Source organism: Mustela nivalis (genome assembly GCF_964662115.1).
Source record: "Mustela nivalis genome assembly, chromosome: 1".
In the NCBI taxonomy this organism is placed as follows: domain Eukaryota; kingdom Metazoa; phylum Chordata; class Mammalia; order Carnivora; family Mustelidae; genus Mustela; species Mustela nivalis.
In genome coordinates this window covers 174199056-174463501 of record NC_139020.1, presented here as the reverse complement: position 1 = coordinate 174463501, position 264446 = coordinate 174199056, and the positions used below count along the sequence as shown (strand labels likewise).

The 264446-nt window shown below is 38.0% G+C and overlaps 1 protein-coding gene, 1 long non-coding RNA gene and 1 pseudogene across 23 annotated transcripts; 2 read left to right on the top strand and 1 right to left on the bottom strand.

Moving 5' to 3' along the window:
• The first annotated feature begins 25032 nt into the window (after positions 1–25032).
• Positions 25033–245018, top strand: CHL1 (cell adhesion molecule L1 like). 21 transcript variants are annotated; one of them, XM_082739891.1, is made up of 29 exons: positions 25033–25268; positions 83692–83788; positions 95076–95113; positions 152560–152740; positions 158424–158529; positions 162436–162623; positions 175528–175650; positions 176708–176878; positions 177827–177874; positions 179617–179737; positions 191015–191199; positions 197923–198054; positions 203590–203730; positions 204286–204397; positions 206358–206524; positions 208993–209158; positions 212065–212189; positions 217500–217601; positions 217821–218018; positions 219516–219586; positions 222369–222591; positions 223810–223925; positions 224054–224258; positions 224461–224583; positions 228176–228355; positions 231590–231751; positions 232503–232634; positions 235379–235451; positions 241321–245018. In XM_082739891.1, the coding sequence occupies exons 4-29, from the start codon at positions 152650–152652 to the stop codon at positions 241535–241537; spliced, it is 3678 nt and encodes a 1225-aa protein (XP_082596017.1). In that variant the 5' UTR covers positions 25033–25268; positions 83692–83788; positions 95076–95113; positions 152560–152649; the 3' UTR covers positions 241538–245018. The 21 variants fall into 21 exon arrangements, with proteins under 21 accessions (XP_082596017.1, XP_082596003.1, XP_082596020.1 ...); XM_082739889.1 differs by lacking the exon at positions 25033–25268 and adding an exon at positions 25570–25646; XM_082739895.1 differs by lacking the exons at positions 25033–25268; positions 83692–83788 and adding exons at positions 25580–25646; positions 73123–73203.
• Positions 211081–253792, bottom strand: LOC309869274. The gene is made up of 6 exons (XR_014314088.1): positions 253737–253792; positions 252946–252962; positions 251657–251725; positions 250362–250579; positions 245076–245102; positions 211081–211136 (listed from the first exon to the last, which is right to left on the bottom strand). It is a non-coding gene; the product is annotated as an uncharacterized lncRNA (long non-coding RNA).
• On the top strand, positions 238478–239952 carry LOC309862434 (26S proteasome regulatory subunit 7 pseudogene; annotated as a pseudogene). Its single transcript has one exon. The product of its transcript is annotated as a 26S proteasome regulatory subunit 7 pseudogene (transcript).
• Positions 253793–264446: the final 10654 nt, after the last annotated feature.

Sequence of the window (264446 nt, the reverse complement as noted above, 5' to 3'; positions counted from 1 at the left end):
TGTGAATGAGAGTTGGCATGTCAAATGTGTCCTCTAGAAAAATAATTAGTGTAATAATCTTAAGATTTGTTTTCTAAAGTTGATACTGTGGGATTTTTTTTGTGAAAAGCCCGATGTTTGGGACCCTTCTTTTTCAAAATAAAGAAGTCCTTATTAAACCAGGAATTTGGGGGAAAAAAACAAACTTGGTTTTTAAAAAAATGCCTAAATCTAAAAAGTAAAACAATAAAATAAAATATTGTTAATATTAAAGTCATAATTGGGGTGCCTGGGTAGCCCAGTTGGTTAAGCGTCTGATTCTTGATCTCCGTTCGGGTCTCGATCTCAGGGTCATGAGTTCAAGCTCCACGTTGGGTTCCACACTGGGCATGAAGCCTACTTAAAAAAAATTTTTTTAAATGAGAATAAATAATAAAAAAATAGTTACTATTGACTTCTTCCTATGCAAAGACAGAGATAGTTTCACCTCACCTGAAAACAAAATTTAAAGGTATGATTTGTTAAACTTATAAAATCCTCATGTGTTATAAAGTATACTCTAGGATAGTGTGCTAACATAGCAGACCATTCAGTGTTAGAATTTGGACTGAAGTTCACTGCATGCGGTGCTCTGTTACCAAGTTCTTACTTGCCAAGTGACTTGACCTTGAGTTGTTCCCAGCTCCAACCTCACAAAGAAAAAGGACTAACTGATACCAAAAGAACTCTGCGGTGAAAAACTATAAGATGGTTTTTTTGAAAATTCAAAGGATGGTTTTTAACATTTTATCTGACACTGGAAGAAGTGTACCACAATGTAAAAGTAGACCTTTTGGTCCTTAAACTTTGAAATAATATAAATATTTGAAATGATATAAATGTATCATTCCTACCAACTTAGCAAAATGTATTTTTATTTTGATATATAATGGTACTTTCTGGGATTGTATTTCACAGTGGACTGCAGCAATATGACCAGGATTTCATTATGTGTTCATTAATTTTATTTATAATTAATGCTTTTCTGGGCTTATTTTCAATGTAAGGTAGAATATGTTTCTACATTTTCTGAATTGGAATTACAAATTACAAATTTCCAGGATAATATTAAAGAATTATTTAAATATGTAAGATATAAAACATTTTGGTAGTTCAAGGTGTATTATTTTCCCTGAAATAAATTAGGGAAATTCTATCCATGTCCTATGTTATTCAGGAATTAGAGCCCTCAGTGAGAGAACATCATAGAGTCTGATGTCCTGGATTGAAACCAGGCTCAATAATTTTGTAGCTATGTTACTTTATGGGAGTTACATATTTTAACTCAACCTCAGTTACATCTTCTGGATAATATATGAAATATAAGTATCTGCCAGGTTGGTTAATTGTGTGCTGCACTTAATAGGTTCTCAATAAAATTGGCTACTGTAATTGTTTTATTTCGATTTTTTTTTCTATTGCATGCAATCTCAACCTTGTTACTCTTCATTTGCCCTTTGTTTCTACTCATTTTCTTATAGTTCTGCATTTTTTACTTATTGCTTCTCCTCTTTAACTTCTTAAATCTAGAATACAAATTACATTCCTAATTTTTTTCTGCCTTCCTTGCAATGTCTTAGTTATGACAGTCAATGATTTGTTGAATTCAAGTTTAGCCATTGAAATTTGGATGTGGATCATGATGCATTTCAGTTGTTAACCTGTAAAAGATTGGTAGTTTTAGCACATTATCCTCTTTCAAGAGTATTGCACATTTTCCCTGGTCACAAGGGTAGAATTTAAACTGGGCTGGACCTGCTATATGAAATCTGCCTTAGGTATAAATTTGTGTCAGGAACTTAGGAAATCCAGGTCGAAAGGAGATTTCCCAAATTTTCTAATAGACTTAGCAAAAATTAGTTTTTCTTCCCTCATCTGTAAAATATGAAAAATAATACACCTCTTCATAAAATTCTTTGAATAGGAATGGATGTTAAATGACTTAAAAATGTCTTGGCATAAAGTTAATTTTCAGTAAATATAGTTGAATACCAGCTATTATTACTGTTACTACCATTGGTATCACCTTTATCCAGGATTGCAAAGATGGTAGGTTATGCATATGTAGCTTCAGAGACCATCTTGCTCATCACATAAGGAATGTCTGAACAAAAAAGGAAAGCCAAGGAAAATAAATTCTTATGGATGAAGAAAGAGATAGTGGCCAAAGCTTACTGCCTGAGTCCATAGATCCAACCATGCCTGAATGCCAGGATATTCTATTGGAATTCTGAAATAAAAGAGCCAATACATTTCCTTTGAAAAAATAATGTGAGCTTTGTGTTTTCTCATTGTCACCAAAAGAGTATAAATGATCTTTCCACTAAACCACATAGCCATCAAATGAGCAACTTTCTGGCATATTTGATTAATTTGAAAGACAAACTTGATATTCAAGACTGGATCTCTCTCTCTCTCTCTCACACACACACACATACACACACACACAAGCACATATGCAAGATATCTTCTACCTACATTATCCAGATAATCTCTTCAGTTAAATATTTGACTCTATCTGCATAGCCATAGTGAATTAAGAATGGAAATGATGCTGAAACAGATGAAAATTTAGGATCATTACCATTGTTCCATGTAATTAGGAGACCCAGAATGACCAATGAAGATCTGCACTTAACTATCATCGTGACTTGATATTCTGGTTGTTCTCATTCAGTGTAAACAAAGAAAACAAGCTCCTTTAAAAAAACAAAACATATGGGGCTTATAAAGAATTACAAATCTTGGGGTCCCTGACTGGTTCAGTCTGTAGAGCATATGACTTGATCTCAGGGTCATGGACTTGTGAGTTCAAGACCCACAGTGGGCATGGAGTATACTTTTAAAAAAAAAATTACAAGTTTTAATATCCCTACTCCTAGTCTAAGCCTGAGGAAGTAAGTGGTCTGGGGCATAAAATGGTGATTTGTGTCTTGTGCATATCGTATAACTTGGGTCATTAAACAACTAAAAATAAACCGTCATTTTTCCATTTGTTACTTGGAAATCTCTTAGTAAATCTCAGGTAAGCTATGTTCAGAAGTTTCCTAAATCAGTAATTTTCTTAATAACTTCTACAGGAATGCTGCTATATTTTAATTTGCATTTATTTGGACTTATGGCCACTCAAAGTAAAAATAGATTATTTACCATTAGGTGATTTCCACTGTTAACAATGCCCATATTTTTGATTAGCGTTCATATACCTTACAGATCTTTAATTCAAAGTTAATTTTACCAGATAAAGATCTTTAAATAGGAATATTTCTATTCTGTACCTTTACTCAATAAAATTTTATTCATACATATTCATGTAATGCCAAAAATTTCTTTGCCAGACATTTCTCTATATAACACTTGGACATTGTCTGTAATCTGCTACAATAATAATCTGCTACATTATAATCTGTAATAGCCAATACTGTAAAAAAGCTAATATTTCTCAGAACATATCAGCTAGTTTTTCCCCCAAATTACAAACGATTTAAAAATTAGTATTATAGGGATGCCTGGGTGGCTCAGTCAGTTAAGCATTTGCCTTTGGCTCAGGTCACGATCCCAGGGTCCTGGGATCAAGTCCCACACCTGGCTCCTGCTAAGCAAGGAGCCTGCCTTTTCCTCTGCCTGCCACTCTCCCTGCTTGTGCACTCACTCTCTCTCTCTCTCTGATAAATAAATAAAATCTTTTTTAAAAGGTTAGTATTATAAATTGACATAAGAGGTAAATAAAGAGCTACTTTTTGCTAGTGAGTCTTATTTTACATGTATATGTGTTTGTGTGTGTGTGTGTGTGTGTGCGTGTGTGCATGTGACTAGAATCAGTTGAGAGGTGGTTTGAAATATCACCTTGAATTAGTTCTTTCACATATTCACAAATCAGCATGAAAGATGTTTCCAATTATTTATGAAAAACTAGTCTGCATTTAGCTTGTGGATGCCAGGCTAGCATATTTCCCAAAACATGCAGGAGCTTTTGTTTTTCATTGCTTTCTTCCACGGATTCCCCTCTGTCTCCTTTTAATGCTGTTCTTACTCATTTCTACTTATTACCTTGGGTTGGTTCTCTTTCTTTTTCTCTCGCACTATATCATTTTCTCTTAGGACAGTTGGTGGCATTTGAAGACAGGATTTAACTATTAGCACAATCTTGCCTTTGCGTGGCCACCTTTCCCCCAAGGAATTGGCTTTCCTTTGAAATTGGCTTTAGATCTGACAAGGCTTCTGCAGTTTCACATTACTGCGAGCCCAATAGAGAAAATGAAGCCAAGAAATTTGATCAGGTTATCCTAGGGCAAAAGAAAAGGTTGGTTTGGAAAAATGCTTAATTTCCATGATCCAGCAGGGATTTTTAAACTGATTCTCCTGAGGAAATCAAAATCTGGTTTTCCATTTATCCATACAGCTTTTCCGAATTACCAGCTCTAGGTGGTTTTAAAGATAAGGAATTGGAATGGATTCTGAATGTCGAATTCAGTTCCTGATATGAGGTTATCTTAAAACATGGGTCAGAGCAGCAAGCCCCCTCACCTCACTTCCCCCCACCACCACCTCAACTACCACCACCACACATTCTGTATCTTTCTGAGGTTTTTAATAGATTTCCCCTAGAAAAATCTTGGAAGTAACTTAAACCCTTCAGAGTAAGAGACAATGTTAACCAAAGGTCAAAAAGGAGATACTAGGTTAATTGAGAAAGGATTTGCAAAGTGTTATTTTTTTTTCTATCTTGTATCTTTTATTGTTTTTCTTGTTTCATAAGGGGAGTGTTGAACAACAGGCTGTTTCTTTAAGCAATAAGGAGAAAATAAATCTGCACCTTTCCTTACATCATTAAGTGTAAGATGAGCTAATATGCATAGACTCTTGGGGCCTGTTACTGCCTTTGAAAATGATCAACATTCCACACCATGATTTTTCTGCTCTGTGTTTCTTAATGTTATATTTCTGATGAGTAATAGATTCAAGAGTAAATAATTTAATTTTGTAAAGGAATTAGATGTGTTATGTTGTGTCCATTGCCTAGCATTCTTATAACCTTTTAATACAAATTTGAGTTACATGTGGAAAATTGGAAGCAACATCTCTTTCTTCATTTGCACAGAACCAATTTAAATTTGTCATTCTAGTGTCCTCAGTGCAGGAGCTTGCAAAAAGGAGCTTGCCTTTTGCATTACTCAGACTATAAAGGCAAATGTGGGGGTGTCACGCCAAATGCAGGTGAAGAGGAGGATGCTAATTAAGAACCATCATTCAATGTCATTTCTACATTAGATTAAGAAAAATCCATTAGAACACCCTATCTTATTTTTCTGGAGAGGTCATGATCCAGGCTACTAACCTCATCAAAACAAACAGCCATAATCACTCTTTATCCACTTCACCACCATTCAAGCTACATTTAGGTCTCATTGGCCTCTCACCAACATGTTTTCTAAATGCATTGTAAGCATTTCTTCATTTTGAAGAACTTACCACAACAGCATCATACATCTTTGCCCACATGAATTTTTGTCAAACTGAGACAGTTCATTGGAAATGTAAGGAAGAATTTTCTCTTTGGGCGCAGAGACTAATTTTCCTTCTATAGACTGCCCAGAATACACCCAAGGAGGAGAAGTTTTATGGATGGAGTCTTTAGCTCTTGTTAACTTGCTAAGATCTCCATGGGAAAGAGTAAGATTCAACTGTATTTATGCAGATCTAATTTTGTTACTTAAACCAAACCAATTTGGATGACCATTTGGATTTTTTTGTTACCGCATTGATCATAAAATTAGTCTTTCAACAGGGCCAACCCCTTAAGCACATGGTCACCACCTCACTGTTTAATTTTCTACTGAACTCAGAAAATAAATTACTAATTAATGATCCAGACTTAATAGTAATATTGATTTAGAAATAATGCTATTTCTACACAAGTAAAGTGAAGTTCAGAGTACAATTAACAGGATCATTTAGAAAGGAAAACTGTTTGAATTTGGTGTGTTAAAATTTGGTATGAATTACTTAGGTGACTACCTCTGTTATTTACTTGGTATAGATACAGTTTAAATCATGGCATTAAAATGAATGGCCAGGATTTTTTTTTTTAATGAGTAAAGAAATGTAATGTTTCAGATACTTAGTTTAGATAACTTCAAATTCCTAATTTTATGTCTATAGATAGTTTCTAATGTTATATATATGCAGTTATATGTGTGTACATATATATGTGTATATATGTATATACTATATATATGTACATACATAGTCAAACAAACATGAATAGGCAATTTGTATAATTGGCGACTATACTTTATATAATTTGTTTACTCTGTAAAAAAGAAGCAAAGCATATTTTGATAGTCATATATGTCTGACATCCTATGCAAGAGGAGAAAAAATTATTGAGAGTGAAATATGTATATATATATACATATATATATATAGTGAAAATAGAACACAAACTTTAATTTTGGATAATTTTTCCTTTCTTTTCTCAGTAAATGACTATTCATCTTAATATGTGAGCATGAGGGGCGCCTGGGTGGCTCAGTGGTTAAAGCCTCTGCCTTCGGCTTGGGTCATGGTCCCAGGGTCCTGGGATCAAACCCCACATCGGGCTCTTTTGCTCAGCAGGGAGTCTGCTTCCCCCCCGCCCCCCTCTGCCTACTGGTGATCTCTCTCTCTCTCTCAAATAAATAAACAAAATCGCTAAAAAAAAATTTAAAAATATATGAGCATGATAGTCTTCTTAGATAAAGTTGATAATAATCACCATTTCTCCATTTGATTTGTGCATCATTTTGTGTAGTATGCACATGTGCACCACACACTAGGTAGTCGACACTATGTGTTTTAAAGAAGGAACTGACACATGATTCTGTCATCAATTGAAGGTGAGTGGAACCCTGGCAACACACAGAGACGAAGGTGAAACTGCCTCACATGCATCTGCTGGGAGCCGGCCGAACTAATGTGCTTCTGTTCTGTGCAATGGCTTTGACTATACCATGAAGTCTATAAGTGAGATGTTCATGGAGAGACAAATTTCCATGCAAGTATGCAGAGGTTATGTACTGTATGTATAAAATCTCTAGAATCAGCAGACAGACTCAGATTCCTGTGTGCTTTCCACTTTTTAGTTGTTGACTTTGAGGAAGATATGCAACTCTAAGTTTCTGTGTGTTTTTCTTTTTCTTTTGTTTTGTTTTGTTTTGTTTTGTTTTGCTTCTGTAAAATGAGGTAAGTACTTGTAGGTATTAAGGATGAATTTGAAGAATAAATGAGGTAACATATGTCACGCATTTAGCACAGTACCTAACATAATAATTATTATGGTCATGACAATACAAAACAGAATACAACTAGTATAAATGAAACCCAAATTGCTGTGGAAGTTCAGAGGGGAGTTTCTGTGGAACACCTTGGGCGATCAAAAGCATTCTAGTGGAGAGTTAAAAGGTACACTGACTGAAGATTAATCAATGTGACAGCACAGGTGTTCCAGAAGCAGTGAGTGGAGAAATCAAATGCTGAGTGAGTGTTAGGGAAACCAGATGTGATTTAGGGGACTAAACGTGGTTAAATTTGAATGAAAGCAAGTATTAGGACAGAAGACCAGAAACATGAGTTTAAAACACAATCTTGTAGGCTTTTGAATGACAGGTATAAAGGTATGATCTTTATTTTATAGGACAGTTGAAAGACTGTTGATATTCAAAACGTTGGTGGGATGGATTAGACATGAAGAGAAGTAGATATAGGAGGACAATTTAGAAGACATTTACTAAAGTCTACCCTCCAAGAACCGGGTCACAGACTAGATGGCGGTAGAAGTGGGGATGGTGGACAGAAATGAAAGATAATTCTGGAATAAAGATAATCAGACTTGGTAAATATGGGAGGCAATACAAAGGAAGGTAGCAAAGGTTAAAGACTGGGTGGTTCCTGGTGCCGGTTGTGGCTGGATTTATATTTTGAAGCTTTACCCCCAATACCACAGAATGTGACTGTATCTGGAGGTAGGGCCTTTAAAGAGATCATTAGGTTAAAATGAGGCCACTATAGTCAGCCCCCATCTAGTATGACTAGTGTCCCTAAAAGAAAAGGAAATTTGGCCACATAGAGATACCAGGAATGCACACACACAAAAGAAAGATCATATATGAATCCAGCAGGAAGGTGGCTGTCTGCAAGCCAAGAAGAGAGGCCACAGAAGAAACCAAGCTCTCAACACATTGATGTAGGCCTTCCAGCCTCCAGTACAGTGAGCCAACAAACTTCTGTTGTTTAAGTCACCCAGTCTGTAGTGTTTTGATACAGCAGCCTTAGCAAAGTCATACAATGTCACTCACAGAAATAGAGAAAATAGATGGAGTGTATATTCAGATAGATGTAGATAAATACTGTAAGCAGAGGCATCTCAACATGACTCATGCTTTACATGTTAAGATATTGAATGACTATCTTCTTATAATCTTATGGTTATATTATAAAGGTTAAAAATATAATGCTGTCATTTTATTTTGGGAAGAATGCTTTTCTTATAGGCAGAATTAGAGTAATTATGCTAACTAATATAACAAAACTTTCTTCTCCCAATAGCTTCACAGAATAAAAAATCTATTCCTTGTTTACATAAAATCACTATAAATGTTCCAGGTTGGATTTCTTTTCTCTAAGGGTAAACCCAGAGATTGTAGCCCCTTCCTTCTTATAAGACTGTTTTCTTCTTTCCTTCCAGTAATCTGTCTTATGGCCTACCAAACTTTTAGTTTGCAGAGTTATGTATAATGGGGAGAAGGAAAGAGTAGCTAATTTCTTTTTAAAAGATTTTATTTATTTGTGAGAGAGAGAGAGAGAGCGCACAGGCAGACAGAGTGGCAGAGGGAGAAGCAGGCTCCCTGCGGAGCAAGGAGCCCAATGTGGGACTCGATCCCAGGACGCTGGGATCATGACCTGAGCTGAAGGCAGCTGCTTAACCAACTGAGCCACCCAGGCGTCCCAAGAGTAGCTAATTTGATATAGGATACATTTCTGTCAGAGTAATTCAGAAAGCCATCTGGACTTGGGGTTTACTCTTAACAATATAAATATTTGCTAGCAAACTCAAAACTCCAGGGCAGGAGTAAAGATACTTTTTTCCATATGAAGTCAGATAGCAAATATGTCAGGCCCTGAGTACCATATAATTTCTGTTGAAACTACTCAAATCTGCCACTGCAGCATTAAACCAGGCATAGAAAACATGTAAATGAATGTACATGACTCTGTTCCAAAAAAACTTTATTTATAAAATAAGTAACAGATCAGATTTGGCCCGTGGGCCATTGTTTGTGAACTCCTTATAGAGCAGATTAGGTCATCTGTCATTTGCACAAATTTCAGTCTTATACTCAGCTAATGGTATATACGCAGTGAGTCTACCTGACTGCCCAACAGTAGCATCAAACTGGGTTTTGCTGTGCTTTAATTTACCTGGGCAAAGCTCATGGAGTATGACCTGTACAGTAATAAGAACAAAGATACTGTTTGAAAAGTGGCCTCCATAGAAAAGATAACGACTTGAATTGGTTATGAAATTGAATTGGTTATGAAAGTAAAGAGAAGGTGACAGGCCCAAGGCAGGATGGAATATAGCTAGAAGATGCTATATTTGATTTCTGTTTCTTTGGTGTGCCTTAGAGGAAGGCTATTTATTTTTTATTTTTATTTTTTAGATTATGTTTATTTATTTGTCAGAGAGGGAGAAGGTGAGCAAGCACATAAGCAGGGGTGGGCAGCAGACAGGGGGAGAAGCAGGACCCTGGAATCATGATCTGAGCTGAAGGCATACGCTTAACTGACTGAGGCACCCGGGCATCCCAGGGCTATTCTTTTTTGATTTCGCTATTTCTTCAATCTCAAAGACTCTCATATTCACCCTTGTTTTCAGCTATCATCTCCAGTTTGTCTGCCTCTATTGGCCTATCTCCTTCATACTGCAAATGCCATCTGGGGGTATTGCTGTTTCTTCCAGTACATTTTTCAGATCTGCCAGATCGTATACTGAAGCGTGTGTGAATCAGATGCAGGTTCCAGTCCCTAATCTTTCACTCTCTAGCCATATGCCTCAGCATTTCACATTGCCTCCTAGAGGCCTGGCTTTTTCATTCTTAAATTGCGAATAATCACATATCTAACACAGGGTTTTCGTTTTTGTTTTGTTTTCTGCGTAGATTCAATGATTTAAACTATATAGACTACTGAATTCACTGTTTGGTACCTGGTATGAGCTTAAAAATTGTTGAATAACATTTTAATCTCCATCAATAACTCCATCCATAATGCAATATGATTTCTAAAACCATAGTTCTCCCAAAATTTCACCAAAGTCAATAATTACCTTTTTTTGGAGGGGGTGATCCTAAAGCCTTTTATTTATTTGATATTGTTAAACATCATTTTCCTCATACTTTTCTGCTGTAAAGTTCATGACTTGTACTTTTTTGTTTATCTCTTACTTTTTGATACTTTACTCTTCATATCATTTGATAGTTTTCCTCCTCTGACTCCTAAAATGTGATGGTAGATGTCTCTTATTCCTGTCCCTTGTTTCCCGACATTCATAACCTTAAGGATCCTTTCATAGCAGCAACTCTCCATAACCCCCAGAACAATCTAAAATAAAATCCTTCATTTCAGTATTTTAAAATCCCACATTTGCAACTTTTTGAATATCTGATATTTTCATGAGCATATCTCAGCCGTATCACAGCATGTCCAAACCCATGACATGGTCTAGAACTTGACTCGTGATTTCACTTGTCGTCATTGCTTCACATTTTAAGTCATTTTCTACTCTCTTGCTTCTTCTCTCATATTTACTCAGTTCTCAAATCCTGCCCTTCTTTCAAAGTATGCTCTCTTCCCTGTCTCCTTTAGAAAAATCTCAGCTCTTATCCCTGTATTCATTTGTGCCCTCAGTGTCTCTCCATTTCTTCTTCCATCTGTCTGTCCATGCATTTATTCAACAATCATGGAGGCCCTACTATGGCACCAAGTAGTTTTTGGTCTTTGCTCTGAGGCATACACAAAATGCCAGTCCCCTTCCCAGCTTTTTAGAATGTATGCTTTCTTGGGGGAAACTAGGACAATAATCATGTGTATATACAATGGAATCAAACTGTCTTATGCTAAAATCTTGAATCCATCACTTCCTGTAACTTTAGACAATTTACTCAATCTATGACTCTTTTTCTCATGTGTAAAATGTGAATAATACTAGTACCTACCTGATAGATGCTTTGTGAGTATAAATAAAGTAGTGGTACATGCAAGCCTTAAAATTGTGCAAAACATATAATAAACCTTTAATAAATGTTAGCTTTTATTATTGTCACTATTGTTATTAACAAAAACTGAAAGGAAAATTGCTGCAACAAGGCTTCACATGTTTCGAGCCAAGATGAGTCATCGAGGGTTATAGTGATTCAGGGAAATTGGACTGAGTCATCTAGAGTTAGAATGATTCAGGGAAACTGGGCTTTTCCAGAGCCAGGCTATTGAATACCCCAATGCAAACAAAACTTCATGTTTTTGAGTGTTGCTGGTAAGACTGAATATGGTAGGTAATGACCTCTAATAATAAGCTAAAACATGTGCAGTTCCTCCTGTTCACAATGTGGAGACTTTTTAGCTTTCGGGGGGGGGGGGCAGGGAAGTAATATGAAGTACTTAGTGTTCTACTTATTTTTTTTAAAGATTTTATGTATTTACTTGACAGACAGAGATCACAGGTGGGCAGAGAGAGAGGAGGAAGCAGGCCCCCTGCTAAACAGAGAGCGGGGCTCGATCCCAGGACCCTGGGATCATGACCGAGCTGAAGGCAGAGGCTTTAACCACTGAGCCACCCAGGCGCCCCTCAGTGTTTTATTTTATTTATTTTTTTGAATCAGTGTTTTAAAACAACTTGAAGTATTATAATGATATTCTTATTTTATTCCTGTATCCATGTCTAACCTGACCTCTATGAAGGCCAATTATATAATTTTTCCCATTTATATATTGCATTGTCTCAAGTGGAGTAAGAATGAACTATGTCTTATTTCAGGGTTCTTATTTTTGATATATAATAAGTATTCAGCAAATAGTTGATCATTTCATTGAAATACAACTTTCCTGATCAAAGCAAATAATTTAGAAATTTCTAGATCATTTTATGAAGATATATTCATGTTGTCACTGTATTCTACAGAAAACATTCTGTACCATTAAATCAAGGCTAATTTAAAATGCATGTGCTGTTTTGTCACAAGACAACAAGACAATAGATATCAGCCAAGTAATCTCTACTACTGTAAAATTAAAGTACAAAATCAACTGATTAAGATTCTGAGATACGGTCTTCGTGATGATTAAGACGTTGATTATTCTCCTGAATTCTGCTTATATATGAATATCACAACTCTGCTTTCCATTGTGAGAATAAATCATTTAATTTAAATGAAAATATCTTATTTGGCTCTACTCGGGTGGTTTTGCTGTTTTGATCAAATATGTTTATAAAGGCCATGGAGGTATTTAAAATTGTTTACCTCTCAGAATAAATATTTGTTTCACAACTTGGCTAGCTACTAAGCCAAGTCCACGTTTGCACTAGCCCTTAATGAAATGGCTATTTGCAAGAATTGGACTATAACTGCCTTGATGCCTGAGAAACAACAAATCAGCCTTGGGGGTTGCATTTTACCGGTATGAGTTGTATGTGCCAGTAATAGGAAAGATCCCTTTGTCTTTGAAAGCTTGGCATTGGCCGGGCAGAGTGGTGAGGATCCCGCCTGTGCTTTCCTCAGAGCAGGACATTGCACTTTCATTTTCTGAGTATCCTGCAAGCAGTACTGTTATCAGAACTACACTTGAGATGGAAGCGATCCCTATTATGGCCCATACTGAAAATCTCCTCTGGATTCCACTCAGGTAAAATTAGGCTGTTATGAAGGCATTGAATCATTCCAACTTAAGCTATAGAAAGGAAGTTTTGGGGGCACGTGAGTGGCTCAATGGGTTAAAGCCTCTGCTTTTGGCTCGGGTCGTGATCCCAGAGTCCTGGGATCGAGCCCCGCATCTGGTTCTCTGCTTAGCGGGGAGCCTGCTTCCCCCTCTCTCTGCCTGCCTCTTTGCCTACTTGTGATCTCTCTGTCAAATAAATAAATAAAATCTTAAAAAAAAAAAAAGGGAGTTTTGCTTCCTTATGGTATTCAAGTATTCAACCTTACTGCTTTCATCACTGAGGACATTTTAAAGCACACTAAAGTTCCATTTATTCCAAATAGTGGAAAATTAATTATACTGGTTCTAGGAGAGGTGCCATGTTTCATGTTTATCACATGCAGATTCTGTATGTATATACATATATATGTGTGTGTGGAATGATGATTCACATGGCATTACAGGCTAGCCCTTTCTCCTAAGGTAATTTATGTGAACAGTGATAACAGTAATGCAGTTTCATCTAATTCTTCACTTGCAGGGCCCAGGAAATGCTTGTAAACTCTGAGGTTCACAAAAGTCATCTGGTTGTCAATTGCATGTGTGTGTATATTTTCCAGTTCCCTTTCAAACTCTGAATGATCTTTTTCAGTTTACCACTTTGACCCCAGAATACCACAGATTTTTATTGACAGGGCTATTTATTTCTCAGGGAATAAGAAATAAAGGTATAAAAATTTGTTTTCTGGATGAAGCCTTCTTTAGTATGCATTATGCATTTTTTTTCCTTTTCTCTCTCTCTACATTACATCTATATATTTGGGGAAGCAATGCTAGCTCATGTTTTCGTCTTGTTATTTTTCTGACCTTATCATGCATTTTTCTTACTTTAGTATGCACCATAGTTTAACAACACTTTCTGTATCCTTTTATTGAAGTTCAGTCTCTTGGGAATCAAGAGGAAAAACAAAGTCATCCATCTTCAACAAATACACAAGATTACACCTACCAACAGTAGTAAGTACAAAATTGGTGATGCTCTCCACGAGTAGAATTCCATTTAACTACCAATTCCCAAGGAAGCCAATGGTATGAACAAAACCACAGTCACTATTTCAGAGAACATATTGCTTTTTCCTTCTTTGAGATAATTCTAACAAAAGACTGTTTCACCTTACATCTTAGATCACATGATGGTGAGAAAACTCTATAACTTAAAGGATAGGAGTTTATTACGGTAAGTATAAAATAGAACAAACAGTTGGGCTTCTACAGCCTTTTACAGGAAAACCTCTTCTGACCCTTCTATAAACAATCTCTTTGGTAAAGTCCCCATTTTATGTTGGTTTGCTCTGTCATCTGTGTAGAGTTATAGCTTGAATAAATTCTTCTTGAGGGTTTGAAGGTTGGCATGGGAATGCCTTTCTTTTCTAGATCTTATAATGGATGTGTGCAATTCGTCAAGTGTGGAACATATGCCTTGCTTTATTCACAAACTTTTAGAGAAGTTAATTGCCAGCTATCACCTTCAAAAGCTGGCACCAGATTCTGATATTTAAATCAGTTGAGGAAAAATTAGTCAGGAAGCCTTTGAATTTTATTCCTAGCAAATACATTAATTTATTATCAAAATGAAATTTATTTAAAGAGCATTTAAAATTTTTCACTGCTTATTATTTTGCTTCATTAAATATCTTGGTGAAGCTTTAGACTTTCACTGTGTCTAAATTTTGGAGTGGGTGTGTGAATTAAAGACCAAACAAGGCTGCCAGATAATAGCAGTTTATAAAAACTTTAATTGCATTTTATTTGTGTAATATTTAATGGAAAATTGTTTTTTGTATGTACATTAAATTTGTGGTATTTTTGCGTATGTTGAAAAGCATACCATCTTTCAAATCAAATGTTTACTTCATAAAGAAAAAAGTTTAGGACTACAAAACAAACTCACTTTTATTTATTCGGTCTTATTCTCTCTTTTAACTGTACTGTTGACACTTGTCAACACCTTGAAAACTCACTAAAATGCATTGTGCGTTCTGTTTTTGCAATTTCTGGTTATTAGATGGTTATGAAAAATTAAAAATATCATCTTTTTCCTGTTCATGATGTTCAGCTGCTGCGTAAAAGAACAGATATGATATTGGATGAAATACTATAAGAAAAACCATTTCTTGCTTCATAGTAATTGTTTCTGGGGCTCATGTAATCATTAGTCTCATTTTGAGAATCAAAAATGAGCTGTCCTCAAATGTATTTTTCATTGAATAAAGCAAAGAAAAACATGTTTGATGTACGAGAGTTATTGTTAATTACCTTGTATGTGAGATATTTATCAGTTAATCAGTCCTAGCTGTTTTCACCAAAAACACTTTTCCTCTGGGCGTGCATAATAGAAAAACCATATTACGTTGGGCAGAGAGTTGTTTTGTACTTCCTCTTAAGCAATTCATTCAAATTTAGATAAATTTTAAATTCTTTTATTATTAAGTGGACTAGCTATATTTATTCCACTTTGTTTTCAGATGCAAATGGTTAACTATTCTGTATTCTAATCAGTAAAGAGCCCGGTGACTAAATCATAATTTAATGATCTCTTCCTAGAGAGATAATGATGCAAAATTTAGATCTGAAAAGAGGATTCTCATTTTTATCTAATTGGGCTGATCCTTTTGCAAAATCTCTGCAGGCTTCTGTAGTCGTGCTAATAATAAAACACTGGATGAAACTGACATAATGAAAGATGCTATATTTTATTCAGGAAATATAGATTATTAAAGCATATCTTCATATGTGAGATGACATTTTTTGTGCATGTGGTAATGTTCATTTTCTATTGAATTAGGGGAATTGTCAGTTTTACTGGATGCAAGTGCTAGGCCTTTTGGGTTTAAACAGTCTTACATACTCCGAGTAAATGGAAAGAAAAAATAATTTTTTATATTTACCCACTTATTTCCCATTTCTAGTGCTCTTTATTTCTTTCTAAAGATCTGAGTTTCATCTGGTATCATTTCTTGTAGTGCAGCTCTGACAGCAATAACCCTCTTTAGTTTCTTTCATCTGGAATTATGCTTATTTTGCCTTCGTACTTGAGGAGTATTTTCACTGTACCCGGAATTCTAGGTTGATTTCTTTTCTTCTTGCAGCACTTTAAACGTGCTATTCGCCTGTATGTAATGTGCTGCTTTTATGTGCCCTCTGTCTTCTTTTCAGGTTTTCCTTTTATCTTTGACTTTTTAACAGCTTGGCTGTTGTTCACCTGGGTGGGGCTCACTTTATATTTATCCCGCTGAATGTTTGCTGAGATCCTCAAATCTGTAAGTTTCTGGCTTTCCCCACATTTGGTAAATTTTCTGGCACTATGTCTTCAAATACATATTTTTATGTCTCATCTTTCTCTTCTACTGAGACACCAATTACACAGATATTAAATATTTTGAGTCTGTTTTCATTTTTCTGCCTCTCTTTCTCTCATGCTAAAAACTGTATATTGATCTAGCTTCAAATCCACTGACTCTTCTCTGCCATCTCTAAACTGCTATTATTAAGCAAATTGAAATTAAAAAAAAATTTTTGATTTTGTATTTTTTTAAAATCTAGAATTTCTATTTGGTTCTTTTTTTTTTTTTCAGAGATTCTATTTCTCTGCTTTGGTTTCCTAATTTTGTATTCATCATGATAATATTTTATTTCCATGAGCATAATTATAATTGTACTTTAAATTCCTTATCTATTATGTCCAATGCATGGGTCACCTCGGATCACATATATTTTATCATATGTTGAGCCATCTCAGATTGTTTTCTTGGTATTGTAGAGATTCTGGATTCTGTTATGTTCTCCAAATAATATCAATTTTTATTTTTCTTAGCAGGCAGTAAATGTAGCTAAGGTCAAACTATAGTCTCCTTTGTAGTGGAAGGTTGTCATCTCAATTCAGTTCTTTCGGAACCTCAGCATCGTTGTTTGGAAACTGTCCTATTAATACATATTTCAGAGGATAGCTGAAGATTGAGCATCATTAAAACAGAGACTGAGGGGCTCCCTCTCCCTGGCTCTCTCCTCCATGGGATTCCCCCTCTTATTTTTCAGTTGGTCTGGTTGTACAAAATCTGTTCTCTGTTTCTTCAAGACTGTTAAGTCTGCAACTTTTCTTTCCCTGTTTTACCCACTTAGCATGGATAGACTGGGTTCTGTCCTTCAACTTCAAGTTGTAAATCAGGAAATTCATCCAGTGTTGTTTCCTCTTTAAGTATCTACCCTCTCCAGTATCTGCCTGTTTGGGGTCACTGCACAGTGCTTTCAGGTATTATATTTTATATTTTGTCTATACTTTATAGTTTTGACCTGCAGGAGGGTTAATTCTGAATGTAACCATTACTAGAAGTCTATAACTTTACACTGGAAAGAATTACAAATCCTTATGCTTGTTAACTTCTCTCTATTTTTAAACATTTTTAAAATTTTTTTATTAACATATAATGTATTATTAGCCCCAGGGGTGCAGGTCTGTGACTTGCCAGGGTTATACACTTCATAGCACTCACGATAGCACTTATTAACTTCTTTATGTCTTCTTTAGATAACTGTTTCAGAATATTTTAGGGACCCTGGAATATTTCAGATTTTCATCATTAAATTCCCTCTTTTAATCATATTTGAGACATTAAAATCTGCTTAATTTTAAGAAACTTTTAAGATGGCTTCTATGTGCAACATAAGAAATGTTGCAAATGTGTTTCGTATTTATATTTGCGTGGATGTACTGAGCTATAGGAAACAGAAGATGAGCTGATAAATTTGGCCTGCCTAAAGGAAACTATATATGGGCATGAAAGTGTTATGTAAAACTCGTGCCTGGTGACATCCCTTAAATGTTTTATTATGAGCTGCCAAAAAAACTATTTGAGTGAGATCCAGGTTGAAAAAGGCGGCGGCAGCTGGGTCCTGGGTTTCTGGGCTACTGGGTCCATCTGGGACACAGCTGGGGCGCCCCGCGTCAAGTGGCCTCCACGCAAGGGGTGCTCCCTTGGCACGTGGAAGGCCCTCACCTACTTCCTAGTGCTACCTGGTGCGGGAGTGAATATGTTGAACATCTTGAAGTCACACTACAGAGAGTAAGAGAAACCCAAGTTCATTGCCTACCCCATCTCTGCATCAGGTTCAAGCCCTTTCCCTGGGGAGATGGTAATCATACTCTCTTCTGTAACTCTCAATGTGAATCCACTTCCACTGGCTATGAAGATGAAGAAAAAGAACCTGGACCTAACTCCCCAGTGGGGACCACAGCAGGAGTTTGGACCGTGATGCTGCACACAGACCAGAAAAGTACGTGGCACCTTAAGCTCTCCTCCCTTACTTAAATCAAATGATGACCAGTATACTGATCTTCTATTCCTTTGGTATGGCAGGAGATGGCTTAAATAAATTAGATTGGTCCATGGGAAATAATAAACAAAACAAACCAAAAACACCAAATAACTACCTGATTGAGGAACTGGCAGAAGATAGAGGAACTAATGCCTATAAGATATGGCAAATAGTTCTTGTCAATACAAACAGGAGGTTCAGATGCCTTGCTATGGGTTTATTATACTGTGGTATGGAGTTTAAATGTCTGATTAGATTTGTCGTGTTTATCATATTCTGAATGACAACATAAAAAATGATTGTAAAAAGTACTAATAATAAAAAAATAGATTGGTAAGTCTCATTTAACCCTTGAAAGACAATAAATTCAATGCAATGCCTGTAAACAATTGATTTTGCGAAAGAGGGTTTTATCTCCATGTTGACCTTAGTCTACTTTCTAACAGATTAAGTTCTTTGCAGCTAATCTTTTAAACTCAGGCAAAGGGCCTGGTGGGGAAAGTATCCCATGATGGGAACCAAAACCACCCCTCAAGCACCCCTCAAGTTCTGCCTTGAGCAAGACCCCACATGATTGACCCTGAGACGACGATTGACCTGACCTTTACTGCTCACGTGCAAGTACCCACTGATCTTCGTCCTATAGTTTGCTTATAGAAACCTAGAAGTATTTTCAGCACTTTGGAGGCAGTCTTGGGGACATTGCTCCACTGTCTTCCTGGTGTTGGCCTTGCTAAAATAATCCCTTTCTTGTTTCACCACCACTCATTTCTCTGCCTTTGGATTTTGTCAGTGGTGAGTGTACGAACCTGGTTTGGGATGCCCAGAACCAGGTGCTCTTGCCCCCTTGGGCCCCAGTTACATCTGGGTTTGATGTTAATATAGCATATCACATATTAGTGATTTGTGATTTAAATGCATGTCTGCTGATTAATTTATTTTATAGGGAAATGTCAACTGAAAGCATGAATTATGACCCCTAAGCATTGCGTGGAAAGGAAAAATTGTTCCATGGCTCTTTTTAAAACTGCTAAAAATATGTCCCCAAAGAATGCACCATCATATTGTAATTAAAAAAAAAAAAAAAAGTCCCTATGCAAGAACCTAAGAACCTAGAACCTAAGTCTAGACTTATACCGCACTTTAAGAACGCAAGGATGGCAAATATCCAGCATGTGAGGATCATTTCTTGTGTAATATCACTGAGAGACATCATTAATAATCACTTTGTCTTTTCCAGCTGAACTCAGATAAAGGGTTGGAATCCTTTGGACATAGTATTTCAAAGAGTCACTACCAATCAGATGGGTTATCTCATGAAAGAAAGACATTTTGTCATGCACATCTCTTTTACTAAGGAGCCTATCCAAAGGGAATAATCTTACCTAGGAATCTATTGTGAATAGAGATGATATTGGGGGCACCTCACTGACTCATTCAGCTAAGCTGTCAACTCTTGATTTCGGCTCAGGTCATGTTCTTAGGGTCCCAGGATTGAGCCTGGGGTTGGGCTCTGTGCACAGTGAGGAGTCTGTTTCAGTATTCTCACTCTCCCTCTGTCCTTCCCCTGACTTATAAGCTTGCTCTCTCTCTCTCTCTCTCTCTCTGAAATAAATAAATCTTTAAAAATTATTTTGATGTCAGAAAACATGAAACTAACTTAAACTATTTTGCTTTAATATTTTTTCACTCACCTAGCCACATGGTCAAGATGTATTTCAGTTTCAGCTTTTAATAAACAAGAAGCTTTCATCTATTTGGAGACCTAAGTCTTCAAGTAAATGTCAAGTATCTGTCTTTTCTTTTCCCTGCGGTGGTTTTATTCTCAGGCATGCTTTGTCTGAGTGGGGATAAGCAGCCACATTCCCCTACCTTACATCATGCCTCCCGAGCAATCCTATATTTTTTCCCTCATAGTTCAAGCATACATCCCACGTAGGTCTTCCATGAGCTCCTTTTTAGTCTGTTGCTTTTCATTGTTCTAATAGATAGAGGGATGGGAAATATGGATTCTATACCTGTGTCACATTTCCAGACCAGTGGTAGATCGGAAGTATTGGCATCAGCCTCAACTCAGGCACATCAACCCAGGAGATGTCATTTTCTAGGACTGGTTACTGGCAAGCAAAAAACAATGGATACCTACTGTACCATCCATTCTTATTTTTCTTGACTATTCTGAAATGACAGAGGTTATAACTGTATTAATTAGGGGAAAGGCTAAATAGTTACAATAAAGAGACCTCAAAAGACACTATCTCAAAGAATAGGCAAGTTCAGTTTTTCATGGTAGTATGTGGGCTCTAATTCCTAGAGTCATGCAGGACTCAGGATAATGGGGGTTCTTTTGTCATCCTCCTATGAATATTTCACTGTTGTAGGCTAGCTAGAAGGAAAAAGAAGAGTGAATCTATATTACCTTTAAGAAGATGAGCTGGTAGTTGCCAATAGTGTTTCTTCTTGTGTCCTTTTGGCAAGAACCTAGCCATGGGGAAAAACTTTGTCATAAGGGTGTGTGTGAAATGTATCCTTTAGGTAGGCAGCTATGTGGCCAGGAAGGAGGAAAAAAAGAAAGATTGTGAGGCGAGGGGTCAGCTCAGGGAGAGAAGCAACCAGCAGCCTGCCGCAGGGACCTACTGGGTCTCTTCCTGTTCTGTAACAAGTTTCCTTTATTCTGAGAATGGGAAAACCAATTTCCAAAATCAACTGGACAAAATAGACAGAAGAAAATATCAACTGAGACCTTTATTTTGACTATTTGTTTCTGTAAAGATCAGCCCTTTTTCTCCTGGTATCATTCACCATTTCACTATTCAGCATTTATCTTGTTTGCTGTAGCAAAACTGGAATACATAGAATTATCTTTCAAGATGACAGTAGCCTTTCATATTCTAAAATCATACAAGAATAATTATTGACGGGGCGCCTGGGTGGCTCAGTGGGTTAAAGCCTCTGCCTTCGGCTCAGGTCATGATCCGGGGGTCCTGGGATCGAGCCCCGTGTCGGGCTGTCTGCTCCCCGGAGAGCCTGCTTCCTCCTCTCTCTCTCTCTCTGCCTGCCTCTCTGCCTACTTGTGATCTCTGTCAAATAAATAAATAAAATATTAAAAAAAAAAGAATAATTATTGACAAGATTAAGAATATATTTAGAATTCAGAATATATGTATATTTAGAATTTAGAATATGTGTGTGTGTGTATAATTCTAGACCACTAACTTGTACAATCTTGAGAAAATTTCTGAACCTTGCCCTCAAGTATAAAAGGAAGCTATAGGAGAATATGTAAGAGGTAAATTCCAGATTGAAAAGATTTTGTATTATGTTGGAGAGATTTAAATGAAATTTCCATCTTCCAAAACTATGAAGACTTTTCCCAATAAATGAATTTGTACTATAAACCTCAGGCATTTGAGATAAGACTTCACCGCAGAAGACTTTGGAGCATACTGACCAGTAGGAGAGAAAGGTAGTTATAACGGGCATTTGAGCATTTCTGATTGGAGGACAAGAAATCTTTCTGACTTTTACAAGTAATCAACAAATGCCTTAAAGCTTGAGATTAGATAACACTTAGCACGATTATAGCTACTTAAGTATAATGTTTTTAATGGCCGTAAAATTACCTAGCCCTTAAAAATCCAGTGAAAATTTCTGGTTCCATGACCTCCTAAGGCTGAATCATTTGTATTAAAGATTCATGACATAAAGTACAAGATGTTACCTTTTTATTTTCTCCAGAATGATTGCCCTTTGATTTTTCATACATGGCCTTTTGTTCTTGTGTTAAAGGAGTATCAATACTGTCAGTTTAACTCTGCAGAATTAATATGATCTTTAGCTTTCTTAATAGCTAAGCTGAACATAGCTGCTTTGTACTTCCAAGGTTGCCTTTGAGGACCTACTCTTCAGTGGAACATCCTGCCTTCCTTTAGGACAGTAGTTGGCCAGGAAATCCCTGTGGATCTGTGACTATTCAGAACTGCTAGACTGAAATGCCATTTTGAAAACTACAGCTCTTCTGCTAAACAGTTTTTCTAGGAACATTGCCATATCACTAGCTACTCGGCTTTGCCAAAAGTCAATACTCCTCCAATGGTCCTGGCTCTGGGGATGATACCAAATGATGGTTCAAGCTGGGGATAGGCAGTAAATCAGCAGTAAAAGCCGAAAAATACCCCGGCTCTTAATACCTTTTCTCTTTTTTTCCAGATGACTGGCCTATCTCTCTCACCTTCTGCTTTATTCATGAAAGACCTCCTTTCTCCCCTTGATAGTCGTATTTTTATTTTTGCATGGCCTTTCTCAATGGTGAGACATAAATTCACACCTTTCAAAGCTAATGCAACCAAATTTCCATGTGACTTGAAAGAAATGTAGTCTTTCTTTAGCACTCACGTGCAATTGTGTGATGCCTGATAGATTAGGATTGTTTGTTGAACAAAGTGTCAGACAGGAGGATGGGAGCCAAGAGAGGGTTTCAAAGCAGCAGCAGAAGGTAGCTTCACCGAATTTCCACTCACTCCGGTTGAAGGCTGCCTTCCTTTCTGGAATCTGAAGCAGTGAGCTGTTTTAAATTCTTTGGGTCAGGAAAGCCTACATTTGTGGCCTGTCTTTGGAAACGTATTAAAACAAAAACAAAAACCTATCCCTGGAGATAACATCTAGGAGGTATTTTTTGGATGTGGAAATTTAAGTATTCTGCTTCTATTTTGCATTTCTTTAAAAAGACTTATTTAGCTGGCTAACAGTCTTTCTTTCAAATACTTTTTTTCTTTCTTGATGAATCATTTGTCTTCCCTCTTCCCTTTCTCTTTCCTTTCTTCTTTTTTTTCCTTATGCGCTTTTCCCTTTCTCCCTCATTTCAAATTTATTTGCCTGGGGTAGAGCATATTGTATATATACAAACTTAATGGCTGCCCCTCGTTAGCTCTGGGCTTACTATTGGGCTGTGAGTTCCTCATTTATATTCAGTGTCAGAGATGCAGAAGTTATTTCCCTTTCAAGAAAACTCATATTTAAGAACTGACCCTCATCTCTTTGTTTCAGCTATTATGCCTTGGTATTCTTTAGTATGTTTTTGGATATTTGACTTAAGAAAGAAGCAGCTAGCCTTGTCTATTGTGCTTTCCACTGTACCCTAGTATCTTGAACAATGACTGATAAATATTAGGATCTCTCTCCCTCTCTCTTTCTATATATCTTTTCATAATGATCCTAATGTCAAATAAACAAATCATAGAGAAAAGAAGAGCTGTATATTGAAGAGTATTCTGTTGGTCTGGCCAGGACTGAGGTTTGACTCTTTTGGTCAGAGAATGTTTATCCAGAAATGTGGTCAACTTCTGAGTTCAACTCAGCTTTGTGTCTCCTTGACCATGGAAATGTTTTCTTGTATTTTTCCTGTTGGAATTTCATTCAATATTCTATCCTTGTTTCTACTTTAGAAAATATGCCATGTGAATAATGATGCCTCGGGCAAAGAAATTACTCTAGTAGTACAATTTAAACTCAGGGCAAATCCTGCCCTCACTTGCATTTGCAATTTGCAATGCAGTCAGTAAGAATCGGGCCCACACATGAACTGACAGAATCGGGACTCCAAGGTTAGCAATTATTAAAGTTTAAAAGTCCATTAATTCATTTTCAAAATATTTTATTTAGTTGTTTCTGAGGGAGAATTCTGAACTGCCTTCCCTCTAGTTGCTACTGTAGTAGTCTCCAACTCTGAGGGGAGCTCATAGCTCTAAATGTCCTCATTGTTCAATGTACAAGATGAGAACAAAACCAGACTGTAAAGTCAATCTTACTGCCTTAGTGGAGTAAAAATTAGAAGTCAATGATTCTCTTACCATCAAAGAGAACTTAAATTCAACAGAATTTTTTAAGTGGTATTGTGTGAAAAATTTGGAAAATGTGATCATTAAGTGAAAAAAAAAATGAGCGGGGTATATAAATAACTTATTCTGCAAAAGCCTGTAACTTTCCCATATTATTTTGGAATCCTAAAATGAAATTTACATGTTTTGGTGGAATTGACAAGGTATCAGAAATGGCCTTTTGCAGCGGAAATAAGCACACAGGGCTTTCTTCTATCTTATAATAGTGAATTAATGTAGAATAATTGAGAAAAACTTCACGGAACAATGTGGTAAAATTAGACTGTAAGTATTAAGACAAAAAATTTAAAAATGGCTAACAGCGAAAGGTGTCCATATTTATTATGTATGTAATCATTTGTTAGCTTATTGTAGTAGCATCTTTTGTAAATTAAATAACAAGCCTCATCACACCCATAAATAAGGAAGGAAAGCAAAGAGAATATTTTTAATAGGTACATGGCACCACACCCTTCTAACGTGCAGCAATGAAGGAAAACCAGACCGGCGACCCGTGTGTGGAATATGTACTGAGTGTAATCATCGGGAGGAGGAGGGTTTTGGGTTTTTGTTTGTTTGTTTGTTTTTGTTTGTTTGTTTCTGCAGCTGAAAGGGACAGCGATCCTACCTCTTTTGACCATAGATGTTGAATATGATGAGGGAAGTTTTGGCTTCGTCCTTTCCTTTCTCCATGAGATAAGAGTCTTAAAAGCCTGTAGCTCTCCCGGTCCTAAAGGAGTGTGCAAAGGGAGGGAAAATAAGCGGCGTGGGTGAGGGGTGGCGGAGCAGAACCCAGCACGAGCGGGGAGGCGCTAGCCAGCCTCTGCCCGGAGGGCGTGGATCCCCGCGCAAGCCAGAACAGGTCGGGCGTTCTCGCGGCCACCGCCAGCGGCGGGAGGGGCCGGGCGGGATCTCAGCCGGCAGATCCGCGTGTGGATCAGCTGCAAGCGGCCGGCAGTAAACTCCCTTGGTTCCGCCCGGAGCTTCTGGACATCGCACGTCCCTCTCCCGCAGCAAGTCAGCTAGAGGGAGAAGTTTCCCTGGAGGAAGGTACGGAACAGATCCAAAGCCAAAGACGGCTCAGGTGTGTCTGGGTGGGGGTTAATTCGCATCTGTTTTGCTAGCCCTACGGCTTCCCCCAGTTCTAGGGGTAGCCAACTCTTTGGGCGTGATGGACGAGCGGATTAAGGGTTTGCTGCTGGGAGGGGTCAGCTCACTGTGGATAGGAAATGGTGCGCATTCAGGGCTCCATCCTTGCCTAAAGTGGGGTGGTCCCGGGTCCCTCAGCCCTAACCGGGGAAGAGACGCCCCCTTTCCCAGCCCCGCCCCCTGGTGGCTGAGTCTGGATTCAAGCAGCTCCGTTTCGGCGGGGTAGGCTGAACCCGCTACACGAATCCTCCAGCTCCCACTTTCTCCGCGTGGTTACGGGTAGGTTAACCTATGTCTTTTCTCCAGCAACCACCCCCCGGCTCCGCGCCCCTGACCCTCTGGCGAGCATTCCAAACCCTCCTGAAGATGGCAGCCCTCTCTCCAGTAGGGGGTCTGAGGTCTACCTGGGTTTGGGGTCAGTCCTGGTGGCTCTCTTCCCTGCCCCTGCCCATCTTTTGGGTCGTAGGGCTATATTCTTTCCCGCACCCCACCCCGCCCCTATCTTGCTCCCATTCTCAGGGGAGGATTCCAGGTACTGGTTGGGGTTCGGTATACGCTGCCGCCTTGAAAATGGAAATCTGTAGACAGCAGGTTGTGGGGGGCGGGGGGACGGCAAGAAAACGGGGAGATTTAGGAGTTGCACCGTGGGGGCTAGAGGCCAGGCCGGGGGCGTGGTTGCCATGGCTCCTTGGTAGCTGAGCTGGGGGAGCTAGAGATGCCAGTCACGGATGGTCCCTTCTTTGTGCCTCTCTCTCCTTTTTTTTTTTTTTTTTTTGAGTGAGAGTGTGCGTGGGGAGGGAGAAAGTGATTAATTTGGAGAGCAGGGATTGGAGCCTGGAGGCTGGGAGGCTGGGGAACGCCGGCCCCTTGATTCCCACTCCTCTTGCACGCCGGGTGAGCAGCACTTTCTCAGTCAGGGCAGGGCTGAGGAATTCCTGCGAAAACCGAAGGGCCGAAGAAGCCGCTGTCGCGCGGGCCCAGGTACCCACGCCTGGAACCGCGCCTTGGGGCGAGCGCGGGGTGGGTGGTCCGTCTGTCAGCTAGGAAGGCGGGCAGGGGAGGGGGTGGACGGCGAGCGGCGGAGGGCAGGTGTCTAGTGGCACAGCAGGGCGGCGCGACGGGGAGGGAGCCCCGCGGCTCAGCCCTATGCTAGGGGTGCTGGGGTTCGGCCCCGCCCTTGCAAGCCTCCGAGGAGCCCCCGGACCCGGCAAGTGGCCCCCTGGGCACGCGCGTGCGCGACGGCGCGCTCTCTGGAACGCCGGTGGTGGCTGTGGGGGGCATGTGCGCGTGCGCGCGGGAGGTGGGCTACTGGTGAGCCACCTGGGCTCGCTCGAGGCAGAGTCTCTGGAGGCTCCCAGGTGGGTTTCATTTGCAGCTCCGGCGTCTCCGTGATGTGTGATTTTGGGCAGGCCGTTTAACTACTCCGTGCCTCGGTTTCCCCTTTTTAATAATAGCGGTAATATCATACCTTGCTTATTAGGTTTTTTTCGGGACTGGAATGAGATAATCCAAGAAGGCAGTTTAGTTTCGTGTTTATGCTGAATAAACACCCTAATTTACTTATGGTTGCTGATGGCGTTACTGCTATTATTAACTAATCCTCAATTTAATTAGATACGGTGCATTCTCATTTCTTCGCATCTTTATATAAGGCAAAATACTATGTTTTCGAATTTTGAAGAATATCAGTGGATATTAAATATTACTGCCCCGTACAACTCCTACATAGCATTGGATTGCAGCAGATTGGAAGATATAAACTGACCAACTGCTGGTCATGTTGGCTTGTCAGTACATGGATGGAGAGAGAAGCTTAGAAAGCTATTTGGGAAAACTTAGTGATAAGGTGGGGAAAAAAAGAGTTTATTCTGCAGCTTTGTGCGTGAGACTCTATTTCCTCTTTGACAGGCTGATATTCCAGTTAGGTTTGTTTTAATTTCAGTCTCTTGTGAGGAACCACCCTATGGCTTTCATAATTGAACTTGGTTGTAGAATCTAGTGTATAACCCAGGTTTCCATTTTATGGCCTTAAGTGCTGTGGTGTATTTACCTCTAGTGAAGGCAGAGGATAGTGTATCATCATTCCTCCTGAGCTCCTGAATATTGTGAGGGAATAAATGGAGACAAATAGTTATTTCTTGGCAGGTGTGAGTACTGGCTATGGCAGTTCATTAAACATCTCTTTCTGGGCATGTTTTTACCCACATCACTGCAGAAGAGTAGGACTGTGATAATTAATACATGTTTTTTATATTGTTCTCTTATATTGCATCTATGCTTATGGGTCCTTTAGAGAAAAGACTGCAGGTGTTTATTGCTACCTCATGGTTTTATTATGTGCTCCAGCTTACCTGGTGATGAGCAAAACATCCATGGACCTAATTGTAATAATGACAGGATTTGATATTGCCCATAATGTATTTATTACCTTTAAATAATCCCATTTGCTGGATTGGTTTTAAGTACAGTTTAAAAATATCATTTGCTTATTAAAATGTAGTCGTGTCTTGGTGGATCTGAAGCAAGTAAAACTGGACATATGTTCCCATCACAAAGTTCCTTAAGACTTTCACAAAATAGACCTGACTTCAGAAAATATTTGCTGGATAAGATATAGCTTACTTTTGAAAATTTTGAAGATAGGTTGTTTGACCCAAAATTGCTTTGTTGAAATAATTCGTGTGGTTCATTTTTTAAATGGAGAATTAAATAAGAGTAATGATCAAGACTGATTTATGATTCTGCTAGGTTTTGTTGTTGCTGTTTTTAATTTTATAAAGGAAAATTAAGTAATAGAGGGGGCTGGATGGCTTCAGATTTGAAGGAATGAATATCAATTCAGATAGTAGAGTATTGCTTTAAGTTTGACTTTTGCATGACAACACACCCTTCTTCACAGTGAGTATGTCATCTTTAAAAGGTACCTTGAGGAATTAGTGTGACAGCTTGCCTGAAATTCATGTGATCATTTACATATTGTTTCCCAGGAGCATTGGCATTAAATGTTTCATTTGTTGGAAATTATTTTGCCCTTTGATTTATCACAGCCAACAGTGCCATGGAGTCTAACACATTTTAGAAACAAAAATTTAGCTTTTCACTCTTTTGTATTTTCCCCGGAAAATCTAAGCAGGAAAGCACATGGAAAGCTTCAGTTAGGCCAAAGACAAAGGGTGACATAGAAAACTGTGACAGATCTGGAGGAACTGCCTCCTGAATTTGGGGAGTTAATTGACATGCAAAGGTATAAGCTAGAGGAGGAAGTTGTCTCTATACTAAGGCTGTTTTCAGTGATGTGCTGTATTATCTGATTCAATCAGTGTTGCTTGTTATTTTTTCAAACCGAGACCGAGAATACTATATTTTCAATTATGAACATTTTGATTACAGCTTCATTGTAACTAACTAATTCAGTCTGAAGAGAATGCAATTATTATGGTGATTTACATACAATATGCTAAGTTAACACAGCTAATGAGTGAAAGCATAATATTCTTTCTATTCATTCCTGGAAAAATATTGTGCTAAGCATTCTTTCAAAGAAAAGATTACATTATTCACCAGCATTTTATGTCTACCTACAAGTAGAATTGGCATTGAGCCATTTTCTCTGCTACTGAAGTGAAATCTCACATTTTGGCGACCATGCCTCTCCCTCTCTTGGGGTGCGAAGGAGAATGGAAACAGTTCCCAATTTAATTAGATATGGTGCTTTCTCCTTTCTCTACATCTTTATTGGAGGAAAGATTCTGTATTTTCTAATGTTGGAGGCTGGTTAACACCTTAAACATTACTAATTACTGCAGTTTATTGTATGTGTGTCGCAATAGTGTAGTTAGTTAATTATAGCTTTCTCATTAGCACCATGTAGAGAATAATGAATTAACACATTGCTTTGATCGAAAGAACATCTAAGTTTATCTTCTGAGAATAAAAGTGTTATTGTGTTACCGAAAGTCACTATAATTTTCCCAAGAAACAAATTGGTTGGAATTCTCTAGCACTAGGATAGGAAGCTTGATGAATGAGTTGGATTGATCACAAACAAGAGGGAGTAGAGCTGTGGTTGCCTGGCAACCTAACATTATTCTGCAATTTCTTCTGGTATATTTATCCAGTAAACTAGAAAATTCTGTTTTGTTAACGAATGTTTTTAGTCAGTGCACAAATAGACCATAACTAATTGAGATTTTATGTATTGTGGATAAAAAACGATCCTACTTACCTTCCTATTGTGTTTAGATTATAAAAACACAAAGAGAATGCATATTCTGTTTTCAGTTTTTGAAATTTTCTGTGAAAAAATGTTCTTTTCATTTTTATATTAGCTTGTACCTACCAACAGATTACAACTTGTTTATCTCTTTGGAAATCAAATTATTAGGAATATGTTTGTGTTTATGTGCATATTTATATATAATTTTTCATTTATACAAAATTTATATGTATCTTTATACATAATTTTTCTATAAGAATCAGAGAGTTTGAACTGAGATGAATTCTTCAGAAATTGTGGTTTGCTGGTTGAACTGACAATGTAGGTAAATTTTTAAAAAGGTGTAGATTATCCAATCCAGATGATGCTGGCAGATGATGGTAATAATAAATGTATTGAATAGGGCAACTATATAAATGTACTCTCTTTAAGCAGGGTTTCTTTTCCTGGTGTTCTTAATAATTCTCCTTTCTGATGTTTAGGTGCATCTTGTTTTCCCCATAGTTGCAAAGTAGGAGCTAAGCAAAACCATCAGCTGCCCATCTTCTAATCCAACTCTTCCTAACTCCAGGGACTATAGTGTACCACTTTCCCATCTAACCTGGAATTTTAGTGTGCATGAAAATTCCCTGCTCATATATTAACATTCTTGAGGGCACACATTCTATTTTATGCATCTCATAAACCTTATATTGTCTGGCACAGTGGGAAGCAAACTGGTATACTGGCTATAGTAATCAGGCTGCCTGGGTACCACATCAGAGTCTGCTAACTCCTTGGTGTATGAGCTGGACTACGTCATTTTAATTGAACACTGATTTCTTCTATGGAGTGGAGGTTAATATCCATTCCCAGCTTGTGTGCATTATTGTGAATGCTATATGGGGCAAGTTTTATAGACAGCTTAGTAGAACTTACTAAGCACTCAAAAAATTCTGGCTTTTGGGTGCCTGGGTGGCTCAGTGGGTTGGGCCTCTGCCTTTGGCTCGGGTCAGGATCCTGGGGTCCTGGGATCGAGCCCCACATCAGGCTCTCTGCTCCTCGGGGAGCCTGCTTCCTCCTCTCTCTCTCTGCCTGCCTCTCTGCCAACTTGTGATCTCTGTCAAATAAATAGATAAAACCTTTAAAAAGAATTCTGGCTTTTAATTATAATAATTATCCATCTATTCCATATTCAATGTATGAATGGATAAAGATAGGGGTGTGTGTGTGTGTGTGTGTGTGTGTGTATCCCTATGCATGTGAATAAGTGTGTACCATCATCATGGCATAGTCAAATGGAAAATTCTTGATACCTATGTCAGTCATGCACACATATAGTAGTAGTGATTGTCCCATGTATTTGAAAGATCCCAAGAGTACTTACTGGTTCTCAGGTTGCACAGAAAGGAGAATCACCTGTAGATCCTTTTAAAACTACCAACCCAGGGGTACCTGGGTGGCTCAGTGGGTTAAAGCCTCTGCCTTCGGCTCAGGTCCTGGGATGGAGCCCTAAATCACCCTCTCTGCTTAGCAGGGGGCCTGCTTCTCCCTCTCCCTCCCTGCCTGCCTCTCTGCCTACTTGTGTTTTCTATCTATCAAATAAATAATTAAAATCTTAAAAAAACAAACAAACAAACTACCAACCCAAATGAATTCCACCAGAATCCCTGGGGATCGTGACTAAGACTTGTGGAATTTTTGAAAGCTTCTGGTGAGAGTAATGTACCGGGGGAGGTGAGGACCACCAACTTAGATTGGGGTAGATGCTCTTGAAGATCATGTTGGCCTTGACTTGGAGTTACCTTGGTGTCATGAAACATGGTTGGAAAAGATAAAAAAAAGAAAGCTTTGGCAAACCTCTGAGGTTTTTCTTACTAATCCCTTTGGTTTAAACACCATTTTATTCTCTGAAGAGCTCAAATGCACTTTTCATTTACTGTGTATTATTTCATTTCTCAGCCAAATGTCTCTGTGAAGATGGTAGGAAAGAAGTCATTATCCTGATTTTGCAGATGAATGCAGTGAGCCATATTGAAATTAAATGATTTGATTAGATTCATACATTTAGAACAGACCCAGACGCCAAGATTCCTGTGACTTTCGAGTCTGAGTGTTTCTCGCTTTTGCCTTGAGATTTCAAGGGAGATAGAGAATTATTTTTTTTAGGACTAAGTAGTTGTGTAAGAAAAAAGTTGTATAGATGTGAATTTCCACCTTTCTTATAATTATGCATTGCAACAAAAAGCCTAACTCCCCCCCGCCCCAAAGAAGAGGAACCATAGTCTATTTAGGATCCAAACTAATGTCCTTTGGACTGAACCTAGCCTCCGTGTGTGTTTTATTTGGCCCAAGGGGTGTTTAAGAAGTATTTCAGCCATTATTTAAAACCCAAGGCTTTCACATAAAAATCCATACTCCTGCCTTATCTTTCAAAACTTGATGTTCTCACAGTATTGAACCAGAGTGTCCGGAGAGAACCATTGGCTGGAATTGGGTAGTGTGTACCCTTGACTGTTTTAAAGGACTTAGAGCTCTGTGTCTTCTCTGGTAAGAGTTGGTCTCCTCTTGCTTTCACTTTTGTTTTTTTTCCTATGTATAAGCATACTCAAAGAGGCAATTGAAGGGAGTTTCAAGAAGGAACCACATCTTTTTGGACAGGCCTGAGGGAAACTGACAAGGGCTGCTGAAGAGCCGTTATTGCCCGTCATCCAAGACGGACAAGAGTAGTTGCTAAGGAGGTGAGAGCAGTAGCCCTGGGAGAGGCTGCCAGCCAGGACCTGTAGAGAAACAGCCACAGCTAAGTGGCAGATGCAGATCTTCTCTTCCTTCCTTGGAGTGGCTGAACTGACCAGGAGTCTGATGGCAGGGGAGCCTGGGAGAGGTGGTCTGTGGAGAGGGTTCCTTCTGCACAGAGTGGGATGGAAGAGGGTGGAGAATGGATTGGAATCTGGCAGGTTAATGAAGACTATCCAGCACACACCTTGAGCCATAAAATTTACGGAACGCAGGTAATGGGGAAGGAGAAAGTCTGAATTGCCAAAAGTAGGGCAATACGGAAAATCATTAAATTTGTGTTCTGAACCATCTTCTACTTACCTTTATCATTCTCTGTCCTTTCATTGCCCTAGCTGGGCATGCTCCCATTCAGAGGTGGATTTCAGCGGCAGTCTCCAAACTTTAAACAGTTCTATCCATTCTCCTGTATAATCTCTTTCCAAGAAGAGAGCTGAGACAGCAGAGAGACTGGTGCAAAAGGCATATTATAGCTTCTGTGGTAACAGGTTTGCATTTTTAGCAGAGATTCTTCCCTAACTAAAGCTTTTGCTGTAAGTGGTAAATCTGATGCTAAAGATTGCAGATGTTAATGCCTGTGAAGTGGAGATACCTTCAAATAACAGTCTGACAGCTTAAAGTCACTGAGACCTGGACGTTGGAATCTCCGGAGGGATATCCCTCTCCTTTGGCATAGTGGTATCAGGGTGGAGAGGATAAGGCAATAATCAGGCATGCATTGGTAGCACACTGATAATGAGGCGTTCGTGTTCCCTGGGGCTAAGGGATGTAATTCACAGTGTAATGGAAGGCAAGTGGGTAAGAAAAATGTAGTGATTTTTGATCATTTGATACAGTTAGAGTTGATTGTGAATTCAGTTCGTTGTTGCATTGAAGACCTTTGCTAAAGAATGTAAAGTGACAGAATATCAGCTTAATATGGGATGTTTTGTGTACTGATTTGTTCAAAGGAAACAACACATCTCATTCAAAATTTCAAAGGGAAGACCTTTTCTGATGACATTCTGTCCATTCAAAAGGTTATTTTTGCAGACTTCTTTTAAAAAACTGTTATGTCTTGCAATATTTGGATGTTTTCAGCATTTTAGAGATTTTTTTTTTTTTTCCATATCATCTTGCTTGGCTTTTACAGTGACAAGATGGACAAAGAGGAACAAGTTGTTAGCCCATTTCATAGATGAAATGACAAGCAGGGTCTAAGAGCTGGGTAGGCATGGGTGAAACCAGAATTAAGACTCAGATACCCTGATTTGCAATCCAGCTCTTAGCCCACACTACTGCTTTTAGATTTTTGTATTTACCGACTTACTTTTTTGAGATTTACTTATTTATTTGAGAGAGAGAGAGTGGATGGGAGAAGGGTAGAGAGAGAGGGAGAGAGAGTCCCAAGCTGACTCCGTGCTGAGCACAGAGCCCAGAGTGGGGTCGACTCATGACCTGAGCCAAAACCAAGAGTCAGTCACCTAACCGACTGCACTACCAGGCATCCCTAGATTTTCTTATATGAAACAAACAAAAAATAATAATAATTAAAAATTTTTTAAAAATCAGAGTTAATGTATAAACTGAAGGATGTAATGAATCTAGGGGAAATACTGAAAACATTACCAGTTATATTTCCAAGGCTGAATGCAGCCCTGCCCAAAGATAAGGAACTCTGATTTTCCATAACTTATTTAATTCTATGATACATTGATTGACTGATTGATTAATTGATTGATTGAAGATCCTATGAGATATGGACTAGACACTAGAGACAGGATACTAGAGACAGGACTAAGGCTGTACCAGGCTGATGCTTAAGTAGCTACCACTTACTGAATGTTTATGATATATTTTGCATTCTCTGCATCAGTGAATTGTGTGAAATACAATTCTTATAATCTTTTAGGCTGGATGACATAGATGTAGAGGGCTTTCTTTTTGTCCAGGGTCTCTATGGCTTAGAAGTGTCAGAGCCAGGACTCACCTGTATTCAAACTCAAAGCATTTGAGTCCCACCCCAAGCCCCTAACTGCTACCCTGTGCTCCCTTTGAGTCTCTCATGCACCTTCTGCACCCTGTGTCAGGTCAGGGTGCTGTAACAAAGTACCACAGCAGAGTGGCTTATCAACAAGAAATTTATTTCCTGTGGTTCTGGAGCCTGATAATCTGAGATCAAGGGGCCAGCATAGTTTTCTTGTGAGGGCCTTCTTCTGGGCTGACTTCTTTTTGTATCTTCCCAACAAGAATGGCAGAAGGAGGGGCGCCTGAGTGGCTCAGTGGGTTAAAGCCTCTGCCTTTAGCTCAGATCATGATCCCAGCCAGGGTCCTGGGATGGAGCCTGCCATCGGGCTCTCTGCTCAGCAGGAAGCCTGCTTCCTCCTCTCTCTCTGCCTGCCTCTCTGCCTACTTGCGATCTCTGTCCAATAAATAAATAAAATCTTTAAAAAAAAAAAAAGAATGGCAGAAGGAGCACAAGAAAGCTCTCTGGGGTCTCCTTTATCAGGGAACTAATCCCCCTCATGAGAGCTTCACCTCATGAACTAATGACCTACCAGAGGTCGTAGCTCCAAATATCATCACATTGGGATTTGGGTCTCAATGTATGAATTTTGGGGGAGACTCAAACATTTAGTCCTTTGCATGTCCTTTCTCTTTTCTCTTGGACTCCATTTTCCAGGTGTGCAGCATCCATCAGTGCCCCCTCGATGAGCAGGAATCTCTCGTATAGTCCTCATCAGAGCTAGCACCTGTCTCTGTGGTTTACCCAGATTTACCTGTTCTGTGTCTCACTCTCAGTCAGATATGTGGTAAAAGAGAAACGAAGGATTCTTCTTAAGGTATCAGATGAAGATGCATACTTACCTCAGGAATGGCAGCATTTAAAAAGACTACTTAAAAGCTTTAATATGAAAGATTAATTGTGAGGGACTTCATGTGGGAGATACAGTGGGAGAGGAGGACGTTTGTGTTTACTCCAAAATCTTGTCATGAAAACATTTGGTGCCTGATTCTTCCTAAAGTTGTCCCTGGGCACCGGTATATGTAAAATTCAACTTTTACCCTCCCCAAAGCTTTTGCTTGCCCTCATTACCATTTCTTATTTCTTGGCAGAAATGTTTCCGATGCTCTGTCATATCAATATGCATGGATTTCCCTCACGTCTGGGTGTTATATATAACCAATTGCATTACACGGTTGGCATTTCCACAAAGGTGCGAGTATCTGCCACTCCAGATTAAGACAGAAATAGTTAGCAATGGCAGATGTCATATACCAGCCTGACTGTTCTTGAAAATGACACCTCTCATCATGATGGCACTATCTTTATTAACAGCTGTCAATTATGATACGGCTTTGAAGGAAAAAAAAAATCAATGCTGTTCTAGGCAAGGTCAATATATTTGGGATTTTGAGAGGTATTTGATGTTTTGGTTTGGGGTATTTAGAAGTAAATGCTATTATTATCTTTTAGTGTGCAAAATATAAGTGGCATTTTCAGACGCTGAGCAATTCCAGCTCTTTTTTCTATAAAGACAAAAATGTTTGCTTTCTGCTTTGGGTAGACAGCCAGTCTCGTTTCCTTGGACTTGATGGACTGGATTTGCTACAGGACTTTTGTCTGACCCATGTCTGCTTCTCTAGAGTGCAGTACTTTGCTTCTCAAGAAATATGTTTGTTTTTGTGTTATAAATCCAGAGACTTTCTAAACTTGTTCTGTAAACTGCATCTGGTGACATAGTGGAGAATTCATTTATTAGATTAAAATATTTAAGACATTGTACAATGGCAAGAAATTGAAAACATTGCCCACAGTAGTAAGCAAACAAACAAAAATAATAACAATTTTAACATCTTTCAAGTACAACAGAATGAATGGTAGACTCTTTGGATTATTTATTATTGTTCACTAATCTGAGATATATACTATTTTCCATACAGGAGATCTGTCTGAGTGAATGAATAAAAATAGAAAGCCCAAATAAAGATGTTTAAGTTTGACCTTGATTCCATTTTGCTTTGTAACTTCTAGCAATTAATTCTCAGTGGGACTACATTTCAAAGGGTCTCAACAGACCACTTTTTCCATGCATAGAAGCTTCTGCATGTAATTGATTTGGCTGAATTTTTTTAACACAGTTGACTTGCTTGAAATAATACTAAAGGACCACCATTGAGCAATTTGGATACAACTCATGTGTGCTTTTGTGAATCAGGTTCAGATAAACTGGATTTGACCTTAACCACTAATCCTTCAAAACGGGGCTGGCAGTCTTCACAGTGAATGCAATCCAATTATGTATAAAAATTGATAAAAAAAAAATTGTCCTCTCTGTGGAGATAACAGCCATACCCTACCCGGCATCATGGCCACCCTCAGACTTCTGGTGAAGCCCAAGATCATTAAAAAAGGACCAAAAGGGGCACCTGGGTGGCCCAGGTCATGATCTCTGGGTTCTGGGATTGAGCCCCAAGTAGGGCTCCCTGCTCAGCAGGGAGTCTGCTTTTCTTTTTCTCTCCCTCTACCCCACCTCTGCTTGTTCTCTCTCTCTCTTTTTCTCTCTCTCTCTCAATTAAATACATAAAATCTTAAAAAAATAAAGAAAAAAGGCCCAAGAAATTCATCCAGCATCCATCAGACCTATATGCCAAAATTAGGGTCGCCTGGGTGGCTCTGTCATTAAGCATCTGTCTTTGGCTCTGGTCATGATCCCAGAGTCCTGGGATCGAGCCCCACATAGGGCTCCCTGCTCAGTGGGAAGCCTGCTTCTCCCTCTCCCATTCCCCCTGATTGTTTTCCCTCTCTTGCTGTCTCTCTGTCAAAAAAATAAAAATCTAAAAACAAAACAAAACAAAATAACCTCAACTGGCAGAAGCCCAAAGGCATTGACAGTAGGGTGCACAGAGGATTCAAGGGCCAGATCTTGATGCCCAGCATTGGTTACAGAAGCAACAAGAAAATAAAGCACATGCTGCCCAGTGGTTTCCAGAAGTTCCTTGTCCACAAGGCCAAGGAGCTTGAAGGACCACTGGTGTGCAACAGTTCTGACCGAGCAGAGATGACTCACAATGTCTCTTCCAAGAACCACAGAGCCATTGTGGAACGAGCACCCAGCTGGCCATTGGAGTCACCAATCCCAATGCCAGGTTGTGCAGCAAAGAAAATGAATAGATGGATAGTTTATGTGCAGATTTTGGTTGTGTTAATAAAATAAACTACAAAAAAAAATTATATGAGTTGTTTGAATTGGAAATTGACCTCTATACCTGAAACTGCTTTTGGAAAACTTGGTTACTACCTCTATTTTCCTGTTTTCCCAGCTGTAAACCGAGGGAAGAAACATTTACCACTGCCTCCCAGTGGCAGTTGGAGGATTAATGAGCTAATATTTGTAAAGTGCTTTGAAGATAAAAGTGCCAGCTATTATTATTACTAATAAACCATTTTTCTCCAGTGTAATTTTGGACAGCAGCCATTAAAAACTCATTACTGTATTTAACAGTAAAACAATCTGCTACAGCCTTGTATTTACTGCCTCAATTAAGCATGCATTCCACTTCCTTTGCCCCTCGAAATTCAGAGCTGATGAGGAGGGATAGAAAGGTGTGTGTCATCATTTCCCAAGTTCATTTAAATAATGGGTGTAACAGACTGGATGCTTGTAGTGGAGGTAGTTTGTTTCTGCTGAAAACTAGACTGGTGTCCTTAAGGGGAGGCTAATTTGGGCTACATTTGCTTCCGTGCTCTCTGAAGGAACTGGAATGCCCAGTTCTAGATTTTTATTCAATTGGATTTACTTCACATTTACTGCCTTTGAAGATTGTATTCCAGTGTCTTGAGGGTTCAGACTGATTCAAAGAATGATACAAGTTTTTGTGGGTGCTTGTGTGGTGTATGTGGGTGCATGGTGAGCAGGGGGCAGATGTGCACTGTTTAGAACTCATGCTAAACATGAAGTGGAAAACTGAAGTGATTATTTCAGCTGCTTCTAGTCCACAAATATTAAAAAAAATTAAAGTGGAGGTCTTGAATTATGCAGAATAGTTTATTAGTCTGTAATTGATGTGCTGTATTAAATCCCTTCGGTACTAATTTATTTTGATCTGTGTCCATGTTCTTAAATACTGCATGATACAGGTAGTGTATTTCTCACCTATTGCCAAAACAATGCTTATTTTTCCCTATGCTGTTTTACTGCTGCAAATAAGAATAAAAGATATAAAATAAATCAATGACCATAACCACATTTCATATTTCACCATAATCACTATTCACTACTACCTCCAGTTTCTAAGTCCCAAACCAATATCTAAAGGTTGAACAAAAGAGGCCTCATAGCAATGTAAATTCACTGAATTCACTGCAAGCTTTTTGGTGTGGAAAGACCTTCCTCACTCAGTTACTACTCACTCTTTTTTTTTTTTTTAAGAATTTATTTATTTATTTGACAGAGAGAGACACAGAAGGAGGAAATAGAAGCAGGGGGAGGGGCAGAGGGAGAAGTAGGCTTCCTGCTGAGCAGGGAGCCCCATGTGGGTCTCAATCCCAGGACCCTGAGACCATGACCTGAGCTGAAGGCAGAGGCTTAATGACTGAACCACCCAGGCACCCAGTGACTACTCACTCTTAATTTAGAACCTTTCTAATAAGCATAACTCTGTTTTATTTTGGTGGATGACAGAGTATAAACTGCAAGTTAGAACAGATGATGGAAATTTTGCAGTTTCGTTCACAGACAAAAGAAATTACAGCTCACATCTCTTTAGCAAGGGAGGAGAATGGAAAGGCTAGAAAGAGGCGACTCGGAAATCATGATGGCTGGGTGCCTGGGTGGCTCAGTGGGTTAAAGCCTCTGCCTTCAGCTCAGGTCATGATCCCAGGGTCCTGGGATCGAGCCCCGCATCGGGCTCTCTGCTCCTCGGGGAGCCTGCTTCCTCCTCTCTCTGCCTGCCTCTCTGCTTACTTGTGATCTCTCTGTCTGTCAAATAAATAAATAAAATCTTAAAAAAAAAAAAAGAAATCATGATGGCCTTATGGGTGGCCCTGAGTTATTAAGAAATTATGAATTAGATTAAACTAAAATAGATTTTGGTATATTACCTAGTATAGATCATTAATCTGAAAATCAAGTGAAATCATCTTTCCTAGTGATCTACCTGTCTAAGAATGTTAGATGCAAATACAAAACAGTAATATTAAAATTCCCCAAACCTTTTACAAGATGTCCTTCTAATAGCAACACACTAATAATTATCCAAGGTACTATTGTTTGCAGATGAGATTTTGCACTGCAAGTGTATCCCAGTGTATTTTTTTTTTTTTTTATTACCAGCACTTAGGGAGGCCATGCTTTGTAAATACTATCACCATTCCATTGACTTTTGAAATTGAACTCATGCTATTTTCATCATTTATTCTGTTGAATCGTGCATGGGGAATTCACCATATGGCTTTAAACTGTTTAAGACCTCAGTAGAAATGTGCTTTGCATATCAGATTCTTGGGGGAAATGCACAAGTTGCTTATCACTTGGAAGAAAAGTACCTGGAGACTTCTGTGTAACTAAGAGGGGAAATGATGAAAAATGAGTTTGAATTGTGATTATGTAGCAATTTATGTAAAATGTGAAGGGGCACTGTTGGGTTACCTATTGCCACATTACTAACCCATAACTGAAGCAACAGCCATTTTATGAAATCTCATGCTTTTGTGTATCAGGAACTCGGGCAGGACTAAAATGGGTGATTTCTTCAGCCTCACCTGGTCGCAACCGGGGTGACATAGTAGGTTCAGATGGTGGCCGGGCTGGGCTAGTGGCCTCCGGGTAGCCTCACTTGCATGTCTTGTGCTGTGCATGTACAAGGAGGGCTGAACTCAGCTGGCCTAGTCACTCAAGTAGGTCATTGGACTTATTAGATGATGGCTCAGGGGTCCAGGAGTCCAGTTAGAAGATGGTCAGTTCTTGCAAAGACTGGTCCTGGAGCAGGTTCAGCATCCCAGACCATAACACACCAGTCCAGATATAAAGCGAGCACTCCTCCGGCTACCCTGCTGTGCTAGAGGATTCAACTAGACAGGGTAGGAAGAACTTGAAAGACATGCTCATAAAGAGGATTGTTATGCCCGCCGTGACACTGTGTCCTCACCACGTGACTGATTACCAAGAGGGAGAAAACCTGGAACAAGTAGAATGCTGTGCTCCAAAGGGACACTTCTTTACCTTCTTCCTTCCTAGATTTCTTATGCCCAGGAGCACATATGACTTAGAGAAGCGAGTGTGACAGGAGAGTGAACTTTGGAAAGCTGGCGGCACCCGTGTCTGGAGAGGGAGGCTAGAAGTGAGAGGATGGGCAGCTGAGGACACCTCAAGCCGAGATGCCTTAGCAGAATGGGCTTTGCTGATGCTCTGCAAATCCGTTTGCATTTATCCTTACTCTTCTATTTAACGTGGAAGGGGCTTGGCCTTAGGAGAACTAGGCCTTATGGCAGAGTCCGAAGGATGCTTGGTGAAACTCAAATGCCTGGAAACCGGGAGGTGACTACTCAGATCCCACAGGCACCGGGCTTGAGGAGGGACAGAAAAGAGCCTCTCCTGTGCCCTTTATATTTCTGTTACAACCACAAATGAAAAAGGAAGCAGACTTCTTGCACCGAAATAATAATTGTGCATTTGGCTTCCATCTTTCTTTACTGTAACGTTCAGAAGCAGGCTTGGAATGCGAAGCGGACTCCTGGGTGGCTAGTACCAACATCATTCTTGAATCTTCCTGCAGCACTGTGCGAGCGCAGAGCAAGAAGCAGGTCAAGAATATACAGCAAGGCAGCTGTCTTGGGCTATTTCTTTTCTCTTCAGGTGCTCCCTGATCATGGATGAAGAACAACCACTGCCATGTATGCTGTGGGTTCCGTTCGTGCTCTCACCGCCTCTACTTCCTCACGCCTTCGCGTGTTCTTCCTTCTGTGGCATGCCATCTTTCTCTTGGCGCCTGGGATCCCCACGCACCATCATTCTCGTACCTCTGTTACATGATCCCATCCTTCTGATAAACACAGATGTTTTTCTCCTGCAGTCTTGCCAAAAGCATGTACAGAGTATTGCACTACATTTTTCATATCTCAGAAACTAATTCAGCAGGTAAAATGCAATATATGTAACCCTAACATACTCTGCTCTGGTGAATTCTATAATGGTAATACTGAAAATTGCTTTTGAGAGACATACACACATATATCATTTACTGTGATGTTTATAAAAACTAGGTGTTAAATAAATAAATACATAAATAAAAATAAAGACTAGGTGTTTAAGTAAGGTAGGTATTAATTCTATTCAGAGAGGTTGAGGCTCCATTGCTGTAGAGTGGAACTGGAAATCCGGTTGTCTGATTTTATCATAAGTCATTTTCATGACAAACCATTTAGCTGTTGATAAAATATTCCCTTGTTAAGTCTTACATTTTCTGGACAGTTTTCATTTTTAGATGATACAACCTCTAAAGCTGTATTAAGAACTGTTGGGACTGTTGAAACGGAAGCAATCCTTGGATTTTTTCCTGTGGTTTCTTTTGTTGTAACAAAATCCATCTTTACTAGAGCAGAGAGCTCCTTCTGGCCACTGTTGCTTTAGCAGTTGTCCATCTTCTGTCCTCTGCATCCTTTCTTTATTTTTAAATGGTCACAAATCCTGCTTCAACTTTCTCTTGGACACATTGAGATTTATTTCTCATGAGCCATTATGGATAATTCCTCGTTTAGTCTTTTAATCAGTAGACCGCTGCAACCTTCCTCTCATTGGATTTCTGCTTTTTGTCACTGCACTTCTCCATGAAGGTCTAAATGTCCCTGTTAAAATCCCCTTTCTCGCTTGTCACTGTGACCATGATGGCACTTACTTCCCGAAAATTTCCCCTGGCTCCCCACTGCTTTGCAGGCCAAGTAACTGTCACACTTGGTTTCCACATTCAGCCGGACTCAGCCTTCATTATTCCTTTCTACTTTCCTGTATCCTTAGAGACCCTCTCCTTTTACCCAACAGCTTGCTGTTCCAGCCTTCTTAAAGCTCCTGTCTTCTCAGGCGCACGTCCTGCTGTTCTTTCTTCTGGTCACTCCATCATATCCTACTCTCTAAGACCCCCCCCAAATACACCTTCTTCATTATTTCTGTCAGCATGTACTTAACATTTTTAATAGCAAATTAAAAGAAAAAAAGTTTGCCTTAAAACGGGGATTTTATTTCATTACTGTAAGTGAAAGACCAGTGTCAGTGTGAAACAATGAAAGGTAATTAAAAATGTTAATACAATGAAAACAGTCCATGGTCATTAAAGCTAACTGGATACAAATTACCCACCTATCTGCCAAAGGCTTTGGTTTGAAGTCCTGTAACCTCTTTCCTGTTATAAAATAGCAAGATTAGTAAACTTAAAGTGTTGTTAGTGATGCTTTAGGACCTACCTGAGACTTGTACTTTTTTTTTTTTTTTTTTTTTACATTCAGAAGGATCGTAAGACAATTCAAAGAGGATGTTCGCTTATTGCTCTAGAATATGCAGCCCACCTCAGGGGTGAAGACATCCCTTAGAGAAATTCATCACATTTCTCTGCCTTTACCCTACTATATTCCTGCATTTAATCATTAAGTGAAAATTTGTGAAGTTTTTGCTGTGTGAAAATCACTATGCTGGGTAGATAAACAGCAAGATGAATTAGACACAGTAGCTGGCCTGAAGATGCTTATAGTTACCACCGAATATATGCTTACAAAATAGTATCAGTATAAACATATATGTGTTTTGGGGGTCTGGCACTCCTGAAATGTTGTAAACCTCCAGTCTAATTAAGGACATGTACTCAAATAAGAATACTAAAATAGAGGACCAAAAATGCCACAGGAATGTATGGATAATATATGCTCAGAATAGGAAAGATTATTTCCAGTTTGTGCACTATTAAAAGTGTCGGGGGTACCTGGATCGCTCAGTTAGTTAAGCATCTGCCTGCCCTGGGCTCCCTGCTCAATGGGGAATCTGCTTCTCCCTCTCCCTCTTCCCCTCCCCACTGCTGTGTGTGCTCTCGCTCTCAAATAAATAATGTCTTAAAAATATACGGTGAAAGGGTCAGGAAAGACATAGAATTTAAAAGGCAAAGAAGAAATTCCTTTGCAATTACCATTTCTCTGAAGCAAAATAAATGTGCAAGCCCTACTAAATGAGTAATTAATTTTTAGCAGCCTTTATCACACCAGAGTCTAGTGCCATTGGAGAAAAACTTTTTGTGATAAAATGTGATTTGATTACATGTCTGAATTTCCAAAAGGCTTTTCCATGTATTATATAGAACTGGAGTCCTCTGCAATTTGGGATAGGCTTAGAGAAAGCCAAACCTAGGTAGAACCAACCTAATGCCTACTTGACTGAGAAGTCAGGGTGTGTGGACATCTGGAGCCATCGTAGGATGTTTGAGTTCTATGACCTTGGAAGGTGCTTTCCAATTCTGAAATGACCAGGAAATCAGATGTTCCCAGCAGAAAAACACAGTGCCTTCCATGTTTTTCAGGAGGTTTTTTTTTTTCTCCTGTATGTCTCAGAATACTGCTGACTCTATGTTCTGTAGTCCTTTCTAGGACCTGGTTCTCAGTCCTAGAAGCTCAGATAATGCAGATCAGGCTATTGTATATTTAGTTCTCTATATTTAATAGGCTCCTGAAATGAGAAGAGGAAAAAAAAAAAAAAAAAAGGAAAGTAATGATAAGGTCATCAAATACTAAGAGCCGACTGTGAAATACCAGGATTTTCTTAATTCTTGTTTATATTTGTATAATATTCATATATTTTTCAAGTGAAAATGCTTTGTGCTTTTTTTCCCTTAGAGACATTGAGATCACGTGCTATGTTATCAATGTCACTTCTTTTTAATTTTATCTTTTTTATTTATTTAAAAAATTAAAGTTTTATTTATTTAGATAATCTCTACACCTAACCTGGGCTTGAACTCCTACCCCAAGATCAGGAGTCATATGCTCTTCCAACTGAGCCATCTAGGCATCCCCTCCCCTTTAAAAAAAATTTTTTTTAAATATCACTTTCTTATTGGCCATACTAAAGCTTACATAATTGACTTACTGAATCTTCTGTAAGTTGCATTTTAATTATATCAGTAGTTTCACTTTTTTTCTTTTTTTAAAAAAAGATTTTATTTATTTATTGGAGAGAGGGGGAGAGCGTAAGCAGGCGGAGCAGCAGGTAGAGGGAGAAGCAGACTCCCTGCTAAGCAGGGAGCCTGACATGGGACTCAATCCCAGAACCCTGAGATCATAACGTGAGCCGAAGGCAGACACTTAACTGGCTGAGCCACCCAGACATCTCCAGTAATTTCACTTAAAAAAAAATTTTTAAAAAGTAGGTAAATAAATATCCACAGTATTGCTTAGTGATGGATATTCTTGCTTTTGATAGCACCTTGAATAATTCATCCCTCCTTTTGATTGCTGTGGCAATTTCATTAATACCTAGAAATACAGAAAATATAACTTTCTGAAGTTCAAAAAGAAGAAACATTTGTGCGTTAGTAGAGTTGATAAAGCGATAGTTGCAGTGATGTGAAATATTCTAGCTTTATTTTCTGAAGTTACTCTTTGCAAATATGAATCACGTGCACCTAATAAGTAACAGTGACGAGGCATGATTTAGAGACTATAAAATGGAGCATTTGAACACATAACATGAACGGGCATACACATATACATAACTGCTCTTTGGTTAATCTACATAACCTCACTTCTGCTGAATTCACTCTCAGGACCTGCTTTCTCATCAAGCATTTATCAGCACAATGAAAACCTCTTAGAATTGTCACGGATTTGCCTGTACTACCATATGTGAAGTGCAAAAAGTAGCATTATTTCTCGGCCTCATACTAGGTGACTATAAAACTGTTCTGCACATTGGAGTACATCTCTCAAAAGCTTTACAGTTTGACTTTTGCCAAAGCTGCCATTGCCATCTATTGAAGGATGCAGTAGTGAAATTTACTTGAGGTGACCATTCTGTGAATTCAGAATTTTTTTTTTACTTTCAGCATTTCTACTCATTTTTTATTTATTGGTTCAGTTTCATCAAATTTGTCAACTGCCAGCCTAAAGCTTTGGAAATTGGTATGATGAAAGTTCTAAGTGGTAATAAATGTCTTTAGAGGTATTTTAAACCCAAGATTGTGGGACGGATCTGAGACCTACCTGCCCAGATATGGCAGAAAATATAAACAAAAAAATGATGTTTAAAAAAATACTGCCATATCAGTGGAGCGTGTGAATTTTGATCTTGGGGTTGTGAGTTCGAGACCCATGTTTGGTGTAGAGATAAAAAATAAAAACCTTTAAAATAAATAAAAACTCATGACTGGTGGTACAATTTTGCATTGAGGTATTATGGGGAAAATATCATTACTTGAGTTTGAAGTTTTCGCTTTTTGAGGGTGTTTGGCGGAATAATTTTAAATGCTACAGTTGTTTGTTTTTCTTTTTGATTTCCTGTGAATCCAGAGCTGACTCTCCTCTATGACAGTTGAAAAGAATCTTCTTACTTTTTGTGTATTCTTTTTAATGTGGCCAGAAGAAAAATTAAAGTGAATACTCCCTTTCATAAAGCAATTGGGAGTTGATTCTGAATATACCAGACCCTGTTTTTAGAGTGAAAGAATAGCCTCGGAGCCCTCAGATAGTCAACATATACCAGACCTGTCTATAAAAATGATATAAAATAGTTTGTGCTTATAGATGCCTTGTGTAAGATGCGGATTTACCAGAAGCATTTGAATTTCCTATTTCCCTATGACTGCTAACTGACCATTGGTGTTGGTAATATATTTAGGAAGTTTATTTCCTCCTCAAGCGTAGGATGCCATTGGATACTCAAAGAGTATTGCTGGGGGTGACTTTGCAACTGACAAAGTGGAACATACATTTGGGAAAGGGCAGCTAAATATGACCATTCGTATCCAAAGACCTAGCATTTTCACATTTGCTAGCCATTTCCTAATTTAATCCAGTGGTTCCTGGATACCATACCCAGACCTTCTTTCTTTAGCAGTGTGTTGATTTATGGAAATGTTTTGATAGAGGCTCAAAAGCTAACACCAGATTCAGCAGTGCAGAAAGACTCCAAATCATATTCTCCTTTTTGTCAATATTTTCACTAGGGCAATGTAAGATTAAATCACCTGGAATTAGTTATGTGCCACTTCAGCAACCTTTTGTGCTCCGTCTGCTACAAGCTGTTTGTGCTGATTAGCAGTTTAAAAGTCTGCAGAGGAAGGAAAATTTTAGTAGCTTGCCTTCTTTCTTTCTTTCTTTCATTCTTTCTTTCTTTCTTCTTCATCTTTTTTTTCCCCTCTTTAGTTCTGTGTGCACTGGGGTAGGAATTACCCTCTTTGCAACTCCTGAATGACTTGGTTGAACAGATGCATGGTGGAAAGGAACGGTATCTGTAGCTATGCTCCCAGCAACAAAAGATGAGAACAAGTGATTCCAAGTAAAGTGTGTGTATGTGTGTGTGTGTATGTGTATGTACGCGTATAGCTCTGATTCCAAGGAGTCCTTCCTTCCTTCATCAAATATTTATTGAGCTGTTGATAAATCCCAGGCACTGTGCTAAGATTAAGATGACAAATTCCCTGCCTTCCGGAGTTTACCATTACTGAGAATGTCAGCCGATAAATAAGTAAACAAATAAAATCATTACAGGAAAGAAACAAAGGGAGACCGTAGAGAAGGATGAAAGGAGGAACTTACTTTTAGAGAGGGTTTTCTGAGAAGGTGACTTTCAAGCCAAGCCAGAAAGGAAGGAAGGCTCACAGGAAAAGAGCCAGAAGAGCAGGGTTCCAGGCAGAGGGGCAGCAAGCGGAAAGCACTGTGGAAGACAGGAATTTGGCACGGTCTTGAGCTGACAGAAGGCCAGAACCTGGAGCGTAGAGAGCTGGGACGTGATTGGCACAGGAAAGGTTAGGGCAGATCTTGTGAGGCCTCCCAGGTTATGGATAAAGAGAAAAATGAGTTTCAAGCACAGTGTAGAACTTCAAAGGAATCCAAGCAGTTAAAGCAAGTGGATCTGATTTATGTTTGTAAAAAAAATCGCTTTAGCTGTTGCATGGAGAGGGAATTGCAACAGGGATCAGGATCTGTTGGAATTCCACATGGGGAGTGAGAACAACTTGGACTTGAACTGGGGTGCGATAAAGGGGATTTGTGAGACTGTTTATTGTACTTTTAATAAGATGATATGGGTGGTTTGGGGATTGTTCTGAGAAATAGCACACAGCCCCTGCAGGCAGAAACCTACAAGAGAAACAACCACAGAATATGGAGTTGTGAGACAAGGAGGTTTAAGATATGTGTTGCCATGCTGCCTCGCAGCAGAGGGATTTGGATGAGCCCCAGGAGGGCTCAGGACTGGGGTGAGTGACATTTAGTGAGCTTCCAGTATGAAAGAGGGCATGCACTGCTGAAAGAAGGCACTGCAGTGCACTGGGGGAACCTGCTCATTAATTCTTACAGCACTTTTGTGTTGGCTGTAGAAGATGAAAGACATTTTCCATTCAATTATTGATCATAAGCATGATATGTGTTGATTAAAATGGCAAGATAATTTATATCAAATAGAATTTGGTTATCTTTTTTTCCTTGGCTATATTTCAATAAATCATATTTAAGTTTCCCCAAGTGAGTAGAGAACACAGTACCTGCCTCCCCCTTTCTAAGGAAAGAACTATTGTTAAAAGGGTTACTGAATAGCAAGTAAATTATGTTGGTTTTAAACCAAATGCCCACCCTAGCTTGGGGCATATACCTTATTAGTAATGTGAAATGCTTCTCAATGTGTTCTAGGAAGATTAAAGTTTAGGCTTTGGAAGTTTATTTTCATATTTATATGAAAAAGATACAATTTATTTGTTACATAGATAATGACAAGGAACAAAGAGTACGTTTTAAATTTTAAGAAAAAAAGGCAACAAACACAATGGGAAAACGGACAAAGCGAAAAAACACATTTTAGAGAAAAACTCAGTCGGCTAAAAATACATGTAAAAATACTCAACCTCACAATAATCAGGGCAGTGCAATTAAAATATCCTTGAAAACAAACTAGTTCCTTCATACTATGGAATACTACTCAGCAATCACAAAGAGTGGACCGAATGCAATGACATGAACAACTCTCAAAAGCCTTATGCTGAGTGAAAGAAGCCAGACACAAGAGGGTAAATACTGTGTGTTTCCATTTGTAGGATAGTCTAGAAAAGGTAAAACTGGAGGGCTAGAAATAAAATCAGTGATTTCAGGGACTGGTGGGTGGGGTTGGGAGTTGAAGTGATCTAAAACTTGTTTATTTTACTATAGATAAATTATACCTTAGTAAAGTTGATGAAAAAAAAAAGCAGCGAGGATCTGTGTAACATTTATTGGGCTGTAAGAGTGAGAATATCTAAAACTGAATGTTGTGAAGATATCAGGAAATGGAAGCATTCATGCTCTGCTGGTGTGAGTGAAAAGTGACAAAAGAACCCCCTTTGGGAGGAGGAATTCACAATAGCTAGGGAGGTTGAAAATATTTATGCCCTGGGATGCCCCAGCCATTCTGCAGCTGCAGAAGTCTCGCACATGGGCTCCGGGGGACTATGCAGTCAGGGTGGAAGAATATCCTCTGCCATTCAAGGTTCTCCTAGTTGGACTAAGAATCAAATTGTCATGAGAGAGAATAATGGGAGAAAATCAAATTTAATTTCATACACACGAGAAATCCACCCAAACATGGAAATTCCAAAGATAGGCAAAGTGAGGTATATAAATCCTTCTGACCAAGGAGAAGGGGGTAGGGGTATACGACTTCAAAGGGAATGAATGCAGTCCACAGGAAGATGGAAAGATTAAATGCTTGATAAAGAGATGCTTCTGGGCCCCTCAGAAACAAATGATGTAGAGGACTTTGATCAAACAGACCTAGCTAGGTTTCCCCTTATCTACTGTAGTAATTCATATCATAATGTAGTTGTCCATGGTGTGGCTCTCTTCTTGGAACAGGTCCTCTATCTGAATTATTATTAGGTAGTTGAGGAGGGAAGTAAAGAACTTTTCTTGAATGTGCTGGGTTTTGATTGCTTTTAACTCAAAATAATCTTTATATTAAAGTGGCCCATCTTGGGACAGCCTGCCTTTATCCCCTACAATACAAATAAGTTCTGTGCAACCATTTGTTCTGTTTTTTTTTTTTTTTTTTTTTTTTGTTTGGTTTTATTTTTTTAGTAGGCTCTACACCCAGCATGGGGCTTGAACTCATGACTCCACAATCAAGAGTTGCATACTCTCCTCACTGAGCCAGCCAGGTGCCCCTTCAGATGCCCCTTACCTTTTGTAAGAGTAAAAAATGGAAACAACCTACATGTCCATCAAAAGGGGTTAAATAGGGGTGCCTGGGTGGCTAGGTAGTTAAGCATCTGCCTTCAGCTCAGGCCATGGTCCCAGGGTCCTGGAATCGAGCCCCACATTGGGCTTCCTGCGCTGCAGGAAGCCTGCTTCTCCCTCTCCCACTCCCCCTGTGTGTGCTCCTTCTCTGTGTGCCTCTCTCTGTCGAATAAATAAATAAAATCTTGAAAAAAGGGGGGGTTAAATAGCTTGAAATATTTAAATATACATGTTGACTTTATAGAACAGTTCAAATGAGTGAACTAAATATAAATGTAGATTTTTAAAACAATGTATGTGGAAAAAAGAAAGTGTCAGAATGACGCCTTGTGTATGATATTGTTAAAAAAATAAAACTCAACTGGGTAAATTTTTTAAATCTGTGGGCAGATTTAAAGTATCCCATCTAGCAGATAGAAAAGAGCTCTCAGAAGCTGTACAAAAATCAAAGACTACTAGGAGCAGAAGGCAGCACATACAAGGATTAGTAGCAAAAAAGTGAATTGTTTCAGACAAGGTCACTTTCCTTTAGAAGACTGTAGGGGGTCCATTGGGTAGATTAGCTCCCTAGTGCTGATCAGATGATTCTTGATTGACTGGTTAAGATTCAATTTCCAGGACAGGCTGTAACTGTAACCAAGTTAAGTCTTGGTTTGGTTAAGCTCAGCGAAAGCAACTCCATTTGGGGCTTCTTATCTCATTGTTAACAATTCCAATTATGTGAATTAAAAATACTAGTGCAACATTATATTCTCTTTATAGAATAGTATAAAAGATGTTTTGCTTACACATTAAATTAAATATGTTGGTTCTTCCTAGGAGTAAAGGGAGGTGGAATTTCAAAGAGAAATTTGAACGACTTTCAACTTAATTTCTTGTATTTATTTATTTAAACAGTGATTGTTGGGGGTGCCTGGTTGGCTCAGTTGGAAAAGCCTGTGACTCTTAGTCTCTGTGTTGGGAGTTTGAGCCCCATGTTGGGTTTGGAGCCTACTTAAAAAAATAAATAAAAATAAAAAGGGAGTTCTGAGGCAAATATGACAAAATGTTAATATTTAAAAATTCTAGATGGCAATTACATAGGAATTTTTAAATTATATATTCTATATCTAAATTTCTTCATAAAATAAAAACACCTAAGCTACATTGCAAAATTGCCAATGTGGAATTTGTGATTTTTGATCAAGTGAAAACGTTATCACCAAAGACTGATAAATAACTTTGTTTCAGCTCTTTATTGCAATGTAGGTCTATCAGAGTGTTTGGAGATAACGGACCCTAAACTTTCTCAGAGATTAACTTGTTTAGATCTAAGAGAAATCTCATGCCATTCCACTTTTAACTTCATGGTAGTTGTCACAGACTAGACAAAAAGTCAACTCAGTCTCCTCTTCACAAGATCCATACAAGACTTATTTATACATGAGTAGTACTTAGGTAAACTTCCTGATGTTTATGTTTGTTCTGTAAGTGTTCTTGCTGTTGGAATATAGATGAGCACCCATTGAAGAGGAGGGTTTAAATTATCTGTTTAATATTAAGTTAATTAGACTGTAGATACTATACTTATACAAGATATTACTCTATTGTACCTTAATATTTATTGACTTAATTTATGAAAATATATTACATGCTCAAAAATGATATGACTACATATGTGTCAAATCTTATTTAAAAATTTAGGTTCATGGGGCGCCTGGGTGGCTCAGTGGGTTAAGCCGCTGCCTTCGGCTCAGGTCATGATCTCAGGGTCCTGGGATCGAGTCCCGCGTCGGGCTCTCTGCTCAGCAGGGAGCCTGCTTCCTCCTCTCTCTCTGCCTGCCTCTCTGTCTACTTGTGATCTCTCTGTCAAATAAATAAATAAAATCTTTAAAAAAAAAGATTTTAAAAATTTAGGTTCATTTTAACTTAGGCTTACAGTACTATTTCATTTCCTTGCAAAATAATTAGAAAACTGCGTATATTTTATATCAATCTAAAGAAGTACCAAAAATTGGCCCCTGAAATGAAAATCAAGGTTCTTATTCACACATACCTGTATTACTTGACCTATATTCAATTCTTCTTGTTGCTATAAATGATTACCACCAAATTAGTGGCTTAAAAGAACATAGATTTGTTCTCTTGAAGTTCTGGAGGTTAGGAGCCCAAAACAAAGTGTCAGTAGAACTACTTCCCTTTAGACCCTCTAGAGAAGAATCTGTTTCTCTGCTTTCTTTTAGCTTCTAGAATCCACCTGCTTTCCTTGGCTTATGGCCCCATCCTTCATCTTCAAAGCCAACAGTGTAGCATTTTCCAGTTTGTCTTTCTCTTTTCTGCCTTTACATCATCTGTTCTAACTCTCACCCTCTGCCTTCTTCCTATAAGGAACCTGTGATTATATTAGACTCATTCACGTAATCTAGGATAATCTCTCTATCTTGAGATCCTTAATATAATAACATCGGCTAAGTCCCATTTATCATGTAAGGCAACACTCTCATAGGTTCCAGGGATTAGGATGCAGGTTAGGATCTTGTGATGTCTTTATTCCAACAACCACACCAAACTTCACACTATTTTCTGCTTGACATAACAATGAAATTAAGTGAACTTTTGATGAAAACATTTTGGTCCATCACTATCACTATATGATATAAAATAGTGATCCTTAAGTGAAGTGTTATGGGAACACAAATCTGCATTGCAAAGTTAATATTAGAAAGTAAAGGTTCTCTAAGTTTGACGCATAGAGTTAAAATAACTTGTGTGTGGGCAGTATACCATCTTTTGTTTTTAAAGGTGTAATCTGTTCAGAATGTGGTATTTTTGTACTGTAACTACATTGTATCATGGATAAAGAATAGGACATATCTCAGAGTATTGTTACAATTACTAAGTGAGTTATTTTTTTTTATTTTTATTTTTTTAAAGATTCTATTTATTTATTTGACAGACAGAGAACACAAGTAGACAGAGGCAGGCAGATAGAGAGGAAGGGAAGCAGGCCCCCTGCTGAGCAGAGAGCTCGATGTGGGACTCGATCCCAGGACCCTGAGATCATGACCTAAGCCGAAGGCAGCGGCTTAACCCACTGAGCCACCCAGGCGCCCACTAGGTGAGTTATTTTTAAAACTGTTACAACAGTGACTGGTGTGTAGCTTTTGCTAAATACATCTTTGTTGCAGTTTTTAATACTACTAGATTCACTGAACTATCAAAGGCGATATTGGCAACATTAAGTAACAGAATTTAGTGGGAGAGAAAAGTGCAAAAATTGATCAAAATAACTCAAAAGGAAAAAAATATTCTTTTAAGGAAAAAAAATAACTCAAAAGGACTGGTGTAAAAAATTGATTAAAATAACTGAAAAGTAAAAAATTTTAAGGAAGAAAGTAAAATAACTCAAAAGGACTGTGTCAGGTACTGATTGACTAGAGGGTTAAGTTCTTAAATTCTTTATTCATTCAATAAGCAGTTGTGAGCACTTAGGATACCAAGTTGTCTATTAAGTTCAGAAATAATGGTGAGCAACTGGAGTGCTATCTACCCTTACAGAGCCTCCAGTCTAACTCAGGAAGTCTGTTAATAGAGGAACAATAAGCATTGGGATGGAAATTGTACAGGGTATCAGATTGTATTTTATCTGATCCTTAGGGTTAAGCCAAATTTAACATCGTTGAAGTCAGAAAATGAATTAGAGATTCATCCAGTAGAATGGAGTCTAAATCAATTCTTAAATATATGTATATATTCCCCCCCTTTATAAGACAGCTTATAAAGCCAAAGTGAAAGCTGGGTCAAGCATGAAACAATTCAGTTTCTTATTCATGTGCACACGCTGATAATCCCATACTCACCACCACCATTGTCTAGGAACTCCACAGTGATTGTGCTTCTCTGGATATGTAAAATCAAGAGAGTGATTGTGAAATACGTAATGATGGGATAATTAGTACTTTTCTGTCTTTTCTTAAAGATTTTATTTATTTGTCAGAGAGAGTGAGGGTATGAGCAGAAGCAGGGAGAATAGCAGGCAGAGGGAGAGGCAAGCTCCCTGCTGGGCAAGGAGCCTGATGTGGAACTTGACTCCAGGACCCCAGGATCAGGACCTGAGTGAAATGCAGATGCTTAACCAACTGAGCTACCCAGGCGTCCCTTTTCTTAAAGTGAAAATATTTCCATGACTTATTAGAGAAAAAGAAAATTGCCTTATCGTGCTTATAGTTTTTATCTTTCCCCTCATTTTCCAAAATGCTTCCTCCTCTCCCCAGTGTTTAGTACACAATCAACTCTAAGTAGATCCTTTCTGATAGACTGCACATAGGAGAGTTTTGAAAACATAACAAGAAGGGTGTCTTAGTCCTTGTCAAAATATTTTCTTGTTGAAAACAGAAAATTTTTGGTGAAAGCTGAAATGCATGTCAGTTTAATTCATGCCTATTATTTCAGGTAAATAATTTCACCAGGAGTTCTTCATTGGTAAAATCAGTGTTTATGTCATGTAAGAGAGTAGCAGGTGTAGCTACCAGGGTTGAAAATGTGTAAATGTTTTCTACCTCCTCCCACTCATGTCCATCTTACTTTTACTTTTTTTTTTTTCAAAGATTTTATTTGTTTATTTGACAAGAGATCACAAGTAGGCAGAGAGGCAGGCAGAGAGAGAGGAGGAAGCAGGCTCCCCGCCGAGCAGAGAGCCCGATGCGGGACTTGATCCCAGGACCCTGAAATCATGACCTGAGCCCAAGGCAGACGCTCAAACCACTGAGCCACCCAGGCGCCCCCCCCCTTTCTTACTTTTACTTTAATAACCACCACCTATGAATTCCTGTCTGCTAAAACTAAGCAGGGGGCACCTGGGTGGCTCAGTCATTGGGTGTCTGCCCTCAGCTCAGGTCATGATCCCATAGACCTGGGATGGAGCCCTGCACAGGGTTCCCTCCTCATCTCTCCCTGCCTCTCCCTCTCCCCTGTTTGTGTTTCATCTCTCGCTGTCTCTCTCTCTGTCTAATAAAAAATAATTTTTTTTAATGTTAAAAAAAAATAAAAAACTAAGCAAGAAGCAGACATCTATGGCCATACCACCCTGAATGTTCCAATCTAAAAGTAAGCAGGAAATTGTCTTGTAAATCATTAAAAAAAAAAAAATTCCTGCCTCACTTTTTATGGAAAAGTAACATAAGAAGAAACATGGGAAGACAGGAAATGATCTATTAATCCCACAAAGGTAGACCTGAATTTGGGGCCCAGAATAGCACTGCGTATGTGTGCAACAGTAAGTGATGCTCCTTAGGACCAATTGGGAGAGTATTATGCTTCTGAAGTATTCAAGAGGGCACGAATTGCATGGAGCACTGGGTGTTGCACGTAAACAATGAATCTTGGAACACCGCATCAAAAACTAATGATGTATTTTATCATGATTAAGATAACACAATTAAAAAAATAAAATGATAAAAAAAAGAAAGAAAAAACAAACCCTGTCTTTTCTCTAGCATTCTTAATTACTTTATATGGAAATAAGGGCAAAAAGGTTCATAACACTTTGAAATACAGTTTGTGACATATGTTTGGAGAGAGGAAACAAAAGGCATGGAATAGCAATCAAAAGCTTTCAGAATTAGGGTGAATTCTGGAAACAATAGCATGTGTGGGCCCCAACAGTAGCTTTAGTGTGGATGAGTCACAGCAGAAGTGTTGGCTTTTTTTAGTGTGTAGGGGCTTTCCAGTCTTTTAGACAAATTACTCTCCTTTGTGCATCTACGGATGTTTTCTCCTCTGGGATTTTCTTTTTTGTCTCCCTTCTCTTTTTACTCGCTGTCCATTCCTGGAGATACCTGCCCTCATTACTCTGGGTCTCCTGTTAGTGATTTTGTTACAGTATCTGCATTCTGCTATGTTTGCTTCCAGCTGTGAGCCAAAGGAAAGGAAAGCCGCCAGTGCTCATCGGGCGAGGTTATGGACTCATGCTGGGTTCCTTCAGCGATTGACACAGGCTCAAGGAAGATGATTGGCAGGACTTCCCATTTTCTCTCTTATATTTATCGCAGCTAACGTCCTGCTGTATCTGTCCGTGGGTAGATCCAGTGGATAGATCGATCCATCCATGCATCTGTTTATTTTGGCATGCGTCTTTGCAGTCGAAACAAACGATACCTGAATGGATTTGATCTGTCACAAGACTGCTGTTGAGATTAACGAATCAGGATTTAGGAGAAGTTGAGACCAAGTTTAACGATGTTTTTGGCAGGTGTAGTTTTAATCATAATATATTTTCTTCAGTGGAATTTCAATTCAGTTAAATATGTAATGAAAACACAGGGGAGTATTTGAAGAATCATTTAGTCTCTGTCCAGGTGGCATGCTTCTGGATGGAATTATATACAATCTAAGAATGGGGGGGGGTGTCCCTTAAAGGATTACCCCAATCATTAAATAAATAAATAAATGAATATTATTTTTGAGAGAAAGAGAGTTTGTATGTGAGCTGGGCAGGGAAGGTGCAGAGAAAGAGGGGGAGAGAATCCTAAATAGGTTCCACATTCAGCGCTGAGCCCATCACGGGCTTAATCTCATGACCCTGAGATCATGACCTGAGCTGAAGTCAAGAATCAGGTGCTTGACTAACTGAGCCATGCAGGAACCCCACCAAACTGCTTAAACTGTGCAAAAATGTGTATTTAGATGTTAAATATTCAGTGAGATACCTACACATCATAAGAGATCTTTTACATAAACTCGGTTGTGTAAATATACATACATGTGTAACAGGGACAGTATTTTTATTTTTATTTATTTGTTTAAAGATTTTATTTATTTATCTGACAGAGATCTCAAGCAGGCTGAGAGAGACAGAGCGGGAAGCAGACTCCCCACCGAACAGAGAGCCCGACATGGGACTGGATCCCAGAACCCCGAGATCACAACCCGAGCTGAAGGCAGAGGCCCAACCCTTCGAGCCACCCGGGCACCCAGGGACAGTATTTTTAAAAAGTGATCATATCTAAATAGTTACTTTATTTCTATTTCTTTTTTTTTTAATTTTTAAAAGATTTTATTTATTTATTTGACAAAGAGAGAGAGATCATACGTAGGCAGAGAGACAGACAGAGAGAGGAGAGGAATCAGGATCCGCGCTGAGCGGTGACCCCAATGTGAGGGCTCCATCCCAGGACCCTGAGATCATGACCTGAGCGGAAAGCAGAGGCTCAACCCACTGAGCCACCCAGGCGCCCTCTATTTCTTTTTGTAGTGGAATTAAGCAGATTATAATTTACATAAACTGGTAGCATGTGGGGACTCCATATCTTCCCATAGTGTGTTGTATGATAATACAATTTTAGAATGGGTCGTTAGCCCTTGTGAGGTCCAGGGACATAGGATAGCAATAGATTGCTATCAAAGCCAAGAAGAAGATAAGGTGGCATCTTTTTCCTGTAGAGCCCTCAATCCTCTGTTACTTTGAAATCACCTCAGTGGCGTATTTTAAACTCAAGATAGGCTGTCTTTCTGCTTCCTGATGATTGTTTTAGTGGTGGATTTGACCATATGTGTATCAAATATGGAAAGTAATGTCCATTAAATGGAGCAAAAATGTTCTTTTAGAGGGAAAGAAAGTGATTTAAATTTTTAGATCCTCCTGGGATCTCATTAAAGTTCTCTTTCTTTAATAGATTGTGCAGCCTAATAGTTATCAGGAATCCTGCAGTGCACATGGCTGATAGGTTAGTTTACACAGGATTAATTGTGTAATTTTGTAGGCAACCAGCACAGTGAACATTGATTTTTGCATTAGTCCTGTGTGTTGTTTGTAAGAGAGATTCTGCTATTTTAAGGTGGTGTAACATTTCACTTTTTATTAATTATAATTTCTACCAACATGTTTTATGCCTGATACAATTTATTATAAAAGTTTTTCCTAATTTTTTTTTCTAATTGCTATGTCCTTCAGAAACTTCATTAATTTTGAGCAGTGATGTGTAAAAAAGTGACAGGAGAAAATGCCTTTCACAGAACATTCTCTGACTGGCTAGTTTCCCCATGCCTTTGTCGATAAGTTGCCCAAACCTTTTCTTAGAATACAGAGGTAATTCAGTTGCATCTATTCCAGCTATACTGTGAATAATTAATGCGAGAAATAACCTGACAATATTACATTTCTCAAACCCCAAAATGTGAATGTCCAAAGGAGAGCAGGCTATTCAGAACAGAATCTAGTTTCTAGAATATGTAGATCTCTAGAGTCTCATATTTCCTGAAATATTTGTCCATATGGAAGGAATACAGAAAAGGGTTTTTTGCTTGAATTTTCCAGGTAATTAGGTCAGCTCTCAACTACAGTGTGTCCACTCTCTGTGGGTATAAAATGCCTATTGGGATTTCAGTGGGATCATTATAAGTGGGTTTAGAATATACTTTGTTATATTCTGTGCGCTTTTGAGAAAACAGAAAATGATGTTGATTAGGCCTTAATTTTTACACTTTTCTTGTCTCAAACTAGCAAATCAATTACTTGCCCGTGTCCCTCTTACTACACCCCCACATTTGAGAATAAATTAGATAAAATTTTCCTCCCTTCATATCATTGTGGTTCCTCCAGTAAAAGGAGCTGAACACCTCTTAGCTTTTGCTACTTTTGTTTTGTTTTGTTTTGCTTTGCTTTGGGCGGATCCTCCCCCTGCTGCCTTCTCCCCCACCGTGAGTGTCTCAGCGTTATGAAGAGCCAACGGGAGCTATACAAAGTGAGTGCTTGAAATGTGTGCTGAGTGACCAACTGGCCCCTCCTGGAAGAACTCTGTTAAACACTTCCTTACCACAGCTTCAAAGAGGGGCTTGCTTCTGAAGGATCAAAGGATCTCTTGTATAATAAATTTGGAGCATTCACGATAAAATGAAGAGAATAACATGTCTTTTAAGCTCCTGTATGACTCCCGGATTATGTGGAGGGACTAAAGAAGTGGTGGTTCTCTCAGGCTTTTGTGTCACGTTAAGCAGAAATAGATGAAAGCAAAGCTTAAAACTGACAAAATCCCAAGTAGGGAAGCTCTGGTCCACAGCTCATTCACTGGGTCATAACAAACTATCGGCTGAGGATTTGAAAAAAATAAATAAGTAAATAAATTTAAAAAAAAAAAAAGGGAAGAAAAAAGAAAAGCAAGCAAGAAAGAAAAGATTTCCTTTCCTAGTGAAGGACTGAGTTTGCTTTGTGTCATTTTACACTGCGTGCCTTCTCAGAGTATGTACACCACTTGTTTTTCTGACATGGGCATTAGGTCATGACGTTTCTGGGAAAGGACTGGAATTGGAATCACAAATACGGGTTCTACACTTAACCTTTGTCACTTGCTACGTGTGACGTTAAAGAAGTAACTTAACCTTCCTCATTTTTAAGTAAATCTAGCAAATTAACACAAACTTGTTTCAAGGAGTAAATGAAAAAAAAAATCTTTGTGAGAGTGTTATAAAATGTAAAGTCTCCTATTGTTTTAATATAGGTAGTTTGCAATAAAATTCGATTAAACAATTACAACAGATTTTAGCTCTCTGTTTTGAGGCCGAATAGTCACTTTTTACATTGAACTTTGTCTTGAGTAGTTTGAATAATGTTTGAAAACGTTGAAATTGTGTTCAATGTAGTGGATACATGAAGATGCGTGTGTGCTTCTGGAGAGGGTCCTAAGCTTTCTCCAGATTTTCAAATGCATCGGTGAGCCTCATGGGGTTAAGAACCCCTTAACTAGACAAATCATCACCAATTTCATTTCACATTAATTGGTAGTACTGGTACTATAGTTCTGGGTACCTGAAGAATGAGTTTAATGTATTGGTTTATATTTAATAAGAGTTTTTATCTACTGGAAATTCTGCTGAGGGAGAAAAATCAATGCAGATTGGAGATCTAAATTAACTTTCCCCAGTATTTCTTTAAAAATTGTTTTTGTTATTTCCCATAATTAAGACAGATTCTTTTTTCTTTCTTTCCTCACCACCACAGTCACTACCACCATCTATTCCTCTTTTGCTTGAAATATGTAGAAAACTGCAGATGCACAATTTTATGGAAAACTGAAACAGATCTAGTCCACAGGTCAACTTTTACATCTTGTAAAGTAGGACTGCTTTAAATATGGTATTTTTCTAAATGTTGACTTTTAATATCTAAATCTTTTAATATCTAGAGAACGTTTATGTTAGTTGCAATTTTCAACTGTCAGTGTATCTTTAGACTTTATTTATTTTTTTTTTAAGATTTTATTTGTTTATTTGACAAGAGAGAGATCACAAATAGGCAGAGGCAGGCAAAGAGAGAGGGGGAAGCAGGCTCCCTTCTGAGCAGAGAGCCCCATGTGGGGCTCGATCCCAGGACCCTGAGATCATGTCCTGAGCCGAAAGGAGAGGCTTAACCTACTGAACCACCCAGGTGCCCCAATATCTTTAGCTTTTTTTCTTGTTCTCTATCACCCCAAATGTATCTCACTGTAAATGTGTTGGTGTAATCCTTAACTATACTTTCAACTTATCTAGCCCAATACAAATTTTGTTGTAATAAATATCAAAATATCGCAATTGATATTCTACCCTTAACATCATCGAAAATGTTTGGATCACCTTATATTTATGATTGATTTGCTGATCACTTTTTGACTGGAGTAAAAAAAAAACATGGTAACCCCTACTGGTTGTCATTAAGTTATGCTTAGAATTCACATATTCCTCTCTTTACTGAGAGTAGTTTGGCATCTACCACCTACTGCACTCATTGTGGAGGCACTGGGGAGTGATGGTCTTGGCTCATATACTGGCAGGTTGTTTCAAATTATTAATTTGGTCTTATGAATAACACTATTATGTTTGTATATGATTCCTCCTGCACACAGTTTCCTGGAGATCTTCCTACAGAGTCATTTTGATTTGATCCACATTAAAGATACTTTTAGAGTTGTCACTGAATTTGCATATTCTGTTCTGTATTACAATTAATAGGATTATTGTATTATGATAAAAGCTAAATAGTCTATTTAGACTATTTAGATTATTAGCCTCTAAATGTCTAAATGTCCTTCAGTTTTTAGATGTCCTATGACATCTCTTTATAGCAGTTTTCAACTTTTTAAAAGTGTATTTATATTTTAGTCATCTTTACACCCATCACGGGACTCAAACTCACAACACTAAGATGAAGAATTGCATATACTTCCAGCTGAGGCAGCCAGGTGCATTTAGATTTTCTTTTAGTTACTGAGTAACTTATTCATGCTCTGCTGATTAGCTATATATTTTCACAGTTTTACAAGTTAGATTTTGCACTTAGATTATTTTTTACCCAACAAACTTTCCATTTGCTAGTGAGTGTATGTAAAACAATAATTATGTTAGACACTGCCTATTTTTAAAAATTTTTTATTTATTTATTTGACACAGAGAGAGAGAGAGAGAGAGCACCAGTAGGCAGAGAGGCAAGCAGAGAGAGAGGGGGAAGCAGGCTCCCTTCTGAGCAGAGAGCCCGATGCGGGGCTCGATCCCAGGACCCTGAGATCTTGACCTGAGCCAAAGGCAGAGCCTTAACCCACTGAGCCACCCAGGCGCCCAACATTACCTATTTTTAATTGAAAAATTGTTGTTGTTGGTTTTTTTTTTTTTTTTTTTAGCTTTACTGAGGTATAACTGACACATAAAAATTGTGTATATTTAAAGCGTGCAACATGATTCTGTATACATATACAGAGCCAAATGATTACCGTAGTCAAGCTAATTGACATATCCACAACTCACATAGTTACTGTGTATGAGGGTCAGTGGGGAAGGATCTACTCTCTTAGCAAATTTCAAGTATACAATAAAGTATTATTAACTGCAGTCCCCCTGCGGTATATTTAGCTCCCCAGAACTTAATCATTTTGTAACTGAACATTTGTACCCTTTGACCAACATCTCTGTAAGTGCCACCACCCAAGTCCCTGGCAGCCAGCACTCTACTCTGTACTTCTCTAAGTTTGACTTTTTCAGATGACACAAGTCTAAATGAGATCATACAGCATTTTTCCCTTAGTGTCTGACTTATTTCCATAGCATAGCGTCCTCTGTGTTCATCCATGTTGTTGCAAATGGCAATAATTCCTTCTTTTTTATGGCTGAATCATATTTCTGTGTGTGTGTGTGTGTGTGTGTGTGAGACTGTTTCTTTATCCCTTCATCCAACAACAGATACCTAGGTTGTTTATAGCTTGGTTATTGTGAATAATGCCTCAATTAACATAGGAATGCACATATTGCTTTGGCATACTGATTTCATTGACATTATCTCTGTTACGTGATTTACCATTTATAAAATCTTATTGCCACACTGTGCGGGTGGTGAGGCAGAGTTTTGGTAGCTCCAGTTTAAAAAAGGAAGATGCAGAAGTTCGTGGTGGCTGTGACCTACTTAAGGGTACATCTAGTGAGTACCAGAGTGGGTGTCTGTGTTCCCCGTCATAGAACTTTATAACATGTCTAGAATTTTCTAAGCTGCTTTGCTCCCTTCTCTGCACAAAGACCTTCTCTGAAAAGAACCAAGGAGCACTTAAAATTCTTCCTCTAAGGTAAGGGCTGAACTTGACATCTTAGACAAAATCAATTCTGTTGCTTCTTTTCTCCCCTTTTTCTTTGCTTCCTAATGAATAAGACATCTTGTATCATTGCAACCTTGAGTTTATCGAAAATACAAACATATGAACCGGAGTTATCATCCTGATGCATAATTTGAACTTGTCATTTCTTTAGAAAAAGCCACAATGGTCTTCTGTTCCAAGATGTAGTTCTCTAAGCAAGACATCCAGAGTTCTTCACACCTTTATCACAATCCAACCTTTTAGCCTCGAAGTCTCTTTTATCTTCTCTTTGCCCTCATCTTCAGCCTCTCATACTTCATGGGTCTTGTTGACTATGCCCTGATTTCCTAGGCTTCTTAGTTTCCTCTCTGGTTAAACTACAGCAAGCACCGCCCCCACCTGAATTCCATTCTTTTGTTTATAGCTTTATAAGCTGAGCCATTTACTTACCTAGCTCAAATAACTGTGCAGGTTTGGAGGGAAAAAATAAGGATTTTGATATCCTCTCTTGCTTATTTTGGTTAAAAAAAATTCATGATCATTAAAAATTATTAAATTAGATCATCTTCAATCTCTCCTTGTCTCTTCCAGTGTTATTTCCCATGAAGCTATAGAATCATACGTTTTTTTTTAATTGGCAAAATTGAGCTCATACTTCTTATAAAATTTTGTAGTACTTTATTTCATCTAATTTTATAACATAAATTTCGGCTTTCAATATTCTTTGCAAACACAAGTTTTTAAAACTACAAAGTTGTCTAATAAGTCTTTTCTAGGTACTTATTATTTCTCTATTACTGAGCATTTAGGTTGTTACCAGATTTTATTGTTATAAATTACAGTGACTAAACATGATTTTACATTAATGTTTGAGCATATATCAATGTGTTTAAACTCAGGCTAGTTTTCTACTTGTGTGAAGATTGGCTTAAGCAGAACATAAAATGGTGTGTTAGGTTATTCAATCAGGTACATGTTTGTAATCTTATGTAGAGATATATAGTGTATGACTTTTCATATTTGTATGTATATAAATGTGTGTGTGTGTATAGCACTAGTCGAATATTGATAAATTAACTGGGGAAGGAATTTCACTTAGTAGTTTTTACCTTTAACAGATGATTTTTGTTATATATATGCATATGCGTATGTATCTATATATACATTGTCTTTGTAGTTTACCAGATCTCTATAGTTGGGCCTTTTTTTTTTTTTTTTAAGATTTTTATTTCTTTATTTGACAGAGTGAGAGAGATCACAAGTAGGCAGAGAGGCAGGCAGAGAGAGAGGGGCAAGCAGACTCCCACTGAGCAGAGAGCCCAATGTGGGGCTCAATCCCAGGACCTTGGATCATGACCTGAGCTGAAGGCAAAGGCTTTAACCCTCTGAGCCACCCAGGCACCCCCAGATGGGTCTTTTTTACTCATAGTAAAGCCCCCCTAAAAAAGAAAAAAATGCTAAAAACCTAACCCACAAGTTATCCACCTTAACCAATTGCCATCTCCTTCAAAGCCTTTCTCATATGACATTGTAGGTAAAAAAATGAGTTTCTTATGGGTGGAATAGTAAAACCACTTGAAAATCGTTTGTCTCCTAAGGTTCCCTGTGGTGTGAGACCACTGCAGTATTGTTACTGTAGCTGTCGATACTAAAATACAGACAGTACTGAAAAATATTAGGACTGTATACGAAGTACAGAAACTTAGCCTTCTTTTGAGGAAGAGTTAGAGAGCATAGCCCTACGTGTGCTTTGGGGAAGATGAGAGGAAAGTGGGGATTCTAAGGTCCACGGGACAATGTGGCCACAACCGTGGAGGCCGGTCCAGGGTTGAAAGCTGTTTGAGCAAATACTCTGACCAAGGCAGCAGGTGGAATGGCTCAAGTGGGAAACTGGGAATAATATCATGGAATAGGATTTGTTTGGACCAAAGTTCTTATTTCAGGGACACAAGGCTCCATTCATGGGCGGGCCTTGACCACAGTGCCGGACACAAAGTAGTCAAGTAATAAATACTTGAATGAATGAACAAAGATGCCCTTATACGATGCTTTCAGATAGAAAATCCTAATAATAGCGATATTAATTTGTTTTCATACCTAAATGTGCCTCAAAGAGTTTCAGGCAGTTTTCATATGTACTTTAGTATGAATTTTAATGGCTGGGAATTCCATTGTTTAATCATGATTGAAAATATGGAAATAGGGACGCCTGGGTGGCTCAGCGGGTTAAAGTCTCTGCCTTCGGCTCAGGTCATGATCTCAGGGTCCTGGGATCAAGCCCCGCATCGGGCTCTCTGATAGGCAGGGAGCCTGCTTCCTCCTCTCTCTCTGCCTGCCTCTCTGCTTACTTGTGATCTCTGTCTGTCCAAAAAATGAATAAAATCTTAAAAAAAAAAAGAAAATATGAAAATATGTGTGGTCACTAAATTGCAGCCCTAAAGAGCAAGAACTGGTTTAAAAATGTTCTGATGCTGTGACAATACCTTTGGCAGTATTTAAGACTTATCACAATTATAAAGCTATATCCTGGAGAAATGGTTTTGTAATCGTAGGCAATCTGTAAATTCATTGTGCCTCATTGTCTTCTTATCTTTAACATGAGGAACTTAAAACCAAAAAGTGTCTACCTCATAGTGCTGTAAGAATAAACCGAATTCATACAATATAAAACAGAGCAGTGCCTGGCATACAGCAAGCCCCACATAAATGTAACCTATTATCATTACTAAATGAGCCTGACCTTGGTATTAGCTTGTCCGCTACCACCTGGTTTGATCAGGCTTTAGTCAAAAGGAGAGCTTTGGGGCACCTGGGTGGCTCAGTGGGTTAAGCCGCTGCCTTCGGCTCGGGTCATGATCTCAGGGTCCTGGGATCGAGTCCCGCATGGGGCTCTCTGCTCAGCGGGGAGCCTGCTTCCTCCTCTCTCTCTGCCTGCCTCTCTGCCTACTTGGGATCGCTCTCTGTCAAATAAATAAATAAAATCTTAAAAAAAAAAAGGAGAGCTTTGCTTTTCTGATCTGTTAGATTATCATCCGATACGTTTTGGATCATATACAAAAGCAAGGTGGTCCTCAGTCAGTCGTGTTGAGAATTGCAGATTTGTTATGGACATTTGTACTTCCTGGGGAGACAGTCTACAGTTACATTAGGAAGTAATATAAAATCAGAGCTAGATCCTGTTTGAGATCTAAAAGATTATCTATTTAATTTATTCTTAACATAAAACATTGACCTTTTTGCTTACTACTTTCAAAACCATTTCAAACACAATTTCATTTGATGTAGCACAGTTGACAGAATAGAGAAAATGGAGAATATTCCTCCCTATCACACAGCAAGGTGATAAACAGGGGAGGAGCAGGTGCATAAGAGGGGCTCTGGCCTCTGGTAGGTGGGGCTTTTAAGTTGTACGATTTGGAAAAACAACAGCTTCTCTCTTGGTGTCATGGGGGTCTAGTCCAAGCTTTGTAGTTAGACTAGGTTATGTGGTAGAATCTTGCCTCTCCAGGGTTGGAAGGGTACTCATGTTTGGAAGACTAGAGATGGTACCATGAGGAGCCAGTGCCTTTTAGATGTGGCCTCTGGCCTCAGGACCTGCTCTACCACTGGTATTTTGCTATAACAAACTGCCATAAACTCCTATGAGAAATCTTCCTCTCTGAGAAGGATTCCTGTAGGGGATCCTGTAGGGGATTAGTCACGTTGATCCTCACCTCTTGGAATAAATCCTCCCACAGTTGATTGCAGAGAAAATGAGGAGTTGCATAATTTTCCCAAGGTGACACAGCTAGGAAGTGGCTGAGCTCATTCATTCAAAAAAGTATTTATTGATCACGGCTGTGTGCTGCACACTGGGACTGGCTCAAAACTCCAAAGTTCTGGCGTGTCATTGATAGCATTGGTCAGATTCAGGTCCTTCTAAGAGGTCAGCCATCCATAGAGAAGGGAAGGGTTCTTGAGAGGTATATTGGTTCTCCATGATGTTCTCAAATGGCAGAGTCTCAAATACTCTTAAAGTAGGGTCTAAACCCTGCTCTCTGTTTTTTTTTTAAGATTTTATTTATTTATTTGACAGGGATCACAAGTAGGCAGAGAGGCAGGCAGAGAGAGAAAGAAGGGGAAGCATTCTCCCTGCTAAGCGGAGAGCCCGATGTAAGGCTCGATCCCAGGACCCTGAGATCATGACCTGAGCTGAAGGCAGAGGCTTACTCCACTGAGCCACCCAGGTGCCCCAACCCTGCTCTCTATTAATAAACTCTGAGTTCACTTGCCAAAAATAGGTCTCAACCTTTCTGGAAGCTAGGTATTTCTTTGACATTTATGACCTGTCATGGTAATAGAATTCTATTGTATATGATTTACTCTCCATTTATTTCTGAGGGAATCTCTCCTCCTTTAAGTTATGAAAGTCCAAGGTCATAGAAAACTTAGTCATATTCACCTCATCTGTATCTTTCAAGATTTTATTCATTTTGATCTATCTGTTTTGTGTATTCATCTTTCCACCATTTGGATTTCTAATCATTTAGTCTTCTCTTGTATAAACATTGATGACCCCACCTTCTCTAATATATTATTTGCCCTACTCTTTCAGCTCCATTTTCAGAGCGATTTTTTCCTGTAATTGCAAGCTCTCTCTTTTTTTTTTTAAAGATTTATTTATTTATTTGAGAAAGAGAGAGCTCAAGCACACATGAGCAGGAGAGGGGCAGAGAGAGAATCTCAAGCAGACTCCCCGCTGAGCATAGAGCCCAACACAGGGCCCCATCCCAGGACCCTGCGATCACCACCTGAACCAAAATCAAGAGTTGGCTGCTTAACCGACTGAGTCACCCAGGCACTCCTTCACTGCAGTCATAAACTTTTAAGGCAAAAAGAAACTGTAAAAAATAATTGTCAGCATTCTCATGTTGTAAATGAGGCTACTGAGACCTAAATTGGTTAAGAAACTTGCTATTAATAAGCAGTGTTAATGATAGAGCTAGCAATAAAATTCACATGGTCTTCTGACTTGCCCTGGAATATACTTTGCAAATTTCTCTACATGATGCTTTAGCCTCCTTATGATAGATAAATGTATGACTTCAAAAAGTATATATTTTTTATTTATTTAAAAACACACAAAAAATAACTACCATGTAGTCCTTTCCTCAAACTCAAGGTATATTACATGAATGGTGGAATAAGGAAGTCAGGCTAGTGTAGATAAAGCCATGAGCTTCCAGTTACATGGACAGCTTCCCATCATGACTGTGACACTGCTCCTATCATGACCTTGTACAGGCTCCCTAATCTATTTGAATTCAGTGCATCTTTTATAAAATTAGAGTCAGTTGTACCTAACTTCGAGGGCACTTGTGAATAACAGATAAATTATTTAGTACAACATGCAACACAAAGTATGTTTTCAATTAGTGATAGAAGAAAAATCATATTTAACCCTTAGCAGGGGATCAGTATTGTTTTGAGTAAACACATGCTGAAATAGTGATCAGAACTATCAGGGTCTATTTTCTTTCAGAGTATTTCTTCAAATATATTCATAGGAACAAACTCAATATTTTTTCTCCAAGTTTTTATTTAAATTCTAGTTAGTTAATATATAGCACAAAATTTAGCATTTTCATATTGCTTGTATAAGGATTTGCTTATAAATCATTGTCCAAAACAACTTTTGCTGTTGATTTAGTTTTTATTTTATTGTGCATCATTTTATGTTAAGCATATTAAAGAATTTCTGTTGTCTGCTCATTTTTACTGTACTCTCAGCTTATATTCTAAGGAATATTATAGGCATCGTATGTCATTTTCTTTCTAAAAGATACTATATTCATTCAAAAGAATCAGATTGAGCATCTTGGTACACATTTTGAGCATATGGACTTCAACTATTTGAATCAAGAGCTCATTCCTGCCAGGTACATGCTTGTTGTTGAGAGAATGAGAGGTGTGTTCAATCCCTATTTTTTAAGAATATTGACCCAAATATTGACTGAAAGCTGAGGTGCTCTCAGTCTGTTTAAAATCCCTAAATCATCTCCAGTGTTTTGAAGATTAGTTGAGATTAGGTATATTTTTAAAATAAAGTAAAATGAAAACAGAAAAAAATAGCCACTCTTGATTCCAAATACATACATACACTGTACACATGCACACACACACCACAAACATACAGAATAGGTATTTTCATTCAGTGTACATTTATTAAGCAATCGATATTTGACACTATGACAGCCACTGTGCTTGAGTACTAGGGAGGCAAAAATTAAAGAGTCCCCCCCACCCCCAACCGGGCTTAAAGAACTCACAAGCTTGAAAAACATTGTTGAAGAAATCCTTTTCTGTCTTACGAGAATAAGACCTGTAATTGCTCACACATGTGGCTTATAGAGCATTTACCAAGGCTCCTGGGTCACCATTTGGGGCAGTGTGGTTTCCTCCCATTGACTGAGTTTCGGTGATGTCTGATCAAGTGATTCTCCCAGCCTCCTTGACTGCCTCTGGGTGGTTACAGGGATCTGTGCTGCCTCTCTGGTTACTGCCCTTCGAGATCCCTGCCCTGAACTAAGCCTTTTTCTACAAGCTAGTCCTTATCTTTCAAACCTGTCCTGCAAGATAGATACTATTATCCCTTATTTACTTATAAGACCATTGACATTCCAAGAGGTTATGTCATTAGCCTGAAGTCACACAGGGAGTAAGGACAGGCTCACTTTATTTTCAGCTTCTCTGTCTCTTTTTTCTGTATTTTACAGTGTCCCTTTTGAAAGGCACAGTGGCAGTAGGGTGGTGACCCCTCCCCTAATGGTGTTGTGACAGTCATATATCCGTGACTGTCAGATTGAGTGAGTTAGTGCTATTTTTTTTTTTTTTGGTATGTGTAGCTTTCATACATTCAATCATTAATTCACCCAAAATGTATTTATTAAGCTTCATTATGGGGCCAGGCAGTGACCCTGGGGTTAAGTAATAGTACAAATGTGCTTTCATTGAACTCAAGATTTATTGTGTAAAATACAGAGTGAAAACTAGCAAGAATATTATGACAACCGTTTGGTCCTTAGTTAATTTTGTCTAGAATGCCTTTGCAATTTACATATAATATGTTATAAATTCAGTAAGTAAAGAGAATTCACCTTAAAAATATGCTAGCAAGGTGCCATGTAGAAAAGTGATATATTATCTCCAAATAATTCTTATGTAGCCAACTTTTCCTCCAGGATTGGAAGAGATCACCACTTCTTTCACTAAGCCCCTGATGAAGTCATTGCTTGGCTTCCAGGGGCCACATTGTGTGGAAAACACTATTTTCAAATACTAAATAACCCCAGCAGTAAGATGTCCGTATTAGGAAGGCTTGAGGACCTGAGTTTACCTGATTCAGAGCTGTTACCACAAGTGTGCTATTCACTGAGTAGACCAACCTCATCCACTTTCCCACTTTTTTTTTTTTTAATTTTTTAAAAAAGATTTTATTCATTTACTTGAGAGAGAGAGAAAGTGAGAGAGAGGCGCAGGAAGGGTCAGAGGGAGAAGAAGACCACCACTGAGTGGGGAGCCCGGTGTGGGCCTTGATCCTGGGACTCCAGGATCATGACCTGAGCCGAAGGCAGTTGCTTAACCAACTGAGCCACCCAGGTGCCCCCACCTTCCCACCTTGAATGCCTTTTGCTGTTGAGGAAGTTCCATTTCTCTCTCTAGTGTGCTTTTTCTTTCTTTCCGAGTTTTGTTTCCTTAAGTGAGTGCAGTTTAATTTGATATACCTGCACTGTGTATTTATGTATATTTTTCATTTATGCTTTTTTCTTCCCTCAGTAAAAAAGCAACCAACCAACAAGGGCCTAAAGACCTATTTTGCTTTAATATACTTCAAAATTCTTTAGATTTTTCCCATCAGTTTTTCTATTTTTTCTCCCCTTTGCATTTGGTAGGTATATTTATTCAAATCTCTTGAGTAGAGGAAACTTAGGGACTTTGGAAAAAGAAACAAACAACTATTTGCTAAGAATAGAAAATAAGATATTGCTATCTATCAATGATGGTGGGAGAAAGGAAGAAGTCTTGTAGATTAAATAAATTCAAAGAATTATATATCCTGATAAATACCATAAAAGTAAAATGAGAAAGACTTTTTCTTAGACTACTGTATGGTTGTGTGTGTGTACATACTCTTATCACTTAAACTGGTTGAGCCTATACCTCCAATATATGCATATCCCAACTGTCCAGACACAGAGTATGCTAAATATTACTACAAGAAAACAGAAAAGGAAACAAGAATTAGAAGTGAGATAAAATGATTTTAAAATAGCATGTACACTCATAGATGTATATATAATTATTTTAATGTCAACATAAAGGTTTTAATATATGTTATAATTTAAAATATATATATATGTGTATACACACACACACACACATATAAAAGTGTTGCATTCTAAAGGATTGTCTGTGTACCCCATTTTAGAGATCATATACCTGTAACATAAAATTATGCAAGACCTAATAATAAGAGATAATCCTTCATATTCACCAATGCCGCACTCGTGCACGCGTGCGTGCCCCCCCCCCCACACACATACACACACAAACGGTGACGGGATTAGTTACAAAGAACTTATATCCATGATTAATGGGAATGCTTTCTCAACCCAAGTCGAATGAAGCAGATGAGAGCTCAGCAGGCATATGCTGTTGCTGTGAGCATACAAATAAGTCTGATCAGCAGCTACAGTCTTCATGCCTAATGCCAAACAACAGTCTTGAAAATGCTCAGTGAGAGGATGGCTAATTCAGCACGGGCACTGATCCCTGTTGTCATGGGTGTCCCTGAGAGTGTTAAGAAGGTGGGAGCCATTGGGAAAAGCCCCCCTGCAGTGGCTGTATGACATGGATGGGTTTTGGAGAGAACGTCTCAGAGAGATTTAATATTGGACCTATAAACATGGCCCCCTGGCTATACAAATACCCACGTGTGACTTACCTTATCCCTGGGATAGATAGAGGACGTTCTACATCACATCATTTAAGTTCAGCCTCATTTAGTGAGGCAGGATGTCAGCAGATCCCATTTGTAATCAACATGGGTAAATACTTCGTTTCTTCCTTTCTCTTTTGAGTGATGGCTGTAACACATAGAAGATGCTGGGCACAACAAAATGATGGTGATTTTCTGTGCTCCTCTAGTAAGGTCAAACTCTTCTGTTAGCCTGTAGAACTCAATAAACTCAGTAATACTCTATCAATGTGTGCCATGGACCCACTGACTAGGAGCCATAGTAAATGTTGTTTTATGCATTGTTAGTCTTCTGTAAACAAATCTCTGTATTACAATAATGCAAATAATAATGGTGTCAAAAGTAGGCCTAAAGGCTTTGCAATGAGGTCACTAAACCAAGTAGACAGGGCACAGTCTGTGCAGTGTGTCACTTGGTCAGTTGGACAGCATTCGGGACTATTCTTACACTTGCCAGGGTAGAATTTGTTTTTCAGTGTATTGGTGTGAAGTTCTCTGTGAAGGATTATAATCTGTTTATAACTTTTTGGCAACAGCTTTTGGATTAAGGCCAAAGATACTGTCAAATAATGCAAAGAAAGGGAATTGAGTTGCTTGGATATTTTAACCATTCTTCTCTTTTGTAGAGCCAAAAATATTGTAGTTTTATAATTATCTTTAATTAGTAATTTCTACCAGAATGAGTTAGAATTACTGGATAGAATTTAGCTCTTCTGAATGATGCTCGTTAAGTTATGACAACTGGTATGCAAAACCAGTTCTTTGACTTTTTTGACTGTCCTTATGCTCAACAGAACGGCATCTGAAAAAAGGCTTATAAGCAATCTTTTAGGGATTGAGAGCCAATCCTCAAATCATCCAGGAATTAACAGTAAACGGACTGTGTGTATTGGTTGAAACACTTCTCTTATTCCTTATGTCGATTTTTTAAAGAGATGGGGGCCTTGGAATTAGCACACCTGGGTAAGAGCTGGTCTCTTGAATTGAAGGCTTATGTTAACTGTGTGATTCATTGAGTTCTGGTCTTGGAGAGAGCTTCCTGAGAGAGCACTCTTCGTTTTAGGCTGTACTGTTCTATGTTGACACATTGGTTACAGCCTCAGACAAAAGCAAGTGGCTATTATGAAGAACAGGTCATGGAGGAGTGCCAAGTAGAAATTCCTGTATACTGTGGCCTGTTGCAAAATACTTGAATTTGTGAGAGAAGACATGTCAATAACTTTTTCAATGAGAAGTGTAATTATGTGGCTGTTTTCTGCATCTCTGTCCTCTCTGCTTCATTCATTCATAGATAAGAATCTGTAGGATGTCTTTTTATAGCACCAGAACGGTGTTATTGTTCAGGCATTTGGGAATTTTTGGGGGGGGGGGTGGAGAGAACGAAAAATTAAACCAATATTTTTTTAACTGAGAAAAAAATAAACATGAATTTAAAAGTGTTTTTAAAAATTTTTTTGAAGGAATTTATTTATTTTGGAAAGAAACAGAGCGTGGGTGTGTGCAAGTGGTGGGGGGTGCAGGGAGGAGAGGGAGAGAGAGAATCCGCAAGCGGAATCCTAGCTGAGCGTGGACCCCTATACAGGGCTCCATCCCAGGACCCTGAGATCATGACCTGAGTCAAAATCACGAGTCAGCCACTTAACTGACTGAGCTACCCAGGAGCCCCTAAAAGTGGTCTTTTTTTTTTTTTTTTTTTTGGTGGAAATTATCTCCATAATTACAACTTTCAAATCTATCTCTAGGTGTTCTAAAACTGCAAACAATGACCCTGTCTTAATACTGCAGACATACCCTAGTGCAACTAAGGGGAACTTAACTTACCGGTAAGGATGTTTTTCTTAATTATTTGCTTTATGCATTTTTGAATGCATTTAAGTATTGCAAAGCATGATAGAAGAGTGTAGCCAGAGGGAGGGACAGAGGGTATGGACAGGTATACAACATGTGAGGATGGTGGTGGTTGTTGTTAAGGTTCATTAAAATGCTGGCTTATTTTTGAAAGGGCAAAATCCTTAACTAAAAGTTATTTTTCGGTGAGCTGACCTCTTGGCATATTTGAAGGTTAAATCCTGGTATTTACCTAAATATCATTTTTTATAGAAAATGAATTTCAGGGGCGCCTGGGTGGCTCAGTGGGTTAAAGCCTCTGCTTTCAGCTCAGGTCATGATCTCAGGGTCCTGGGATCGAGCCCCTCATCAGGCTCTCTGCTTAGCAGGGAGCCTGCTTCCTCCTCTCTCTCTGCCTGCCTCTCTGCCTACTTGTGATCTCTGTCAAATAAATAAATAAAATCTTTAAAAAAAAAAAAAGAAAGAAAATGAATTTCACCATTGGGATCTGAGAAGGTCGGCTTCTTAGGAGGCTTGAAGTTTTAGTTAGAAAACCTATATTTTCATTGGTCAAACAGAGCTCACCCCTTCATGGTCCAAAGGGCTTTCGGCTTTAGTATCTGTCCCTTGGATTTGGATCAATGTGAAATCTGACCTGAATCCTCCTTTGGAGTTTTTTTGTTTTTTGTTTTTCCCAAATTCTTTGTGCAGTACCAGGCTGAATTGTAACTAATTTCAAAGAGTTTGGAAGAGTGAGAAGAATCCACTTTCCAAGGCCAGACAAACAATGATGTGGTTATAGGGAAGCTATTTCAGCCCTTTTAAACCTCCATTTCTAGTTCATAAAACTGAAATAATAATAATTATAATTGCCTACAGATACAGGTTAAGTTGGATTATTTTGGTAACACTTAGTAGCAGTGTGGTTAGTCCATAATATTGTTTGGTAAATGTCAATAATTTAGTATCATTACGAGTTTTTAAAGACAAAGTGATTAAAGAAAAAAAAGGTAATTTTTTTCCCAAATGACATGAATGAAAGAATAATATTCTTATTTTCTTGAGAATGCACATCATTACTGATAGACTGCATACTCCTGAAGAATTAAGATATTATCTGGTGTATGCAGAATCTTTTTATATGCTGGTTGTAAACTAGGATCTTAGTAACTATGAAGTAATGAAGAAACAGATGAAAATAATGTGGAAACAGATGAAAACACCTTGACTCTGAGTCCGTGTTAGCATACTTATTGCCTGGTAACCAGGAGGAGCTTTCCAAATGAATGGAGGGCTACTCCAAGAATAAGTCTATGAGGGAACTCTCTGTGTGTGTGCTTTGAATAAATATGGTCTCTTTGTCTCATGCACTGGAGTGGTTTTGTCCTTCCACTATATTTAGATCCTTCCTTTGGGTCTGGCTCCAAGAGGGCTACCCTGCACGGGGTTTCCAATTCTGTTTGATCTGCAGGTCTACTAGATGATTAAAAAGCATTTCCAATATACACTCATATTCTTGGAGAAAACCTTTCTTGAAATCTGATTAATCAGATCTTTTTTTTTTTTTTTTAAAGATTTTATTTATTTATTTGACAGAGAGAAATCACAAGTAGGCAGAGAGGCAGGCAGAGAGAGAGAGGAGGAAGCAGGCTCCCTGCTGAGCAGAGAGCCCGATGCGGGACTCGATCCCAGGACACTGAGATCATGACCTGAGCCGAAGGCAGTGGCTCAACCACTGAGCCACCCAGGCGCCCCTAATCAGATCTTTTGATGATGATTGGTAATGAGGGGTACATTGTTGTGTTAAAAACAATATATGATCTCGGGACGCCTGGGTGGCTCAGTTGGTTAAGCAGCTGCCTTCAGCTCAGGTCATGATCCCAGCGTCCTGGGATCGAGTCCCACATCGGGCTCCTTGCTCAGCAGGGAGCCTGCTTCTCCCTCTGCCTCTGCCTGCCATTCTGTCTGCCTGTGCTCGCTCTCTCCCCCTCTCTCTCTCTGATAAATAAATTTAAAAAAAATCTTTAAAAAAAAAAAAAACAAAAAACAATATATGATCTCATCCTAAATAAATTTCTAATTCATAAGAAACCTACATAAGTCTTTTCAGAAATTAAAGGATGAAATATAATGTCTAGGGCATAAATTTTTTTAAAAAGTTGTTATACTACTATGAGAAATCTTAATTGTGGTTGTGTCATGATGTATTAATAATTGCGTCTTTTGACATCATGAAAATGGATGGCAACCTGCAAAACATCTGTTTACTCTTAACAGCTCACTCCTTATTTTATTGAAATACATTCGTTTTCCTGTGTTTTTCTTGATGACTGGTCAGATTATTACTTAGTTCTACAAAATCAGTTCTCTTGCCATCAGTTTTCTTTGGGATGTTTGAGAAATTCAGCTTTTGTATTTTCTAGGAAATGTTTATGGAGTCGTAGTCCTTGGACATCTCCTCTCCCCTTCCACACACATTCAAGCATCAATTTTCTTCTGAAACTTTTTCATTTGGAGTTTTCTCCTCCCTTCAAAAGAGCCTCTCAAAAAAAAAAAAAAAAAAAAAGTGAAATGATTTCCAGGGCTCTTATTAGACTGTGATATATGAATATGAATTTTGTCCTTTTTGTTGTTTTTCAACACCCAGATTTATTTGAATTTGTTCACAGCACAATCTACAATTTAAGTGTTAGAAATTTTATGAGTTTGAATTTGTGCATAGCAGATTAAGTTCACCTATGCATTTCAGTTGTATCTATATATAATTTATCCAAAGATAATATTATCCATACATCTTAACAGAAGGCTTAAGCAGTTGAATGACAGAGACTGTATTTTTGTAGCAGAAGGTCACACAAAAAATATGGGCTTTGTTAAATATGGTGTGTCACCTTAGGTCACCTGCTGAGACTGGTTGATGGTGCTTATCTCTACATACTGCTCCTCCCACTGATTTATGGGCTCCGGTGGGTTCTATTATATCAGAGACTAGGCTGCATGCCCTAGGAGGTAAGAGAGAGAGAGTAGTGTTTTAATTTGTCTTAGCAAAGTGCTATTATGTGAGAGAAGATTATAGCTGCCTCCCCTTGCTGGCCTGTGAAATTTTCATAAAGGTGTTGATTATTTTCCAGTGGCATCCAGATCCACTGTCAGAGACCACTCACATGTTTAGTTATGTCAGGGCTTGGCTCCTACACTCTGGAGAGGACAAGATATAACAACCTTTCATTTTTGAAATGTTCTCAGTGCAGTGTGCTGTAGACACTGCATATGGTGGTGAATTATCTGTCGGCTTGACGGGGGCTAAGGGATTCCCAGACGGCTGGTACAACATTATTTTTGGGTGTGTCTGTGAGTCGGTTTCCACAGGACATTAGCCTTTTGAATTGGTAGGCTGAATAAAGATCTCCCTCACCAATTTGAGTGGTCACCATCCAATTCATTGAGGACCTGAGTAGAACAAAAAGGCGGAAGAAGCGTGAATTTGTTCTCTGAGCCGGGTTGCCCCTCTTCTGCCCTGTCTTGGTTCTTGAGCCTTTGGAATCATATTGAAATGCACCACTGGCTTTGCTGGTTTGCTAGCTTGTAGACAACAGATCATGAGATTTCTCAGCTTCCATAATATCATGTGAGCCAATTCCTTTATATAATAAATTTCTTTGTATCTATCTATCTGTATGTCCTGTTTGTCCTGTTTCTCTGGAGAACCCTATTATCCTGCACAAATGCAACTCAATTGGCTGATCCTACCTCTGTCTTGTTTTAATTGTGTTTATATGCCCTCAGCTCAGTTGCAATTAACTGTTTACATATTTGTCTTATGAATATGTTTTTGAGGGCAGTGTCCAGTTCAAATACATATTTGCATTGTTAACCCTGAACATTGAACCCAGCATATACTAGATGCTTTATAAAGATGGGGGCAGAAAGAAAGGAGAGGAAGAATGAAGGGAGGGTAACATTATCCTGATGGATTGGTCCTGGGACATCTTTTTTTTTTTTAATTGCTTTAAAAAATTTTTTGTTTACATTTTATTTTATTTACATTCAATTAATTAACATATATGTATTAGTTTCAGAGATAGGGTTCAGTGATTCATTAGTTGTATATGATACCCTGTGCCCATTACATCACATGCCCTACTTAATGCCCACAACCCAGTTGCCCAATTCCCCCATCCTTCTCCCCTCCAGGAACACTCAGTTTGTTTCCTGTGTTTGGGTCTCTTTTGGTTTGTCTCCCTCTTTGATTTCATCTTGTTTTATTTTTCCCTCTCTTCCTCTATGATCCTCTGTTTTGTTTCTTAAATTCTTCATAATGTAATTGTCTTTCTCTGACTGACTTATTTCAATTAGCATAATACCCTCTAGTTCCATCCACATCATTGCAAATGGTTTGCAAATGGTAAGATTTCATTTTTTTAAAGGCTGAGTAATGTTCCTGTGTGTGTGTTTGTGTGTGCTTATACATACTTATACATACCACTGCTTTACCCATTCATCTGTGGGTGGACATCTGGGCTTTTTCTGTAGTTGGACTATTGTGGACATTGCTGCTATAAACATTGGGGGGTGGTGCTCTTTTGGATCATTACATTTGTATCTTTTGGGTAAATACCCAGTAGTGCAATTGCTGGATCATAAGGTAGCTCTATTTTTAACTTTATGAGGAACCTCTATGCTATTTTCCAGAGCGGTTATACCAGCTTGCATTCCTGTCAGCAGTGTAGGAAGGGTTCCCCTTTCTCCACATCCTCACCAACATTCATAGTCTCCTATCTTGTTACTTTTAGTTACTTTGACCCATGTGAGGTGGTATCTCATTGCGATTTTGATTGATTTGTAGTTCCTTGATGCTGATTGATGTTGAACAGTTTTTCATGTGTCTGTTGTCCATTTGTATGTCTTCTTTGGAGAAATGTCTGTTCATGTCTTCTGCCCATTTCTTGACTGGATTATTTGGTTTTGAGTGTTGAGTTTGGTAAGTTCTTTATAGATTTTTGATACTAACCCTTTATTTGATAACACATTACAAATTATCTTCTTCCATTCTGTCAGTTTTATTTTTATTGACTGTTTACTCACTGTGCAAATGCTTTTTATCTAGATGAAGTCCCAGGAGCTCATTTTTGCTTTTGTTTCCATTGCCTTCGGAGATGTGTCTAGCCAGAAGTTGCTGTGGCTGAGGTCAAAGAGGTTGCTGCTTGTGTTCTCTTCTAGGATTTTGATGAATTCCTGTCTCACATTTAGGTCTTTTCATCCGTTTTGAATTTATTTTTGTGTATGGTGTAAGGAAATGGTCCAGTTATAATCTTCTTTTTCTTCTTCTTTTTTAGGATTTTATTTATTTATTTGACAGACAGAGATCACAAGTAGGCAGAGAGGCAGACAGAGAGATGGGGGGGAAGCAGGCTCCCTGCTGATCAGAGAGCCTGAAGCGGGGCTCAATCCCAGGACCCTGGGATCATGACCTGAGCCACCCAGGCACCCCCAGTTTTATTCTTCTGCATCTGGCTGCCTTGGGCACCTTCTATGCTAAATTCCAGGCTTGCTTTTCTAGGTTCTATAATGTAGACAATCTTCTTAGGAGTTTCTAGTCTCAGACTTGGTTTCTGATAAATTTTAATGTTCCCTTAAGTCTCCTCTCTCTGATTTCCTTACCTGGCTAAGTGGGACCTGGTCTTATCATTGGCATATGGCTAATTCAACTTTAGGACCACTAGGAAGTAGAAGCATGAGGTTTTATGGAAAGAGTATTCTGCAAAATGGAAATCTCTCTCAAGAGAGTCTAAGTGGTAAGGCACTTAGTCGGTTAAGTGTCTGACCCTTGATTTCAGCATAGGTCATGATCTCAGGGTCATGAGATCAAGCCCCAATTCAGAAGTCCAAGTATGATTGAGATCCTCTGGCCCTCTCCTCCTCCCCTTGCTCACACTCTTTTTAATTAATTAATTAATTATATCTTAAAAAAAAAAAAAAGAAAGCCTAAGTGGAAGATAAGTAAAATTAACTTCTTAAGAAAAATGTTCTTTTCTTTGGCATAATTACGTGTTAGTTTCTCAGCATCTTTTGAAATGGGATGTTCAAAAGTGATAAGATCCCATTAGATGCTAGAATATTTTGCATAAATAATGTTTCATGTTTCAAAATGATACTAAACATATCCTCTTTCTTTTCTTTTGTCCCCCCCTTTCTTTACAATGATATAATCAGAACTAACTCTGTGCCCTTGTCCAGAATTAATCATCCCTAGCCATATTTGATGTTTACACCTTTTAAATATTTATGAGCTGTTATGTTCCTTTTTTGTTGTTTACCCACTCTGGGACATTTAGAAGCCTTACATTTCTTCCTTAGCCAAGCACTCCATTCCCTTCATCATTCTCTTGGCTGTTCTTTGGACCATCTCCAATATGCATACATAATTTCAGTATTGAGGTGCCAAAAATACGTTTGTTTCAACTGGAGTCTTATTGGATTTGCTTTCACTCAATTCATGTACACAAATAAATGTGATCTCCAAGGGAGGAAAACTCGGTGAGGGCTCCAAAGGGAAGCTAGGATATATAGATAAGCTGTTAAAATGCTTTAGGACGATTTTAAATCACTAGGGAAATGGCATCTGAAAATCAAATGATCCCAGAATGAACAGTGTGTGGAAAATTCTGTTTGTAAGCCCAGGTTTGTGATCCTTTTGCAGTTTTTTGTTGTAACTGTGAGCCTGTTGGTTTTTAAGATTTTGATGGGGTTGGATTCAGTCTTACAACCATTTCTTAATTTTTAAATTTACTGTTTCTCTCTCGGTAATTTCAGAAGGCGGAGTCCTTTATCAGTAGAAAAACAGTCACGATTTCATTGCAGAGGGAAGACTGAAGTAAAATGACCATTCTCATATTCAAGACAAAGAGACACTGAAACCCAGGACAACTTGCATAGTCTTTTTTAATAAATGGACACTTTGGATCTTATATTGTTATTTAAAAGGATTCAAGTAGTAACATGACACACTGCACAAATAAGATATCCATGAAATTATGTAGTGCAACCAAACAAATGACTTACAGTGAAATCCATTGAGGAGAGAAAATTGTGTTTTCTCAACAAAATGCCATTTTTGCCCTAAGGCAATTCATGTTGGGGGAAAATACCATGTTTAACATTGACACAAATCATAGGCATCTCCCCCTAAACAGCATTTTTTTATTGAACTGCACATGTGTGCAAATATTTGAGGCCTCAGAGAAGAAACAAACCAATGACATCCATCACTGCGATCACCAGCCGAACTGGGGAGGGCAGCGAGAGCAGACACATTTCAGAGCCCAGTGATGAAGCTGAGAATCCAGAAGTAAATCAGAGGTTCTGATCAAAGGCTAATTTAGCCTATCATAAATGATCCTACAGTGGAAGGAAGCCTCATGCAAAACAGATCAAAGATTAGTGCCTCTGTATACACCACAACACTCACTGCAAAGAGGCAAGAGAAAGCAGGAGAAGGAAGGGGAAGGAAGAAATACATCAAAACATCTTAAGCATCCTGGGCAATACAGTCTCCCTTTCTTAGTACAGCATACGTTGCTGCTCTAAACATGGGGGCCAGGTGCCCCTTCAGATCGATCACTCCATTCGTATCTTCAGGGGAAAATACCCAGTAGTGCAATTGCTGGTTCATAGGGTAGAGCTCTGTTTTCAAGTTCTTGAGGAACCTCCACCCTGTTTTCCAGAATGGCTGCACCAGCTTGCATTCCCCCCAACAGTCTGAGAGGGTTCCCCTTTTTCTGCATCCTCACCAACATCTGTTGTTTCCTGACTTGTTAATTTTAGCCATTTTGACTGGTATGAGGTGGTATCTCATTGTGGTTTTAATTTGTACTGGGGAAGTGGGCTTGGAAGAGTAACGCAGTTCCACTTTTTAGCAACTTGACTTACATTTCTTTAATCCACATTTTAGAAGTTTCTATTATCTTAGATTAAATATTATAGCACACATTTCTTCTGCTAAAAGGCCTTTAAAGTGTTTCGGTGGGACATTTAATTTCCCATTATGGCTGGTTTCTCAAATCATTCCCTTTGTAATTGTCACAGTTTTACAGTCCTATTTAAAATGAATTTAGTTTTCCAACTAAAAATATCAAGCTGAGTTAGGAATTGAAATCTAAGGACTGTAAAATAAAATGATAAAAAATGAGGTTTCAAGCCAAAGTTTTCAACCATTACATCTAGAAAGACCACTAAAATTGTTTTCTACTTCCCTTATTAAATACATAAGAATTCTTCTAAAGTTATTTTGGTCAAAATAAAATTTTATAAAATTTCTAAATCCAGAAAGAGGAAAATGATTTATTTTATACCTTGTTAGTTATTTACATATGTAAATACTTGTTTTGATTGGGACATCTTTACACTTCACTTAAATTACAGTCATTTCAGCTTTGCAAAGTTAACTATTGACCATATTTTGTTAAATGTTTAATCTTTTTTGTAGTGTCACAGATGAAGAAAAAATACAGATATGTATTTTTTCTGTTTGGTATTTTAAAACCTCACTGCTTTGTTTTGCTTGATTAACAGTCTAAGAGCTTTCGTGTTTATCTGTATCTTTACCCTTAAGGGATACGTATTAAATGAATTAACTAGGTAGCCTAAGTGCTCCTGTCACCACACTACAGGTTAGAAAATGGAGATGTGGACCCACTCAAGGTCAATTGCTTATTTACTGAATTGGAATTTCATTTTCTTCCCCCCAACTTTTGGACTAGTACACCCTTCACAGTGCCTCACAGGTTTTCAAATGTACTCTAGACCCCACTCAACTGAAAGGAAGCTTGCAAACCCCGACATGAATTAGGTCTGGTTAAATTGGTTAAACATTATCTGATTGGTTTGAAAGATTGTAGCATTAAATAGTATTTCACGTTGATTTCCCTTGCTATTTTTTCTTACAATATTTCCCACTTAGTCAGCCTCTGTATGGATATGCTTTTCATTTGTGAGTGCCCAATTAATCATGCCTTCATGTTGGATGGAAGACCGATTAGCATGGATTAATTAAGGTAATGAAATAATTATAGTTATTATGATATAACTATATAGTAACCACCCTTAGTATGGCATAATTATCTAGTGGTTATGAGTGTGTGGTTGGATCTGATTTAAGTGGGCTTGAATTTGACCTTCAGTGTATATACTATTAATGGGTGCTCTTGCAAGTTAATCTCCTCAAGCCTTAGTTTTTTCATCAGTAAAGACGAGATGATAATACTTAGAATTTGTTTTTTAGTAGATAAATTATTTAACTGTATTAAATTTTATACATGGTAAAAGCTCCATAGTTATTACTAACATTACTGTTACAGCCCTGGTCATAAGGGGGTATATATATCAAATTATGAGGCAGGCATGTTCCCATAGCCCTATAGTTCCCATAGCTCTAGAGGTGGGACAGGTAATGCAGATTTGGTCACTATGGACTCTGAGAAACAATCTGAAGGGTTTGAAGTGGCAGGGGGGTGGGAGGTTGGGGTACCAGGTGGTGGGTATTAGAGAGGGCATGGATTACATGGAGCACTGGGTGTGGTGAAAAAATAATGAATACTGTTATGCTGAAAATAAATAAATTAATAAAAAAATTTGATCATGAGGAGTTTTCCCTGGAGATTTAGTAAACTCAAGCTGGAGTAACAGCTGGTCACAGCAAATGATGCCGCATATAAGCAAGACAGAAACAACAGTAAAGCAAGATAGCTTTGATGGTGTTTGGGTTCCTGAATCCAGAGGTCCATGGGTCTATTTCTCCCTCTGCTTTAACTCTAGGTTTTGTTTGTAGGCCAATGAATCCTGCTTAATGAAGTTGGTTTGTTTTGGATTTTTGTGACCCACCAATGGAATCCAATAATACAGTATCTTAAGAAACACATTTCTTCATCCTTCAGTTAACATTTAATACTCCCAACAGTCTAATTACTTTTTTATTTACATGCTTATTTTCTCTCTTTCCCTTACTAAAATGTAAGCTCGATTTGGACAAAAACTTGTAACATTTTTCTTCAGGTTTTAGAAAATCCCTACCACCTCGTAGGCGCTCCGTAATTATCAGGTGAGTGAATGGATGAAGGGAGAAAGGAAGGAATAGTCTTGAAAAAAAAAAACTGCTCTCTGATCAAAATTGTATCCATATCCTTTCCTGAATAGATTAAGTATCGATGCAATTTTAACATTTTTTAGAACTTTACATGATATTGTATGCATTTTAAGGTTGTTAGTATCATCCCCATTTTACAGAGGAGAAAACGGAGGGACCATGAGTTAAAGTCACAGTGGTAGACTCTGTAATGTCCTGTCCCGATCAGTCTATGAGAACCAGTTGCTCCCCATCCTGCTTGGAACGCTGCCAGCAGCCATTCCTCACAAGTCACCTCCCAACCCATCAGGTTGCCTCCACTGAAGAGTGTGCTCCCTTGCTCAAGGTCATGTCTCCTTTCCAGGGCAGCCCACATCTAAGGCCTGGTGTGGAGGGATAGAATCCCCAACTCAGGACGGCTGTAAGGATCATGCCCACCCCAGAACTCCCCTCCCTATAAGGTAGGCTGAGACCTCTCTCGACTCTGTATTACAGCTGTACTTCTCCCTTTTGTCCAGTTCACTTTCCTTCCTATCCGTTCCCCGTCTTTGATCTCCAATCCCTCATTAACAGACCAGGGTCTGCTTCTCAGGGAAACCAGCCTGCTGTGGTGACTTGTGACCATCCCTGCCCCAGCTCGCGAGGAGGCCAGTCTCTGAGGACATAAAGTAGGGTGAGACCTGTCAGAGCTGGGAGAAGTTGAGCTCTGCAGTCTGAGTGGAGAAAGGACTAGGCCTTCTCTAGGGTCTTGAGGATGACAACTATAGCTGGAACACAGGAAGCTGGAAGGAAAGAGGCCTGAGCAGGTGGTGGGCACCACACCATGCAGGGCTGTATAGAACATGCAAAGAAGTTAGACTTGTATTTTTAATTGTTTCCGCTCTTCTTTCTGCTCATGCACCAACATCTGCCTTCTGTCTCTAGCTACAATGGGTCTGCCCTCTGGGGCCCATTTCTGCCCTCTGAAATTTTACCAGAATTTTTTTTTTTTCCTTTCAGAATGCTATTCATAGGCCCTTTCATTCTTAACCTTCTCACCGGCTTCCTACTATAATTACGGTCTCAAAAAGCAGTTGTTTTCTGGGGAAAAGGATGTTTTGAACTACTTGTTGTGACTTAGTTAATTGTGTATAGTTTAAAAAATTCTTTCTTTATCTACTGAAAAGACTATAGTTCCGGTTGTTATGATTCAAAGGCAGCAGGGAAGATTTCCTAGAGTTTCATATGGTTGTGAAAACATTTTCAGACATTTTCAGTGATCATGGTTTATACCACATTGATTTACAATGTGGGGGTCATTCAAGTGGCCCTTGAAATTCAGTAACTTCTAGGTCATAGAGGAGCACAGATGAGTACCATACCATCTTTGTGTTTGGTAACTGGTGGGATGTGTATGTATGTGTATGTGTGTGTGTGTGTGTGTGTGTGTGTATACACACTATCTTAGTATCCTGTCTGGAAGAAGTCTAAAGGCTAAGGGTTTTCATTTATTTGGGCAAGTGTCAAAGTGTGGTGGAAGCAACATGGTATCTGCTGTCTGGAAGATGCAGAGATAAGGGGCCATACATGTGCTGCAAACCTTTTCTTTCTTTCTTTCTTTCTTTTTTTTTTTTTTAAGATTTTATATATGTATTTGGCTCAAAGAGAGACACAGAGAGAGGGCACAGGCTGGGGGATTGGCAGGCAGAGAGAGAAGCAGGCTCCCCGCTGAGCTGGGGAGGCCAACATAGGGCTCGATCCCAGGACCCCAGGATTATGACCTGAGCCAAAAGCAGACACTTAAATGACTGAGCCCCCCAGGTAACCCCCAGGCCATATTTTCTTGCATGATTTTTCCACAGTGTTTCTCGACAACTTAGAACAGTAGTTCTCAGCTTTGACTGCCTGTAATAATTACCTGTGGCACTTTTCAGATTTAAGGTTCTCTGGGACAATCTTACAAAACTGTAGCTGGAGCCCAGATAGCTATTTTGTGGTGGCGGTGGTGGTGGTGGTGGTGGTTGCTCTTTTCAACATACACCTGTGATTCTTTTAGACTGTGAGGGTTGAGAAGCATGAGTCTATTCAAATGTCTAAAAACAGGTGTCTGTGGGGGCACCTGGGTGGCTCAGAGGGTTAAAGCCTCTGCCTTTAGCTCAGGTCATGATCCCGGCGTCCTGGGATCGAGCCCCGCATTGGGCTCTCTGCTCAGTAGGGAGCCTGCTTCCTCCTCTCTCTCTCTGCCTGCCTCTCTGCCTACTTGTGATTTCTCGCTGTCAAATACATAAATAAAATCTTAAAAAAAAAAAAAGGTGTCTGTGGATCAAGGAGATTTCTTCCTTTGTCTACTGACATACTTACAACTTTAAAAATTCCAGAGATTCATGTTCTCATTTCCAAAAGAACGGTGAATTATCTAGAATGACACAGCAACCGTTCATCAATAATGCTTTTGCCTCTTTGCTTTCTTTGGGCTGCTGCTTAGAAGTAAAGACATGTTAAACAAAGGAACAGGGTTCCAGACCTCTGTGTGTGTCTCTGTGTGCATGATGGAGAGAAGAACCCACAAAGGAGAAGCAGTATTCATGAATGCAATTAAAAATTCAGTGGAACTTTGATCAGTATTTTCTACCCTCGTTTTTTGTTCAACGTCCACATCAACATGTCTCCCACTGGAGCATGTAATTCCAGCAATAGCACAGCAAAGCAGAGCTGCTCCTTCTGACAGATGTATGGTTGTTTCACGACTCTGAGGGATAACTTCACGTGGAATTACAGTGAGTGGTTCTCCCTCGAACTGCACAGTACAGCACTCTGGCTTTGGATGTAGGGAAGAAGGCCTCAGAGCAGTGGTTTTCAACCAAGGGTGATTTTGTCTGTGAGGGGACGTTTAGTAGTATCTAGAGAACATTTTTGGTTGTCACAACTGGGGTGGGGAATGGGACTGTTGCTACTGATATCTAGTGATTAGAGTCCTGTTTTCTGTGCACAGGACAGACTCCTACAAACAAAGGAATGATCCTTCCCAAAACGTCCATCATGCTGAGGTTGAGAAACCCTGGCTTATGTGTACTAGCTATCTTGCCCCCATGACCCAATGTAATTATGGAGGTCAGGACAGGAACATTGTCTGTTTTTTTGGTTTTGTGTTTCCAGTATCTAGAACAGCACATGGTACACAGTCATTGCTGAGTATATTTTTTGGATGACTGAATGAGCGAATTGTTTGAGCTGGACAACGTTGTATCACTGCCCTGGAATCTAGGTGAATGGGAACTGCATTAGGAGCCAGAATTGAGTCTTGCCTATCTCTGTGGTTGTCCCTACATGGAAATTCTATTTCAAGGGGGTCCTAGGATATAGGTGATTAAAGATGTCTCTGTGGATTTTCCATGGTGCCTGCCATTCTCTAGTTTATTTTTCCTTGAAGTTTTCCCTACTGGGTAGCTTCAGTATCTTGAGGCTTTGTGTCCCTCTTAACATGGGGACAGTATCTTTAATCAGTTCAGTATATCCTAAATTATGGGATAGATACCACTGATGAGATATAAGGTGATCAGAGTTATTCTATGATTGAATATCATTAAATAATAGACCTAGTGTAAAGCAAACATTTATTTCATTTATATTATTTTTTCTGGTACTTCAGGGTATGTCAAAGGCTAGTTTTGTGCTCGCATTTTTTAACACTTTGCTGTGTCTTTTCATGAAAAGAGTCCAGACCTCAAAATCTGGGAGTCCTCTGGTCACAATGTCTTTTTAAAACTTAATTGGCTAGGGTGCCTGGGTGGCTCAGGGGGTTAAAGCCTCTGCCTTCAGCTCAGGTCATGATCCCAGGGTCCCGGGATGGAGCCCCGAATCGGGTTCTCTGCTCAGCAGGGAGCCTGCTTCCCTCTCTCTCTCTGCCTGCCTCTCTGCCTGCTTGTGATCTCTGTCTGTCAAATAAATAAATTTAAAAAAAAACGTAATTGGCTGTGTTTCATTATATTTATTTTCATGTAAAATGGTGAGGATTTCCCTTTTATAGTTGTGAGAGAACATACTATCTTAAGATATTTTTATTTAAGTAGGAAAGTCAGCTAAAAATCCATACAGGTAATGCATGTTTATGGAACACATCATGAGCATATCATTCGAAGGGACTGAGAAACATTGAAGTTGTTTCATTTCATTTCATTTTCTCATCTTGAAAAGATAGTTTTGGGGAACACCAAGAGCCTCGGAGAGAAGCAGCTTGTTCTAAGGGTGGGTGGACAGATCGGATCGGTGGAGGCCTCTTGGGAGATGACTAGGAATGCTAGAAAGGGGCAGCCCCCCAGGAGGGATCAAGCGCAGAAAGAACATGTAGGGCCCTTTGAAAGGCCACCTGCTGCTGACTTCTTCCCACGCGGCTGACTGTCGAGGCAGCACCGACGTCACTTCTGGTTCCAGAGGCCTGGGAGAGTGAGAGGGAGTATTGTTTCATAGGGGCAGTCAGTCTTTCTATTATGAATCATGGAACATGAATCGTGCGTCACAGGTTCTCATAGCAGGCCTCCGCGGCCCTTCAGTGCCACCGTGCTCTTGGGTCTTGAAGACCTTCGCACTGCCACCCAGTGTGTGGTCACCAACCTCTACTTCCTCTTCTCGAATAGGGGAGGCGTCTTTCTCCTGAGGCTTTTGAGTTTACGTTTCTATAATTGCAAACCTGGGGTTAGGAATTTGCATCTCTTTCTCTCCCTTTTGCCTTGTGGGACCACAGACAACAAAATCTCATCCTTTTCCTATGACCTTCAGATGTTTGAAGAGAGGTTTTATGTCTTACTTGCTTCATCTGTTTGCAGGAAATCAGAAACATCCCTAGCTCTTTCAACTTTTCTCCCCGTGATTTAGTGCTAGTCCCTCCTCCCATCTTGAGAGCTTGCCTCTGAATAAGCTCACTTGGTCTGAATCAGTTTTAAATCCAAGCACTTAGACCTGGATACAACTTAGGAGAGGTTTCCTGAGCGGAATGAAATAAAGTGTAACTATCACATCCTGGATTCTAGGTACCATACTTCTTTTACCTAGGCTCACCGAATTTTTGGCAATTTCATCACATTGTTGGTTAACAAACTCTTTTTTTTTTCATACTACAGTTATGCCAAGACCTTCTTTATTTTAAACTTTTGGCAACAGCTTTCTAATAATGTGTGATTATGTGTGTTATGGAGGGGGGCAGGGGAGGGGGCGAGGATAGGAGTTCCAGGGACGTGGGAGAGAACTGCTAAGTACCAAGAGAAGTAGGAAATTTGAAAATATGAAATATTTGACACCAAGTTCAAGCTTGGCACAGATTGTATTTTTCCTGTGTAAAGGGAGTGTTTCTCGAGGTTTCGTCTCTGAGTCACTTAATATCAGCAGCATCTTATCTGAGAGGCTCTGTCTGAGTACCACCCCCACCATGTTCTCTTATTCACCTTTGCTTGCCGTTGCTCTACTAGAATAGATTTCTGTTCCTAGTTCTTATCACTATCTACATTTGATATATTTTTATTTATGGATTAAAACAGTTTATAAAAGCAGGGACTTTTTTTCACCACTCTATTTGTAAGACTTAACACACAGCATAATATTTGTCACAATGAGTTTACTAAATGAATAACTGAGTAAGTAAAAGAATGATTTGGGTGTTAATTACATATGCAGATTCCTGGACCCCTCCACTGTACCTCTTGAATTAGAATTTCTGACAGTGGGGTCCAGCACTCCAGGGATTCATCTGTATGCTAAAATTTTAGCATGGCTGTTTTTGCATAAGTTCACACAACATTCAGTACACCAGACCCAAAAACAAAGTATAAAGAGCACGTTTTTGAAATCTTGAAAAATGGCCATCTACCTTTATATTCTTTTTTTTTAAGATTTCATTTATTTATTTATTTGACAGACAGAGATCACAAGTAGGCAGAGAGACAGGCAGAGAGGGGTAGGGGAAGCAGGCTCCTTGCTAGGAGAAAGCCAGATGTGGGGCTCAATCCTAGGACCCTGAGATCATCACCTAAGCTGAAGGTGCCCCACTGAGCCATCCAGGTGCTCCCTACCTTTACACTCTTAAAAGAAGAGTGCCTCTATCAAGGCATTAGTATATGACCATTTAGATCTTAAACTTTAAGGCATTTGCATGTTACTGAGCACTTGAGGATCACTACCTCCCAAACCATAACATTTGCTATAATGCAGGTTTGTTATTTAAGGAGATGGAAGGAACTTAGTAAAATCTTGGTTTGACTCCAAAGCCACCGTACCTTGATCGTTCATGCTAACTTCTTAAATCCCATTCCATTGCCAGTATGACATCAGAGCTCTGTACATACGTGGATACTGCAGACTACTGTAGCTTACGGAACAAGTCCCAGGTAGATCATTTAAAAACATCACCCCATAGACACAGCTGGGTTCTCGTTTATGAAACTCGTTCTAAATGCTTATCTCAGAAATCTAATGCATAGTGGGAAGGAAAAAATCTGCTTCAAGCCTTTTCATGGAAGGAGAAATTCTTATTTTCCTATAAACTTCATTACTAATAAAATAAGGGAGAAGAGCAATAAGAAACAAATAAGATTAAGAAAGCCAAAATGGTTTTTAAATTAAGTTATTCTTCTCAGACTTTTCTATGAGACAGCAGCAGCTCTGCAACTACCAGTTTATTGGAATCAGCCTGGGTTTTTTTGAGTTTGAGACAGTTTGAGAAGCCTTTATGTCTGCCCCACTTTTAACTTATTAAATTAATTATAGTTAATTTGTTTTTCAGAAGTAAATGAGAATCATATGAATGACGAGCTAAGCTGTTAAATCCCACAATGGTTTGGTCACTTAGTTATGCCTCCCAGATAGCTGGACAAAGGCACATTCTATGTTTTTACCTTTGATCATTGTACAAAAAGAAAGTCCAATATTGCATAATATAAGCATAATGAAGAGAAAATTGTCTACACCATTACTCAGTGCAGCTGTCCACTGAAACACTGTCTGTTGAGCATGATGTTTACATAATTTTTACCTTCAGGTGAACTCTTGGGTCTTAGTGAAGTAAGGAGGAAGAGAAGCAGAGAAAAAGAGGAAGGAGAGGAAAGTACTTAGGGAGGGAATAAGAAAAAGAGAGAAGGAGGGAAAAAGAAAGAGGAGGAAGAATACAATATTCAGAAAATGGGGGGTGCCTGGGTGGCTCAGTGGGTTAAGCCGCTGCCTTCGGCTCAGGTCATGATCTCAGGGTCCTGGGATCGAGTCCCACATCGGGCTTTCTGCTCAGCAGGGAGCCTGCTTCCTCCTCTCTCTCTCTCTCTCTCTCTCTGCCTGCCTCTCTGCCTACTTGTAATCTCCATCTGTCAAATAAAATAAATAAAATCTTTAAAAAAAAAAAAAAAGAAAATGGTATTATTTTTCCTTCATGATGCATCCTGTGATAGGAAAAGCCAGTTACTACTAAAATTAAGCATTGAACTGAGGATAAAAAATCATATTCCATCCTTGGATTTCATATTCAGTAGGTGTGTGCCTTCAAAAGATCACAAATTTATTGATTTCTTACTTGTAAAATATATGATTTGGAGCTAAATGATACTGAAGAAACATTCCATCCTTAAAACTCTGTGGCCCTTTGATTTTTAATATATCTGTCAAATTTGAAACACAATCAATAAAACATTTAAAATGTAAGTCACAAAGTTAAGGGTTGGCTGTAAAGGAGCTAAATCAGTATTTATAAGAAGAAATAATTGTGAATAAAATGATAATAATTGTGAAGAACAATTATTGTTGTACTATAATTCAATCTTTAGTATTCTTTTTTACATCTGTCTTTTTTTTTTTTTAAGTTTTTATTTATTTATTTGACAGAGATCACAAGTAGCCAGAGAGGCAGGCAGAGGGAGGGGGGAAGCAGGCTCCCTGCTGAGCAGAGAGTCTGATATGGGGCTCAACCCCAGGACTCTGGGACCATGACCTGAGCTGAAGGCAGAGGCTTTAACCCACTGAGCCACCCAGGAGCCCCTAATCTTTAGTATTTTAATAAGACATTAAGCAATATATGTTATAAATAAATTCTTTAAGTCAGTAATTTAGTTTGAGAGTTTTAACAGCTTGAGTATATTCACAGCCAAGATCTATGGTAGATATGGGGCTGGTATCATGCATTTACTTATTTTTGTTTTATTTTATAATTTTATTTTATTTATGTTATGTTATTTATTTATTTATTTATTATGTACCCCAATGTTCATAGCAGTAACATCCACAATAGCTAAACTGTGGATGGTATCACACATTCACATGCAAAGGAGTGAGGCATCAGGAGAGATACAAGACAATAGGGAGAGGAGGAGACTGGAGTTCTGGCGAAAACAGCCTCTTCCAAAACTGGAATGTTCTGCTCAGCTCTGGAAGATTGGTGCCATGTGTCAAAGCAGGACTTGTCTTGTCAAACTTTCTACGTTTTTAATAATACAAAGGACAGAAATTTGAATTTTATTGTCCATGCTCCTAGTGTTTAAGAAATGGACGCTGGGGAGCCCGGGAGGCTTGGCTGGTTAGGCGTCTGCCTCTTGATTCCAGCTCAGGTCATGATCTCTGGGTTGTGGGATTGAGCCTCCAAGTTGGGCTCTGCACTGTTGCTCTCTGTCTCTGTCTTTCTCTCTCTCTCTTAAAAAAAAAAAAAAAAAAAAAAAAAGGAGGAAGGAAGGAAAAGGCAGATAGAAAGGAAGTTAGGAAAGGAAAGGAAGGAAGGAAGGAAGGAAGAAAGGAAGAAGAAGGGAGAGCGAGGAGGAGGAGGAGGAGGAAGAGGACGAGGCTAGAGCACCACTAGTTCCCCTGAAAGGAAGAAGAAGGAAGGGAAGGAAAGAAGGAAAAGAAGAAAAGAAAGAAAAGGAGGGAAGTAGGAAGGAAAGAAAGTAAGAAACGGAAGCTAATGGGATGCTTGGCTGGCTCAGTCGGAAGAGCTTGTGACTCAGTCTCACCGTCATGAGTTCAAGTCCCACGTTGGGTGTATAGATTTCTTAAACAAACAAACAAACTTAAAAAATGGAAAGAAAGAAAAGGAGAGGAGAGGAAGACGAAGGGAAAGGGAAAGGAAAGGAGAGGAAACGAATTTAAGGCTCCATAAAACCCAGTGTGCAAGCTGAACAAAAGGCACCGATGTGCAGTTTGTTGCCTTTGGTTCTAGGGTCTGTGGAGGTGCCTTCTACTCATTCAGCTACCAGGTGAACTACTGTCAGCTGTCACCCTTAATGACAGCTTTGTAATGATCTCAGTTAGATATTTAAAGATTGGCCGTCCCTGTGGACTTGAGAATGACCGAGACGTGAAGATAGTATACATGCCATGCAAAGTGAAGGAAGTTTGGAGACTAGATTTTTTTGCAGATTTCTCTGCTAAAGGAGTTTCTCCCAAGCATAATCCAGAAGCTCTGGGACCTACGCTCCTTAGAACAGAAATGAGCTGCTCCATTAACCTGCTTCTGTCCACTCTAGTGCTCGGAGACTAATAGTGATTCATCACATGAACTTCTAGCCATCTGAAAGAGCTAATTCAGACTCATCCCCAGGGTGGTATTGATGCATTAACAGGTTATGGCTCTTGGAGTAGTTAATAAAGGGGGGGGGGAAGCTAATAGACTTGCTGAACAGTTAACTGAAAATTTCTCATTTATACCATGATGGTTCTGAATTTTGCCAGCTACTTCTGTGTACCACTGTGTCATCTTTCTTGTTTATTATTTTGTTTCTCTTAAGGAAGAATAATGTTAGAGGAAGGAAACGTTCATTTGTTATTATTGGAAACCTCCAATAATAAGATGTGCTACACAGAACAATCATGAGAGGTCCCTGGTTTCCAGCTTGGATTTGTCACTGCTCCAGATCACTCACACATCTATATATTTGTTTTTCTGTCTAGCTAAGATTTACTCACATAATTGGTTTTATTGAGTCCATTTTCTCAAAGATGAGAATTATATGACATTTTTGATTTATGCATGTATTTGCTTTTCTGCATCTTTTGAATTTTTGCAGTTCTTGGAACATAGAGAATGTGCACCGTATTTGTGTTGGCTTAGTGGATGGCGAAAGAGTGATTTTAATGATGCCACATATTTTTTACTTTGTTCGTAGCTAAACATAGTTGTGTAAGGCACACCGTTTGAATGGGTCCATGTGCAGTGCCAGATAGGGGTAGCACAAAGTGCTAATATTGATTTGGAAAATGTGAGCTTTTCTTATGTGTTCCTTTCCAGCAATCGTCTTACCTAAGATAGATAGTATCAGTAAGCTGCACTATCACTGTGTAGGACAGAGTTGCAAAAATGCCCCACAGTTTTTTATTTTAGTTTTTTCCCCTTGGGTGCTTTGCTCTAGCTCTGCCATTCAGACCTTAATATAAGGATAACCAATTAGTAGTTAAATGAGTTGAGTGAGTCTTTTTATGTACTGTATTCAAATGGCACTAAATTCATTGCCACATGAATAGGACGTGTGAATTATTTCTTTATGCACTTTTAAAACAAGCCCACACAGTTAATGATACCGTTCATAACCCCTGCCTTTATTGCTCTTTACTATACCTTGGGAATCATTCTGAAAATGGACTTGTAGAGCTCCTATTTATATTACAGGAGAAAAAAGAACTCAGAAGTAATAAAATGTGTAGTTTTTCAAATAAATAGAAAGGGAGAAGTAGTTTTGAACATAATACTCGAATGGAACAACAATGAGAACACTTGCTGGCAATTTACATCTTTGATAATGCATGACTATTAAACTAACAAAATGTGCCTGTCCTATATCATTTCTGCATCGTATAGATGTAAGTTGTAGACCTACTATGTGCCATACATTAAGATTGCCAAGGTAAACTCTCACTTCCTGTCTTTGAGATTTAGACTTGGGAGCTTTTTGGGAGATGCAAAGTCAATGTTCATTATTTGACTCTCAGAATGAATGATCCTTGGTCTTTTAACAGAGGACATTCTAATTAATAATATAGTCTTGGGGTTGTAGGAAAAATGTGTCATTCTGGAAAACAAAGACCCTCTGTCTCTTTTCATACAGGGCCATTTGCATAAAAGAGCAGACCACGCTATGTGAATTACACTTCTACATCTCCATGTAAACATTCCTTTCCAGTTATTGCTTCCTGGTCAGCAATCCTGAGCACTTTGAAGACTCTTGAGTTTGGGTTTTGGGAAAGAACTACAGGGAAATACACCTTCTGTAGTTGAATATTTGCCACTTAATGATGTTATTATTTAGTAGTTGTTATTTAGTAAATTTGCCACTTAATGGTGTTTAATGGAAGCATCATGCCTAATGTTGACTGTGACTACTCTGACTGCTGCTTCTAAGACAGCCATTTCCTCGGTTCATGTATCTTGTGCCAGGAACTGTGTTGATCTCTTATTTGCATGACACACCATTATTTAATTGACCAGTGGTTTGGCAAACTAGCTAATAGAGTAGCCTGCTGAATTCTATGTTCTGGCTCCCATACTTGCTAGTTGTGTGGACTTGACCAAATCGTTTAACATTTCTGTGTCTCACTAACCTCATCTGTAACTGAGACAGTGGTGATATTTCCCCAATAGTTTTTTATGAGATTAAATCAGATAATACCCATTAATGCAACACACTGTAAGCATTCAATAAAAGTTTGCTATAACATTTATGTAATATCACTCGATTAATATTTGCTATGATATTTTTACATCATTTACTGGTCACCAAAGAAGTATCCTTTTTTTTTATTGTTTTCTTTTTCTAGATAAGAAAGTGGGCTTCACCTAACTTCTTTAATCAAAAGTACTGTATTTCTGAGTTTAAATGCAAATCTGACTGATCTGATGCAAGCACAGAAGAATGATGATATGTGGTGGGAAGAGCATGGGCCTGTGCCTGGATGTTTCTAGAATTCCGTACAATAATATATTATACTCAGAGTCATTCAACACCTGTGGGGGGAGGCATGGGAAATATAATGCCAGAATCTTGTAAGTATTCACAGTGAAGCAGAAGGTTTAATGAAGTGGGATTGTAAGGTTTTAAAAACTTGATGGTTGCTATAAGATAGGAGTGGAACCAAGTGAGAGGTGGTAAGTTTGGATCAGCATTCTAGAAGTCTTCTAGAATGGAAGAGATTTCTCTTCAGGATTCGTGGTCCTTGAAATCTCTTGAAACTTGATAAAAATAATATGGCTTCTAAGAAAAACAAACAACTTCATGCGGAGAAACAGAAATGAAACCGGTGGGTATTTGAAGTGGGGGTAGTGGTTCTGGGTCTGTGCAGCTTGTCTTCTAGGAGCAGATCATATTCTTAAGGGCAGTTGTGAAAAGGTCTATAAAATCTGCTAAGTTCAGTAACCATGGCCAACTGTGATGTACAGTACCCCTGGTCAAATATAAATGCTTAGGGAAAGATCCTTCTTTCTTACAGCTGGAAGAATTATGTAGCTGAATCAGGACTTGGTACCAAGAGCTGTGTCAGCGATAGGAAAGTAGGCTCTGCTTAAGCGTTTGCCCCGTTGGACCTATAGGTGGCGCTGATGGGCACCTTTAACAATGACACCAGCGAAGGACAAATGGAGCTCTGTCTTTACCAGGGGCAGCTTTGGAATTTCTACTTGGGGGAGGTTCAGTGTCAGCAATCTAATGAGGAAGGGTAGGGGCTGACCTTGAAGCTTTATCTGCCTAGCAGGCATGCTATTTTCACTTAGGTTGTAAATTTCTTTGGGATGCCCAGTGGTTGATGGTGATTGTGAAACGAATCCCTTTCTTCAGGGTACAGGTTGGCATCGCAGCTGTTTTTTCTTTATTTATAAAAACATTAAGCTCTGGCTTTGGTACCAGTAACCTCAGGATGGAAGCTTGCTTTGTGGTGTAGGAGCTGAAAGCTTTTCCTTTCTTTTCTTCTAGGTTCTTTTGCTGGTCTAATAATTAACTTGAGCTAAGATAGAAAAACAAATTTAACTTCATACATATGGGAGCCCCATAGACAAATATGAGACTCACAGCAGTCAGACAATTGAGGCTTGTATACCGTCCTGAGTTGAGAGGGGGTCGGGTTCTGGGCTTCAAAGGGGAGGAAGACAATTCACGGGAAAATGAGAAGAGCACATGTTTGGTAAATAGATGTTTGCCCTGTCATGCATGTTAGTCTTTCTGATATTGAAAGTTTCTCTGACAATAACTCTCTCTTTCTGGTACAAACCCTCTGTCTAAATTCTTTGAGGCATGGGGTGCCTGGGTGGCTCAGTGGATTAAGCCTCTGCCTTCGGCTTAGGTCATGATCTCAGGGTGCTGGAATTGAGCCCTGCTTCTCCCTCTTCTTCTATCCTACCCCCGCCCCCTTGTGCTCACTCTCTCTTCTTCTTTCTCAAATGAATAAATACAATCTACAATCTTAAAAAAAAAAAAAATTCTCTTAGGCAGTTAAGGGAGAGGCAAAACAGAAACAAAAACAAAAACTCTTCCTGAGGCTGCTGGGTCTTCATGGTTTTTAGCTCAGATTATTCCACATGCCAACATGGTACATTTTGGGGTGGTATGTGCTACTGGCCCTCAGTGGCAACCTATCTGATAGATACCTTGTGGTTTTGCGGCATTAGGGGCTTAGGATGGGATCAAGTTTTATTTTCATTTAGAACAATAGGTAAGAGCAAATGGGATAGTCTTCGAACACATGTGAGCTCGTTGTGGATTCTTTAACCTATCAGAGGTGGGCATGGATGTGTTCTAAATCTGCAAGGCAACACCTCCAGAGTTTACTCATATCATAACACACAGTTACTTATTCCCATTATAACAACAATAGGTATTGAAACAATAGTTACTAATCAGAGTTGTTCCCTGATTATCTTAGGATCCAGTGATGTAGAATGATTATTTGAGCACCACCCCCGCAAACTCCTATGTTGATAGTATTTGGAGGTGGGCACTTTGGGAAGTGGTTCATTCCTAAGTGGCGAGCCCCCATGAATGAGGTGAGCTCCTTATAAGAAAGACATCCGAGAGCTCGCTCGCCCCTTCTGCTGTGGGCGGACCCAGCAAAAAGGCAGCTGTGAACGAGGAAGCCGGTTCCCATCAGGCACTTCAATCTGCTCCTGCCTTGATCTCAGGCTGCCCAGCCTCTGGAACTGTGAGAAGTACATTTCTATTGCTTATAAGCCACCCACTCTGTGATACTCTGTTGTAGCAGCCTGAAGGGACTGAGATATCCAGGAGAGGATCTCAGCCTTCCCCTACTTGCAATGGTAGGAAGTGAGTCTGCTGGGAGCTGGCTGATCGCAGAGCCCGTGCAAGCATCCCTGTAGCAGTTACCGGCATAATTTGTCCTCATTCCTTTTCATATTGGCACGTCTAGATCCTTGCATTCATTCATCTGTTGCTTCTAATTTATAGTAAGGACTCTGCTCTATTTGTTTTCTGCTCCTTCGATGTATACAGCAGGATGTAAAGAAGTGCCTATTGACGAACTGAACAGCTAAGTGATACCATTTTGGTTAAGGCAATTTTTACTTGGCAGCAAGATCTCTTTTTGAAATTATGCTGAGAAGGACTGTCTTGCCATTATTTCCCTGGTGATCTCTGGGCATCGAATATAATGAGAATTTCTTTCCTTGCCCTGGTAGCAACTTCCTTTGCATAAGATCTATAAATTAACCACTGGGAGCCTTAGGGCGGATTGGGATTATTCATTTTCCTCTATTTTGTGTTCATATTTTAATTCCTGTTTACTTCTCCTTAATGTTGGATGCCTTCCTTAATAAATTTTTGGTACTGAGATGTTTCTAGTGGCTGATATTACCTTAAAATTATGAGAATTTTTTGTTATTATTTTGTGAAAAGAAAATTAAAACTCAAAGCATGATCTGTAAAATCTCTTCTCTTTACATGATATGTAAAATCCTATAAAAGGATGTTGAGTGGGAATTCATATTTTTGTTGTTGTGGATCCCAAGTTGGTAATTAGAGTTCACAGCTCAAAACATAGAGACCAGCTAATCTTTAGTAAGAGAGGAACAAAATCTTAGTAAAGAGAGAAATAAAACCTTAGAGCCAGAATCTTCCTCAGAAGCTTCCTAAGAACCCAAAGAGGTCAGAGTTCCTCAGCATTACCAGCTGCCCTGCTTGTGTCCACAAAAATTTGGAGGCAGGAAGATGAGAGTAGCTCTCTGAAATTGTGCAAATTATGCATTGTTTGTGGTAAGAGGCCCCCCCTCTGTAGCACCTTTCCTTATGCGAAGTCAGGTGAAGGGGTCTGACTTGATTCTTTGAACAGGTTGATGTGCCTGAGAGATGGGACCCTGGTAATGTGTTCCCTGAATCACTGGTGGACTTCCTGGCCTGTGGCTGTGTGGCTGTGGGCAGGGCAGGAGAGATCTGGGGAGTGGTCATAGGATGGGCCAGTGGAGCAGCTCCTACTTTTACCTTTGGATCCAGCAGGGGTGCACGCAGGTCTGTAGATCAACTAGACCCCCGGAATAAGTGGCTGGTTGTGAGCTCTTCTTGTGGGTGCCTCACCTAAGGGGGTTGCTAAGAGTGCTGTGACACTCTGGGACGCTTCGAGATCCTTCCGGGATCAGGAGTGAGGGGCAGACATGGGGTGGGAGCGGATGGAGGGGAAAGTGCCTGGGGCTGGTGCAGGGGCCCACCCAACGGGCAATCAGGCTGGAAGTGACAGTTGGAATTCCAAGATGCTACAGAAAGAGGAAGAATAAAACAGGAGACGGCATTCTTCTCCTCATTTAATAAATTCCATCCAGCCTTAATTCTGGACAGAAATGAGGAAGGAGAGAGCATTTTGAGTCAGCCTAAATTTTAGTGATAAAAAGTGACATGAGGCTTATGGAACAACAAGATATCCCAGAAGGATGGGAAAGGTGAATTTGGCAAAAGAGTGTTGAAAGCCACGTTTGACGAAAAAAGGGAAATCATTTCAGGCTAATGCTCTACCTGAGGCGAGGATCCTTGATCAACCAATTTCAGCGGGATTGGAGAACTCCACGAGGCCTCCTATTTTATTTTCCCTGAATGTCGACCCTTGTGCCCACTGATTATTTCTAGCCGGTCCTAGGCAGAGAGGTTGTCAGGGAGATTGCAGAAACCTGCTTGATACATTTACCACATGGGAAATTCTCATGAGATGAAATGAAGGGAATTTGTGAGGGTAGAGAAAAACTGTCAAGATTTTTAATTTTGAATGGACATCGGCATCCATTGAAGCCAGGCATGCAGAGCTGCAAAAGCTGATATATTCATGCTAAGCTGTGGAAATCAGGAAACATGCGATACGGTTATCTGACAAATAGATTCAGAGGAGCAGTGGAGAGAGGAAAGGGAAATCAAAGTGAACATTGATGAATGTGGGGAGGAGTATTGGGCATCGAGCACGCATCCTGCTTCTTCCTTTTAATATGCGTGCTGTGTTTGAAGCCCTCTTATGAAAAGTCATCTTTCATGTTAAGTGGAGATCATGTTTTTGTGACAATTCTATTTGGTAGTCATATCTCTAGCTATTAAAAATAGCATTGTGATAAAACCCTGTTTTGATATCTGCTGACTGAAGTCATATGGTAGATGTTTTCTGCACTGTAGCACGATTTCAACAGAATTGGGGAAATGAAATTTTTATACTCCTAAATAGTGTGCATGTAAATAGTTTTATCAATTGATATAAATACAGGGGATTCTTATTTCTACTATTTACTTTATTAATGGATTAATGAAAATTAATTTTCATTGTTTTTATGCTTTACCATAATATTGCTACTGTTATTTAAAACATGTTTTCATTATACAAGCACATGTATGCAATGTAAAAAAATATTGCAAGAATTACTTATGCTTTTGAAAGTCTCAGAGTGTGTCTACATTTCTGTTATTGTTGTTGCTGTAATTCTCTTATTACGTCGCTCTTTGCAGAATTTGCACAGACTCTTCTGTACTCTTCAAGTCTTAGGAGTACTGACAGACATATTTCCAATTCATAATTTTGTTTGCTTTTCTTCTTATCCACACACAGTTCTTTGTCATTTCTAAATGGACTTTATGATCTTCTTCCACGTCCTAGGTTTAGTAATGTGTGCATTTCTAGTTCATAAATTTTAAGCCTTCTTCCATTATCCTTTTCCTCTTTCCTCTCAGAAACATTTCAAGAGCACAGACTTCTTTTGTTACAAGGCACTATTTTTTTTGGTTCTGTGGAAATACAGAAGATGAATTGGACGTAGATTCTTCCCTCATGTAGCTTATGTAGTAAGTTAGTGCATGAACCATGGCACTTTCAATGTCCAGTAGCCCCAAGCAAAAGAGAATTTTAGGTCTCATAACTAGAAAGACTACAGAGTTGTTTACATTGTGGAAACAAATTACAAGATCAGGTAAGAGTTTCTATTGAAATAGTTCAAAAGCAATAGTCAACACATTTTGTGGCATAAGTTCCAAAGATGAACTGACTGCTGGGCTTCTACTCCCAAGCTGATCTGTCCTATCATTCATTCAGTCATTCTTACACCTATTACTTTCTGAACTCTAAGACTTGCCAGACATTGGTGCTGGGGATATAGAGGTAAGTAAGACAAATTTCTGTCTTTAGAGGAGTTCTAGTCTAATATCGGAAGGTAACAAACAGCCCAGCCAATAAAGAGGTAATAAAGTGTCAGATGGTGATAACTTCCTATTAAAAGTGAGGACATGGGCCATTGTTAGACAGGCTAGCCAAGGAAAGCCTCGTGAAAGTGGTGACCTTGGATCAGAGATTTGAATGACGGGCAGCTCTGTGAAGATCTGGAAAGGAGCCATTGAAGTGAAGGGAGCCGCAGCTGCAAAGCCTGTAGGAAAGCAGGAATTTAGCAAATATTCTAGCGACAGTGAGGAGTTCATTGTTTGTTTTCTGTTAGTTTTTGTTTTTGACTGGGTATAAAATAGCTAGAATTTGCTCAGTGGATTTTCCATGGCCAAAAAAAAAAAAAAAGAGTTTGCCCCTCCTTTGAGCATATTACTGCACCCTCTGAAAGTGGTTACTTTGCACCACCCTGGCCAACAGAGAATTTCTTGTCTAGGAACCTGAATCAATGTGTTTTTAGTTTAGTTGTCTCCTACACAGGTATTTAAGCTCTTTAATTCCCTAGACGAAATTACCATTCCCGAACTTAATTACTTTGCCTCTGTTACCTCCTTTAAAAAAAAAAAAAAAAAAAGTATTTACTTATTGGAGAGAGGGTAGAGAGAGGAAGAGGGAAAGAATCCCAAGCAGACTCTGTGCTGAGCAGGGAGCCACAGAGCTCCATCTCACAACCCTGAGATCACGACCAGACCGGAAACCAAGAGTCAGACACTTAACGGACTGAGTCCCCCAGGCAACCCTATTATCTCCTTTAATGTTATTCAGGAGCTGGGTTCTTTTTTTTTTTTTTTTTTTAAAGATTTTATTTATTTGTCAAAGAGAGAGCAAGCGAGAGCGAGCACAGGCAGACAGTGTGGAAGGCAGAGTCAGAGGGAGAAGCAGGCTCCCTGCAGAGCAAGGAGCCCCATGCGGGACTCGATCCCAGGACGCTGGGATCATGACCTGAGCAGAAGGCAGCTGCTTAACCAACTGAGCCACCCAGGCATCCCAGGAGCTGGGTTCTTTAGACCTTTATTGTTTTACCATAAAAGTGTGATCAATATTGGCTTGGCGCTAAATTCAGCATATTCACATTGTTCCCTGTCTGTTCCTTCTCCTATTGCTTCTGTGGATAGAAAAAAAAAAAAAATCACATATGTTATGAAATTATCATGCCCACAAGTTTGAGGTCAAGTTTGTATTCTATCATAATAACTCCTTTAAAAATTTAGCCATGTTAATATGGATGCTTTTTGTTGTTAAATTATAATCTTCCTGTCTGTTTTTAAACTAGAGGTGGCAGGTGGAGAGATGGTAACATGCATGGATGTGTCTCCTAACTACTCCTTACTACTCTTGCCCATATTGTAGTTCTCCAGACTGTACCCAGAGAGTCTTTCTGAAACACAAATCTGACCACACCACCTTTCTGATTAAAATTGCTTTCTATTTCTTTTTGGGTAAAGACAAGCTCTTTACATGGTTTACAAGGTGTCAATAATACGGACCAGGATCAACTTTGACTAAATTCACCCTCTCTTTACTAGTTCCTATACACTGACCTTTTCTCCCTCACACTCTCCAGGCCCTCCCAACCACAGAGCCTTTGCACATGATCATCTGTCTGTTCTCTACACTTTCTTCCCTCTTTGCTGAACCAGCTCCTGCACATCCTATATCTCATGTCAATGGTAACTTCACTAGAGTCATCTTTTCTAGGTGGATCAGTCTTCTCCCTCTAAAATTATACCGCTTGCCTCTCCTTCTTAGCATTTATCATATTTTCAGCTTTAACTTATTTGCGTGAACATTTAGTTAGTGTCTATTTATCCCATGTGAATGTAAGTTTCATGGCAATTGGAACAATATCTATATTTGGTTATCATTTTATCCCATGGTTTAGCCCAGGGCTTGGCACATGGTAGGTCCTTAATAAATGTTTGTGGTATAAAGAAACAAAGATAAATGAGTAAAAATAAATGTAAAAATGAATGAATGTCTATACCAGATCTACTCCATAAAACTTCATTCAATGATGGAAATGTTCTATATCTGTATTGTCCATTATGTTCATCTCTGGCCCCATGTGGCTGTTGAGTACTTTCCATGTGATTACTGTGACTGAAAAAATAAGTTTTAAATTATCTTTCATTTTAACTAATTTAAATTTAAATAACTATATGTGGCTAGTATACATATATACCATATACATATATACTAGTATGCATATATACCATAGTATTCATATTTAGTATATGTATACATATATAGAATGTATATCTAGCAGAGTAGCTAGTATACATATATACCATATCATAAAGTGCAAATCTAGAAAGAGTATGATATCACATGCAATTTCTAATCCCTGTAAAACATTGTACATTCACACACACACACACACACACACGTTAATATTCAAACATATTACTATTTCAATATAAATATGTTTGCTTAAGATAAACCATCCTCAAATTAGAACATTCAAAACTATTAAGCCAACTAAGGCTGTCTTTAAACAGAACAGATATGCCCACTATTCAGACAAGTTAAATGAGAAAAGATGTGATTTTCAAGTTAATCTACTTACAATCCTCTAAACCCAGATGCTGCACTGGAATTTCCTGCTATATTGTTAGTTGCAATTTTTTCACTCTAGTGTGTGTTTTGTTGACATTTACATCACCAAATAATTCCCTTCTTATAAGCAGCACATTGTTTGGTTTCTCCTAACATGATTTTGAAAATTTAAATAGAATAATTTTGACCATTTTCAGGAACATTTAAGACATCTGCAGTTGGAAAATTGCTTCCAGTTTGTGAAGTACAAGGTATATTCTGCCTTAATCAATGCACAATTTTTTCTTGTTTCTTTTATTTGTATGAGGATTTACCCAATTCGATAATATGCAAGAAATATTATTAATGCTATATTGACTTCTTACACTTTCCATATATAAACCACTGTGATCTTCGCAGTGTCTTCATTTTTCATTCTGGTGGACCATGCATATTGCTTATCCTCAGCATTTTTATGAAATAAGAAACAGTATCTTCCATTTCTAAGTAAGCAATGTAGACAGTGAGTTCTGTTAGCATGGACTCTGGTCTTGTTCACCACTGTATCTTCAGTGCCTCCTGGCGCTAGGCTTATAGTAGGCATTTAATTCTTAAACAACTTGTGGCTTGTAATTATTCTGTCCACTTACTAATGATGAAACTGCCCCTTAGATTGGAGAGAGTGTGGGAATCAATGACTGCCCAAGTTTACATAGCCATTGAGTGGTAGGGCTGGGCCCAACTCTTAATCATTGTGTGACTTATCATCTAGTATAATACTAACATTTTATGGATTTATTTTTCTATATCAAAATGATTTGTTATTTAAACTTTATATTCATTGGTCAGATATCCGTTGTCAGCTTGAAAAAATAAATCCATAGTGTATAGGACAGAAGCAGATATCCTTCTTATTTCCAGTTATATTATAGGTGCTTTTAACATATGTATTATTTCTTTTGCTGTGTATTGATGACAACAGTGGTTTATGAAAAAAATTTTATCTCTGTGAAAAAAAAGTCTTATAAATTATTTTAGTTGCTATGTAGAATGACAAAATTTTGCCCATCATAGTGAAATACTTAGTACTTTGCTGCAGAGTGAGCTAGCAGATGGATGTCATGACAGGGAACAGTGGATACTTAGGGACCACTTGTTTGCCTTTTTCCAGTAGTGTAATTTTTTAATGTATTAGTAGTCTAATAGTTTTTATGTATTCATAAAAATATTGAATGGAAATTTGAACCTTTACTTGTTGTAATTGAAAAAAAGGCCATTACTGTTATTCAAAAGGATAGTTCTTAGTCTGAAAAGAACACTAGTTTAAAGATAAAGTTATGTAAAAGGAAGGGTGTGTAAAATATAAACACTGTGAGCAATTATAATGATACTATTAGTTGAGTGTATAAATTGTATGCCAGGCAATTTTCTAAGTATTTTGATTGTTAACTCTTTTAATCCTTAAAAAACTATTATTCTGGGACACCTGGGTGGCTCGGTGGGTTAAAGCCTCTGCCTTCGGCTCAGGTCCTGATCCCAGGGTCCTGGGATTGAGCCCCTACATCAGGTTCTCTGCTCAGCAGGGGGCCTGCTTCCTCTTCTCTCTCTGCCTCTCTGCCTACATGTGATCTCTGTCTGTCAAATAAATAAATGAAAATCTTAAAAAAACAACAACAACACTATTATTTCTTTCTAGTAGATTTTTTTTAATGAGAATTCAAAAGTTTATGAGGGTAATTCATGTTCTGAAAACTACTAATAAGAGGAGTTGGGGCTGAAGACTTACTAGTCTCCAAATCTAAATCACTGATTTATACCATTCTTTTAAAAATTACTTAAAATAAATAATCACATATTCATTGACATGTTTATTTTTATAATATATTTTCCCTACCAATCTAAAGTGTTGTGAAGGTAAAGATTATGTATGTTTAATTCACCATTCTTTTTAACATACATATATATGATGTGTATACTTCATAGATACTCAAGAAAATATGTTGAATGAAACATCTTGAGTTCTGAAGGCTGACATCATCAAAACATTAACATTGTTACAGCCTTTCTTTAGAGACTTTCTGGGAGGTTGGGGATGGAGAAGGGCAGAATTTAGCTTGCTTAGAAGACAGTTGGGTTTTATAAAGTTGGTGGTGTAGTACAACTAAAGGAATCCAGTGACTCCATTTTCTTTGACCATGAGGTTTAAATTAGAGGCAATAGCAAAAAGAATGGGAGTCCCAAGGGAAACCTCATGCTTGGAAAGTCTGTAGTACAATGATGTGGGAAGGTCTTCCATAGCATCATGGAGGTTAAAGATGATGGACTCTGGTCCAATTCCAGAGTATGTCACTTACCGGCTGTAGACTTGTTAAAATGACCCATCTTATCCACATTATCTCATTTGAAAGTTGGAGATATTAATAGTACCTATCTTATAGGATTGCTATTATTAAGGTTAAATAAAGTACTTGTAAAGTTCCTAGAGCAGTGCTTGGCACATAGTATTTGTTATATAGTATTTGTTACATGTATTATCATTTTAGGAAATTGGTTTCTATATATGCTAAGTGCTTACTGATCTTAAAGAATGTATTGAAGATCTGCTTGAAATTGAAGGGTATTATTTGGTAATTAAGGTATTCACAGTCCTACAATTAAATGTTAATGTCCACATGCTAGAATATAAAGGAATTCTGGAGAAAATTTATGTTGAAAAAAAGCAAAATAAAGAACCAGGAGTTAGCTTCTAGTGCCCAGATTGTGAAACCAGAGTTAATGGTCTTTATCTGTATACACACATAACATTAATACACTTAATTTGTCTGTTGGCAGAAGAACATAGCACTGAATCCTGTGTAATTTCTGATTCTCTACCACATTTATAGTCACATGTTCCTTTTATCCTTTTCAGGACTAACAATTGCTTGCTTTTCAAGCTGTAATCATTATACTTGTGATTTCTCTTACCTTATACTATGAAAATTATGCAAAAAAGTTGCAGTCATAACTTGCATTTTGTTTTTATATTAGGAATTCAAAGAAAATAAATACCTTTGTTTATGTGACTTTATTTCTCAATGTGAACTTTGCCTATTTTTCCTCATTTCCTCCTATTATCTTTGGCATGGCATTTGGAATTGATATAGAAAAGGCAATTAACTCAGAAGTCAGTAAAGTAAGCTTGTGACACATTTATTTAGTATATGATGCCAATGTTTTGCTTTGCTTTTTTAGCATCTATCTTTTCTCTAACAAAGAGTTTTACAGTTACTATTTCCAGAATTTACGTTTTTCCATGTAACGTAATTATGAGATTTAGTTGCAGTGTTGGCATTAGTGTTTTATTTTGCATGGTACAGCCATTGCGTGTGTGTGTGTGTGTGTGTGCACACGCCTGCGCACTCGTGTGCTGTGAAAAAGCATGTTTGCTCCAGTACTTCCTCAGCTCATGACTGAAACCCTTGTTTTGATTCAAGGAAGAAATAAAGAGCTCTTCAAAATTATAATAATGGATACTTTATTCATCTTCACTGTGGAAATTAGTCCAGGAAGCAAATTAAAGTTATGAGTATCCAAAGAAGTATTTATTTAGCAGTAAGTATTTTTGCTTAGCTGCTACATATTTGAGCCCCACCTTCTATAATTTTAACTTTCTCCACATTTTCTTGCGGGGGAGGATGGTTTTTCTTATGGCCCTTAGGAGATCCCACTGAAATCATTTACTAGTTCTTGCAGTTCGTCCCACAATTCCCACTGTGCTAAGTGGCAACTATTCTGGAAGCTGTCATGTTTGGAAAATACCATGATACCACAAGTTAATTTCATACCTGTCATGAGATCTTTGCATGAGATCCCAGGGGGCCTTTCAGTGTGTCACAGTACTGCAAGCCATTCGTTAGTTCCTTTCAAAGCAATGACCCATGGCCAAGAGATCTTGTCGCAACACATGGCGACACCTGTCACTGGGTTTTGTGATTGGCATAAAATTAACCTGTTTTCCTCTCTGATTTGCTGCTTTTTTATAAGGCCCATAAAAGGGATGAGACGAAATTGTATTTGGAACCAATTTATTGTAGCTTTAAGAAACACAATGGTAGATTTGGGATATTGGAGCTAATGAGTAGATAGACCATTCCTTGCAGAGGTACACACACAGTTTTTCAGTCAAGGTAATAGTCTGTGAAGTTCTGAATGGCAGTCTGCAAATTTCAGACAGGAAAACGCTTCAGTATTTGAACTTCATCAAGGATTGGAACAAAGCAAGGAATTATGTTGTTTCAAATCTTGTTGTGGAAGAACAAGATTGTTGTTGAGGCTTGGGTTTCAGATATGGGTTTGTCCTTGGTTTTCCATGGTTTCAAGCCATGAGATTCCTCTGATTTATCACTATATATCTCATGCTCAGACCTTACTATTATTATAGAGGCATGCATAAGATGGACCTATAGAATAACAACCTTTTTTAAAAATTTTATTTATTTATTTGATAGAGATCACAAGTAGGCAGTGAGGCAGGCAGTGAGAGGAAGGGAAGCAGGCTCCCTGCTGAGCAGAGAGCTCCATGCAGGGCTTGATCCCAGGACCCTGAGATCACTCCCTGAGCCAAAGGCAGAGATTTTAATCCACTGAGTCACCCAGGTACCCCAGAATAATAACATTTAGAATTATGACAGATACCTGAGAAAAATAGATCCTTAGCAATTTATCAGTTACTTTTAAGAATAAGACAGAAGAAAATAGGCAGCCACTTATCTATGTCTTTCCACCTCAATGAAACAGTAAAACTCTATTGATCAAATAATTTTTTCCATGGAGAAAGTATCTGGTTCTATGCATTACCATATTTTTTGATCTAATACATCTTTCATTTCTAAAATGTATAGCTCTTGTCTTTACCTCTTCTTGATTAAGTTAAGTACTGCTTAGATTCTGTGAGTTTTAATATCCAAATACAATAAAGAACAAAGATGGATTTTAGTCATTTTTTTTTCTTTTTTTTTTCTCTCTACATATTCTTATGTCTAAATGGTGCTGTTCTCCAGTCTGGACTGGTTGCTCTGTATTCTGGAGTAATCAATTTTTCCTGGCATTTCTTAAATGGTCTTTATTATTCAGAGAATTCCCTTTGAAAGTATAAACATTAGTCCTTGTTGTTTGGCCTTAGAAATTGATGGCTGCTGTTCTCAAAGGATGGTGGACTTGGGATGATTGAAAGTGCAGGGCAAAGAGCTGAACTAAAACAATGGAATCAAGAGAAGATGGTACTAGAGACAAAGAGAGAAGAGGACAGCAATTGTGAAGTGATCTGAAGTAGGGATTGGGGATTTAAAGCCTGCTTAGACTTGATTAATAGACGCTGTAAAAATGAAATGCTGAGCCAAGGGGGAAAAAATGCACTTGAAAAGTCCCTTGAAAATGTGTTAATGCCTGTACTTAGCAAGCATTTTTTTTTTTTTAATATGGAGTGTAAAACCATTGTATGAAAATATAGATTTTTTTCCCCCACATTGTCTGGTGGTTTGTTTTGTGTGTGTGTGTGTGTGTGTGTGTGTGTGTGTTGAGTAGGGTTATTTTGGAATAAAATCAAGTTTCTACTAAACAAAAAAGAAAAATAAAGAGATCTATACTGATACTGTATTGGCCTTAAGGCATATCTTTGCTAAGTGAGGATCAAGATAAAATATAAAAATAAAACAACATGTTTAAAAATGTTATTCATAAACTAAAGATATTTATTTTAAAGCTAGAAACAGTGATGGCAGTTTGTACCTAAAGGAATGGGAGATTTTGCAAGCAATGTTCAAGAGACTGCCGTGTTGACATCTTGTATCTGAACCATTTTCCAACAAAATATGTCAAGAAAATTAAAAAGTGGGGGGCCTGGGTGGCTCAGTGGGTTAAAGCCTCTGCCTTCGGCTCAGGTCATGATCTCAGGGTCCTGGAATCTGAGCCCCGCATCAGGCTTTCTGCCCAGCGGGGAGCCTGCTTCCTCCTCTCTCTCTCTGCCTGCCTCTCTGCCTACTTGTGATCTCTGTCTGTCAAATAAATAAATAAAATCTTAAAAAAAAAAAAAAGAAAAGAAAATTAAAAAGCATTCTTCTTAAAGGAAGAAAGCAATTTGTGACAATTTTATTTTTAAGGGCAAACTGAGGATTTACAAAATAACTTAAGTAAACATTAAAATGCTGAAACATTTTTATTACTGATAAAGCTGATTTATAACTGCTTCTGGTATGTTTACTACATGTTAGCAGGATCTGACAAAGACGCCTGAATCAGTTTAAAGGTGAGCATTTAAGAAGGGGCACTAGGGTGAAGAGTCAGGAGGTTCTACTACTATAAACCATCACCTTGACTATAATCAAGTAAATCACTCTTTTTCTTATGAGTGTAAATCACTTTTTTAATAGGAGGAGGGTAAGGAGATGTTGGTTGGAGTTTAGTTCAGTAAATGAATTTAATGAGTACTCTTGCCTTATGAGTACTAGAATGGAAACCTCTCCTCCCTGGTTTTATGAGTTAACTATTAGTAAGTTCCCCTGTCAACACACACACACACACACACACACACACACACAATTGGCTAGATAATTTTCCAATTAATAATATCACAGTCTTTGGGGCGCCTGGGTGGCTCAGTGGGTTAAGCCTCTGCCTTCGGCTCAGGTCATGATCTCAGGGTCCTGGGATCAAGGCCCGCATTGGGCTCTCTGCTCAGCGGGGAGCCTGCTTCCTCCTCCCTCTCTGCCTGCCTCTCTGCCTGCTTGGTCTCTCTCTGTCAAATAAATAAATAAAATCTTTTAAAAATAATATCACAGTCTTTAACCTGCTGTTCTCAGCTGGGTTGCTTGTGTGCCCCAACCCCCGAACACCTGACAATGAATAGAGATAGTTTTGATTGTCATGACTTGGGATGACGGGTGCTGCTGACCTCTCCTGGATAGAGGTCAGTGCTCCTCCTAAAAATCCTACAAGGCACAGGAGATCCTCTCACAACAAAAACTTAGTCAGTCTAAAATTTGAATAATGTTCATGGAGAGAAGCTCTGCAATCATTTTAGGTAACTTAATCTCCCCAGTTTCTCAGTGTTTCAGAATTATTCCTTTTTCTACTTTTATACCCCAAGAAATTGCCAAGGAGCTTGGGAATTTCCATGAATCAGGAGTGCAGTGGAAAGAGACTCCTGTGTGAATATTCAGTTGTGGTAGCTTGTAGTTCCTTGCTTGCCTTCAGGACAATCCTTGGCCATTTACATTTAATGTCAGTCACCCAGTTATGACCACCACCTCTCAGATCGTGGGACTGGTAAAATTGTGATCAGACTGGTTCTTCTGGACTACCAGGGTCCTCCCGTTTTTACTGCCCACTCAAGTCTTGCTCATGCTCTTAGGCCTCTGTCAGTCTTGGCGACATCATCTATCCAACTCATCATTGGAGTCCTGTGATGGTTCATCTTATGGGTCAACTTGTCTGGGCCACGGTGTCCAGATATTTTGTCAAACATTGTTCTACATGTTTTTTTTTTTTTTTTTTAATTTTTTTATTTTTTATAAACATATATTTTTATCCCCAGAGGTACAGGTCTGTGAATCACCAGGTTTACACACTTCACAGCACTCACCAAAGCACATACCCTCCCCAATGTCCATAATCCCACCCCCTTCGCCCAAACCCCCTCCCCCCAGCAACCCTCAGTTTGTTTTGTGAGATTAAGAGTCACTTATGGTTTGTCTCCCTCCCAATCCCATCTTGTTTCATTTATTCTTCTCCTACCCACTTAAGCCTCCATGTTGCATCACCACTTCCTCATATCAGGGAGATCATATGATAGTTGTCTTTCTCTGCTTGACTTATTTTGCTAAGCATGATACGCTCTAGTTCCATCCATGTTGTTGCAAATGGCAAGATTTCATTTCTTTTGATGGCTGCATAGTATTCCATTGTGTATATATACCACATCTTCTTGATCCATTCATCTGTTGATGGACATCTAGGTTCTTTCCATAGTTTGGCTATTGTGGACATTGCTGCTATAAACATTCGGGTGCATGTGCCCCTTTGGATCACTACATTTGTATCTTTAGGGTAAATACCCAATAGTGCAATTGCTGGGTCATAGGGCAGTTCTATTTTCAACATTTTGAGGAACCTCCATGCTGTTTTCCAGAGTGGCTGCACCAGCTTGCATTCCCACCAACAGTGTAGGAGGGTTCCCCTTTCTCCGCATCCTCGCCAGCATCTGTCATGTTCTACATGTTTTTATGAAGATTTTTTTTTAAAGATTTTATTTATTTATTTGACAGAGAAGTCACAAGTAGGTATAGAGGCAGATAGAGGGGAAGGGGGAAGCAAGCTCCCTACTGAGCAGAGAGCCTGATGCAGGGCTCGATCCCAGGACCCTGAGCTCATGACCCATGTGGAAGGCAGAAGCTTAACCCACTGAGCCACCCAGGCATCCTCTGTGAAGCTATAATTTTGGATGAGATTAACTTTTAGATTACTGATTTAAAGCAGATTTCCCTCTGTGATATGCGTGGGCCTCATCCAATTAGGTAAGGCCCTAAGAGAACAGAGTCTAACTTTCCCGAGGAAGAAGAAATATTCCAGTGGACTGTCTTTGGAATGAAATTGTCATTCTTCCCTGATTCTCCAGCCTGCTAGTCTACCCTGCAGATTTTGGATTTAACAAGTCTCCACAGTTGTGCGAGATAATTCCTTAAGAGAAACAAGAAACCTCTTTCTCAAGGCTGCGTATATAGTGCAGTTGGTTGGGTGTCTGCCTTCGGTTCAGGTTATGAACCGAGTCCCATGTTAGGATCCCTGCTCTTCGGGGAGCCTGCTTCTCCCTCTTCTTCTGCTACTCCCCATGCTTGTGCTCTCTGTCAAATAAATAAAATAAAAAAATAAAATAAGAAAGAAAGAAACCTCTTTGTGTCTCCCTGCGTGTGTGTGTGTATGTGTGTGTGCACATTCATGTACAGATAGATAAAGACATACACACACACACACACTGTTGTTTCTGTGGAAAATTCTTACTAATAAAGGTCTGTTTCATCTTGGTACAGTGGCCCTGTGGCTTTTATCTTGAACAATTCCTGTGCTCTCCCACAGAAGTCCATGGAAACTTCTGGACCTCTCTAAGGCTCCCATTTCTTTGTTGATCTTCTGCATAGTTGTTCTATTATTGAAACAAGGTATTGGTCTTCAACTGTTATTGTTGAATTGCCTCTCTCTCCCTTCATTTTTTTCAGTTTTTGTTTTGTGTATTTGGGAGCTATGTTTTTAGGTAAATTTGTTTATAATCATTGTATCTTCGTGACTTTTTACCATTATAAAATGTCCCTTGTTGTCTCTAGTAACTTTTTTTTTTCTTAAAGTCTGTTTTGTCTATGATAGTATAGCCACCCAAGATCTGTTTTGGTTACTTCTTCCAAGGCATACATATTTTTTTCTATCCTTTTACATTTATCCTGTAAATATCTTTGAACCCAAGTTTTTTACTTTAAGGCAGCACCTATTTGGGCCGTATTTAAACTATTCTGGCAATCTCTTTAATGTAATTATTGATGTGATAGAATTGATATCTATTATTTTTCTTTTTTCCTTACATGTCTATATTTTTGTTTTTCTGTTACTGTCTTTCATTTTAAATATTTTTCTAGTATATCATTTTATAGCTCTTGTTTCTTTTTCTGTTATTAAATTTTTTTGTTAGTTGTTATGCTGAGGATTACAATTAGCATCTCACCTAAAATAATCTAGTCCATATAAATACTAACTTAACTGAATAGTATATGGAAACTTTTTTCTTTTCTTTCTTTTTTTTTTAAAGATTTTATTTATTCAGGTGTGCCTGGGTGGTTCAGTGGGTTAGGGCCTCTGCCTTCGGCTCGGGTCGTATCCCGGGGTCCTGGGATCGAGCCCCGCGTTGGGCTCTCTGCTCGGCGGGGAGCCTGCTTCCCACTCTCTCTATGCCTGCTTGTCTGCCTACTTGTGATCTCTGTCTGTCAAATAAATAAGTAAAATCTTTAAAAATAAAAGATTTTATTTATTCATTTGACAGAGAGAGAGAGAGACAGTGAGAGAGGGAACACAAGCTGGGGAAGCAGAAGAGGGAGAAGCAGGCCCTCATTGAGCAGGGAGCCAGGTGCGAGGCTTGATGCAGGGCTTGATCCCAGGACCCCAGAACCACGGCCCAAGCTGAAGGCAGACGCCCAACAACTGAACCACACAGGCACCCCCTAGAAACATTTTTTTCCAGTATATCCATTGCCTCCTGTCTTTTGTACTGCTATTGTCATACAAATTGTATCTTTATGCCATTGTTTTTCATCATATAGGATAAGAAGAGAGTTATAAGAAATGCATATAATGTCTTTTATATTTTTGTTTATTAGGGTTCTTTATTTGTGTGTGTGTGTGTGTGTGTAGATTTCAGGTGAATGTCTAGTTTTCACTCATTTCAGGTTGAAGGCTTTACTTTAATGTTTTTTGTAGGGCAGATATGCTAGCAACAAATTCCCTTGATTTTTGCTTATCTGGGTATGTATTAATTTTTCCTTAATTTTAAAGGATAGTTTTGCAAGACATAGAAATCTTGGTTGACCACTAGCACTTTGAATATGTTATTCTACTGAAAAAATGGAAGACTTTATGGATTTGCATGTCATCCTTATATAGAGGCCATGGTATTCTTCTCTACATCATTCCGATTTTAGTATATGTGCTAGTAAAGCAAGGATTTTGGATCCCTCCATACTACAATAGAAATGAGGAAAATTCAGAAGAAGCAACCCCTGTCCTCCTCAATATAACTCCTGCCTTTGCTGTTTTCCCCCTATTTCATTGCACACACTATATTCATGGAATATAGCACCTCTTCTAAAAACACAAGATTTTTTTTTCCCCCCATCCATTGATCTAAGGGATTAGTCCCACTATTTAGGGCTTCTGAGTGTTTTCTAACCGGCTCTGCTCAAACTCTCTTGATTTCAGTTTTCTTCTTCTTCCCATACTCTAGTAACATTCCTTCCACATAGTTAATACAGATCTCACTTGACAAGTGATTTTCATTTATGGAAAGGAGACACATGCCTTTTATTTGAAGGAAGGCATTATTATATTTATTTCATAGCACACTTAACTAAACCCTGGTGACTAGTTCTCACTTATAGCCATTCTGTTCACAGATGTCATTAGCATTAAGGAGAGCCTGTGATGTAATGAGCACTGGGTGTTACATACAACTGATGAATCTCTGAACTCTACCTCTGAAACTAATAATACACTATATGTTAATTAATTGAATTTAAATAAAAAGAACACAAATATCATTAGCATTTAATGCCAAAATTACCACTCTTTCCCACTCTCTCCCCAATGTTAATTGTATCTTATTACATAGTCCAATATTTTATTATTTAAAAAGAATGGAGGCGGGACGCCTGGGTGGCTCAGTTCATTAGGCTGCTGCCCTCGGCTCAGGTCCTAATCCCGGGGTCCTGGAATTGAGTTCTGCGTTGGGCTCCTTGCTCAGCAGGGAGCCTGCTTCTCTCTCTGCCTCTGCCTGCCTCTTTGCCTATTTGTATTCTCTCTCTCTCTCTGACAAATAAATAAATAAAATCTTTAAAAAAAAAATTAAAAGAACAAGGGTGCCTGGGTGGTTCAGTTGGTTAAGCATCTTGCCTTTGGCTCAGGTCATGATCCCAGGATCCTCCATCCTGGGATGTGAGGTCCACATCTGGCTCTGTGCTCAGCTGGGGAGCCGGCTTCTCCCTCTCCCTCTGCCTTCCACTCCCCCTGCTTGTGTGCTCTCGCTCTGTGTCAAATAAATAAATAAAATCTTGAAAAAAATCAAATAAAAAATAAAAAGTAACAATTCTGTGGGTACATGATTAGATGATAGCAAGAGGATAAGTTTCCTGCAATTAGCCATCATATGGTTTTAGTCTTACACAGTGTTGGGATTATCTTTCTACTTATGTATGCACATATCTGTCTATGAAGTATCCATTCATCTATCCTTCCATCTAGCAGTCTAGCCAGCCAATCATGTATTAGTCAATCTTTATAATACATTTATAACATGTCTTTTTCCTCACAGGAATTCAATATTAGCATGTGGTAGTTGTGTAAGAAATAAATAGGTGTTAAATACGTATGAGGAGTGAAAAATAGTAGAAAGCGGTGGCATTATTAAATGTCGGACTGGATAATTCCTCTTCTTTAGGAGATGATTCTGTGCAATGTTGGAGCCTTAGCAGCAGGATTCCTGACCTCCCAATGGATGCCTGTATTACCTTCCCAGTTGCGACACCCACAGAACATCTCCAGACATTGAGAAATACCCCGTAGAGGGAAAATCCCTCCCTCCCTCATCTGGTTGAGAATTACTGGTAGAAAATCATTCCTCCCCCCCGCCTTTTTTTTTTTTTTTGATCATAATACACATCTTCATATTCATAAAAATTATTGTTTTACAGTGACTAAGGATGGGGCTTATTATTTCATAAATTAATGTATTTACATCTGTGCTTTCCAGGTCTTCACTCGTTCACTCATTGATTGATCTACTCATATCATTCAGTAAACATTTATTATATACCTATTATGTGCCAGGTACTTTACCGGTTTACGGGTTACATTATGGAAATATAAGTCCCTGTGGGGCATACCAATTTTGGAAATAACCAGAGAGGGTGGGAGGAGTTCAAATAGCTAAACAAAAGATATCACTAGTAAGTGTTTGGTTGATTATCACACACACAGTTGTAGGGGAGTGACTGGGGTTACACTGCATTAGTGGACTAGCAAGGACTGTGAGGTAGCATTTCATGTGAGCACTGAGTAGTAAGAGGACATCAAAGCAAAGAAGTGAATGAATTATTTATTAATGTTGACTTATTTTTTATGGCAAACAGACTTTATTATGAATGTGAAGAGATGAGCATTTTTTGGCATTTGTCTGTATGTGAACAAGACTGAGGTGTTTGTGTAGAAATCATTAGGAATTGTTCCCAACTAATTGCAAAGTCTAGCAAATATTTTAATGAGAGTATATAGTTCTATCAATGTAATGTTTTCATTGCTTTAAGGATACCGTGACAAGCGGACCATAAAAACCAAATGTGAGATATGCAGGCCTTTAAATATCCCATGTGTCAAGAACTAGGCGTTATTAAGAGAACACAACAAATATCATTTCTACCTTCACAACTTGTCACTGAGGAGTTGGGCATGACCAGAAAAAGCTACTCAAAGGAAAATCCTGACCTGAAATCAATATTTAAAAGAAAGATGGGAAATGATTTTTATCTTAAGAATATCTCCTCTTAGGTGCCTGGGTGGCTCAGTGGGTTAAGCCTCTGCCTTCGGCTCAGGTCATGATCTCGGGTCCTGGGATGGAGTCACATTGGGCTCTCTGTTTAGCGGGGAGCCTGCTTCCCTCTCTCTCTTTGCCTGCCTCTCTGCCTACTTGTGATCTCTCTTTCTCTCTGTCAAATAAATAAATAAAATATTAAAAAAATATATCTCCTTTTAGGGCACCTAGGCGGCTCAGTTGGTTAAGTGTGCAACTCTCCGTTTCAACTCAGATTGTGATCTCATGGGGTTTGGGATCAAGCCCTACTTTGGGCTCCATGCTCAGCTCAAAATAGGATTCAGATTCTCTCCCTGTGTGCCTCCGCCTGCCCCCACTCACATGTGCGGACACTCACTTGCTCACTCTCCCAAATAAATTAAAATAAAACAATGTCTCCTCTCTCTAACTTCAGTAGACTCAAAGACATTACTCAGTCCTTTCTATTTTTTCTATAAATTTGAATTAGATTGAGACACCCATTTTAAGGTGGGTGTAACAATATGGATAATTATATGCATTTGTGGTAAAATACCTATAAACTTCTGAGTATGTAGATTCATTTATAATTTCATTGGTAGAAGGTAATGAAATTAAATATAAAATACTACAGGAGCTGTGCTGTCATTCTTTGACCAATCACAACAATACAGGTTGCTTTTTATGCTCATGAATGTTTTCTGTATACGTAAAAATCCTGGGTAAACCATTTGGCATATACTTGGATTTTAAAAGCAGATTTACCTATCAGAAGTAAAAGTCTGTTTACAAGGATGATTGAAAAATTAATTAGAATAAGGGTTTCATTGTCAGGTCTTCACCTTTTATGCTAGATTCTGGATCAAGTCAAAGCTGCAGCTGTAAGTCACACATGTTGTTGAAAGGCAGAGTTCTAGAAAAGGAAAGAGATGAATTACAAAAGAAGGTAGTTCTCATTTGATGAAGACATCATTACAGCTGCGTGATGATCTCTTTTTTTTTCCTTCAAATCATAATTCTTCCCTGGCAGATTTACGTCTTGGATTATGTTCTCATGTTCTCTTGTATATACTTGTGGAAGCTACTAAAGACAGATGTTGTGGTAGTAATTTGTTGTAATGGGGAGGTGCTTCGGGAACAGTGAAGGAGCCATCTCTTGGTGATCTTAGAATCAATCCTAAAATTTCATCTACAGAGATTCTAATTCATCTATCAAATCAGAGTCTTTGATTTGATATAATTAACCCTTTAGATTACATTTATAATACATGGAACTAACTGGATTTAATAAGAATCTTTATTGGTGTCTTTTAGCTGGCTTTTTTTCCCCCCCAACTTGGATTCTGACTGAATTATCTCCTCCTTAGTATAGAGAACAAAACAAACTAAATTAAGGTGCTCAAGTACATACATTTAGCACAATTTATGCATTTTCCAACAGAAAGTTGGTAACTACTTCAAGATTTAACCTTCATTTTCCATTACTAGGTAATGGTTTATCTAGTATCTATCTCCTTTCCCTAAGTCTAATCATCATGTTTGATTCTTGGGAATTTTTGGTGCCAAACATATATAGAATTTACGTACACAATTTATATATATACACAAATATCAGTTTACTTACACACTTATATAGTTTACGATACAGCCATAAGGTAATTAGCAGTTGGTTACAGTTTGCTGCTAATGAGGTCAAGGGTACAGATTTACTGTTCCTTAGAGTCTGTTTTTTGGCTCAGTTCCATTTCTACAGATTTTTACCCTGACCCCTGGGCTGCTGATTCATAAATGCTGTCTGTCACTGGAGGAGGCCATGTAGGGGTGTGAGTGGTTCCCTGATAGCCCCTCACCTCTACTGGTCAAGGCTCTCAGCATTTTCCTGACACATGGCACGTGTGTGGTGTGTTATCTTCCTATTCTCTTTATGTCAGGCTTTGTCCACAGGGATGGACATTAAAAGTTTTTTTTTTTAAATCAACAAGACCAGGAACATCATCTTTATAGAGAGAAAACGCTTATTATTCAGCACATCTTGGACAAGCTTGATTGTGAAACTGAGAAGTATTTAGTAATTGTGTTTCCTATATTCCATCCTTTTGAAAGCCTTTAATCAATATCTCTTCCATCAGAAAACAGATCAAATGACACAATGAAGTGTGATCTAGGGGAAAATGTGTGAATTAGAAGCCTAGGATTCAAGCAAAAAACAACAACAACAACAACAACAACAACAACAACAACAAAAAACCCAAACCGAACAAACAAAAAACACAGACCATAGATAGTTCAATAGCTAGGTAGATAGACGATATCATTTATTTTCGCTTTAATTTATTCGTCTTCCTTAAGAAAACACCATTCTTCATTTAAAAGGGAGCTGTAGAACAAATACACCTAATACTTTGGGGATTAAAAATGCACTTGTTGCAAAGTTTATTTCTTTTTTCCCTAGAGAAATGAAAACTTAGTATCCTATTTAATTCTGTAAATGTACTGATTAATAATGTTATTTAATCTTTGATTTTTCTTTGCTTAATCTTTTATTGATTAAGGTAAAAGGTTTTATTCTGAAATTCAGAAATATAAGAGATGTTATAAAATTTAACTAAAAACAAAAACATTTACAGCTGAATCTCCTTATTCATGTTAGTTATATTCTCTAATGTTGTCATAAATACTGAATGAATGCTGACGCTTGGCTCAAAAAGGAAATACAGGGTTAGGTTTCTCTTAGCTTCTGGTCACAACATTCCATCAGCTGATTAGTTTATAACCTTGTTTTAAGTGTGTTTTTGTTTAATGACACCTTATTTAATACATACTGCTTTATTCACTAGCATTGGACTCAGGACCAACAAGAGTATAACTCCTTCCTAAATGACACTTACTATAATTGTTCTCTCCACAAGACATATCACAGCCTTCTGGCACTTAGAACACAAGGCAGTGTTTCAGCAATTTACTTTTAAAACAGCAAGCTATTTTATATAGCAAAGTCACCAGTGAAAGGCATAAAAAATGAGAAAAACAAAATAGGCTGTGGAAAAAATACTCACATGCAGTATGAGAATTGAAAGTAGAAGGTGGACGATCACCATGTCTAACTTCAGCTGAAACAGGTGTGTTAGGCAACTCGAAATTCCCTTGATCTCTACATGTTTGTGTATGACCCTAAAAGTGCCTTGAGTACTGATGTGGGCGGAACAAGTCAACTTCAGCAACTAGGTAAATTTATACATATGGTGCCTGCAAATAATGAGGACCAGCTGTATAAACATTTTAGGTTAGAAAAAAGACTAGTTGCTCTTAGTCACTTAATGAATCAAACACTTTGGTTTAGTGTATCTTTTCTTCTCTTGGTTTCTTACTGGCTTATTTCAGTGTCAAATTCTAATTAGTTATTCCTGACTAATACAATTTGGGAAGGAACCATGTCTTCCTCACTTTCTGCTTCTAGCCCCTGGCCTATTCCTGGAATGTAATAGGCATTCAATTAAATCTTTTCAGGGATTGTACATACCCCTTCCCTCATTTGTAAGAGGAATTTTGTGGAATCATTGTGAACATCAAATGCCATTAAAATGAGTACAGCCGTAAGCACACACAAAAATGTTAACTATGATGATAGTTGTAATTATTTTTAATAACACAGCAATTCTCATTTGTTTTAATTTATAAATGATACTGTATGATTTCATGCATTAATATAGAGCCTTTTGTAAAAGGAAGATTGCCTGTTTAATACATGTTTGAAATATAATAATAAACTAGTGGCCCCCTTAAGGTAAGGACAAGACAAAAGATTTGTTAACAAATGAAACTTTTAACTTTGCAGTTAACAAAGAATAACTTTTGAATATTTTGATCCCCTGGACATATAAACTGTAACCTTATAGCAGTATGAGACACATCAGCCTAATTCTGTTTCCTTATTTTTATAGATATATTTACCTGCATTTTTCATTTTTGTGCTCCGTTGCGAAAGAACTTGGGGAAGTACCTATACAGTTTTCCTCATGTTGGTTTTGGTCTTGTTTTTAATTCTTTGTTCCTCACAGAGAACTAAATATCCAGCAGTGGGAAGGAGCCCTACCATGCTGGCCACACACTTGGTTTTCTTGTAACAGCGGTTTAGGACCATCAGTATAAACTTACAGTATAAATAATTTGGTTCATACAAGCAGTCATGGAAAAAAAAATTCTGAACATTGATAAATGCAATTACCAATATATAATTATTCTTCAGATAGGAGATTTTTAAAGGACCTTTTCCTTCTTTTTTGAAATGTTGACTGATCTGTATTTGCACTGGCTGCCTTAGAAGTGTTCGGTCTGTGCTTTTTCAAAATGATTGTCAGCAAGCATAATGAGCCTTGGACCCATCCAGTAGCTTTGCTAACATATGTCTGCAGAAGGATTTTTAACATCCTGCTGACTGTGCTGGTCCTGTCGAGCCTCACAGCAGGAAAATTGTCTTTTGCAGCTTAGCTTATGAATATAACCTTTGCATGTTTGGAAATGCTTCTTCTGAGGCAGGATTTATACTTATGCCTTGAGTCCAAGTACTTATTTTGGTATCAGTGTTAAGCAGGAGAAGGAAGAGCTGACAGTGGTTCACCTTGTATTTTTCATTATGTTAAAACTATCTGTTATCAGTGTCTCGTTCTCTGTTGCATTTAGTACTGTGTATAAAGCTCTGGAAATGATGAAGGTATTCCTTATAAGTTCACATGCCAGATATGCTGACTCTGTATTTTAAGTACTGTAAACATATCTAAGTGGCAGACACATCATTTTCATTAAAAATGCGTAAGTCAGGACCATAAAGGTTGTGTTGTTATTCCAAAGAGGGCAGCTGTTGCTTGAAGGGGGTTCTAATCTTTTAGGCACTGAGGGGCTATCTATGGTAAGTGTATATATTTAATCACAAAGTTTCCCTTGCCCCTACCATAGACTCATTTAATTTGCTATTCTATTTACAAAATCAAGAGTCAGCTTGTATAGGCATTCAGTATATCCTTTTAAAATAGTTATTTTCTTTTTTTTTTTTTTTTTACTTTTAATTTTTTATTTTTTATAAACATATATTTTTATCCCCAGGGGTACAGGTCTGTGAATCACCAGGTTTACACACTTCACAGCACTCACCAAAGCACATACCCTCCCCAATGTCCATAATCCCACCCCCTTCTCCCAAACCCCCTCCCCCCAGCAACCCTCAGTTTATTTTGTGAGATTAAGAGTCATTTATGGTTTGTCTCCCTCCCAATCCCATCTTGTTTCATTTATTCTTCTCCTACCCACTTAAGCCCCCATGTTGCATCACCACTTCCTCATATCAGGGAGATCATATGATAGTTGTCTTTCACTGCTTGACTTATTTCGCTAAGCATGATACGCTCTTAAAATAGTTATTTTCTAATAATAAAAGTATTATATTAGAAACACTGTCTATAGCACCACAGTGGAAATTAATATAGCCAACATAATTAGTAAGTTTGATTCCTCATGCCCCAAGAGGTAAATCTTGTTAGGGGGAAAAATTGATGTTCTTACCTAAATGAAGTACCAGTGCTTTTTAATGATTATTATCAACCTTATTTATGGGTTTGTGGTGAGACCAAGTGTTTATTGATTAAGTTTGGATATAAATATATAGATAGAGCACAGTGCTTTAGGTTAGTTTAGAAAGTAAATATTGCATATCCTTTAAGTAATGAACTATTGTGCAGTTATTAAAGTTTAGAAATGCTCAGGTCGTAGTTATAAAAGAAAACTTGCTTAGCTAGGAAAGAAGTAGATTGGATTCTCAACCAGCTGGATACGTCCCTGTTTATTTTTTTAAAAAAATAAGTGTTTATGTAAAACAAAACAAAACAAGGCCAATACATAAATATAGAATATATATTCAGGAATCAAAGATCAAGCTGAATACGTTCTAATGTTTGTTGCGATGCTGGTTAATGTCCTGAAACTTTCACCCCTGTGTTCCTGTCAAAGATTCCAAGTGATGATTCTGGGACACTGACTTGAAGACTTTATTGAATACATTTGGGTGTGTTACATTGTACTTCCTACTGCTATTATGTGGAAAGGCTATGAAAGATTTTTAACAATAAAGGTTAGAATCAAGCAGGTTATTTCTGAGTCTTAACTAGAAGAATAAATTAATCAGAACTCATATTACTCATGTAATATTTAATTGCATGTGCTTAGAAAAACAAACTAGGATTACATTTTGAGTGATATTTGAAAAACAATGACCACATACAAAAGACAATTTGTTGTTGAAAATGGCACATTTTCATTCTTTATGGCTGGATAATATTCTGGTGTGTGTGTGTGTGTGCACATGCATGTGTGTATCACAATTTCTTGATCCATTTGTTCATTGATATATGCTTCGGTTGTTTCTGTATCTTGGCTATTGTAAATAATACTGTAGTGAACACGGGGGTGCAAATATTCTTCTTTTTCTAAAAATGTGGTTATTATATTAGCCAAAGTATACCACAGTGAAAACCAATGTAGTCAACATAATTAATAAGTTGGATTCACCACATCCCAGGATGGAATGTATTTTTACTTTCAGAAGTGAAGTTAACTAGAATTCAGCTTTCAGACTACTCACTGTGAAAATGCATGATAATATATGCCTAATTGGCATAAAATTACAGGTCATTAATTTATTCCTCTTTATTGGTTTAACAAACATTTATGGAATGCTTGCTGTGTGCCAGACACTGTCATGCCATTCTAAGATATTTTAGATTACTGTTATTGTAATTATACTTACTAAACTGATAATTTATAGACAGAACTTTGGCTTTTTTCCTCCTTCTTCCTTCCTGTCCTTCCTACCTCCTTCCTTCTCTCTCCCTCCCTTTTTGTTTCCTTCTTTTTTCTTTTCTTTTTCTTCTTTCTTTCTTTCTATTTCTTCTGTGTTTGCCATAAATGATTCCATCAGTTCATTTTTGTTTATAAGACACAATTTGCGCTCCAATCCCCATTCTATGTCTAACAGCGTGTAGAGACAAAGCTGGACTTCATGTACTTGGGGAGGGGCTGTTAGAATAAGAAGGAGCTAAAGGTCCATGCAGAATTACTTTCCTTACATAAACAATTACCGTACCATAAAGGTTAGGGTAGAAGTCAAAGAGCAAACAGCATTTAATTTGTGAGAGTTTCTAGTGCTCCAAAAGGACAGAAGGAGCAGCTGCTTAAACATTATTTGCCCTTTGACTAATGGGCAAAGGCACTGAATGGGACTTACAGGGGTAATACTTAAACAAAAGTAATACCACCAACCACCACCACTACCACCAAAAAATATATGAAAAAGTTGCTTGAAGTTATAATAAGAAGGAGATCATGGATGCAGAATTACCCAATGTTTTGTTCTTTGAATGTGTGGATGTGGAAAAATAATTTTCCCTCTACTCTTCTAGGTTCTTGACTGAAAAACCTTGTAATAAAAACAGATTAACAGGAGAAAAAAACAAACAGGAGTTTCATAACATGTATACCTTCTGTATATATGGGAGATACTCAGGAAAGTTAAGGAACTCTCCAAAATCATCCAAGTCATCATCTTAAGTACCTTCTTTCCTTTAAAGGAAAAGAAGAGTTGGGGAAAAGAGGAGGCCTTATATGGAAGGTTACCAGGAAAAGCACAGTAAACAAAGGATAGGTTTTTATATAGATTTAAGTTGCTGCCTTATTGAGAAGAACTTCTAGATTTAGAGTCTCCCCGCCACTCCTTCCTGGTACAGTCAGGAAGACACCCTTACAAATGGAAATTTCCTTATAAATGTAAATGTCTTTTACAAAAGAATAACTCCACGTTTCTCATATGCCTTCTGTTTCTTAAAGATAATAAGCCTATACTAATCCTTTTGCCACTGAGGCGTATTTTAGCTGACAAATTCTACTTCTCTTCAAAAGTAACTTTTTTTTCCCCTTCTATTCTGAATCATCTACTTCTACCAGGATCTCTAAATAAAAATGTAAAGGGAAATCTTAAGCCTATTTTAAAACAATGAAAAATAAATGATCTGCCTTTGGGTATGCAATTTGAATTGGAAGTATTATAATGTCAGTGAAGGACAATTTGCTAAGCAAATGAAAAAGGCTGATAAAGCAAAGCAATGACTGTCTTTTCTTTTGTAGTTTCTTTGCTATTAGCTATTTGCTGCTTACCAAATGTCAGGCCACTTATCTGGTGAAGAAGTATGCTCTGTTCCACTGATCCCAGGCTTATGTTTTAAGAAATGATTGTAAATGGTTTATAAAATCATCACTAACTCTTAATTCTCTCTCATTTGATATGAGTTTAGAAGATAGAGCCCTAACATGTCTCCTTCCTGGGGGAGGGGGTGGGAATGAGTTTCATAACACAACTCTCCCCAAGGAAATACTCTTCTAATTTACATTCAGTGTTTCATTTTTAATTTTTTAAAAAATCTTTGATGTGGTAAGGAGTTTCACTTTTCCCTGGTGAATGCTGCATTTTATGAAGTGTACTATTGGGAATAGTTTCTTGTTGTCTCAGCTGAAACTTCTATTTTTACGCATTACGCACTTAATTTCTTAATTGACAAATATTTACTTGGTTTTTCTCCAATTTGGAAATTATTCCTGGCCTCTCACTGGGTTAAGATCTGTACTCAAATATATGGATTTTTGTATCTTTTATAGATACTGCAAGTGACAAAAACTTAACTCAAGCTACTTAATACCAAATACAGAATTCATTACATCATATATGAAAACCATATGAAAATATGGGTGGACACGGCCTTAGGAATACCTGGTACTAGGACTCAAATCTCACACCCATCTCTGCTTCTCTTTGTGTGAAAAGCACACAAAGAGGTTGTGTGTCAGAGTACCTGACTCCAGAGATCCCAAACAGACAAGCTCAGCTGTGCAGCACTGACAAAATAAAAAAGCAGAGAGACAAGTGATGGTGAAGCAAGAAAGGGATTATTTTAGTGAGGCCAACACTAGGAAGATAGTTGGACTAATGTCTCAAAGGCTGTCTTCAAAGTGCTGAAAGGTTCACATAAGGAAAATGTGGGTGGATGATCAGTGGATACTGCAGCTGGGTGGTGATGGTCAGGTCAATCATTTTTTTTTAAGATTTTATTTATTTATTTGACAGAGAGATCACAAGTAGGCAGAGAGGCAGGCAGAGAGAGAGGGGGAGGCAGCTCCCCACTGAGCAGAAAGCTGGATGCGGGGCTTGATCCCAGGACCCTGAGATCATGACTGATCCCAGGACCCTGAGATCATGACCTGAGCTGAAGGCAGAGGCTTACCCACTGAGCCACCCAGGCGCCCCCAGGTCAATCATTTTCTTGGAGTCAATCATGAAGTCTTTATTGCTTGAGGGGGTAGTTTCGGTTCCCATCATGGGATGATTTTTTCCTCTGGTCTTTTGCCAGAGTTAAACAATAAGCAGGAAAGGAGAACTTAGAAATATACAGACTAAAAACCAACCAAACAAACATACAACTGAAGTCAGAATGGAGGTGGTTGAAGTCCTCTTTCATTTGTATACATTTCTTTCCTTTTTTTCCTTTTCTCTTTTCTTCTCTTCTCTCTTCTTTTCTCATTTACTTCTCCAAGAGTTTAGAACCATGGTCACTGGCAGTTTCTGATTCATGCTTTCATAGATTCATGATGACAAAAGTAAAGAGAGTTTAGAAATTCTATTTCACTGCCCCCATCTGGGTCAAAGGTTTATCTCTTGTACCTTTTTCCAGTGACCTGGAAAGGTTAGAGGTTCTAAGTGCCCCACCTTAGACCGTGAGCCCACACCTGGGGAAAAAAAGAAAATCTGTGGGAAACTTTTAAAAAATGAAAAGAGGTGGGAGGCAGACGTATAAAAGCTGCCTATCCTACCAAGAACAGAATACTATAAGGGGGATAGTACAGGCTTAAATTAGAGCAGAGCAGTTAGACCAAATGTACATGAGGTTATTTTTTGGTTATTGTTGTTTTGGGGTTTTTTTGGTGGTGGTTTAGGTTTCTTGAAATACATATGCATATAATTACAATAGTAGGGTTGATAGCGAATTCAGGGCAATAGGTTGAAATGATAGGAAGTGCAGAGAAGAGGAATGTGCATTAAAGAAGAGTTAAAAGAAATGTGGGAGATCTTGAAATTAATATGTGAGTAGGGCATAGATTGGAAATGTTTCAAGTGAAAGGAATATAACAGAGTCTCACAGAGGATGGGGAAATAAATATGAAGTAGAGAATCAGAAATAATGAGATAAAAGGATCAAAGAGTACGTGGGTAAAAGAATAGAGGAAGAAAAGGGATCGGAAAGGTGTAATTTGTGGTGAGAAAATTAAAGTGATGTTGCTCTTTTAAAAATAATATTGTTAACTTTGCATTTGCTCTTTTTTGGCCAAGTAAAACATTTTGGCTTTATATGGAGGCATATTGTAATTTGAGTATTGTGAGTAAAAATAATTTTATATTTAAAAGTACCTTTCAATGTGGTATGAACAAATATAATAATTCTAAAAAAATTGTGCTATTTTCAGTCAAGAGAAGGTAGAACGTTGTATATTTTAAAACCATAGGATACTTCAAACATTGTGGAGAGAGAACAAAGCTGTCTCCAATAATGCATGAATGATCTGTATTAGGGAAGTACTTGTTCTGATAGAACACTTCAAATACCATTTGGCTGTCAGTTCTCCCCGGTTTGCTTTGTATCCCATGGAGATGATCTGACCTTAAGCTTTTGTTAGCTTCAAAGAGAGCTCCAGTCTTGCCTCATCTCTGCGGGACTGAAGAAACAGACCCTTGGTTAACAACAGGGACCAAAATTGATTTTAATATTGTGAATTCTTTACTCTGATGCAGGAAATGTTATCTGGGCCATCTCTGTGGTCTAGTGATTTTAGGGTTGGATTAGAGTTCAAAATGCAAATTGACTCTGTAGATCTGGTATCGCTATAAAGTCCAGAGGTAGAGTGTATTAGGTGGCCCTCTTGATAATTCATCTGTGATTATGTTAATACACCTCCTGAATGGACTTGTTACTTCCATCTCAGTGTATACAGCCAGTCTTCACTATTTTCAGTGGTTATAATTCTGGAAGGGGAGACTATATCAATAACATAATTACCAATACATAATTTTGGAAAGGTACAATGTATGAATGTTCATCAGATATATCCAATGAGCTCTCACTGAGAATTTCAGCCCGTTATGTTAAATAGACATAAAAATGTGTTCTTTTAGGAGATACTTATTAGAGGCCAAGATATACAATGGATCAAATTATTACAGATTCCTATGAATTATGGATCTGACCAAATATCTAGCTTTACTAAAATTTTAATCATCAGGCACAGGAAGCCCTGTATGAAACTGGTCTCAATGCATGGTTTAATGCAAGCAAAACCTGGGAACTACATTTCCTGGAGGTCAAGAAATTCCTGTTTTCCTGTGCCTTGTGATTACCTAAGGGAGAAGTCCTGGAATTCCAGTGAATGAAGCTTCCAGGTTCTTCTTGCTGCATCAGAGCATGTGCTGGGCCTACTTTTACAGAGGAGATCTGCAAGTGATGTGTGACATTTTCATTATTTGCACAAATGGAGTATAAATTATAAAAATCTCATTTTATATTCAGATAAATTAAGTAGCTTTTTCTAAAACACTGTGCCCCAAAAGTCATATATTCCAGGTTTGTTTGCCATAGGCAAAGTTTGACAGTCAACATTTCATAGATGAGGGCTCTTCCATTAGTCAGTGCAATTACCTTACATTCCAGGAGGGTTGGTCCCTCTATAAGGGGATAGAATGAATGAAAGATCGGCTGTGTAACCGTATTTTTTCTACATGCCTTCTTGGTCTTGGGGGATAGAGAGATGAGTAAAACACCCCTTGCCCTCAAATATTTTTATAGTCTAAGAAGAGAAACACAAAACCAATGCCACAGTTAATGAATCTGAAACCCTGAACATGGTACATGCACATAATAAGTCTCTCAGTAGATGGGAATATATTTAAAAAAAAAAAAGTATTATCTAGGCAATTGTGAAGCTCTAGCATGGTTTATAATTATGAAAAAGGTAAAGTCTTATTCGATAATGTAATTGATACAAGTTTCAAGTTTACCCATTCTGCTGACATTTACCAAACAGTTTCTCACGTGCCAGATGCCCTATGAGAATAAAAAGAAAACATTCCTGGGTCCTGTGAGCTTTGGGTCTTGGAGGAGACACAGCCAGATAAACAAATGATACACTATGGCATTATGTTAAGTGAAATAAGTCAGACAGGGAAAGACAAATATTGTTCCAACTTACGTGTGTATATTCTCTTGTACGTGGAACCTAAAAAAGCTTGAACTCAAAGATACAATAGAATGGTGGTTGCCAGGGGTTGGGGATGGAGGCAGTGGGGAGATGTTGGTCAGGTGTTCCAAATTTGGAAAAAACAAACAGTATAATCATAGCCCAGTGATACTGGAAAGCTTTTTAAGAAAGTAAAGCTAGGTTGAAACCTGAAACATAAAAAGTTGTCTAAGGAAAAAGTGAAAAGTGAAGAGTGCTCTCAACTGAAGGAAAGCATGTGGCAAGAAGTCGTAAGGAGTTTGAGAGCCGTTATGAGCAAGGGGAAGCGACTGAGAGAATGTGTGCAGGGGCGAGACCATTTAGACTTTGTGGAACATAGAAGGCTTTTTGATCTGTAGCCTAACAGTAATGAGATGATCTCAGGGATGAAAAATTGCACTTTCCCTTTAAGGCCCTTCTAGCTGGACTAAGGATCAAATTGACTTGAGACAGATTAATGGGGCAAAGTCCAGTTTAATTTTGCATGTATTAGGAATCCATGCAAATGTGGAAATTCCGAACAAAATTGGGCAAAATGAGGTACATATAATTCTGAACTAAGGAGAAGGGGTAGGGGTTTGAGACCTCAAAGGGAATGAATGCAATCCTCTAGAAGATGAAAAAGAGTAAATGTTTGGGGAAAGAATGTGTGTGGGCCACTCAGAAACAATGGAACATAGAGGACTTGGATCAAATAGGCCTCGCTAGGTTCTTCCCTGCCTACCACACCAAGTTCATGTCATAATGTACTTATCTATGGTGACAGCTCTCTTCTTGGAGCAGGTTCTCTATTTAAATTATTTTTAGGTAGTTGAGGGGTGAGTTAAAGAGCTTTTTCTGAATCTTCTGGGTTTTGATTGCTTTTTAGCTTAAAATAATCTTCATTCCAAAGTGGCCCTTCTTAGGGTGGCCTGCCCTTAGTCCTTACAATGCCACTCAAGGTTTTCGTTTTTAAAAGATTATTAACTTAGATCTTTTTACCTGTGTTAACCTTAAAATAAAACCACCAGCTATTTTACCAGCAAAAGACGGGCTTATCCAGGCACAGCAGAGAATGACCCTCCAAGACCACCGAGATATGGCAAAACCATAGTCTGAGGAAAAGAGGATAGGAAGGATCTTTTTACAGGAAATGGGGAGCTGGGGAGGCTGTTCTGACCAAAAAGTCCATTGGAGTAAACTGAGAATTAGAAGCATAGCAGTTTTCATAGGCTAAGTCCTGACTGCCCCTCATTGGCTGGGCTTTTGCCAGGGGAGGAGGAAGCCTTCCTTCTTCCTGCTGAGATAGGAAAGTACTATACAAGAGCTTCCTCTTCCTATTGGGTTTGTAGCTGACAAAAAGAGATAGGACATGAGCGTTCCCCCTGCCAAACCTCTTGATTTCATTCTAGTAGGGCTTCCCTTTATTATCGCACCGGGACAGTACGGCCCAAATAGGAAGGCTGAGGAACCAGATCACAAATGTGGGATTCATCTTCTTCCCAGAGGATCTGTATTAGGGCTGGGTGGAGCCTCATGAAGCTGTCTGACAGTTTTTTTCTTCAAGCACAAATACGCACGGTTTGCTTAGTCTGCAGACCATTTTCTTTTTGGTATCATGTAGTGCCTCAGATGGCAGATGACCCATCTCTGGAGAAACTAGATTGTTCCAGCCTTATTAAAAACAAACAAACAAAAAACTCCTCGGAGGAATGCAAAAAAAACCCTCTTTTTCCTGCTCAAGAGAATTCATAGCCAACCTCTTACTGGCAATTCTAACCTGATAAACAAGCGGAAGTGACTTGTTAAAGCCCACGCTTACCTTCTAAGTACCATTATCCTCCACTGGGTGACTCAGCACTTAACAGAGGTGATTTTTGACTGCTCAGAGAAAGGATTCTTCTGCAATTACATAGCACTTTGCTGAGACTCAGCATTGTCTAGTTAAAAGTGTAAGGAGCAAAATGCAGAAATCTTGCTGAGAAAATCACTTCTAAAGAAATGCTTCATTGCCATATAATAGTTGTCATTGTTGTGTTTTTACTTTGTGGAAATTGCATTCCTGCCTGGAGCTCCTCTTCCAAAAATAAAGTCCCTTTGGGTGACTGGATGGCAGTTTTTTATTTGCTAATTATTCTGTAATAAATTACGCTGTAATTATACCTGATCATGGATACATTTTTTTTGATACATTTTACTTCCTTTTTGACTGTTAGCTGTATTGAATTCAGACTGCATGACAAACCACAATATTATGAAAACAAACTATTTCTACAACTGTCATTTATTAATGATATGTTAGGAGCAAAGAATGATAGTTTGAGTTTTCTCATTCAAGGGAAAGAGCTCTAGAACAAGGTAGAAGTACTAAGTGGCTAAAAAGTCACTCTTAGTTCACATGAAGCTTGATCCAAACACTTTTATAACACCTTTTTTGTCACTGTCATTTGTTTAGTGACTCAGGATGTATCAATGAATATAATATTGTCTTTGGAATTGCAAAATATAATGTGAAAGAAAATTGTTCTAGAGTGTTCTTTGTACTCAGGGACCAAAAAAAAAAAAAAAAAAGTCACTTGAATAAATTTAAAGATCAAATTGGCTTTATGTAATGATTCATGAATCGGGCAGCATCTCATCTATAGAGCAAATAGAAGGAGCTCCAAGGGACACCTGGGTGGCTCAGTTGGTTAAGCCGCTGCCTTCAGCCCAGGTCATGATCCCAAGGTCCTGGGATTGAGTCCCACAAGGGGCTCCTTGCCCAGCAGGGAGCCTGCTTCTCTCTCTGCCTCTGCCTGCCTCTCTGCCTGCTTGTGCTCTCTCTGACAAATAAATAAATAAAATCTTAAAAAAAAAAAGAAAAAAAAGAAAAGAAAGGAGCTCCAAAATGCTATTAAAAATGGGACACTTGGGATGCCTGGGTGGCTCAGTTGGTTTGGGGTCTGCCTTTAGCCAGGGTTGTGATCTCAGGGTTCTGGGTTGGAGTAAGGGCTCATGTGTCAGGCTCCTTGCTCAGCGTGGAGCCTGCTTCTCCCTCTGCTTGTGCCCTCTCTCACTCTCTCTGATAAATAAATAAAATCTTAAAAAAAAAAGGGGGAGACTTAGAGGCAAAAGAGTGTAGGAACAAGGAAAAAGTGGATTTACCTTATACATGAGGGATAGAATAGGTCTGTCAGTTCTCTTTCCCTACTACTACTGCTGACCAGGAAATTCCAAATTAACTGATTTAAGATTACAATCCAGGGAGAGGTATTGAAACTGCGGTTTCCTTAGGTATTTCATTCTTGTTTTATTGATGTGAGACTTATAACAAGTGGCTCCATTTGGGGCCTATAAAAAGATACAGTAAGTGAATTAATGGTGAAATGTTGATGAACTTAAGACCATTCATAACACTGGGAATGCTCTCTATCCTAATTGTAAATTTATAGCCAGATAAGTTTGAAATCTGTCACAGTTTTTCTTTAATTATAATTTTCCTCAACTGATATTAGAATAATAACTCCTGACTTTCCCAGGAAGAGCCCCATGACCCTTACAAATTAGTTCAGTGAATATCACTTTATTACTTGTCTTTTTTACTTAACCGAATATCATAGCTATATGATAACATTCATGTAACAATTGATGAATTATGTACAGTATTATGTCTCTTGTGTATTTCTATAGAAAGGTTTCTAAAGTGGTTTTCAGGAGTGGGGAGGAAGAGGGGAAATGTGTAATCTTTAATTATTGTTATTAATTAACAAGCTAATTATTATATTTAGTGTTTTATATAGTAATACATTTCATTATTTTCTTTTGGACTTTTCCAGAGATGTATTTTTATTGTAAAATAAAAAGAAACTAATTTAAAATGGTATGTGATAAAAACTTAGTACAATTTAAAAACTAAGTTAGTATTGGAATCAAAAGTCATAAGATTATTTTATATTGTTAACATATATATTTAAGTAAACTGTATAATTTTACCCCAGAAAATTGTATCTGACTGGTTATCATACAAACAAAAGCAGGCAATCAGTTCAGTATGACATATAAATCTGATACCGCTTTCTTATTCTTATTTTTTTTAAGATTTTATTTATTTATGTGACAGAGAGTGAGATCACAAGTAGGCAGAGAGGCAGGGAGAGAGAGAGGAGGAAGCAGGCTCCCCACTGAGCAGAGAGCCCCAACTCGGGACTCAATCAGAAGACCCTGAGATCATGACCTGAGCTGAAGGCAGAGACTTAACCCACTGAGCCACCCAGGTGTCCCTTCTTATTCTTATTTCTTATTTGTGGAAAACCAGTACGAGGTGGCAGTTCAGGGATCTAGGTCATTGGTCCAGGATTCTGCATTAATTCATCTCATAAATGTACAAAAGATGATCAATCAACTTTGTCATCTCTAATGCCATCATCAGGGTGATGATGAGTTAAAGGAAATTATAAGCTATTTATAAATTTCTCTTTACTACCTAGAAATATTACTTTGGATTTTATAACTTTAAAAGGATAGGATTCCTTTTTAGGATTTGTATATTGGCAAGCTTAAATTTTCTAACATACCTAGGAGTTCATGCATCTATTACACTAATTTTAACAAAACTGCTTATGCCTTTTTTATGAATTTGAATGAAGATATACTACCTGGACAAACACCTGGACCACAATTATGCATAAATGGTATTTCTTTAATGTGCCCTATATCTCATTGATGACAGTTGATTTCCTTCATTATGTTCCACCTGTAAGGTTTGAATTGATAAGAGAGAGATTTTTATGAATGCCAAATTTCAAGGGGAGAAAAAGTCTGAAGTTTAGTATTTGGCTTTTAACATTTTTTTTTTAAAGATTTTGTTTATTTATTTGACAGACAGAGATCGCAAGTAAGCAGAGAGGCAGACAGAGAGAGGAAGGGAAGCAGGTTCCCTGCTGAGCAGAGAGTTTGATGCAGGGCTCATTCCCAGGGCCCTGAGATCATGACCTGAGCTGAAGGCAGAGGCTTTAACCCACTGAGCCACCCAGGTGCCCCTGCTTTTAACGTTTTTAACTGATAAATTGCTTTGGACATTGCCTCAAAGAATGGAAAAGAAAATGTGGTGATAAAACAGAAGAACAGAAAAAATAGTAAATGGTTGTAGAATAGTATAAGGACAGAAAATAAAAAATAAGATACCCCAAGCTATGAACTAGTTATCTTCATCATACAGCCTTGTCCTCCCTGAAGGAATGTATTAGCTTCTTCGGTTCATGTGTTTAATATTCACTAGAAGTTATTAATGACGGTGGCCCTCTTAGTCACAATATGATCCTTAACTGTCTTTGGCAATTAAAGAAAAATAAAGCCATACTCAAGTACCATCAAGTACCAGTTGTTGGTTCATTCTTTAAAGCCTGAAAAATGACCTTACATTTTGTTTTTTGTTTTTGTTTTTGTTTTTTTTTTTTTTTTTTGAGAGAGCGAGAGAGAGCTCTCATGTATGCGTGCCTGTGTGGAATTGGCAGAGGGAGAGGGAGAGAACGAATTCCCTGGGCTAAGTGTGGAGCCCATCGCTGGGCTCAATCTCACCCCCCCTGAGATCATGATCTGAACTGAAATCAAGAGTCAGACACTTAATGACTAAACTGCCCAGGCTCCCCAGTGACCTTAAATTTAAGGTTAATGGTGTGTAACTTTTTCAGATTTGTAACAGTATCTTTTTTGAGACAATGCCTCCAACAGGCAGTGTAGAGCACATAATGATTTCTTAAAGTTTGTTGCATCCTGACCTAATCTCATTTGTTCATTTTTCCATCATTAGGTTCTTTTTGTAGACATTGGTAGTTTCCAAGACTCAGAGGAAGAGGACTATATTAGTTCTCTCTCATAAGCTGGTTACAGGGTGTTGCGTGACAAGGGCAGTGTTAGGCTGACATTCCCCAGATGAACAAAAATTTAGTAGCTGTCAGATGTCTGCACGTGGGTGGACACACGTGCAGATAGTACACATACAGTTATACCTCTGTTCTTTCCGCTCAGTGGAGTCCTAGATGTTAAAACTTTAAGGAACTGTGTGATGGAATTCTGTAAGAAAGCTTCCCTAGTGGCAGATGCCATCGCATGCTAGCTGCAGGGTTCAGCTATCCTTCCAACTGGAGTCAGGGAAATAAAACTCTCAGTGCACAGATGAGTGGAATCCTAAACCTGGAATGCAGTCAGAGAGTGTCTGTAGGTGTAGGGCTTTCTGGATTCTTATACCCTATTCATGAAAGGGCGTTTGTGGTTGGATATATTTTTAGTGAATCCACCTATACCCTGAATACCACTGTTTTTACCGTGAAGCATTCTTCTAACATTAAGAAGCCATCTGGTATTCTGCATCATGAAGATAGCTAAAGCACTGGAGGTAGCCATTTCTGCTCCATTTGATTAAAAGTTTAGCAAAGTCTTGATTAAAACCTTAGAAATATTACCCAATCACACCAAAGGGTGGAATAAAATTCAGTCTCACAGTTTATGATTTAAGTATTCTAAAGTAAATTTCAGAAAATGTAACGCTTTGCTCCTTTTAAAGGCACTTGTCAGAACCATTAAAACCTATGAATAGGGGCGCCTGGGTGGCTCCGTGGGTTAAGCCGCTGCCTTCGGCTCGGGTCATGATCTCAGGGTCCTGGGATCGAGCCCTGCATCAGGCTCTCTGCTCCACAGGGAGCCTGCTTCCTCCTCTCTCTCTTTCTCTCTCTGCCTGCCTCTCTGCCGACTTGTGATCTCTCTCTGTCAAATAAATAGATAAATAAATCTTTAAAAAAAAAAAAACCTATGAATATAGTTGGCTTCAGGTAGACACTGATAAAATTAATGACGTTTATTGAAAGTTCTTTTTTTTAATTGTTTATTATTGCAATAAGCCTAGCGATATTCAGATCAATGTTTTACATATTCAGACCCACATTTCCTTTAATAAGTAATGCAGAAAAATTAATTTCTGAGTTGTTTTTGGGTGAATGAGGGAAGAAATGGTATTTCAAGTTTATTGACATTCTACATTTAATATGTGGAGTATATTTGGAATTTTTTAAAGAAATATAATGAATTATATATAATTTTGATTACAACTAGCGATCACATTTTAAAAAAACAGAAAACTGATTTTAGAAATATATCTAAGTTTTAGATGATTTTAATGGAATTCTCCCCTTTCCTCTATTAATCAAATGCTTTTAATGAACACAAACTAATTATAGCATTAAACATTAATTAGAACATTTTGTGGACATATGTATGATATTCATTTATTCAGAAAAAATTAACAAGTGTCTCCTTTATTTTAGGCAGGCACAATAAAGTTTAATAGGATCTGGATCCTGCCTCAGGAAGTGGAGAGTCTCTTACAAATATGTATACAAGGCAGGTGCAAACACAATCCTTGAGCCCTTATTTTAATGTCATAATTAGTGTGTGTTCATTAAAAGCATTTGATTAATAGAGGAAAGGGGGAAACTCCATTAAAATCATCTAAAACTTAGGTATATTTTTAAAATCAGTTTTGTTTTTTTTTAAATGTGATTGCTAGTTGTAATCAAAATTATATATAATTCATTATATTTCTTTTAAAAATTCCAAATTTCTAGCTATGGTTGACTTTATCGTTGATTTCCAGACTCATTGAAACCTGTTTTCACATGTGTTTGTGTTATTGGTCTATTAATAAGGAATGAAAGAAGAGCTTTTATATCTGAAAGTACTCCCATTTCCTTCTTGAATTTTTTTTTTCTTGATAATGGAGCCAAGTTGAAAGATATAAGGAATAAAGAAGAAGTAAGTAGAGGGAATAGTATTTAATGACAGGAAAAAAAAGTGGAGAATGAGAAAAGAAAGTCTACAAATTGAGCTTTGATCTAATTGCCAGTTTGATATCAATAGCTGTATTTGTTAAAAGCTGTTGACAATTTTCTGTAATTATAGACATTGTGAAGTCAGGCTGGGAGGTGGAAAAAGAAAAAGGATCTAAGAGGAATCTTTCTTTAACTTAAGAACTCATTTCCTGAAGTTAATCTTTGGTTATAGTTCAAAAATCTCTTATAGTCTCTTCCTCCCATGTAGCAGTTCTTGAATTTTAGGAAGTCTGTTTGATAATTTCAGATGAGAGTACAGTCCATGAATGCTTTCATTCAGATGAGAAGTGATGGGACCTTCTTGGTTGAGACAATTTTGAATGGTAAAGTTTTAGATTATCCAGTTACAGCTATTTTTTTTCCTGAAAATAATGTTCCATTTGTATATTTAAATCAATTTTCCTAGGAAATCTTTAAGATCTGGTGGAATTAATCAGTAGGAAATTTTCCATAGTTGCTTCATACACTTGTTTGATTATTTTGATGTGCTATATTATAGTTTTACTTTGATAGTCAATAAATGTCTTTAAATCTTGAAAATTATTTTTCCCCAAATTGTTGTAGTTATAATAATTAAGAACAGTTTCCATTGTTTCTAGACTGAGGTCCATTCCATTTAAGTTCAACTCAACATTTTATTCGTAAGACTTTGGGGCATTTTATGTTTCAGTTGCCCTGTATTCAAATGGATGTTATTATTATGATATTATTATATCTACATCATGAAGATGTGAGAATTAAACAAGTTGTTCATATGGAAAGGCAATTTATGGCATTTAGAAATTGCTCAATAAAGATTAAAGGCTGATAGCTATTATTGATATTTCAGTTATTGTTGATGATGACTCATAAAGCAGTTTCTTCCATGTGTGAGTTTTGTTAAAAATTACACACACACACACACACACACACACACACACACACACAGATTTTCATAGTCTAATAAGTTTACGAAACCCCAGATTAGGTGAAGTAAATTTCTCTGCCTTTATATGTTAGCATGCATTGAAGAATTTTCAAAGCTGCATATAGTAGTGCGTATAGCCTATCCCTGGTTTATTGATGACACAACCATTCATTCGCTGAGCTTGATAAACGTCGGTACAGCTTACAGTGGAGACCAGGAGATTCTTCAAGTAGGGCACTTCTCAATTGGGCAGGTCTGTGCTGAGCACTGTAGGTCATTTATGGTCTATGGTTCCTGCATTCTTGCATACTAAATGCCAGTAACAGCCCCAGACATCAAGGCAATCCACACTGCTCCTGTATAATCCAAACATCAGCTGTGGGGAAAGATACTACTCTAATTTGGATCCAGTAGTTTGGGGAACACCCAAACAGGTTTTGCTTTTTTATGAAATTAGTCATTTGGAGTCCTGTAGGCATAAAGCTGGTAGACTGTTTTTGTGAGCAAAACTCCATAAAAGGTTCGAGAAGTGGTTAAGCAGATTTATGTATACGTGTAAAAATTCATTGAGCTGTACACCTAAATTTTGTGTATTTCAGTACATCGGCGTTATTCCTCAATTAAAAAAAAAATCTCAACATGACCATCACTGGCATATATAATCTGTGTTGTGAGAAATGATTGAGAATTTTACTTATATGTCGGGATATGAGATCATTTTCTCCATCCCGACAGTGAAATGATCTTGAATTTTGATGTTTTCATTTTTTCTTTCTTTCACTCCATTATAAAGGAATTCAAATTAGATGTCATTGCAGTGTGCTACCTAGTAAGAATTTAGGATGCATAGGTAAAAGAAGGTAGAACAAACAAACAAAAATATTGATTACATTCAGTTATATTCCTGTCAGAGCTCAACCCCTTTATATTGTACTATTTAGTTAAGTAAATGGTATTATTAATAATATCAATTTATCCAATATAATTATTAATTAAAGCTGACATTTTTCCAATAAAATCAATTTGCTTATAATACAAATCTACATTTCTTTTATCTTCTGCAGGGAGGATGAATTAATACTCTAAGCAATTCTTTTGTCTTGTCACTTCAGTGACATGAAACAGAGTTTTAATGGATATGGCTGTAATGTACAATATTTCCTTTGTTTTCAGAGCGGAAAAGCCATTAACAGTTATTTCAGGATTACTGTGTTTATGACACTTGTAAATTGATTTGTGGTATTAGCCAAGAAGATGATTGAACAAAAGCCTTTGAATTTCTTTGTGTTTATCCTTTCCCAGTTTCAAGGTGATGAGTGATGCAGGTCACACTTCAGGCTTATGGAAATGTGCTGGACTTCCTCCCCCTAAGACCTAATTCCTGAATCTAGGGAATAGTTTACCCTAGCCTGACAATTGCATGAAAAGGAGTCATATAAAGGGACAGCCGAGGTCAGAGGGAAGTGAAGGTGACATCTATCCCATCATGAAAATGTCAAATGGCCTGATATAAGACACTTGCTTGTTGCAGCTCAGTGATTCTTAAGTCCTTTTAGTGTGAAGAGAAAATAAAATTTAAACAATTCCAAGTTACAGCACTGTCCCAGACTATTACACAAATCCACTGAGTTATTTTTAAAACTACAATTTGGATGTCAGTGTCATAATATATCCCTTCCTGCTGACTATAATAAAAGTTGCTGATCTATTTCAAGCTTCCCGAGTAGAAAAATGTTGTTTAATGGTTTAGCATGCATGAAGTTAATTCTGATCTCTACAATTCATAGTGGCTGAAACAACTTAATGCTGTTTCTTAGTGAACAGGAATGTCAACACAGCATTTTTTGGGGGGCTGTTTACATTCTGTGCCTTCTTTAGAAATGGGCGGATGGACTGTCGCTGACATGACTGCTTTGTGTAAGCTGCTGCGGTAGAAATGAGAGTTTTAAAAATAGGATCCTATGAGTTGTTGTTTTTTCTTTAGACTTGCCTTGTTATATTTTCTCTTGAGAAATTTGACTTGAACATGTGTGTGAATAAGTATTGAGGGAAGATGCCAAGGATGTGAAAAATATCACCAAGATGAGATTTACTCTCCCAGACTGTCTACTTTTCTAAGTTGCTTTTGGTCCATTCACTACACTATCAGATTTTATTCTTTTTACAGTAAAGTAGAAATCTCCTTACTTTAGACTTCAGGAGTATAAATTTGTGGTATATTATTTGCTTAAGGAAAAAGAAAGATTTATAATACAACGGGACCATTAGAAAACCATAGTGTCAAAGGTTTTGAGTAAACATGACACCATTACTGTCAAGTATAAAAAACAAGTGGTTATTAGGAATGATTATTATTCAGAATATATTAACAATATCTAGAGACCTTTACACTTACTTTAAAATAATTTGTTCCTGTTCAGTTTATGGCATATATACATAAATAAATAATGACTGTGTACTCTTATCATATTTTCTTCCTTTTTCCCCTTCTATACTTTATTAATGGAATTTAGCAGAATCTACTGGAAACACTATATAAAATGAATGAATTGAGAATCCAAGCATGACATCCAGAGGTTGTACTAATAGTTACCCAGATTTAAATACTTACTATAAGTTGGGCTTACTATAAGTTCCTTTGGACCATGAGATTCTAAACACATAAAGCAATAAGGAACAAATACTGTGTTTAATTATGGACTTGTGCTAGACATGCAGAACACATACACAGAACACAGAGCACATTCGGAGGGACCTCAACTTTTCTGAATGTAGTTCAAACAGAAGGGGTCTGATAGCATGGTAGTCTTAAGAGAGACTTTCTGGCTATTTTCTCTTTTTATATTAAAAATATGCCAGTAAGGGTTGGTTACCATTTGCTAAAGGAATTTCCTTATTGCACTGGAATATTTCAGGCTTATTTCTGATTCAAACAGACTGAATAGCTTCATTATAAATGTCTTTATTATAGAAATGTTAAAACATACCAGAAAATAGAGACTGTAGTATAAAGAACCTCCATATATGTCCATTACACAGCTTCCGTAATTATCAGCTTGGTAGGGATTCTTGTATCCTTTTGTCCCCATATCACTTAGCTGTGGCTGCATTGCAAACCATGCTGAAGCCAACTGGTTTAACACAAGAAACATTTACTGTTGTTTCTAAGTCTGCTGGGTCTTCGTGTGCATAGAGAAGGAGAAATACCTTTTTCCTTCTATCCGTCTAGGTTCTTGGCTGGGTCTCTGTAGCAAAAGACAGAATAACAAGGAGAAGCATATAAATTTATGTAATGTAAGTTTTATGTGACATAGAAGTCTTCAGAAGCAAATGAGGACCTGAAGAAGTATTTTATGCTAGATTTTTATGAAGAGCAGAAAGTTGTGGAAAATGTGATAGAACAAAAGGAATCTGGGCCAAATGTAGTCAGCTATGGAAACCGTAGCAAGACCTGCTCACTCAAACTCATTTCAGTGTCCCTCCATCTTCAGAGATAAGAATGCTCCTTTTCCTCCAAGTATGGGGAGCACATCACCTAGAAGGGCAGAAGGAAGGAGCGCATCTCTCATACGAGGGTTTTAGACCTATTGCAGGGGAAGGTCAGAGACCTTCTTGCACTTTCCATTTCTGAATTTCTTCATCTTAAAATATCCCATATGCCAAAGTGCTGTGTTTGGGGATGGCATATCCTGAGACTTGTCAGATGGTTCTGCTGATCTTAACCAGTCTAGACTGACACTGACCGGGCTGGCTTTTGTAGCCGTGTTCAGCTGGTAGCACATCTGGGACTGGCTTATCTGGGTCAGGTGCCCTTACCCATTTGGTGGCTGCCTGCCTACTGGCCAGGATTACAGAAGGTAATGGAGCAATGTCTCTCCTCTTTCAATAGACTTGCTGAATGCAGACCGAGTAGGATTCTAGAAACAGAGAGACTGAGAGCAAGAATGTGCAATTCTTCTTGAGGCCTACACTTAGAGCTCATTCCATTGATTGAAGGCCAGCCAGATTCAAGAAGTGAGTAAATAGCTTCTTGGTGGAAGAACCTGTAAAGTTATATATATCCAATCCCTTGGAGACAAGAGGGGAGAAGAATTGAGGACTTTTTGTCATCAGTCTACCATATATCCCACCTTAAAAAAAATTTTTTTAGAGTATTTTTTTTAAAGATTTTATTTATTTATTTGAGAGAGAGACAGTGAGAGAGAACATGAGCAAGGAGAAGGTCAGAGGGAGAAGCAGACTCCCCATGGAGCTGGGAGCCTGACGTGGGACTCGATCCTGGGACTCCAGGATCATGACCTGAGCTGAAGGCAGTCGTCCAACCAACTGAGCCAACCAGGCGCCCCTTTTTTTAGAGTATTTTAAATCAATACAATTTCACCACTAAACACTTTAGTGAACAGGCTTTTATTTTTTTAAGTTGTTGGATTTTGTAACTGTAATATAAGCCGTATAAATTAACCATACTCTTTGGGTCAGAAAATTGTTACTGGAGGCTATATCCTACTTATTTTTCGGTAATGACAAAATTATCATCACTGTCACTACTAGTAGCATATTTCATTTCTTATTCTGTGCTAAGCATGCATTACCTCACTTAACACTTCTAAGTGTGCTGAAGGGCTGAAAATCTTCTATTCATTTGTGGAGATGAGCAAGAGAGGTTAGATAAACTGCCCAAGGCCACATGGTAGTAAGTGATGGCTTTGAACCTATGCTATTCTAACTCTATTTTTCATGTTCTTATGCACTCTATATCACTGTTTCCTATTAGCTGACCCGTGGACTCTAGTGTCTTTGCATGTACTTGGAATGGATAGGTAGAATGGACAGAGGATAAGCCAACTCTCTTTTCTATTTCTAAAAGCAGAAGATGAATTTAAGTTAAGGGAGTAAGTTGTTTCTAGATTTACCACAGTGCAGCTTTAAAAAAAAAAAACAAAACATCAGGATGGGGGGTTACTCATTGGTGGCTCAGTCAGTTAAGTGTCTGCCTTCAGCTCAGGTCATGATACCAGGGTCCTGGGATCGAGCCCCACATCAGGCTCCCTCTGTTGCTCCCCTTGCTTGTGCTTTCTCCCTCTCTCTGTCAAATAAATAAATAAATACAATTTTTTTTTAAAAAAGATTGTATTTATTTATTTGACAGAGAGAGATGGAGAGGTCACAAATAGGCAGAGAGGCAGGCAGAGAGAGATTAGGGAAGCAGGCTCCCTGCTGAGCAGAGAGCCCGATGTGGGGTTCAATCCCAGGACCCTGAGATCATGACCTAAGCCGAAGGCAGAGGCTTCAGGCGCCCCAATAAGTGAAATCTTTAAAAAAATATAAAATAAGAACATCAGAGGGATCCGTGAGGTCATTTTATAATATTAGTGATATATGTATATTAGAGGCTATTATTTGGGAGAAACAAAGAGCTTTATTTCTTTATTGTTGTATTAGAACTAGGTCTGTGCATGTCCATGTTTCTGTTCTGTCTCAGAACCATTGTATTCTTAATCCTTATCACATTATCATGCTGGACAAGCTAAGGCAGTCAGAAAGGGTCACTTGTATATGACATCTGTTTTCTTTTGAGTTAGATGTCAGAGATGGGTTTCTCCTTTCTGAGGATGAGCTGAGATAGAAGGAAGATTAAATCCATGAAAATTCATTGATTCTTTTTTGGATCTGAGATAATGTCATTAACATAAGCAATCAGATATCAGCTTTATGTGACTAAGCCTCAAAATATTTTAGTGTTATTTTGTTCTTGTCTTACTGTCATTTCCATCCTAAGTTCCAATAATTGCTTTTATCTTTGAGGTCTGGTGTATGGCATTAGGTTCATTTTCTTTGAAGAAAAATAAATGGGAATATAATTTTATTGCTATCTTACTGTTGCAAAACATAATTACTAAACAGTATGCCCTTTTACATTCTGACAATGAAATTATAACTGACATTCTCTTTTTAATATGAAAGCTATTTGGGGGCTATCATCATCACCTAATGGAGTCTTACTTGCAAGGAGTCACATTTTAACTTCCAATGACTTTTATGTAACAGCCTCTTAACATATAAGTCTCAGGTAAATTGAAGCTAATCCCTGCAAGAGAATAGGTCAGATGTAGAATTAACCATTCCGTATTCTGGAAACTGTTGGTGTCGTCAGTGTTACGTCCTTTAATTTATAGCCTTATTTTAAGCCAGGGCTCAGTGTGGCATCCTTTTATGGGAGAGAATTTCTCTCATCAAGACCATTTAGTTAAAACCATTAAAATTCCAAAGTCAGATCATCGCTATTTAACAATTAGTGTCTGCAAGCTGTTTTACTATGGCAATTAGAGACCATTGGGCTCACTAGCCTAAATCAGGAGATTAATCGAAATTGAGTCTGTGGTCAGTTAGTGGGCTATCTAGTGTTTTTATTTTCTATGACACTATAGCTTGATGTATGAATCTGGAAATATTGTTTCCTAAAACTATCATAGTTTTGAAAGGCCTGCTCCTAACAAATAGAAGACAGGATCATTAAACAAATAACATGAAATGTCCTTAAAAAAATCAGCACTGAATATTAATGGGATGAAATATTAAGTAATAGATTGCAGGTAAAGAGTGACATGTAACTATAAATAATGAATTGAGAGGACTATTATCAAAGTGTTCAAGAAGAGAGAAGGGGGGGCCTGGGTGGCCCAGTCGATTAAGAATCTGCTTTGAGCTCACCCTCAAGCAGGGTTCTGAGATCAAGGCCCTCGTCGGCCTCCCTACTCAGCTTCTCTCCTCCCCACTCTGCTTCTCCATCTGACCCTGTGCCCCTCTCCCCCTGATCGTGTTTTCTTTCTCTCAAATAAATATTTTTTTTTAAAGGAAGGAAAATGAAAATTTAGAGGATAAGATATTAATATTTTCTTTCAATTTTTCATTTAGAAAATGAAATGTATGGGTCAGTATCTCCCAACTTTGTATAAATGTGCAGAATTCAGGTTTTGTAGTTAAGCAACATTCTGATTTTTATAAATAAATTTTCCACATTTGATTAGAATAATTCATTTTATCAAGAAAGTAGGTGTCAGTCAATGCAGTGATACATTTGAAAATATTTTTAATTACCATTGTAAGTTATTTTTCATTTGAGGAAATTTTCTGAACCACATAATGATAATTTTTTTTTCCCAATTCCCGTTTCTACTGATGAGTCAGTTGAGATCGGAGAATGCAGAATAAAGCCATTACTCTAATTCAACATTTTTTTTTTTTTTGTTTCCTAAAACTATCATAGTTTTGAAAGGCCTGCTCCTAACAAATAGAAGACAGGATCATTAAACAAATAACATGAAATGTCCTTAAAAAAAGTGGATGAGATGGGAGTATTTTCCTTTATGATCCATATATAACTTTTCTCAAATTAAAATGTAAATGGGATTTTTGTCTCTGCATTCTCCAAGTTATAAATAAAACAGTAGAATAGCAGCCTTAGTTACTATTTTAAATATAAAGTATTTTATATGTATATGAAAGATGCCAGTGCATAATCTCTTCAGATAAAAGTTGAGGTGACACAAAGGAAACAGAAAGCCTCAATACTTGGAATGAAAAATAAGTTTGAGAGAGTCCAAGATGGCAAAGGAGTAGGAGACCTTTGCATCTGGTCCCAGAAATTCAGCTGCATAGGTGCCAGATCATTTGGAACACTTGTGACCTCCACTGGAGATCTAAGAAAAGAATAGTTGCAACTCTGCAAATAGAAAAGCAACCACTTTCTGCAAGGTAGGAGGTGAGGAGAAGTGAATCTGAGGCAATATATGGGAAGATAAACTGCAGGGGAGAGGTAACCTCCATAAATTGGCTATTGGACAATGATATAACAATGGAGCACAAAATCAGAACGTTCAGAAGTCTGTTCTGGTGAGAACGTCCCTGCGTGAAAGGCTCTCAGGCAGTGAAGCAGGGGCAGAACCCTAGATGGGTCAGTGTGGTCTCAGAATCCTAGGAAGACTGGGGGTGCTTGAGTGTGGCAGAGTTTCCAGGCATTGGAGTGGGGAAGCCAGCTGCAATCAGTGGGCCCAGGAGTGGGCTCTCAGTTTGGGGTTGCCATAAACAGCCAATCCTGGTGTAGGCAGGCAACTGCTCTCTGAGCATGGGCCTAGCAAGCAGCAGAAACATTGAGACTCACCTTCTTCTTCCCCCTGGTTGAGGGGCATGAGTGTGTGCTGCAGGCGTCTGCAGGATTTGGAGATTCGAAAATGGATCCCGTTCCAGAGATACAAACAGCCATTCACAGGCTGGGTGAGCACGGAGTACAGATGGAGACCAGGGAGACAGGAATGATTGACTGCTTTTCCCTGAGGGCACACTGAGGAGTGGGACCCTGAGCTTTTGGCTCTCTGGCTGAAGATTGGAAGACTGCCATTTTCATTCTCATTCTCTAAAGCCGCAAAAGTCACATAGAATAATCCTAGGTTGGCCCACTGGCAGGGGTGGTACAATTCAGCCTGGAGCAAAGACACTAGAATCAAGGCAACAAGCCCATCCCCAAAAGGTGCAAGAACATCCAGCCAAGACCAAGTTTACTGATCACTGAGAACTGCAAAATTCCAAAGCTAGAGGAATATAGCATATAGAATTCATGGGGCTTTCCCCCCGTGATTTTTTTTTTTTAAGATTTTATTTATTTATTTGACAGATGGAAATCACAAGTAGGCAGACAAGCAGGCAGAGAGAGAGGAGGAAGCAGGCTCCCTGCTGAGCAGAAAGCCCAATGCGGGGTTGATCCCAGGACCCGGAGATCATGACCTGAGCTGAAGGCAGAGACTTTAACCCACTGAGCCACCCAGGCGCTGCCAAATAAATAACATCTTTTTATAAAATAAAATAAAATAAAGTGAGGGGATGGAAAACCATTTATCATGCTAATGGACCTCAAAAGACAGCTGGGGTAGCAATCCTTATACCAGAAAAAATAGATTTTAAAGCAAAGACTGTAATAAGAGATTATGGACAGATACCATATCATAATTAAAGGGTCTGTCCAACAAGGAGATCTAAGAATTGTAAATATTTATGCCCCTAACATGGCAGCAGCCAATTAGTAACAGAATTAAAGAAATATGTCAATAATACAATAATAATAATAGGGGACTTTAATATCCCACTCACTGCAATAAACTGATCATCTGAGCAGAAGATCAACAAGGAAACAAAAGCTTTGAATGACACACTGGACCAGATGGACTTCACAGATATATTCAGAACATTCTATCCTAAAGCAACAGAATTCACATTCTTCTTGAGTGCACATGGAACATTCTCCAGAATAGATCATGCAGTAGGTCACAAATCAGGTCTCAACTGGTACCAAAAGATTAGGATCATTCCCTGAATATTTTCAGACCACAGTGCTTTGAAACTTGAACTCAATCACAAGAGGAAAGTTGAAAAAAACTAAAAAACATGGAGGCTAAAGAGCATCCTACTAAAGAATGAATGGGTCAACCAGGAAATTAAAGAGTTAAAAAAAATTCATGGAAACAAGTGAAAATGAAAACAAAACCTTTGGGATGCAATAAAGGTGGTCCTAAGAGGGAAGAATAGAGTAATACAAGCTTTCTTCAAGAAACAAGAAAGGCCTCAAATACACAATCTAACCATACACCTAAAGGAGCTGGAGAAAGAATAGCAAAAAAAAAAAAAAAAAAAAAAAAAAAAGGGCTAAGCCCAGGAGAAGAGAAATAATAAAGATTAAAGCAGAAATCCATGAAATAGAAACAAACAAACAAACAAAAAAAACCCAAAACAAAAAACAGTAGAACAGGTCAATGGAACTAGGAGCTGGTCCTTTGAGAGAATTAATAAGACTGATAAACCCCTGGCCAGACTTATCAAAAAGAAAAGCAAGGCAAATATATGCCAACAAATTACACAGTCTGAAAGAAATGGATGCACTTCTAGAGACATATAAAGTACCAAAACTGAATCCGGAAGAAATAGAAAACCTGAAGAGACCCATAAGAAGAGCAAGGAAATTGAAGCAATAATCACAAATCCTCAATAAACCAGAATCTAGGGCTGGATAGGTTCCCAGAGGATTTCTACCAAACATTTAAAGAAGAATTAATACTTGTTCTTTTGAAGCTGTTTCACAAAATATAAATGGAAGGAAAACTTCCAAACTCTTTCTCTGAAGCCAACATTACCTTGATCCCAAAACCAAACATCCCACCCAAAAGGTGAATTACAGACCAGTGTCCCTGATGGACATGGATGCAAAAATTCTCACCACAACACTAGCCAATAGTATCAAAACAGTACATTAAAAGGATTATCTGCCATGACCAAGTGGGATTTGTCCCTGAGCTGCAAGGATGGATCAACATCTCCAAATCCATCAATGTGATACATGACAGAAATAAAAGAAAGGATAAGTAAGACCCTATGATCCTCTCAATTGATGCAGAAAATTTATTTGACAAAGTACAGCATCCTTTCTTGATTAAAACTCTTCCCAGTTTAAAGATAGAGGAAACATACCTCAATATCATAAAAGCCTTATATGAAGAACTCACAGAGAATATCATTCTCAATGGGTACAAACTGAGAGCTTCTCCTCCAAAGCCAGAACACAGTAGGCATGTCCACTATCACGACTGCTGTTCAACATAGTACTAGAAATCCTAGCCTCAGCGATCTGAAAACAAAAACAAAACCAAAAATAAATAAATAAATAAAAGACATCTGTGTCGCTCTCGGCCCGCAAGAACGACCCGCAGACGAGGTGAGTGGCAAACTTCTTTATTCACAATCTTCAGCCCCGGGACCCCGAACATTGATTACAGCCCCAAGTTATAGGATACAGTGGATAGAAAGTAACCAATCACCACATAACACAACTACTATAACATCCAATCAGAAGGGATACAGATGACTTCAATCCGGATCATGCGGGGAGCTCGTGCCTACTGACGTGAGCCCCCGAAACTTATTGTTCACTCTGTTTTTGTGCCGTTCCCATGGTCCCTGGTTAATCTTATACTAGTCCCGATACTTCAGTACAGGTTGTGCGTTCCCTGGAGCGCTCCCACATAAACATTCACCTGCCCTTCTCCTCAAGCCTCGCCTAGTACGTGACTCCCAGCTTCTGCTGCATGGCTCTCCACACATCTGAATCGTCAAAGAAGACGTCAAACTCCTTTTGCAGATGACATGATACCCTGTGTGCAAAAGATTCCACCCAAAAATTGCTAGAACCTATATAAGAATTCAGCAAAGTAGCAAGATATAAAGTCAATGCACAGAAATCAGTCGCATTACTATACACTAATGAAGAAACAGAAGAAAGAGAAATTAAGGAGTCAATCCCATTTATAATTGCACCAAAACCATAAGATACCTAAGAATAAAATTCACTGAAGAGGCAAAAGATCTGTACTCAGAAAACTATAAAATATTTATGAGAGAAATTGAGGATCACACAGAGAAATGGAAAAACATCCCATGCTCATAGATTGGAAGAACAAATATTATGAAAATGTCTATGCTACCTAGAGTAATACACACATTCAGTGCAATCTGTATCAAAATACCATTGATTTTTTTCACAGAATGGTAGCAAATAATCATAAAATTTGTATGAAATGAGAAAAGACCTTGAATAGCTAAAGGAATGCTGAAAAAGAAAGTCAAGCTGGTGGCATCACAATTTTGGACTTCAAGCTCTATTACAAAGCTGGAATTATCAAGATGGTATGGTACTGGCACAAAAACAGACACATAGATCAATGAAACAAAGTCCAGAAATGGACCCTCAACTCTGTGGTAAACTAATCTTTGACAAAGCAGGAAAGAATGTCCAATGGAAAAAGTCTCTTCAACAAATGATGTTTGGAAAATTGGACAGCCACATGCAAAAGAATGAAACTGGACCATTTCCTTACATCATACACAAAAACAGACTTAAAATGGATCACAGACCTAAATGTGAGACAGGAATCCATTAAAATCCTTGAGGAGAACATAGGCAGCAACCTTTGTGGCAGCCGTAGCATTCTAACTAGACACATCTCCAAAGGCAAGGGAAAAAAAAAGCAAAAAAGGAACTTTTGGGACTTCAGGGAGATAAAACGCTTTTGCACAGCAAAAGAAACAGTTGACAAAACGAAAAGACAACTGACAGAATGGGAGAAGGTATTTGTAAATGTCTTATCAGATAAAAGGCTAGTATCCAAAATCTATAAAGAACTTAACAAACTCAACACCCAAAGAGCAAATAATCCAATCAAGAAATGGGCAGAAGTCATGAACAGACATTTCTCCAAAGAAATCCAAATGGCCAACAGAAACATGAAAAAATGTTCCTTATCACTCACCATCAGGGAAATACAAATCAAAACCACAATGAGATACCACCTCACACCAGTCAGAATGGCTAAAATTAACAAGACAGGAAACGACAGATGTTGACAAGGATGCAATGAAGGGGGAACCTCTTACACTGTTGGTGGGAATGCAAGCTGGTGCAGTCGCTCTGGAAATCAGTATGGAGTTTCTTCAAAAAATGGAAGCTATCCTATGACCCAGAAACTGCACTAATGGGTATTTGCCCTAGAGATACAAATGTAGTATTCACCTGAAGAATTTATCTGAAGGGGCACTTGTACCCCAATGTTAATAGCAGCAATGTCCACAATAGCCGAATTATGGAAAGAGTCCAGATGTCCATTGAATGCTGAATGGATAAAGAATATATTATAGCTATACACAATGAAATATTACTCAGTCATCAAAAAATTAAATCTTGCCATTTGCAACAACAGGGCTGGAAATAGAGGGTGTTTTGCTAAGTGCAATAAGTCAGTCAGAGAAAGATAATCATATGATCTCACTGATATGTGGAATTTAAAAACAAAACAGGATCATAGGGGAGAAGAGGAAAAACATGATGAAATCAGAGATGGAGACAAAGATACTCTTAATCATAGAAAACAAACTGAGGGTTACTGGAGGGTGTGGGGTGGGGGAATGCTGTAACTGGGTGATGGACATTAAGGAGGGCACATGATGTAATGAGCACTGGGTATTGTATAAGACTTATGAATAACTGACCTCTACCTCTGAAACCAGTAATACATTATATGTTAACTAATTGAATTTAAATTAAAAAATGTATAAAGTTGATGGGTTATCTGACTCTATATTCATTAATCTTTTGAACCAGTTGAAATTGAATAGAGTAATTGATTTTTATGGAAAAAGAAAATTGAGCCCCTGAAAAACTATCACATTTTGAGCAAATTTATTTTAAATATATGTTATAAACAATGTTTAGATACCTATTATCACGGTGTTTCATAATAAAATTGAAATGATCTGAGAACATTAAGGAAAATTGACATTTTATTTATTTATTTTTAAAGATTTTATTTATTTATTTGACAGACAGATATCACAAGTAGGCAGAGAAGCTGGCGGAGAGAGAGGAGGAAGCAGGCTCCCTGCCAAGCAGAGAGCCCGATGCGGGACTCGATCCCAGGACCCTGGGATCATGACCTGAGCCGAAGGCAGAGGCTTCAACCCACTTAGCCACCCAGGCTCCCCGAAAGTTGACATTTTATTTTTTATTTCTACACAATATGGAGTGAATGAACATTCTGCTTAAGTGTAAAGTAGCTGAGGATAATTATTTTCTGCTTCAGCAAAACCCAAATTTATAAATGTTAGAGTGGCTGATCCTTATCCATTTGTCTTTCATGTCTTCCACTCCTGTATCTTGCTGTTCACTTTCTATTAGTGTCATAACCTTGAACATGAAAAGTTATTTTGTCAAAAAAAATCAACAGGGCTGTCTGAGTGGCTCAGTGGGTTAAGCCTCTACCTTTGGCTTAGGTCGTGGTCTCGGGTTCTGGGATCGAGCCCCCGCATTGGGGCTCTCTGCTTACCAGGGAGCCTGCTTCCCCCACCCCCTCTCTGCCTGCCTCTCTGCCTATTTGTGATCTGTCTATCAAATAAATAAATAAACTATTAAAAAAAATCAGCAGTTAGATTTGTGATGCTTCATAAATGACTCAAGTGGGGTTAGTTGCCTGATCCAAAGAATTGTTTGAAAAAGAGCTACATTTTGAACAAAATGGGGTAAATGAAGTTGTTCTCATAGCACTGACACCCACCCCTGATAGAATGTACTAGAGTGCCTTGATGCAAAAATTCATCTGGCCAAAAAGTATAGTTCACTGGAATGGGTCATCGTTTACACTGTAGCATATATCACCTGTCCTTTAATAAAGCATATAGAAAGAATAATAATATTTATGTGGAGTTACTGGTAAAGTGTTTCATCAAGAGGAAAATTATTGCAGCAGAAACATTTGTTTAAATTTTATTGTCAGGGGTGCCTGGGTAGCTCAGTATGTCAAGCATCTGCCTTCAGCTCAGGTCATGATTTCAGGGTCCTGGGATGGAGCCCTCGTCTTGCTCCCTGCTCAGTGGGGAGCCTGCTCCTGCCACTTGCCTACACCCCCCCAGGAATACCCCTACCCCTACAACCTACCACCTCTGCTTGTGCTCTCTCTCAAATAAATAAAATCTGTAAAAAAAAAAATTAAGGGGTCATTTCAGAGTATATGAACTTAAAATATATGTCATTTTGTTTGTTTTTTGAATTCCCAGGTGAACTACATTCTTCTCAGCCTTAAACCAAAAGTCAACGGAAACATTACAATTTTCATTCTTCCTGAGTTGCCTCCATCCTGAAGAGCAATGGAGATGCTGTTAGGAGGAAGAGGATTAATTGTATCTCTAATTTGTCTTCTGTTGAAATTCTCTACAGCCATGGATATACCACTGTCAGGTAAAATGACAGCATTCAATACCTACTTCATGGAATTTCTTACTTGCATTTTCATTTTTAAGTAGAATACTTGTAGTTTGAAGATGTGATTTTTCTACTATGTTTGTATTTATTTTCCAGCAATCTGTCATCAGAATTCATCATTCCCTTTTTAAAAAATTGACTGTCTTGTCTTTGGTTGCTTGCTATAATTATTTTACAGCTCAGGCTTTTTGACTCTTCTTGTGAAAACTTGGCACACATGAATTATAGATCAGGTGTTTTGCCACATAAGATACTCTTCAATATTACCAATGGCTGTTATTTATATACTCCGTTAATTTATTTTAGGGAGTGTTATGATTCAGAAATTAGTGGTATTCAACCAATTATGATAAAAAGGAAGGGAATACATTTTGTATCTTTTTTCAAAATGGTTGTATATGTAAGAATGAAAACAAAGAATTAATTAAATATTGAAGAGCCATTGTTATACAACTAAAAGTATAAGATGATAACAACTCTGAAAATCTAGACATTATATACTATGAATTCATAACCAGAGGTTAGGTCATTGGTTTTATGGAAATATATATCTTGACATACATAAATATCTATGACATACATATCCAGAGGTTAGTCATTGGTTTTATGGAAATATATATCTTGAAATACATAAAATAATAAAAATAATACGTTTACAAACAGTTTATGTAATACTGTATCAGCTGTGTAACAGAGATATGGGGAATTCCCCTTGTGTTGTTAGGACAGGAAATATAAAAGACCCTTGAGAGGTTATGTAGATATCTTTATCCATATGTTTCCTGTATTATCCCTCCTGTCTTTTTTTTTTTTTTAAGAGATTTTATTTATTTATTTGACAGAGAGTGCACCAGTAGGGGAGGGGGGGGAGCAGGGGGAGGAGCAGGAAGAATCGGGAAACCCAAATGTGGGCTTCATCCCAGGACCCTCACATATGACCTAAGCCTAAGACAGATGCCACCCACACGCCCTCCTCCTGTCTTTTCCATATGTAATTTGTAGATTTATAATACAAGAGGCAGTGCTTGTTTATTTGATTCTTAGCCTTGGAAATGACCTTTGCAAATCATCTAAGCGTTAGACAATTAGACTTGAGCTCAGCAAGTTGAATAAATATGAAGAGGCTTGCTAATTCTGAACTGAAACTTTTCTTCTGAAGTACTTGATCTGAAAGTGAATAGAAAAGAAAGTTAGTCTCTGACTATACAATATAATGTGTTTTTGAACCATTTTTCTGAGGGCCACCTTAAATTACTTCATATAGGCGTTTCACATCATACACTTTGGGCAGCCATACCCTTTGAATTCACCCCTAAGTGAGAATTCCTTCTCCATTGTCCTGACAGAGTCTCTCTTGGATATTCTTTCTTCTTGAGGAATTTCACCTACTTGTTCTGTAGATGTACAGATTTAAAGTTCTCTTTAAATCAAGCTGAAATCTCTTAGTCTACACACAATATATATTAGCCTAGTTGTAGACATTCAAGTCAAGAACTGGAAATTATTCATCTTCAGTATGTTCTTTTGGTTTGAGTGTGCAGTGCAAAATTGAGAGCAAAGTTCTTGGTGATCCTTGTGAGAAGGAGGCTAATAATCTTACATTTTTTTCCCTGGTAGCAACAAAGATGCACTGGGATTCCTGATTCAGATTCCTGATCATGTCCCTTAGAATATACATTTCCTTTCCTTCTTTTCTCATTTAGTTCATCAGTAGTAAAAAATTTAAAAGTTTATATTAATCCGTAACACACATTTTTTTTTTATTCTGGTTGTTGTCTCAGTTACTTATGCATTTTCATTCTGTAATGTCCTTGGACAACAATTGTTATAAAATATTAATGATGTTTTCAGAGGAACTGAATATTATTAACCATTCATTTCAGTGCTCCAGAGCACTCACTAGTAAATGCAACTAAGACAGGTATCCAATGTGAATGTCAACGAGTCTGGTATATCTGTAATTGGCCTAATTATGGAGGAAAGGATTTATAATGTAGAATATATATTCTTATAAACACTCAAAGGTTATTAGTTCCATTCCCTGAGTAATTCATTATTGCTGAGACTTTACAACCTTAGCAAATTTAAGGAAGAATTATGTTCTAATAAAAAAGTTGTTCACAAGTTATTAGCTGGTATCTTAGGGACTGTTACTATTGTATATCATCCCTCACCTTTTATAACTGTAATAAAATTTAAATAATATGAATTTGCAATAAGCTCAAGACTTGTTCTACTTAGAAGCGGTAGCAATCAGAAACAAGGTAAATGTCCATGAAGGTATGATTTTTTTTTTGCATGTTGTTAAAATGTTTATGAATATCCAATGGATAAGAACTGAACTTGGGCCCATGTACCTAAACTAGTAAAGCTCAATGATCAGATTCATTAAACCAAAAATTTTTTTTAAAATTGGAAAAATAGTTTTCAGTTATTATTCTAGGCTGGCCATCAATGCTTAAAATGATCCATGGACATCTCAGGGTCCATGAAACAGTATTTTTTTTTTTTTTTCTAAGTGATTATTGCATAATGTTACAAAATTCTACCTAGGTGAAAAAGATGCCATGGATGGGGCACTTAGCTGGCTCAGTGGGTAGAACATGCAACTCTTGACCTTGGGGTTGTAAGTTTGAGCTCCACATTAGGCATAGAGTTACTGAAAAAAAAAAAAATCTTAAAAAAAAAATCATGGGTAAAACATGTTAGTATAATAGAATATGAAAAGTTCATTGATATGATTTCAGATTCCATATTGTAGTCAATGTTTGAGAAACTACCACATAATGAGTTTTGGTGTACTATTTAAGAAGCATGTCCACGATCATCAGAAAGGATGATGAAGTATTCAAGTACCTATCTGTATAGAGCTGGATTTTCTTCATATACTTAAGCAGAACAACTTTTGTGACAGATTGTATGTAGAAGTAGATGTGAGAATCCAGCTGCCTTCTCTGAAGATATTAAAGAGATTTGCGAAATGTAAAAACAATGCCACTGTTCTCATTATATTTCATGTTCTTGATAAAATAGGTAATTATTTTAACATATAAGATTATTTAAATGAATAAAAAACAAAAACAAACAAAAAAAGATTATTTAAAATGGATTATTTAAAATGGATTAATAATAAAATTTTAAAAGTTTTCTCAGTTTTAATTTCTAATTAGGTAAATATTGTTAGATATAAATCAAATGAACAAATGCCCTTTGGGACTTCCTCTAGTTTTTAAGAATGTAGAGAGATCCTGAGACCAAAAAGTCTGAGAACAATTTAGCTCGAATTCCTAACTTTACAAGTGAGAAAATACAGTGGTTTATGGTCTGGCTCGGTGTAACTGGGTTTAGGGCTCTATTTGTAACTCCACTGTGGAATATTACTTACCTAATCAGGCTCAGTGCATTTCTGCAAATTGCTTTTCTCAAAACATATTTGCTGAAATCAGCTTCCTACTGCTGAATCGCTTATACTTCCTTATGAATTCAGTGCTGTCCCTTTCCTTACTAGAGGTTGTAAGAATACTAAAATGGTAATGCATCAGTTTGAAAACTATTGAGTGCTCACAGACGGTAGATCTTTACCTATCATCTGTGTCCCTCTTCAAAACCTAACCATGTCCGTATCTTCAGCATTAGTACACTTATTTTATGAACATAATTCTCATCCAGCTGCTTCACTTAGTGAGAAACAAAGTCACCTGCCTACTTTTTAAGTTTGTGTTGAAGGTTATTTAACTTTGAGACACTAAAAAAGTTTATCGCAAGATGAGGAGATATTTGAATATGTAGAATCCATTTAAAAATACCATTGTTTATTTTTATTGCTGATGATTGCTGCTAAATTCTAAGGGGAAGAAACTAACCCCAAGCCCCCAGTAATACTGAGAGGATAATTTATAAATGGGGAATGACAAACAATAAACAAGCTTAGGGAAAAGCATTTATTAATAAAAGCAATAAGTAGAAATAAAAATAGAATGAGGATGTTATAATTTCCTTTGTAATAATTAGCAAAGTATTTTTATCATTTTTAGGTTGGTGTTCATTTGTGGCAAGGATGTTGGAAACTGTATACTCATGTGTTGTTTATAGTTAATATCCTCTTGTGAAATGATATTATCATTTATCCAGAGTAAATACTATTTGTGTAAATACTATTTGGAAATCTATCATAAGTCACTAATTCAATAAAGGAAAAACTTATATGCTTGAAAAATTTAAATGCCTATAGAAGTACATGTTACCTGGAAAGAGAAAAATGAAAGAAAAATCAAATGTCCAATAATAAGAAAATTATCCAAGAAATGATCACAAAACATTGAGAATAAATAATGGAAAAGTGGTAAAATAATTATAATGTCTTAGGAAACTAAGACATTAAATTAAAAAAAAACTGTCAAAATGACTGAATTAAATAAAAATATATATGCACATATCAACATAGAGTAAATGTCAGTAATTTAAAAATAGAGATTTTAAAGTTGTAATGATATGGCAATTTTTATTCTGCTCTACAAATTGTTTCTTTATCTGGGTTTAAATAAAATGAATACTTTTGGCAACATGAAATGAAACGGTATCAGTGAAGTATGTCCTTTAAAATTAAATACATTTTGCATAATCCAGTTAAAAATGGGCAGAAGACATGAACAGGCATTTCTCCAAAGACTTAGAGATGACCAACAGATAAATGAAAGGATATGCAGCATCACTAATCATCAACAAATTAAAAACCACAATGTGATATCACCTCATACCTCTCAGAATGGCTAAAAATCCAAAACACAAGAAACAACAAGTGTTGGATGTGGAGAAAAAGAAATCTTTATACACTGTTGGTGGGAATGCAGCCTTGTGTAGCCACTGTAGAAAACAGTATGGAGATTCCTCAAAAAAATTAAAAATAGGATTACCATATGATCTAGCAATTCCACTACTGGGTATCTACCCAAAGAAAGCACAAACATTAATTTGCAAAGATATATGCACCCCTGTGTTTATTGAGGCATCATTTACAGTAGCCAGATTCTGGAAGTACCTAAAGTGTCCATTGATAGGTGAATGAAGAAGTGATTATATCTATATATATATAAATTCATCCAGAAAAGAATGTAACCTTGCCATTTGCAGTGACATGGATAGATCTAGAGGGTATAGGCTAAGTGAAATCAATCAGAGAAAAACAAATACCATATGTTTTCCTTCTTAAATTCCAGAATTTAAAAAGGAAAACAAATGAACAAAGAAAAAAATATACAAACCAAAAAACAGACTCTTAACCATAGAGAACAAAGGGATGGTTACCAGATGGGCAGTGGGTGGGCGGGGATGGGTGAAACAGATAAAGGAAGTTAAGAGTATACTTATCACTATGAACACTGAGTAATGTGTAGAATTGTTGAATCACTGTATTGTATACTTGAAACTAATATTATACTATGTTGACTACACTGGAATTAAAAAAAAAATGACCCAAGAGCAAACCTCAATTAACTAATAAAATATATTTTTCAATGAGGAAATCAGATTTGTTCTGTACTTCACATTTTTTTTATAGTTCTCTTATCAGTATAGGATTTCAAGTATTTTTGTTATAGCTAAATTCAGCTGACCTAATATTTGAAGACCATGATCTTCATATACATATTTTGATATTTAGTTCAACAGGTTCCAACAATCATAAAGCAATCAAAAGTGCAAGTTGCCTTTCCCTTTGATGAATATTTTCAAATCGAATGTGAAGCTAAAGGAAATCCGGAACCAATGTGAGTATACTTGCAAATGAAATAATTGTTTATATGTATATAATCTCTTTTTTAAATTTCTTTGTATTCTGACCATCATAAGCTTGTTGAACTCTAAAACTACACATGATTAAAGTTAAGAGTTGCCAAAAAAAAAAAAATACTAGCTATGTTTATGAAAATAAAGTTTGGTTTACGTATGTTCTTCTGCAAGTCGAAATCATTTTTACCATAAAATAAATTGCCTTATGTTAAATATTTAACATAGGTTTTAGTTGTAATGATATGGAATATATATGTAATGATATGGAATATGTATTTCATGGAAATAGTTGATAATTCCTTACAAGTGAACAAGGTAGCCAAAGTCCAGAAGATCCTTTATTCTGCTTAGTGAAAGGTAGCATTTGTTAAGCTGAAAGTTAATACTTTTTTTAAAAGATTTTATTTATTTATTTGACAGAGAGATAGATTACAAGTAGTCAGAGAGGCAAGCAGAGAGAGAGGAAGAGAGCCCAATGCGGGGCTTGATCCCAGGACCCTGAGATCAGGACCTGAGCCAAAGGCAGGGGCTCAACCCACTGAGCCACCCAGGTGCCCCTGAAAGTTAACACATCGATAAATGACATTCTGTACATATTTACTATTGCATGTCTTTAAATGTGACACATACTTTTTTTAATGTGACACATATTTTATTCAGTGAGTAGGCTGTTACTTGATATTTTTTAAGTTATCATAGAAATATTTAGTCATCTGAATGCTAACTGCATTGTATATTTTATCTAGTGTTTTATTAATTAATTGTTAGTGTAGGTGATCATAATCAGTGATGAAGTTTTTTCAAAATGCCTCCCACACTTTGAAAGGGAGAAAGAAAGTGTGTATGTTGGGAGTGAAGAGGGAGAAGCTGTAGGGAGAATTTTATATTTTAATGTAGATGATTCTAAAATGGGCAACAAAGCTACATACTTCTACTGATTTGTGTGATTCTCTTCCATATACTAAGACACATATTTAAGGAAAATTAATTATTTGAAGTTGTATTGTGACTAACATTATTATTACCTGATAATTTGATATTTTAAAAATCATTTTTTTTTTAAAGATTTTATTTATTTATATGACAGACAGAGATCACAAGTAGGCAGAGAGGTAGGCAGAGAGAGAGAGAGAGAGAGGGAAGCAGGCTTCCTGCGGAGCAGGGAGCCCAATGCGGGGCTCGATCCCAGGACCCTGAGATCATGACCCGAGCCGAAGGCAGCAGCCCAAACCACTGAGCCACCCAGGCGCCCCTTAAAAATCATTCTTAATGAATCATTAATGTTTTAAATTATCATTATTATCTATAGTTTACCAAATGGAATATATTCAATTAGTATATGTAAATGTGGATAGAATTATATGAAGAAGAATTTAGTCAATCATTATGGCTGGATTAATATGGATCAGTCAATATTATGATAAATAGTAATGAACTGAGTTATATATCAGAAGATAATACCCTACAATCGTCAGAAATGATTAATGATCAAATTTGTTTATTAGGTCTATAACCAGTATGAATTTAATTATGAAATACCACTAGCATTTATAATAAATTCAGTAATAAGAATAGAATGTCTTCTGGTAACACTCTTACTTATTTTTCTAGAACCTTGTCTAATACAATAATGCAAGAAAATAAAATCTATACATATGAGAAAATATTATTATTTAATAATATCATTAAATAATATTAAATAACAATATTTAAATATTTAATATTATTTAATGATATTATTAAATAATATTATCAAATAATAGTATTAAATAATATTATTTAATATTATTATAATAATATTAAATGTTATAATATAATATTAAATAATATTAATAATAATTAATAATAATATTAATAATATTAAATAATATTATTATCATGGAATTTGTTATTCTATCTATTTGCTGGATAAAAACAAGCTTTTATAAATACAAAGGGCTACACTGAAGTGGTCAATTGTAAGTTGATTTAAAAATTAAAGATAAATTTTAAAAAGTCTAATTAGATTTGCATATAAGGCAGTTAGGAAACAATTGGGAAACAAGAAGGAAAAATCCCATTACGATAGCAAAAGGAAAAAAAAAATCTGTCAGTCTTAACAGTGGTAGCAACATCGACAAAAACAATATCAAATACTATGTAACAAGAACTATGTGGGATTTAAATTGGGGGCAGTGTCTATAAGGTTTTGCCTAGGATCAGGAAAGAAGATTTCAATGAATGAAAACATGTAACGTATTTCCAAGTGGAAATGTTTAATTCTGTATAGGTGAAGTGATCCCATTCAACATACTGGAATTTAAAAAATAGATTCTTTGTGTTCTTTGTAAGTAAAGCCGGTAAAACATAAAACACTCATAGAGAGAAGACATAAAAGAACTGGAATTGGGAAGAAGGCAGATATGCTCCTAAAAAAAAAAAAAAAAACTGTGTCTCACAAAGGTTTGTTATTCCTGGTGAAAGAATAATCAGATAGTTTAGTGTAAGAAAATGGTGTCCTGAAACATTCCACAATTTGCATGGATAATTCATATATGAAATGTTGAATAAAATCAACTTGGAAAGTCATTATTAGATTAATAACTTTTTAAAAAACTTTTTATAACCTCATCCACAGAAATGACATGGTTCCACACTGGGGTGAGAATTTAACACTGTATTTTTTTTCTGGAATACAATTCTGCAACATTTATCAACAGCTATAAAAATTTTCTTATGTTATTGGTCTGTCGTTCTTACTTTTAAGAGATTGGTCTCATGAAATATTTGGATAAGTGCCAAAAAATAAATGATGTTAAGGTTGTTTACCACGGTTTGTTTATAAAAGGGGAAAAATGCAAATTGTTAAGTAACTTCAGTAGTAATCATATGACAGGAAATAATATTGTCATAGAAACTGTCTTTAGTAGCATTGTAATAATCAGAAAAACTCAGTTTTCAAACCATTATATTTTTGTGGTCTCAAATATGTTACTAATATGTCTAAAAATCTAGATAGGAAATGTGACCACATTTAATGGTACTTGTTTTTTTGTTTTTTTTTTTTTAATTTTGAGTGAACTCTTCACATAACACATATGATGACATATTATATGTTTTTGGATTAAGTAGTCTTCAAAGTGCTGTGAAGTGTGTAAACCTGGTGATTCACAGACCTGTACCCCTGGGGATAAAAATATATGTTTATAAAAAATAAAAAATTAAAAAAAAAAGCAGTCTTCAAAGTGTTAGTGAAATACCTTTCCAAATGAAAAAATTTAAAAAATAGTAACTTTAAAAAGAACAGAACAAAACCTGTCTGCGGTTTTTGTTTTCTTAGTTGTTATAGCTTTTTTATGGGTTGGTCTTAGTTCAGCATGCTATAATAAAAATGGCACAGACTGGGTGGTTTAAACAACAAATGTACATTTGTCACATCGTTCTGGGGACTGGGCAGACCAAGATCAAGGCCTTACCGATTTGGTGTCTGATGAGGACCCACTTGGTTGGTTATAGACAGCTGTTTTCATGTTTTAACCTCACGTGGCCGAAGAAAGCAAAAATGCTCTCTGGGTTCTCCTTCTTAAGGGTGCTAATCCCATCCATGAGAACTCCACCTTCATGACCATCACTTGCCCAATCCTCTACCTCTAGATACTGTTACATCAGGGATTGGGCTTCAACATACGAATTTGGGGGAGACATAAACATTCAGTATATAGCAACTTGTAAAATTTCTCAGACTCTTCTGAGAATTTTTTGGTATTCTGTTATACAGTCAATCAAAAAAAAATTTTTTTACCATAAAATGTTTTGGTTTTATCATTGCTGTGTATTTGTTTCTCACTACTTTAAGAAATATGTTTTGATTTTTCAGGATTATTTACTTTAGTTTTATCTTACAGATTTACATGGACTAAGGATGACAAGCCTTTTGATCTCTCTGACTCTCGGATAATTGTATCTAACAACTCAGGAACCTTTAAGATCCCAAATGAGGGGCACGTATCTCACTTCCAAGGGAAATACCGTTGCTTTGCTTCTAATAAACTGGGAGTTGCTATGTCAGAAGAAATAGAATTTATAGTTCCAAGTAAGTGTTACAATGGAGGTTTCATTTTACAAACTTTTTAATGTTGAGTAAAATAATGACACATTCTTAATTTAATTACCAACTTATATATGTCCTATATTTCTTTTATCCTTTTTAAAATTTAAATATAATCGACTAACATATTATTAGTGTGTTATTAGTTTCAGAAGTAGAGTTCAGCGATTGATCAGTCTTATATAATACCCAGTACTCATTATATCCTGAGCCTTCCTTAATGTCCATCACCCAGTTATCCCATACTCACATTCCCCAAATAAACCTATATTTTATTTCTAAGTGAAACTATCCTCTAGGTCTTGATACTTAAAAGTGGGTGATTTAAAAAAAAAAAAACACTTATTTGTTTTAGAGAGAGAGTGGGGCAGAGGGAGAAAAATCTCAAGCAGACTCTGCACTGAGTGTGGAGCCTGACTTGGGGCTCAGCCTCATGATGCTGAGGTTGTGACCGGAGCCGAAACCAGGAGCTGGACGCTCAGTTGAACCACGTGGGCGTCCCAGAAGTGGATGATCTTTGAAAGCAATATAAATTCGTGATTCAGTATTCTTATATCTAACCTGGGAGGAAAAATAGTGTCTGCTTTGCCTCATGGGATGAGAATTAAGTTAAATACATTGGTTGGATGTGGCTTAATTATACTGCAGTAACAGGTATTCTCCAGGCCCCTGTGTTTATTTCCTGATTATGCAGTTGGCTGTGGGCCTCAGAACTCTTCAGGGCATTCATTCTCAGTGAAATCTCCTGGAGGTACATGCTAATGGAGATGGCATTATCCTGTGGCTATATCATGTGAAACTTACGCCACCTTGGTCAAAAAGTCTGGGGCAGAGAGCATGAAGAATTACTTCCTACAAGAAATTGTACAGGCACTTTCTACTCATAGTTTGTACTCAGAGGTAGATCCTACCGTCCTGCTTAGCTTCAGTAATGAATGCCCATTAGAGAACGAGCAATTGATATATATTAATGATGTTTTCCATAAATAATAATCATGGAAAACCTAAACTACTTTACTGTTAAGGGTGTTATTTATCCATAACTGTGATGAAGGTTAAATGACTTCTTCATTACCGTATTTTGCCTTGCAGCATGAGGTCACTGGTGACCAGCTTCCACTTTTGGTATCTTGTTTTCCCTAATCTTAAGGTATCCAATATCACATGATTCTAACCAAAATCTTTGTAGAGTAAATTCTTATGTAGGAAACTGTGGACAACTTCTTTTTGGCCATATCTTCTTGAAGACTTGTAGATACTGAAGGGTTTCAGAGTCATATGGATATGGACCCTTTATCCTGGGGGTCATTAGGGGTGGGTCAGAATGTATACAAACCTCAGAAACACAAATACTGAAAAGCACGTGTACCTTATCCTAAAATTTACCCTTTATCCTGGGGTCAGTAGGGGTGGGTCAGAATGTATACAAACTTCAGAAACACAAATACTAAAAAGCATGTGTACCTTATCCTAAAAATTGAGACAGATGACTGGATTTAAATTATTCTAAAGCCCTTCTATAATTCTAGAGGAGAGAAGATCAAATTTCGAGTCTTACAAGTAAATTATGCATTTTCAGATTTATAAAGCAATTACATTAGAAGTATAGAGTAAAATATGAATGATTAACAGACTATTTTTGAGGGAGAAAAATAAAAAGGTAAGAATTGTGTGAAAATGAAAGAAAAAACTATATAAATAAATCCCTGTAATTGAAGATGAAAGTAAATAGATTAAATGCTTCAAGTTTTTTGTTGTTGTTGCTGTTTTTAAGAAAGGTATAAATTGTTTATTGCACAACACATCTGAGTCATAAGAATACAGAATTGTTGAAACTGAAAGATGGAAAAGATGTTCCAGATTAATGCTATTCAAAACGAAGTAGAATGGCTGAATTATCAGTCAAAACAGAACTTTTTTTTTTTTTAATTTTTTTTAATTAATTTTTTATTTTTTATAAACATATATTTTTATTCCCAGGGGTACAGGTCTGTGAATCACCAGGTTTACACACTTCACAGCACTCACCCAAGCACATACCCTCCCCAATGTCCATAATCCCACCCCCTTCTCCCAAACCCCCTCCCCCCAGCAACCCTCAGTTTGTTTTGTGAGATTAAGAGTCACTTATGGTTTGTCTCCCTCCCAATCCCATCTTGTTTCATTGATTTGCAAACGACATATCAGATAAAGGACTAGTGTCCAGAATCTATAAAGAACTTCGCAAACTCAACACCCAGAGAACAAATAATCCAATCAAGAAATGGGCAGAGGACATGAGCAGACATTTCTGCAAAGAAGACATCCAGATAGCCAACAGACACATGAAAAAGTGCTCCATATCACTCGGCATCAGGGAAATACAAATCAAAACCACAATGCGATATCACCTCACACCAGTCAGAATGGCTAAAATCAGAACTTATTTTTTAAAGGCTTCCTGAAGATTATTTTACCAGGCATATATAATTTAAAATATATGAAACAGAAATAGATTATAAGTGGAATGGGATATCTCGTAATAGCTCATAATAATGTGCGATATTAACATATGTGTTTCATTTTTTGGAAGCTTAAGCAGAGAAAACATCAGTAAGCTTGTGGAAGATTTTAAAGAACCCAAGGATAAGGTCCATCTAATGAACATGTGATGTTTTTCATCCTAGATACGAATCTTAGAAAATAAGAAAATAATGAAAATGAATAATGTAAGCTTTTTAGGTAATGTAGTTTTAAGATGAAAATGCATGAGCTGATTTAAGTTAACAGAATAAACTCAAAAGAAATTGAAGGGATAAAATAATACAGAAGCAGAACATAAATCCAGCAAGGAGGTGTGAAACCTTTATAGTTGAAAAGTATGCACAATTATTAAAAACAATTTTTCAAAAGATCTAGATAAATAGAAAAAATAGACCTTTTTCATGGATTTGAAGAGTTAGTAAAGCTAAAATGTCAACTCTTCATGACTTCATATGTAGAATAATTGAAATCCAAATCTCTAGTTTGTTTTTGTTATGTTTATGGAATGTGACCAAGTGATTCACAATATATTTGAGGAGTAAAGGGCAGAATTTGGTAGAAATGCTTGAAGAATAAGAGCAAGTCAAGAGAGCTTGACTTTATCACATAACAAGGCTCAATGTAAAACTTTAGTGATTAAGCCAGTATGGCTTTGAATAGGATTAGTTAGATGGGACAGCACAGAGAACCCACAAACAAACCGTTGCACATGTGAAAGCACCGTGAAAACTAGCGTGGATTCCCTCCCTCCCTTCCTTCCTAATTTAGTGCGGTGGAACAACGGATTGTCCATGTAGGGACATGTTTATTTGGAGTCTTATCTCACATTATATAAAAATCCATTCCAGGTGTATTAAAGCCTACACTTTGAAAGGGAAAATATATTTTAAAAAATTAGAAAATGATTGGGGCCATGTAGTTATGATTTTAGGTTAGGGATGTTTTCTTAAGTAGGACCTATTGTAGTTCTATGAGGAAATCACTAAGGATTTGATTTTTAGAACCCCTTTTTATCAAAAGACCTAAAAAGAAAGTGAAATGATAAACCATAACCCAGGGGGAAAAATCATTGCCAATGACTATAACTAAAAATAATGTTAAGTATTTGTAAATAATTTTAAATAATTATTAAATAATTAATAATTTTAAAAGAAAATTTAAAAAATAATTTAAAAGACATAAACGTGTACCTCAGACCGGAATGGCCAATGAGAATGGGCTCAACATCATTAGTAATCAGAAATAGATTAACTGTAACCTAAATAATGAAAGCATTTGTTCCCACAAAATTGGGAAATACTATGAAGTTTGAGAGTAAAAATTTTATGTGGGAATATACAGCTACTGTAATACGTATCTACACTGATGCAGGTGTACCTGGTCTGTGGAAAATACTTGTCACTGCCTCCTTAATTGAAGATACTCTCACCCGTAACCCTGCTATTCCATTTCCTTCATCGGATGTGGGTACCACTCTTCTATGTCCATTGGGACTATTTGTGGTACCATTGCTTGAATTAAGAATAAACTGGAAAAAACATGAGTCTACCGATGATAAGACTGGATAAATTTATTGTGGTATAGTCATACAAAAATACTGTTCAGCAGTGACAATTGATGCATCTTAGGAATATGTTGAACAATGAAAGCAAATCTTGGAATACATACAGTATGATTTTATTAATATAAGTTCAACATAGAGGTGCCTGGGTGGCTCATTGGGTTGAGCCTCTGCTTTCGGCTCAGGTCATGATCCCAGAGTCCTGGGATTGAGTCCCACATCAGGCTCTCATTCAGCGGGGGCCCATTTCCCTTCCTCTTTCTGCCTGCCTCTCTACTTGTGATCTCTGTCTTTCAAATAAATAAAATCTTTAAAAAACATATATGTTTAAGTTCAGGACATGTAAGGATAAAATATTATTTAGGGATATGGCTGTATGTGGTAAAATTATAATGAGAAACAAGAGAATGTTTAAAACAAAACTCAAGATCATAGCTACCTCAAAGGGAATGGGGGAGCAGATAGAAAGGTAAAGGTCTTTTTTGTATGATGGGTGGTGGATAAAAGAGTGTTAGTTGTATTTCTTTGTTTCTTTTTTTTTTTTTTCTATAGGAACATAAATAATAAGTAGCATGTTTATTTGTCTGAATTAGATATACTGGGTTATTAAGTTAAGTGTTATGGCATAGTAATGTACAAAGTACTGTCAGTAAACTTGGAAACTGGCCTCAGGAGTTTAGGTTTGAAGTGACATTCAATAGGAGATGTTCATGGGATGCCTGCATAGCTCACTCGATTAAGCAGCTGCCTTCAGCTCAGGTCATGATTCCAGGGTCCTGGGATCGAACCCCAGATAGGGCTCCCTGGTCAGCGGAGAGCCTGCTTCCCTCTCTCCCTCTGCCTGCCACTCTGCCTACTTGTGCTCTCTATCTCTCTGTCAAATAAATAAATAAAATATTTAAAAAATATAGGGCTCCTGGGTGGCTCAGTTGGTTAAGCAACTGCCTTCGGCTCAGGTCATGATCCTGGACTCCCAGGATCGAGTCCCGTATCGGGCTCCCAGCTCCTTGGGGAGTCTACTTCTCCCTCTGACCTTCTCTTCTCTCATGCTCTCTCTCACTCATTCTCCCTCAAATAAATAAATAAAATCTTTAAAAAAAAATAGATGTTCATGAGTTCTGGATCATAAAGTATTACCATGATATTTGCAGTTGTGATCATAAAACTAGACAGATATATTGTCTCTAAGTATATAACTATAGTCATATTTTAGTTTATATTATAAAACTATATATTATAGTCTAACTATAACCGTATAATCTGCCTATCTAATTAACTGAAATAACTGAAAAAAGATACGTGTGCAAGAGAGAGGTATTAAAAATCTGTTGTAGAAGGCAAGGCATCAGCGTGATCCCTAACCTGAACTCTGATGGTTGCTATGGATACACAAAGGCAAAGGCAGTAGCTATATCTGTTGCAGAGAAGCCAATGGCACATATTAGTATAAGATTCTGCAATTAAAAGTTTTTAAAAAATATTTTTTTCTCGTTATCTAAGCAGACCAAGTGATGGGGTGAACAATGTGAGGATAATTCTGGCCTGAATCTGCTAGTATTGCAGTGAAGAGATGAGAGTCACATGTGAGCTATGTAGTGGGTAATTACCCTGTTTTTCCGCTGCTATAGAAAAGAGCAAAATAAATTAGGTTTCTTATGCATCATTTCCAGTCTCTCCTGAAATTACTCCATCGTCTAACAGCTTTCTGCAATCATTTCTATGTTGAATAGGATCGCTACCCCAATTCTTAGGGGTTTATAAATCAGGGTCCATTTAAAGCTTTCTACAATCTATATCAATTGATTCTTTTCTTAAGCTGTAGAGTGTAGAGAACCAATTCTTCTACTATATCGAAGGAAACTTTGTGATTTGAATTTTAGAGTTTCATCTAGTTTCTTGAAGTTTTCATTAGACTAAGCTTAAAGGCTTTAGCCACCTAAGTTTTCACATGTGGGCAGTAACTGAAAATCCCATTATTACTCTCTACAAACAGAAACCTTTATACCCCATGTTCAGTTTTCTGCTTTCAATAACACTGCAGTTGAGTTTGCTAGGGAACGAAAGAGTAAAAGGAAAACCAACCAAACAAACACAATGCACTGTTTTCAAACATGGAAAAAATCATTTAACTAAATGGATTTTCCACAATATGGCTGGGAGAGTTAGTCAGTGAATTATTCAACACATCTTTATTAAGCTCCCCTCCTGTGCCAGCCACTTTTCTAGTAGTGTGAGAGCTAGTAGTGAACAAAACAAAAACTGTCCTCAAGAAATTTCTATCCTATGAATGTGGTTAGTGAGTTAGGAGAGAGGGTAAGATTCTTTCTGGCCTTGATTTTGACAACCACCAGCAGAGTTAAAATGATGATATACATGATTCCGTGTGGGCTATTTCAGTATTTCAGTACTGCCTGCCATTCAGATCAGCCTATTCCAATTAGCATCCCTCCTCTGTGTCAGCCTCTAGTGATTTTTCTTTCTGACTTTTTAAAAATTTATTTTTGTTTTGTTAAAGATTTTATTTATTTATTTATTTGAGAAAGAGAGAGAGCACAAGTAGAGGGGAAGGGCAGAGGGAGAGGGAGAAGCAGACTCTCTGCTGAGCAGGGAGCCCAATATGGGCTTGATCCCCAAACCCTGAGATCAGGACCTGAGCCAAAGGTAGATGCTTAACCAACTGAGCCACCCAGGTGGCCTCTTAATGATTTTTTTTTTTCAAAGATTTTTGGTATTTATGTGAGAGAGTGTGTGTGTGTGAGCAAGAGAGCATAAGCAGAGGGAGCAGCAGAGGCAGAGGGGGAAGCAAACTCCCCGCTGAGCAAGGAACCTAATGTGGGGCCTGATCCCAGGACGTTGGGATCATGACCCAAGTCCAAAGCAGATGCTTACCCAACTGAGCCACCCAGGCACCAACCCCCCTTTCTGATTTTTTTAAAACAACTTTTGGGACATCATTTATATATCATAAATTTTATCAGTTTTGAGTGCAAAATGAGTGAATTTTTAAAATAAATTTTTAGAACATCATCATCTAATACTAGAACATTTTCATCATTCCCCCAAAGACTCCTTATGCACTGTCTCTCTTCCCACCCCTAGCCCTAGTTAGTCATTAGTCTGCTTTCTGCCTCAGTAAATTTTTTTTTCTGAACATTTCATATAAATGCAGTCATACCATACATGATTTTTTCCATCTAGCTTTTTCCACCTACCGTGTTTTCATGATTTATTCTCGTTTTAGCATATATTAGTAGTTTGCTCCTTCTTATGGCTGAATAACATTATATTGTACGGATGTACCACTTTTTGTTTATCCTTTCACCAGTTGATGTCCATTTGGATTGTTTCCAATTTTTGGCTATCACAAATAGTGCTGTTAAGAAATCCACATGCAAATTTTCTGGAGTTTTTGAAGCATTTATTTATATACTATTTGGGGAGTCTTTTGGTTGTCATGTGTACTAATTGGGATGCTTGGAAATGGTAAAAGATGTCATGCTATGCTATTCTTCCTTCTTTGCATGCTTCTAGATGCTGCTTGAATGCATATTACGAGTGACTGATTTATTGTTTCATAGACTAAGGAATAAAAGAATGAATAAGAGTACTAAAGCAATTTCCACACCCTATTAAAATAATCTAGGAAATGGCAGGCTTGAAGATGCAATCCTCTATATACTGTTTTAATGGAAACCAATTAGAATTTCTGGTCTGCTGGGTTCTACATTTGTATAACTTCCTCAGATTCCTGAGGACAATTCCCTTAAGACACACTTTGGCTATTTACTGCTCAGATTTGGGAGGGGTAGGGTAGAAAAGCAGGGTCTGGTAGCGTATGCTAATTTCTTTTACTGATCTATGCAAACCAACTAAAGAAGATCAATTTGTTAAGTTGAGAGTGCAACTTTGGGTTTTACAGGTTTAATTAAGACCGAGGATTTTCCTCTCATCCATCAGATTGTGTGAACGACTAGAATGAAATGGGCTGGATTGGGTGTCTTTCCTTAGCATGAACTCATTACAAGCTCATAGACTGAAAGGCAGTGTTATTTCTCAGGAGTCCTAAATGGATTAATGGGTTACACTATAGGAAATGGGAATCAATTACATTTCTTTATAGATGGAAACTAGACTTGGGGATGATACAGCATGTGAGCTCAGCGGAATGCATTCATGATCATCATGTCAGACTGTATGCAATTTGCCAAACACATTCAATAGAAATGTAAGAAGCTCAAAAAGCTCATCAGTCCAGTCCTGTGAATAGAGAGATAAGTCAAGGTAGATAAAGTTCTATGGCATAGGAAGATTTGCCCAGTAATGTGGGGGAGTATCATTAAACCATAGGTTCTACATGAAATGCATACCGTTTCTACCCTCTGGTCGCCTCCCTACCTCCTCTGTAAAAACTAATTGCAAATATTTGCATAAAATTACGAAGTTGTTACAATGTAGGCTACAGGGAAAATCAGAGGGCACAGCAGAAGAAAGCTCTATGCCTCTTTGCCCATCTCCTCTTATACAGTGTGCCTGGGTGTCCCGTGTGGAGTGAAAATACTTAACTAATAGCCAACATATATTGAGTGATTTTTTTTAAGTGCCCCACGCTACTTAATTGACTTATATAAAACGATTTACTTAAACTTTGACGCAAATCAGTAAATGAGGTGTCAATTACAGTTCGAGTGAGGAAACAAAAGCACATTAAGTAACAGATTCAGATCACACTGTAAGTGAGGAAGCCAGGATCCAGCCCCAAACAGCTGACTACAGGGTTTATGTGTATAACCTGGATGCTGGCAGTGCATCATTTATCATTCATGTAACACGTCCTCTAGATGAGCTGAAATACATTGTACTTTTTTGTCGGAAATACCTTGGCCATCAAGTATCAGACTCATGGGAAGACAGGAGTGTAAGAATACTTGATGTGATTTCTTGAGTTTAAGGGGAAAAAAATTGTAGAGTCACATAACTTCGTAGTAGTTAAGTCACCTGTTCCTTTGTCATTTAAGTGGTTTAGTTAGCACAATTTGTATTAAGTTTAATTATCCTGGTGCTATTTCATTATTACTTTTATTATTAAGCATGTTGGTGTGGTAAGACCATACAACTTAAGTTTTATAACATCATTGCCCTTAAGAAACTCCTAATCTAGTGAGACTTCTGAGGAGCCTAGAGAAATGATTTCAAAGGACTCTGGGATCCCAGAGAAAAGTAAATGGGGGCACAGAAGGGTGAAAATACTGGTCTAACTGGTCTGAAGCTACATGGCCAGTTAGGTTTAGTGCCCAAACCCAGTTTATACTATCCTATAAATACAAAATATTTTTTTTTAAGTTATCCGTATTTCAAGGACCAAGATGTTACTTTTTCAGTGTATTAGGTTGAGGGCATTGAAATGATGAGTTTCAAAATTCATTGTCACCATTTGAACTTGTAGAGGTTCTAGAAAGTTTGCATTTGCTGGTTTGCTTTATATTGATAATTCCAGTAAGAAGACTGCTGTCCATTTGTCTAGTTTCTAGAAGAGTTTTTTTTTTTCACACTAGATTCTGGCTGGGTTTTAGGAACCTATGCCACTGGAGTTGTAACTAGAAATTTGTCTGCAACACTGCATAAGAACTGTGCAAGCCTATTGGAGAATAGTAAACAAAGATGGGCGCTATCAATTGCTTGATTTCCTGATAGATAGACTGGGAGGGACATTATATATAAAGGAAATTGACTTCATCTAGACGTGGTTATTATGGGATTTCCAAAGATTCTTAAACTTCTGCTTAGGTAGATGCTGATGAACAAGTAGATTCTGATTCCTTGGCGGAAAGATCATTCATGGTCAAGTCCATTGTTAGTGAAACGTAATTAAATGATCGTTGTTTTGCTGTTGATGGAGAACTCATTTAAAATATGTTGGCAAGTTAAAGCAATGTTAGTTGCCTTATACAGAAGAAAAATGATTATTTAAAATTCACTTTTTTTCCCAAGATTTTATTTATTTGACAGACAGAGATCATAAGCAGGCAGAGAGGCAGGCAGAGAGAGCGGGGGAAGCAGGCTCCCTACTGAGCAGAGAGTCCCATGTGGGACTCCATCCCAGAACCCTGGGATCATGACCTGAGCTGAAGACAGAGGCTTTAACCCACTGAGCCACACAGGTGCCCCTACAACTTACTTTTAAAAGAATTTTATCTGTCCAAACTCAACAATGTTAATGTTTATTAACTGAAGCCAATGGTTGGAGTTATTTTTAAATGGAGTCATTTCTTTATTTGAATCAAGATAAAATTCATGCCTGCTGTTAAGTTACAGTAATTAAATTCCACATTTATCTGTGGCCATTAAAATTGTTCTCTTTCTACATGGAATCAGACTTGCTAAATAGTTTCAAAGATAAAGAAGAAGACCAAAAAAAAAAAAAAAAAAACCTGACAAATTAATGCTTTTATAATATCTATTCTCAGACCTTAAATTGTTAAACATATAAATATTCTTCCCTTGTTTCCTGAATTTCATTTCATTTCATTTCTTTGGTCTCTAACTATTCTGAAAATTTATGGTATGTCATAAAGTGTTTGATAGACTTATAAATTTTATTTTATTTATTTTTATTATTGATGCCTTAGAAGCCAGTCGAATTACATATTTACATCTTTGGAATTCGAATTTTATAATCTAGATTTAATTAATGCATGGATGCTAGTGCTTCATGGGCAGTATTAACTGTTTGAATTGTTAGATTTTTCTGAATACTCTGAGGGGGCAGCTCTCCAATTAAGGCTTTATATATCTTATTAATTAGCTACTTTACAATAGATATCACCCAGGGAACTGTGTATTCCTTTAAGGCGTTATAAGTCACTTGTTATGAAATAGGATTACAGGCTCTTTCCATTGTCTGTGTTTCTCTTCCTCAGTTGCCCCTTTTATCTGAGTATGAACAAATTCAATAGCTATCCAGTACCACCATTAACTTCAATACCAAAGAACACAGGGCTTCAACTGTAGCAAGTTACACTAAACAAGTGATTTGAATTTGGAGCTTTGGGCATATAATTACTTTGTAAGGTTCTACACATTACTTGCGTTAGGTATACTTTCTGCAAAATGACTTGTATAGCATTTGCTCTCCAAGTTAAGGCATTACCAAAGAGGTGGCATTGATATTTTATCTACAAGATCTTACCATAACGAATGTCCTCAACATGCTTTCCTGTCTTTTGGGGGAAATTTCATGCTACCTAGAGCAAAAGCTTGATTCCAAGATAGTTGCCATTTCAAATACGTCTCCAGCGTTGCCAAGAGAAATCTGCTACAATGAGTTGAGCAACAGGGAATCGAGGATTGTCACATGGCTCTAGCCAAATTGGCAAAGGAGCTGCATATAACCCACTGCCCCTGCGGTGCTAAGCCTTGAAAGGTCCTTGAATTTAGACAAAAAGCAATTCATTGTGACTAGCTGGTGCATCAGTAAGAGAAATGTCAGCAAATTCCTTCAACCACTCAGGAGTCGGGGTCAGGGTTGACCGGCAAGAGAACAAATACCTAGGAAATGCACAAAGCTTCTCAAGAAGAACTTTATAATCAATGAGTAAATCTTTAGGCTTCCAAGAATAATGATAATCTTTTGTGAATCACCATTTAAGAATGCAATACAGAGATGGAACACCCTCTAATATGTTCCATCAAGCCAGCAATATTATAAATACCTTCTTAAGGTCCTTGTCTTTTCGTAAGAGCCTGAGTAATTTTATCATTCAAAGTTCCCTATTAAAATCTAAATGTATCAGTATAGTGTTCAAGGAGAGTACATTTTGAACATTCTTAAAACTATCTTGTAAATAATTTCGTAAAAATAATCACACATTCGTGTTGGATTGCCAGTTCTACGTAATTGTGACTTTTATTCCCATTGTAACTGTGTTGCTCTTTTAGGAAAGTGTCTCCAGCATGGGAAAGAAGGAATATGTTAAAATATTGCAAAGTCTACTTTCCTACATCAATTCCATTTCATTTGAAATTTCATTTTCTGGGAGTGATTCCAGTGTGGAAGTTTCTCCTAGCAACTTAAAGTGGTCATGTTTCTCTATTCATTGTTATTTGTAACATTTTTCCAATGTGGTCTTTGAATTTTTAATTTAGTTTGGTTACACTTTGAATAGAATGTTTGCCTATCTCATTCAAGGGCTTCACAATAAAGCCAGACACAGAGGATATGTCTCTGCCTAGAAAATAAATCATAGTGTTTGAAGAAAAAAAGTATGATATCTATCAGAATTTAAAGTTAGTGAATCCTGTAGCTCAGAACTTATATCTCTGTGCAGAGAAACATGCACAGGTCTGTTGTTGCCAGTCCATGTTACATAGCAAAAATATTTGTTGTCCACACTTGTAAAATGTAGGAGAATTTTTAAAGTTATATAATTGCACCCCAGATTCTTAACAGTATTTTGTTCTGCAGGGGAGATAAGAGCCAAGATTTGGGGTATTGAATTTGTTAAAAATACTCTATTTTGGGGGTGCCTGGGTGGCTCAGTGGGTTAAGCTGCTACCTTCGGCTCAGGTCATGATCTCAGGGTCCTGGGATCGAGTCCTGCATTGGGCTCTCTGCTCAGCAGGGAGCCTGCTTCCTCCTCTCTCTCTCTCTGCCTGCCTCTCCGTCTACTTGTGATCTCTGTCTGTCAAATAAATAAATAAAATCTTTAAAAAAATACTCTATTTCTTAAAAAGAAGGTTTTAATATATTTCTTGTAACATTAAAAGTTAATGTTAAAATAATGTCTTAAATGATTTTTTTTATACTAGATGTTCCAAAATTCCCAAAAGAAAAAATTGACCCTCTTGAAGTGGAGGAGGGAGATCCAGTTGTCCTCCCGTGCAGCCCCCCCAAAGGCCTCCCGCCTTTACACATTTACTGGATGAATATTGGTAAGTAACATTCTGTTCCATCCATAGGATTTTAATCTCATGCATCATGTCCAATAACATAGGGAAACACAGATTCAAAATAATCTAAGATTATCAATGTGGGGAAAATTATCATTATGGAATGAAATAGATTTAAAAAAAATATATCCATCTATATAGTGTATTCCAAGTTTTAACTATTCTATTAAGAATGTATGTGAAAACCCTAGAAAGCCCCTAAATATTTATCTTGATTTTATCATATCTGAAAGAGGAGAAACTACTGAGATGGTAACATATGTCTATGAAGAAAATACTTTTTATATTCCAAACAACTTAATTATTTTTGGAATATCCATGTCAAAGTTGGGGTTGGCTTGGGTTTGTGTTGCTAGCTTTATATTTCTATTTTAATAATGTTCTACTTACTACATACGACCACAGAAAAATTAGTATCAACCTTAGTGTTTAATTTGCCAAAAAAAAATTGTGTTAACACTTGAGTTGAAATTCCAGCTTCTTGTAAAGTCCTTCTGGCATATACCTTCACTACTTGCCCTAAGTGTTTTCTCATTGTGGTCCCTAGAGAAAAATGATAATATTTCTATAGTACTTGGAAGAAAGTGAAAGAAACTATTCTTAGCCACAGGCAAACATTCCAGAGTCCAGTCACCCTAGAACATTCCAGACTGTATTCAGGAAAGACAGATTAATATCGCTCTCAGACACAACTTTTGGGGAGATCTGCTTGGACCAATTGGACCAGTTTTCAGATAAGCCAGTGCAAAAGTAGAGGCTTAGATGGTAAAGAGAGGTAGAATGTACAGACTGGTTGTCCACCAGTGGGCCTCTTTGGTTAATGGTGGAAAACATGCTCCCAGGTGTTTGTTTGTTTGTTTGTTTGTTTTTACTTCTCTCTCACTGTTCTTATTGTAAGACTAGACTTGTGAGGAATAGAAAGAGCAAGCATGAAAAAGGAAACAAAATTAAATAATAGGAAAGAAAGGAAAATGAAGGAGGGAAATAAGGCACAATAAAAGATAGTTGCCTCTATTAATGACAAGATGTTTCTTTCCAGAATTAGAACACATCGAACAAGATGAAAGAGTATACATGAGTCAAAAGGGAGATCTGTACTTTGCGAATGTGGAAGAAAAAGACAGTCGGAATGATTACTGTTGCTTTGCTGCATTTCCAAGATTGAGGACTATTGTGCAGAAAATGCCAATGAAACTAACAGTTAACAGTTGTAAGTCCAAATAATTTATCGTTCCATCGTGAATGCTGAATACAAATATGCCTGTAATTTCATTCTGGCTGAAGCCGGTTAAAGCTGGGTTGATATTTTCCGCCATTGTTTTTAGTTCAACTCTAGAGACTTCATCCAGATGAAAGAGACATCTGCAGCTGCACATCTACAGTAGCTCTGTCTTTCGGAGCCAGAAAATCAAATCTCAATTCACAGTACAAGTATATTTCATTTGACGTCTGCAGGATCTGGTCTTGGCAGTGGGTGAAATACACAGCAATATTCCAAGGTTTCTGAAGCAAATCTCAGGCTTTGATGCATTCTGATCTTGAATAACCAGCAGGCCACAAATGTGGAAGAAAACAAGAGTCAAAAATAAAAAGAGTGAATATTATAATTTTTATCACATCCAGCTTTGTTGTCCTTCCCAAACTGGCAAAGTTATATGAATTGCTTCTCTTCCCTCCTTAATTCTGCCGATGCCAGTCTGGGTTCCCAGTTGGGAAAAAGTCATTAGTGGGAGAAAGAACCGTAAGATTCAAAGGGCAGAGATAATCCCTGACAGTTCACTGACTGAATAATTGGCTCTCGTAGAGTCGCAACCTGGCATTACCATTCCATTGTCTAATTTGATTCATGTTTTTTTCCATTGTTACATGTAGATACACTATGCCAGGACTTCACTATAACATCCCTGTTGGCAGCCTCCATTCTCTATAACAGAGCTGTAATTTGTGTCCACGCGACCTGGATGCATCTGTGGTAGTTCAAGTTTGAGCTCATCATAATTTTTTTACTGAATATATCCCCAAAAATGATGTTCTAGTGAAGTATGGTTATATCTCATTGTGTAATCTTTCTAAAAGGAAAACTATGACTTTTCATTCATTATTGATATCAGCATCTACCATTATGTTTGTTTTTTCTTTCATTTTTTTTTTATTTCAGTAAGGCATGCTAATGACTCAAGTTCATCCACAGAAATTGGTTCCAAGGGTAAGTCAATCACATGAAGAGTGTTGGCATGCATTTTTGCCTTTTGTAGCTCACTGTCATCTCAGAATATAAATTTTTCCTTTAGTATCTTCATGAGTATATTAAAATACTAATATTTTTATAAAGGAAACCCCTGAGCATAGAGCTTTCTAATAACCCCTTCTTCCTTAAAAATGTGCAAAATAGTGATATTTATAAGTTCATCACTTTGTAAATATATATATAATATAATTCATATAGACAAATACACATACACTTGCATATATGTATGTGCATAATTTTTAATGGGTTAATTATTTTGCCTCTCCCAAAATGTCTGCCATGGTTAGTGACATTTTGATTGATAGCTGTTACGTGTAGAAAGGAAAAAGAAATGGTTGAGAATCAATAGAAGTAAAGAAACACTAGATTTAAGAAAGTCAAATGGTTATTTTTCGAATAAGACTTCTCAGAATACTTAACATGGGACTGTCCATTGTAACTCTGAGATAGGACACAGTCTGCAACATTTTCCAAACTCATTTGTCTGTGAAATATTCCATCTCCCCTGCCCCCACAGAACATCTACTAGAACTAGTGTTTTATGGAAGATGCTTGAGTAAACCTGAGTTCTGTAGTAAACTAGTTCTCCACAATGAGAAGAATCGTTTACTTGAATGCAACACATGTTCTTTATACCATCGGAACCATGGGCTTCATCTAAATATCTGGTACACTGGCAACACCAGAAGGTCTGAATGAGGGCTCTTTTGGGGCACCGTCATTTTGATGGTGGACTGATTAAGTATATGTCCCCATCTTTATTATCATAGAGGTTGATAACCCAGTCATGTTTATTGTATCACTCAGTGAAAAATAATTACATAGAATGTTCAAAAGCTATTTTTCGATAAACACATGTAAGGAAGCTGTCACATGTAAACACTGCTACCAGTGCCCTTCATTTCTCTTACTCTGAATGTCAGCTGTTTATACTTTCCACATCATGTCGGATCACACTGACACTGGGTGGGGTGGGGGGGAATTTCTGTGAACATTTGGAAATGCTTTTAAAATTTACTTTGAAAATGGCAATCCTCATTTGTCATTGTGTTTGTAAAGTACTCTTGAGAAGTGACAAATGGAATGATTCCATGATTCCATATGTAGTTAGAGTGCTTGCTAATCATTCCCTACAACAGTGTTCTCTTTGAGGGGCTAAGAGTGTAAACAGAGTCACCTTAAAGAGCTGGGTGACTTCGTGGATGTGTGGGTTTCACCACAGACTTCCAGAATCAGAATTTCTAGGAGTAAGGCTTAGGGAGCGGGGAGCGGTCTTACAACAAGAATCTTACCAAAGACTTAGGTACATTAAACTAAATAAAAAGACATACACAGCCATCAAACATGGCCAGGTATGATTAAAGTATGCAATATGAAATCATGGACTATCAGTTAACATTTAAGGGCTTTCTTCAAGGAACTAATTATCTTGAACTTCTGGAATTTAAAGATGTGGTTTCAATCACAACCTTCTTAAAACTTGGGACTCCACTAAGTTAATGCATCTGAGGGACAACCCATGCTTCATGGTAGGAATGAGTCTGTTTAAGTGGTGATATATTAAAAGTGTGTCTATGTATGTATACATAGGTACAGCTAGGTGTATGTATGTCAGTATGTTTTGAGGAAGATTTAGTGCCACAGGATTTTAACGCTTTTAGTCTGGAAGAAGTATGTGATTTTTCTTTTCTGTGTTATAGCCAATTCGATCAAGCAGAGGAACCCCAGACTGCTGTTGCCTCCTCCTGAACTTGGCAGCGAATCATCAGTTACCATCCTCAAAGGGGATACCCTGCTGCTGGAGTGTTTTGCCGAAGGCCTGTAAGTAACTTGACCCCCGTTCCTGACTTTGTCCATCCATTTCTGTGAAGAATAATGCCTCAGTTAAGCAGTTAATCCTAGACACACATTTTTAAATGATTTCTTTAAAAAAAAATTCTGTTACTACACTTCTGGAGGAAGCAATTTGCACTTCACTCTACAGATTTCAGGCTGTGACTGGGATTGATTTATAATTAGATTGTTCTGTCAGTTTGTGATAGTGTGAATGGAGGTGACAATGACAACATTCTCCTTACCTAAGCTGGTGGGGAGATGCCATCCTTAGAGCTTGAGGTTTTTAGTTGTCAGCCTCTTCCTATTGTGGAGGGGTTTCTGTCTCTCTGCTATCACATTTGTCCCCCTCCTTCTTGTTATGCAATGAGCTCTGATTCCTTTTCAGTTTCCTCAGAGGCTTATCTTTTATTTCATCGTGTTGCCTTTTGCTTATAAGGAGGTCTGGATCATGTAGTTTTAGAGAGCTTCACCCAATAATATAGTTAACTTTTTGTATCTGAAAAATCAGGGCATGCTTCGAAAACCTCCAAAAAATACCTAAGGACATTTCCCTAGGTCATCTGTTAAAATTGTTACATTTGTTGAATAAGTATCCTAAGCCTATGCAAATAAGGGCCATCTTATTTAATTCCAAGTCACGAAAGGTTGCCTTTTTCCTGCCACCCTCCTTCTGTGCTTACCACCACACGTCCACGGCTACCATTGGGAATACCGGGAAAATACATCCCACCATTTCAGCACCTGAGTTTACATTATTAGCTTGTAAGCTCAGGCCTTCTTTAGGCTGGGCACCTGGTTAGTGAAGTAGAACATGAAATTTTTAAAAATTGTGGTCATTCATAATTCACCATATATTCTGAATGGGTGATTTTGAATTGGTTTTTGAAGAAAAAAATTCAATGGTTTTGCAACCCCTAAGCTTTGCAAATGTCTCTTTCATCCAGCAAAGGCACTGCAGGTTGCAAGGCACGTGGGTGGCTCAATTTTGGCTCAGGTCATGATCTCAGGGTCATGAGACTGAATCCCGCATAGGTCTCTATGCTCAGGGAGAAGTCAGCTTGGGGTTCTCTTTCTCTCTCTCTCCCACTCCCCCTTCCCCACTACCTGTGCGTCCTCTCTCATATAATAAATAAATAAATATTTTTTTAAAAAAGAGGGTGGTATGTGAGCTTATGTGTTTGAGATTGCCAAAGTGTATTTGCTGTCAACTAGTTAGATAGGCCTTGTGACCCACAGGCTCTGTTCTAGAAGTTTGGTCTCTCCATTAAGTGAGAAGATGAAAGCCTCAGGTTCAGTGTGAATCATGATGGGAACCACCTGCTCTGTTGTGGTTATTCATGGATGTTCACAGCTGTAGCAGCTTAGTTCTTTCAGGATACATCGCTATTCTTGGTTGACGCCTTGGGCAGGGTGAACATTTCAGAATTCTTTCTTTTTTTCTTATTTCCCATAAATGCCATAATTTACCTCTTGAGTTGGCTGGGAACTGCATGGATTTTCAAAATAACAGAAATGCTCTCATGTGCTTTTTGGAAAATGCAGTGTCGTGAAGTAATATATAAAAAGAATATGGACATGCATATCTTGTGTCCTCAGGACAGGATGATTCCCGAGGGATTGTCAAAGGGTTTTCATCAGAACTGGCTTCGTCTAACTCACATTGGGTTTGTGTTGGATAATCTGTCTGACCTGGTTCTCCTTCGGATTTTACATTGTAAAATTGTTACAGTTCTTCAAAATTGTTTTCTAGGAAGTTTTTAAACCATTAGTGTTCTGTAGTAGCAAGTCGTTATAACGAGGACATTATACACTTTATTAAGTATCAGGTGGTCTGTTTTGCGCTTTACCTGCATTAGCTCATTTTATCCTCACCACATTTCAGGGCTACCATTATTCCCATTTGCAGTTTAGGTAAATGAAGCCCAGAGGCTAGAATTCACATCTTCAAGCTCAGCGTAAAGTGGAGCTGGGACTCCATTCTTTCTGCCTCCAGAACTTAAACTACCTCGAAATTTAATGTGTTTCCCTATTATTTCAACCAAATGAACTATTCCATTCAGTTAAGGGAAAGAGGTAGGGTGTGGCCACAGAGCGTGGTGTTGTTTTCTGAATCGGAAGAGGCCTGTCTGTCGTAGATATTTCAGTAAGTGGTTAGTCACAATGAAAATGTTAACGCTATTAATTAAAACGGGAAAAACTAAACAGGGTTTCGATTCTACAGAATCTGTGAAGAAGGCAGAAATTTTGAACAGTTAAAGTGACACTGCGAATCTCCTTTGGAAGAAGAGGCAGTGAGTGGAAACTACATGTTCATGTGCCAATTCACACTCACTCTCACCCTGGAAAAGCTGCTTTAGGGTTAGAGGGAGATATGGTCTCTTCCCTCTGGCGATCTTTGGGCTCACACTGTTTCTTCTCTCTCTCACCTCTCTGTTTTGTAAAGTGGTCATAAGATAGGTGTGATTCTATTGCAAGATGCTGCATTATAAAAATGTAGAAACTGTAAGGAAGTATACAAGCAAAAAATTGGCTGGACAAGGACCTTGAGAAACAAAAATTTGAGATTATGAGATAGTGTAAGTTTGTATATTAAAAGGGATTAAGCACTATATTTTCCAGCAAAATCTCATGGCTTGAGGTGCCTGGGTGGCTCAGTTGGTTAAGCCTCTGCCTTCAACTCAGGTCATGATCCCAGGGTTCTGGGATCAAGCCCTGCATCAGGCTCTCTATTTTGCAGGGAGCCTGCTAACCCCCTCTCTCTGCCTACATATGGTCTCTCTCTCTCTGTGTCAAACAGATAAATAAAATCTTTAAAAACAACAACAACAACAAAACTCATGGCTTAAATACTGTTAGTAAATGTACCTTAAATTTTTAAAAAAGAGGAAAGAAAAAATTTTTGACAAGAATATTACTGGACATCTTTGGAATGGGATAGATGTGTCCCTAGACAAATGAAATCTCATGTTCACCTGATACTTAAAATCATTTTATTCTGTTCTTTCAAGAGATAGATAGAACTATACTAGTTTTTGAGGACTGGCCAAAAAAAAAAAAAAAAAAAAAAAAAAATCCTGCAGAAAGTGAGATGCTTGCACTACTGAAGCCAGGACTCATGGAAAAATTGGTTTGGAAGAACCAAGGCCCAGAGCAGCCTTTAACTTGGCAAACTGCCATTTTGACAGATGGCCTGGAAAGCAAGCACTTAAGAGACTTGAGCTCTGCATCCTGTTAGGTGGTATGCTCAGGAAGCCGGCAGCTAATATCCTCTCCCAGCTGCCTGTCTGAGCATCATTGCTGTTCCCCTCAGAAGTGTGCCCTGTGCTCTCAGCCTGGGCAGATACAAAGTAGTGGTTCAACATCTGAATGGCAGGTAAGTACTTGAGCCTTGAGTAGAGGAGGGGAAGAGGGTAAATGTATGTAAACTAAAGGACCTACATCTTTACCTCCAGTGTATGTTTTTGCATGATAATGGGATTATTTTAACTGTTGCCTGATCAATACATTCTGAGATAAATGACAGACAATATGAGGTAATTGTTCAGTTATCAACTAATAGCTAATTAAATTGGCTACCAGCGCATATTCCAAGAATATACAATCACAAAGAAAAAGGGGATGGAAAAAGCACAAATATAATAAAACACAGTGGTAGAAAGGACAAGTTTAGTATTGGACAGACTTAAGTTCTAACATGTCATTCATTACCCCAGTGACTTTAAGCAAATTAATTAACCTCTTGGAGCTTCAGAATCCTCCCTGGTAAAAAGTGATGATAATAATGTCCATCTTTAGAACATATCAATGTCTTGTGGCTATTAATAATAAAAAACAGAGTGAGGAAGGAAAAGCAGTGTCATTAAAAATAGCAAAATAAAGTTTATTCTATTCATGTAGCCCAACTAGAGAGGAGAAATAAAAAACTATCAGTTAAAATCAGCCATCAGTGCTTTCCACATAATTTTTTTTGAAGATTTTATTTCTTTGAGAGAGAAAGAGAGACAGAGCAAGTGGTAGGAGGGGTAGAGGGAGAGAAAGAATCTCAAGCAGATTCCCTGCTAAGTGTGGACCATGTCAGGGGGCTTGATCCCAGGACCCTGAGATCATGACCTGAGGTGAAACCAAGAGTTGGCCGCCTAACCCACTGAGCCACCCAGACAGCCCTCCTCATAGTTTTTAAATCACAGTAGTCATAGATGGCACCTGTTGGGTCCCCCAATAATGGGTTCCCCAATAATGGGTCTGTGATTAAAGGAGTGAGACTGATAAAAGGCAAAGGTCAAACAAAGCTTTATTTCACGCCAAGCCTCAAGAATCAAACCAAACGTTCAGGGCCGCGCCTCTTACAGAGAGGGTGACCCTTCTCTGTTTCACAGACTAGCTTTTATAGAGCAAAGGCCATGTGGTTGGGCCTGGCCATGCACAGGTGGCCAATGAAGTTTTAACACACAGAGAAAGCTGCACAGTGATGCTAGGTGACCAACTGAATTACATTTTACCCTAGTAGACATTTGAACTAACCTATCACCTTAGTCAGAATTGGTGCCCAAAAGGTGCCCAAAGGGCAGAGCCCATACTCCTTGGTAGCTAGGGAGATAATATGTGCCCCCACTGATTGAATACCTCCACCTGGCCTGACCCACCCTTGTATTTGGACTTTGTTTCCTGGGACTGGTTTCCAGGACTTGTTTTTAAGTAAGTTCCCCTGGGGGGTGGGGTGGGCAGAGTCAATTTAAGTTTTACTGCATAAACAACAAAATGGCAGTTCAACTGGGGTGGGGCTGCTCTAGCTAAATAGACCCTTACATTCCCCCCTTTTCTTTGGAGATTAGTCAAATCTTTGCCTTTTCAGCCAGTTCTATTTCCCTTTTTAACGGCTGCTGGACTGTTTTAATGACTCCAGTCTGATTTACCCAGAAACAGCATTTCTCTCTTACGGCTACACAGAGCCCCCCCCCCCCCCCATTCTAGAAATAGTATGTCAGGCCCTAATAGTCTGTATTTCCCACCTATATTTTAACAATAGGAGCAACAATGAACTCAATGAACTCATTGTTTCCTAGTCTTAGCTTTAGTCCATGATCCGCGGGGTCCATCGGCAGCGGCATCCATCCCTGGGCGGCGTCCTCATCCTTGGCTTGTTTGACGTGACCCGCGCGAATCCAGGCCCTGATGCCTTCTACTTTTATTGCTGTGGGGGTGGTGAGGATGACAGTAAATGGCCCCTTCCAGTGAGGCTCCAAGTTTCCCACATGGTGGCGGCGTATTCAAACACCAAGTCCCCAGGTTGTAAGGATGTGGCTCCACCTCCGTCTCTGTCTGTGTGGGCAGTCCAGATCCCTGCGTGGGCTCTTTTAAGACAGACTGTAATGCCTGCAGTGACCTTGGACATCTGTAGTGCCTTGGTGAGTGCAATCAGCTCCGCTTTTCCTGCCGAGGTTCCGTGTGACAGGGCTGTCATCCAGAGTTTTCAGGAGAAACCACCGCAGCCCTCGCATACCTCTTTCCATCGACCATGTAGCTACTCCCATCTGTGAACAGAGTCATCTCCGCATCCGGGAGGGGAGTGTCTCTGAGATCCAGCCTTATTCCTACGACCTGGGTTAGGACCTCTCCGCCGTCATGTGGGTGCTCAGCCAGCACCTCTGGTAGCAACGTGGCTGGATTTAGACCACCAGAGGCTGGAAGGTCACTTTTGGTTCGTTGAGGAGGAGGGCCTGATACGCTGTCACTTGGGTGTTTGTCATCCGCCGGTCTGGTGGAGTCCGGAGAAGGCCCTCCATAGCGTGGGTGGTGGTCAAGATAAGATTTTGAACCAAAGTCAGTTTGCTTGCATTCTTGACCAGGAAGGTGGTGGCAGCAATTATGCAGAGGCAAGGGGGAACCCAGCCACTACTGGATCTAGTTTTTTGCTAAGATAGGCTAATAGCCTTTGCCAAGGCCCCAGAGTCTGAGTCAAAACTCCCTCGGCTACCCCTGCCTTTTCATCCACATACAAGTGGAAGGGCTTGGTAACATCTGGCATGGCCAGTGCTGGGGCACTCAGTAACGCTGTTTGTAAGAGTCCTTCCTTTGCCAGTTTGTAGAGAGGTCGGGCCATCTTTGCAAACCGCGGTATCCACAGCCTACAGTAGCCCACCGTCCCAAGAAACTCCCTCTTGAAGATCCAAGCCTAAATAAGTGTCGTGGCTCTGACAAAGCCGTGCTTTCGTTGCTGACACCTGATAACCTTTTCCTGCGAGTCCATAAGAGAGCTCTCGTCCCCCGCAAGCATGACCCAGAGTCCTCAGCGGCTATTTCCACTATTCCCACTAACTCAGATTCTTCCTTTCAAATCCTTCAATTTTCTGAAGTTTTCTCCTTATATCTGGGGCTGACTGATTGGCAAAGGCAAGATCATCTAAACGAGCTATCGTGCAACTTCTCTGACGTTTACCTCAAGTTACCTACCTTAGGTAAACAAACATTTAAAGACAACCAAATCTAGAATTTAACATCCGTAAAGGTGTGTTATTAAAACTAATTTTTCTCTCTAAAATAACCCTCATTTCCAGAGATCATCAAATCAGGACTAATTCATTTGAAAAACAAGTCCAGTTTTGACAAACTTGGCCTAATTATTTACATAAGCTCAGCAAGAACAGTAAGTAATCATATAGATCTTTTGGAATTTGCTTTGCTGGAACTTTTTATAAGGAATCTCTAGGTTGAACTTTTAGTAGCCTCTCTGGGCCAGAAGCCAAGCCACGTACTTGGCATCAGACATGCCTGCAATACCTGTCAGATTGGGTGAATTCCTCTTCCTGAGGTCCTGACCCTGCCAGGGAGTGACATTCTCTACTCACCTGGTGAGGCTGCTGGGAACTCTGTAAGCAAGGTATCAGGCCAACAGTTCCAAAAGGCTTTAGGGCTTCAGGTTTTATAAAGTCAACGTTCGTTCCTTTAAGCTGTCTGGTCATATCTGAGTCTTTTCAAATATGACATTCCAGTCAAAGCCTTGGTAAAATAACCCATGTTTCCAATGGTGTCCTGTTACAAGGAGAACAGATTCTTATTGAACTTATGCAAATGACTGATTGCCATGGAAGAAAGAATACTTACTAAGACTTTTGGTTTCAGAGGGTTCAGATAGAAAAGTTGAATGCCTTGATACGTTTATAAATGAGTACTTTTACATCTCTGTAAGTTACAGATAACTTAAGAAAAGGTTTCCCTAGTCTGGAGGGGCAAACATTACAGAACCAGTCATGTTTAAAACATTAAGAGACACAACATTACAACCTTTCAGTTCATCTAGTCCCATGTTACCACTTCTGGTTTAGTCTGAATGCAGCTTTTACTTCTGGAAATTCTTACCCATTTTAGTTCCAGGATTTTAACATATCAATTTTAACATATCAAAGACCTGTATTTGTCCTGCAAGTCTCCCATATGAATTTCCTTTGGGATGGAATCCATCTTACAAGGGAATTAAAACAATTACAAATGAAAAAACTCAGAATAGATATGGTTAAATATCAAGTGATGACCCTTATCAAAACATTAAAACTTTAGGAAATGTATAGAACCTCTAGAGTAGTTACAGTATTTACCCAAATGTAACCCAGGGTTTATCATCGGTTTAGCAGTACTCCCTGAGTAACTAAGCATATCAAGGAAAAGCCTTATGAGTCAAAGACATCTCATTTACAACTCTGGGCAGGCAAAGAGAAAACCATTTACACTTTTTTTTTTTTTTAACAGATCAATTAACTAAGAAAACTTTGCCCTTTTAAACAGAGAGAAAACCAGCTTTTTTATACCAGTGTCTTTCCTTTTTTTATTCTTAAGCATGCAGCCTTAAGATAGTAAGTTTACAGGGTTTCCCTCCCATCTTGAATGTTGTTGCAGACAAAGGGAGGGGGATCTTTCAGATGCTGTCCTGCTCGTGTCCCTCGGGGGAACTTAGGAGCGTCTTAGCTAAGGTCTGTCCGTATAAGCCCTGGACGAGGCTACTCCTTGGAATAGATGACCATTATGCCATATGATGCCCCACGAGACTCAGGGTGCAGCCCACTCAGACTCCGTGGCTGAAGCAGTAGAGCCATACAGACACATTCACATAGTCGGGCACTCTTCAGATTCAAACAGGTTGGACACCCCGCTCTGGGTATCCCTGGCTAATGGGAGGTGAGCAGTCTCCCTTTCCATTCTTTATAAATGAAACTAGCTCAGACAGGCTAGCTCAAACAGGATCAGGCATCTGGTCTTTTTCTCTCTTTCTACATATCTCCTACTTTTCTACATACAGACTTGCTTCCCTTATTTCCATCAGTCTTAGTTACACTTAGCAAAATTTTGTACTCTTAGAAATACCTTATCCTCTACGAAAGACTAAATATAAACCAGTTGTGAACTGTTAACAGAATTCTTTGAAGGCAAATTTATGAATCAGTTAAGCACAAAACATGTTTACCAACAGATTTCAAAAGGACAAACCTAGTTCCAGAGACCAGCACTCTAGCATTTTATCCCATTTGGTTTAAAATTTCAGGTTACCAAAGACTTTGAAAGCTACTTTAACAACTACCCATTAAAACTTTGAGACAGGGGCGCCTGGGTGGCTTAGTGGGTCAAAGCCTCTGCCTTCGGCTCAGGTCATGATCCCAGAGTCCTGGGATCGAGTCCCACATCGGGCTCTCTGCTCAGCAGGGAGCCTGCTTCCTCCTCTCTCTCTGCCTGCCTCTCTGCCTACTTGTGATCTCTGTCTGTCAAATAAATAAATAAATAAAATCTTAAAAAAAAAAAACAAAAATCTTTGAGACAGCCAATTAACCATCAGTTTAGTCATCTCTTTGCTAATAGATTTCAACAGATTTTAACACAGATTTTAACAAATAACACGAGCTTATTTGATCTTAAGTAAAAACTCTGAAGTTTCACATTTACTACTGTTAACTCAAACGACCTGTTTATCCTAAGAAACCCAACAAACCTAACTTAGTTCCAATACTGATTTACGTTCCACCTGGGCCCATTCCACTTCGAATGTTTACCTGAGACCTGGATGGGAAGATCCGGAGTGGGGGTAGTAGGTCCAGGGGGCGCTTTTGTTTCCCGACAGCGAAGAACAGACCAAAGTGCCACTAGAAGGCAGAGAAAGGGTTCCCAGTTCTAGGGCTCATCAGCTCCAAGAGAGGAGCAGACGCCATGCTTTCCCGCCAGCAAGGGGGAGGGGCTAGGCAGTCTCCATTGGGCCAGAGAGGGCAAGGAATGTCCCTGATACAAAGATAGTTTCGGCAGCTGCCGGGAATATTTTTTAAAGTCTCTGTCCCGAGTTAGAGTAACCCCAGTTGGCTCCAGTTATAGCCCTAAACACACGAAATGAGTGAGGGAGAAGCCCCACATCTATTAGGAGGAACGGAGAGACGAAAGTCAGAGTCCCCTTACTCTCTGCTTGCCCCATTCCTTCAAACACAACCAACAACACAACATACTACAAAAAGACAAGACAAAGACAACCGCAAACCCAGCAGCCCTCACCCAGAGCCTGCTGCTGGTGGGGGTTTTCTTGGCCCCCTGACCGCCTAGGAGGACTGAGACCCCTCGGCGATCTACCAGAAGAGGGATGGGGCGTCCCCGCATCCACCTCAGCCCTGGGGAGCATGGCTGTGTCCAGCTTCTCCCTGGTGGGCCATACCTGGAGCTCCGCAACCCGACAGACAGGATCCTGAGATCTTACCTCTGGAGGCTTTTCCTAGAAATTACGATGCTGGCTCAGTTCTCGTCGTTTAATACCAGACGAGCCCCCAATATTGGGTCCCCAATGTTGGGCCCTCCAATAATGGGTCCATGATTAAAGGAGCGAGACTGATACAAAGCAAAGGTCAAACAAAGCTTTATTTCACGCCAAGCCTCAAGAATCAAACCGAATGTTCAGGGCTGCACCTCTTACAGAGATGGTGACCCTTCTCTGTTTCACAGACTAGCTTTTATAGAGCAAAGACCATGTGGTTGGGCCTGGCCACCCTCAGGTGGCCAATGAAATCGTAGCACACAGAGAAAGCTGCACAGTGATGCTAGGTGACCAATTGAATTACAATTTACCCTAGTAGACATTTGAACCAGCTTATTACCTTGGTCAGAATTGGCACCCAAAAGGTGCCCTAAGGGCGGGGCCCATACTCCTTGGTAGCTAGGGAGACAGTATGTGCCCCCACTGATTGAATGCCTCCACCTGGCCTTGACCCACCCTTGTATTTGGACTTTGTTTCCTGGGACTGGTTTCTGGACTTGTTTTTAAGTAAGTTCTCCTGACGGGGGTGGCGGGGGGTAGAGTCAATTTAAGTTTTACTGCATAAACAACAAAATGGCAGTTCAACCAGGGTGGGGCTACTCTGGCTAAATAGGCCCTTACAGCACCCATTCTCCACTTGTCTAGTTTTTATGAACTGGGATTTTTCTTAAACCCAGCGGGCTTGATTCCCCACTTCTGTTTTCCTCCCTAAAGTGGAGAAAATTGTACTCTTGATGTGTGACAAGTTCAGTTTGGTTTTATTTTTGTTTTGTTTTTGCTTTTTTTGGTTTGTTTTGATTGGGTGATCTCATCTTTCTAAGCAAAGGAGATGTGGTCCATTCCTTCTTCGCTCCCTCAGCAGAGGGAGAAGGCCACCTGGGTGGCTGTGTCTGTGCAGAGCCCACCTGGACCTAAAACAGGCTGTTCGAGGTCCAGTGAACACATTTGGCTGTCTCATCGGAGCCATGTTCTCCACTATCAGCTTCATTAGGATTAAGAGGATATCATGGCTTTCCGCTTGCTGTTGGGTCCTACCTTAACTTGTTTTCCAAATTCATACAGGGAAGAGGGCAGTGATTATTATCCACTTCAGATCCCTCACAAGGAGATTTCACACTTGAAGTATATCTTGTAAATACTGAAAATTTGAAGAAAACCTTATGATATTTCTGTAAGTCCCATTATCCACCCTTTAATCTAGCCACAGCTATTCAGTTATTATAAGTAGTCAGCCCTCTTAATAGAAGCAGCTTGGTTTCTATAGAATCAGACTAATCAAGGGACTTTCAGTAGAGGAGACCTCATCAATCTGATGTTCACCATCGGTGGTGGGGTGCAGGTCTGTGCACTGGGAAGGCAAATTTTTATTTACTGGAGCTCTGAGTGCACACATAAAAAACAATGTGTTAAGGGGTGTGTCCTGCGAGGCTCTTTGAATTTAATCTTGCACTTTAAAAAATGTTTATCACTCATTTATTGTTTTGCAGACCAACTCCACAGGTTGATTGGAACAAAATAGGTGGTGATTTACCAAAAGGAAGAGAAACAAAAGAAAATTATGGCAAGACTTTGAAGATAGAGAATGTCTCCCACCGGGACAGAGGAAATTATCGGTGCACAGCCAACAATTTCTTAGGATCAACCACTCATGATTTTCATGTTACAGTAGAAGGTACATTCCCCATTTATTTTTCTATTAAAAAAAAAGGTGAATTGCTATGTGTAGTGGACCTACACTTCGAAAGCCTATATGTTAGAACAGGTAAGCCATTTAAACTTCTGATTTTGGTATAGGGGCTAGATTATATTACACTCCAATGAACTAGATTTGTCATCTGTCCCACAGAACTTTATAAAAGGGACAAGAAAAGATGTCATGTTCAAGATTAAACACAGATGACTTCCATATATTTTTTTTATTAAAATAAACAAATAATGTGCATACTATTAAATCATAGAAGTAGCATTACAAAGGAAGGAATTATTATGATGAGTATTATGTTGAGCTTGTTTTCCAGGCTTATGGTTAACTTGCTATGTCCTTGATCAATTTGTTTCACCTTTCTTTTTCTTTTTTAATTTTTTAAAAGATTTTATTTATTTATTTGACAGACAGAGATCACAAGTAGGCAGACAAGCAGGCAGAGAGAGAGCCCCCAATTAGGGGCTCCATCCCAGGACCCTGGGATCATGACCTGAGCCGAAGGCAGAGGCTTTAACCCACTGAGCCACCCAGGCACCCCTGTTTTACCTTTCTGTACCTCAGGTTCTTCCTCAAAGAGAGTGTCAGACAAATTATCTTAGTTCTTTTCTAGGTGCATTATTATTATTATTATTTGTCCTTATCTTGTGTGCACATGACATTCAATATATTACTTACTAGGAAAGAGTAGATTGGGTGCTAAAGATACTAACTTTCTAACAAAAGATGGAAAATACACATTATATTCAAGTCCTCTCCGTAAATCCAAGCCTTTTAATCAATAGAGATTTAGCTATCATCTCTTGTATTCACAGAAACAAGTAGGCCATGATGTCATCATTTAAAAACAATCTGCATATCATATCGTGTAGATAACAGCAGGAGCTGTTCCTACCCTGAACCTAAAAGTTCTCCAGGCATCTCATGAACTTGATTGACACAGACTGCTTTCTGTGGGTCTGATTACATAAAGGTCTCTTCTCTACGGTTTGGTTGACTGTATTGATCAAATTAATGGATTGATTACTGCATTTGTACTTCCTTAGTACTGTGTAGGCTTAACTAGTAAAAGGAATCGTCTCTTTCAGGATGCTATTTAGTGGACTGATGCTCTAGGGTTCCCATTTATATTCTAGTAAAGTTTACCTCTTAAGCCTTCAGTTTGTGCAGGGAGCACCTAAGTAAAAGACTGACTGTTTTAATTAACAGGGAAAAAAATGGAGACTCAGACATAAATCCCACTTATAAGTAAATGTTAAGATAATTGTTTTCGTTGTGCTGCTATTGGAATAACACTGCATTTCCATGATCTAGTCCACGATGTATATGATTAGTTAAGTTAGGAAGAATGGAAAACCAGACATGAGAATATCATTTTCTTTGATTGAAAAAAAGCAAAACCTATGTAGGAGAAATATTACACATTTTTATCAGTATTGCGCGTAAGTATCAACAGCTGCTAACTGATATATTCCTCTGACTTTAAATTATTCACAAAGAAATTCAGAGAGGAAAATTTGAGAAGTTTGTGTATATATTTTTAGTCATCATTTGATGCTCCTATCTAATTCAGCGACACCATGCAACAGGGATATTTTTCTGTAACCTTTTACCCCTGCCCCAGCGCAAACACATAACCACAAACCAGACATATCTAATTGTTAACTGCTCTTACTCCAAGTTGCTGACTATTAGAAATCCTTCCAGATGGCTGGAACATTGCTATGGTAGCTGAATATTTTAACAATCTGGCCACGGTTTTCTTGACTGTAGGACTGAAGCTTTCAAAAGAATTGCAAGGGTTGCAAAAAAAAAAAAAAAAAAAAATCAAGGATGTAAACTTAATTACGCAATTTAAAATGTTGGCTATAGGACTCCAAAGGAATCTCGGTCTCCTGAATGAATTGTCCTCACTATTCATAAAACAGCTATTAGCACTATTGAGATGTAAATTATGTTTTTATCAGGAACATTTAATCTTTTCTCCTTAATGAGAAGCTACTAAATGTGCCCTCAGTTGTATGTTTTAGGCGTTTCTCTTCACATATGCAACTGAAAAGCAAATTGGGCTCAAGAAGTCAGTTTTTCTTTCTTTTTAAGTGTGAAAGCAGTAAATGTAAGCCTCATTAATCATAAGCATGGATGAACTTAATTTTATTCAGTTGTCTTCTGCTTTCCTGTACCTTCTCCCCGCCCCCCTTTTTTTTGGTCTCTTGTTTAGAAACTCAAATGAAATAACAAGGGTTATTGTAGGATCACAGAATGATGCTACTGTGAACCTTGAAAATCAATTCCATTCTGAAAACACCCATTTGTGTTTAAGCATATATTATGTTGTATTCTGTCTATGTGATATTTTTTCTTTATTACTAAACACAACCAAATTCTGCAATTTAAGTTACAACATCCTAAATATGAAAACCATGATCATTTTCAAATTCTGTAATACTTATAATAAAAACAGCCAGGATGTCTTGACTAGGCACAGCTTTCCTTTCTAGGTATCTATGATATAGAATATTACACATCCAATAAGGAGATATATTGAAATATCATCTAAATATTCTAAATCCAGAAATCAGAATATGACCATAATCACATTTTTAAAAAAGATTTTATTTATTTGACAGACAGATCACAGGTAGACAGAGACAGGCAGAGAGAAAGGGGGAAGCAGGCTCCCTGCTGAGCAGAGAGCCGGGGGCTCCCAGGACCTTGGGATCATGACCCGAGCTGAAGGCAGAGGCTTTAACCCACTGAGCCACCCAGGTGCCCCAACCATAATCACATTTTAGCTAATTATTTAAAAAGACTCTCACCAACAGCATTCATGTAGTAGACTTTGGAATCATTTAAGACTTTTAAATTTTAGGGCACCTGGGTGGCTCAGTGGGTTAAGCCGCTGCCTTGGGCTCAGGTCATGATCTCAGGGTCCTGGGATTGAGTCCCGAATCGGGCTCTCTGCTCAGCAGGGAGCCTGCTTCCTCCTCTCTCTCTCTCTCTGCCTGCCTCTCTGCCTACTTGTGATCTCTCTGTCAAATAAATAAATAAAATCTTAAAAAAAAAAAAGACTTTTAAATTTTAGTGTAATAGGAAAATATTTGTATATAGTTATATATCCATAATGATCTTAAGAAGATATCATGAACTCAAACACAATTCATTGATATACTTAAGAAAACCTCCTTTTCAAATAAGCTGTTATTTCTAAAAAGTTACAATTAAGTCCAAGTTTGATGAACCTAACAATTTTGATTTAATGGAATATAGGTATTTAGTAGGAATCTGTTACTAAGCAAATAGCCTCCGTGTTGTTTCATAGATACCAAATTTCCTATTTTATGTTACTTCATTTTCCTTACAGTGATAAACGTCTCTAATTAACTTGCTTATTATATTCTGAATGTTCAGTTATTTGCACCTCTGTTTTTAACAGCATAGAGAAATTATCATTTTTAAATTTACAATTATGACAAAATGAGTTAAGTTTCAACATAAGTAGTTTTTGTCAGTTACCACGTATCATAGGATAATAGACAGAAGAATGGGATTCAGTGATGATGTTGTCTCTCAGGATTTTCCAATTTAGCCTCCCCCCAACCCTTCCTTGAGCATTTTTTTCATCGTTTCAACTAGATCTTACCCTTCAGGAATAGAGTTACGTGTTCTAAGCTTGGGAAAACATTTGTTTGTTCTCTCTTCCTGCACGTCCCTAGCATTAGTTCACTCACCAAAAATATCCTGACCCATAGCCAGTGCCCTCAGGCTCACTGTGTGTTCTTTGGTGAACAGAATAGCTAGCTAAATGTGTGCAACCAAGACATGCGATTATGAGACTGTGAATTACTAGAAGTGAGTGGTTCCCTCCTATCCAAGACTCCTCCTTTCCTCCCTGTGCCTTTCTCACAGGAGCCTTGAGGGACCTATCATTTCTGTTCAACTCATAATTACTCCACATGTGTCTGTTCTCACTGTGCCAAGCAGAGGTAACACAAGGAAGACTAAGAGGCCACCCTGGCTCTTCATTTATCTGAGAAGTATAAAAACAAATGTCCAAGCATATATATATATATATATATATATATATATATATATATATATTTATATTTATATTTATATTTATATTTATATATAAAAGCTTCTCCGAAAGGGGGAAGGTGAAGTTTAGTGATGATTTCTAGTGAATATACGATATCTTGGTATCAGCCTCCGGGGGATAGATGTCGGGGCAGCTTGGATTTGGAAGCACAAAGTGGAAGTCGGTAAAGCGATATGGCCTTGGTTTCTATCAGTGGTCCAAATTAATAAAACAGTAATTAACTAGGAATAACATCACATTTACACCGGATCTCAGTGCTACTCAGTTTGTAGGTCTGCAGATCCATGGAGTGGCAAGAACACAGAATGGGGCTTCTTGGGGCACCTGGGTGGCTCAGTTGGTTGAGTGGCTGCCTTTGGCTCAGGTCATGATCCTGGAGTCCTGTGATCGAGTCCCATATTGGGCTCCCAGCTCAGCGGAGAGCCTGCTTCTCTCTCCCTCTGCTTGCTGCTTTGTCTCCTTGTGTTCTCTGTCTGTATCTCTCTGTCAAATAAATAATTAAAATCTTAAAAAAAAAAAAGAATGGGGCTTATTTTCTTGGTGACACTGAGCAAGTTAGATGGCGTCTTCAAGGCTCAGTCCTTGGTCCTCAAGGAGAGTTGGATAGGGTGATAACTTAAGCTTAACATGGACACCTAGGTGTTAATGATATTTGTAGGATGACAATACAAATAAAATCCTGATTTTCTTATGCGTATATATTTAAGGAAATGTCATCATCACATGATCTTCTTATTTAATTATTTTAAATATCATTGATAACATTAATTTCAGGTATATAACATAATGATTCAATATTTGTAAATATTAAAAAATGATCACCAGATTAAGTCTAGTTAACATTCATGGCCATGTAGTGACAAATGTGTTTTTTTCTCTTGTGATGAGGTCTTTAAAGATCTACTCTCGTAGCAATACAAATATATAATACAGTATATTGACTATAGTCAACATGCTGTACATTATATCCCTACGATTTATGCTCTTACGTTTAATTTTTGCTCTTAAAACAATAGTCTTAGTTTGCTGTTGTACACAAGGAAATTTTCATGTTCATGAAACTTTTTTCTCTAGCGCAAATGCTTAATTTTATTGTGGTTGTTTGAAAAGATAAAAGTAACAATAACACCAAAAATGAGCATACATGGGGCGCCTGGGTGGCTCAGTGGGTTAAGCCGCTGCCTTCGGCTCAGGTCATGATCTCAGGGTCCTGGGATCGAGTCCCACATCGGGTTCTCTGCTCAGCAGGGAGCCTGCTTCCCTCTCTCTCCCTCTCTGCCTGCCTCTCTGCCTCCTTGTGATCTCTGCCTGTCAAATAAATAAATAAATAAAATCTTTAAAAAAAAAAAAGAGCATACACACACATCTCAGAGAGTCATATGCAGTTTATAATTTGAATGTTTACATTTTAACCTACCTGACTAAATATTTACAGATTATAGATTATGAATACACAGTTTTAATTTAAGATTTTGTAACTAAGCCCACACCCCATGGAATAATTACTAGGGCATGTATGTTGCTTGGACTTGAATTTGCTAGTTATTTGTATATTTTTGTTTTTCTTGGTGCATTCATAGGCATTTTCATTTCACATAATCTTTTTGTTTCCTCTTTACTTAAAAAAAAAAAAGCTGTTTAAATGACATTTTTTTCATTTTATACATATATGTATCTCTAAAAGAGTTTTCTTTTTGACAAAAATGGAAATCTGAAAATGTCTTGGGGGAAATAACCAAGCAACACTTAATGGGAATTACTACCTGCAGGTATTGTGCAATTTTTTCCTGGAATCAAATTATCCAAACCATCCACACTTTAATCTAAATCTTTTATTCACTTCTGACAGAGTAATAAACTTAAGGTGACAAAGTAGGACAGTAATATTTGCACTAAAGACAAATGTATCTTTCTGTCCTGAAACACCACTTAGAATTATACTGTCGGAGCATTAGGGCATGTGAAGATGCAAGTAATTTAAATATACCTTTAACCCCATTGTTTTGAGGACAATAAGCTAAATATTGCTTTTAGGCTTCCTTCTCCTTGCCTTACAAAAAAATAATCTCTAGGAAAATCATGTTTCCCAAATTTTCAAGATAGATAAGTAAATATGGATATATAAATGCTACAAAATCATTAGGAAATATTTAAGATAAATGCTGAACATTTTAATTTCATTTAAAAATTCTGAAAATACATTTATCAAATATCAGCCTTTTCAGATGCCTTGCTGCAGCTTGAAAATAAGCTGTAGCCAGCACTAAATAAACTTAACCATCTGCTTATCCCTCCTTCATTTTCTGTTAATGGGATAGATACATGTGTTGCCGAATAAAGTGATTGTATATATGCTGATTTTATTATACATGCAAAAAGTCCAAATTAGATCACACATGCACACATACACACACACCCTATAACACAAAAACAGTGCCCACCTTGCCTTACAGAGCCAAGTACCCAAAAGAGCTAGCGTGCACCACTTTATTATGTCTGCCATCTGCTGGTGCATTATAGAAATACAGGCCTTAACATGTTTGGACCTTCTGACACAGATAAAATCACTCATGATCTCTTCACTTTACTTCCAGAGCCTCCTCGCTGGACAAAGAAACCTCAGAGTGGTGTGTATAGCACTGGGAGCAGCGGTATCTTGTTATGTGAGGCAGAAGGAGAACCTGAGCCCACGATCAAGTGGAGAGTCAATGGCTCCCCAATCGACAGTGAGTGAAAACACTTCTGATTCAGTGCTGAAGGCAATGGTGCGCTGGGATGGTTGATAGTTGAACATCCTGCGTTTGTATAAAAATGCAGGTGGGAAGTGGCTGGGCTATCAGGACAGAACCAGCCAGGGAATCCAAAATCGTGTCTTTCTAAGCATTTTGATTTATGCTCCGATTTATGGAGAAGCTGTAAATAATATTCGTATTCATTGGGTCATTACATTAATTGTATATAAAAATATGGTTAAAAAAAATAAAGCAGGTGAATGGGAAAGAGAATCCAAGGAGGAAAGCCCATCACTTTCTTTCTCCTTGAGGAGAAATAGGTGCAGCGACCCAGTGGTTGAGAGCATAGGTTGGAAGTCAGGACTTACTGTAGACAAAGGCAACAGCAACCTTGCCCTGGGTTCTGCTCTTCACAAGCACCTACTCTGACCATTCTTTGGTCATGCTGGCCTCCTCTATTATTTCCGGAATTCACAGGGCCAGTGAGCCCTGCAGAGCTTGGACACATATCCCCTACCCCAGGCTTCCTACATGTTCTCAGTGGAGCTCCAGTAGTACCCAAGACCAGAAAATGCCCTGTCCAGTCAACTCTGAGCCCTCCTACAGGGGATGAATAAAGGCTGAAGACCGATTGTTGCTATACCATTTCCAGCAAGGAATTCTGAGAAGTCCAAAAATCTTCAATTTGAACCTAGAGGTCTGGTCAGTTTGAATGTCTTTGTGAAAGTAGGATAGAACAAATTTGTAAGGTGATTATCTTAATTTTCAGTGTTTACTTTGTTATCTGTTGCTTTCACAAGTCCCTTTTGTCTTGGACCCACTCATGTCCAGGGTAGACATCCAGGTGGTCCATAGACCTAAGGTCCCATCTAGGCTGTGTACCTTCCTGGGAAGGTGTGTGATCTCCAGCTGTTCACTGACTCTCCCAAAGCTTTAGTTTTTTAACAGCACAACAGAGCTAATGGCAGTTGGTTGTGATTGAATGAGTTAAATGAGGTCAACCACTTTCATTTCTTCTTTTTGTAATGCTGTGGAATCAGGGTTTACCATGGGGAAATCAGGGTTTACCTCGGATAGTGGCTTATCTGTAGAACACTGTGGTAGTTTATAAACTCTGGGGCCAGAATGCCTCTGTTTGCTTCTAGGCTCCACCATTTACTAGTTGTGTGATGGGGCCTATTACTGACTCTCTTAAAACCTGCTTCCTCATCAGTAAAATGGGCGTAAAAATTGCAGCAACTCTTGGGTTGTTATATGGATTAAAGAAAATACCATGCAGAGAATGTTCAGGAAAGGGACACTCCTAAACTATTGTTTACTTTTATTGTTGTCATATAGCAAGCATTCAGGAAACCTTCACCCTCATTATTAATATCCTCAAATTTGAGATTTTTTTTTTGTCATCTCCTCAAGAGAGCAGACTAAGAAATGAGAGAAGAGACTTCAGGTAGATCCGAGGGAAATGAAAACAATTGTTGTTTATAAAGAATGTTGAGGATGCTGAAATAAGGAATGCAGATTCTCTGGACAATAAAATCATAAAATTGTATATCTGAATGGCACTTGACTGTTTATTAAGGACATTCACATATTGCTTTGAATCCCCAAATGAACATTCTTAATGGAGGGACAATTATTCATATTTAACCGATTGATTCTTTCATTCAGTAATATTTATTGAACGCGTTCTTTGTGCCAGGTGCTGACTGGCCTTATTGCTTGGGAGGTAGCTGTGAATAAAATGAACCTAGCTGGGAGAGTCGATCAATAGACGAATAAGCACATAAACGTGTGCTTAGTGTGGTGAATAAAAAATAGCTGAGTAAGGGCTGAGTGTAATAGTTCAGGACCTAGAGTTGCTACTTTCTTTTAAGATAATACCAGTAAGCCCCCTGTGGTGATTTACCTTTAAGGAGAAGGCCTGAAGGAGGCGAGGGAGGTGGCCACGGAAATATGTGTGGAAGAGCTTTCAGGGTAAAGAGGTCAGTGAGTGCAAAGACCCTGAGGTGTGTTCAGAGTGTTGATTTCAAGCAAGGAGTCCGGGGTGGTTGAAGCTGAGTGAGTGGGCAATGCTAGGATGTGAGATCAGTCAGCAGGTACAGGGGCCCTATCATGCATATCAAGGTGAAAGCCTGCCTGGAAACTGGTGATTTTGTCGTAAATAAGATGGGCAGCACATGGAGGGTCTTGAGCACAAGAATGATGTGATCTAATCTATTAACAAAAGATTGTTGCGACCACTGAATGGAGAAGCGACTGCGGGACTACTCCAGCTAGAAGTGGCCTGAAAGACCCTAGAGCTGAGGGCTAGTTTGGTGGCAGTAATGGTGAGGTTCTGGATGTCTTCTCAAAGTAGAGCCAGTAGGTTTGTTCCTGGATGGGGAGGTCAGGGCTGAAAATAAACTTACACAAGACAGCACAGCTGAATAATGGCAGGTATAGAACCAAAGCCACATCTTCACAGTCTGAGGTTAGTGTTCCTTCCATAGCTCTTGACCACAGCTCTCCTTGCTCCCCTGCAAATGGTTGTAACCATCTATAGGTTGGGATGCTTGGTGATGGTGGGCTAACTAAAGGATCTGAAATCTCTCTGAGCTTATAGGTCTAGCAATTCTGTATCCTTTATATGTAGTATTTCAAAATTCAACAAAACAGGTTACTTGTATTGGTAACAGTCCTAACCTTTTTAAAATACTTTGCATGCAGTATCTGTGAGCTTTCTTAGAAGCCCTACAGAAGAGATTTTTTATTTTTATTTTTATTTCTTCTCCATTTTGCACGTGTGGCAACTAAGGTTTCAGGGAGGTCATGCTACTTGATTGAGGACACAACCCCAGTATATTTAGAGCTAGACATGGAACCCAGAAATGATTGTCAGAGCTGAAGTTTCTCCCACCATATTTATTGCATTCTCACCCACTGAGCTGACCAAAGACAACTGATGACAGACAGTACTAGCGTGTTTTGCTTGATGTTGATGCAGAACTGGCTTTCTTGAATACCAGGAGCTCTTGTTATCCTTGGCCCGTATGCAGCAATGCTCTCTAGTTGCCATACCTCTCCTGAAAGGCAGCGTGGAGCCATGCTTATTAGCTGTGGGTCATCTCATATCTGAGGCTATAGTTTCATTTCTTATTTTTGTAATGCTGTTGAATGAGGGTTTACCATGGGCAGATGACATAAGGAGTTTAAATATAACAATGGGGTGAGCTCTGAAAGTTGTAGATCTGGGTGTCCATGTGGGCATGCAGAATCAGGTCAGAGGTTCAGTCCTTTGCAGCCTTAAAGAACATCAAAGAACAATTCATCCTGGCCATTCTCAAGAAATAAACCCTGCCCTGCAGGTTTGTACCAATTTTCTACTCTTGCTATACAAATGATCACTAATTTAGTGGCTTGAGACAGTAGACATGTATTATTTTACAATCTATAGATTAGGAGTTTAGCCAAACCTCTTTGGGCTGAACTCAGGGTGTCAGCCATGCTGTGTTCCCTTCTGAAGGGACTAGGAGAGAACCCCTTTCCTTGCCTTTTCTTGTTCCTAGAGATAGACCACAATCCTTGGCAAATGACTCTCCATCTCCAAAGTCAGCATCATTGCATATCTGACCATCCTATCCTAGCCCTGTGTCCCTTTATCTGGCCACAGCTAAGGAAGCTTCTCTGATTGTAAGGAGCCCTATAATTACATTGGGCTCACTTAGATAATCCAGGATGATACCTCCAATACAAGGTCCTTAATCATCTCTGCAAAGTCCCTTTTGCCACGGAAGGTATAATATTTTGTAGTGGTAGAAATTAGAACATGGGTATCTGTTGGGGGCTCTTACTCTGCCTACCACAAAGACCTTCTAGGAATAAAATGCCACCCAGCATAAATGGTTTTCCATCATTACAGAAAATATTTTCAGGCTGTCTCCTCTGTGCCTTAAAAGCAGGCACTGGGGAAACTGTATACAATGCACAGATAAGGTCCTGTCTATATGGAGTTCACAGTCAAGTGTAAAATTTTATTGATTTTTGACTACCAAATGTATACAAAAAATCTTCTATTTTAATAAGCAATACTCTATGTTTTCTATAAACCAAAACTTAGTATAGTCACTATTTTGTATAATAGAGACACAATAAGGGCTCCTGAGTGGCTCAGTCAGTTAAGTCTCTGCCTTCGGCTCAGGTCATGGTCCCGGAGTGCTGGGACAGAGCCCCACATTGGGCTCCCTGCTCAGTGGGGAGTCTGCTTCTCCCTCTGCCCTTTCCCCTTGCTCATGTTCTCTCTTTCAAATAAATAAATAAAATCTTAAAAAAAAATACACACACACACACAAAATAGACACACAATAAGGAAAAAAATTAGGTTTCTTGATAATCTTGTAATGTCATTTATTTTTTTCAGGTTTTTAAAAAATTTTTATTTATATTTAGAAAGAAAGTTAGAGCAGGAAGGGGCAGAGGGAGGGAGAGACAATCTTAAGCAGGCTCCACGCTCAGCCCAGCGTGGTGATTGATCTCACGACTCTGAGATCATGACCCTAACCAAAATCAAGAGTTGGATGCTCAACTGACTGGGCCAACGAGCTGCCCCTTGTAATGTTACTTAAATTAAAAATTTTAACATCTGTGCCCCTCAGTCATCATTCCTAGCTAATATTTCCTTTACACTGCTTGTTTGTAGTGTCATAACAAGGCCACAGGATTTGGCACATGTCATTCATTTCTCCAGAATCCAGTCCCTCCTTCTACAATGGCTGTGTTAGTGCTAATCTAGCAAGTTCTGAGCCATGTTCGTGAGGATGCATATGCTGTTTCCAACAGAGTTCTTTGACCCTTAATAAATGTACTCGAAATATTAGATTTTCTAATTTCCCAAAGATATTTCCAGAATTATACCTGGGTCAGGATTTATTGGTTGGATTTATTGCCAAAACATAGAAAATCTAGCCCCTGATCTCAAGAAGTATTTACCCTTACTGTGAGAAAACAAAATATATGAGCTGTGTATCCAAGTGGTTAAATGGCAAAGCAAGACAAGTGAAATGCATGATATAGATCAGAAAATGACATGGGGAGGAACAATCATATAGAGGAACGGAAGTGTCAAATGGGGAACAAAGGAGCCAGTGTTGGTGGACTGGGGGGCTGGCTCCATGCTGATCATGTGATTTGTGTTGGCAGTATCAGGACCTAAATATATAAGAGTAAGTGAGGTTTAGTTATAGTGGGACTTGAGTGCTGAACAGAAAATCTGAAATTTTATTTATGGGTTTGGATAGGGAGAGGCAGTGAGCTAGAGATCAACAGATATTTTAGCAATAAATATTAATCTGAAGGAAGATTGAAATTAGAGAAGAGTCTAGAAAGAAAAGCCCATGGTTGATGCAAAGAAATTCTACAAATTGGCTTCAGTGAACTATTATTCACCCTAAACTGGTCTTAAAATATAAATACTGTGTGACACATTTAATAAATGGCATATAAATATTTTATGTCCTATTTTTTATCAAACTGACATTCTTTAATCTCTTGCAGAAAATCCATTTGCTGGTGATGTTGTCTCCCCCAGGGAAATCAGTTTTACCAACCTGCAACCGAATCACACTGCTGTGTACCAGTGTGAAGCCTCAAATGTCCACGGCACTATCCTTGCCAACGCCAATATCGACGTCGTAGGTAAGCGGACTGTTTACCTGCTGTTTCCTAAGGGAAGATGTTCAAGGTCATGCACACCAGTATGCTGAATTCGGGACACATAAAACTTGGGAGGAATATCATCAAAGTACCTTTCACCTTACATTTGGGCATTGGCCTCCATACTAAAATTATACTTTCTTTTTTCTTTATATTTTTGAGAGAGAGAGTGTGTGTTTGTGTGAGCGCGTGTGAGCACACGAGTGGGGTGAGGGAACAGAGGGACAGAGAGAATCTTAAACAGCCTACCCACTCGGCACAGAGCCTGATGCAGGACTCGATCCCATGACCCTGAGATCATGACTTGAGCCAAAATCAAGAGTCAGACTCTTAACTGACTGAGCCACCCAGGCGCCTCTAAAATTATACTTTCAAAAATGGACTGAATTTGGATATTTTTCTAATTCAGGAATATATACTGCAGTATTCAGCTGTCTTCCCTTTCTGTTAATATGACTAGGATACAGAAAAACCTAAGGTGTGCACATTATTTTTTACATGAACGTTGACAACCGCATTTATGTCATTTTCAAATAGATGTCCGTCCACTGATACAAACCGAAGATGGAGAGAACTATGCAACGGTGGTTGGGTACAGCGCTTTCTTACACTGCGAGTTCTTTGCTTCACCTGAGGCAACGGTGTCCTGGTAAGCTGGTACAAGGTTTTCTTGAGAGAATGTCAGTGGTGGATTTCACCTTGTGTCTTCATCCATCATTTGACAGGCCGCTGTTACATGTGGCCAGTGCCTCTGAGAAATAAGGGAGCAAACTTAATTACCTACCTCTCCCGAAACTGTTGACTAGATGTGTAGGATTTTTCTCTCCTGGGGAGATTAGGAAGAGCCATTTCTGCTTACAAAGGAAAGCAAAGAATCGAAGTGATTACCAAGATGATTTTACAGATAGATTTGGTTTTTCATTATGGGTTTATCGAATGTCATCTATCACAGCTGACCCTTGGACATTGTGGAGGTTGGGATTGATCCCCCTTGCAACTGAAAACTTTTCTCTCCCCCAAAACTTAACTACTAATAGCCTACACTTGACCAGAAGCCTCACCCAGAACATAATTGATCAACACACATTTCATATGTTATATGCATCACATACTATATTGTTATAATAATAGCTCTTTTTCTTAAATGTTTTTCTATATTTCTAGGCCTACACAGTTTGTGAGTTCTTTCAGGTGGTTGTGTATTTCCAAAAATTTCTCCAATATATTTAATTGAAAATAATTCATATACAGGTGGACCCACACAGTTCACACCTGTGCTGTTCAGACTTAACCGTACTTTTTTGTTGTCGTTTTGATCTTTTCCAAATAATTATCTAAGCATGTATTCGACTCCAACACATATGCTTAAAAATTTTCCAACATGTTTTTTGAATTTTATTTCAATATATCGATTGGTGTAATAAGTCCAGATACCTCTTGTGGATCTGCCATATTTCTTACTTCACCAGAGAAGCTTGGAAGCACTGTTCCTAAATAAGCCTGCCATGGCTCCGCAGGGCTGAGATTAGAGCGAGGAAGGAGAGGCAAGTACAGGTCAGATCCCGTCTTTATTTAAAGATTGGATATTTTGCTCATCGTGGATTTTTTAAATGCTTTTATTTTTTAAAAATATTCCATCCAAATATTATTTATCTTGGGACACATGGGTGGCTCAGTTGGTTAAGTGGTTGCCTTCGGCTCAGGTCATGGTCCCAGGGCCCTGGGATTGAGTCTACATCAGCGGAGAGCCTGCTTCTTGCTCTGCCTGCCACTTCCCCTGCTTGTGCACTCTCTCTATGACAAATAAATAAAATATTCAAAAAATAAATAAAATAAAATAAAATAAAATAAAATAAAACATTATTTTATCTTGAGTTCTGAGACCTTTTTTTGGCAATCCTTACATTTTGCCTCTGAGGCAAGTGCCTCACTGGCCTTACCCTAGTCCCGAGCTCTGGAAAGTCCTACGTGAATGGCCTCCAGAGTTTACCCTCTGATTTTTTTTTTTTTTTTTCTTGGTTCCAGCAGAGCCTCTTATTGTGCAGTATACTGGGTAAATCAAGATTTGGCAGCAAATGCTCAGAAAATGGATGAATGTAGGAGAAAATGACTCTGGGTTGATAAGGGCAAATGTAATCCATGTCCACAGGACAGGAACTACTTCCTGGCCTGTAATATCTCTGAATGACCAATGTCCCCCCAGGACGGCAGGAGGTTCAGAAGGTTCATTATCTCTTTCAATTACTAGCTTTCCCATTTAGTACCCTGAAGCGATCATTAACTAAAGAGTTCACCGTCAGTATACCAGAAAATATTTATTAAGCTGTGAGGACAGATGCAAAAACGGTCCTTAAAGCTACAAGAAATACAGCAGAAACATAGAGTATGGGCTGAATTTCCTCTAGCCACAGTCTGTCTGGGCAGATCAGATATACACCTTAGCTAGGACCCATTCTGGGAAAAAGATAAAACCCCAGTGGAACATTTTGTAAGGTCTCCAGAGCTCCTGAAGAAAGGGTAAGCTTGAATGACATCAGCAACCCGTTTCAGAAAGAGTCTACGGTTCTGTCACGTCTCAAACTGATTTATGCCCCTTTCTGTGTTCATAGGCAGAAGGTGGAGGAGGCGAAACCTCTTGAAGGTAGACGGTACCATGTCCATGAGAATGGCACATTGCAGATCAACAACACCACAGAAGATGATGCTGGCTCGTACTCTTGTTGGGTTGAAAATGCTAAAGGAAAAACTGCAGTCACGGCCAACTTGGATATTAGAAGTATTTTTATTTTGGTTTTACTTTGCATGAATTCTCACATGGGTTCAGCTTGTCTTCCTTTTCCCAGATGAAACTATATGATTTATTGAGTGCCTGTTCAAGTTTTTAGACTGTATTTCAAAACTCCCAGATTGTGTTTCGTCGATATGACCGTCACAAAGATGATAGGATATGCTGATGATGTGTTCATGGCTTCTTACAATTTTAAGAGGGACTTAGGTATTTGGGGCATGACTGGCAACAATTTAAAATGCACTATTTGAGGATGTTTCTCTGACTATATTTTGTTTCAGTAACCCACTCAACATGATGTCATCAGCAATCAACTCTTGGAGCTAACAATCTCACAAACCCATAAAAGTTCAACTTAATAAAGACCAGGGTGTGATAGGACGGAATATTTTTTTGTTTTCTTCGTGCATCATAAACAGCTTTGCATTTTTTTCTCTCTTCAGAACAAAGTTCTGGGTTTCACTAGTATTTTGCTTTTAAAATTGCTCCAAAAATCCTTTTCAGGAAAACATAGTAGAGAGACCCCGCAGTGATTGTAGGGAGAATCTATATTCTCTGTGACATGTCATTTTCATAGCCGGCTCCTGCTGCTGCTAGATGACAAGTGTATTTGTTGAGTCATCATTTTCATGGGTAACCTGATATTCTTCTCTCTCTCCACACACATGCCCTCCGTTCCTTGTTTTTCTTCTTATATTCTTCTACAGTATTTGTTTCTTTTTGTACCCTAAGTTATCCAACATGCTAGCCCCATGAACTATATTTTTAAAGCACAAGGATACTCTCTTCAGACGTCTGCCTAACTCTCATGTCTGCCCACATGTTTATATATCAACGACAATTTTCAAAATGTCCTTGTGAAGTCCGTGAAGATGATTCTTTTTTAGACTTTATAAAACCAACCTATATAAAAGTTTAGTGACTCAGTCAGACTCGGAGTCAAAGAGAGAGAAGCCCGGAATCCAAATGAACCTTAACATTCCCATCGCCCTATGCAGCGCTTGGCCCAGAGTGGACCTCAGAACTGTAATTGACAAAGAGATGGACAGGGTCATGAATGTTTCATCTGCTCTAAACACCCACTTTATATGTAAAGCATATATAGGAATCTTATCCAGGAATGATTAAAACACAATTTTTGCATATAACAAAGAAATTTCTGGAGTAGAGTTGAGTAAGAGGCTACATCTTACAGTGTTTTGAAATCAAGAACTTTGGTCACCGTCAAACTTAGTTTCAGATTCTAGCTTCAACCCCTTACCAGTTGGGAAACTTCAGTGTTGCTTAATTTCATTTTAGCCTTATGTTCTCTGGAAGGTGAAAATAGTAGTGTTTGTAGAGGTCCTGGTCAATTGGATAGGTGGTTTATTAAATGGTATCAGTTATTATTAATAAGTGAATTTCTGACTTTAAATTTAGAAATAGGAGTAGATGTTTAATAAGTCACTTAAAATTAATTCAGTTAAATAATTTCTTCAAGTTTCATGCTTGGGATACCGAATAATCAATTTTTTTAATTTTCTCAGTTTCAATTTTCAGTCGGTGCATGTAGTAACATGTAGATAGAGAATATTAAACATATTGTGAAATTGGAGGTCAGCTCATGAGAGACTTGATCTCTGAGAGGGTTACCAAGTGGTACAGCAGGGTAAAGTATATCTCCCCTTAATACAGCCTCTAGGAGTAGGGATCCTATATTTTGAAACAGTCATAATGAGGAAATGTTTTTTAAGACAGCCAAATGTGATTCTTTTTAATTTATTTGATTTGAAATTGAATTTAGTTTATTTAATATATTTGAATGTGAAGTTAGATTTTTGAGCTACATATTGTGGATACCACCAATTTACTTTTAAAAATATCACTCTCTGTACCTCATTCAACAAGAATTTCAACAAATATGTGTTGAGTACTTGCTACATACAGGGTCCCTTCTGGGCTGTGTGGATACTTCATGTAACAAAACAGACCTCGCCTCTTCTTCACCGGGCTTATGTTCTAATTCCCACCTTCATGTTGATAGATCACCTACGCATGGGCTTTACTATTTAAACTCCAGTATCTGAATTATTAAGAAACACATTAATAGAAGATCAATTAATTTCCTTTTTTTCCCTTATGGTGGTGTGATCCCATGACCAGAAACAATAGAGAGAGAAATTATTATTTTTCAACCTCTAGAGATATTTATTTGCTCCCACTCTTCTTACACACGGAGTAAGTAAGGGGAATTTCCACGATATTAATTAGTACTTTCACCCTAATTTCTCAGAGGTTTAGGCCTGACGGAAAGAAAACAGAAATATGATGTCAGGAAATCACAGCGTGGCAAACACTGTGTCTTCGAAGACATGACTATTCTGTCGATGATTGGGGTTGATTAAATTGCAGGCACTTGATTGCAAAGGAAGCGGGGATGTATGCATCTCACTAGTCTCTTTGTTTGGTAAAAACAGATGCTACAAAACTTCAAGTTACTCCTAAGAACCCTCGTGTCCCCAGATTGCATGCACTTGAATTATATTGTGAGAGCTCGTGTGACCCACATTTGAAGCAGAGTTTGAAGCTGTACTGGAGTAAGAATGGAGAAGCCTTTGAAATTAATGCCACAGAGGATGGCAGGTAGGGAAGGGGTTATGCTCTGTCGTCATATGGGCTTGGGATTAATACTGAGCGCTTGAAAAAAAATCGTTGTGAAAGTGTTCACACGGAATTAAAATACCAAAAGTGATGAATACATTTCAGTCTTCACAGCAGGATTTAAAAGGTAATGCAGTGCACAGTTTCACTTTTCTCCCACATGGTTAACTGCTTCTTTTGCTGCTGACTTTTTATGGAATGTGTACCCTCCTGTTAACGCAGGAAACAGAGCCCACTCCGGGAGTGTGAGGGGTATCTGGGTATCTGGAGGGGACCCTGCCCATCACCTGTTTCCATCCCAAACTCAGTCTACCTCATGAATAGGCAGAACCCGAGTCATACCTCCATTCCTTCCAGTTAGGAAGTACTGACAAACACACTTTTAAGCCTCCTAATCTCCATATAGAGAATACAGAAAAATATAGAAAAGATGCTGACTAGCATTAGACAATATTAAGTATGTCAGAGAAAGAGAAAAGACTATTTACTGATTGCCTGTGCTGTCTTTTGAAAGCATACAGAGGGTAGCTCTCCGGTGTTTTGCGTCGTGACGGAGTAGGGGTTAGAAATAGACCGTCCTGGGGCATCTGGGTGGCTCAGTGGGTTAAAGCCTCTGCTTTCTGCTCAGGTCATAATCCCAGGGTCCTGGGAGCCCCGCATCGGCCTCTCTGCTCCTCGGGGAGCCCGCTTCCTCCTCTCTCTCTCTGCCTGCCTCTCTGCCTACTTGTGATCTCTGTCTGTCAAATAAATAAATAAAATCTTAAAAAAAAAAAAAAAAAAAGAAAGAAAGAAAAGAAATAGACCGTCCTTAGCCAGATCTCACCTGTGGTTTTATGTTGTTACTCATCATTCTGAAAAAGTAAATCTGAAGATCGGAGATGCATTCCTTTGGCGAGACTGTGACAGGATGGTAAATAAGAGCTTGGCCTTGAGTCCAATTGCCTGGATTTAAATCTCAGCTTAGTTACTTCTTGTGTCTCTGACTTTAGACCAGCCACATAGCTTCTTTATGCCTTAATGTTACATTCTTCAGATACCTTCATAAGGTTAATACTCATAAGGTTATTATGAGTATTAACATACCAAGCACTTAGAAAACACTAAGTGCTCAGTCCAGTTTAGCTCTCATGATTTGTACTAATGTATGCAGACATGTGACGGCTTATCTCATGTCTTGTACCTGCTTGGCCCCTATTGTGTGTGTGTGTGCGCACGCGCATGTGCTTGCACCACCTCTGTGTAGTGGCTTTGGTCTCGGCTGGCTACTTAATTGATTCCATCTCATCCCTCCTGTATACTTAAGAGTTTGTGGAAAGGAGCGTAGGTATTAACAACTAGTTGTCAATGAGACAAGAGGAGATTAATTACTGACCTAAAAGACTACACATTGCAACAGTGATCTTCACCCTTAGGTTAGGTCTTGGTCGATCTATCTACTGCTGGGATCTCTCCATGCTCTCCCTCTTTTGTCACAACTGCCTAGTTGCCTGGGGTCTTGCATATGATCTCGAGCCTACAGCCAAAAAGAGAGTCAGAGACTGGTGCCTCGTAAGTGATATGACCTGCATATTTAGGCCCTGATCCCAGAAACTCCAAACATCCTGTGTGTGGCCCAGTTGAATAGTTTCTGTAGGATACTAGGGCTGACACTCAAATGAACCTCTGGCTATCTCCGGGAACGAAGCAAGTGACAGATATTCCGCCGGTTTTCCCTAGGGTAGGGTGAGGAACAGTAACCTTAGCTAGAATGTCTTAGAAGAGGTCTCTGGAATAGGGAAGGCTGGGAGTAACTCTTGCTGCTGGGGTTGACTGGGGGCCGAGCAGGCGTGGAATTATAACAGGGAGCTGAGATCACAGGTATCTGCTGAATTTCCAGGGAACGATTAGTAAGCTCCTGTCTCTCACCTTCTGCTAGGACACCCTCTTATCAGTAGGTAAGCTGGGGGCCAGAGGCTTTTACCTGGGAAGAGATAAAGTGAGTTTTACATCATAAATGTCAATTATAAAAAGAAAGAAAGAAAGAAATGTCAATTATATAAGAGCGTCTTTCCCTTTCTGCAAGGACATTATTTCAACTACATAGCAAACTCTTGTTAATGTATTTCGAGTTAGTGGAACTTAATTTTCCTAAAAGTGCTTAAATAGTTGACAATATACTGGTATAGGGTAAAAGGTTATAATTTATAGTAATGAAATTTTCCTGTGCTAAACTGGATCAGAAATTGGCAAAATAGAGCAAAAGATAAAAAGCTAGTGGCTAATGATTTGCAAAAAAGAGGTATTAGTCTGCCCTCTACTGTTCAAATACATCACAGTGCAGTTGTTACAAGATTTCCCAGATGGGTGTTCCGCCTGTGAAGTAGAGGGATGAAGAAAAAGGACCCTTGTCAAAAAATACAGATTACCAGACTCCAGGTCTGGTTCTGTAGATCTGGGGTGTGATTCAGGAATGTACCTTTGTAAGAAGGACTCCGGTTGGTCCTATGTAGGTGATTCCCTTACTTAACAAATCTTAAGAATGATGCAAATGTATCTTAACTATTATAACATAGTTCAGTCTTGAGAAACACCAGGCAACACAGTTCTGTCACTAACCCATGCATCACAGATGGTTGGACTGGTAATTAAAACAAAACAAAACCAACTGATAGCTTCCATGGCTGTGTAGACAGTTGTGTATGTTCAAGTAACATTTCATCTTCAGTTTCAATCTAACACTCTCTAATAAAATTTGCATTATGTGAAGTTGTATTTTGTTTTGTTTTTTCAACTCTTCCTTGATTTTTACCCATGGGGAATATATATTTTTGGATATATGTTTCTGTTGTTTTCACCCTCATTATGTACTCATTTTTTTTTTTTTTTTTTTTTTTTTTTTTTACTGGCAGGATAATTATTGATGGAGCTAATCTGACTATATCTAATGTCACCTCAGAGGACCAAGGTATTTACTCCTGTTCAGCTCACACTGCTTTGGATAGTGTCACTGATGTAACTCAAGTAACTGTCCTCGGTAAGTGCACTAATGAGGAATCTCTTCATTTCTTCCCCACCACTGATTAAATTCTGTTGTTCTTAGGCCATTCAAGCCACAATTATTTGAGTCCCTGCATATATACCATTCTTTTGAATGTTTCATTTAAATAGTCATTCCACTTTCAAATGCTTTCTCCTCTTCTGGCTTTAAAGAAATTAATTAATGCTTAATTTCTTTTCACTGCATGAGTAATGTTGCCAAAAGCTGTGGGAGGCAGGCAATGTTATCAGCAGAGAGAAAACTGAAGCATGCTTGAGTTGTCAGGGTGCCTGAGCTGCCCTTTCCTAGCTTACAAAGAAATAGAGCTGAGGAATGGAGGTACAGTAGGCTTGGTGGCGGGGATCAGGCTGGCTGTCCCGTGGTGGTGGTGGTGGTGGTGGCTCAGTGGTCAGGCTCTAAGCCAGAGAGATGGACTAAGTTCTCAGCATTCCAGGAAGGGAGCTGAGGAATTTCAAGAGCTCTGCAAAGGAATGACTTTGATTTTTTTTTTTTTAATGATAATGTTAATTAGAAAATAATGTGCATACTCCACTAGTGTAGTCGACACAATTAGCCCTGCGATCACCCACGTTTAAAGCTCTTAGGCCAGCCTGGAGCATCTCTTAGACCACCATGAGCTCTTGGAACCATCTTCTAGACCATCTCTGCTCCAGTTTCCTTGACAGATTCGCTCTCCACAAGCTATCTGATACGGAAATCTGACCGATGCGGACACCACCAGCAAACCACTCACCTTCAAATTTCCATTTGGGTCTGCCTGTTTGGGGAGCCTGGCAAGAGGGGAGGGTGGGTGTGTGTGTTTCCATATTCCCTCCCTGCAAGCTGTGTCTGACTTCTCCCAGGGAGGCTCCCTTCACAAAATCCTCCATGATAAGATTCTATTAACTACTCCCTCCCCCTGAACCCCAGATATTCTGCCAGTGATCTTTTGAAAGAATTAAAACAACAACAACCACAACACAAAGAACATTTGATACTATCCAAATTGTGTGAACTTTTAAATGTCTGCTGGGACCCTGACTAATACAGACATTTGACATTTTTTTAATAGTTTTCTCTTAATAATTTTGTTTCCATGGGCACTCCTAACTTAGTCTTCCTTTTAGTTTTCTGATACTCCTTAGAAGTGTTTGATTTTGCCTAAACTCCTTTATTAGATGTGTCGATTAATCGTTATTATCAACAGGCATTTGTATCTGTAGCTCTCTGATTGCTGGGATCCACAGGTAGGTTGCTAACAGAGGTACACGCTGAGAGGAAATAATTCAGTTTTTTTGGCAATAGGATGTGAAAAATGAGTAAACGGGCTGGAGCTCTTCAAGTGAAGCAGATAGTCACCAGACTGGGTTCTACACACACACAGACACACACACACACACACACACACACACACACACACACACGTAGTAGAGGTTATTAACTTGGTTCAGTAAATTGTACCTTTAGGTGAGGTATGGGCCATAGGAATTCAGCTGTTTCAGGGGACTACAAGTAGAGAGGCTTGACCCTCTAGGAATTATTTCACTAGTAAGTCATCAGATAAAAGAGTGGAGCTCCAGGTAAACTGGAGTTTATTCCAGGCACCACAGTTTAGGGGCCAGACTCAGGATCTATAGACTTTTTCCCTCAGTATTTTGAGCCCTGCAGCCAGCAAAGGGATTGGGCGCCCTACTGCTTGGTTCATTCTGTCAAATGGCCTTGTACAATTTAATATTTCATTCTTGTGATTAGTCTACCATCTTCTAGAACCATTAAATTTTGATGATTTTAAAGAAATGGTTGCTATGATTATATGTAATATTTACTAATGAAGTTTTTTTTTTAACCAATGTTTTAAGAATAAAAGTAAACTAATTTAAAAAATATTCCATGACACAGATTTCATTTTCATAACTACTTCTTGGAGTTTAACTTCTAATTTTTTAGGCCAATTCCTGGTCTTAGGAAGCATAGCTCATTAATAGACAATAACAAATAGATCCCTGTGTAATTTCTTTATAAACCTCTTTTCCTGAGAAAACAATTTTTGCACATACATGTTTGACCCATTTCACTTGCTTTGAGAATATTAAGTGCAGGGGTGCCTGGGTGGCTCAGTGGGTTAAGCCTCTGCCTTCGGCTCAGGTCATGATCCCAGGGTCCTGGGATCGAGTCCAGCATCGGGCTCTCTGCTCAGCAGGGGGCCTGCTTCCCTTCCTCTCTCTCTGCCTGCTTCTCTGCCTACTTGTGATCTCTGTCTGTCAAATAAATAAATAAAATCTTTTTTAAAAAATGCTTTAAAAAAAAAAAGTATCAAGTGCAGCCTGTAGTTCCATGTGATTCTTAGAAGAAGCACATTCTAATGTCAAATGCTACATAAAGTTGTATTGGTTCCTTAAGTTAACTTTAAAGATGAGTGAGCTCTTAATCAGTGCTGAAGACAAATGTAAATTCTCTGAGTGCACAGATCTGAGAACTGTTGAGGAAATAATTTCTTATTTAAGACCCTAAAGTTTATGTGCACTCAGTGTCCACATTTTAAAAATAAAATAGAGTCTTTTGAATTGGAAACATGTGTCTTTTACCACTGTAAATTTCCAGCAGTGAGCAGGTACTCAGCATGGGCAATAGATGTTGCTTCCCCTTCAGACAATAAAGAGCCCATGGGAAGGCCCTATGAGATGTTACTTAATTGTCTCCTCTGAGAAAAGATAAATGTCCCTGAATACAAAAGAGCACTGAAACCAAATTTGGGAAGTAAAGACCATTAGGGATAAGTTTTCTTTGTTTGTTTCATTTATAGTTGCTTTTATTTTATTTAACGTTTTAGATTTGATTTATTTATTTGACAGAGAAATAGAAGGAGAGAGAGAGAGAGAGAGAGAGCAGGAGCAGGGAGGAGGGGCAGAGGCAGGGGGAGAAAGAGGCTCCCCTGCTGAGCCAGGAGACCACCATGGGACTCCATCCCAGGACTCTGGGATCATGACCCAAGCCGAAGGCAGATGCTTAACCGACTGAGCCACCCAGGCACCCAGTTGTTTTTCTTTTAATAAAAATTTCCATGGACTTTAACACTCTTAAAGTCATTACCTACATAGTATCCAAAACATATAAAGAACTTATAAAACTCAACACCCCAAAACTGAATAATCCAATTAAAAAATGGGCAGAAGACACACCTATACATTTTTCCAAAGAAGACATAGAGATGGCCAATCAACATATGAAAGGATGCTCATCGCCAGGGAAATGCAAATCAAAACTACAATGAGATATCATCTCACACCTGTCAGGATGGCTGAAACCAACAGCACAAGACCCAGCAGGTGTTGGCTAGGATGTGGAGAAAGGGGAACTCTCTTGATCTATTAGTGGGAATCCAAACTGCTATAGCCACTGTGGAAAACAATATGGAGAGTCCTCAAAAAGCTAAAAATAGAGCTATCCTACAATCCAGCAGTCACACTAGTAGGTATTTACCCATAGAATACAAAAATACTAAAGTAAAGTGATACATGCACCTCAACGTGTGTTTATAGCAGCATTATCTACAATAGCCAAGTCATATAAACAGCCCAAGTGTCCGTCAACTGATTAATGGATAAAGAGGAAATAGTGTGTGTGTGTACATAATGGAATATTACTCAGCCATAAAAAGGAATGAAAATCTTGCCATTTCAAACAACATGGGTGGGCTAGAGAGTATTATGCTGAGCAAATTAAGTCAGAGAAAGACATACCATATGGTTTCAATCATATGTGGAATTTAAGAAACAAAACAAATGAGGAAAGGAGAAAAAAGAGAGAGAAGGCAAAGTAAGAGACCAAGAAACAGACTTTTAACTATAGAGAACAAACTGATGGTTACCAGAAGGGAGGTGGGTGGGGGTGATGGGTCAATTAGGGGAAGGGGATTAAAGAATGTATTTGTTGTGATGTATACAAATGCTGAATCACTATTTTGTACACTTGAAACTAATATTACACTCTAACTGCAATTTAAATAAAAACTTTAAAAAGTCATCACCTACTCAATTTTCTAGTTTCCGACACATTTATCTGTGCCAGATTTTTCCCTTCCAATGTAAACTGCCTTCCTACTCTTTCAAAACTCTAGCCAAGAAAGTATAAAAATTGCTATAATGTACTGAGAATTCATTGTTGGAAATTACAATAAAAATCCAGAGCATGCAGAAAAGAAGGCCTGAGTTCATGTTCTTTATCTTATTTTCCTATAGTCATAGGACCTAATTTTATTGCTCTAATATGGTAATTACATGCATGATTGAAGTGATAATGTACTTTTCACTTATTCATTTAGTCACAAAACACTTATATCCCAAGCACTGTTGGTGATGCAAATATTAATAAAATGGAGTTCCTACTCTAGAAGATCTGTCATATAGAGGAAATGAACCAGGCATATAAATAAGCATATGAGCTAAAAGACACTGATCCACTTGAGATAGACCATGTTTCTCAAGATTATACATAATTATAACCCAGGGCAGTTGTTTAGAAATGCAGGTTCCTTGGCCCAGCTTTTTCCATATGCCAGAGAGATAGGGCCCAGAAATACATCCTCATTTATTTTTAAAGATTTATTTATTTATTTTTGAGAGAGAGAGAGAGTGCGCGCGAGCGAACAAGCAGGGCATGGAGGGCAGAAGAAGAGGGAGAGAGAAACTGAAGTGGACTCCATGCTGAGCACGGAGCCCCAGCTCTGTCTCACGACCCTGAGATGGCTACCTGAGCTGAAACCAGGAGTCGGTTGTGCAACCAACTGTGCCAGCCAGGTGCTCCAAATCTTCATTGTTAGTAACTACTCCTAAAAGAATTTTGATACTCATGGTCAAAGATGCTCTTTGAGAATGGGAATCCGCGTAGAGGGAGAGAGTACTTAGAGTAGGTTACAGATGTGCAGGAAGCTGCATTTGAAATAGAAGCAGAAGGGTTGGGGCGCCTCGGTGGCTCAGTGGGTTGGGTGTCTGTCATTGGCACGGGTCATGATCCCATAATCCTGGGATCAATCCTCATGTCAGGCTTCTTGCTTAGTGGGGAGCCTGCTTCTCTCTTTCTCTCTCTCTGCCTCTCCCCCAGCTTGTGTTCTCTCTCCCACTCTCTTTAGTAAATAAATAAAATCTCAAAAGGAGGAAAAAAAGAAAGTATCCAGAAGGGCTGCTGAGATGTGATTGGGTGCAGAGACCCGGGCCCAAAAAGTGGGGCGGCAGTGTGCCTCAGTGAGGAAATTGGGTAGACAAAGGCATTGTCTGCATTCTCCTTACTTTTATTTTTATTATTAATTAGATGTTCCGGATCCACCAGAAAACCTGCAGTTGTCTGAAAGACAGAACAGGAGTGTTCGGCTGACGTGGGAAGCTGGAGATGACCACAATAGCCGTATTATCGGTAGGGAGGACGTGCAATAACTACGCTCCTTACACTCCTGAGTCAAAATTAATGTTAAAGCCATTTTTTCCTTTTTTTTTTTTTAACCACAGTTGCTAGATTATCCTTCTTAAAACATTCTTTAAAACTTTTTACACTGTGTGTAAATGTTAGTATGACTTAAACACACTAAATCCATTCTAATGTGTTTTTTTTTTTCCCTTGTGCTTCTATTGCCAGAGTATATTGTTGAATTTGAAGGAAACAAAGAAGAACCTGGACGATGGGAGGAATTGGCTAGAGTCCAAGGCAAAGAAACAACGGTCATGCTATCTTTAGCCCCATATGTCAGATACCAGTTCAGGGTCATAGCTGTGAATGAAGTAGGGAGAAGCCAGCCTAGCCTGCCATCAGACCATCATGAAACCCCTCCAGCAGGTGTGTGGCTTCTCACGTGAGGTTTCTGAGAACGTATTTTAGTTTTGCTCCATCTTTCAAGATCTTTTTAAAATATTTTGATAGTATGGGTGTAGAGTTTCAGATTTCTCCTACTGGAGAGCTTGAAAAGTTCTGTGAACTGATAGCACACAAATATTCAAAGTATATCAGATTGATAAGTAGTATATAAATGTTTGATAGAGAGCAGGACATTACAGGGAGGTATATGGGCAAACATTTCTCTGAGTTACTTGTGATAGCTAAGTATCATGTTAAAATCATATCAAGTATGTTATAGTATGTTATAAACTGAGGTTCAATATATAGAAAGGTGGCTTTCTCCCTTTATTTTTCTTTTCAACTTTTTGAGATAAGACATTTTATTCATTATAGGCCTTGTTAACACTTTAAAATATTTAATATCATTAATTTTATACATATAGTGTATTTATTGTCTCTCAATATCTAAACAGATATCTGATATCTATCTGAATTTCCAGGATATTTTTTTTAATCTTAAGAATGATTAATACTAAAATTTGTGTTACTTTACTGTCATTGGTCAACAGTATGATCATAGCATGGTATTATTGTTTTTTTTCCCCCCCTGGTGCAAAATACATAAGCTAGGGTATAATATTTTTTTTTGGATTGAGGAAAAAGTGAGAAGAGATAGTATCTGAATCAGATACTTGTGTGACTGAAGCATAAGTTGCATTTGGCACAAAAACTACATTAGCCCTTTCTTATTAAATGGTTCCATTTGAGTATATTTCACAGAGACATAACCTGCTCTTACCTCTTTGTAGTCCCTAAATAGTTGGCTGTTGAAATTATAGATGATGCTTAATTTTATTAGCTTAGAGGCAGATAGTCACAACACACATTTCTAACAATAATTCTAATAGAAAAATGGAGGCATATTTAAAATTAAAAATGTTTATTTAAAAAGTAGGTTTAAGATTTTTTTAAAAAAAGGTTGAAAAATTTAAAGAGCAGGTTTAAAATGGAGATATCTAAAGTGAGTCTTCTACTTTCCTCTGAATAGTAATTGTATCACTTCAAGCATGTGATTTTACTCCTTTATAATATATATATATATATATTTAAAAGCTGCCTTTTAGGTCATGGATGGGTTAACTAGCCTTGTGGTAATCATTTTACAATATATATACACATAAATATAAAATGTGTATCTATAGATTGGATACATATATACATACATCAGTATGTATGTATACACACACACACACAGACACACACATGAAATTATTACATTGTACATCTTAAACTTACACAGTGTTATATGTCAATTACATCTCAGTAAAGTTGGTAAAAAGATAACTGCCTTAAGTCTTTACAAGCTGGGCCAGATAGAAATAAATGAATATAATCAAAGTTGTTTAAAAACCTGATTTAGGGGGAGTAGGGTGATATGCTGATTAAGCTATGGACTGTAAATTGGAAAAAGTAATTTTAATACTTATAATTTTTCAGCTCCAGACAAGAATCCACAAAACATAAGGGTTCAAGCCTCTCAACCCAAGGAAATGATTATAAAGTGGGAGGTGTGTATTCTCTAGTGCGTTACACAAAACACTACTTTGTTTTCTTGTTTGCGTTCTTTTAGGTCTGCATGCCAAGTGTAATGGTAGAAAAATATTTTTTAAGAATGAAGATACAAGATTTGTATGTTTTATAAATATATCCCATTTGTATATTTTGCAGATCATTGTGATTAGAATGTTATGAGATATGGTTAAACAGTGGTAAGTAATGTCAGGAAGGGTATATAGGTTGACTTAATTGTGGTCTATTATCAAAAGTTTCAGATTCCTAGTATTTTTATAACTAATATCCTAAATCATCACTTGTTCAAAAAAAAAAATACTAAAAAACTTCCCTAAATTTTTATACATGGTCTAATAAAATTATGGCATATCGAAAGGATGTCTGCCAAATAATAACCACTACTTATTAAGCCCATGAAGCATTTTGTGTGCTCTTTTCTGAGAACAGTTGTCATTAATGTCTTTTTCTGGATATAGGAACTGCGGTCGGGCTGGTAGGCAGTCTTACCCACTACCGTACCACTAGAATACCACCAGAAATCAACAAGTCTACTAGATATTTTGGACTTCAAATTGCACTTTTCACCCCTTTATGAAATAGAGCTTTGTCTTTGAATTTAGTGTAAAATTTTGCACCTGCTCAGAGAAGTTTAATAATTGTTTTGAGTGTCATTTCTAATTCCTTCTGTAGTAGTGGATAACTTTCTCTCCTCTCTGTGTGGACCTATTTATGAACAGATAATTTATCCTACTTGAAAGTAGAATACCCATTCAGACATTCTGATTAAATTAAATTCATGAATCCTGCATAACTGTAGAAAAGTTGAATGTGGGAATATACTAATTTATTTCTGAACCTCTTTCCAGATAATGATTTTGGGAAGAATTTTAGGATGTGTAAAATTTAGTCTGATTGTTTTTTTTTTTTTACTCAATATTGTTATGTCAACACTAACCCATTATTCCACTACAGTGAAACTAAGTCTTGCAAATTTTAAATTTTAAAAAAGGTGGTAATACACAGAACCTAAGTATAGTCAAGAATATTATTTCTTTCCTTGAATTTGTGGCCATACATATTTCCTACCTCATTGTCTTCATAATTACTTAATTTTTAATCTGAAATTATGTTAATATCTTATTCTTGTAGAGTATCTGTCTTTTTCTCTCTTAAATTCCCTAGCAATTTCCATAAGACTGATGATATAACTGGTTAGATAAAGATAATAGTATGTGATTATCAGGTCAGTTCCTCAGAGAAGTACACCATGTTCCACCAACATCAGCTCATTAATCCTCACCACTTCTTCAGAAGGGAGACTGTAGCTAGATGGTATCAGCCCTACATTTCACAGAGAGAAGCTGGTACTGTCATTTTAATGACCTTCCCCAGATGTCATGCACTCAGCCAGTGATGAAAAGAAGACCTCCGTCCCCACCTCCTCTGATCTGCTATCTTTGTAGGGGGCCTATTAAGAATTTGCTATGGTTTTGTTGCCAGTTGTCTGAAAGCCAAATACAAAATAATCCTGCTGTCTCCTTTAGAGTCTAGGCACCAGAGAGCCTAGTAATTTAGGTAAGATTTTTCTTGAAAGTGCTAAATGTGGTGGCAGTTTATTTTAAAATTTGCAGGAGATCTTTATTAAATGTAGCTGTTTTCCTTGGAACAAAACATGTGTAAACTGAATAATTTTTTTAAAAGATTTTATTTATTAATTTGACAGACAGAGATCACAAGTAGGCAAAGAGCCAGCAGAGAGAGAGAGGGAAAGCAGGCTCCCTGCTGAGCAGAGAGCCTGATTTGGGGCTTGATCCCAGGACCCTGAGATCATGACCTAAGCCAAAGTCAGAGGCTTAACTCACTGAGCCACCCAGGCACCCTTAAACTGAATAATTTTACTTGTGCTCACTTATTTTTGGTAGAGACTGAAGGAAATTGTAATTCCGGATTACAATCTGACAACAAAAGCTTGTGGCCTGATATATCTGAGCACCGCTCAAGCCCTTGGTGGATTAATATCCATATGGTAGTAAAAATTACCTTGGTGCAAAACTTAGAATGCAAAGTATAAACAATGATTGTGAAATCTCTGAAGGTTTTGTTTTGTTTTGATGTTTTTTCTCATAGCAATTCAACTTGGAGTTAGTGTAGACTTGAAATTGCTTTGCTGATACCAGCACTACTTTCAACTTAGTTCCAACCAACCCATCTAAAAAATTTTAGTAAGTTAGACTGAGTTAAAAAGCACTGCAAATTCTGTAAGAAGACATTGTATATGACATTATTTTATTTTACTCTATTTTTGGGGGGAGAGACAACAAGCAGTAGGAGGAGGGAGAGAGAATCTTAAGTAGGCTCCACGCCCCAGTGTGAAGCCCAGTGCAGGGCTTGATCTCATGACCCTGGGAACATTACCTGAGTGGAAATCAAAAGTCTAATAACAGACTAAGTCACCCAGGCACCCTGATATATATGGCATTATTGAATACTCATACATACAGACAAAATTACCGTTTACATAAATGAGCCTTATAATCTAGGAATTAAGTCACATTTTTTTAATATAGTTTATGTAATTGATTCATTTAAGTGCATATTCCCATTTTTGAAATGTAACAGGTAATTTAAATTACGATAATTTTTTTTAAATTATTAAAGTATTGCTTGATTAAAAAAGAAAAACCAGAGTGGATAAAATGGCTTCACTAAGTGGCTTGCCACTGTGTCTTACTCAGTGTATCCACGATCACACTCGATGAATCTTGCCTTCTGTCTTAGCCTTTGAAATCCATGGAGCAGAATGGACCAGGGCTGGAGTACAGAGTGACCTGGAAGCCACAGGGAGCCCCCGTGGAGTGGGAAGAAGAAACAGTCACAAACCACACCTTGCGGGTGATGACGCCAACTGTCTATGCTCCTTACGATGTCCAAGTCCAAGCCATCAATCACCTTGGCTCCGGCCCTGAGCCCCAGTCAGTGATTCTCTATTCTGGGGAAGACTGTAAGTGATGCACCTGAAACTGCTAAGCCCTTCAAGAGCAATTTCTTTCAAGTATATTGCATTTCAGTTAATGACCGTTTTTGAGCAGCCAATGCACGCAAAGAGGATGTGCTAGCTGCGCAAGGTAAAAAGAAATATAGCACATGGTTCCTCCTTTCAGGTTGACTGCAGAATAGCCGATCACTATACAGTGGTAAGGAATTCTGTGAAAAGTTTTAATTTTATTCAGTTTCCCAGTAAAGCTATTTCTATATGAAAGATCAAAGACCAGTTCTCATCACTACAATTAGTTAAGCAAACATAACTGTTGTAATGTTTCCTGTTACATTTGTCCTTACTTGTCGAAGACTTTCTAACAGCCACCTGTGCCATCCCTGGCCTCAGTTGTATTTTTGGAACCTCCCTAATGCAGATGAGATGCAGACTGAGATTTATCTGTAGAATACAGACACATACAGACTGTTTTGAGGTATTAGTGATCTGCTCCGTATTAAATTCTTAGACCCATAATAACTGCTACAAATAGATTTTTTTTAAAAAAGGAAAGATGGTATATTCCATGTCACTACACAGGAGTTATTTTCATGGTTCTTCAAGTATCCAAAGTAATATTTCAATCCAAAAATGGAAAAAGGTTGAGAATCTGAAATTACTAATTCCTTATTCACCTACTACCTAAATTCTTCTACCCAAATAAAATTACACTGGGCATATCACTATGAGCTAAGATATTATTGGTCTTGGCTGCTCTGCATTTGGTTTATTCTTCTGTAGTTAGTTCCCCTGTAGAATGGGGATGATAACAACCCCACTTCATAGGGTTGTTCTAAGGATTATGTGAACCACTCCACTGAGCCAGTCCCTTAGAATAGTGCGCATACATAGCGTATGCTCAGTTAATGGTAGCTGTTGTTATTGATAGACCGATCAAGCTTTCAAGTAATTTGTTAAATTGTTTAGTTCCTTTGTTTTTAAAGGCAAGATACCCACAGAATATTTCACTGGACACTGGATCCAGGGGTAGACTGTCCTCTTCTAGAAACCTGTTTGGGCTCTGAAACTCCTCTATAATGAGAAACTCTCTTAAGTTTTATTTGGAATCGATTTCATAAGAGTGCTTTGCTCAGATTAAGCAATATGAAAAATCACCTTTTGAAAAGGATCCTAATAATCACATTTGAGGGTTTTAAAAACTCATCATTCTTATGTGCTTAACAGATCCTGATACAGCTCCAGTGATCCATGGGGTGGACGTTATAAACAGTACATTAGTTAAAGTGACCTGGTCAACCATTCCGAAGGACAGAGTACATGGACATCTGAAAGGATATCAGGTTTTTATCATAGATTTTCTTATTTCTGAATTAATATCTTAAATCAAATAAGAACTGATCTTTGAAGAAGCCAAAGGAAAATCTGCCACCATGGTTGATATGTTAAAGGGATCCTATTTCCATTGCAGATAAATTGGTGGAAAACAAAAAGTCTGCTGGATGGAAGAGCACATCCCAAAGAAGTAAACATTCTGAGATTTTCAGGACAAAGAAACTATGGAATGGTTCCTTCTCTAGATGCATTTAGTGAATTTCACTTAACAGTTTTAGCCTATAATTCCAAAGGAGCCGGTCCAGAGAGTGAGCCTTATATATTTCAAACACCAGAAGGAGGTAAGAATAACAGTGACGAATAATGCCAACAATGGGAATTAACCAGTGACCAAATTAGTAGTAGTCAATCAATATATACTTCATATGAGTTAGCTTCTCAGTTGCCACGGAGAACTGGGATCTAATGGAGCTTTTTTTTTTTTTTACTTTTAAAAAAATTTACCAATTTATGAGTATAACTTCTTGGTCTTGTGTTTTCTAGTACCTGAACAACCAGCTTTTCTCAAGGTCATCAAAGTTGATCAGGACACTGCCACATTAACCTGGGGACTACCTAAGAAACTGAATGGAAACTTAACTGGTTATCTACTACAGTATCAGATAAGTAAGTAGAAATCTGAATTGGATCCACCTGTTTCGTTTCTTTTTTTTTTTAAGATTTTATTTATTCATTTGAGAGAGTCCGCACAGAGGGAGCAAGAGAGTGAGAAGCAGGTTCCCCGCTGAGCATGGAGCCTGATGCAGGGCTTCATCCCACGATTTTGTGATCATGACCTGAGCCGAAGGCAGATGCTCGACGACTGAGGCACCCAGGCACCCCTGGATCCACCTACTTTTTTAAAGATTTATTTTTTTGAGAGAGAGCACGAGCAGGAGGGGCAGAGGGAAAGGGAGAAAGGGAAAGAGAATCCCAAGCAGACTCTATGCCAAGCACAGAACCTGATGCAGGGCTGAATCCCATGACCCGTGAGATCATGACCTGAGCCAAAACCAAGGGTCGGATGCTACTGACTGAGCCACCCAGGTGCTCCTGGATCTAGCTGTTAATCCTTCATTTTTGGTTGAGTATTTGGTCTGCTCTGCTGAGATTCTGATGATCACATTTTATAGTTGGCTTGCTTCCTTACAACAAAGGATCTGCAAACGGCTTGCAGACCAAATCCAGGCTGCTGCCTGTTTTCATGAACAGGCCATACATGTCATTCACATTTGTCTGTAGCTGCCTTCTCACTACAGTGGCTCAAGTTGAGTAGCTGTGACAGAGATTGTGTGGCTCATAAAGGCTGAAATATTTACAATCTAGCTCTTTTCAGAAAGATTTGGCAGGCCCTGGTTTAGAGGATAAGTCAGTAGGTAGCAGAAGACATACATGTAGACATAAATATGAGTGTCCTTGATAATTAAGAACATGCCAAAGAAAAGAGTAAGTGAATGATGTCAGGGAGATTCGAAGCTCACGTAACTTCCACACTGCCTCTTTTGTCTCTGACACGTGCTTCTGGTCTCAACCCTAAATGTACTTCTGTTTGTAGAATCCTCTGTGGGCATCCCATTGGCGTAGGCCTGTTGTTTTGAGAGCATTAAAGAGTTTTCTCTGGCCCCTTACTCAGGATGGACTCTGCTCTTGTTTTGCTGTGCCATTGGGTTGAAAACAACATGTTTAGAGGAAACGAAGTCATTTTTAATCACAGTGCCTTCAGTGTCTAACAGTCTTCACATCGAAGCATCATCTCAAAATGGAAATTAGGAAACTGAAATCGCAGAAATGTTTAGACTGTGAGGACATGCATCCCAAACAGCGGAAACACTAGGACTATGCTGCTTGCAAAAGCCACCTTGATGATAGAGCTGATGAGCTGCTCTGCCTCCATGTACTTCAAAGCTTGTCGCAATTCAGGTCATGCACGAGTTTTGGCTCCTGATAGCCCGTCTGGGTTGGGTCATATGATTAAACAGATACAGGCATCATTGTAATAGAGGTAGCACTTGAGCATTTTTTGAGTGTTTGCTATGTAGCAGGGTCAGTACTAAGTACTCTTGTTGTATTTTTTCATTAAAACAGAAAATCTAGGGGCGCCTGGGTGGCTCAATGGGTTAAGCCTCTGCCTTCGGCTCAGGTCATGATCTCAGGATCCTGGGATTGGGTCCTGCATCGGGCTGTCTGCTTGGCAGGGAGCCTGCTTCCCCCTCTCTCTCTGCCTGCCTCTCTGCCTACTTGTGATCTCTCTCTCTGTGTCAAATAAATAAAATCTTAAAAAAAACCCAAAAACCAAAAAACCCAAAACAGAAAATCTATGAAGGATGTATTTTCACTATTTGGTGGATGTGAGAATTGAGGCATATAGAATTCACTTATGCAGAGCCATGTAGTAAAATAAGTATTAAGCGAGATTCACACCTAAATCAGTCTTATTTCCCATGCTGGGCTCTTAAGCCTACAGTATTCCATGAATTGGTTTTCAAATATGTAGAAAGCTCTGAAGAAATATTTGAGGACTTTTTAAATGTTAATTTGCTTGGTAAAGCTATGCTTTTTCTTTATCTTAACAATAAAGAAACAACGTTAATTGCATTCCAACCTTTGTGTTGATCCGTATGTAAGATTTAGATTATTTTAAAAACAAATTCCTAGAACATAGAGAGAAAAGTCTGGAATGTTAACAAGGGCAATGATTATTGTATTGCTTAGTATATGGATTTTTTAATAAAATGACATAATTGTACACTTACTTTGCTTTCTATTAAATGAGGGAAATATTTTTGGATAGTTTATCTCTTTTTTTATAAAAACTTCTAAATATTTATTTGAGAGAGAGTGAGCACGTGAGAGAGAGCATGGGTGGTGGGGGTGAGAAGGCTGACCAGGGAGCCCTGAGGACGGGCTTGATCCCAAGATCCTGAGATCATGACCCGAGATGACAAAGGCAGATGTTTAACTGACTGGGTCACTGAAGTGCCCCGATAATTTATCTCTTTTTATTGCTTTGTATGTTCTTAAACAGTTGTTGATTATGTGTCTGAGAGCTCTCTGTATACTTCTCCCAATTTATAGATTGATTATTGTAGTTTTTCAACTGACTGTGGTATTTTTATAGGAATGCTCTCAAATATGTAAAGAGTGGTATTTCTTTCTAATTTTCAACATTTGGATCGTTAGTTTGTTCATTTTTCATTTTTGATCTAATTGCATTAAATAGACCAAGGAAGGCATTTTTATGTCAAGAGTTAGGGTTTGTTTGTTTGTTTGTTTACATGTATGATATCTTGGACTGAGAGTCAAGAGAATTTATTCTAGCCCTTCCCTTGCTACTAATGGCTGCCCAGTTTTGGAATGTGTTTCATTTCTTACTGTAATCTTATAATACATTGTGCTCTTGCACAAATCCCACAGTCTTGCTGGTTGCAAATTCCTTGAAAGACACTGTCTAATTCATCTTCTTTCTGAATAGCTCTTGCCATAGTACTTAGTATATGGTAGACATTTTAAGATATATAATTTATTAATCAGTTTATTGATTTTACATATAATAAGTACTTATTTGGTGCCTCAGATTGAACCAGAAATCACAGAAGAAGCAAATTATTGTCCAAATTATTACACCAAAAGGTTAAAAGTGAAGGATCCAATGAAAATATAATAGAGGGGGAAATTCATCACTTTCAATAGATATGATGAAGGTGGAGCTCCAGTATGGCATAGTGATTAAGAACATGGGCTCTGGGGCGCCTGGGTGGGTCAGTGGGTTAAGCCTCTGCCTTTGGCTCAGGTCATGATCTCAGGGTCCTGGGATCAAGCCCTGTATCGGGCTCTCGGCTCAGCAGGGAGCCTGCTTTCTCTCTCTCTCTGCCTGCATCTCTGCCTACTTGTTCTCTCTCTCTCTGTCAAAAAAATAACCAAATAAATCTTTAAAAAAAAAAAAAAGGAGGAACATGGGCTCTGGAGTGGAAAAACTGTGGTTGGATTCAAATTTTGTTTGGCCAGTTACGGGCTCTAAATCTAGACCTCAACATTCCCATGGATGATACTGTAATAAAATTACGTCTCCATCACAGAATTGACGTTAGTTAATGGCTGTGAATAATTAAGATGGTGCCTTGCATACCACAAGCATACAGAGTCAACAATAAGGGACAACATAAGTTGAATTGTTAAGGCATGAATTCTGAGGCATTGTTGTTTGTGTTTCTTTCTTTAGTAAATGACACCTATGAGCTTGGAGCACTAAATGATATCAACATTACAACTCCATGGAAGCCCAGCTGGCGTCTCTCAAACCTCAATGCCACCACCAAGTACAAATTCTACTTGAGGGCTTGCACTTCAAAGGGCTGTGGAAAACCAATCACGGAGGAAAGCTCCACGTTAGGAGAAGGGAGTAAGTGCAGGAGGCTTCTGCATGCTGTTTTTTAAATTGCTCCAAAGGGACTGCCTCAGTGTATATAAGGTCAGGAACTATAATTTTACTTAATTAAGATAGGAGTATGTAAAGAAATGAAGTTATTCATAAGGTTACTAGAGAGGGATATTTTTCTCTTGGAAGTGTTTTCATACAGAAAAATATTTGGCTCTTGCCCTGGTTGATGTTTTGTAAAAATGATCTAATACATTTCATTTCCTTGTCTTGGTTCATATATGTATATATATATAGAGAGAGAGAGAGAGAGAGAGATTTATGTATCAATTTTATTTTGCTGTCTACTGGCTTGGAAATGGCCCATCAACCTCTGATTTAATTTCTATAATTCTCCAAATTCAATTGTACTTCTCAGTTTTGTGTTTTAGGTTTTTTGTTGTTGTTCTTTTTTTTTTTTTCAACCTAGATCTATTTCTCTTCCCAAATTATTTTGACAGTTATTATTTTAGCAGTGTTCTCGCTAAACTTAAAAGGAGAGAAATTCCGAAGGCAGAGCATAAAAAAGGAAATGAATCAGAGGAACTGTTGCACACGTTAGTAAGCTAAAAAAGTTTAAATAAGTAAGTTAAAAAAAAAAGTTTTTTAACTTGAACTTGAACAGATTCAAGTTGATTAAACCTAGAAGGATATTTGAGGAAAGGAACAAGGAAAAGGAGATGGTAGGAAGACAAATCATTTGCTTATCAGTACTAAGTGTCAGAAACTCCCCTGGATGGGTTTCCAAATTTTAGATTTGAAAAAAAAGATTAAGTCGATGGAAAAAGAACATAGTAATGAGAAAAACTAAGTTCCCACTTATAAAATATACATATTATTATAAAATTCATTCAAGTATATGTGAATCACTGGCAAGTCAGTGTGTGTGTGAATGGTTATGCTCTGACCTTTACTGTCTGTTTCTCCTTCTTACTTTCCCTACTGTGCCTACCTAATGAAGGGTTTATGTTTTCCTCAGATACCCTAAGTACTCAGAACTCCCCTTTATGGAAAAAGTATGTATACTCAAAGAGCTTCTTCTGAGAAACCCGCACATTATTCCCAAGGACAAAATGAGACACTAAGTGAAATGAAGAACTAATTTACCTACTCAAAAGAGAGATTTAAAGATGATAATTGAAAGCTTTTTAGTAATTAAAAGGATCTTATTTCTCAAGAGTTCAAAGTGGCATTAAGTGTTCAATACAAAGAAGTAAGAATAGTAGTAATCTAAATAAGCAACCTCCATATTTTTCAAAACAGGGTTTGAGGCAATGGAGAGGGTTGCTATTTTGTTAGAACCAAGACCATAATATGCATAAGATATGCTAATCCCATTATTGCTAATTTGTAGCAGGTAAGAAAAAAATGCATAAAATTCTCCTACAATAGTTATAGTTACCATATGCATATATGGAAGTATTTAGAAAATTTGGGTTTGGTCGCCTTCATGTTGGAAAAACTGTTTTTAGCAGATGGAAAGCACTGTGTGGTTTTGTAAAAGATGCTGCATCTTCTTTGCAAATTAAAGATGCCACTAATGTGCTTAAGTATCTTACAGCCTATTTCTTCCCTACCCTATGTCTCAGGAATTTGAAAATGTTCCTTACTAGTGTGTTTGTGCTTTCTTTCAGGATTCTGCATTTTCAGCTACTGCCCCTTCCCCGGTTGACACTGTTTTCTCTTCTGTAGGCATATCTTGCCGTATTTACAGGAAAGAAACTATAATCTCTTTTTACCTCTGGATTTCAGCATGATCTTTGGAAAAGGAAAAACACATATATATTTTCACTGAGGAGATAAATCTTGATATCACAAAAAACTCTAAAAATAACTTTTGTGCAAATTGGAATCTATTTCTGCTTATCTTTCTTTTTTCTGGGTCTGCCTAGATAGCACATTTTAAGGTCATCTGGCATTTATTCAGAAAATAGGATTTGATACACAAGCTTCCCCCCCCTTCCCCCCCCCCCCCGATTATTTCCTGGTTGTCACTCTGATTTTCAGGTGGCTCACATTCCATAGTCTAAGAGGGGGGAGATGATGGAGTTAATAAGAAATATTTGTGTCATTCCTGGTTTGAACAAAACACTTGCTTTGCTCTATTTTTCAAAAGCTTGCACTATTTAATGTTATACTAATATTTCTGTTTTTCAAAGTCAAAATTAATTGTGTTCTATTTCAGTGGTGCTTAATCTTAAAGGCTTTGCTCAACTAATATAATTAGCCTTATTTCTCCCATGGTGACATTTTTTTTAATGAAGCCCTTCTGTTATCAGTAACTGTATCATCAATTTCTATTCTGTGGTTAAAAGTTATAACCAAATTTTAATGTGTGACATATACCCATTGACACAGGGTTTCATAACTTTTAATATTCTCAACATGACATAAATTATGTTTAGTGTACATTATTTACATTTATTATGTTGAGTTGATTCCCAGCAAAACTACAGATCAAATATTTTATATATTTTGTTGCAACATCAGAAATTAGATGTATATTTAATTACACTGACTCATTTGAGATTCTGCTATTTGAGATTCTGTTACTATGAGAGTCTACAGTTAATATATTGATACATTCATGTTTCTTTTTTTAAAGTATTAATGTCTCAGAATATTTTAACAATCTCAGTGCATTTCATTTAAAGGTACTTATAAACTGTACTTTATGTACCTATAAACTTACTTATATTTCTATAAATTTCAAGTATTTATGACCATGTTATGATACTATTCCATCAATATTTATAGAGAAGACCAAGACAAAAAAAGTAATATATATTAAAATTATAATGTCATTTGCCTTCAAAAATAAGCCAAAATGGCCATGTTCAGTTTCCTATTAGGTCTGAGAAAATTCAAATTGTACAAAATGACACTGTAATTTTTTGAAGTCTTTGTTTGGTTTTGAAACATTCATGTGACTGGGCAGATTTATAGTACAATTTTATCAACAAGTACATCATCTTTAAAGGACATGAATTAAATTCATTTCATTTCCTCCATTTCAGGATATTAAGAAAGAAAATCTTGAAATGTTGATATTCTTGATCTCCTGATAATTCAAAAACTATGAGAAAAAAATCCTGCAAATGGCACTCCTCCCAAATAACAGTGTTTTTTTGTTTGTTTGTTTGTTCATTTGTTTTTACTTTTCATGTCCTGCTTTTCAATGATTTCAATTTATATGATTTAACTGTGTACATTTCTTAGGTAAAAGTATCGGGAAGATATCAGAAGGAGTCAATCTTACTCAAAAGACTCACCCAGTAGAGGTATTTGAGCCGGGAGCTGAACATATAGTTCGCCTATTGACTAAGAATTGGGTTGATAACAATAGCATTTTTGAAGATGTAATTGAGACAAGAGGGAGAGGTGAGACATGAGATTGTATTTGGGGCCTTCTTAGACAATAAATCTGCTTTATAGATTATTTAATTTACACACTTCCTGTAGTAAAGATAAAAATCTGGAGTATGTTAGTTACAAAGATAACAGTCTCAGTGTGTTTTGGCACAGCATTTTTTTATTATGATTATGTTCAGTTAGCCAGCCTAGAGTACATCATTAGTTTTTGATGTAGTGTTCAACGATTCATTAGTTGCATAGAACACCCCATTCTCATCATAGCATTCTAAAATTATTGAAATGAAAAATGTTCCGCAAAGATCCAACATATCCTTATCGTTTTTGCCAGAGCAGCTGACTAAAAAAATATCTCCTGCCAATTAACACACATTAATAACAAAAACTAAACAGAAAACCGAAACAGAATAAAACCTGCAGAAACTCTGCAGCAATCTGCACATAACAAAGGCAGCTTGTGCTTTCGCTTGCTTGTGCTGCTTCTGTGTTTCACTTGCTCTGCCTCCACTGTCCCTTTTTGGTTTTCATCCTCAGAGTCAAATGCAACTTGAGAGGGCCCTTTTAAAAACAGAATGAACCATTTACCAGTATTCCTTCCAGGAAATGTCCTTTAAGTCACATTCCCTCTCGGGTCTCTGAAAGGAAAAATAAAATGGATGCTGTTTTGTATGTTTGAAAATGATGTTTCATTTTCCCAAAGGGGGCATAATCTTAAAGACTGTTTCTAGCATGCAACATGTGACTTCTCTTTGTACAACAGAATACGCTGGTTTATACGATGACATCTCCACTCAAGGCTGGTTTATTGGATTAATGTGTGCCATTGCTCTTCTCACGCTAATCCTGTTAACTGTTTGCTTTGTGAAGAGGAACAGAGGTGGGAAGTACTCAGGTAAAGCTGTTTCTTAATATAGTAATATACTTTCAGTTCATTAAATAGTGTTTTTAGGAGGCATTCTTCAGAGACATCTTTTATTTTTTTTAATTACACATTTAAAGTCAATGTACTGAGAGGGGGGGAACCTCCTATGTTAACTAACCAAAAGATGTAACGTCTAGAATATTATTTTCACGTGGTTACTAGTCTCTAACAAGGCATATAATACTTCTAACCTATTTTCAGTCTGCAACTTATCATAGTTGTTAAGAACACTGATCACTAAACCACACACACATATTTTAACATCTTAAGAAAGGACCTATTTAAACATGCCTTGTCATGTATTTGTGACCCAGAGAATGTTTGCGCTAGTAACTTTTAATGGTACTGGCTGTACTAGTCTAGAGTTAACCATTGCTGGGAATGCATTTTTTTTTTATCATGACGTATTAGATATGCTGCGTCCTGAATTAATGTACATAAAATATAAATAAAAACCATCAGAGTTAATATAATGGTTGACTTTAATTTAATTCAACTTCCAAATTTATCTTTTAGATATGCATATTATATTGTTGCTATTATTATTATTGTTAACTGCTTAGTGTTCAAGATGCTTTAATATAAGGGGAAAGATTTAGATCCCACTGATATTAGTTTGATGATGTTCAGATTAGTGAAAAGTTCTTTTATTGGCTTATTCTTCATTTAGCAAATATTTATTTATTTTTTTAAAGAAAGATTTTATTTATTTATTTATTTGACAGACAGATCACAAGTAGGTAGAGAGGCAGGCAGAGAGAAAGGAGGAAGAAGGCTCCCTGCTGAGCAGAGAACCCAATTCAGGACTCGATCCCTGGACCCTGGGATCATGACCTGAGCCAAAGGCAGAGGCTTTAACCCACTGAGCCACCCAGGTGCCCAATTTAGCAAATATTTATTGGGAACCTATACGTGTATTGAACAATCAAAGAAGAGCACAATTTTTAAAATTTTGTAACATCTATGCATTTGGTGCATGGAAATATATGCAATCATAGATCTTATTTTTTTTCCTATGAGGACTGAATTATTATGAATTAGATTTTCAATGATTAATGAATGTCCAGTTAATTGGAAAATTTAAAGACATATAGCATTCTTTTTGAGGATCCCCAACCAGTAGTCACTTATGAAGTGTGACTCTCTCCAAATTCTAATGATGGAAAAGAAAAAAAAAAGTCAGCGTTTTACATTATAGGACAACTACAAGAATCCCTCGGGTCTCTGAAAGTAGTAGTAAGAGATGTCATGAAGAAGGATTGTTATAGGGTTGCTGGGTTCCTCTCGCGGAGTCAAAGAATGAATCTTTCAGACACAATGGGTGAAGTGAAGTGAAAGCTTATTAAATGAAGCTTAGAGCAGAAAAGAAAGAAAAAAGCTCTCTAGGGTGAGAGGGGTCCTGAATGGGTTGGCACTGAGGACTTCCAGTGGCAATCTTTTATTGAGAACTGCCTAGGAAGCTCGTGGCCTTGAGAGACTTCTGCCATCTTGCTTTGTTCACTTATTTCTTGTTCCTCTCTGTCTCAGCATCCACCTGCCAGGCATAGTTTCTGAGCCTTGTCTGAGGAGTCAGGGGCCTCCTGTCTTTCCCTGTCTATACCTTAACCCTTTCCCTGCTCATGGGACAGGACCTGTGGGCAGAAAGAGCTGTACTGGGATTGTGAGGAGTGACTGATGGTATTCTTTTTAATTCATGGGGGTGAGGGACAGCACAAGTCTCCAAAGAATCTGGAAACAAGGCTTTCAGGACCTTAAGGGGCCAGCTGCTGCCAAGCTGAGGTTACTTTTAAACATTAAGTGACTAAAGCAGCCACAAATTCCTTGAGGAAGGTCCTGATCTCCATGTTTCAGGTTATCGATCAGTGGGCAGTAAGCACCAAAGAGATTTTAATGTAAGCTACATTTCTTTTGCCTTTGTTTCCCTATCAAGGAGGAAACTTTTTCTTCCTTCCTTCCTTTTTTTTTTTTTTTTAAAGATTTTATCTGAGAGGGAGAGAGAGTGAGTCAGTGAGAGAGCACAAGCAGGCAGAGAGGGAGAGAGAGAGGGACAAGCTGACTCCTGTGGAAGAAGGGAGCCCATCACGGGGCCATGACCCAAGCTGTAGACCAATGCTTACCTCTCTGAGCCACCCAGGCATCCCCCACATCAGGATTTTTGCTTGAGTCTAGTAAAATGAAATAAGAGCCCCCTGGTTCCTTGTACCACTATTTGGAATAAATCAAATTTGAAATGTCACTTTAACCTGAATATTCTGATTTGGGGGACAATTATGAGTGAGAGAGAGAGCAGAACAGCCAAATGGTTGACTCTTAATCACTTTAGTTTAGTGACATAGATCTGGTATTCTCCTGTACCATCTTCAAAAAGTTTTGGATAATAAACTGTGTACCTAGTAATTTGGTCTCCATTAAGAAACCATAACTAAGTTTGACTCTTCCAGTAAGACTTGTTGCCCACCTAGTACTGAATAGTCCTGTGAAGCCCTGGAACATGCTATAATTCTGATGACTTATCAGGAGAATCTAGGAGATCATTTTCCTTTTTTTTTCTTAAACAAAGAGGTAACTAATGGGTTGTAGATACAACCACAAAAACAATACAACACAAAACAAAAAACCTGGACTCATAGTATCAAAAAGTTGGAGCAATGCTGTTCTCACTAGTATGCCTTTAAAAATGATTTGTGTTACTTTCCCCACTATTTGTTTTTTAGTGAAAGAAAAGGAAGATCTGCATCCAGATCCAGAAGTTCAGTCGGTGAAAGATGAGACCTTTGGTGAATACAGGTAAACAGTGTTCCATTTAAAAATGCATCAAAACACATACTCATCAGGTTATAAGCCTAAAAATACAAAACAAACAAGTATTTATTCTTAAAGTAAAGGTTACACTACTATGTCGTAATGCCTTTTTAAAGAATAGTTTGCAAAAATAGGGCCTGTTTCAGAGAGACCAACCCACGTCCAGGTGCAGGGGTGTGTGTAACCTTACTGTAGGTAGATGTGTGTGCTACGAAACTTCTTAAAGCTCTGTGTTCTATGCGAAAGGACAACATTTCACTATTTTTATTGAAAGTGAATTATTTATTTGGAGTATTAAAACACCTTGGAGTCTTCAGCATGGCCACTATGGGCCCAAGTTTCATGCAGTTTACATCCGTAAACATATATTCTGTGCACCTTCTGTGTAGGCTTAGCAATGGTAAGTTACAAATCCTGTCCTCAAGAGGGACTTAGTTTTCAGAGGAAAAAAAAAACAACTTACCTCTGCAAATGACTGTAATTAGGTAAGGAGAATGAGAGAGAAAAAGGGGAGCGACTGCTGTGGGCCTGGAAGGGATGCTGATAAGGGATCATGCAGAGAGATAAGATCGGCTGTAAAGAACAAAATGGATTGCGTTACTGTTAGCTCGTGGGTAGAGCAGGACCAAACTTCAAGGCAGAGAGGAGTGTCGGACCTGGGAAGAACCACAGGGTATCTGGAGGAAGGAGGTAGCTCTTGAGGATGGATTCAACGTCTCAGTCTCCCGTTCCTCACCATCTTCCCCCTTCCACTACCATCTCTGTTTCTTAGCCCTTCCTGTTTCAGAAGTCCTTGTTTTCCATCAGGGCCTCTGTATATTGCCGCCAGGAGAGCTTGCAACTCCTGGGCTTATGCAGCCTTTAGCACACAGGAGGCCAGAACTCATTTGGGAATAGAGACCTGATTGATTCCAACGGGTCCATCCCTGGATCCATTACTGTAACCAGCGACATGGCGCATTATGATGAGCTGTTCTGGGTTAACTGATGTACATCTGAGCCTCATTATAGGCTCTACTTTGCTCTATTCTAATTCTTCTTTTTTCCACTTAATCAAAGCTCTCTTTATATTTTTATATTTCTTGATTAATCACTTGAAGTTCTTTCCAGAATAAGGCTCATTAGAGGGAGAAGGAGGAAGGACAAAGGGGAGAGAAGGAAGGAGAGAAGGAAAGGGAAGGAAGGAGACAGAGACAGAGAAACTTGGGACTTGACCAATTTGCAAATTGTGGCTCAAATTTCATGAGGCAAGAATCATTAGGGGCCTATGGAAACTTCCAAATATATTTGAAAGACAGATATTAAGAGTTCAGTTTTGGGTGCCTGGGTGGCTCAGTGGGTTAAGCCGCTGCCTTCGGCTCAGGTCATGATCTCAGGGTCCTGGGATCGAGTCCCGCATCGGGCTCTCTGCTCAGCAGGGAGCCTGCTTCCTTCTCTCTCTCTCTGCCTGCCTCTCAGTGTACTTGTGATTTCTCTCTGTCAAATAAATAAATAAATAAATAAATAAATGAAAAGAGTTCAGTTTTATAGGCATGAAAATTCCAATAATTCCTTGTTCAAAAACCCATTCCCCCATACCCTGCTACCTCTTCAAAAAAGACAAAATCATCCCCTGCATTATTTTGCCTGGCATCCCATTAATATAATTATTTATGAATAATTTAATTAAACCCCTTTAATCTCTTCATGTTTTCCGTCATCTCTTCCCAAAACTACATGCTCATCCAGAAAATTTTCTCATCTTCAAGTTGTCCCAAGAGACAGTGTCACTGGATGCTGTTCTCGTTCGTGACGTGAATTGTCATCCTTCCAGCTTCTGGTAATCGTTTCTTGCCTATTTGTTGCCTGGTCCCTAACCTAATGCCATATTTTTGTTTTTGTTTTGTGTTTCTGTAACTGTAAGCATCCCCCCCCTCAGGAGCCAGTTGCTCTATGAGCCAGGATAGCCAGGTTATGCCACTGCCAAAAATGACTCCCAAATCTTTTTTTTTTTAATTGATTTATTTGACAGATAGAGCTCACAAGCAGGCAGAATGAGAGAGAGGGGGAAGCAGTCTCCGCGCTGAGCAGAGAGCCCGATGCGGGGCTTGATCCCAGGACCCTGGAATCATGACCTGAGCCAAAGGCAGAGGTTTTAACCCACTGAGCCACCCAGGCGCCCCCCCAAATCTTTTTCTTTCTAAAGTTATGTGTCGAACACAGATGACGCTGTTCATTTTGATCACTTCGGAGCTCTGGATGGGGGAGGAGCATCCAGGAGCGACACAGCGGGAGAACTTTAACAGCACATTGAGCACAGGCTCTACAAGTGACACTTGCCATCTTTGCCCACTTTACTTGGGCCAAAGCAAGTCACATGACAATGAATAAGTCAAGAAAGGCAGAGAACTGCCACCCTGCCCTGCCCCCAGGAAGCTGAGAGATGGACCTATTTGATGAACAACACCGATTACCAAAAATAATACAGTGCTAATCACATTCTGATTATATACATAGCCAAATTCATCCTTTTTAAAATTTTATGAAATCATTTAATTTGGTGTACAGATTTATAGTGTGTACGCAGTTTACATCGTAATAGTAGTTAGTAGTTAGTACCTAAAAACAAATCTTGAAAACAAGAAACCAGACCCTTAAATACAGAGAACAAACAGGGGGTTGCTGGAGGGGTAGTGGTGGGGGGATGGGTGAAATAGATAAAAGGGATCCAGAGCAGACTTACTGAGCACCGAGTAGTATACAGAATTGTTGAATCATCATATTGTATACCTGAAACTAATATAACACTGTGTGCTAATTGTGCTTCAATAAAAATACACATTGGGGAGAAACAAAAAACAAATCTTGATCCAGAAATTTAGAAGACCATACCATTTGATAGACATTTTACTAACTCAGGAGCTATTTTTGTTGAAGATTAAAACTCAAACCATAAATTTAGGATCCTTGTAGTATTTAGGTTCTAAAAATGCCTGCCATCTTTTAAAAAATTCAACAAACTTGAGTTTATAAACTGTATTAAAGAAAGTTCTTCAGGGCACCACCGGAAGCGACGAAGGTGCTGTATAATCACTGAGCAGTTGAGGCCCTCGGAACAACGAAAATGCCGGATTACCTCGGTGCCGATCAGCGGAAAACCAAAGAGGAGGAGAAGGACGACAAGCCTATCCGAGCTCTGGATGAGGGGGATATTGCCTTGCTGAAAACTTACGGTCAAAGCACTTACTCTAGGCAGATAAAGCAGGTTGAAGATGACATTCAACAACTTCTCAAGAAAATTAATGAGCTCACTGGTATTAAAGAGTCTGATACTGGCTTGGCCCCACCAGCACTCTGGGATTTGGCTGCAGATAAGCAAACACTGCAGAGTGAACAGCCTTTGCAGATTGCAAGGTGTACGAAGATAATCAGTGCTGACTCAGAGGACCCAAAGTACATTATCAATGTGAAACAGTTTGCCAAGTTTGTTGTGGGCCTCAGTGATCAGGTAGCACCTACCGACATTGAAGAAGGGATGAGAGTTGGGGTGGACAGAAATAAGTATCAGATTCACATTCCGCTGCCTCCCAAGATTGACCCAACAGTAACCATGATGCAGGTGGAAGAAAAACCCGATGTCACTTACAGTGATGTGGGTGGCTGTAAGGAACAGATTGAGAAACTTCGAGAAGTAGTTGAAACCCCATTACTTCATCCAGAAAGATTTGTTAACCTTGGCATTAAGCCTCCCAAAGGTGTGCTGCTCTTTGGTCCACCTGGTACAGGCAAGACCCTCTATGCTCGGGCATTTGCTAATAGGACTGATGCTTGCTTCATTCGAGTTATTGGATCTGAACTTGTACAGAAGTACGTTGGTGAGGGGGCTCGAATGGTTCGTGAGCTCTTTGAAATGGCCAGAATGAAAAAAGCCTGCCTCATCTTCTTTGATGAAATCGATGCTATTGTAGGGGTTCGTTTTGATGATGGTGCTGGAGGAGACAACGAAGTGCAGAGAACGATGCGGGAACTGATCAATCAGCTGGATGGTTTTGATCCTCGAGGTAACATTAAAGTGCTGATGGCCACTAACAGACAGACACCCTGGATCCAGCACTCATGAGGCCAGGGAGACTGGACAGAAAGATTGAATTCAGCTTACCTGATCTAGAGGGTCGGACTCACATTTTTAAGATTCATGCTTGTTCAATGAGTGTCGAAAGAGATATCAGATTTGAATTTTTAGCGTGACTGTGTCCAAATAGCACTGGTGCGGAGATTAGAAGCGTCTGCATAGAAGCCGGCATGTTTGCCATCAGAGCACGGCGAAAAATTGCTACCGAGAAGGATTTCTTGGAGGCTGTAAACAAGGTCATTAAGTCTTACACCAAATTCAGTGCTACTCCTCGCTATATGACATACAACTGATCCCGAAGGCTTTCATGAAAACTTCCTTTCGCTGGAATCCTAACTTTATTAACCAGGACACACACAAAAATAAAGTGTTTCAAATTGTATGTTTTCTTCAGCTGTCTTTGTAGTACAATAAAAAGTGGTATCTGATGTCATCAGGCAGAAAAAAAAAAAAAAGAAAGAAAGTTCTTCAGTTACCAGAAACAAAATTTGAATGATTAACCTAATCAAAGAGAAATTTGGGGGCACCTTGGTGGCTCAGTGGGTTAAGCCTCTGCCTTCAGCTCAGGTCATAATCTCAGGGTCCTGGGATCGAGCCCCACGTTGGGCTCTCTGCTCAGCAGGGAGCCTGCTTCCTCCACTCTCTCTGCCTGCCTCTCTGCCTACTTGTGATCTCTGTCTGTCAAATAAATAAATAAAATCTTCTAAAAGAGAGAGAGAAATTTAGGGAAAGATTAAGGGGTATGTGTGGGATCAAAGGTAAAGACAAAAGATCATACCTTGATGACTGGGAATTCCAAAAATTTATGAACTCAAAGGGAATAACATTATCCCTTTTGTATGTCAGCAGACTGAGTATCTCTGCATGTCTCAAAACCCCCAATTTTAGAGGGAAGCAGAAGTATTGTGAATAATAGAAAGCAGTTTCTCATTTACTCAGTATAATGCCAATTGGTTATGACTTTTTTTTTTTTACTTTTTCAGAGTTTATTAGAAGACTCCTGTATTTGTTTTGACACCTTTCAGAACGATTTCAAATGATATTTCTATTAAAAAAAAAATTCTGTTTCCTGTCTTGGGTAATTAAAATATAAAAGATAATGACTATTTTAGTATCATTTGTAACATTGTACAATATCAACAGTAAGAATAGGAAAATTGTCTAATTTTTAATGATACAAACATATTCTAAGAATTTTTTCTTAGATTTACTGAGAATGTAGTGAATCTCTGAGATGAAAACGAATTTGTTTCTTCTTTTTTAAAAAATTTTTTATTCTTTATTAACATATAATGTATTATTAGCTCCAAGGGTATAGGCCTGTGAATCACCAGGTTTACACACTTCACAGCACTCACCATAGCATGTACCCTCCCCAATGTCCATAACCCAATCACCCTCTCCCTGACCCTCTTCCCCCCAGCAACCCCTAGAGAAAGACAATTATCATATGATCTCCCTGATATGAGGAATTTGAGAGGCAACGGGGGGGATTTGGGGGTAGGGAAGGAAAAAATGGAACAAGATGGGATCAGGAGGGAGACAAACCATAAGAGACTCTTAATTTCACAAAACAAACTGATGGTTATGACTTTTTAAACACTTATTTGTGTCATTTAGGGTTTATGTGTCTGCAATGCTGATGTGAATGTCTTGAAAATTTTAAGACCTATTAGCACTTATGCATGCATCTTGCTTTATGTGACTGTCTCAGATTTTGTTGAACGATTCTTTGTTTTGTAGTGACAGTGATGAAAAACCTCTCAAAGGAAGCCTTCGATCCCTTACCAGGGATATGCAGGCCACAGAAAGCGCTGACAGCTTAGTCCAGTATGGAGAAGGCGACCACGGTCTGTTCAATGAAGATGGATCATTTATTGGCGCTTATGCGGGGTCTAAGGAGAAAGGATCTGTTGAAAGCAATGGAAGTTCTACAGCAACATTTCCACTCCGAGCGTAAATGTATCCCATGTAAACATCCGTGGTTCACACCAACCTTCCATATTTATCTGTTCAAGGGAGCAAGAACTTTCACGTAGAAATAGAAACACATCGGCAAAAGATTTCATCCAGAATCCGAACATCTTGCAATTATGTTGAGAAAAATAGCACTGCCTTGAAAAAATAAAATACCAAGCACTACAGGCCTATATTGTTTGTTTTGTTTTGTTTTTCAGGTGCTGAAAATGCAGAACACAAAACAAATCCTGTATTTAGATTCACCTCAACTGAACCCAAAGTATCCACTCAGTGTACTCCATTTTTGCCTGGTTTTACTGTTCACAGTGTTTGCCTAGTTGTTGCTACCTTGTGGGTTTTTCTCTGTGTACCCATTTATATTCAGTCTCTGAGAACTGTCTTAGTGACTTTGCTTCACTGCAGGTAAAAAGATGGTAAGCAGACTGGTTATTTAAAATGTAAAGAGGGATATGAATGTCTTATTAAAGCAGTTAATTGAATATATACAGTCTAAATCTATTATTTAAATTTGTAGTAGCAGGAGTCTTAGGTGAACAATCAACTCATATTTATTGAAGGCCTGTTTGCCCAGAGATGGTCATGTTTAAATAGGGTTCTAACTTTGTCAGTTTCAACATGAGTTTTTTTAATGTCTATCAGTTCTGACATCTAGAACGATCTTTTTGTTTGTTTGTTTGTTTGTTTGTTTCCTTGGACTAAATTCAGCTGCAAAGGAGGTGGTGGTCAGAAGGTTATCTTATGAAAAGAACAGGCCAAGGTATCCGTGATGCTGGAGTCTAACGGCTATTTCTATTTAATATTTCCGTTTCTAAATTGACTGCTTTTACCTTTTTTTCTATGTTTATATAATGGCAAGCTCACATATATTTCATGAATGCATTGTACATATTATGTTAATATTTACACAATTTAAAATATAGATGTGTTTTATTTTGAAGTGAGAGAAAGAACATTAACAGGCATGTCTGTACAGCTAGAGTATATAGTGAGAAAACGTTTTTCCTGATTCCAGAGCTACAACCAATAACATGAGGTTCCAAAACTGAAGACTTTGTATAAAGCGTTTGGATTTTGTTCTTATATTGCTTTCTCCGACAGTCTCAAAATAAAAATATCATATAAATATTGAGGGAAATGTTCTCCTATTTTTCAAAATAAGTTTTTATTGTTCAGTACATTCTTACCCCTCCCCCCCTCCAAAAAATGTTTACAATAGAAATTTCCATACGTATGTTTGCCTTTCACATTTTAAACATCTTCAGGGTGGGATCACTCTGTTCTTCTGTCCAAGTCAGTATAAATTCAGGGAATTCATTTCCTGGTGTGTGAGCTACTAGTCCTTCTAAAATTGTACATGAAAATGGTTTAAAAAATAGTATGAAGGACTGTGCATGCATGCCAATAAAATTCAGTGTTCAACTTCTCACTTAATGGAAACATTTTTAACCCTACCATGAAATTCTTAATTGAAAGTGACTCAGAGATTTTACTTTATTTTTTGAACTATAGCTGTGGCCATATATTGTTAAATCCTGACTTTGATTTATGCAGCCCACTGTGTTTCTTGTGGACCAAAATTAGGGATGTTTTTATGATGGTCAATGCATTAATCTACGTGGAGTATCTAATTGTCATTTTAAACCTGTGTGTCCTCCAAAATACATAGGCAGCAAAAGAATGTCTGATTTAAAACAATGTGTCCTGGGTTCAGGACTTGACCAAACTCCCAGAAGTCAGAGTTTCTGAAGGGGAAGGTATCTTGGTCCTCACCCTGTGCGTGAGGACCCACACATCCAGCAGTGCACCCTGTACCTCATCCCCATCTGATTTCTAAAGCACTCTTCTGAAGGAAGAATCATCATGTTTTGACTTGTCTGGGAGGAATTTCTGGTACTCGGCTACTGATGAGACCAAGATTGGGACTTTTGAGTTTAGTTCTGCTGTTTCTCTAGTCCCTCTTCTTTGTCCTCAGCCAAAAAGGTTTTATGAGAATAATGCATGTTGGAAATAATCTCCGAAAAGCATTAGGGTATAGATTTATTATAAAATTCACAATCTTTAAGTTAGAAGTTAACACAAATACTGAATTGTTTCATTTTCCTAGACTTCAGTGTTTCCCTTTAGCAGTCTGAGCAACAGGGATGTTTCTGCTCATATTTTCTTAATGACCGAAACTTACAGATATGATCAATGACATTGCATTGTGACTGCCTTTTGGTATTATTCTTCCTACCTTTTCTAAATACCACTCGGCTTCTACTGGGAATCCTCAGTGCAGAAGGAATTTGTTTGTAACTAACTTTCTCTGTTAACTGTCAATATTATTTTAATGTAATAGATTGTATATAATCTCAAGATTGTTGGTGGGGAGGGGGTAGTTCCTAGAGAATTGTCCATGGGTTGGGAAAATCCAAGTTCTCTTCCTGGTTCCAGCACTGATTTTGTACATAAACCTTAAGCACGTTGCTTGACCCCTTTGCTTCATACTGTCTCAACGACAAAGTGCTAATGATTATCTCAGTTACCTTATCTTTGTCACAGGGTGTTCTTTTTTATGAAGAAAAAAATTTGAAAACGATAAAAGCTAAGATGCCTTTTAACTTCATAAACAAACCTTTAATCTAACAATGTATCAAAAAAGTCACCCCACATACACCAACTCAACTTTTTTCCTGTGAGCACATAAATATATTTTTATAGAAAAACAAATCTACAGGAAATAAAATCTACTGTTCAGCGAGCAGTATGATTTGCACATGCCATCAAAATTACTAATCAGAAAACAATTAAGCAGGGTCTTTGCTATACAAAAGTGTTTTTCACTGATTTTGCATGTGTATTTGTAAGAAGATGTGAATTTGGTGAATTATTCTATTGGTATAAAGGCATCTGATATTTTAGATGTACCCATGTTTATAAAAGTGTAAAGCACAATGAAATTATGCTGGAAGTCTCAAATAGTATTTTTTTCCTATTTTATATTCATGGAAGAGATGAGATAAAGAGAGAACAATAATGAGAAATGTTGGTGTGTTTTTCTAAGCACTTAAAACATAATTGCCAATTGAAGCGCTGAATATGTTTACATGCCATTAAGATATGATTCTTGTAGCAATTTTAAATTGATTATAAAGGGACTGGGTTTGTAATCTGTGGCAATATATATCCTAGTGTTCCATAGTGAAATAAGTAGGGTTGAGCCAAAGCTTACTTTGTTTTGTGTCTTAAACTGTTTGATTACATCATCAAAAGAGATAAAAGGTATGTAGAACTGGTTTACCTGATTACTTTTTTTTTTTTTTTGGCTTAGATTAATACGCTTGGTAGAACTTTATTAAAATGTGTTTGTATTGTAGGTGGTGTTTGTATTATGCTTATGAATATGTATGGTTTAAAAATATTTTCATTATACAAGAAATCCAACTTTCCAAATAAAAGTTCAACTTCGTGTACTCCAAAAATGTTTGTATTCTTTGCTATCCAGACAAGAAGAATCAGAATTTATAAATCAGCCTTACCTCCAGTTGCCTCTGATCCTGGAATATCTATAAATGAAGCATAAATTGAAGTATAAATGACATAAATAAAAGTATTTTGATTTGAATGACTATACTTACAAATAGACCATTTAATAGCAAAATCTACAACATATAATTTACCAATAAATTTAGTGCTTAATGTTAAATGTAAAATTAAGATGAATGTGTATTCATTTGATTGTTTTTAGAACAATGCAGAAATGTCAATTTTTAAGAAAATGTCCAATATAGTTTCAAATAAGGCTAGCAAGTAATTGGGACACCCAGACGATCTATTGAACATTGTGATTTTTGAAAAGAGTTTTATGTGTGTTAAGCATTTTACATACACTATCACATTTAACCTCTGAAACAATCTTCTGTTTGTAGAATTAAGGCACAACATGGTTAAATAATGTGGTAAGTGTAATCAGCATGGGCTAGAGTTGGAAATTAAGCCCAGTGCTGTCTGGCTTTAAGACTCAGAATCTATATTAGTATGTATATACATACTAATATATATCGAATATATATTAGTATATATTTTTTAGTTCTCTCACTCCTCCACATTATCTTAGAAATGCTAAAGAATGATAAGTCTGAGTTTAATGTTGACTTACTAATTATGTTTAGAAACTTCTTGGTTTTAAGATACATGATCAAAACATACACAAGAGGAAAACAATATATGTATAAAACAACTGAATATGTATAAACTAAAAAGTAGTAATTGAAATAAATTGAAAATTTGCCACCTTATGATTCAGTCAAGAGGAAGATATGGCATCTGAACTTGTTGGGCTCTGGAGTTCTCTGCAGACTAAGTCTTAGGTTCCTGTCCTACTCTACTGTTCCTCAAATGTGTCTTATACATCAGGCTTGATTGTCATGTGCAGACATATGACCTCAAGGTATTTTTAGCCCAGAATTCTCCAAATATCTGATGCTTTTTATTTTTGACTTCCTACTTGACATCTCCTTTCCTGATGTTTGAAGGATATTTCAAACTCAGTGTTTCAGAAGTGAATGAATAACTTCCCCTTTCCAAATCCATTCAACACCCTACCCTGTCCCTCAAATGTACCTACAGTTAAGTGATTTTCACCAATAGTATCTATCCAAGTACTCAAGCTATAAATGTATTTTCCTTACTAAAGTTCCTTCCTTTCCCCATGTTCAATCCGTAATTAAATCCTGTTGATACTATTGCCTGTGTATCCCCTGAATGTATCCACTGCTCTGTACTGTCATCATTTGGCTGGACCACTTTCATGCTAACTGGTCTTTCTGTGTCCATTGGCTCCCTCTCCAAACTTCTGACCAGTATACAGGCAGGGTGATATCTGAAATGCATATCTGTTCATAGTTTCCCTATGAAAACCACCCCCCAGTGTCTTGCCACTGACTTTCCTTTGCTCTTAAGGTAATGTCAGAAATCTTCAAGTAGTCTTCAATGTTCTGCATGGTCAGACCTCTACTAAGCTCCCAGTCCCATCATTTACCATTCTCCCCTCCCTCTCTCCAGTGCTGTCATAATGGTCGTATCAAAGACTTCAGATTCTCTAGGCCTAGTCCATCTGGTTCCAGCCACTGGTGGTGAAGCAGCTCCACTCCGTAGACTACAACAGATGAACTCAGATGGGAAATAACAGTAGTGCTCATGATCCACCTCTTGCTGGAGGTCTATTTCCTGAGCACTGTGTCATGAGGTGCCAGGAGGCCCTGCCTTGTACCTATTCATGCTCAATATGGAACTATGATGGAGTTAACACCCTCTGGAGCAAATATTTATCCAATGAGAGAAGGGAGCTGGTGGATATATTCCAACCCGCTCTTATGGCCCCTCTCCACTTCCGTATCCTGGATGGTCCCATAGATTAGAACAAACATTTGCATTTATCAGTGGCCAACCCAATACTGCACCTTCTGCTGGTTCTTCCTCTTTGTCTGCCTCACTCTCTTCTTTCCTCATGCCTAATCCCAACTTATTAGGACAGCACACCCTAATAAATTAGTAGCGCATATACTGATAGCTGTAGACACAGCTGATAAGGACTCCAGGCTGACTCTTAATCTTTTATCAGGTCCAAATATTTGGGACATTCCTTCCTGTTATAAGCCCGATCCATTTCTTCTTCACAGAACCCCTGATTTGCTATCAAGTTTCATGTTTCTTTAGGGAAATCTCCTAAGACTTCCATAACTAGGTGAACTCACTCTATTTTGGTATCATAATATTGCATACCAATTATTTTTTGTGCCAAACACTGTTGTATTTTGCCTTTTTTTTTTTTTTTTTTTGGTATGGCTATTTGATTACTGTCTTTATTTCTCCCATCAGTCTAGAAGTTCTATAGGGACAGGGGATGCATCTTCATTTTTACTGGAAATACCAGCCATCTAGCATAGTGTCTGGTATCTGATGAACATTTATTAAATATTTATTGAATAAAAGAATGAGAGTTACAAAAAGATATTCCAAATAATGAATGCATTTAAGAAAAATGCAGTCCAGATACTGAAAGAAGTCTCCATTTGTACCCCTAAACAAACTTTTATCCTGTGTTATCCATCTTAACAAAGGACCCACTATCCACTCGATTACTCAAGCCAAAGCACTTAGAATCATTCTTGGATACGCTTTTCCCTCCATTGTTATTTTTTTTTTCTTTCTTTCTTTCTTTTTTTTTTCGTCAGAGAGAGAACACAAATGGGGAGCAGCAAGCAGAGGGGCAAACAGACTCCCTCCCTGCTGAGCAGGGACCCCGATGTAGAACTTAATCCCAGAACCCTGGGATCATGGCCTGAGCCGAAGGACACCCAACTGACTGAGGCATCCAGGGGTCCCTTCCCTCTTTGTTCTACACCACTTGTCAGTCCTAACTCCAAAATAAATACTTAAATTTATTTATATTTCTCCTTTTTTTGCTCTCCTCTCCAATCTATAAAGTAACCATGGGGGTGGGGGACATGACACCTGGGTGGTTCACTCAGTTAAGCGTCTGCCTTCAGCTCAGGTCATGATTCCAGGATCCTGGGATCGAGTCCCACATCTGGCTCCCTGCTCAGTGGGGAGCCTACTTCTCCATCTGCCTGATGGTCCCCCTGCTTGTGCACTAGCAGACTTTCTCTCTGACAAATAAAATCTTTAAAGAAAAGTAAAACAACAGGGAATTGGATAATATATACATCAGATTATACCAATAGTTTCTCAATAAATTTAGTTAAAATCCCTAATTCCTAACCACATGACCATCTCTGAGTGAGACCCTGCTACCTTACTGACTGTATCCCATGCAGTATTCCTCCCAAAGGTACGCTTTGGCCATTCTGACTATCTCTGTTCCTAGAGCTCACTAAAACTGACTCCTACCTAAAAACATTTGCAATTGCTGTTCTTCTTTCTGGAATGTTCTCTGGAATCTCATATAAACTGGTTCTGTTCAGATTAAATGTCATTTTTTCAGGGAAGATATTTGTGATTGTCAGCTATAAAGCAGTCAGATGCTGTTTATATTATTCCTTTATATCAGTCATTACTATAGAATCGGCCCCAACATATAATACCTTCCAAATAAATGTGTGTTGGATAAATAAGCAAAAGCACCAAATGAGGAACAATGCAACAATTAAAATACAAGAAAACTAATCTGCTTATCAAAACATAGTGAGCTGAGTTTTACATTTTAAAAATAGTCAAATATTTAGAAATACTAGACTTACTATACTGATCATTTTGAAATATATAGAAATATCAAATCATTACACTGTATACCTGAAATTAATAGAATGGTATATGTCAGTTATACCTAAAAAACAAACAGACAAACTACAACTGGGGTGCCTGGGTAGCTCAATGGGTTAAAGCCTCTGCCTTCAGCTCAGGTCATGATCCCAGGGTCCTAGGATCAAGCCCTGCAAGGGCTCTCTGCTCAGCAGGGAGCCTCCTTCTCTTCCTCTCTCTGCCTGCCTCTCTGCCTACTTGTGATCTCTGTCAAGGAAATAAATAAAACCTTAGAACACACACACACACACAATTATGTCAGCAAAAACACAAAACTGTATACAGGAGATCTGACAATAGGAGAAAAAAAATTTTTTTCAAAGCTGATACTAAGCCCTCCTATCTTCTGCTTTTAGGAAAGGAAGTCCTTAATGTTTTGTAAAACATTTATGTAACTCAGTAATTAACTTAATAATTCCAGTTATAAGAATCAGTACAAATTTCCTTTTGGATAAACTTCAATAAATGACATACCAAGAAGCTAACTCCAGTACAATACATATTAGAGTAATTATGATGATTAAAATGTTTATAATGTATGTTTGTAAGTCTATGGGGAAAATGTTTATATTATGAAACAGTAAATTGCTATGTAGAGTATGAAAGTTAACTATGTTTTAAAATGAACTTACAAAATAACAACATGATTTTCCATGAAATTAAACCCTGGAAGCGTCTTATAATAATTGTACTGCTCTAATCAAATCTGTAATTAAAAGATTCAACCACTAGATGGAAGTGTTTCAAAGTAATATAAACTGTGTGTACAGAACGCACCCTATTGCCAAAGCTTTTTTTTTTTATCTTGGCAGTTTTCAAGATTTAAATATGCCTTATGTGTGTATTGCTTAGGGGTTTTACACTTAATCCTTCACTTCTAAATTGTGTTTTCATTATAATTATTACTGGCCTTCATTATTCAAGTTTTGTGCATTATACAGGTCTTTCCTAATTTTGAAGGGATCAGTATTTTTCAAACCGTAACAAAGTGTGATAAATTATAATACTTAGGACATGAAAAAAATAGTTTCTTAGTTTAACCTTTTTCTTTCTGGTAGAGACAGATAAAAATGATCTCTAAATGATTTATATTATTGTCTATTTCTAAACAAATAGATACTTCACAATTCTTTAATATGTGAGTAACCCAGGTATGGTGAGTGATAAAATAATTTCTGATGAATATATATACAGATAATATTAATAAGAGTACCCATTTCATAGGACCACTGTAAAGATAAAAATATTTAAATAACTCAGCTCTGTGAAAAGTGCTAATTACACATTATGATGTACTGATTAAATACTTCTACAAAACTACCTGTTAACGGAGAAGGTACAGTTATATTCATGTTGATAATTCTGCAATAAAGAATAAGGTATCATTTAAAATAAACTGTTTTGTCCAGAAAGGTCATTAGGTGAAATCTGAGTTGACATATAACCATATGAAGCATTAATATCAAAATCAACTTTAACTATAGTACATAAAAATTAAATACCTTTACATAATTGGCAGCTCTCAAATTAATAGTCCCAAACTTCAGCAAGCATCAGCATCCCCTGCAGGGCTTGTTAAAGCGTAAGTGCTAGATTCCATCCCCAGAGTCTATGGTTCTGTAGATTTGGGATAGGGCCCAAAGACTTTGCATTTTTAAGTAGTTCCCAGGTCTGTTGTTTCCCCTGCTGCACTGGAGATGACACTTGGAGAACCACTGACCTACAACAATGCATATATTTGAAAAACAATCAGTTGAACGTGAGAAAAATTCAAAAAGAATGAAATGTTCCGTCAGCTTTCTGGGTATTCTTTTCATAGAAGTAGGACACTGACTTTCAGAATGAAAAGTAATAGCACATCCCCTTCATGATTTATGGATTAAAATCAACAACACAGTAGTATCTATTTTCAATGTTTTGCAATATCTGACAGATGTTTAATTTTTTACCCCAAGAAATGCTAGTCCAGGAAAAATTGCTCAACTCCCTGTTATATTAGATTTTTTTTTTTTTTTTTAAGTTAAGCAAATGAAACAGCTCATCTTGATGGACTCTGAGAAGTTACAAAATGGTTGGAAAATTGCTTCAGCATCTATTTTGGTTTTGTGGCAGAGCAATCTCACATTTGGTCCTGGTTCTCTCCCAATATGAGCAGAAAAGTCCCTCTGTTCTGGGATAAGCAACACAGAACTTCCTTAAATCCTTCAATAATACCCTTAATCAGTTCCTACACCCTCCATCTGCTATTTCTTTATACCCCCAACAGCTGTGGAAGTGCATGCCTACAACCTAAACCTCTTCTAAATCAGTCTACTTCCCATAGATTGGATTCTCCAAACTTCTCTGTTACACAAATATTTAGGATGTTTTTGTGTTCGTGGGGGTACTATTGTCCATGGTAAGATAAACAAAATGTGCAAACTATTGTGCAAAATGGACCACTTAGAACTTTGCTTTCTAGAGAGAAAGCACGGATATTAGTACTTCTTCTGACAAGGAAAATCTGTGTTCTAAGGTGGCCCACCAACTCAGCCAGGGAACCCCAGTCCCGGCCTCAGAGCCATTCCGGGTTTTCCCTCCTTCCCCGCCTGCTGGGGGCGCTAGAGTGGCCCAGATACAGAAGTAAAAGTGTATAAAATACCCGCTTTGTGCTTGGGTTTCAGACCTTAGGGGACTACACTGCTCTGAGCCCACGGGTGTTAAATAAACCTTCAGTCCTCCAAGGTCTCGGAGTGCCACTTGGTTCTTCTGTGAGGATCCAGTCCAGGTTCCGTAACATTTTCTGAAACTAACTTACCGGAAAGGTAATATTCTTCATTCTCTGGTTTTTCCGTGATGTTAGAAATATGTGCAACCTAGGTTGTAGCTGTGGCAAGTTCAAATGTGACAAGCGTAAGCCCAGGGCAAGAATATAATAGAAGAATTAAAATTTAAAGAAACAAAACACGATTAGTCCTCGTAGAATTGGGAAAAATAAAAAACGAGCCTAAACCTTACGGTTGGCAAGGAAAAGGAGTAAACTGTTTATAACTCCTACTGGTAGCACAGATTGGTTAAAAAAAAAAAAATTAAAAAGCTATTTGGTGATATCTATCAAAATATAGAGGAAGCCCTCAAAATATAGTCTAGAAATAAAATTAGGTATTGGAATATAATTAAGAATACTGCATTTCCTACAATTTATATTAAACTGTAATGGGAAAAATATCAATGTAATGCAAATTCTAAAAATGATATTTTTGAAATAACACCTGTTATGAAGATAGCACTTTATAGTGACAATGTCTGAACAAAAACCGCTGGAGTTCATAATCAGGGAGTCAATACTCTGGCATATATATATATATATATATATATATATATATATGTATATATCCATCTATGTGCACATACATATTTTCTGGGGAAAATGCATAATAACTTTTTAATCTGATTCTCAAAGCTGCTCATATGTAGTTTGGCATTTAAAAGGAGGTGTGGGAAATTCTTTGAAGCCCAGTTTATTTACCAGTCTTAGCTTGGTTATCTAGTCAATCCCACATCTAATACAAGAGGAAACTGGACTGTAAGAAAATTAGTTTCCCAAAGGCACTGCTCTAGTTATAATGTATGGTAAAGTGTATGGTAAAGTGTATGGAATAGCAAAGTTCCCTATCTTCTATTTATATCCATATATCTATATATCTCTCTACATTAAAATATATATATAAAATTTCCATAACACATTTTGATGTTAGTGCTTTTATATTTGTCAATGTTCAAATTAAAATCCCTTTTCAGAAAAAAAAGGGTATCTAGTTTAATAACATTATTTTATAGAAGGAGTAGAAGAGACATGGCCAAAGTCACATTGCTCATCTGTAGTGATGAGAGCCAAAAGGCAGGTATCCTCTGATTTTTTATGTAGACTTACTTCCAATATTCCAGATTTCAAAGCCTGGCTCCCCAACTTTTTAGTTGTCTGACCTAGCAAGCCTCTTAAAATTCCATTTTCTCCTCTGTAATAATAGCTAAATTTCATGTTTGTGGGAAGGAATGAATGAGAAAATTATAACTAAAATAACAATGTACAAAATAGTCTCTTACCAAATGGTTGATGGACACTGTAAAACAGAGATAAATACTTGTAAGATATAATGATTGTCATGTGTGAAAGCAAGTAAGATAATGATTACGACAGTTAAAATGGAGCCCTCCATAACTGGTTATAAAAAATATAAATCCCTCATAATTTATGTTATGGATATTTATAAAATATCTTAACATCTTAACCACCATCTGTACCACAAATTACAGGAAAACATTTTTTTTTTTAAAGATTTATTTATTTGACAGAGAGAAATCACAAGTAGACAGAGAGGCAGCCAGAGAGAGAGAGAGAGGGAAGCAAGCTCCCTGCTGAGCAGAGAGCTCGATGCGGGACCCGATCCCAGGACCCTGAGATCATGACCTGAGCCGAAGGCAGCGGCTTAATCCACTGAGCCACCCAGGCGCCCCAGGAAAACATTTTTTTAGTAGGAACTATTGAGTCTTTATCCCCCCAGAAGTCACACATCTTTCTACTCCACTGCTAGTAGTAAAGCTTCTCTAATAGCCCCTGCCACTTCCCCAGTACAGCACCCTCCCAACCATCCACAGGGGATATGTTCCCAACACTGCCAAGGGGGTGCCTAAAACTGCAAATAGAACTGAACCCTGTATGTTCTATGTCTTTTCCTATACATACTTAGGAGAAAGTTTAATTTGTAAATTAGAACAGTAAGAGGTTGACAATAATAACTAATAATACAAAAGAATTATAACAGTATACTGTAATAAAAGTTAGGGAAATATGGTCTCTCCATCTTTCTCACAATACTTTATTATACTGTACTCACTTTTCTTCTTCCTGTGATGATGTGAGGTGATAAAACACCTACCTGATGAGATGAAGTGAGGTGTTTGAATGTAGGCATTGTGATGTAACCTTAGGCTCCTATTGACCTTTCGACGGTAACCTCAAAAGGAAGATCATCATCTTCTGGACCTCAGTTGACTGCCCATAACTGAAACCTGGAAAAGCAAGATCCAGGGGGACTGCTGTACTCCAGTTGAAATCATGATGTCAAAAGTGATCACTGCCTGCAGCCTTTCTCAGAAAATTGTCTGAGAATCATTATAACTGAAACAAGTGGTAGAGGACGAACTCCTAATGGTAGCCCACTTCTGGGCTTCCCTTGAGTGGGTAGTTCTCTATCTTTATAGTTTAAGTGGCAATTTTCAGAAACTAATGAAACACTGGAGATCTTAATCTTCTGTAAGGATTTCAGGGCCCCTGTACTTTCTTTGGGACTATGGGCATAACATCATAGCATTTATGATCCTATCCATTAAAAGTATATATTTTTCTTTATTCTTTTCCTTATAAAATTATTTCTTTCTCTGCCAGCCTTGCTGCAATCAGAGGACACAAAGAATGCAACTAATTGCCTGTACAATTCCCTACTGTATAGTTAAGTTCATTGGGACACACATTATACTGGAATACTGCAGATGGTTAGACACATGGTACCTAAAATGTTATTTATACTTTGGAACTACTCACAACGACTCCACTTGCCTAAATAATTAAAATGCATACTCCATATCAAACAAAGTATGTGATCATCGCTCTCATGCTGCATGATTGCAGTACCAAATTAATAATCATTCAGTTTATTTCCTACTTGTCAACAACTAAAATATGTATATAAATAGCATTATATGATATTAACAGTGACAGGGTGATAATAATCAATGGTAAAATATAAGCTATTTTTTTCCCCTCAAAGTATGTGCTAACACTTTAGAGTGTGATTTGTGAAGTCAGTACAGTTAAGGAAAGAATGGAACTCATTTCACATGCCAACTCCAATCCCACAGTCATAGCTGTCCGGAAGGGGAGGTACATTGACGTAGGCCAACAGAGAGTGCCACGATCAATTAACAATGTCTGCCATGGACAGAGGAATGGACAGTGGCAGCACGAACACAGGGCATTTGCCTTTCCTGAGTTTGTGGTAACTAACCGTAAGTTTTAAGAGTCAAAGATTCCTGGATTAATTCCTGGCACCATCACTTGCAAGCTAGATAACTAAATGATCTTGAGAGAGTTCTTTAATCTCTCAAAGCCTATAACACTCATTTTCATCAACCTGTAATTGAGGAAACTCTCTCTCTCCTTCTCTTGTCTTTATGCTTAGAACTATGAAATGCATGTCAGGTGGTGCTGGTGTATATTCAAACATTCAATAAAGTCATGTAGTACTCTTACTACTGCTACGACGGATATTAAAAAGAAAGAACAGTTATTCAGGTTCATCACACATTGAAGAAGTAAGTAGTCAGCAGAGACATTAAGAATTCACAGCAATCCCTTATCCTCTTAACTCCCAAAAGTCATCCTTTTTCAAGCAGGTCCAGAACTAAATACCTAAAAGCATAACCTTTGCAGGAGATGCTGTGGTAGAGTGGAAGGTGTGCTGACCTTTGAAACATAGAGCCTGAAGGGGAACCCAGGCTCTGCCATTCACCCACTGCTCTCGGGCCATTCACATGGCTGGATTTTAAGTACCTCTTCCCCACTAGCTTGTCTTAAGATTTCATCATGACACAGCAAGCAAAGGTAATTTCTAACTTTAAAAGTGTGCACTTTTTAACTTAAAATGTATGTAGTAAAAATAAAGACTTTTAATGTCATTAAAATTTTCAAAAAGCTCAAAGATTTACACACATAGATTTACACAATATCTGAGATTACTAATATTTATATCTTGTTGCATCTGTTTAAGATGATTTTATTATTAAAACAAAACTTCTTAAAGAGGTAATTCCCTGGGTTGGAATCCTTTAGGTTCAGTGGGAAAGAATTCATGCTGTTAGAAATCTCAACAACCAGGTCCATGAAGAATTAAAAACAGATTTGAAAGTTGATGGTTGCAGTGTTTGCTAGAATTGTGGGGTCATCCACAAAGATCAGGAATGGCCAAGTGACTTACTTGAGAACTAGCGTATAAGGGTCATGGCATAAGGCTGTTCAGTCTCTGAGCTGTCAACAGGAGTCCTCGATGGGTGACAATTTTGTTGGGCTTAGCCATGTGGAAGGAAGGTCTGGAAATCCAGCTTCTATGAAAGGGATCTTAATGGCACTATTTTCCACAGCAAAAGAGGTAGCTTCCTTCTACCAGAAGAGCTCATCTATGATTCCTCTAATGCAAAATGAGATTGATATCACTCCTTTAACACTTTGGGATGTAAAATAATAAATAAATGAGAAAGCACTGTAACATTCTCCTTGCTAACATCTGTTCTTCTCTGGTTTTTACTAAAAGAAGCTGCATATTGTAGCCACAGTGCCCTCCTACTGTTTATGCTCCACTTACAGATGGCAGAAGGAAGTTTATCTGTAGTGTACAGTCTGTGCATCTCATTATGATGAGTTATTTCAGCTGGGAAATCAGTATCTAAAAAAGACCGTGACTTTTGGTGCCAAAAATAAGCATTTATCACTTAAAATTTCAAAGAGAAGCCAAAGTCTTGCCATCCGTCTCAGGGTACACACATCAGATGGTTAGGTTGAATGTGAAAGCTCATTATGCAGTGTTCCTACTGGTGAAACATCTGACTTGGACACTTTCCTTCTCACCAGAAAACCGTTTTGACTTTTCTTCTTTAGATGAAAAGACCTGTACAATTCTGACTCTTATTTCTTTAATAATCACACTTCACATTGATTTTCTAGAAAAGTGACCACCTGTCACCATCTAGATCGCCCTTTCTCACAGAAGCGTCCCTGGAGCCCTGACAGCCCCCTCTGTATTATTTGGTCCTTCTGAGGCGTGGATGGATGGAGAGGACAAAGCCTTCTGTGATCAAAGACATGTGAGTCCCCTGTAAACTGTGCTCCTTCTTAGAGAGGCAAGTCTTAAAGACTGAGAAAGTAATAGGATGGAAGTCTGTTCAATCTAGTGTTTCACATACTTGGTTGTTCTTAGAGCTCTTTCATAGGATCTCTGTTAACATTGTGCAAGACATTTTAAAAATCAGTCATTTTCTCTTCAACTCTTAAGTATACTACTTGGCTATTTGCTTTCTTTTCACAAATTTAGATCTATTGAGTTTGAGCATTTAAAACCCATGCACTGCATAATCTCTAACACTGTAGTTAGTGGTAGGTTGTCTGGTTCTCCTTAGAGAAGTAGAAAATTCTTTTCTTTTATTTATATTCACAAAATGCACCTTTTGAACCCATGACCAAATTATAGATTTTGATTTTGATTGTGTCCCTAGTGGACCATGTGGAAAAATTAGAGAATCTTATTCTCTAAACTAGTAAAGGACTTGATACTTTTCCAGCCAAACTAAAGAAAAAATATTGAATAAACTCTCAGGACATGTTTGCCTTCTCACAGATTGAGTGTGTCCAGGCATGACTGAAACACCAGACTCTGGACAAGTTTTCTACAAAACCAAAGAAAGGGTCTTGAATAACATCAACAGTCCAGTGTTGGAGAGCTTAGGTTAAAGATCCAGATAGATCTAGTATCAATTCAGAGCCTCTGTTTTTCTTTGGTTTTCTACAAAACCAAAGAAAGGGTCTTGAATAACATCAACAGTCCAGTGTTGGAGAGCTTAGGTTAAAGATCCAGATAGATCTAGTATCAATTCAGAGCCTCTGTTTGTTAATCATGTGTTCTTGGACAGATTATTAAATTCTTCTGGCATTCTAAATGGCATAAGGATTAAATGAGATAATGAATATAAAAGTGTTAGCACAATGCCTGCTAGTAAATCGTATGATGATAGTTGCTACTATTTTTATTCTGCCAGTGAGGATATAAATTGAGAAGGAAGCTAAAATGTCCACTATAAAGCTGGTACCACCCACTTCACTGATACCCATGTTGCTGATGTTGGTCTGAAATTTATGCTGAGCATTAAAACTCACCCTTATGCTTTCTTTTTTATTTACTTACTTTCCCTTCTGGGCCTTGTGGGAGTTCCTTGGATCATCTGACAAAACCCTTTCTGCTGGGGTGCCTGGGTGGCTCAGTGGATTAAAGCCTCTGCCTTCAGCCCAGGTCATGATCCCAGAGTCTTGGGATCGCACCCCGCATCGTGCTCTCTGCTCAGTAGGGAGCCTGCTTCCCCATCTCTCTCTCTGCCTGCCTCTCTACCTACTTGTGATCTCTGTCTGTCAAATAAATAAATAAAACATTAAAAAAACAAGCAAACAAACAAACAAACCAAAAAACCCTTTCTGCTGCTGAGCTAATGTTAATTGTGCCAATAACCAATGTATTAACTATGAAGCAGGCTTTATATATACTGAGTTGAATAGCTTTACTAAACCAATAATAATGGAAAATGAGATTAAAATGGATTCAAATCCATCAGATATCAGATGCCAGAGAGCTGAGAGTATTGTAAAAAAGCTTACCTGATAGAACTTTCAAACTTTAGGTAGTCAAGAACCAGTCAGATGTCTCTGAAGCAGTTCACAATATTGAGGGTAAGAATTGTGGACCATCTTGTATTCTCTGAGTCCCACTTTGCCTATTCCTCTCCAAAGGGAAGGGCTGGAAGTGCTTCTCCATTTGCTTCTAGAGGCAATAACTTCTTCAAGAGAACCACAGGGACTTTGAAAAGGTCACCTAAGTTTGAAAGAACACAGGAGACCAATGTCTAACTTTTATCTGAAAAATCCAAAAAGTGAGGGATGAATAATTTAGGGCAGATAAATTGAAAGAAACGTGCTTTGAAATCATGTTGTATTCCAAGACTACTGAGGCCTCAGGATGAGTAAATGTTTTCGGTAGTTCTCATGAGGGTCATGAGGGAGTAAGACACAGCATGGGATGGAAGGTCAGTCATTGTCAAATCTTGTCCAAGAAGACTCTCCTGGGGGAGAAATAACATCAACAGAGAAAAGCTGGCAGTGGACTTCTGGGATCTAAAGGCATTACTACAGAAGTAAGTGACCAGCAGAAACGAAAATGAAATCTATTCGCTATAGTCAGCGGAGCTGGAGATTAGAGTTCCCCCACAATAGAAGGGAGTTGTTCCCCCAAGAACCCACAAAACCCTCCATGAGAGGAAGAGTTGGCAATAAACACCTGCCCAAATGAGATGGAGAAACAGAGAAAAACTCCGACACCCCATCCAGATCCCATATGTTGGTGTTGGGGAGGAATAATTTTACTCTACCCTTCAGCATACTTCTAGCTGGTATAAAAATTAAATTGACGTGAGACAGATCAACAAGAGAAAAAAATTTTAATCAGGTGCATGTGGAGGCCCCATAATAAAGCTGAGCTCTAAAGAAATGTGATGGCATCTTGTTTGTATACATTTTAGACAACAAAACAATAAATCTGTGAGGGGTTGACCAGACCAAGAAAACTTCTATTTGGGAGCTTCAGTTGGTAAGGAATTCTAAACAGAAATTAAACCAAGGCAGTAAATTAGTAAAGTAACAAGTTTTGTTTATGCAGCCTTCTCAGCTCTCAATCACCATATCTGATGATTAGAATGTCTCCTTCCTGCCCTGTACAGGGTGTATACCTGTCACATCAGAGATTTATTTCCTGCTTTCTGGAGACAAAGGAGGGGTCAGAGTGTTCTTTTTTACACTGGTTGCTTTCTTAAGTAACTTTTAATTCAAAATAATCAATTTGCCAAAGTGGCACATTTTTCAGCAGCCTCCCCTTGGCCCCTCCATTGCTTACTTTAAAATCAATATTATCTGGATCTAGACATTCTAGTTTCCAAACTGGTGACATGTTTTGTAACTTAAACTGACAAAGTACTTTGAAATTCTTTATATTGACCAGAAAAGTCCTAGGACTGCCTAACTTTTCATCCAAAGACAGGGAGAAACCTTGTTCCATTGAGCAAAGTGGCAGAAGAAAACTGAATAAAGGTACTTACTAACAATAACAGTATTTCTTTATTAAACCTGTCCCAGGTACTATGCTAAGCACTTTGCCCACATTCAATGCTCCCACCAACCATGAGAGAGAAGTGTTGTCATTTCAATTTTTATGTGACACAGGGAAGTCCTTAAGTCATTCAGCCACTACAGAACAGCAAAGTGAAACTGGGGCATAAACCTGCATGATCCTAAGGCACAGTTCTCTCCAGTCATGACAAATCCAAGTTCAACTTACGTCTAAGTAGAACATACTGCTCTAGAGAGCATCCCAACCACTTTAATATGCAAACCTTTCATCAGAATATCACGGGACTATTTAATCACATCTACTGCTCTTTAGAGTAAAGGAAGTTTAAATTGTTTCATGTATCTTAGGTATCTTATAAAATCGCCCTGAAACTGATTTGGTAAAATAGCTTAGTTTCCAGCTCTGCAAAAGACTCTGAATAACAGGAAACTTTATTAACATACTTAGAATTGGGTTAGATAGTAAAAACTCTGATGGAGAGCTTCCTAATTGGAAGCTAAAACTCCCCAGCTTGGTCATGTATTACTTTATTTTACCCATCAATTTGCAATTATAGTAGCAGAAACCAAAATAGTGGCAGTCTCTAAGAATGAGGCGAGAAGAGTCTGAAGAGCCAATTAATCTAAGACTCCCAGACGACTTTGACAAATTTTTATTTCATTCAGATTTCCTTTGTCAAATTAAAAATAAATCGGGACTTAGGTACGGAGAAACTATTCTAAGAGATGATTAAAAGCAGTGAATTAGACTAATGCAATAGGGAAAGATTCTCTGACTATGGATCAACAAGTGTTCCAGAGCTTAGGGAAAAGAGGTTTTTCATTTTTCTTTTAGAAAGACAGGGTGACAGGGGCTAGGAAGTACCTGGTGTGCAGGAGGTGCTATGAGGGAGAAGAATGTTTTGCCCTAATGATAGCTTACTGTCTCGAGGGGCCTAATGAAGCAGGGCTGTGTCCTGGTTCAAATTGAGGATGGGTCAAAATTCATAGGCCTGAGAGGAGGAGATTAACCAGTTTGGCCAAGAAGTACTTGGTTATTGGGGTGCGTGAGTGACTCAGTCATTAGGTGTCTGCCTTTGGCGTGGGTCATGATACCCGTGTCCTGGGATGGAGCCCCACATCAGACTTCCTGCTCAGCAGGAAGCCTGCTTCTCCCTCTCCCACTCCCCCTGCTGGTGTTCTCTCTCTCCCTGTCTCTCTGTCAAATAATAAATCAAAATCTTAAAAAAAAAAAAAAAAAGGAAATACTTGGTTACAATGATGGCAGAGACAAAATGATTCAGCTAATCACTAAAGAGATAAAGAGTGGGAATGCAGAGGGTCAGTGTGTACCCTTGTCATAGGTAAATCAGGGGGTGCCATGACTCATTATTTACATTGCATGTTTCTTTGCAGGAAGCCATTTTCCAGAACACAAAAGGGTGATGGGATTTCTCAATCTTGGCTGTGTTCCAGGAGCACAGGGCTCAGGTAAAATTCAGCATGTCACCTTAATTGTCTGTATGTAGATAAGTGCCAATCTGTATTCTAGAATCAAAAGTGATTTTATTTTAGAAAAGATCTAAGACTCATTTTCAAAAGTCATCTAGCTATCATTGTATTTACTGCTACATTTCAACAGTATTAATGTGAGGCCTCACCTATATTAAGTGGTTTGCTCATGTGTTCTGAATATTTATAAATATAATACTAATAATTGTTTTCATTTACTGATTTTTTTTCATGCCAAATACTGTTTATCTTCTTTAATCTTCACAGTCTCAGTAAGTTTGAATTACTATTATCAGAACTATTTTCAAATATGGAAAATTACACTTAGGCCCAAAGTCTCACAACCAGTTTTGTAGCCTGCAACCATTTAGAGTTCAAAACCCTACCCTAATCCAGAGAGTGGCAGACCTTAGTCTCTTGGGTTCTCTATCCTGTGAAAGAGCATTGTTAGATTCTTGACAATGGGTTTGTCTTGTTTGGCTTGGGCTGCTCTAACAAAATACTATAGACCGAGTGATTTAAGCAACAGAACTGTGCTTTCCATGGTTCTAGAGCTTGGGAAGTCCAAGTTCAGGGTGCCAGATGACTGTGTTCCTGGTGAGAGCTCTCTTCTTGGCTTGCAAATGGCTGCCTTTAACTCTGTTCACACAAGATAGAGAGAGAGAGAGAGAGAGAGAGAGAGAGAGAGAAGCTCTTTGGTGTCTGTTTTTAGAAACACTAATCTTACAGAATCTATCTCTAAATACAATCACTTTGGGTGTCAGAGTTTCAACATAGGAATTTTCAAGGAACATACACATTTAGTTCGTAACAGGATGCAAATTATGGAGGACAACAAATAAATAACTACTGGTTTAGCTTTTCTTAGAATAACTGAAAAGGCTAAATTATTTACAGTAAATTTAGTATACAAAATTTTATTCTTACATCCATAAAATGCCTTTGAATAAAATTACCAGCTAGAACACATTATGAAACCCTCTCTCATTTCAGATCCTAGCACCCACAAAGTTAGCCCACCTAAATCCAACAGTCCAACACAGTCTCAAAATCATGTATCTCTTCCTTTTACCAATATTTCCATAGTATATACCTTCCTAGGGGAAAAAAAGAAGTTTTATTCATATTTGATGAAAATCGTAGGGAGTGCTTAAAATTCAGAGACCTCTCTAATAACCATTTTGGCTTTCTAATTAAAAGTTTTCTATTTCCCTGTGTGATTTAGAAGACACTGTTGAGGCACAGGTCTCTAGGCTAGAAACCAGGATTTTAAACACAAAGGCAGTTCAAAAAAGAGGGGGAAAAAAAAAAAGCTCTTAGACAATAATTTCTTGAACATTATTTGGCTAAAGGGAAACACTTGCCTTAAAAAATGGAGAAATCGAAAAAGAAATAATGGTCAAAGGAATCCCAAACCATAAGGGTAGAGAAGGAAAGTGAAAACCAAAGCAATATCCAAACGCTGTGAAGTAAACAGCTAAGTATGAGAGGGAGACCACATTTAGCTTTCATCTGAATAAAATAAACACAATATAAACTGGAGTCCACCATAAAATTCTTGATCAGAGGAAGGATTAACTGATGTACATTATATCTATCTCTTTTCTACCCATAATCTCTATTTCCACATTCTGGACAGTTTGACAAGACTATACTGATTTCTTGTGTTGTCATTATCAAGATAATAACCAGTAGAATTATTTGATAGATTTGGCACAATGGAAAGTACAGATTAATTTTTTCTATAATAATTGAGTCTTTATTGTCAGTAATTGCCCACAATTATCCTGTGTCCGCTGTCAAGTTTATTTTAAGTGGGTGCAGAGTCCCAGAACTACAGACACAAACTTGGTTATTGGTTCAATTAACAATAAAGCATAGTTTCTTCCCTTCCATGATATTTTAGTTTTTTCAGGTATTTAGGGAAGGTACAAGATTGCTCATTGCTATGGAGCCTGTGTTCATAATTGTCTGGGTTCCTTTGGGCTCAGGAGTTTTTATGGAACTAGTGGTTTTTCAGACTTGAGATATTTCCCCTGTCTTTACTTACTCACATTCTGAAACTCTATCTAATACACTCTGATGTTCAGGGGGTTCCACTTCATGCCAGAGGGTGTTCTGACATGCCCACTCTAATTCCAACTTGTATAACTCAAGACTGATCCCAATAAAGTGGGTTTTATATCTGTCAGCTAAAGAAGATAATAGCAGTTAACAAAAGCATAAACACAGTTTACAATTTACATAGGCAGTTATGAAATCAAATTAAATTTGAACATAATTTCCGGAGAGAGAAAGGTGTTGCACAATTTAAGATTTTTTTATGGTTTACTTCATACTCTTCTAAATACAGATAAATCATATTTATGTAAAATATGGACATATTAATTATATAGTTATGCTATGTAAAAGGTTTATATAAAGCCACACTCTGAATTACAGAAAACTCACAGAACACTAGTGATTAGTCAGATAATAAAAGACATCTGACTTACCAATGCAACACTGAACAATGTCCTTTACTCCAAGCTTAAGTCCAACAGGCATCATTGATGATGATGCCTGTTGGACATATTCCTAATTAAGCGCCAACAGGCTTAAGTAGGAATAGCAGAAAATCTCCTTTTGTTTCCACCATTTTCCAGAAATTTCTGTTTGCAGTGATGAATAATGTATCTCATTTTCCCCTTCTTCTCATTTGACTTTGCTTATTTACTTTTCTTTGGTTTTTCTACAATTTGATGCTTAAGACATAAATACCTTTCTAAACTTCTGCCCCTTTTTGAGACCCAGAACCACCACTACATGAAGTTACACTCCTGACTGCACTAATGATCTTGCTCCCAACCTAAAATATTACCAGTCAAATAAGTCAATGCTAAAGATGATGCTTATCAGGGGCGCCTGGGTGGCTCAGTGGGTTAAGCCTCTGCCTTCAGCTCGGGTCATGGTCTCAGGGTCCTGGGATCAAGCCCCGCATCAGGCTCTCTGCTCAGCAGGGAGCTTGCTTCCTCCTCTCTCTCTCTGCCTGCCTCTCTGCCCACTTGTGATCTCTCTCTCTCTGTGTCAAATAAATAAGTAAAAATTAAAAAAAATATATTCTCTTAAAAAAAATAAA

Bases quoted from the DNA above. Each gene is read 5' to 3' on its own strand.
- CHL1 (XM_082739894.1), top strand. From the start codon at position 152,650: ATGGAGATGCTGTTAGGAGGAAGAGGATTAATTGTATCTCTAATTTGT. The intron at 206,525-208,992 runs GTATTTTTATTT...TGGTAAAAACAG, and splicing joins GGCCAACTTGGATATTAGAA to ATGCTACAAAACTTCAAGTT. The intron at 228,356-231,589 runs GTAAGTGCAGGA...TACATTTCTTAG, and splicing joins CTCCACGTTAGGAGAAGGGA to GTAAAAGTATCGGGAAGATA.